The sequence below is a fragment of the Ptychodera flava genome, chromosome 15, assembly GCF_041260155.1.
Source record: "Ptychodera flava strain L36383 chromosome 15, AS_Pfla_20210202, whole genome shotgun sequence".
NCBI classification, from domain to species: Eukaryota; Metazoa; Hemichordata; class Enteropneusta; family Ptychoderidae; genus Ptychodera; species Ptychodera flava.
Genome location: NC_091942.1, coordinates 16,567,798 through 16,795,000, shown reverse-complemented (window position 1 = coordinate 16,795,000; position 227,203 = coordinate 16,567,798). Strand labels below are relative to the sequence as shown.

The 227,203-nt window shown below is 36.5% G+C and overlaps 7 protein-coding genes and 3 long non-coding RNA genes across 16 annotated transcripts; 5 read left to right on the top strand and 5 right to left on the bottom strand.

The window, feature by feature from the left end:
- Positions 1 to 4,598: 4,598 nt before the first annotated feature.
- Positions 4,599 to 44,155, top strand: LOC139151353 (ADP-ribosylation factor-binding protein GGA1-like). Of its 5 annotated transcripts, none has more exons than XM_070724059.1 (16): positions 4,599 to 4,641; positions 6,179 to 6,263; positions 10,983 to 11,157; positions 14,249 to 14,372; positions 15,965 to 16,065; positions 17,350 to 17,418; positions 18,809 to 19,027; positions 19,569 to 19,650; positions 20,157 to 20,261; positions 22,510 to 22,611; positions 23,950 to 24,170; positions 37,326 to 37,624; positions 38,285 to 38,553; positions 39,628 to 39,791; positions 40,040 to 40,150; positions 41,928 to 44,155. In XM_070724059.1, exons 1-16 carry the CDS (start codon positions 4,605 to 4,607, stop codon positions 42,024 to 42,026), a joined length of 2,262 nt encoding a protein of 753 aa, XP_070580160.1. In that variant the 5' UTR covers positions 4,599 to 4,604; the 3' UTR covers positions 42,027 to 44,155. The 5 variants fall into 5 exon arrangements, with proteins under 5 accessions (XP_070580160.1, XP_070580158.1, XP_070580161.1 ...); XM_070724057.1 differs by having other exon boundaries at positions 22,411 to 22,611; XM_070724060.1 differs by lacking the exon at positions 17,350 to 17,418.
- On the bottom strand, positions 27,438 to 32,277 carry LOC139151352 (zinc finger protein 862-like). Its single transcript, XM_070724056.1, has 3 exons — positions 31,977 to 32,277; positions 30,479 to 30,622; positions 27,438 to 30,205 (listed from the first exon to the last, which is right to left on the bottom strand). Exons 1-3 carry the CDS (start codon positions 32,056 to 32,058, stop codon positions 27,513 to 27,515), a joined length of 2,919 nt encoding a protein of 972 aa, XP_070580157.1. The 5' UTR covers positions 32,059 to 32,277; the 3' UTR covers positions 27,438 to 27,512.
- A 6,026-nt stretch (positions 44,156 to 50,181) lies between the features above and the next one.
- Positions 50,182 to 58,721, top strand: LOC139151351 (uncharacterized). The gene is made up of 5 exons (XR_011556406.1): positions 50,182 to 50,324; positions 50,451 to 50,529; positions 54,669 to 54,793; positions 56,247 to 56,388; positions 57,877 to 58,721. It is a non-coding gene; the product is annotated as an uncharacterized lncRNA (long non-coding RNA).
- A 12,129-nt stretch (positions 58,722 to 70,850) lies between these two features.
- On the bottom strand, positions 70,851 to 75,036 carry LOC139152361 (uncharacterized). The gene is made up of 4 exons (XR_011556607.1): positions 74,917 to 75,036; positions 73,398 to 73,433; positions 72,555 to 72,632; positions 70,851 to 70,925 (listed from the first exon to the last, which is right to left on the bottom strand). It is a non-coding gene; the product is annotated as an uncharacterized lncRNA (long non-coding RNA).
- A 1,406-nt stretch (positions 75,037 to 76,442) lies between these two features.
- On the bottom strand, positions 76,443 to 82,782 carry LOC139152362 (uncharacterized). The gene is made up of 4 exons (XR_011556608.1): positions 81,922 to 82,782; positions 81,752 to 81,814; positions 77,282 to 77,361; positions 76,443 to 76,528 (listed from the first exon to the last, which is right to left on the bottom strand). It is a non-coding gene; the product is annotated as an uncharacterized lncRNA (long non-coding RNA).
- Positions 82,783 to 87,167: 4,385 nt separating this feature from the next.
- On the top strand, positions 87,168 to 95,362 carry LOC139151349 (integrator complex subunit 15-like). The gene is made up of 7 exons (XM_070724055.1): positions 87,168 to 87,309; positions 89,809 to 90,035; positions 91,949 to 92,179; positions 92,750 to 92,912; positions 93,691 to 94,182; positions 94,577 to 94,616; positions 94,847 to 95,362. The coding sequence occupies exons 1-7, from the start codon at positions 87,291 to 87,293 to the stop codon at positions 94,953 to 94,955; spliced, it is 1,281 nt and encodes a 426-aa protein (XP_070580156.1). The 5' UTR covers positions 87,168 to 87,290; the 3' UTR covers positions 94,956 to 95,362.
- Positions 95,363 to 96,403: 1,041 nt separating this feature from the next.
- On the bottom strand, positions 96,404 to 103,855 carry LOC139151348 (ribosomal RNA-processing protein 7 homolog A-like). Its single transcript, XM_070724054.1, has 7 exons — positions 103,714 to 103,855; positions 100,107 to 100,246; positions 99,323 to 99,454; positions 98,415 to 98,538; positions 98,108 to 98,205; positions 97,056 to 97,254; positions 96,404 to 96,538 (listed from the first exon to the last, which is right to left on the bottom strand). Exons 1-7 carry the CDS (start codon positions 103,751 to 103,753, stop codon positions 96,453 to 96,455), a joined length of 819 nt encoding a protein of 272 aa, XP_070580155.1. The 5' UTR covers positions 103,754 to 103,855; the 3' UTR covers positions 96,404 to 96,452.
- Positions 103,856 to 103,985: 130 nt separating this feature from the next.
- On the top strand, positions 103,986 to 156,760 carry LOC139151347 (N-alpha-acetyltransferase 60-like). Its single transcript, XM_070724053.1, has 5 exons — positions 103,986 to 104,581; positions 126,863 to 126,992; positions 139,253 to 139,349; positions 141,842 to 142,076; positions 146,021 to 156,760. Exons 1-5 carry the CDS (start codon positions 104,448 to 104,450, stop codon positions 146,283 to 146,285), a joined length of 861 nt encoding a protein of 286 aa, XP_070580154.1. The 5' UTR covers positions 103,986 to 104,447; the 3' UTR covers positions 146,286 to 156,760.
- Positions 156,761 to 160,051: 3,291 nt separating this feature from the next.
- On the bottom strand, positions 160,052 to 200,177 carry LOC139151346 (E3 ubiquitin-protein ligase RBBP6-like). Of its 2 annotated transcripts, none has more exons than XM_070724051.1 (13): positions 199,336 to 200,177; positions 198,218 to 198,308; positions 197,249 to 197,288; positions 179,731 to 179,778; positions 175,313 to 175,401; positions 174,308 to 174,410; positions 170,419 to 170,555; positions 169,193 to 169,371; positions 168,643 to 168,746; positions 167,577 to 167,894; positions 167,000 to 167,081; positions 164,964 to 165,570; positions 160,052 to 164,388 (listed from the first exon to the last, which is right to left on the bottom strand). In XM_070724051.1, the coding sequence occupies exons 1-13, from the start codon at positions 199,502 to 199,504 to the stop codon at positions 162,024 to 162,026; spliced, it is 4,332 nt and encodes a 1,443-aa protein (XP_070580152.1). In that variant the 5' UTR covers positions 199,505 to 200,177; the 3' UTR covers positions 160,052 to 162,023. The 2 variants fall into 2 exon arrangements, with proteins under 2 accessions (XP_070580152.1, XP_070580153.1); XM_070724052.1 differs by having other exon boundaries at positions 164,964 to 165,543; positions 199,336 to 200,173.
- A 272-nt stretch (positions 200,178 to 200,449) lies between these two features.
- Positions 200,450 to 223,988, top strand: LOC139151345 (probable helicase with zinc finger domain). Of its 2 annotated transcripts, none has more exons than XM_070724049.1 (18): positions 200,450 to 200,621; positions 202,976 to 203,224; positions 206,526 to 206,687; positions 207,385 to 207,447; positions 207,931 to 208,129; positions 209,168 to 209,342; positions 210,684 to 210,873; positions 211,573 to 211,680; positions 212,268 to 212,848; positions 212,989 to 213,330; positions 214,030 to 214,134; positions 214,670 to 214,876; positions 215,598 to 215,845; positions 216,715 to 216,833; positions 217,506 to 217,799; positions 218,339 to 218,522; positions 219,371 to 219,608; positions 220,065 to 223,988. In XM_070724049.1, exons 2-18 carry the CDS (start codon positions 202,994 to 202,996, stop codon positions 222,229 to 222,231), a joined length of 5,613 nt encoding a protein of 1,870 aa, XP_070580150.1. In that variant the 5' UTR covers positions 200,450 to 200,621; positions 202,976 to 202,993; the 3' UTR covers positions 222,232 to 223,988. The 2 variants fall into 2 exon arrangements, with proteins under 2 accessions (XP_070580150.1, XP_070580151.1); XM_070724050.1 differs by having other exon boundaries at positions 200,521 to 200,578.
- Positions 223,989 to 227,203: the final 3,215 nt, after the last annotated feature.

Below are 227,203 nucleotides of genomic sequence, written 5' to 3'. Positions count from 1 at the left end.
TTGTTTACGCCCTCAACATCAAAACCAAAGCTATCGTTTTGGTGTCAAAGCCATCAGAGTACATTACAGCAGCTATCGTTTCCCTACCAATCTATCCTGCACGGCGTCAAAAGGCTTTTTTCTTTCATCCCTGGTATACCAGTGTTCAGACCTGTCAAACCTTTGTATACAGGCATTCTGTGGGCCTTGAATGTAATTCTGTGAAGTGTTGTTTGATCTGTATGCTCGTATGATAAAATAAAGTTATCCTTTATTTGACTTAAAATTTAAATGGTTTTGTTGCTTCTGTCCGTGTGTCTGTCTGTCTGTCTGTCTGTCTGTCTGTCTGTGGGAACGATTTCTCAAAAACGGTTGACTGTATGTATGATCACAGTCACAGTCACAGTCACATCTCGCAGGCAGGCCCACTGTCGATCTGCGACTTACAAACTGCGAGATAAATAATGTCTAGGGCTGGGTGGGGTGCATGGTCACCGAATCGAAGTACAACAACCACAGAATACTTCTTTAGGCCTAAACTAGGTCATTTCGATCTGTGAAATAGCCACCACTTTAGGAAACAACATATATAACAACATGCTTGTTGAAGTAGGCCTATCAAAACAAATTTTATTCATGAAAATCGGTGATCAGTTGAGCATTGTCCCTTTGAAACTGGACTTTGAAAGCAAGAACAACACGTAGGCCAACACAGCTGTGTCATCGAAGCTCATCTCTTTCCTAAATGACACCACCTATCACTGATATTACTTGTGACTGCTTTTCATACTCTCAATAAACACCAAATACCTAAAATCATGGATCAGGTCGTGATTTCGCAGGTCGCAGTTTCAAACTCGCAGGTGGCAGGTAGGCCAGAGCACCCGAAAGTCGCAGGTTGCAGTTTGACAAACACGCAGAACCATGAGAACGCAGGTCGCAGTTTTGAAGTCGCAGGTCGCATGTCGCATGTCGTGACCGGATTTCCATAGTGTGGGTTGGTCATGTGCTAGGTTTGAAACGAAAACAAAGTGAAATATATGGATCATCGGCTTCTGGTCTAAGTGGCATCTTTTGATTTTTATCAGATATTTTGCACTTAATAAACTGAAATTCCTTGTTCTCTTTCTAAATGTTAGAAGCTATTCTATTACGTAAATTCGATTATTTCCTGCACACGCAGGTTCCAGCTTATAGTCAGTGATACCGTGACTACAACTTGCCCCACGGATGTAAATATTGAGTTTTTGACAATATAACGTCACTGACTTACCACACATAAAGGTTGTAATTGTGTTGACAAAGCTATTTTGATAGGGAGCCTGAAAAGAATACCAAAAAAGTATGAAAAATAACCGAAAAATGCGGTTATTGCAGGTTTAGTCTACACAAGCTTGGGGCGGGGAAGGTTTGCTTGGTTTTAATTATGGTGAAGGGGCATTTTTCCTCGGCCCTGATAAAGGCTGCATGTCAGTGAGAAACTACAATTGACACATCAAACTCAGTTTTGAGAGTCAATATTTTACACATCCCATGTGGTAACACAATCAGTTCCTTTGTTTCTAAGGCTATTGTAATGAATATGATCTGAAAATGGTTGTAAACTATATTGTTTATCATAATTCAGGACTGGGACCGGGAAGACTAACAGACACGAACATGTAAAATTATAGGGCCTACTGAACTTTACGTAAGAGCTAATACTGTCATTTAAAGGTATTATATGTTTTAATTTGGTGTATAAAGAGATGCTGTTACTGAAATCTGGGATCTTACGTCAGTTTGCAATCGGAGATAAATTTAGATAGAGCGTGTAGCTAGCACGTCAGGGAGGGCCTCTATCGTCCAACAAAACTTAAGTTTCCTTTCTTATCGTATTTGCAGGGCTGTTCCACTCATATGCGATCTTATTTTTCCAGTAATGATATACTGTATTCCTAAATTCTTATCATGAAGTGGGGTATCTTCATTCCTGCTATAGATTTTGACGTAGGTAACATCGAAACAATGAAACCCTTATGTTGCGCAGGTAAATTCAGAACTTGGCACGGGTCCAGGGTATATTAATTTAAAGGATCAAATGCGGAATATTTAGACAGTACTACATACGAACCAGGTACAGCATCTAATTCTTGTGACATTATTAGATTTTGAGTTGAGTAAAACTATCATGCGAATATTAGGCCTGTATATATCTACTGTGTGTATTCCATGGGGTAACATTATGGAAAGGCTTTGTGACTTTTGACAGAGGAATGTTCATAAATATGGAGTTTTGACCTTTGCTTTAACTGCACAAAATTTTGACCACAATTACGCACTTTTGGCGCTTCATTTGATAGAAAATGTAAAGTTTTGATTCCGGTGTTTTGGGGTAAAAATGAAGACAGTTGACCGCCCGATTCAGCCGAATTAAAATTGTAAATTCAAAATTGTAGAGTTTGTGCTTCGTAGTTTGAAAACGGCAACGCCAGTACTCAAACGAGGGTTTAAACCCTGAGCGCGGCAGTCCAAGCAGATTCTACGTGGGCGGCAAACTTGCTGGTTTTAAGAAATTGTGTTAGGTGAGTTTTCCATATAATTTAGATATGCCATTTTAAGACAGTTAGAACAAAGATAAATTTGGTGAGGGTCGAAAATAATAGCGATTATTTGCAATTGGAAAATGTACCCTCCCACCAGTCCCTTCAACTAGTATTCCTCTGCCCCAACCACTTGAAGTAACCCCTACACCTGCATCTACTATACCACTACACAATCTTCTTATTGTCCTCTTGGGATAGGGGTCGGGGATAGGGAGTCATTTTGTCCTCTTTTTGCACATTGATTTGCCATATTATGACATGCGTTTGCCTTCATCCGCTGTCCACCAGCTCATGAAACATTTTCCCGTCCGTTATACGAAAGGGGAATTGTCCGCCTGCCAAGGAATCGCGTCCAAACAACTTTATATTCGTGGGACAGATACTCGGACTCTCGCAACTTTTCATTTCCTTTCTTGTCTACCGCTTGTTGGGATCCGATTTTTGGAGCTCTTGCATTAAGTAAGTGAAATGTTCACCGTCAATAGTCTTTCGAAAAAAAAAAAAAATTCCGATGGACTTAACGTAGAGATTGTGACAAAATTGAATTTCGAATATCGGTAAGCTTACCGGCCTAAATTTTAGGCGAGTTTCCCTCCAGTAATAAAATTCAGTTTGCACGGGATCCCTGATATTTAGGGCCTAATCTTAATTGCTTTGTTCAGAGCCAGGTCAATAGTTTCGTTGCCCGAGGAAAGTTTGAGCAAAAGTTTAGTCTTAAGGGGCCTGTAATGCTAACTTTTGATGATTTTTTTCACTAGTTTGTTTTATATTGTCGACCATAATTTCTTCTTCTACTCCCCAAAGCATGTTGATAGGTCTATCACGGTGTTCAGCTTGTCAACTCAGTCTTGTACATGTGTAAACTGCGTTGTTATTGTTGAAAAGTGAATTCTGGTCCTGGCTAGAATTCAAATGTAAACAGTAACAGTGCATTCTACACGTAGACACATATGTTGAAAGGCTATATTAGTGGATGTTTCAACATTCTTTTTGGAGTAGAATAAGAACTTGGAATTGACATAAACTTACAAAATAAAAGTAATGAAAAAATCATCAAGAGTTAGCATTACTAGCCCTTTAAATTTCGAGGCGCATACTTGTATGTTGCATCTGTTATTTATTTATTTAGCCTATTTATTTATTTCTCTTTAAATCGGACATCAATTGTCCATAGAAACACTATTACAGAAATGAAAGAATAAACTTAAAGACACTTGGAATAAAGCACCGGTGAGGGTGCTGACAGCCAACCTTATCTCACTAGAAAAGAGAATCAATCCAAAACTTGCGTAATTCAGATGAGAAATTCAAGCACTGATTCACTTGCTGAATAATTACATTATCACATATAGATATTCGTACCATAAAGCCATACATTTGTTTTCTGAGTAAACTGTCAAAATTATACAGATCGTTTGAAACAAACATGGAACTTGCACTACTGAACTTTCTGTATCCCAGAAAAATACGGGCAGCATTATTATAAGCAACTCTCAGTTTCATCATAGCCCCAAGGGAATATCTAAACCAAAGGTGAGATCCGTACAATTGGTAACAATAGGCTTTAAAAATCATACATTTTACCCTTAAAGAACATAGCGAAATTTCCTCAGAAGCATATTAGCTGAAACATAGAATGATCTCTTTTGACTTTTTGCTGATTGTTATTATGTAAAATACCAATCAGCAAAAGCATTTAGAAGAGTTTCATCCTATGCATACAGTATATTGATGTTGACCTAATTTCAAGGTAGCAAATAACCGGGACTGTGCTGCGTGTGTTTGAGTAAGGTAGCAGGTGGGCGGACGTGGAGTTTATAAGGTATCCCTAAGAGATTGAAGTTTTACAATATGTTAGCTCTCTTTCTAGTGTTCGATAAAGAAAATACCCCTTAAATAGAAATACCTATTAGAATCTCATTATTTAACAGCACTAGTTTTATTGACATTCTCTTCCTCGCATTTATGATATGCTCACGACTAGTAAGAATTTGGTTTTTAGAATATATATTTACCTAGGTGGTCCTTATAGTATTCAACATGGCGGACGAAGGAGAGAGCCTAGAGTCGTGGCTCAGTGAGTATCAATTTTTCATGTATTTATTTCATCTGTAAAAGCGCAGACAATAAGCTAAATTTTTACGAAGTGTGAAGTCACATTTTAGAGAGTTGATTCGGATATTCATGTTGCTGTAAACATAAATATCACTGGTATGCTTGATAATACCACGTAACGTTGACGTCGGCATGAAGGGAGATTCAGGGCAGTGCGATGCCACTCTCAGTCTCGCGATGATTCGCACACCGGGATCTTTTCCGGGTTGGTCACAATCGAATCGTGTCTACCTGACTGGGCTACTTCTGCACGGTCTGCACTTAAGTTAACGTTTGAGTATACAATATATATCTCAAAGTCTGACGAATTACCAGTCGCTTTCAAGGAGTAAACGGGTGGGCGTTTACGTCGCGTCGCTCACTTTCGTTGGCAAATTTTACACATCATGATCAGATATATGACATACATACCTTGTGCGTGTCACGAGGGCTGCATAGTATAGAGTGTGCCACGCTTTTGCCAGTACCCAAAAATCTCTGCTTAAAAAAAACGTAAACGTAAAGGTATCAGCGGTCTCGCTACTTATACTAATACTATCACCAAGTAAAAACTGAAATTTAAGTGACCTCACGTTGCAAAATTCATCTTCATGGTTACCTCCTCAATACGCAATATTAAGATGGAATTGAATTTGAAATAATTACAGAGATGGAATTTGAAATAATTACAGTCTTTGCATGCTAATTAATATCTGTGAACTGGACGTCGTCTGCATGTAGGCACGCGGGCAGGATCTCTTCACAAAGGCCGAAATTGTTATTGTTATAGCGTACATGAGTGGATGAGTCATGACACCCAATGGAATGGTACAATGAATAAGATTAATTGTATCAGCATTACACACCTTTGCCTGGGACCAGCTGTTTTCATATACAGCAGTCCATCCAATTCCTTTCCATCATCATGTTATGATTTCGCCTTTTTGATGTTTGTTTTTGCTCCAATTTCTGTTATTCTGATCCCCGATATTACAAATTTTAACTCTCCCCAGTGATTTAATTTCATTAGTAGGTTATTGATGTCTGTAGCAAAATCTGATCTCTATGACTGTGTAGGGGGAAACTAGGGTGAGAGGTAAACACTTTTTTTCTTGTGTCAATATCCTTTCATTTTTTTTACTCGTAAAAGCTTGAAAAAGTTAATACATCAGAAAAAGATCAGTGCTCTACACAATGCACAAAATGTAAATCTGTAGGATTACATGTATACACTGTATAGTACGGAATAGTGAAGATGTCTTCTTCATCTTGCTGTGTTACTATCACCGCTGCATGTAAACATTCAAGTCTTCTTGTTTTCATATCTGCAGATAGTTTCTTCCATGCAAATAAAGGAGAGGAAAATAGAACACCATCTGACTGCATATTTCCGTAGAGAAATAGCATGAAAGACAAAACACTTTTACCGTAATCTGCCCTATATTGAATTCACTTTAATCCACAATATGATGGAAGATGTAGCAGGGTGCATAATTTTGATCATTTATTGCTGTCCACAGACAAAGCCACCAATCCTTCCAACAGAGAGGATGATTGGGAATATATCATGGGATTTTGTGACCAGGTCAACAAGGAATTAGAAGGGTGAGTGTTAAATCGATAAAGAATTCCATGAGTGATATTTTTCTTTGATTCCTCAATCATTTATTTTGATTATTCATTTATAAAGGAAATTCCTAATTCAAGCCCAGTTATCTTAATTTTCTCACTGTTACAGTATTTTTTTATCAAAAGTAGATGCTGTTCAGGGCTCGAAATTAACTGTTTTCCCTGGTAGTCCCATTGGGCTACCATTTTCTGAATTTGGTAGCCCAGCGACAAGGTCTGGTAGCCCATGCATAAATGAAGAGGGTTTTTCTGTAAAGGATATTTTATTTATATCTAGACAATGAACGATCTATTTAGCATGATTCTATCCAGTAAGTGAATTTTCTAGTCATTTGACATCAATACCTGCAGATCATAGCCTTAGGAGAACGGTATAGCATGTGCATGTACTGGACAACGGTGACATCTCAAAGTTTGACGACCAATTCACACATATGCAGAGCTTACATGCAAATATTTATGTTCGCAATGACGATTTTTCACTCAGTGTTGTGTAAACATAACATGGCTAAAAATAGATTGGCTTTGAATTTCAAGATGATAACTTGGTAGAGTCATGTTCCTAATACTTTCGTGGCAATTTTGACTATATTTCCCCACTGGAATGATTTCGTACACTCCGGAAAGCGTAATTTGTGGATGGCCCGACAGCTTTTTCTTTGCAGTTTGAATAATTTTGTATTTAATTGTGATTGATAAATTGTGATTAAATAACTATGAAAATGAATTTTCATTGGCCATCATTTCCCGAGCCTGTTATCCAAGTACATCAGTTCAGATGATGATATTTTATTGAAAGTTAGTTGCAACAAAGTCAACATGTCCTTTCTGTGTCCAGCTGGGTTGACTGTATGAGCGTCGGTCATCTCACAACGATCAACATCATGTCGCCCACTGAGTAATTTCAGTCTCAGGCTTTGGTAGTCCGTGTGGGCTACCATTTCATAGGTTTTGGTAGCCCAAGGGAAAAGTTGGTTGTCTGTGGACGCGGGACTACCGCTAATTTCGAGCCTTGCTTTTGTATCATTGTAAATATATATTTGCTGTCAATTTTGCCATAAATCAGATAAGGTCACAGATGTCTATATTAAAGGGCAGTGTTTTCTTTCATTTTCTCTCACAAGGGGGAGAATGTTACCCTCTGCTTTACAATTTTAGCAGAATTCGGTTTGGATTTAGGGAGAGTATAATAAATTATGCAAATTTAAGTCATGCAAATGAAGGTTTTGTTCAAGGTATTCACAAATTAAGGTCATAGCAGTGATCAAGTATAAAAGAGAGTCTTTCAGCTTTATCACATCCTTCTTCAGATAGGAAGCTTGTACCACTTTACTGTGGCTACATATAGTGGATTACATCAACTGTTCATGTATGATGTTACATCATAGACAGTAATCATGATGTGGAACGGTACTATAAATACTCTGTGTATATCATAATTGCACACCTAATTGTAGAAGGGTGACATGTTGAGCATTTGTGATTATTTGAAGGGGGATTCCTGCAATTCTGCTGTGCGTCCTCGATAAAACACTGAAGTTGTGTTTATGTAAGCAAGTCTTTCAGCCCATCCATATCTAAATGATGTATGATGTAGCTATATTTGAAAATTGATTCAATTCAGCCCTGAGGCTGTGAGAAAGTGGTTCAAAATATTACGGACATAGTTTTTCAAAACAAGCTGGAGTGACAGTTATAGCTACATTCCCTATCAGATTCTTTGACAATGTATATTGCATTCTTCCTGGGATAAGAGAGAGGAGCCTTGTCACAGTGTGTATTCACCATAGTCCAGAGGTTTTCCATTTACAAGATCACCTTGTAATATATCTACTTCATGAAGAATAGCCATTTCTGAGGAGAATGCCTTAATGCGTATGCTATAACTGATATCACTGTAATAGATGTAACAGACTCAATTCAACATCTGCTGTTCTCGGAAAAAGCATCCAGCAGGCTGTAAAATCAATAATAAAAGTAACAATCACATTAAATCCTCTTTCTCCCAAATTGCATTTATTTCTATGGTTTGTCTATGGAGCCTGATAGAAAGAGGATTAAGGTAGTGTGCGCCTCGAAAGTGAAAGCTGTAAACCTTTGCTCAAACTTTCCTAAATGAAACTTTCAACCATTCTCTTACCAAATCAACAATAAAATTGGGGGTCACCCTGCAAAGTTTGGAACTAGTGCAATATTTGAAATTCAAAATGGCTGCCATCCCTGTGTTAACTTTAGGGGGAAAAAATTATTTTTAGATTTTTGAAAAACTAAGACCCTAAAAGCTTTTATTTCTCCAAGAGCTTTTAATTATTATACAAGTGATAGGTCAGAGAAGAATTGTGGGAATTTGAGAGTCCAAATATCTGTCCCTGAGGTGCGTCCTACCTTAAGAGTACAAGCTCTGTTCATCATCTATGGATGGTAGTGACTGCCTAAATTCTTCCAAGTGGTTACAGAACATCACTCGGTGGAAATTTTATTTGTTAATAACATGGCTGGTGAAAAAAAAAATCAACATATTTAGATAGGCTGTGTTAAATAATCAAATCACGCCACCTTATGATTGAAAGTTTATGACTTTAATCAGGACCTTCACCTTGGACAAGCTCTGACTTGAAACTACCAGTTAGTGAAAGCTACGTGATTAGTATGAAAATCAAAATAATTTTCTATAATGCTGATGATCTTCCACTTTGAAATAAAAATGAAAAAATTTACCCTTCAGCTTTTACGCATGATTACTTCAGTAAGCAGGCAGTTTTTAAGAAAACTGGACAGGCATATCCTGGACTGAACATTGGCTAAATATGTGACTCATCTGCTATTACTATCAATGCATGAAGTCATGATTAACATTTCTTGTGTATGAGTGTTGCCAGTTCAGCTGGCATTTTGACATTTTTAGTCATGCTGATCTCTGCTTTCAAACACAGTTGCTCTGTTAGTAATCTTATTCAGTGTTTCTACCGAGTTTTGAAATATCCTCACCGTTTGGTTGGAAGGGATCTACATTTATAAATAACCAACCACAACTTTCATTAGCCACACCTGACATCCATAGTAATTGCTTCGTGAAAAGTTAAAAACAGTATCTCACAATTAGGATTACGTTAAAACTTCCAAATTCTACCAAATAACATAATTGAAAACATATGTGTATTGTCTCTCTTGCCTTCACATGCACCAACAGGATGTTTTGTGTTGATCCTTGTATCCAGATGTGCCTTGCTAACTTTGCTAACCTAAAATCCCATCTTACTATAAAATGCAGTGTTTCAGTCACACAAAATTTTGCAGGGGCCTGGTAGAACTACTGTACCAGTAGTGCTGAGTGTGGTCACTGCTGAAGATCAGTTAATTCCATAGGTCTTTTAATAAGTGATTTCACAGGGGTATTAGGGTTTATGTTAAATCCCCATCGTGTAAATTGTTCCGTCTCAAGAAAGATGGAGCATTACTTTGTGGATTCTTACAATATACAGTAGAATCCATGTTGGATTCTTGTACTATAAGTAGAATCCATGAGAGTATCCATCGTCATCCAGCACTGGGAATCCACCTTAGAATACTTAACTGATTCCCTCACGATTCAAAAGCGTTAGTAGAATCCAAAATGTAATTCAGCATAATTCTTTGTGGATTCAGCTCTTCCAGTATTTTTGCTAATGAAGATTTGGGAAGATAGGTAAATGGTTTGGGAATTTCTGTAACATATTGTTGTCCTCCATTATATTACCATGCCCTGCCCGTCGCATTGTGATTGGTCGAGCTGAACCACGTGACTAACCACAAATACACAGTAATGGTTTGTTTACATGCCCGTGAATATGAATAATAAGATTAACAACTCAAAGTATCGTAACTTTACAGCTCAAACGTAAATTGTAATCAATCACAAAATAAAATGGAGCACTTGTAGGTTAAGTTGAGATACTTTTTTCTGAAAACATCTCCGGATTTGCCAATTTTTTACAGCTTGCATGACAGTGCGTCGCGTATTGCTCAGTTTCTGGGGCCCAGTTGTCGTTCACTCCTGAAATTTTCGGAAATTTTGACTGTTCTCTTGGGTTCGCTGATAATATAATGGAAATAACAGACTCCGCTCTGACCATTAACCTTTATTTAAGGGCATGGGCTCAAGGAAAGCCAAATTAACAAGGTCGGCAAGCCTCGCCCGTTAATTTTTGGCTTTCCTCTCGCCCTTGCCCACAAATGAACGTTAATGGTCAGCGCGTCGCCCGTTATTTCTATAATATGATTGCATTGATATACCAAGAGCTACCCTGGTAACATCGAACCTGGGTTAAAGTTTACAGGAGTAGCAGCCTCAACAAAAACACTGAATCCACAGTGTAGGTCTGTTAAAATAATGGGCCACTGTGGGAACAAAGAATCCAGAACATTTGGCAAGAATGGTATTAAATCTGTCTCAGTCTGAAGCTGATCAGAAAAACCAAAGATAAATTTCAAAGAAGATTAATGTAGAAAGTCCAAAGTTTAATTTGGAATGCCTACACAACCCACTATGTAAGTCTTACTCGATTTGATCACAGAGGGCACATCAACATGAACAGAATAACTGCATAGCAGATGAGAAGTTGTAATAAAGTCAGCATTATTGCACAAACATCGTATAACTTAACAAATAAAGTACATCAAACACTGGGGTCATTGAAATCTCTTTCACTCGTCCAGGCCTCAGATAAGCACCAAACTGATCGCACACAAGATCCAGTCACCACAAGAGAAGGAAGCCCTGCAAGCGCTTACTGTCTTGGAAGCATGTGTGAAAAACTGCGGCAGAAGGTTTCATCAAGAAATTGGTAAATTCAGATTTCTCAATGAATTGATCAAGTTAGTTTCTCCAAAGGTAAGTACATAGTATACACAAAAAACTGAATGTCGCCTGCCCATTAGAATATGAAAAAACAAAGTAGTGCAAGCTCTATGTTTGTAACCAACAGAATCTAATTCTGATGTCCCTATGAGAAGACATAAATCTGAGACAAAGAGTAGTCTTTTTACGTAGCAACACGATGTGTGCATTGTGCATTTGACCTTTTCAAGTCTGAGATGGTCAAGCTATGCAGGGCTCGAAAATTCTCGCCGCCCGACGCCCGTGACAAGTGAATTTTGAGTCCGGGCAAGTGAAAACAACATTCTCCCAGCCCGACGGACAAGTGAATTTCAATGAGGCCACTGTACGTATGCGCTGCCACTCCTCTAGTTCTTTGAGTGTAACGCTTTCGATATGGCCTGCCGATAAAAAACTCTGTTCTGCTTGGTTACAAAATGGCAAAATATTGACGTATTTGCATGATCTTATGTTTTTTTCTTCTCATGAAATCATGTCACACGATGCCTCCTCAACAGAAAACTACAGCGTACAATAAAATGTTGTAAGGCGTTGAAACAATTTACCCTCCTTCCTACAAAGTTACAATGTCTTGAAACACTTTACTCTCCTTTCTACAAAGTTGCAAATTCCCTGGTACGTGAAGCAAACATTGTTGCTGTTCGATATGGCAATCACGGTCCCTCTCAGTCCCTCATGGACAGACCGTGCTACAATACATCATGGACGACCATGAATACACTGAGGCCTGGCTTTGCCTTTGTGAGTCCACGTACCGGTCGTCCTTTTAGTCCAAGTTTTACCTACTTTGCTTGAATCAAAATTTGGCCTGCAATTACTCAGTTTTATAGTAAAAACGATTATTTCCAAGGAAACTTTCACAAACAGAGTCAGAATACAAGGGAAAAGGAGAAAAACTTGAGGTTTTCTGAAAGGTCAAATCTGGGTCATCTTTGTGATGTCATGAATGAAGACCCTTTAAGTACACAATTATGGTTCAAAAGAAACCACCTAGGGAGGTCTAATAGGTACAATCTTATGATAAAAGGTAATTTCTTGGTGCTTTCCAATTTAATGGCATTTAGCTTGACTGTCAGTGTTAAATTAAATTTTATTACCAGTTATGGCAAAGGGAAATTGTCAATAGTAGTTGCAGTAAGCATATCCATTTCAAATCATCACATTAATATTTCTGCAGATTCCTCCAGTTTAATGAAGTAATGATCATCACCAGACATTTCTTGATGATATCAAAATATCAAATGAAAATGTTCCTTGGCTTCAATGTTATCATTATCACTAAAACTATTATTACTCTTTAAAACATTGGGAAATGAATTGAACAATATCATTGTGTCTTGTTTTAAAGGATTTTGACCTGACCCTTTTTGTCTCAAGAAAAATACTTATGCTAAAGATGCTATTGAGCCTGCTAGATCACACTACAACACAACACCACAATACTTGTATCTACACTGTCACTATGGCTACCGAATGCTTTCTCCTCCATGGAAAATTTGTATTTGTGTGGCTAACAAAACCACATAAGGAGCTTGTAGTGTATATGTATGATAAGTTTTCATATTGTCAACACTGACTCAATGCTGCAGAAGTATTCTGTATCTGTGGTAATATACACTTCACATTGCTACCTGATTTTTAGAATTGCCACCTAATTATTTCTTTTGGCACAAGTTTACCACTAGAAATGAAAAAGTATTTCAATCCCTTCAATGTCATAAAAAACACAGATAATTAATGTAATAAAAACTAAAATATTTCTTTGATGTTAAAACTGTCATGAACAACATACAAAACATCTTGATTTGTAAAATTAGGAACTCCTAAATGCTGAGAAAGCTGTTGCTACACTTGAGATCATAAACTGTTTAAAGGTTGCTCAAAGTGGCTACAAGATTTTTGATTTGGCTAATGAGTTGGCTAATCATTTGGTGACTTTAATAGGGGAACCCTGCAGTTTATGCACATACCATGAGGTAGCAGTAAACTAAAGTTTCACATGGGCATAATTTGACACAACACCGGTGACCTATTATATACTTACCCTTAGTGCACCTACCTGACTTAACACAAGGTACCAGGTCATGATGACACAATGACAATGTACCGGTGTTGTTTTATTGAAATACACTACATGTCCCCCCAAAATTTAATTTGTCCCCATTAAGACCTACTATGGGTCACTGTGTCCCCATGCTAGCAAAAGCTGGCTGAAACACTGTGCATGTATACATTACATAAGATATTATTTTGGATACACAGAATAAGGACACAAATTTATCAGTAAGTTACAGCTACAGACTTTCTTTACAATGACATGAATAAAACCATACACATTACTCCTTAAATCATCTGAAATTCAGGGCAAGTGAATTTTCTTAGGGACAAGTGAAATGAAAATTCACTTGCCCTATGGCAAGTGAATTTTAAAAAAAATTTTCGAGCCCTGGCTATGGAACAAACTACTTTATCTTTGACTCACCTAGCAATTATCTTTACTATCTGTAAAAGTTCTTTTTCAGTACATGATAATATTGACTGTATTCAAAATAAACTTTGTTATTATTGTTATAATAATACCAAAATAGCCCTTACTCACCAAATTAGTTTGATGATCCATGAAACCTTTTCTTTTGAAATTAAGGTTTGACCCCAACTATTCTTATCTTCAAATAAATGGATAGATCTCTCTTAAAACAGTTGAAGTAACAAAGCTTGTGAAGAGAGTATAACCTGAACTGCAAGGGAAAATAAATTTTATCGCTATGATGGTATTATCTGCAACAATATGAAACATTGAAGTTCAAAATAACTATCAATAGTGAATGTAATTTGGGTTTTACTGAAAGAACTTTCCATATTCACAGTCTTTGACAAGATTACTTATCGAATGAAACATAACTTTTGGTAGATTGTTCACTCTGTTCATCAATAGTTCATCAAAAATAGAGCAAACACTCACCTCCATTCACTTTTGTAGCTTTGAACTTGACCCCTGTGGATGAAAGAATGACACAGTGATCTAAACTCAATTTTAACCACATAACTGCCTGTTTCTTTCCCCCTGCGCTGTAACCCACTGCAGTACTTAGGTGACAAAACAACAGAAAAAGTGAAAACCAAAGTGATAGAGTTAATCTACAGTTGGCATATTGGATTGCCGCATGAGTCAAAGATAAGTGATGCGTATCAAATGTTGAAGAAACAAGGTAAGTGCTGCTTTCTGATGTATCATCTGATATAGTTAGTTTTACCAAGAGAACTTTTAGAGAAAAACTTTTTTCATTTTTTCATATATTTTATTTTTGATATGAAAAGTTGTTTTTTGATGACTCAAAACATGCTGAAATACTGGTCAGCTGTGCACAATCTCAACTCTACTTTCAGCCAGCGAAGATAAAACATTCAGTGAGACGTTTTAGAGTCTCCACCACAAAATCAAGATCAGTGTACACATGTAGACTGTTACTCATGCAAGCTTTTTAAAAAATATCTTGATTGGCAGTGCCTTTCATGAAGTCAAGGATAACAGCTTTCACTTACATGGTAACAATGTTGATTTGTGACAGGAATCAAAGTTACAATGGCTGGCCGTAGTTCATTTTGTCTTGAGGTCACAAACAAAATCATCTCTTTGCATTCAGCAAAGAGATAATTTATACTCTTTTGAAATTATGCATTGATATCATTTTGTACCCTGAGTGACTCTATGCTAGTATTCCATGTTTGTTTTTGATATCACAAAAATGTCAAGAAAGAGTCACTTTGTCTCTTTAATCCCCTTGTGGCCAAATAAAATATTGTAGAAATCCTAAACTGTGTCAAAAGAGACGCCTCCAAAAATATTACATCTTCAAACAACTGAATTACAAGTACTTTGAATGTGATTTTTCAAATGTACACACAGATGTTAAGGATGCTAATAAGCATTGATGTATGACATTTTAATTTTACCAGAATTGGAAAGTAGTGTGAACTGCAATTGCTCTAGAAATCTAGCATACTAACAGGTCAATTCCACATTCAGTTTGGGCACTGTGATTCCTGGGAACAATGGTTGATGATAAGGGCAGCATGACAACTCTTGTTTATGTGCTCCGATCATCAGCATAGTAATTGTGCATACATGTATGCATGTAAGGTACATGGCTATCTATAAGTATGCAAATGAAAGTCAAATATATACATGTATCATTCCAACCTTTGAAAAACTAAGTTATTTTAATCAAAGTGCTAGGTCGTCTTTCATGCACAGTGTCAGGCAATTGGAAAAGTGAAAATGTACTTACACTTCCCCTAAAGCAAAACTGTGTGAAAATGAACATTCAAGGTAGTATATGCCTGGAAAGTGAATGACTTAAACTTTTACTCAAACTTCCCAAGTGAAACTTTCAGTCATACTCTCACCAAATGAAGAATAAAAATCAGGGATTACCATCCAAATTTTGATCCCAGAGAAACAAATTACCTGACACTTGCCGATATGTAAAATTTAAAATGCCGTCATCCCTGTGGTAACTTTATAGGGAAAAATAACATTTTCAATATAGGAAAAACTAAGGCGGTGAAGATGTTTCTTACTGCAAGAGCTTTAAAACTAGTGCCCACAAGTGGTAGATCAGAAAAGAATTGTAAAAGTTTGAGAGTTCCATCTGTCTGTCCACAAGGAGCATTCTACCTTAAGAGACTGTATAGATATGAAAAGTGTGTGCAGAGTCACAGTGTCTCCCTTTTTACTGTATTCTGTTCCATCAACATTGCTAAACTTGCAGTTTTTTTGTTTTACATTTTGTCTTCACAGGTATAGTAACCAAAGATCCAACATACATAGACGAAAGTTATGAACCGCCGCCACCTCCGCGACCTAAAAACGCACTGTTTGAAGACGATGACAAGGCCAAGGTAATCTACTCAATGCCATGACTTCTTTCTCTCACACTCTTGCAAAAGTAAATGTAATCTCTTGACTCTCTGAGTCCATTAACATCTAACATACATTGCCACACTATTGGGTAAACTTGGTAGCAATGCACAACCTATTGCTCAAGATTGGTAGAAATAACGGGTTGATGTAGCTTGCGTTTGTACTAATACCCATATATAAGAGAAGTTGGATTTCATTTCTTACCCTAACATGTAGGTTGTAGATATTTCTAAATTCTAACATGAAATATTTCACTGGCAGAGGTCAGGTGCAATTTGTTAATAAATTCTCTCATTCTTTCTTTCTTTGTTAAATTGTTAATTATTTATTTATTTGTTTGTTTGTTTGTTTATTTACTTATCTACTCATTGCTTATGTTTCCTTTCTTTCTTTATTTAATCAGTTCATTCAGTTCATATACCTGTGCTGGTTTATTGATGTATTTTGATTCATTTTTATCAATATTTTCTTTGGCAACTCACATAACGGTTTCGTTGTGGGGCAGTCTAATTTGATAAGGTTCCTACGATAGATAAATGGCATGAGAAACAGAGAGAAATTTAAGAATAGAAAATCTAAGTTTTAGCATTGTTGCAAGTTTTGTAAAACTATCAAGGGATACATCATGGTAAAATTCAGTAAAAAACGTAACATTTCAAAGATTTAAGCATGCTATTTGTATTACCTAAATCCCTAATCCTTGAAAAATTCACCACTTCAGCATGCCAGATGCCATCATGTGCAGATATTCTCAATGCTCAGAAGGAAGTATAGACATAATGAATTCTTGGTGAACTTTTCAAGCTTGTTGCTAGATTTTTGTCAGGTAATTTCAACATGATCAAGTTTTCCCTCTGGTCTCCAAGCTGAATTATCCCCTTTACTAACATATTAACTGTACTCTGTAAAACTTTACACTGACCGACATTTTACTCAATATTGTCAAGTGAATCAGCCAGATTTGAGATATGGAGAGGCTGAAATAAGGAAAGATTTTTCGGTGTATTTGTATTCTCAGAGGGAATACTGAGAGTGATGGCTAAATGTGGCTAAATTATAAAAATACATAAATATAAAATATTCTTCACTGGAAAGAAGTCATTTGCATGTGTTTTTTCTGCACATCTGTGCTCCTGACATTAAAATCTGTTTTGACTATGTTCTGTTGCTACTGGAGTGGCCTGTATGAATTCCTCTGCAGTATCTGACCGTTGATTTCTCAAACATTTCTCGTATCATCCATGGTAACGCTATCCAAACAGGAAAAACTGAAGGTAATCGTCGATACACTTATGAGTTGGCTGGGAAATGGAACAGTCTATTTTAAAGAGGTGAATATGAGGGAACAATATGTCACATGCAGTTAACAGGGTCACCTTCACACAGAATGGATTTGCCTTGTCTATTAATGAAGCATGGGGTGGAACTTTCCTGCACGGGGGTGGAAGGTTATGCTGTTAGGAGTAGGTTCTATCGACTGTGTCATCTCAACTGCCGTGAGAAATGCATCCTATGGTGAAAGAAAATCCTCACACAATTTAGGTACACCACAACACTTAACATATTAGCCTGACCTGAAACCCTGGGATGCGGACATTGGGACGTAGGATTTGAGAGCAATTAAACAGCACAGAGAATCAATAATTCTAGTAATGTACAAGACGAAAGGTTAGGCAACTTAATTTGCTAAAGCAAGCAGTATATGTAATGCCTTTCTGAAGAAGGCCCATCCATCACAGAACCTGATGCATGTGAAACATTACATGTATGCTTCTGTATCAGATTTGGGGTTGGGAGAAATCAGACATCGTATTTTTATTGAAATGACAAACTTGCAACAGTGATAGCATGTCAGCCAGTAAACAAATGCAAAAGAAACCAAACTCAGAGGCAAAGTTATGTTCAACACAATGTGATGTTGGTATATCAACAAAGTATAGACTGCTTTACTGAAATTAAAATATCATTATGTGCTAGATTGTATAATGAACAAAATAGACATTAATGTTACAAGCAGGAGCTCGTTCAGATAAAAACAGAAAGGGGGGTCAGCACCATAGTGAAGGAGGTATTTCACATATGTCAGTCATCTTGATTGACAGGCTCTTGTGGATGGATATCTTCATAAAAAACTCTTTATGACCTATTCCAAAGAATAGCAGGGTAACAACTCCCTAGTTCACCCATGCAGTGTTCATATCACGTGACCTGTGTGACTTAGAAGTCGGTGCCCCATAAACAAGCTCTGCTTGTACGCAAACATGATGGGAAATCTTCATGCTGTATCAAAATTCCACTGAGCAATACTATTATCGGTGAATGGGGTGCACTAGAATGATTGGATAGTTGTTGCTAAATCAACATGTTTTGAGTTCGATGTTGAATTATTTTGTCAAAATATGTATTTTTTGATGAAAAATATTAATACCGGTATTACATTGAACGCCTTAAGTCAAGACCCAAAAGTTATGTAAATAAACAATTTAGATGTCCCTAAAGTTCATTCAGTGCAAGATAAAAATTGTTTTCAAAATTTATTTTGTGTATTACACATAGATCATCTGTGCCCTTCTTGCAAAGGTGGGCATTACAAATCTGGCTACAATTTGAAGAAAAAATGACAAAATGATTCACACATTGAACTTTGCAATCGATAGTTCTGACAGTGTAACATCTGCCAATGTAGTGATGCCAATGTTTTTTTTTTTTGCTTCACTGCAGTTGCTGGACCGACTGCTGAAGAGCAAGAACCCTGAAGATTTACAGGCCGCCAACAGACTGATCAAAAACATGGTGAAAGAGGACAGTGAGCGGATGGAGAAGGTGTCCAGAAGATTAACAGAACTTGAAACTTGTAATAATAATATCAAATTACTGAATGAAATGCTAGCACACTATAAAGCAGGCGTGACAAGCAGCGCAGAGTTGGATCTTATGAAGGTGAGCGTTTTGTCTAGTCATCTACGTCACTGCAGAGCCCTGATATGCTTCAGATTGAACAAAGAAAATCCCTTCCTGTAAACAAATCATTGCCAAAAGAATTTCCTGTGATTGTTAACATTAATCATCTGAACCCTAATTAAACGGCATTTTCATAAGCACGTACTCTACCCCATGAGTAACGGTGGATAAACGTTTGGGGCAGGTAGACCCAGCTAGTGAATCTGTTGGTTGGTGCTCTATCTATACATGCATGTGGCAAGCTGATCAAATTCAGCCTCCTGAGGCCTGAAATAATCCAAGTTTTAGTGGTTTAACCTTTCAGTGCACTCGTCTGATGAACAAGTGAAAACTTACACCCACATGTTATACGATAAAGAATGTATTCCAGACAACCAAACAAGACTAATGCCAACTGTACCGGTATGTTGATTCTGTTTGAGGGACCTCCAAATACTGAGTGAATCTGTGCATGTCAAGTTGTGTTGGGTCACTTTGGTCAGGGACTGTAAACATTTTATCGTCTTCTCTTTTTTTACAGGAGTTGTATGAGTCTTGTGAAAGAATGAGGCCAAAATTATTTACACTTGCAAGTGACACAGATGACAAAGATGATGAACTTAGTAAGTATAGTATTGTACAATCCCCCCTAAGTTACTCTAAAGTGTTCTGACTGCAAGAATGACTCCCTATTGGACAAAAGATGTAGTGTACGTTATTTCACCTTCAGTCATTTCCACGTTTGCAAACACACATTTTTGACTATGTACCTGCAAGTTACATTAAAATGATACAGACATGGAGAGAAATGCTAGTTTGAATGAAAATGAAATACATGTAACAAAATGCTACTCAGTTATATACAACAAATCAGAAATTCATAACAAGGACATATTTGGTGTCTCACCTAATCAATATTCCTGTGCGTGAAGCTCATTAATAATTCATAATATAAATTTGTGGCTATCGTGATAATGTATAATTGATTGACAATTGCAAATGTGAAAGCTTGTTCTCTTCTATCTATGGGCATAGTGTTTTGTGTCCCAAGATGAAATGCTTTATCATTACCCAATGTATTATTCAGAGGACTCTTGTTACGAAGAAATTTGCTTCTTCCTTTCCACAGATGATGTCCTACAAGCAAATGATGCATTAGTCAGAGTGATGACCATTTATAAGAGTGTAATACTAGGAGAAGAAGAGAATATGCCAATTCCAAAACCAACTCCAGGTAGGGACATGCACATCTGACTGCTACTACTGTTTCAGAATTTTATATGAAGGCTATGCTTTGTAGAGTTATCATAAGCAGAACTGCAATCCAGTTGAATTGAAATATCAAAGAGGGAAAGGGGTAGTCGGTCAGTTTGTACATGTATGATATCAAAATGCTCTGCCGTACTGGAGTACCGAGCTACCGATAAAGGACAACAGTAAATGAATAAAAAGTACGCAATGTGTTCTACAGACTCAGTACGTCAAAGAGATCTCGTGATGGCAGTACAAACAAACCCAAGTGAGCATGGAGATACATGTATTTCTGCACCTGTTTTGTACTTTTTCAAATTCCTGGTTTAACCTATTGACTGCTAGCTGAGAATAGAAGAACTCAAGAAATTATTTTCACATGCAGATAGTAAGCGTGTATATCATTTCAGGTTGGCATCTGGGTTGACCTGTTTTTGACCCCTAACAATTAAACCGCATTAGGCAGGGCAGTTTACCTACTGTTATTATCAGTGGCTGTGGATATTAACTGTGCAAAGTGTTGCCGCGTCCTAACAATATATCCTTGTCTTAATAGATGTTGTGTCAGTTGACCTGTGTACTGATCACATTTGCAAGCAGGGTCTGGAATTGATATGTAACTCAGAATGAGGAAAAAATATACCGTATGACCACTGTCATAGCTCAAAAAGAGAAAAATAAGATATTAAACATAGTGTGTTTAATTTGAAATATTTGTGCATTGGATAGCTGTAATGTAAAAAATGTACTTTTGTAAGTTTTATTAGACATATGCTAAAACACAACACAATAATAGTGGTAAAGGAAATTTAGAACATGTTTTAGGCACAAAAACACAACATGTTAATACTGAATGCTGCCAATTCATTTGACGTATGAGAGGCGTTTTGAATTGTGCAATGGAATTTTTCATCCAGGATTGAAATTTGCTTGATGTCACAACAGCATAAAGTGTGTCTTTAATGCATGGTAGTGTGTGAAAATCTGCAGCTGAGCAGACTGAATCTCAAAGATACACATACATGTGTTCCAACCATGCAAATACCACATACAGTATCAACTGAAACAGACAATCACCCAAGTGCTATGTGTCAATGATTTCTCTGCGAGAAAACCATCGTCATGAAGGAAAAAGTTGCGTGTGAGATAGTGTGAGCCATAACACACTCATTTGACATACCAACATGCATCGGAACTTTGTCCCACTATATTGCATTGTGTATGTATTTGTGTATCTGAATGGATCCTGCAAAATCACTCTCACTGTACATTTTACAAACATCCACATAGGAGCTTTTACTAGGCCACTGGCAGTCGTTAATATTTCTAATATCACTTATCTTAATAAACTAAGCTGAAGAGATAATCTGACTAATAATTCTGTCATTTCAGTGTTAATCCTAAACTTGTGCCATATGTCTTAGACATATTACCAACATGTAAAGTCTAACAGTAAACACTTCATTCTAAGTCTAAAATCACACACCACTAACATATGGCCAAAAAAAACCTTTTGTTTCTCATCCTTGCATGTGTCTATCAGGACTAGCCATATTACCCATTTTGTCCTGTGCTTGCTTAACCCTTTGAGCACCAAAGTCAGTAATTGTCACCTTTATAAAATATACCCTAGTCAACGTTTTTCAGATTTTTGCCAAAATTTTGATAGAAAACTGTAGCCAATGAAATGTAATGTCCATTTGGTCCAAATTATCAAACAAAATTACAGAAAAATTAAAATTGGTAAAATTTTGATGGGAAAAAATTACTACACTCAAAGGATTAAAAAAGTGACCATAAAGTGACAGTGCTCTACACATTATAGAAAATGTACCTATGGTACAGGCATGAACAGTAAACTCATTTTCTTGCTTCATGTTGCCTTTTCCAACTCAAATAAACATTCCAGTTTTATTGTTTTCTACATATGCGATTGGATCTGTTCACACCCCCCAAAAAAACACAACAAAGAAAACCCCAAAATACAAAACACAAATGACTGCATGGTTTCATCGTTTGTGCAAGGAATCTAGGATGAGAAACAAATAACTTATGGCCAAGTGTTGTCTTTCATTCCCTGTCACCTCATCTTGCTGTAAAGCTTGCCGTTCTCATGATTTTTGCCCTGCCAGGCGGTGTGGGGTCTTCATTGCTTGATGTGGATAGTGTGTTACTGGGTGCATCCGGGGAAGCCTTCACAGATACGCCATCAGTGTTGTCTCATTTAACAGACTCACAGAACGGAACGGCTGCGGCGGGTGCAAGCACTACAGCACAGAAACAGCCTGTGTCCAGCAGTGCAGCACTTCTAGAAGACCAGCTATCATCTTTAGGTCTGTACACTAAATTTAGATCAGGTCCTGAGAATTTTGTTCTTTCTCAGCCTGTTTTCTTTCACAATAACAATACTTCCTAATAATACATGGGTCATACCACATGAAGTATATGATTTGAAATTCAGATATTCAGGCTATCGATGGGCATTTATTAGATGTAAATAAAATCAAAAGGAAGTTGTTTTGGCTTGTCAAAATAGCATATTTGTTGAGTATTGTAACACTCGTAGTCCAAACACTTTATGATGATTTGTTAATATACTTGTATCAGTCTTGAGGTTTGCATCAGTTTGGCAATGACATAAGCAAAGAGCCGGTTAGCAGGTAATGATGGAGATACCATAGGGCAGTGGTTAGGGTACCGGTATCACTATCAAATGATGGTAAGTTTGAGACCAAGTAAATCTAGATAACAGAGGGATGGCGGCCATTTGAATTTTAAATATCAGTAAATCTTGAGTTATATGTTTCCCTAGTACCAAAATTTTCACGGTGATGCCCGATTTTTATTCTTGATTTTGAAAGAGAATGGTTGAAAGATTCCTCAAGGAAAGTTTGTGCAAAAATTTAAGTCTATCACTTTCGAGGCGCATACTATCTTAATGCAAATTTTATTTCAAAAATATACTGCTGATTGTGTTCTGACATTAAAGTTTAAGACAATACCTGAAAGTCGTTTCAAGTATCATTTCCAATTAACAAGTAAGTATTGATTACACTTATTCTTTGTGACATCAAATGTTGAATTACATGTGCCTGCCTGTGTGTCTTTTGTATGGTGAACCACAAATGAAATGTTTCTAAAGTGTGTCTGAAATTCCCAGACATTAAGAAGTAATTTTTGATTTGAGATTGTCACAGACGGTGTACTCAACACTATTACTCAACACTACTGCAGACCTAAGGCTTTCTGTTCTTTCTTCCAAAGGTGTTGTTTACAGTACATGAACACAACGCACAAACAAACTACCAACAACAAAGTGTAATGCTTCCTCAACACAAAGGTCGACAGATCAAAACACAGACGTTCTAACATCATTGTAAGAACACCGTACAACAAAAACATGAATGAAAGAATATTTATAACTGCAAGGGACTGATGAAGGATCTTCGCAGAGTTCTGAAACAACAGCATCAAAGGGTCACAGTGTCTAAGACACCAAAATCTTTGTCTCACCATGGCTAATTTCTAGCACCAAAACCAACACAAAACACTTGTCAATAGAAATGAAGAAATGTGATGTTTTTCAATCTCTTCTGTTTGAAACAATACTTTTAAAGTGAGTATTTTCATAACATGTCACATGGTTATCTTAATTTCTCTTTGAAATCCAGGTTTGAATGATGCAGAAGCACAAGCCCAGAAACCCAAGGAGAACTACAGTTCAGACCTGACTGATTTACTGGGAACCACAGCAGCCATGGCCAGCCCAGCACCAGGCTTTCCCAACCACCACCAGCAGCCCACTTCTCAGCCAGTGTTGGCGGGGGCACCTCAAGGTTTCAGCAGCCAGCCACAACCAGTCACACAAACATTTGCAGCATTTCCGACACAGGTAGGAAAAGTTCTTAGAATTATTGAGAAATTTTCTTAAAAATTGGATCTCATCTGCCTACAATTTGACTTTGCTGATACAGAACTTAATTTACTCCTGCATCGTTTGACCCATGTCGTTTTCCAATCCAGGAACAGGTACACGGTGAATTTTTAAATAATCAAATCATTGCAATTGTTTCTTGTGTGCCTCTCCTATTTCATACAAACCTATTTGAAAAGTGACAGCCTAGCCAGGTTTACGTGTTACCTTTGAGTCTGCACAGAAGTGAGTTAGTTTCTGCCGTATTCACTGACATGGCATCCTTGCACAGTACTGGTGGCTGGAGGGACTATTTACACAGTGACATACAACAAATACAAAAGGATTGACAGCCCTCTGCCATTATTCTGACCAATCACAGACTTGTACCAAGTCTGTATTTAAAACAATTTGAGCAATCACATAAAATGTGTTTGATGCGAACTTTGAAATATAACATTCAAATTGCTCCAATCAAATCTCTACACATCATGTCCATAGATAGTTCCAAACCTTCTAGCATCACGGTAAAGCACATAATGATGTCTCATTCAATACCCAAAACAACGTGCCAGACATCTCCATATGAAAATATACCGTAATACTGCTGCGGTAATTGATTACTTGAATCTGAGCACATGAAAAGTAGATGAAATGCTACCACCTTGCACATTTGCACTTATGTAGTTGTATGATTCAAATAATGCAATGCCTCTGTTTTTGGTATTGATAATGAACAATTTTGATCATTGTTAGCTAAGCCTCTAATCTAATTCAAAAAGACTCTTTACAAACCGTCACAAAAACAGCACAGTTTTATCTATACAAATGTAGTATCCAGTCATTTGAAATTTTGTCAGTAAAAGCCAGTTGAGGCACTCTCTTACCAAATCAAGAATAAAAATCAGGGGTCAGCGCGCAAAATTTGGTACTGGAGAAACAAATTAACTATGATCTCCGAATATTTGAAAGTCAAAATGGCTGCCATCCCTGTGTTAACTTGTTACTATTGGGAAAAATAAAATTTTCAATTTTCAAAAGAACTAAGACGGCAAACATTTTTCTAACACCAAGAGCTTTAAAATGAGGCGACACAAGTGGCAGGCCAAAAATATTGATGAAATTTGAATGCCTGAAGGTATGTATCTGAGGCACTTTCTACCTCAAGGTAATGCTTTGCATGCGGCAGAGTGCGGTCCTACTAATTACTGCCCGTGACTGCCCGTAGCTGCCCGAGAACTGCCCGAGCACTGCCCGAGGAAAAAGTGGGCCAAATTTCGCCAATTTTAACACTAGGCCAATAGGTTCAGTTTATATCATGCCCAGCCAACCAAAAATATCATTGATTTGGCGTTAACCTGATGTTTTCTCCGGCGGTTTTGGAACTCTGAAGACGGCCCGGCTCGAAGGACATCCGCCAGCTTGGTAGTGAGATCATACCATTTAGTCCGAGAGGTGGTACATTAACCTTGATAGCCTGCCACCCCTTGCACTGAATGGTATGATCTCACAATCAAGATGGGGACGTCTTTCTCGTCGAAAGCCCGGCGTCTTTCGGGTTCTAAAGCCGCTAAAGAAAACACTAAATCAATGATATTTTTGGTTAGCCAGGCATAATATAAGTTCAAGCTATTGGCTTAGTGTTATTAATTGGCGAAATTTGGCCTAGTTGCTCCTCGGGCAGCCTCAGGCAGTCCTCGGGCAGCTACGGGCAGTCACGGGCAGTAATTAGTATGAGGCAGAGTGAGTCCATACACATTTACCCTACCCATCGTGGATCTGCTGACCATTTTTACCCCTTTGTATGTTCCTAGTCCATTGAAAACAATGCAGACAGTTACCCTATACTGATGAAACAGATAATCTTGTTATAGAGGTAGCATAATCTGCATGTATTTCATTGAAAATAGTAATTCGTTCCTCATTCATGCCATTGAATAAATGCTGGTGTACCAGTAACTCTCATAGACCCCGTGAATATCTTTTGATTTTCAACACAGGAAACACTTGTCTCCATTGTTCCAATACAGTTTTCAATACATCGTTAACCCCCACGGACACCGTCCGGGGGGACTTATAGGTTTGGTCGTGTCCGTGCGTCCGTGCGTGCGTCCGTCCGTTCACGCAGATATCTCAGACATGCCCAGGTCAATTTCTTTCAAACTTTGCACAAGGATAGTACCCTACCCCATACAGATGCACGTCGATTTGTTTCACAATGCGATCAAATTTGGCCGTGTTAGAGGACTTTTTAGTTTTCACCTCCATAGACTCCCATGTATAAGGCAGTTCTCCATAGACTCCCATGTATAAGGCAGTCCATAGACTCCCATGTATAAGGCCAAGAAAAATAAAAATTTAGTTTCTCATCGTATTCATATTGCAAATAGGATGCAGTGACACAGTTTTTAGTCCCCACGGATGAAGTCCAGGGGGCTTATAGATTGGGTCATGTCCGTCCGTGAGTCCATCCGTTCACGCAGATATCTCAGATATTTTGACAAAATGTCATGTGACCTTGGTGACCTTTGACCTCAAATATATATATTTGTCCATAACTCAGTAACCACAAGTGCTACACCCTTCATATATATGGTATGATGGGACAGCTTATGACGCCACATATTGTACCTCATTAATTATGCACATATCTAATTTTGAGCGAGCCAATAGAGCTAGAGGTCTGATTTTTGGTATATAGGGATAACTTAGCAATACTATTTTTTTTCAAAATGTCACGTGACCTTTGACCTCAAATATACATATTTGTCCATAACTCAGTAACCACAAGTGCTAAACCCTTCATATATGGTATGATGGGACAGCTTATGACACCACATATTGTACCTCATTAATTATGCACATAACTAATTTTGAGTGAGCCAATAGAGCTAGAGGTCTGATTTTTGGTATATAGGGATAACTTAGCAATACAATTTTTTTGACAAAATGTCACGTGACCTCGGTGACCTTTGACCCCAAATATACATATTTGTCCATAACTCAGTAACCACGAGTGGTACACCCTTCATATACAGGGCTGTCAAAGTTTTAAGTATAGAAGGGTACAAGTGGAAGAACAATTCAACAATCTTCAATTGGTGGCCTGTGGTGGCACTTTTGAGGGCAATTTACTGTCAATTTTAACATAACTGCATGAGGTATCAAAGTAACATGAAATTGGATCTTGTGATATAAATTATGAAAGAATTTTAGCACTAGATTAAGAATGACAAACAGAAGGTATTACAGAGTTCATATGTTTATTGATATGCCAGGTTATTATTATTTGCATACAAATTCTTTTGAATTACAACCTGCTTAATCAAGATCATAATCTGAACCATAATCCGAATCACTGGAGTACTCATCTAAGCCCAAGGCTTGTATGGCAGTATCAGCTGACAATACCTCAATATTGTGTGATTCTGATGAAACTGTAACTTCAGAAACTACATCTGCTGAAACTATTTCTTCAGTTGTAGCTTCAGAAGCTACATGTATTTCAGTGGCAGGTTCTGGAACAACGTTAGAAGGTTCAGTGGAAGGTTTAGTAAACTCTTTAGCAGCCACAAATTTTCCCTGTAATCTCCTTTTTTTGTCATTAAATTTCTTCACTGCATTATTAATTACAGTGTTTACCTCTGGTGTGTTAAGTTTTGGTCCATTGACTGAGATTTGCAACAAGCAATCCAACATGTTCATTTTGAGGGAACTGCGAAGTCTAGTTTTAATTCGTTTTATTGCACTTGCCCCTCTTTCGGGCCAGGCATTAGATATTGGTGTTGCTAAAGCAACTTCTGCAATGTAGCAAAGGTGTGTATACTGCAAACAACTCTTTAATGACAGCAAGCGTTTCAAACACCAGACAGTTGGTTTTTCAATCACATCAGACAAGTCTGCTTTCCACCTGACTATTTGATATTTGAACAACCTCCACTCATCAAAGAGCTGTTCACATTCCTGAGCATCAGTTTTGAAGAAGTGTTGCCCAATGATTTTAATCTTATCCTCTCCATAGTTTGTAAATTCTATGGTACCTTTCTGCGGCATAAGACATGGATCAAAAATTGCAAAAGCATTGAGGACAGGTAACCCCTCTGTGAATCGACTTTCAATATTATTTGTGAGACTTGATACGTACTTGTCTAAAATTACCCTCAACTCACCCTCTACCTTGTTGCTTAAGGCAATGCCATTTCCGCTAGCCATGCGTAGCTGACTTTTCAAACCATCATCATGACTCTCCAAGTCAGCTTGATCATCCACAACTTTAGAAAGTAACTTTAGCCTGCCTGTCATTGGATCAAGATCTTTCTTCAGGGTGTCTATAGGCTCCCCTGACTCTGATAAGCTTTGTAGTTTGGTTACAGTTTTGTCAATTGCTGGCTGTAGCTCACTGTAATGAATGCTGCCACTTTGCAGGATTTTACTCAAAATTGACAGCACAGGAAGTATTTCCCTCAAAATGTACACAACTCCCATGAATTTTGCACTTCTGAATTCAGCTAAAAGACCTCTAGCTTTTGGTTCATTTTCAGCCAAGTGATTTAGAGTGAGTAAAACAGCCAAGTAGTCTTGATATAGGGATCTTATTGAATTGTCAAATGATAACCATCGTGTTGAACATGCTTTTTTTAGTCTCCTCTCCACAGCTACACGTGGGTTCTCAACACTAGACTCTGTTCCTGTGACAGGAAGACAAATTTCCCTGAGTTGCATTTGAATATCCAGGTATATAGCTAACCTTTTAGGGGAGTCATCAAAAAACCTCCATAGTGAGCCAAGCCAATCATGTACTTTATTGATATATTTGATGTCGGCATTTGTGTCTGTGCATGCCAAAGCTAAGCGATGACAAACACAGTGCAAACTTATCAGTGAAGAATTTACTTCCCGTCTCAATTTGGCAGCTACCCCATTTCTTTTGCCAATCATCACAGAGGCACCGTCAGATACGAAAGAAGACATCTTTTGAGGGCAAAGATGTAGCTGCTTGAGGTTTTTTATGAGTACTTTTACAATCGTGTCAGCATTTGCAGAGTGTGATTCTTCAAGGAGATTGTCAACAAACAGGAAATCTGTCTTTACTTCAGAGTTTTCAACATACTGAATGAAAGTAACATTCACTTCTATTGTAGCTATATCTGTTACTTCATCTGTGAGGATGCCATAGCAATTTGCATGATCATTGACTCGAGCAGCTACATCTTCCCTAAGAACTTCACCAAGTATCAGCATAATTTCTCTGGCAGTTCCCCTGCTTGAGTATTTGAAATGTTTCATATGATTGTCAATACTCTGGAGTAAACTTATCAAGGAATAAAATTTTACATTGGGCAACTCTTCTTTCGCAAGCCAATATGCTGCCAAAAAGGCATTATAGATAGAAGAATGATGGCTTGTTGCTATCTCTTGATGAATTTTTTCAAACAGTGAAACTCTTGAGGTTAGTTCTGCCTCCACTGCATCTTTGTGTTTGCTACTATTCTTATGGTCAGTAATTGCACGTTTACGGAAACGAATAGCAGGTTTGGAGTTATACTCCTCAGATTTATTTTTCACATTCATTGTACAGTGCTTTCTGCAGAGGAGGCAGAACATTCCCTCATTTTCCTTATAAACCAGCCACTGTATACCAGTTTTTTTGCAATAAGCAAGATCAGGATCAAAAAGCCAAGTGTGTGAAAAGTACTCTCTACGCTTATTTTGGTGACTTATCCTCATGGTGTCCTCATTTGATAAGTTAGTACACCCCTTTCCCCTGCAGATATCATGCTGGTGTATGTTATAAGTCTCTGGAAATTGAGTTTCAATGAGTTTTATTATTTCAACTGGATCAACTGGTTTTGCTTGATCAACACAAAAAGGCTTATTTTGATGAACCGTGGAAGAGTCCATGGGACCGGCACTAGTAGTGGATGGCCTGGTGTTTTCAGATTCTATATTATGAACCACATTGGTTTTGGACTGCACACACATACTGGCACCAGCAGGCCTGGTGGTTGAACTTCCTAAAAATATGAAGGCAAACAGAGCATTAGATTCACTTCAATTTCACTGAAAATAAAAACGTTCCAGACATACAGCAATAAATGAATATGACACAATGTTGAGTAGTAAGTGAGCAAAATGCAAATATTTTCAGAATTCATGATTTATACCTGTAAAAGTGTCAGCATTGCATTTCAATACAGTAAGTTTCATGGGCACCTGTTATCAGATATTGAATGATTAACAGTTGATATTAAAATACAAAGATTGACAAATATACCCTGTTTACATACCAAGTGCTGCAGCATTCTGTGTGAGATCCCTTGTATTTTCTGCATTGCATGTCAATCTACCTGCCTCAGCATCAACACTGGGTTCTATACAGCATGGATGTGAATTTTCAGATCCACGGCTATTAGCAGATAAATCTTCAGATACTGTGGGAACATACCATGATTCATGAGAAAATATTAAAGTCACACATTTTTCAAAATAATCTGGATGTTTTTCCGTTGTGTCTATATATTTAGAATCAATTGCTATGGAATGTAAAAATAAAGTGCACACAACACAAATAAAAAACTTGATGAATCAATAAAGAAATAAATATTATTGATGGCATATTATCACCATATACAGCTAGAAAACTATACATGTAATTTGTGTAAAACATTCAACCATTGTAATACGTTCCCATTCAAAAACAGCTGATGGTAATTAAAAAAAGGTCTTGTCCCCACTGCAAACTGATGTCGTATCGGCAGATATTTTTCGATCTCTGTCTGGCTGTTACTGCAAAATTTCACTTTGTCTGTTTCAAGACCCCTCCTCAGAGATACCGGCTATGAATTCCCAGTTTGAAAATTCAATGGGGTAACACGAGACCGTTCGGGACAATTTGAGTAGACGCTACGTCATACACTCAAGTAATTACATATTCAAGTTTACATCCACTAATGAGTGCGTATGTCCGTCAGCCTCTCAATCGACAAAGCATGTGGTCGTGAGTAACGATCGATTGAGAGTACGTTGATTTATTTACGTAGTAAATCCTTGCACGTGAAAGTTTAAGATCAAATCTTTTCTCCTGATGAGTATTTTATTGCGACAGCAGTCCGAGTTTTGACGCAACCCACACCGGTCACGCGGGTTGGCTCACAACATGCGCAACGCGGCAACGGCATATGTCCATATTCAAAACATTGTTCATCGTACGTACATGCACGATACCGCGAAAGTCAAGCCTAACTAAATTTTGTGATCGCCCCCCCCCCCCAAAAAAAAAAACACAAAAACAAAACATTAAAAAATGTCGGTCTTTGTAAAAGACTTTGAAGGATCGGAATACCAATATTTGCCGTTGAGAAAAGATCACAGATGTCGGAAAATATTTATCAAACTTCGATACTCGGGATCGGGCCTTCGAAACAACCACAACCAGGGTACACGTACAGCATGTGTGCTAAGTATACGTTTCAAAAAAACGGCTCGGTGCAAACAATTCAGTTGCTGTCAGAACTCCCTAAAAATTATGTCAGCCCCCGCAAAGTTTTTTTTTCGCCGAGTAAACGTTGCTTACTCATTCAGATCTAAAGAGTATTCACGATCTGCAAATCGGAAAACAAATCTAAATTCCGGTCGCTAAATATACACATGCTATGGCACATTGCTCAGACGCGGCATGTCTTCTACATTAGTACATGCAATGCATGCTATACCATTGACGGATTGAACCCCCGATCACTGAAATTCCTCAGGAAAATAAAATGATTTAAAAAATATTGACATTACCTTTATCTCCAGAGCTGGTGTTAGCCTTTCGGGGTCTTTTTTGGACCCATAAATCCAACGTGCCTGTTCTCTTTGTAGCCATATCGATCGTGTTATTCCGAAAACCAATCAGAACACGCAAAAGTTTTTGATAATACCGATTGAAACCAATCAGAAATTGGCTATCAATGAGTCCTTGGGGCTGCGCCTCTGTGCGGTTGTAGCACAGCGCAGCCAACGGTAGAATCGGGACAGGAAGGAATTCATAACGTAAAAGATCAGTCTTGCAGGCCGTGAATAGGGAAAACAGGCGGCGGCAAGACCTGTGTCAGACGGCGATTTGCCGCCGGTGACCGGCTATAATTGACAGCCCTGTATATATGGTATGATGGGAGACCTTATGATGCTTCATACTTTACCTCATTAATTATGCGTATATCTAATTTTGAGCAAGCCCATAGAGCTGGATGTCTGATTTTTGGTATATAGGGATAACTATAGGATAGAAATTTTTTGACCAAATGTCATGTGACCTCGATGACCTTTGACCTGAAATATACGTTTATGTCGATAAATACGTAACCACAAGTGCTATGTCCTTTATATCTATACCCTCCAATTCTGATAGGATATTAGACCTTAAGATGTCGCATCTTGTACCTCATTATTATGCGCATATGTATTTCTTGGCTGGCCAATACAGTTAAAGGTCTGATCTTTTTCCCGATTTAGAACCATAACTTAGACATGCTTCATGTGTTTCAAATTGGGAACAATGACATAGACCTATGTGCCAATAGATCTCAACATATACACTCCAGTGATACTTCTTAATGACCACATTTCCCTGCCCCATCAAGACTAATACTCCTATTACAATGGGGACTATGTCATTGTCAATGATAATAATAATAATAATAATCTTTATTACCCTTAATCATAATAATATTACAATTCAATGATGAATGTACATCTGAGTTGTGCTGTGATAAAGGGTAAATGGAAACGGAAAATAGCAAATGCTAGTCTAGTCCGTTCCCAAAGCCATTTGATGTTAAAGCAAGGAAACGAAGAAGAAAAAAGAAAACTGAAGTATATCGAGGGTAGTGTACATGAAAGTAGTGGGATTGCAAAGTAACCTAATTGTAACAAAGTAACTAAGTGAATAAAAGAACAACTACATAAATAAATATATAACTAAATAGATACATTACGAGTAAGTAGAAATGCGTAAAAAAGAAAACGATAAGAGAGAAAAAAAAAAACGTATATAAAATATATACATATTTAAATATGATATACATATATGTAAAGTTGAATATAACTCTTCATCACTTAAAAAAACCCAAAAAACAATCGTGTAAAAGTAGACTTGAAAGTGCTAAGTAACTAACTAAGTAAATAAGAACAACTACAAAAAATACATTACGAATAAGTAGAAAATATGTAAAATAAAAAAAAAAAAAACCAAAAAACAAAAACAAAAACAAACAAAAACAAAAAAAACCCAAAAAACAAAATGTATAGTGAAATATATATATTTATATATCTATGATATACATATTTGTAAAGTTGAATATAACTCTTCGTCATGTAAAACACTAACCGTGTATGAGGAGACTTGAAAGGGAGTGTCTGAACGAACTTCTAGTGGTTTTTGTTTTAATTTGTTTAGGTAATGTATTCCAATAGATGCAGCCTGTATATGATATCGAGAATTTACCCAAGGAAGTGTTGACACTTGGGACATAAAGGTTACCATTAATTTTATGACGAGTACTGTAGCAATGAGAAGGCAACTGACAGTATGTTGTAAGACTGTGTGGCAAGTTATTATTTATAAGATCATACATGAATGTACTGATATGTAATTTATGTAATTTGTATATATCGAGAATATTAAGTTGTTTGAAAAGAGTAGCTGAGTTTGCTGTGAAGTCACTGAAAGTTATAGCTCTGACTGCCATTTTTTGCGAAAGAAAGATACTATTGAGATGTGAGGAATATGTTGAACCCCAAACTTCAAGACCATAAGTGATGTGTGGTAGGATGAAAGTTTTGTATAGAAGAATAAGGATATTGCGTGGTAAAAACTGTCTCAATTTGAAAAGGATGCCAACCTTTTTTCTGATAGTAGAATTAATCATTTTAATGTGCTTTGACCATTTAAGATGTCTGTCCATGTGAATACCTACAAATGATGTCACTTCAACCTCATTGATAACTGTATTATTGATGTGTAGAGTACCATTCAAGAAAATATGTTTGTTATGATTTCTGAAGACAATGTAATTTGTTTTGAGGTAGTTTACAGTAAGTTTGTTAGCCCTGCACCAGTCCACTACAGTATTGAGGTGAATGTCGACAGTATTTAAATTATATTAACTTGGTTAGCAGGGAAAGTATGAAATAGATTGGTATCGTCAGCAAACAATCTAAAATTGAAGTATGTGGAGGAACGGGCAATGTCATTGATAAATAGTAAGAATGGGTAGGTCCAAGGACAGATCCTTGTGGTACTCCACATGTAACATTAAGGAATGATGAGGCATTATTATTGACAGAGACTAGTTGGGATCTATTGTGTAAGTAATTTCTGAACCAAAGTAAAGGAAGACCTCGAATACCATAGTGAGAAAGTTTAGAAAGAAGAATTCATGATTGATTGTATCAAAAGCTTTAGAGAAGTCAAGGAAAATACCGAGTGTTACTTTGCCATTATCAAGTTGTTTGATAAGATAATTGATTAGATTTACAATTGAAAGTTTTGTGCTGTATTTATGACGAAATCCATATTGATGCTCATATAAAATATTGTTTTTTACTATGTACTGGATTAAGCGTGCATTGACAATTTTTTCTAGAATCTTACTTAACAGGGGCGATACTGATATAGGTCTATAATTTCCGGGATCATCTGTTGTGCCTTTTTTAGAGATTGGTGTGACTTTGGCTATTTTTAGAGATTGGGGAAAATTCCAGTCTGAAATGACAGATTGAATATATAGGCCAAGGGTTTTGATATTATAGCTTCCCCGTCAATTATAAGTCTGGCTGGCATCTTGTCATGCCCACATGCCTTTTTTGGATTCAGGGTGCAAATGATGTTATGAACTTCTGATTGTGTAGTGGAGGACATAAAAAAGGAATGTGTTTTGGGTTCAGTGAGGTAACTATTAAAGTTTTTATGAGGAGAATCGATGTTGTTGGCAAGGTCAGGTCCAATGTTGACGAAATAATTATTGAATGCATTTACTATGTCAGGTTTTGCTGACAATGTATTATGCACTCCATTTGTCAGTACTCGTAGGCTGTCTGGCAAGGTATTTTTAGCCTTTTCCTCATGACTTCCGAGGACTTGCTTGATAGTTTTCCAAATTACATTGGTATTACCCTTGTTTTCCATAAAAATGCTGTTGTAATACATTTGTTTAGCTTTTCCTGAGAACAGTAGACAACACATTTCTAAATTTCTTATATCTATCAACAACAATGACATCAAAGTTTGATTTGAGCACTTTACTATGCAATTTGTGTTTTGTATTAATTGATTTTTTAATTGCATTAGTGACCCATGGTTTCCGGTTTTTCTTTGTACTGCGAATTTGTACATTAATGGGAGCATGTCTATTGCACAACTCATCGAAAACACTCTGAAATTATTATATGCTTCATTTGCATCCTTACAGTTATAAACTCGATCCCACGGAGCATGAGTTAGATCTTCACAGAAGCGAGTAGAATTGTAGAATTTGTAATTTCTATATGAGACTTTATACTGTTTTGAGAGATTTGTTGTCATATTTTCTATGACAATAAAACTGGAAAATGGTCCGAAATATCTGTAATAAAGTACCGGCATGAATTGGATACTGTATAATATTAGTGTAGATATGGTCAATTAATGTTTCAGATGAGCTGGTCACTCTGGTAGGTGTAGAAATCAACTGGTGAAAACCAAGGCATTCAAGAGATGTAAAATAGGAATTAACATTAGTTAATGACAAATGACTTGTTAATCTTCGAGGCAAAGACAGACTGTATCCAAGATTTCATTATTTAGTCTTTTTCTGGCATCTGTACATGGATATAAACCAGCAATTAAGCATGTCTTTTCAGAATTCATAATTCACATATATTGGCACATATTTTTGTGTTCAGACTGTGCCATTTCAGAACATGACATTTAGCCCCTGGTTGACAAAATATGATTTTTTCCACCCTTCATATGATTCACACAAAATCTTTGTACATATTATGTAAATAAGTTCATGTATTAAAGTCTATACTGAAACATTATTTTTTGGGCTAACACTGTGTATAAACCATTTGATGCAAATTTTACACAGCAGCATGTCCATCCTTCCATATTGTGTCTCTAGATTTAGCTAGTTCTTTTATACGATTTACTATTCCCGGAAACATTCAAAGAATCCCTCATTGATCTGAATGTGCTATCTTGTGACAGTTACTGTATAGCATAACAAAAAGTATAGTACTTTCATCAATATACCGTATTAGGGGACATAAGCTGTAACTTTTGGCAAGTTTTTCAGTATTCTGCTTCTGTATATCAACTACTGTAGCTGACCCTAATCCGTTTGTCATGCTGAAATTTTGAGTATTCTTTTGTCAACACAGCTTGTATGTGTGTAGTGATTGTTTATTGTTTACAAATGAATTCTAGTCCGGACTTGAATACAATTTTCAACAATAACAATGTAGATTATACTCACATAGGTTGTGTTGATATGCTAAATACTTGGCATTAAATTACAGTTTAGGGATTCAATGCAGAAAGTGTAGGGAAACCACAAAACAAAAGTTCTGAAAAAATAGCCAAAAGATACAGCTTATGGAGCTTAAACAAGTTCCCTGATCCAAAGAAATTACACACTTACAGCATGGATATATCTTTACAGAGCGATGTTGTTAATCACTGCTTTTCATATGTGAATATCTTCGATGATATTTCTGACATTTTCGTCACAAACTTTATATGTGGAACTGTTGTGATTTATGTTATGCCAAGAACTTCACTAGCACAGTAAAAACTTTGGCTGTGAAAAGTGAAATTAAAAATATCATCACGGAATAAATTTAGAGATAAAAATCACTAGAATTAAAGAATTCAGTGTATTGATAAAGAGGTGTTAAATGATACAATGCTTTTAACTTTCCAGGATAGAAGAGTAAAACACTTGCTTTAAAAAATTGAAAAGTACAGTAAAACAAGGTAGAATGTACATAAGGACATCTATTCGGACTCAAATTTTCACAATTCTTTGCACTAGAGGCGCATTTTACCTTAAAGGTTTTGCTTTTACCACTTAATCTGAAGTTATATGTTACCGCCTTCCTCCCTCACAGCAAAATTTTGCCGCATTTGGTGGCAGTGCAATGAGACAGCCAGTACAGATGGCTCCAATGGGAATGGGACACAATGCCCTTGGTGGACCTATGCAGGGTTTTGGTAGCATACCCGTGAGGCCGCTGACAAGCACTTCATCTTCGATACCAACCAAGCCACCCCCTGCTGCTGCCACTGCTACAGAAAGCAAGCCATCGCCTTTTGATGACCTGGATGTACTCAGCAAGAGTATGTTAGAAAAGTCCAAAGTACAAAAACAACCTCAACAAGCAAAACAACAAAGCACCACACAGCAGCAGTGAGTTACAAATTCTCTGATGGTATTTTTGATATTTTGAAGTTGTTAATGTGAATAGTATAGTGAGCCCGGAAAAGTGAAGTCCATTGATTCATTGATTTGTTCATTTACTTACAGATCTGTACAATGGTAAGATGCAGCACAAAGATCATATTGTGCCTGTGCATTTGATCTCTTCAAAATAAAGGAGAAAAGAAATGTCTTGTTTGACATTTTTTCATTTCGGTATATTCAAAACTTTCCATCTCATTGTTGACTGTGTAAATGTAATATATCTTAATTAACTTCCAAAGAAAACAAAAGAAGTAAAAATGAAGTAAAACCATGACGTAAACATGTAAATAGACAACACCACCAAGAACCAGGAAGGGAGGACTTTTGCTCTGAAAATATTTACTGTTTTCTCTTCTGAGGTTTTTGAAAAATGTGTATTTGATATTTGTTTTGGGAACATGTAGGTAAAACAAACCCATGGTAAAACGATTTTGAAAACATGATAACATGATCGGCTTCACTGTTTTAATAAAGCTGATCTCTCTGTGAGTTGTATTCACAAGGAGATTTGTGTATTTGCAATGTGAACCTTGTTTTCAGAATGTGGTATCAGACCATAGCTGTATTTGAGACATGGCATGTATTGTTATATTTTTCCATCTACAGGACAGCTCAGCCAATAGCCAAACCCCCACAGGCAGGTGCACTGGTTGACCTTCAAGACGCAAGTCAGCCACCCACATCAAAAACAGTGCAACAACCCACTCCTCAACCCATGCAGCAACCAGTCCAACAACCCACACCACAACCCACAGCAGCAAATGTAGTACAAACAGCCCCGGGGAGTCCGGGTCCTGGGTCAGGCCAGTCTTCACCAAAGAAAGAAGTTTTATCAATAGCAGATATTGTGGTCCCTCTAGAAACAATTCAACCAGGTAAGCTATTCAAAATGTCTGGTGCCAATCAAATCAATGAAAAATATTAAAATTGTAAAGTTTTTTCTCTGCCAGTAGATTTGTGTGATTTCATCAGACTGGAGTAAAACTGCACCCTCAGTTGTTTGGTATAAGACAAGCTATTTAAGACCTCATTGAGGGTTGAGCCCAGCATTTCCAACTGAGCGCCCTCAATTGTTTGGTCTAAGACACGCAAGTTATGATCACCTTTAGGGTTGAGTCCAGCATTTCTGACTGAGCGCCCTCAGTTGTTTGGTTGAAGACAAGCAAATTATGACCACATTTAGGGTTGAGCCCAGCATTTCCAACACCCTCAGTTGTTAGATATGAAAGGAATGCTGGGGGAATATTCACTCACCAGGGAAAATATGTACCAGTATTGTTTGTAAAACTTTTTAGTCAGCTTTATTTGTCTTTACCTGTTTTGAGTCATAGAAATTAGAATCATAATTTCTGTGCAAAATAAACTATGTATCTGTTCAAGAACATTATCACAGTTAGAGACTGACTGATATTGTCAACCTGGGTAAACTTTGTTTGCAGTCACAATTGTATAATTTCAACATACATTAAACGAGCAAGCTTTATAAGCACCAAGTATACCTGGGTCTCTTGTATACATTGTGTCATACAGTCTCCTGGTATAGGTCAAAAGTCTTGTCACTTAGTCAAAACTTTTCTATACATCATCATCATAATCATGTAAAATGCAAACTTTTACCCATGAAGCGTTCATACATGTTGCTGAAGGAGTCAGAATATTGAAGTATTGAAGCAGAAGTATGGTGATATGTAATTTTGTTGTAACTGCAGGTTTAGAGGGACAACCTAGTAAACCACTGGTCAACATATGCAGAAAGTGTTTTGTGATGATATCTGGATTTTGTACCGAGTTCAATTGGGCATTTTGAGACTTCACACACTACTTCCACATCACCTTATTTTGAAAAACTTCACAACTTTCGAAATTTCTTCTCAATGTATTTGAGCTTCTTACTCAGTTTCTCATTAATAAAGTCGTGGTCATTTTTCTCAAATTTCTTCCTTTCCCAGGTGTCCATGCACCTATCACCGTCTACGACAAGAACAACGTGAGGACGGTTTTTCACTTCGCAAAAAATTCCCCCAGACCTGACGTTCTGGTAGTGGTCATTTCAACCATGAGTTCAAATACATCACCAGTCAAAAATGTAGTCTTCCAAGCTGCAGTTCCTAAGGTAAGCCAGCATCTATCCCACCTTTGGTAAATATAAGTGAAACTATATTTTAGATATTTTATGTACTCATGCTCTTGAGATGTTCATCTTCATGCATTAAACTGATATTTTTGTTTCAATTCAATATAAAATAAAGATTGATTTACCGTACATGAAATTTATATGTTATACTTTACATGTGCATGTATTCTCAAGTTAATTTTTCTCATCTGATGGAATTGAATTTTTTGTCGCCGTTTGATATTTAGGTAATGAAAGTAAAACTACAGCCCCCATCAGCATCAGAATTACCAGCATTCAATCCCATTCTGCCACCAGCTGCTATCACCCAAGTTATGATATTAGCCAATCCAAATAAGGTAAGTTTGCAACCATTATGCAGATTTATTATTATATAGGGCTCAGCCCTTGGTGTCGCGCCAGGGGTTAGATTGGCAATGTTATTTGTATTGATTCATGATAAACTGTAATTGTTACTTCATAAACGTTTATATGACAACTATGCCCAGTTTCCCTCTGATGAAAGCAGTTCACGTACTTACACGACGTCAAACCCTGCAGCAGGGCAGGTATAGATTTTCTGTAGCGTGTAAAAATTTTGGACAAAAATTGGCAATTTTTACAATGATAACAGCCTATGGCGTTAAACAAGGGACGTATTATGCAATCATTATCATTGCAATGGTAACCAAACTGCCCACCTTCCACTTGCAAGCTGAAAACTATAGCGTTCCGTCTAAAAACTTGCAATTTTTGAATCTAATTATTGACACAGGGGGCGCTCTTCTATAATTCAATCCCAGCATTCTTTGCGTATGCCCCCGTTCATATGCACGACAGTTTTCTCCGTTTATCTATATCAACGATACTTTGTATCAGCGACAAGGTGTATAATAACATTTACTGGCTAATAAAAGAGGTATATTTTATAAAAGGCATGTTATATCATAGTAATTTGTTTCGTATTTGTTTATTTACGAGTACTCAAAAAAAAAACATGGCGGCGCCCAAGAAGAGAAAGAAGGGTACACTTCCGGTTACTCGCATAGTATATTATGAATAAGCGCATGCGTAGTCAGTAAGCCGCTGGCGCGACCATTATGCAGATTTATTAAAGTCTATTTCCTTATACTATCATCATGTGCACTGAAATATGCAACTTGCACATTAGATAAATTGTCACTATGTATGAACGTCAATGTTGGATAAGCTTTATGTGTTATTCATGGCACTGGAATTAGTCAATCTTTGCTTTTTCCTTTTTACTTTGACTACTTTAACCTTTTGAGTGCTGTAATTTTTCCCACCAAAATTTTGATGCAACATTTTATCAATTTTTATGAATTTTTCTGAAAATATTTGATAATTTTGGACCAAATGGACAACACATTTCATTGGCTACAGTTTTTTACCAACATTTGGGCAAAAATCTGACAAAAATTGACAAGGGTATACTTTGTAAAAGCGACAAAAATTGACTTTGGCTCTCAAAAGGTTAATAGTCAGACAAAATGGAGATAATGTTATTCAAATTGTGTTCTTTACAAAGTTTCCTTGTTCATAAATATAAGAAAGAGGGTTTTCAAATACAACCTTCCGTAGACATGTGGGTATGACTACCAGTAAAGACAATAACAGCTAGGCCGAACAAAAAAAAAACTGTGCTGTTCCGATAACCCGATCTACCCTATTTTTTACCTGCCGACCCTAAACTTTTTAGAGCTACGTAAACATGGAACTAAAAAAAGAGAAAGAAAAAACCCGTAAAATCACATTCGTTACGTAGCATTTTGATTTTGCTTGAACAAGGATGTCTTTTGTTTTTTCCTTTTATGTGTATGATACATTTTTCTGGAAATGTTGTGGCCAGTATTTGACCGCCCTGAACCCCTGAAAAATGCATATTTAAAGATAACAATATTTTGGAAAAAAATATTCCTGCTGACCGACCTACCCTATTTTTTAAAACCATGTTATCGGAACAGCACAATTTTATTTTTTTGGGCCCTAGAAGAAGTTATCACAAGATGAATGGTCCACTTGGCATCAAGCTTAGAACTGCATTTCTCTTGATTCTTATTTAAAACGTAATCGTTTGAATCTTACAGAAATGTGTGGATGTCTTGTTTCTTACAGGAGAAAGTGAGACTGAAGTACAAGATGACATACACTTTGAATGAGCAACCAATCACAGAAGTAGGAGAGGTCAATACTTTCCCCACGGTTGCGTCGTGATAAACAATCCAAATCCCATGATTTTGGAAGCTTCAGAAGAAACTGAGACTCAGCCATGTCAACCCACTTGTGGACAATATTTCATTTTTTGGGTGTGGAAATTTTCATCTGTGCAGTATGTCATGAGTTTGCAGCTGTAAAAATCTTACAGCTGTTCCTTGTTCCAAGAAGAGAAATATTGCATCAGTGCCAGCAAAAATTTGATGTTTCCCTCAAAAAAGTTGGGCAAGAGAAATGCCAATGTTGCAGGAGTTTGGAGAGGGCCATAGCGCTTTACTAATGGAAGTACAGATTGAAATTGAAACTGCATACCTTGGTTCCCAGGTGTAAGGTGGTAATATTCAAATGTGGATTAGAAAGTGAAGAATCATGTTAGGATTCATTCACTTGTACAGATGTACAAGATGCGCCTTTAAAATTGTAACATAAGTAGAGAAATGAAATGTTCATTTTATTTTATTTTAACTCACTTTACCGTTATTGCAATATCAAAAGTAAGCAATGCAAAAAGTCTACTGTAAAGGGGTTTTGCTAGAATTTTAGATCCGTAAATGTTGTCGATTCAGCCTCTACCACAGTTCCTGTAATCCAATAGATGGTCACCAAAAATTTTGGCAAGCAGGAACTAAAGAGAGAAGACACATGTAGAATTCTCCTGTTAAGGATTTGATAAAATAATATGAGGGATGCTCTTCTACCACGGTAGTTCTGTGTCAAACTAAATTTTGACTTCCATGTCACGTATACCCATCTTGTATCATATTGACATATGTAATGCCTGGTAGTCTATGCCGTAGTAAATGCTTCACTCCTCTTTTGTACAAAGTGGCTCTGATTTAGGGAATATGACTTTTTAAAATTATCCATAGTAATGACAGTATTAGGAAGATATTGACAATTTTCCACCTATGAATGTTTGGATATTGGCAAAACAAGGATACAACAGAATGGTGTTTACATTTTTTTGGTGATCTCAGTGTACTTGTTTACAACTCCCGTGTTTTTACTTTATATGTAAGCAACAAAATACACCACATTACCTGTCATGTTGTTAGAATTTTAGTAGTGTGAACTTGCCAGTGCATTCATTTGTAGAAGTGCTGTCATGTTTTGCACATTGCGCACAAATTCATCACAGGTGGCAAAAAATGGTAAAATGTAAGAAACAAATGGTTTCCTAAGGTAGTATGCGCCTTGCAAGTGAAAAACTTAAACTTTTGCTCAAACTTTCCTTAAGAAATCTTTCAACCATTCTCCTCCAAAATCAAGAATAAAAATATTGGGTCACTGTGCAAATTTTGGTACAAGAGAAACAACTAACTCAAGATTTACCTACATTTAAAATTCAAAATGGCCACCATCCCTGTGTTAACTTCATGGAGTAAAATAAAATTTTTGTAAGCCAGGGAAAAGTTTTCTTACACTAAGAGCTTTAAAATGAACCCCAACAAGTGATATATCAGAAGAGAATTGTAAAAGTTTGAGAGACCGAACATCTGTTCCCGAGGTGCATTCTACGTTAAGTTACATAGTAATCAGATATGTTACTAAGTATTCTTTAATATTGAATTTTGCAAAGGAAGGCTTTTTTCTTTCTTTTTTTAAATTTCAAGAAATCAAGGTCTTTAATTCTGTGCACTCAATATCACCTACACGATGGATGCATTGTTTTCTCACCTGTGTACAACTTGTAAATATGAATATTGAAAAGTGCATATCTGCAATAATGTTCTTACAAAATCTATGTTGTTATTGGACATTTGTCTTTTCAGCTGGGAGGACGGGGTTAAAATTCAGAAGCTTTTACAAAATATGCATGTTGGGAAAGTTTGACCTGGGGACTTGCAACAGGGTAAGGTTCAAAGGTCATGCATCAACTTTATATTTTTCGACATCAGCTGAGGAAAGTGTAGTGGCCATTGTGTTATGTTCAGAGAGAAACCTTGTAATAAATGTAATACTAGCTTGTCAGAGTGAAATTTAATTTGGCATAAACCGTATGATGAGATGATTTTTCAAACAAACTCTTAATACAGCAGACTAGAATCACTTGAATGAAGTTCATGTATTGTCAGGCACGTTCCCTCTGTAAAACATTTTCAGAATTAAAATAATCTCAATTCTTTATACACTGTGAGTGTTTATGGGTGAATTTTTAACTAGGTTAATAAAAATTCTTCAAACAAATCTAAAAATTAAGATAAAAATTTGCAACAATGTTGGTCAATCATATTGTTTCTTAAAAGTGGTTGGCTAGAAAATTTCACGACAGTCACCACATGTCATGGTCATATGGGGTCTTCGCTGGTGTGGATGTAAAGTTGAAAATGTTGCAGTTTTTAGGTCACATTTAGTATATGTGTATAGAGAGCTTATATGGTAGGCCAGTGGCATCTGTAGGTCTGTACATATGTATTTATGTATGTTAGTATATGTGGATGTATGTCCGCCAACATCAAAAGCCCCAAAACTGCACCACCTACCATGTACTATCTTAGTATTTGGTGTACAGGTGCACCATGGAGTGGAGATTTGAATTTGTTCAAAAGAACATATCAGTGTCAAAAATATGCAAATAGGGAATCCTGCAAATTGCTAAAACTCTAACCACAGGCTAGATTTTATTAATCTTGGTACACAGGTTTTTTATGGTGACTTTAGTTACATTTGTTCAAATTGTAGTGAAATTTTGATAGTTGTGTTTTTGGTTCAATTTTTCGCGTTTTTGGTTGCCCATTGCCTTGAAACTTGGTATGCATGTTCCTTGAGGTAAACTTAGTTAAGCATACTCCCTCTAGCCTGCCACATGGAACCATATGTGAGCCACAGTCCCTACACTGTGTGTAAGCTAAGTGTCATTGACGCTATTTCTTAAATCACGTCATATGTAAACAATGCCATATGCGGAACTGATGAGACATTGAAATTGAAGAGAAAGCTATTCAACGCCCAGAGATTCTGGGCAATTCATCTGGAAAATTGTGATTGGTTCTGCAGTTAGATTCATATATATTGTTTGGAAGATATAATTCCTCAGAATGGTTGTTTTTTATGACCTTATATGTGAAACCAACAAACACAGGAAAATTGAAGAAATCAATAGATCTCCCAAAAAAATTTGAGACCGCTGGACCCCCAAAAAAATCACTGGTGATATTAGTATATATTTGAAAGTCACAATAGAAAAATGGAAAATAATTTTAAATAATACAGCATTTATTTTAAAAAATACAGTATTTACTCTGTGGTAATGTAAGGAATTAGGGAGCTGTCATTATTTATTGTGTAGGGGTCAGAGAAATAACAACAGCCCAAGCCAACCATGATAAAGTTGAGTAACCCCCTCTCTAACACGGAAATTTTGACTGACACTGCCCCCTCCCCCCCACCAAACTTAGGAATGTTAAATAGCAATACATGCATTTGTAAAATTAGAAAAATACAGCAATAGTAAAGACCTTTCAAATCCTGCTTTACCCTGTTAGATTATCATCAGTTGCCTCATGACGATTGAAAAAGGTGAAGCCAACAAAATGAAATTCAAAGTTACAACAAAATATAGATTTGAAATTGCTCACACTATAATCAATATTCAACCATGTAGTATTTTTTAATATGATGGGTATCATGACAGGGTTTTCACCAGGATATCTGACAGGAAGATTTTGAAAGCACAGGGGAGAATGTGAGGGTCTGAGGGGGAGAGTGCCAAAGGTGGGTGTGTCCTCTCATACACGGAAAAGTTTGAGAAAAAGATGTGTGAAAGTGTGCAATCTGAGAGGTGTTTCGTTACATCTTTTGCATGATCAGTGTTTGCATCACAATATTAAACAATCAAACAATGACAATACATTTCGTACCTGGTGAAAAAAGTTCTCAGTTTGCATGAGATTTCAGATCAAAGAACGTGCAGGAATGACAAATCTGCAATTTTTATTGTGTCATTTGCAAAATCTTACATTTCTGTAAACGATGTTAATGGACCAACAGTCAGAGTCCGTATTTTTCATAATCCATTCATTATGTGCTTGTAACTTTACAGCTGGAGAAATGACCCCACCAGCGGTGCAATTTCTCTGACTGCTTGCTTCTCATGAAAAGTCTGATAATACGGTGTGGTTAAACGTCAAAATGGTTATTTGATTTATTTCAATTAAAATGCATGTTGCTGTGTTAATAAAGGATGAATTCACAACAGCTCAGTTTTTGTCCAAGATCCTGTGTGCTAATAATGGTATCTGCAGAGAGTATTCCTCCATGACCTCCTCTTTACATTAAACATTTTAAGAGTGAAATATAGGCCTACTTCACCAGATATTCATTTGTATGCATAGAATGCATTTTATTCATATAGGGTATCGAAACTGTGTTTCTGCAATATTATGTTTATCAAGAGATTGCCAAAACTTACATCAAAGAGGACAGAGAAAATAAACAAGACAAACAAAATTTAATAAAGTGATAAAATTTACATTTGGTTGAAAGCTAAAAGAAATCTCTGTTGCTCTGGTATTTTTGGACTATGACAAATTATTTTCCGATGGGTTTATTATTGAGGCAGTCCAATGACTTTGTATAATTAGCTTTCTTTACACATTCTCTCAAATAATCAGTACCCTATACTAGAATGGAGAGGAGATGTTTCATGCTTGATCAGGCAAGTATACCATTTTTTTATCAGGAAATACGGAAAAATTATTCGTTTAGTGATGATAGTCAATATACTCGGTATACATACATATAAAATTACTAGTATACCATGTTTTTATAAAATTCTTTTCTTCTAAATTTGTACAATTTCATGACTGCACTGAATATATTTTCTAAAAATTTAGTAGCCTTCCCTCCTTCCTCTCCAGACTTTGAGCACCCCCTCCCTTGTAACTCTCAATTTTTGAGCGACCCCCCCCCCCTCAGATTCCTCCTCCCCCAGGGCGTAAATAATGACGGCTCCCTTGTAAGGAGCTATGCCAGAACTCAATACTTGCAGCTGTTTGGTATTCTCCAATTCAAGAGATTCTTGGTACAATAGACGAAAAATCGCAGAGGTTTGCGTCGAAATAAATATTTGATTATTTCCTGGTGATCTATATTTTATTTCTACTATTTCGTAAAATAATGGGTCTAACTTTGATAAAACGATTATATTGTCGTATTTACTTGCCAAATAAAGACCACACTGCATTTGGTTTTATTGTAATATTAGAATCCACATCATCTCAACATATTCATGTCAAAGGGACACCCTTCTAAATCCAGATGAGAATTATGAAAAATGAGAAAGCATAGGACCTTCTCGTATCTTTTATTTTACGCCCAGTCTGAGTTGCATCTATACGCTGCTACCTGAAAAGCCAGCACTGAAAAGTATCAAGGAAATATTCGTTTAATTAAAATATTTTACCATACGTATACTTCATTGTTTGGTTTGTCGGGAACTATTCTCGAACATCGTGCTTTTATTGTAAACTAATGGGGATATAGTCGATAACCTAGAGACTGTTTTAATGGCTTTGTTTGATATGAAACGCTACGACTTTTCCCCGGGCCCGTAAAGAATTATGTTGGTTGGTTGATAGTTACTGATAGGACTCTAACCTTAAAGCTGTATTGTCTGCTATGTTTTCTTTCTTTCATTTGATTTTCCTTTCTATTGATATGTTATTTTTCGCAGAGCGCGATATTAATCGCGAAAACGATAGTTTTTATTAAATCCACACAGCCGAACACGCAGCCACTGTTTCTTCAAGTCGCAAATTTTACCTATTTTTTGCTGTGTAGGCCTAAATCGGACAAAGGAAAACGTTCTGTGAAGCATCGCCATGCACACAGCTGTACTACTACTATGTATGTTGTGTCGTGTCATGTAAAGTATCAGATTTGGCAGTCATTAAAACAAAACAACATGTACTTCAAGAAGTATTTTTGAAAATAAAATGTCGGGTAGTATACGAAGACTTGAAACAGGCATAATTTTTTCGCCATGTAGGAAGAAATTCAATATCACCAGTAACCCTAACTTCAAAGATGCATCTATTATGAAAGATCTTGGAAATATACATTTTGGAAGTTTTATGTTGAAATATTATCACGAGAATCACTTACATTTTCCTCCCTGCTGCTTATTGTTGACAGTTGTTCAAATCGATTCTGTCCTTATAAATTGTCAAATATTGTATGGTTCCCATTTATAAATTTGTTCAATATGCAACGTTAAGACATTGAACTTCATATATCCTAATATCTCGGCTATCCACATCACGATTGGAACTATTTTGGGATAATTGGATGGTGAAGTAATGTCGATATAATCTACAAATGTAACCTCATCTGCTTTTCTTTTTAAGTTACACACTTGTTTCTATCAGTGATTTGTAATATCACAACATTCAGCTATAGAACACCTAGAAATTTTAAAAATATAAAGATCCAATCATCCCAAATTATTCCAACCATGTTCCACATAGACTGGTTTTAGGCCTACTCAAATAAAAATGGACGAGATCACTGGCCAAAATCAAATCAATAAAAAAGCGAAATAATTTCTACATTTGGAGAAATCAGTAACGAGAAACGAGTGTCTTTAAAAACGTTCAGAAATATAATAAAAACAAATTTAAAAGTCAGTTCTGATTATCAGTCGTATGAGGAATCAATTTCAGCCTAATTCTACGTTTCATTTTCACAACGACCACAATCAGCTATAGCGGACGTGCGTTGTCTGTATCGTCCCTAACAAGTTCCCCCATGTTTACATCGTGAAATTGAATTCTATGATTAAGTATAATCACCTCTTTTGGATGTTATGTCATTTCTGCATGGTATTTCACATGGATAAATCGTGGTTATATTTCAATTACTAAGTTTCGAGGTTTTTCTTCGGAAAAGACCTTGTTACGAATCACATTAAAGTTTTCTAATCACTAAGCTTATGTTTCCTTGGGCACAATTTTGCAAAAGACGGCTCAAATTGAGTATTTTTCTGTACATTTATGTTTTTAAATAGTACGCCCTCCCGGAATTTTCCGATAATATTTTACACATTTAAATATTTTTTGACATGTGTCAGAACATATGCCACGGAACTCTATTACTTTTGAATATAAACTCTAATTTTTCTTGACAATATCTTTAATATTTGTAAGAGATTTTATTTCTCCACCGCAAACTTTTAATTTTGTACGGGTAACTTTATCTTAACATTATCTTAACTTTAACTTCTCGAAAGTAGTTTTAGTTTTAACCATAAACAAAATATGTTTCTCAAAAGTATTTTTTATTTTGTAAAACAAACGTAAAATTTTTTCAAGATAACAGACTCCTACACGTCATGGAAATTTATTACTTTTGAACATAAACTCATATTTCTTGGCAATATATTTAATATTTGTAAGAAATTTTATTTCTCCACAGCAAACTTTTATTTCTGAACGGGGAAACTTTATTTTTGGGGTAAACTGTTTTTAAAAACTTTTAACAAAAAAACTTTAACTTTTAAAAAATAACTTTTACTTTGAACAAAATATTTGTTTCTCAAAAACGTTTTTTATTTCGAAAAGAAGCAAAAATTGTTCACAGCAAGAGTTGAAGATTTTTGCTAAGCGCGAACTGAGTTACTTAAATGACATAACCTTATGTCTTTAGAGCAGAAAACTTAAATTCTTAAAGAAAAGTTTTATTTTTCCAAGAGTAAAATTAATTTCTTTATGGAAAAAAGATTTTCTCAGAGCAGCAAATTGAAATATAGTGAATAAAACTTTTTTCTCAATGGCGAGAAATTATTTTCTGAAGACAACAAAACTAATTCCTTCAAGATATATTTTCTACATATGAGAGTGTGGTTTAAGAATTTGGTAAAACTGAACTGAGAAAGAACGAAAAAGGGATGAAAAAGTCAAACTTACTTTTCTTCAGAGCGAAATTTATTTCTGAGAGGAGAAATATTTCATGTGAGGGCGCAATTACCTATAATGCATAGCAAACTCTTTCTAGCGAGAGTAAACATATTTTTGGGAAGAGTAAAACATTTTTTCCGACGAGCAAAACTATTTTAACGGCGGCGGAAGTTAAAGTATCCCACCATGCAACACCCAAGTTTGATGACCCAGAGTAGGAGGTATGATACCTACCACATTCCGGTCTGTCCACTCCATTTAGAAACTCGCTCTGATTGGTTGAGGATATATTAAGAACCTCTAGCTCACTCAATAAATGACAGCTAACGTGTCATGTGACCATGCTGTGACTGATTCTACAAGATCGATAAGCACATAGGACAGTGTGAGCGGCCCATACACGGTAATATACCTTGCTTTTCGTTATCCAGATTGCCAATCACATACAGTCATCTGCATCTATAACCAAGTATTAACAAAATCATGATATTGACTTTGTTTCTTTTTACTATTGTCGGGTCGTACACAGATTCCTAAGACAACCATATAGACAACCAGTATTACTATTATCTTACTGATATCGAGGTTCGAAAGCTACAGATTTCAAGGTAATTATTTTCAGTCAAATCAAAGTCATATTTACATTCAGTGTGCTAATAATCACTCATTATTAATTATGAATTATAATATTTTATCTCCCTGATACCATCAAGGTCCTTAAGGTACCATTTTAATACCAGATGTAAAGTTTCTTATTTTTACAGACCTTCAAAGTAAAATCAACTCAAGGTTCTTAGTCATAAAGTCATATTTATATTCAGTGTGCTAATAATTACTTGTTATTAATTACTAATGATCATATTTTATCTTCCTCATATCATGAAGGTGCTTATGGTACCATTTTCAAACCAGATATCAAGGTTCTTATTTTTTCAGGTACCTAGGGTTCTTATTTTTACAGATCGCCTACAAAGTGAAATTCTCAAGGTTAGTAGGTTACAAAGAGGTCATATTTATATTCCAATACGATAATAACTCAATATTAATTATGAATTATCATATTTTGCCTCCCTGATACCATCAAGGTTCTTATGTGCCTATTTCCAGACCAGATATCAAGGTTCTCATACGAAGTGAAATTAACTCCAGGTTCTAGGTTACAAAGTGGTCCTATCTATATTCCAACATGAAATAATTCATTATTAATTAAGAATTATCATATTTTAAAATAATTGCCTCCCTGATACTATCAAGGTTCTTATGTAACTATTTCCAGACCAGAGATCAAGGTTCTTGTACAAAGTGAAATTAACTCAAGGTTATAGGTTACAAAGTGGTCATATTTATATTCCAACATGAAAATAAGTCATTATTAATTATGAATTATCATATTTTTCCTCCCTGATACTATCAAGGTTCTTACGTACCTAATTCCAGACAAGATATCAAGGTTCTTATTTTCTCAGATACCAAATACCAAGGTTCTTATTTTCTCAGATACCAAATACCAAGGTTCTTATTTTTACAGACCTACAAAGTCAAATCAACTCTTCTTTCTTAAATACAAATTCATATTTATATTCAGTGTGCTTATAATTAATTTGTATTAGTTATTAATGATCATAGTTCATTTCCCTTACACCATCAAGGTTCTTAAGGTACCGATTTCCAGACCAAATATCAAGGTTCTTATTATTACAGACCTACAAAGTGAAATTCTCAAGGTTCTAGATTACAAAGAGGACATATTTACATTCCAATATGATAATAACTCAATATTAATTATGAATTATCATATTTTGCCTCCCTGATACTGTCAAGGTTCTTATAGACCTATTTCCAGATCAGATATCAAGGTTCTTATACAAAGTGATATTAACTCAAGGTTCTAGGTTACAAAGTAGTCATATTTATATTCAAATGTGAAAATAATCATTATTAATTATGAATTATCATATTTCACATCACTGATACTGTCAAGGTTCTTATGTACCTATTTCCAGACCAGAGATCAAGGTTCTTATACAAAGTGAAGTTTACTCAAGGTTCTAGGTTACAAAGTGGTCATATTTATATTCCAACATGAAAATAAGTCATTATTAATTATGAATGATCATATTTTACCTCCCTGATACAATCAAGGTTCTTAGGTACCTATTTCCAGACAAGATATCAAGGTTCTTATTTTCTCAGATACCAAATACCAAGGTTCTTATTTTTACAGACCTACAAAGTCAAATCAAGTCTTCTCTCTTAAACACTAATTCATATTTATATTCAGTGTGCTAATAATTAATTTTATTAATTATTAATGATCATATTTAATTTCCCTTACACCATCAAGGTTCTTAAGGTAATGATTTCCAGACCATATATCAAGGTTCTTAATTTTACAGAACTACAAAGTCAAATCAGCTCAAGGTTCTAGTTTACAAAGAAGTCATATTTATATTCAATTATGATAATAACTCATTATTAATTAGGAATTATCATATTTACCTCCCTGATATCATCAAGGTTCTTAAGGTACCTATTTCCAGACAAGATATCAAGGTTCTTATTTTCTCAGATACCAATTACCAAGGTTCTTATTTTTACAGACCTACAAAGTCAAATCAACTCAAGGATCTAGGTTACGGATTGGTCATATTTATATTCCAATATGATAATAATTCATTATAATTAACTATGAATTATCATATCCCTGATATCATCAAGGTTCTTAGGTACCTATTTCCAGATACCAAATACCAAGGTTCTTATTTTCTCAGATACCAAATACCAAGGTTCTTATTTTCTCAGATACCAAATACCAAGGTTCTTATTTTTACAGCCCTACAAAGTCAAATCAACTCTTCTTTCTTAACACAAATTCATATTTATATCAATGTGCTTATAATCAATTTTATTAATTATTAATGATCATATTTCATTTCCCTTACACCATCAAGGTTCTAAAGGTGCCATTTTCATTAAAATATCAAGATTCTTAATTTAACAGACCAATAAAGTCAAATCAACTCAAGGTTTTCCGGTCAAAAAGTCATACCTGTATTCAGTGTGTTACTGATTACGTATTATTTATTATGCATTATCAGATTTTATCTCCCTGATACCATCATGGTTCTTAAGGTACTGATTTCCAGACCATATATCTAGCTTCTTATTTTTTACAGAACTACAAAGTCAAATCAACTCAAGGTTCTAGTTTACAAAGAAGTCATATTTATATCCAATTATGATAATAACTCGTTAATAATTATGAATTATCATATTTTACCTCAATGATACCATCAAGGTTCTTAGGTAACTATTTCCAGACCTGATCAAGGTTCCTTTTTTCTGAGTCACCAAATACCAAGGTTCTTATTTTTACAGAACTATAAAGTCAAATCAACTCTAGGTTCTAGGTTACAAGAAGTAATACTTATATTTAATTATGATAATAACTCATTATTAATTAGAATTATCATATTTTACCTCCCTGATATCATCAAGGTTCTTAGGTACCTATTTCCAGACCAGATATCAAGGTTCTTAATTTCTCAGATACCAAATACCAAGGTTCTTATTTTCTCAGATACCAAATACCAAGTTCTTATTTTTTCACCCTTACAATAGCATACAAAGTCAAATCAAGTCATGGTTGTGAGTTACAAAGTCACATTTATATTCAATATGATGATAATTACTCATTTTTTATTTTGATTTATCATTTTTTATCTCAGCAATATCCTCAAGGTTCTTAAGGTATCCTTTTTCAGACCAGATAAAGAGGTTGTAATTTGTAAAGATGGTCAAAGTCAAATCAACTCAAAGTTCTTGGTTGCAAAGTCATATGTAGTTTCAGTGTGATGATAATCGCTCATTATTAATCATGAATTATCATATTTTATATCTCCACAAAATCCTCAAGGTTCTTAGGGTACTTTTTCAGATCAGATATCAAGGTTTTATTTACAGGTACACAAAGTCAAATCAACTCAAGATTCTAGGTTAACTACAAATTAAGTCACATTAACATTCAATGTGATGATAATTACTCATTATTAATTATGAATTATCATAGTTTACCTCCCTGATCCCATCAATGTTCTTGAGGTACCTGTTTTCATGCTAGATATCAAGAGTTTTACTTTACAGATCTACAAAATCAAATAAATTTAAGTAAACATCTGTTCATCTCTTAAAGTTTTTTCATCTGTAACAACGCTATTTTTTCATTATTTCTGTAGTGTGTGTTACCGGCACTTTCTTTTTCATTTCCCTGAGTCAGGATGAAATTCCCAGTATTTAGCTCTTCAATTGAGATGGCATTTGTACAATGGCATATTTTTTGTGAAAAACTGTCCGGACTTTAACAACAATAACAATTACTGTTACAATGGTTATCACACATGTACAGGCAAACGGTACATTGGGAATTTTACTATTCTGTAGGGCACTGAAAGAGAAATTGCAGTTGATGACACTAAAAAAGATAACCCAAAGTTACAAATAGTATCCCTTTAATATACATTGCTTTACTAATAGTTAGTTGATCCATACAATTACACCTTCATCATATCATCACATAAATGATGATTGTTGACTTGTACATCAAAGTTCCATTCCTAAGTTATGTATTCTTGGCAGAAATGTTGCAATCTCATTTTTTAGCAGAAGGTTCATGTATATTTTATAAATTAAACTACATAATGAGCACACTTTTCAGGTACATGAATGTTTTCTAATTTTATTTACATAGTAATGAAAAGGACAAGGCGTGATCTGGTTTCAAGTTGTAGAAATTAAGTGCAGATTTGTGGACAAGCAGAATATGATATTAGTAAGTTGCCACAATTGGTCCAGCCGAACCGATTATGTCATCAGGTAAATAAGGCATTTTCTAATTTGTTTGGAACAAACACATTTACATTAAGGGCCGTCGAAAATAAAAGCTGACGCACAACAAACGTAATTCGTTCGTTTAGGGGGGGAGGGGTAAAAGCTCATTTCGTTTTGTGTATGCAAAATTGCATAAGGATTTTCGTCTAGTTTTTTTTTAAGTGCGACTTTGGCGAGAACACAATACTACCTTCGCGTTCATCGAGAACAAAATGACCACAAAATACGGAGACAAAAAAGACAATGAAAAGACATAAATGTGAAATAAAAACTTGTATGCTTTTTCAAAGTGAAACAAGTACGTGAAACGTTTCCCTACGTACAAAATACATTGAAATATTCTGTCTCAAAAAGTGAAACGCGTAAAGTGACATCGACACTATCGACATATTTATTCATGTGCACTTCCGGTATTTTTTGATGGGCATGCAGTTCAGAGAGGTACTTGTGGGTTTGTCAGAATCGGCATCATAATACATAATTTATTTTGCATAAGAACTTTCGTTTTAAGGGGGGAGGGAGGGAGTTTCAAGTAAAATGAAGGAATTACGTTTCATGTGCATCAACTTTCATTATCGCTGGCCCCTTACATGTTCTTGTGCTAGTCAAATATTGAACCATCTCTGTATTTGTGAATAACATTATTACAACTTAAATTGATTTTTGATTCATAATTGATTTACACATATGGTAGATCAGCAGCATCTGTATATCTGTATGTACATCTGTCTGCCTGCCTGTCTGTACTGGTCACATGTATGTATGTATGTACGTACGTACGTATGTACATATGTATGTATGTATGTCACCAATAATTTAGTGCCCTCAAAATGTGGCAACATTTTCATTATTTTGTATTTTTGGGAAACTTTTAAAAAAAATGTTTTCTCCAAAACTGCTTTGAAACTTGGTCATCATTATCCAAGGTTTGACCTCTGTCAAATTTGTTCATCATGTGGTTATATTTCTTTGGGCAACCTTACTTCAGTATCTTTACATTGTCGTAAAAAATATGTTTATATATTTTGTCAGGCTTCTTTCCCATTTGGGTAAAAACAATCATCTTCTTTGAGATTGCATATCAAATTGCTTTGAAATTTAATGAAGGTTGTTAAGGATGTTTAATTTTAATAAAACCTTCAATATTGTAATTTTTGGACATTCTTTGCTATTTTTTTCTGTCCTGCACAAAAACGGGAAAAAAATACCCAGTATTGCTTTCATTTATTAATTGATCCAGTGCAATATCGACATATGCATACTAAAATGTAGATGTTTTGGATCAATGAGGGATTAGCAGACAATAAAAGAGATTGAAAAAATCCCAAAAGTTACAGCTAGTGGAGCTCTAATGCACTAAGTTGAAGTGTTGATAGTTTTGCATTTACCTAGCATACTGATATCTTCTGACTATGAATTATATTTTTCTTCACAACAGTGTTTCTTTACAGGTGCTCTAACAAGGAATGTACTTTTGTGTCCAGTTATGATGGTATCAAGGATGGTATCATCAATATGGGACTTTATTTGATCCACATACCATTGCTTCCGGATTACATGTACCACTTCCTTATCCAAGGGTAAGATATATATATATATATATATAATATATATATATAAATATATATATATATAATATATATATATATATATAATATATATATATATATATATATATATCTATCTATCTATCTATCTATCTATACCACATACCATTGTTTCTGGATTACATGTACCACTTCCTTATCCAAGGGTAATATATATATATATATATATATATATATATATATATATATATATATATATATATATATATATATATATATATATATATATATATATATATATATATATATATATATATATATATCTATCTATCTATCCCACATACCATTGCTTCTGGATTACATGTACCACTTCCTTATCAAAGGGTAATATTATATAGGGCTCGGATCTTGGTGTCGCGCCAGGGGTAAGATTGGCAACGTTATTTGTATTGATTCATGATAAAATGTAATTAATTGTTACTTCATAACGTTTATATGACAACTATGCCCAGTTTCCCTCTGATGAAAGCATTTCACTTACTTACACGACGTCAAACCCTGCAGCAGTGCAGGTATAGATTTTCTGTAACGTGTAAAAATTTTGGACAAAAATTGGCAATTTTTACAATGATAACAGCCTATTGCATTAAACAAGGGACGTATTATGCAATCATTATCATTGCAATGGTAACCGCACTGCCCACCTTCCACTTGCAAGCTGAAAACTATAGCGTTCCGTCCAAAAACTGGCAATTTTTGAATTTAATTATTGACACAGGGCGCTTTTCTAAAATTCAATCCCCCATTCTTTGCGTATGCCCCCGTTCATATACACGACAGTTTTCTCCCTTCATCTATATTAACGATATTTTGTATCAGCGACAAGGTGCATAATAACATTTACTGGCTAATAAAAGAGGTATATTTTATAAATGGCATGTTAGTTAATAGTAATTTGTTTGTATTTGTTTATTTACGAGCACTCAAAAAAAACATGGCGGCGCCCATGAAAGTCGGGTACACTTCCGGTTGCTCGCATAGTATATTATGAATCTGCGCATGCGTAGTCAGTAAGCCGCTGGCGCGACTAATATAATATATATATATATATATATATATATATGTGTGTGTGTGTGTGTGTGTGTGTGTGTGTGTGTGTGTGTGTGTGTGTGTGTGTGTGTGTTTGTATGTGTGTATGTGTGTATGATTTTAAAGTATTTATAATCTGCGTTAATGAGCTGAAAGGCACGGACACACCTCACCTCATTCAATTTCCACCTGTAACTAAAATTTTCTGTGTGATTAGAAAATTATCTATATGTCTGGATAACAATAAACATAAAGCCGTCTTGGTACAATTAGTGTATAAATTTCAATTAGTTTCATTAATCATATCTAAACTCATGCAACTTTTATTTGCTCAAAATAAAAGTTACAGGGGCTGTCTTTTGTAATAAACCATCCATGTGGCATTGAAATAATTGGCATGTCTATGTAACTTTTTGTATTCATTTTTTTCAGGTTGTTCTAAGGCTTACAATTTGGATATTTACCCCCAATGGCGTCATCTCAACAGCCAAGTTGTGGAACAAGCCAATTCGCATGTGAAGAAATTGAAAGCAATGTTATCATACATGAAATCTCAAACTTTTATGACACATTGTAAACTTTTTTTCTATGATAACAGTAAGGCATTGATCCGGCTACAAACTGGGGAAAGTTAAGGCAAAATTTTGAATATAAGGACTGCGCATGAACTGCTAGTATAAACTGATCGTCGGTGAACTTTTGAGGTTGATTTTCATAAGTGTTTAACCTTTTAGTATGCTTGTGGTCTTGGTCTCAGACATACTCAACCCTTGACCTGTCCCACTCATACTTCTGTGTATGTACTCTGCAATGTTACAATATTCTGTCAATGGGAAATGATGGCATCAAGTTAACAATAGTTACTTTGACTTCTCTTAACATAAAGAGATTGAAAACAAGCTGTAGGACAAGTACACTACATCATTATTTTTATATAGAGGTCAATTTATGTCAAGTTATAGTAATTTCACAAATAAGAACTATGAAATTTTGTACTCAAAATGTGGAGTAATGGCTGTTGTACAAAATTTTCAGTATTGTAACCTATGGTGACTTTCATTTATTAAAAGCACCCAGCACAACATTGATTTGCGTGGTAGTGTAGGAGTCATTTTATCAATTATTCTTTTTGTTTGAATGTGTGTGTTTGGCTTTTTTGCATCTGGAATTTCATTATGTTTTGCTTGTTTTAGAGATTAAGGATGTTAAATATTGAGAATTTGTTGATATTTTATTTGTATGTAACTGAATAATAAATGGCATCATGCAAAAATTAACTTGTCACAAAATTGTTTAATTATGTTATTACAATCATCATCCATGATCAATCTAAAAAGTTGTCTAAATGTCTGTTTCAAATTACATTTTTCAACGCCACAATCTTAGGATTGTCAATATCTCAAATGTTAGTTATTATAAAGATATCACAACTATTTACTACAGCATTGGCACAAACTGATATAGCCAAATGTAAATTTCTTGAAATGCATGAGCTTTTCATGGGAGTTCCCTCACATTTATACATATTTCTTTGATATTTCTTTAGCTTTTTGAATCACAATGAAGGCAGGAATTTACAGGTGATGCATTTGAAAGACATCTGATTTTGTTAAAAACGGCAAGTTATTTGTAATGAGGGCTGTCATGATAAAAATTTTCAAAGACAAGGTCATGGTTTACTCAAAAGTACTGCCATCTCTCTGATATGTGCATAAGATGTGCTCTGATCAATTTTTGTACAAAAAAATTAAAAAAAAACCAGATTTCTTCATCATACTTTTTAAGGTAGGCAGTCCTGCCATATCCAATTTGACTACAAACACGATTGGAACTAATTTGGGACAATTTGATTTTCATATTTTTTAAATTTCTCAAAGTGTTAGGTGCCAGATAGTTGAATGTTGCAATAATACAAATTAGGCCAAAGTAATTAAATTCTTTGTTTTGCGTTCCCACCCGCTTAGGTTTTTAAGGTTTTCATGAAAAACAGACACAATTTATTTGAATAGGAAATTTTAGGACATGACCGCTTAGCTTTTCTGAACTAAAATTTTGTTACAAATTTTTTATTTGCTGCAATCAAATTACATTGTGTTAATTTTCTTGTGTGTGTTTTTCAGCCGCTTAGACGCGTACCTTTTCTCATTTAGGGTGGACGCAAAAGAAAGAATTTAATTACTTTTGCCTTACTCATAAAAACAAGTGTGTAATGCAAAAAGAAAAGCGGATGAGATTACAGTTGTAGATTAAATCGGCATTATTTCACCATCCAATTATCCCAAATTAGTTCCAATCGTGTTTACAGTAAACGCATGTCCAAAACTTTTCAAATCTTTAAACTGTAAATTTGGATAATGCCTTTTGTAAGTTAAAAGATAACTGTGAAAAAGTGGTTTACTGATGTGTGTAGAAAACCCACGTTAAGAACATATGTATATTGTAAGAAAAAATATGGAACAGAGAATTGTTATTCACTGCAACTATTGCTCAAGTATAAAATGGTATTTTACCTTTGAAAGTAGAAAGATGATCAGGCAGACTTCAGCAGTTGCCAGTGAAAGACAGAACTTGTAATTTTTGTTAAGGGTCAGAAATTGAAATTGAGAAACATTTCCTTTTGGATTGTTGTATGTATATTTCCCAAAGAGATACATTATTTGGAAAAGTATCTGATTTATACCCAGAATTCATTGCTCTTCATATCATCGATAACATTGAACTATTGATGCTCAAAACACCTGACTTGTTGCTTATAACAAAGGATATAATGTAAATTTGTAAGATAAACTTCTCGCACTTACAAAATGTTATTTTATTTGTTTATCTGTTTATTTCACAATGAATTTGTTTTTTGCCGTACAAGCCCAAGGGGCTGGATGTGACAAGATTCACTAACATTTGTATTAAGTCTGCTCACATATGTATACTTTCAGTCCACATAGGAAACGTTAATAAATAAAATACAATACCAAAAAAAAAGTTGGGAACATTTCCATTTTTATGAGTTTTGCAAATGATGTGCTTTGGTTCATTTTAACAGCCAAAAACAAAAGGATGGTTCACCATCCTATTTTTTGAGGTGGTCCTATGTAACCCCATAAATGTACTGATCTCCATAAATGTAATACCACCCATAAATTTTATAATTTAAACCGTAAATGTACTAAACAAAACAACCATTAAAGGAACAGAGTCACTCATTTTTCACATTCTTTTTGATGCACAAATATGTTGATGCAAGCTGTATAGATGCAAGACTGATAATTTTAGAAATAAATGAGCCATGCAGGATGATTAGCATAAAACACGGAATAACTTGTAAAAAAATCTTAGTTCACAGACATTTGACAATATACAATTTGAAAAAAATTGTTTACAAAGTCATGTTTTAAAGAGGTAAGTGTTGATTTCATGGCGACAAGATATTGGAGACTTGGAATGACGAAGATCATAAGGAACAGTATTCCATATAGTCGTGTTTATGTGAGAGAAAGATCTCATTGTAAAATCCCTTGGAGCACAAGGATGTAGGTGAGGAAGCTATTGTGGTCCTATAGCAATATTACGAATGAAACGAAATTGATGAAACTTTACACGGGATGTATTAGAACACAGCGAAATCAAATGCAAGTTTCAAGAAAGAATGCACGAAGTCATGATATTTGTGTTCCATTTAGATTATTAACGTCTAACCTCCCATTACAATACTTCAAAGTGGGGGATAACGTTGAGAATTGATTTGCCTATCAGAAAAATATGTAGCTTTTTTGCATTTTAATAGACCTTCAATCAAGGAGATAATTCTTTCAAATCACAGAATCAGAAGTCATAAAGATTCGACGTTCAGAATTTGAAGTCACTGGTTTATAGTTACAAATTATGACGCGAGTCAAACCATGTGTTTGATTTAGTTCACATAGACGTGCATTACTTTGGTCAGTGACAATAATAATAATAATAATAATAGTAATAATAATAATAATTTATTTCTTTTATTAAGCCTTCCATATGCCATGCAAAAACAACATCTTAAGGTGGTGAACAATACAGTAAAAAGTATACCAGAAAAACAGGACATTTAGAATACAAACAGTGATGAGAAATCAGACAGTGGTGTTCTGGTGTTCTAGCAGCAGCCGATTGTCTAAGTTAAATTGCTAATGAGATGATTAAGGTTTCATGAAATTTCAATCTTACTTTTGTAACATAAGTAATTTATTTTATTATTGGTTAACACTTATTAATATAATGCAATAAAATACTACTACACTTATTAATTTGTGTTTGTGCATTAGGGATAAAAGCAAGTCTCAGAATTTTAAATTCCTTTTAGTTTTTGTGTAGTAAATTAAAATGCTCAAAAATGCGGTATTTATTTAAAAAACATGTTGGTAATTTCACACCCCATTGTATATAAACTAAAAGGAATTTTAACATTCTGAGAGATAGTTTTATCTCTAAGATACTCTACTGTAGAATGCTGTTCACAGAATACAAATTGGCACACCCATTCTACCCTAGAAAATTGTAGATTTGTTTATTATTACTAACATTTTTTTACTAAATTACCTTAACAGACCTTAGAATTGGAAAATGCAAAAAAGGTAACAGGGGACCGAAATTGTAGAGTCCCCCTCGCCATATTTTTTGAATGCAGCCTAGCACAGCCTTGTAATTCGCACACCTTCAAATGATGTGACTTAGTAGATCTGTAAAATAAGAATCTTGATATCTGGTATGAAAGAAGGTACCTTAAGAACCTAGATGGTATTGGGGAGATAATTACGATAATTAATTATAATGAGTAATTCTCATCACATTGAATATAAATATAACTTTGTAACATAGAACCTGTACTTGATTTGAATCTGTAGATATGTAAAATAAGAATCTTGACATCGGGTCTAAAAATGGGTACCTTAAGAACCTTGATCATATTAGGGAGATAAAATATGATGATTTATAATTAATAATGAATGATTATCATCACATCGATTATAATTTGATTTTGTAACGTAGAACATTGAGTTGATTTGACTTTGTAGGCCTGTAAAAATAAGAACCTTTATATTTGGTATGAAAATGGGTACCGTAAAAACCTTGGTAATATCATGGAGAAAAAGTATGATAATTAATAATTAATAATGTGTACATATGATAACATGGGATGGTTGTATAACGTTGTACCTTTGAACATTGGGTTGATTTGTCTGTGTGGATCTGTAAAGTAAGAACCTTGATGTTTGGTATGGAAATCAGTACTTAAGAACCTTGACGATGTACGGCAAAATATAATAATAGTTAATGATTGATAATGATTAAATATGATAATATTGTATGTGTATATGATAATATGGGATGGTTGTATAATGTAGTAACTTAAATCATTGGGTTTATTTGATTTTGTGGATATGAAAAGTAGAACCTTCGCGTTTGTATGAAATTCAGTACTTAAGAACCTTGACAATGTTGAAGCAAAATCAAATATTAATTAATAATTAATAATGAGAAATATGAAAATATAGGCTTGTTTATAACATATTCACTTAAAACATTGGGTTTATTTCAACTGTGTGGATCTGTAAAGTAAGAAGCTTGATGTTTGTTATGGAAATCAGTGCTTAAGAACCTTGACACTGTGAAGGCAAAATCAAATATTAATTAATAATTAATAATGAGAAATATGATAATATAGGCTTGTTTATAACATATTCACTTAAAACATTGGGTTATTTCAACTGTGTGGATCTGTAAAGTAAGAACCTTGATGTTTGGTATGGAAATCAGTACTTAAGAACCTTGACATTGTAAGGCAAAATATAATAATAACAAATAATAATTTACATTTAGGAATATGATATTATGGGGTGGTTGTGTAATTTAGTCACTTAGAGCATTGGGTTAATTTGTGTGTGTGGGTCTGTAAAGTAAGAACCTTGATGTTTGGTACGGAAATCAGTACTTAAGAACCTTGACAATGTACATACTAAACAAAACATACTAATAATTAATAACTAATAATGAGTAAATATGATAATCTGGGATGGTTGTACAATATTCACTTTGAAAATTAGATTTATTTGACTATATGGATCGGTAAAGTAGGAACTATGAAATATTATTTTTCATCCCATTTTATCTGTCACGAGAATTCTGTCAAATAAACTAATGTAAGCTCAAGGCGATGCGAAGGATTCAAATTGCTAAGGAACTGTTAATAGGGGCAATTTTCAATATATATCATTATTTTCTTTGCATAATAAAGATTACAGGACCACACAATTCCAAAAGACGCAAGTTTTTGCTCCATTGGGCAGTGATGTTACACATGAAAATGTTCGCAGCTCTATTTTAAAACGTTTCAACTCCTACAAATTTTCACAAAACTGTCGATTATTTCAAAATTTAACATTTGAGATATCTGTTAAGAGCCTCTACCATTGATTCCGTTGTCTTTTGAAGTACAAACGGTTTTTTTAAAAGCAAATCTTAATTTTGAGAAAATTTGAAACCGGCGACATCTTATAAACGGTGCTGAATTTTTAGAAACGCATGCTTATCTATATTTTCCTCAATAGCTTCAATAATTTTACCAAAAATCATAATTGTTTGAAAATTGACAGAGTTTAACGGTTTTGAACATTTTAAAAATACGATGACTCGAAAATCCGTAATTAGGAAACAACGGAACAGTAATTTTTTCACGAGCAAAAGTGCGTGTTTTGAACGTTGCCAGCGATAATAACAATGCACTCTCGTCCAGTGGATCAGCTTGTATTTATTCTCTGCGACTTCAAGACATGCGATATTTACGGACATTTGTAATCTTTGCAACAGTATGTTACCATCAACGATGCTTATAAAACCCTTTGTAGTCTTCCATTTGGAAAATCGGACCTCAATGTTATACATCTATTACCAAGATATAGACAAAAAGTGAAATATGGTAAACCCAAAACAAAGTCAGTGCCTGTGCAGTTTTGACAGAAGACTATAGACGGAATGAGATACTGTTTTGAGTCAATAGAATGCCAATAATTATTTTATTCTTGTGGTGATATTCACGAGCTGACAGATGAAGTAAATTCTTATATTCAATTTTGCGAAAGTAATATTATTAAGAAAGAGTTTATTTTTCCCTAACAACAAACAACAACGTTCGACACAATGATTAGTTTGAGCAGTGTCTTTATTTTGGTAATGCAAAATATGATTGGGAGCAGAAACGAAAGCAACACACAAACCTTTTACAGTACAAATTTAATTTTGCAAATGATTTGAATCGGTCCCATTGCAGATTTGATAATATTGATTACGACAGGGTGGGTGGAGGTACTGTGGACAGGGACTGTAGTTCGCTGTGCGAGAATACACCATTGTGTCAGCTTTTACAGCTGACAGAGGATGAGATCGCTATGTAACTCACGCAAAACACCTGGTTCTGATGGCCTACAGGGAAAAGTGTTAAAAGTCTATGTTGCACTGCTGAAACGGTATAGTTTTTATTAAAAATAGCTTTACAGCTCTTACGATAGCGGCACTGTTTCAAATTATTTGAAAGTGTCCAGTGTAATGCCTGTGCCCAAAAGCTATTCATTCAATGATTTAAGGCCAGTAGCTCTTACCTCTCTTCTTGACAAATCTATGGAAAGGCCCGTAACGAGCAAACATCTACGATCTTCATTGTCGGCCCAGTTTGATCCTTTGCAATTCGCCTATACAGCACATACAGGCACTGATGACGCTACTGTCATCTAGTTTAACACGATTGAAAATTACCCCGAAACGAATGTGCGTATTTTATTTATCGATGTTACCTCCTAGTTTAACACATGAAGTCTTACGTTTTCTTTATTTTTAAATAAATTTGAAATGTAAATGAGTATGTCATAAGCTTACACTTGATTCGAGATTTTCTTAACAGACCACAGAGATTGTTGCAGGATGGCAAATTTTCAGATACGTTTGTCGATGTCTTTAACACACTACAGGTGCTTCATTCTGTCAACTGCACTGTTATCTCAATAAAGATAAAATGCAAATCCCAAACACAGTTGTAAATTTGATGATATGGCGCTTGTTTGTCTTCTGAGAGAGCGAATTCTTAAAACCGTGTATCTCGACCATGTAACGACTTTGCAAAACTGCTGCAAGTCAAGTTTAATGGATTTGAACGCTAGTAAAACTAATAATAGCCGTGAATGTCAGTATTGCATTGATTGTATTGAACAATCAGACCGATGAAATTGCTGAGTGTTTCAAATACCTTGAGACGCATATAGATACTGTTTAACGACAACACTTTTTACATAGTTAAGAAGGCCACAAAACGTATGTCTTTATTAAGAAGGCTGAAAAGCTTTGGTATCAGTTAAAATGCTTAAAATGTTCTCGCAAAGGTCTACAACAGCATCATTGAAAATGTACTCACTTTTAACATCTCCGTGTGCTACGGCAACCTAAGTGTTGGCTACTATAGAACTGAACTCATTGTTATTGTTAATATGACAGGGAAAATAATCGGAAAAAGACAAACCCAACGCCGTGATCTGTCTGATCTGCACAAGTTCTTGCTTCACTATAAAGCCCGGTCAATTATCAATGACATTTCACAGCCACCGTATTCAAGTTTTTAAATTATGCCTTCGATTTTTGTACAATAGGGTGTGAAAGTGACTACCCTGTGTTTGTTTAATAAATTACCGTTCGTTATCATTACCATTTACTGCACGCACAAAAACGGAAAGAATTTAAAATTCTGAGACTCGGTGTTATCCCTAAGGTACCCTACTGTTGATTGCTGTTTACAGATAACCAATCGGCACACTCCTCTGTAATTATAGACTATTTTTAGTAAAAACCTAAAAAAACGTGTTTTGACCAAAACAAAGACACGCACAGATATATTGGAAAACAAACACATTTACAAAAAATACTGGATTCAAAATATAAACATGTAAGTATCGTTAAAGGTACCTCTCATCCTTAAAGGTATACGGTCACATATGCAAATTTAGCCTCTGTTACCATGGAAAATGGGAATATAGCCAATCACAAATTTTATAGGGTAGCCACGTAAAGAAGTGCGCCACAACATAGAAGACTTAGACATGCTTCTTAATCATATGCGAATATGTAAATTAAAGGTGATTGTATTCTTTTATTTAATGTTACAGGTAATCATGAAATTTAACCATGATATCAGCTGGCAATTGCCTTGTGATCGCAGGAACAATAACTTTAGGATAGTTTCTGTATTTCGGTCCCATTTAGTAGTTACCTACAGTGTTTGTACGATTCCCAAAAGCATGATGCACAGTTTCTCAACACAGCCGTTTACCTGTTTAGTGTACAAACATCAATATCAATATTGCAAACAAAATACTAGTTCCGATTTCATGTACCGTATTTGTCAACAATAACAGTAGTCATTCATATGAAGGCTATGTTTCATCTTGAGACTTGGAATTTATCATGCTAGTAGAATGCCAAGGAGTATAATGGAAATCCCACAGAACAAAAAATAAAGAAAAATGGCCCAAAGTCACCGATACTATGTCTTTAATGTTTGAATCAATGTGAGTAGATTTTTTTCTTGTACATAGAAATGGAAGCTTTTCATAATTTATCATTCTGAATTGGCAGATAACTACATGCTCACTAATTTCTGTACTTTTGGACAACTTAAACCATAGTTCTTTGATGGTGTCCCACTTTTCTACTTATTATCATTCCTTCCATCATTAACCGACAGCAGCAGTATAGTACTACACTTGTTATCTAAGTCAGCGTCACACTGGTATTTACAATTTTTTCTCCTGAACACATGTTAATAGTGTTGAATTTATTGTTGTATGTGATGTATTTCAGATAAAATTGGTTGCATTTTGTTACAATTGTTACATTTATGAAAATGAAATCTCCTGAGGCAGGAAAAAGCTGTGGTGATATATCATATCATCCCTTGCATTTTGTGAAATTTCATCAGTTAGAACCTCGGGACGGGATGTTTGTAGAAACAAATGTAAAATGGCAGCATATCAAGAGAATTGAAATTTTTTTCTTACAAAAATTTCCGTTATATTACATTTATATGGATGGTTAAATTTATGACATTGTCGCACTGTTACATTCAAGAAAAGGTATTTTAAAGTGGAATCTGTGTTTTATCACAGATGTGTTTTGTGAATACACCTAGCTAATCTGCCTACCCGACATCTTCACCTTAATTCCCTTAGCCAATCAGCTCTTCTACCTGTGACCGTTATCAATCTTCCTTCCCGGGCAATCGGCCACTTATGCACACAACACAGCATCATTCGCCCTTGTCTAATCGCTCCCATTCATTCATTCATTCATTCATTCATTCATTCATTCATTCATCCGCTTGGCTCATGTCATACCAGCTCTGCCTATCCCACCGCCATCCCCTTTCTCCTCCTCTCTTTTTCCCATTCTCTCAAGTGTTCGGGCTTTGGATTCCATCCTGACCCCCATTTCTCGGGAATTCCACTCCTTTCCCACATTTTGGCCTCTCAGGATGGATTCATCATCAAGGTCATTCAGACCTTGACCCGGGGGGATGTGAATTCAGGAGGTTACTGTACATGATTTACCAAATTAATGGTGCAATAGGACAAAAGAAAAGCCAGGACTGATTATGTTCTTACATGCACAGACAAGTATAATCAAGAATAACAAATACTCTGTTTTGAAAACAATGTAAACAAATCTTTAATAACTAAAACAATCACATTGAAGTTTTAAACACTTCTACATTTCACAATTCCTGGTGATATGTGTCAAATATAAGGCAAAGACTAAGTGCAATCAAAGTGGAATACTGTAGAATACTGTATGACAAGCTATGCACTGTAATGTTAAAGTAATTGTTTGGATCAATCCGAAAGAACTACAAAATTACAGTAAACAAGGGAAATCAACTGCTATTACCTTACAAAATAACAGAATAAAAACCAACTGCACCAATGACATCAGGGTGAATACCATGATTAAAATTCAGCAAATTGTATGTTTAAATTTTAAGTCATTTTTTTATTTTAAAAATAACTTCTTTGTACTAGTCCTTAAACTTAGTGATCTTCAAAGTTTTGAGTTATGGCAAAATTAGAAAGATGTAAAAGTGACATTAGCTGACCATCAATGTCTTGATGTACCAATTAAATGTCCTGATCTGGAGAAACCAACCAAACAGATTTAACCACAAAATTAAGCACCAATGAACAAGATCAGCCGTTGCTGTAGTGAATTTGTAACAATATTGGCAGAGTACATGTCAAAGATATTGAAACAAATTACCAAAATTGAGCATTTGCTTATAAGCTGCATAAAAAGAAAACTTCTTGTGCTCTTTTTCGTGTAAAATATTTGTCATCAATAAATGCACAACAATATTATTTTGGAGGAATCAGCTTTTGCAAAACCTTACTCACTGTGTGTGGTCATGAAGCCCCTTCTGTATAGTAATCGGCAACATGATAAAAGCTAATTAATTACTCAGAGGCAATTAGAAGGACAGCATTAAAGGCACATGGGCTGCAACTTTTGGCATTATTTTCATGATTTTGTATTTAGATTAAAATTAGTTCATAGAAATGTTCTTACTCAAAGATATTTACTCAAGCATAATTATACACTGAGTGAGACTGCATGGGGTGGTTTCAGTATGACAGATAATAAATAGGTGCAATGCCCAAATATGGCCGTCTCCATACAACTACATGATAAACAGCGCAAATGGGGCATGTACACATTTGAATCTTTACAAATACAACATGATGCAATCTACTTAATTCTGAAAGGACTGGAAAGGGATTCAGTCCACTTTGACAAAAAGGTCTCCACTTTTCACATAACATGCCAAAATTTTGAAAATGGTGGGAAATTTAAAATGAACGATAATCTGCTAAATTTCTTGCCCATTCTGCCACAAGCAAACATTGTTGAGGCATAGTTAATAAATATATCATTCAATTTTCAAATTGCAATGGATATCTGAGGAAATTGGAGGAACCTTGAGGTTTGACAAATTTCGCAGAGTTGCAGCTCATAGGCCTTTAAAATGTCATGAACACCTTCTTAAAATTCCTGGAAGTGTGAAAAATTGGGCACAAGTGACAGCATCATGGATACATGTATAATTGTCTGTAATATCTGCAGCTTCATCACATACCAGAAATATTTATGCAATATTACAACCACAAGTAAAGTTGTCCAGAAGTCTATTGTCTCTCTACAAGCATATTGTCGCACAATATATATTTAAACAGACTATAAGCAAAGTTACAATATTCCATATGATGTTACACATGGTTTATAGAAGTGTCATTTGAAAACTGGTGTATAACTTGTTAAATCTCCAATTTGCCATTTTTCAAGACAGCTATTCAACAAAAACCATCATCAATGGGTAGTGTTGCTCGCATTTTCACGATTGTCAAATACAATATCTAGAAGGAAGCCTCTGAAATTAGTAGCTTTTCTGTATGTCAGCTCTCTCTCCTCTACGTATTGGATGAATCTGTCATTCATCATGCATGATCTTCTTCTAAGTACTGAAAAAGAAACATGTGAGGAGACTTATGTTAACACCTATCTTTTAGGTTGAATATGAACTCAAAATGAAGACCTTGATGATAGATTATATAGTTTAGTAAACTTGTAACAATGTTTCATTTACTGTTCTTTTGCTTGCATGGGAAACACATAAATATTGGACAAAGTACACTTTTTGAAAAGCTTGATTTTTAATATTGGGATGATATCACTTTTTGTAACTTTGTAATATATTGGCAACAGTTGTATACAACTGCGTGAAAGATGTAATCCTTAGAAATAAACGAGTGTAAGGGAACTTTCATTTGAAACAAGCAATGTTTGTGCCATGAATTTTCCAATCCAGTCATCACAACAATTTAAAAAGTAAGCTTACCAGTACAAAGTAATTACTTGTGAAAAGAAAACAAATCATCTCTGAATTGCTATCAGATGGGTACGGAAAATCACATTATGAAAAAAACTTGCCACTGAAAGCTAATATAGTTATTTGTCCTTAAGTTTGAAGGAAATCAATTCATGCACATGCTAAAACATTGTCAAATTTGAAAAATAAGGTGCCTTTTATCCATTTTGGATAACTTCACAGAACAAATTTATCTTAATATACATGTCAATATACATTGACCCTGTTCAAAGTTTTTTTGAGATACCTATAGAGGTCCAAGGCACATGTATCTGTGTAAACAAATCAATACAAAGTGTCTGAGCTTCTTTTTAACCAAACACACACGAAATGTACAATGTATAAGTCTAATAGAAAACAATATGTTCACATAAATCTGTCCCAACTACATACTTTACAGTTAAGCTATTTATAAAGTACATACCTTCAGTACAGTGTTCATGAAGTACAGGCAGTAGACTCCACAATCTTGCACGTTTGTCTGCTGACACTTAGTAAGCTGAAAAATATTAAATGACAAAGTTGGTTCACTATTTTGTTTTGGACTTTTTAGTTTTGGTGATCCAATCTTATTATCTTAATGGATAAACAGGGAAAGACAAGGGTTGTCAGGTTGCCTGGGGCAGGGAAAGTCACGTCCGGGCAAGTGAAAAGCTAGTCCCGGTTGCCTGACCGGACAAGGGGAAAATTTACATGAAAGTTATATTCTGCTTGATCAAAAATGTAAGTTGGTGCTTTACATTTGCTTGCCCACTAATTCTCATTTTCTCTAGTAGAGAAATAAAAATATGGGTGCATGTATATTGACTGCAATGTATTTGATGTCCACAGCTCATCAAACAGAGCAATTCAGAAATAAATTGTTAAAATTTCGATTATATTTACTTTATATCAATCTTTTCCACTAAACATTATACAAACAGGCCAATTTCTGCGTGTCTTTTATTTTAGCTCTTCTCCAATTGCCAAATTTTATGGCCTGCTTTAACCTTGGAATCAATATCAAATATACACCTTACAGAAATATACCGCATGTTGGGTGTGTAACCCCATATTTTATGTGAAAATTGTTAGTGAAAATATATGTGTCCATGAACCCGTAACCCTTTGAGTGCCAAGTCAATTTTTGTCGCCTTTATAAAATGTACCCAAGTCCACTTTTCCAGATTTTTGCTAAAATTTGATAAAAACTGTAGTCAATGAAATGTGGTGTCCGTTCGGACCAAAATTATCAAAAAATTACAGAAAAATTCAAAAAATTGTTAAAATGTTGCACTAAATTCTGGTCGGAAAAATTACAGCACTCAAAGGGTTAATTGGTAGAAATAAAAGAATGTGTGACAACAAGGAAGATATAAATAATTGCCATAGGTCTCCAAAATGGTAATATCACAACATCAAATTAAATCCAAAAAGACAGTAGATGTACCTTTGCTACTGTGATCGGAATTGCATTCCACTGGAAAAAAATGCAATTCATGATGATATATACAACATCTTTCATGGAAGTGTTATTTCACATAATCAACATGTACAATACAGAATGTATTATTATTTCACTGCTACATGATAACAACCATTCACATAACCTTTCAATGTAATGAAAATGTTTAACATGGTAATGATAGGGCGAGTCTGCTACGCAAGATAGGAAGATTGAATTTTTCTTTTTGCTATGTATATTATGCAAACGATTCTTGGAAACAATTCATTTTTGTTATTTGCACACTGTCATTTACAAATGTGACATTCAACAAATTTCAGTAGATGACAAACAATCTATTATCTCAATGTACTTCTCTTGGTCTAGGAAAATGATCAAGTGCTATTTTCTGACCCATACCATATGAAATCAACCACTAAAATACATTAGAGTGTTGCACTTATAAAGTAGCTAACTATGAGTCTCATCTTTTTTTTTAACAGAAAATATATTTCTTAGTTTTAATTAAACGGGTGTCATTTTCATAGTTGCATTTTTTACGAAATAGTAAAATAATACTATTTTGTGAATGCATGGCTGTAACAACCATAAAGTTGATGTATGAGAGCTACTCTCCTGTCTCTGAGAGACAGCTGATGTGGGAAGAGATGAGTATTGGTAACTGGCAAAGTTAGATAAACCTACCTGCAAAATTTACTTGCCACATACTGGTATGTATCAATGGTCTGTGACTGGATTAAACTATCCATGAACAGCACTTTACTGCAATCACATGTAAAAGAGAAATCAGTCCACATTATACAAGTACGTTTACAGCAACAGAATTACTTACTGTTTATCTAATGTTACTGTATGGAAATCATGACTGAAACACAGTATTTTTTTCAATAAAGATTGCACCCTGCTCTTTTGCTGAGTAATCAAACAGATATGACTTTAATAGCACATGTCATTCAAGTTTGTTTGCCATGGAAAATTGCTATTTGCATTTTTCTACCATACATATTAAGCCAGACTTGTTGCACTGGAAAAGAAAACATGGTACATTTTATGACATGGTTCACTAATGTCAAAAGTGTTGGACAGACAGACACACACAGGCACAAAATGTGAATTGTGCAATACTGCCAGTACATCTACATGTTATGTTTTTAATCCTTAAAGTTTTTTCTCAATTCAAGAATTGAAAACACTTGCCATGACTTGTAGCATACTGCAATTCCATCAATCAAATTTTCCATATACATTAAAAATATACGTTTGAGAATAAGGGAGTATTTGAAACTATTTTTTCTGGAAAATTAAAGCCCTTAGATACACATTTCCTTTTAGTTAGAAATCATAGTCCAAGAGTGAAACAGCAGCAAACAAGTAATTCAGTTTCCTCAAGTTCTGATAGTAGTGAAAGTAGAAACAGGTTTTCATCATGGTACAATCACACAATTGCATTATCTCTTTACATGTATCATACTCTTAAAGCTTGTATTGTTTTATATCTGAAAGAGTTACAAATTAAAAGAAACTAACCTGTTGCCTTGAAAAACTGCTAGAAACCAATGGTGGCTATAAATAGAAAAGATTTACAGTTCTGGCTTCAGACGGGTATTGAAAGCAGCACATAATTACAAACTCAACAAAAGTGGAAGGGAAAATGAAACAAATACAGAGTTATTTTAGTCATTAAAGCTAATTAAGGAATTTGACAAATAAGACAACAAATATTATAGTATTTTTAACAGTTGATATACAAATCAGCATGAAGTAATGCAATATTAGTTTTAAGATTTATCTTAGAGTCACATCTTCAAATATAACAAAGCATGTGCCTTATACTTCTCTTTTACATTTATCCAGGTCATATACTGATACAAAGTTGATTGACTTGTACAAAATTTTGTTTCTAATAAATGTGCAAGGACAAGTTAAGGTCTCATTATGGACTAGTATTTATTGCTCTCAACTTTGGGATAAAACAGAAAAAAAGAAATTTGTCCCTGTGGCAGGCTCTAATACAACCCTGTGTTACAGATCTGTCTCAGCAAAGACGTCCCATTGCTGTGACGGCTAGAGCTGACTAGGTCTGTGGCCAGCGCTGTGGGCAAAGTCACTTAAAATTTCTGTCTGTCTCGTCACTGTATGAACAGGACTCAGTACAGAATGTACACACATTTATTTCTGTATTTACCTCTCTCATTAAAAACTGACACATTTTTCTTTAATACATTCATGAAATTTTCAGAAAAAGTATCAGGCCGCCTACGTAAATTAAACACTGACACACTACTGTCCAAAATCCGGTATTTCAGTTATAGTACATGTGGTAACAAAACTACATACAGACAGAAATTACGTTACTGTATACATTCCTGTAATGCCAAACCTGTATCAAACCTGTCCATACACCCCTTATAGCTGACCAGTTTTACAGGTCTTTCAACAGAGGTTAAAACTTTTAGCACCAGAAAAAAGAATGTTGTTGAGAAAAACACTAGCCAAGAGAAACATCCTAAACATCTTGTCAATTGTCAAGATACTGAGAATACGTAGAAATAGAGAATATTAGCAATATAAATATAAAATATATCTTTAGTAGAGAATAAAATTAATTTCATATAGAACAAAAACAATTGTTTTTATGGTCTATGCGTACCTAGATACTCTGCTAGACATAGACCTCTATTACATATCCCTTATTGTAGAGTTGATGTTACACAAAATGGCCTGATTGGACGTACGTCACGACTTTTTAATGATCTGATTGATAAGGTTTGCGATGTCGATGTTTTTGAAGAATCTCATTCAACTTTTTAAAGACATGTTAATTTGTTTTTGTCAATATTGTTTGATTTTTAGAGTGCTTTTTTGTTTGTTTAAATTTTAGCGTATTTTACCTTTTTTTTTATTTTCTTGTCTGTAAGTGGCTGCCTGATGGCGCTGTTGATGAGAAAATAAAATAAAATAAAATAAAAAAACAAACAAAAACAACAAGATAACAACCCTATTGAATGTAGAGATTAAAACAGGAACTTCACAAACAAGTACTTACCTCTTACACACAGGTAAAACAAAGAGCTTTTCAGGTAAATCCTGTGGTATTATGACCTTCCTACTGGTACAATCAGACATTTGGTGATAGATCAAGTACTGACTGAAAATCATGCATGAAGATGCTGTTAAGAGAATCAAGAAATGAAATTCACTCTCAAATAGCTTCCGCTCTTTGTTTGTATAGTACCCATTAAATTATTACTTCTGAATCAAGGCTTTTGAAACAGTATACACATATTGACTGGCCATGAGGGCAACAGCATACGTCTGTACCCTGAGGGACTGTGAGTCACCCCCAAAAACAGACTGTTTCCCGAGGCCGTAGGCCGAGGGAAACAGTCTGTTTTTGGGGGTGACTCACAGTCCCTCGGGGTACAGACGTATGCTGTTGCCCGCATGGCCAGTCAATATGTGTTTTATAACACACCTCATCCGTAGCCATGCATAAGAACGTACTATACACAAAACTTGTCGCATGAATGATGTAATATGTTGAAGTGGTTCGGCAAAAAAAGTTTTCCCGACAGGGTCGCAATACTTCTGCAAAACGTTCAATGCACCTTTGATTATAGTTTTCGTTCGTTTCGAGTCCTTGTTGGAAACCAGAGCATTCAGTTCTTTTTCAGAAAGTAGGATAAACCGAGAAATTTCTCGACTATCGTTTCGCTCGGCCGCAGACGACATCTCTGTTTACATTCCAGTTCGCGCATGCGCCAATGTTTTTTTTGACGTCAGCGGGCATCATTTTTCGGAACTGATGCCTGGCAGGCAACAGTTCCGACAAATGATGCCTGATGACGTCGTTTACGTGGATCAGCACAAAAAGAACGCATCCCACGTGACTATCAATTGGCGAATTAGAACACAGACTGTGGATGAGGTGTGTTATAAAGTTATGTGATTACTTGTATCATAACTGTTATTTTTAACTGATCCACTTCTCTTCTAGATGTATGTGAAAGTGCAATTTAACACACATTTACAGATAAGAACCAAATAGTAACCATGCGTTAAATGTTTCCCATCAGTATTAATATATTTCAGATATTGTTGAAATCAATTGCAAGATAAAAGTTAAAGACAAAACGTGAAATTACAGGAAAAATTTCATAAATATGTTAACTGGTTATTTAACAATGTAGATTACTACCTATTTTTATCAATTCTATATACATGAAAAAAACAAGAAATTAGTTTGTTTTGGATTCTATTCACAAGGTTTTCTCACAGACACAGATAAACAGACAGAATAACCATATCATTTGTCTAAGTTTTATACACTGCACAAATTCATTGCTGGGGTTTTCTTCCAGTAGTCCCATAACTGCAAATTAACATGGTGGACCAACAATATCAAGACAAAGTTATATAGTCCAAATACCTTGTAAATTCCATTACTGAGCCAACAATTTTGTGCATGGGATAAATGCTGGCAACCTCTGCCTGTGTCAGTGTAAGATTACGGAATGATGCAACTATTATTGAAAATTTTGTTACACTTACTTACTTTAATATAATATATGGCCTACCTTCAAATAAATGCCTGCTTTATGGCCTGTTTTCTGGTAAATGACACAGGCGTTAGCACCTGTGTCAACCAACTTCTTTACCTTGAGGAAAACAATGAGTAATTAATTATCAATACAATTTTATTACAATCTCGACTGCGATTCCAATATGAGTTATTACATGCCTTGAGGTGAATGCAAATCAGTGCATTGTTTTGAATAGGAACATCCGGGATGTAAGCGGGCCGGTGAACGATGTACTGACCGGTTTCCATGGTTACCCGGGCCAGTGAAGCCTTTCGATGTTTTCGACGTCAAAGTAGACGCTTAACGCTACATGTAAAATATCCATGCGCGCACTGCTATTTTGACTTTCGTTAAAATCTGTTTGACGCTGGTTGATAATGGTAAAATTGTTTGAAAATGCCCTGCTTGTAACTAAATGTCATATAGCATTAACTTTGAAGAGGCATGTAATAAAAATATTATTGCCTGAATACATGGGTTGATGTGCCCTCGCAGCAGGAGACAATTTACCCTTTTGGCGTCGGGCAAATTGTCACCTGCTCTCGGCGGGCACCTAACCCATGTATTCAGGCAATAATATATAATAGGGGACGGTAGGTTGGATTTTGTTATTTTTTCTGTTTTTTTTCTTATTATGACTCAGCAAAACAAATACAATAAACTACGGTTACTAAGAGCATGTTTGCAATGACATAAAGGCAGTAATAATGTTGGAGATGCATAAAATGATGGAAATTATCAATGATTTCAGAGCTTGTAAACTAGTGTCACTGTAAGCATACCATTTACAATACTTAGACTTTATCTGTTACAGTACTTAATACTCACTCTGTTCAAAATTCTTTTCCAATTGTCACTGTCTTTTCGACGTTTCTTGGCAAAGTCAAGACGCAACATTGTATAAATATCTAAATAACGACAAAAAATTAAATTGCATTATAACCAGATAACCTTCAGTTGATCAGATGTGTCTGATCAGAATTAATTGGTATGTGACCTTAATTATAAAATATGTTAATTCAAATATGGAAAAGGTATATATTACCATCTATATTCTAAAGTTCATAGGTCAAATATTTACATGGCCAGTTGCAAAGACAGTCACAAACCATACAGACAATCAAAAAACACACAGAACAAAGACCAGGAAGTGATATCAGGTGTTTTGAAAATAGTGAGCATATCTTGCCTCACATGATCATTTGCTACAGGAAAACATTGTACTTATCAAAGTGCTCATATGACACCTGCAAAAAACCATGTGTGAATTATGTAAGTCTTTCTCTGCAATAACCCTCATACTTTGCAAGATAGATGGATGTGTCTTTCTGCAAAATCAGTGTCAGAACTATATGGGAAGACTGTAAAGTAAGAACCTTGATGTATGGTATGAGAATCAGTATTTAAGAACCTTGACAGTGTGAAGGCAAAATATAATATAAATAAATAAATATTAATGAGAAATATGATAACATGGGATGGTTTATAACATAGTCACTTAGAACATTGGGTTTATTTCAACTGTGTGGATCTGTAAAGTAAGAACCTTGATGTTTGGTATGGAAATCAGTGCTTAAGAACCTTGACAATGTAGGGGCAAAATATAATGATAATTAATGATTGATAGTGACTAAAAATGATAATATGGCATGTGTATATGATAATATGGGATGGTTGTAAAACTGGAACTTAGAACATTGGGTTTATTTGACTGTGTGGATCTGTAAAGTAGAACCTTGATGTTTGGTATGGAAATCAGTGCTTAAGAACCTTGACATTGTAGGGGCAAATAATAATTAATTAACGATTGATAGTGAATAGATATGATAATATGGCATGTATATATGATAATAAAGGATGGTTGTACCGGTATAATGTAGTAACTTAGAACTTTGGGTTTATTTGATTTTGTGGATCTGTAAAGTAAGAACCTTGATGTTCGGTATGAAAATCAGTACTTTTAAGAACCTTGACAATGTGAAGGCAAAATAAAATATTAATTAATAATTAATAATGAGAAATATGATAATATAGGCTTGTTTATAACATATTCACTTAAAACATTGGGTTTATTTCAACTGTGTGGATCTGTAAAGTAAGAACCTTGATGTTTGGTATGAAAATCAGTACTTAAGAACCTTGACAATGTACGGCAAAATATAATAATAGTTAATGATTGATAATGATTAAATATGATAATATTGTATGTGTATATGATAATATGGGATGGTTGTATAATGTAGTAACTTAAATCATTGGGTTTATTTGATTTTGTGGATCTGTAAAGTAGAACCTTCGCGTTTGGTATGAAAATCAGTACTTAAGAACCTTGACGATGTGAAGGCATAATAAAATATTAATTAATAATTAATAATGAGAAAATATGATAATATAGGATGGTTTATAACATATTCACTTAGAACATTGAGTTTATTTCAACTGTGTGGATCTGTAAAGTAAGAACCTTGATGTTTGGTATGAAAATCAGTGCTTAAGAACCTTGACACTGTGAAGGCAAATCAAATAATAATTAATAACTAATAATGAGAAATATGATAACATGGGATGGTTTATAATATAGTCACTTAGAACATTGGGTTTATTTCAACTGTGTGGATCTGTTAAGTAAGAACCTTGATGTTTGGTATGAAAATCAGTGCTTAAGAATCTTGACAATGTAGGGGCAAAATATTATGATAATTAATTATTGATAGTGACCAAAAATGATAATATGGTATGTGTATATGATAATATGGGATGGTTGTATAATGTAGTAACTTAAATCATTGGGTTTATTTGATTTTGTGGATATGAAAAGTAAGAACCTTCGCGTTTGGTATGGAAATCAGTACTTAAGAACCTTGACAATGTAGGGGCAAAATATAATATTAATTAATGATTGATAATGATTAAATATGATAATATGGTATGTGTATATGATAATATGGGATGGTTGTATAATGTAGTACCTTAAAACATTGGGTTTATTTGATTTTGTGGATCTGTAAAGTAAAAACCTTCGCTTTTGGTATGAAAATCAGTACTTAAGAACCTTGACAAAGTAGGGGCAAAATATAATAATAATTAATGATTGATAATGATTAAATATGATAATATGGTATGTGTATATGATAATATGGGATGGTTGTATAATGTAGTACCTTAAAACATTGGGTTTATTTGATTTTGTGGATCTGTAAAGTAAGAACCTTCGCTTTTGGTATGAAAATCAGTACTTAAGAACCTTGACAATGTGAAGGCATAATAAAATATTAATTAATAATTAATAATGAGAAATATGATAATATAGGCTTGTTTATAACATATTCACTTAAAACATTGGGTTTGTGTGGATCTGTAAAGTACCTTGATGTTTGGTATGAAAATCAGTACTTAAGAACCTTGACAATGTACGGCAAAATATAATAATAGTTAATGATTGATAATGATTAAATATGATAATATTGTATGTGTATATGATAATATGGGATGGTTGTATAATGTAGTAACTTAAATCATTGCGTTTATTTAATTTTGTGTATATGAAAAGTAAGAACCTTCGCGTTTGGTATGAAAATCAGTACTTAAGAACCTTGACACTGTGAAGGCAAATAAAATATTAATTAATAATTAATAATGAAAAAAAATGATAATATAGGATGGTTTATAACATATTCACTTAGAACATTGGGTTTATTTCAACTGTGTGGATCTGTAAAGTAAGAACCTTGATGTCTGAGTAGAACCTTGACTATGTAGGGGTAATTAAAGTTATTAATAAGGGACTGGTCAGTTTCTTCAGCCTGGGGGGGGCCGGTGGATTCATGGGGGGGGTCACCCTGTTTTTGACTTTGGTGATAGGGGGGGTCACCATGTTTTTGAAATGCCCAATAGGGGGGGTCAGTGTGTTTTTTGAATTTTGACATGGCTCATCATTGCCTAAAATGCTAGTGTCAGCCACAAAATTCATCATTCAGTTGTATTTTTCGGCGCGCCCTTCAGGCGCGTAACTTTAATAATCAGTCATATTTTTCAGCACGCCCAACTTTAACATATCAAGCATACATACATCAGAGATATCTGTATGTTCAATATTTTTCAGCGTGCTCTTCAAGCTCATTACTTTAATATATCATACATCTTTCAGCATGCCCTTCAGGTGCATGACTTTAATATACAAGTAATATATATCAGAGATATCAGGATGTTTCATATTTTTTGGTGCGCCCTTCGGGCGCCATACTTTCAGAGATATCTTGATGTTTGCTAAGTGAAAGTGTACCATTATGAAATCTGCATTTCATATGAAAAGGATGACAAATTCCTGATACTTTTCTGTTCTCTCTGTGAGAATTCAGTATGAGAAAGCAACATGCACAAATATTTCACAATATATATTTGATACAGTGACTTATTTTAGAGATAGAAAAATGACAAGATATCTTTCCTTCTCATTGATGCAATTATTTTCCTTTGTTTCATAGGTTTTCTGTAGAAAGATGCTTTTTTATGAACAAAATAACAGTTAAAAAAGGCAGTTTTTGTCATTATTAGCTGTGCTTTTATGGTTTCAGTGTTACAAGAAAAGGTCCTCTCAGACACTGTACACATCAGATTTGGCTAAAAAAGCTCTCTATGGCTCCTCAGGAGATTTAATTGGATGGTTTGCAAGTCTTAACACCCATCAAAGTTTTTGATTCACTGCTTTTTCCTCTTTGATATTAATGATTGACATCCATTTCTGTACAACAGTTCAGGACATCTGGTTAAGCAGAGAAAGTGTGAAATACATTCACAGCTCATTCAAAATACAGCTCATTCAAATGTACTGTATTTAAACTTTAAGATTGACACTTTGAAATTCCTATCTTACAACTGACATGTCAACAATTTCACTAAAACATAGAATGACTATTTAAAATATAAATATATGTAAAATGTAAAATATAATATATATATATATATATATATATATATATATATATATATATATAATTTATGTCCATCTTTTGTTTTACCTTTGTCGCGCCTGGGGGGGGGGGTCACCCTGTTTTAGAAATTTGGAATAGGGGGGGTCACCCTGTTTTCAAAATTTGGAATAGGGGGGGTCAGCCACTTTTTGACGTCGGCAAAAAATAATCCACCGGCCCCCCCCCCCCCAGGCCGAAGAAACTGACCAGTCCCTAATTTAATAATTATGCCGATAGTTTCAACGAAAAATTGTCTTGAAGTATTGTTTTTGTGGCTGTCAGTGGATGCTCCCAGAATGCCGGAACATGTAAAAGAAGTGATAATTACCTTAAAGTATGAGGTCCACGTGCTCGTTCGCTGTCCTGCTGGTCGTCTGCCGGTCGTTTACTGCTGATATATGAAAAATCGAGTAAGCTAGAGGTTCTAATGACTTCGTTAGCCAATCAGAGCGAGTTTCTTATTTGCGTGTATAGACCAGAAAACGGTAAATATCATACCTCCAGAGTCTCCGAGTTGGTAGCCGGTATCAGACAGTTCGTGTTCGTGTCGGCTACATGGACGATCTGCTCTCCGAGACAACCATGACTGACTTCATCGGCGATACGGGCACGCCAGCCCGGCCCTACCCTGCCTGCGTACGATGCTGTGTGTTGGGGCCGTATAACGCCGGGAACTCACAACATCGTACACAGGGCTACGGGCACGCGGGTCAGTTGCCACTTGTCTGAGTCCTCGAAGAACGGTTTTATGTTTGAGTGATTCGTCCTGACGGCAGACGGTGTGCGATGGGACCGCATTGGGGTTCTTCATTAGCTCTGCATGGCATAGCCCTGCATACAGGTCTATAACGCCCGGAACACACAGACCTGTACTCAGGGCTATGCATGGCAGGCACAGGCGTACGTTTTCTGGGTAGTTTCTATAAGTGTAGTTTATTCTACGTTTCGACGTTATAGGTGATTAGGCTACGGAAGAGAACGTCGAAACGTAGAATAAACTACACTTATAGAAACTACCCAGAAAACGTACGCCTGTGATGGCAGGGCTGTGTGTTACCGGCGTTATGTGGTGGGAGGCCGTATAATGCGCCAGTCAATGTAAACCCCCCCCCCCCCCCCACCTCGGGCGATACGGGAAAAATGTGGGGGATTAGACCGTGTGTGCCATGAAACTGTGCCCGAGGGGGTGGGGCAATTGCCTCGTTTTGCTCCCCCTATTCTTTTGACGGACAGGCCCAGAAGATGTTCGTAAATAACTACGCATGCGCACGTATGCAGGGCCTGAAAATTACCCGAGGTCCCGGACCAGTGATTTTTTATCCCGAACCAGTACTAATTACCCCTAAAAAGTCCGCAGACCAATACAAAAAGGAGCCAATTTATTTTGCAAGGGAATGTCGAGTGCTTTCCCAGATTGTGTTCTAGTGTCTTTTCACAAAAATTAGAAACTACGTCCCCCCAAAATACCGAAGTTACTGAAACCATGGAGGTAGCAGAGACGCACTAAGCCAGTTACACTAAAACCAAGAGCCCATTCCATTGAGAGACTACGTCTTTTAGCTACAAAATTACAATAATTATCGCGTCTTTAAGTCAATCAAACATTTAAAATTTAGTCTATTTCTTTCATCACAACATAAACTCTAAAGGAAAATCAGTTACTCTATTACAGTTTGCGATTCATGTTATGAGCCAGGCGATGTGCGTCCACTAGCCACTGCACTGACGGGCCACGTACGCGTACTCATTTTACATGTAAAATTTAATGTGGTAAAAACCAGACCATAGCCTCAGCTAAAAATATCAGCAACCCCAAAATTGTGTGAAAATATCATATCTCTGTCTATCAAAGTAGTATTTTGCAGTAAAATTCTCTGGAAGGAGTCTCATTACAACTTTCCGATCGTCCGTGGCAAGCAAGCTTCTGAATTTAGAAGGTCACCATGCTGAATTCGTTATATAGTCAAGACCCCCTAGCTCGATTGTAGTTGACCTTAACAAGAACCGCCTAGCTTGTCAAAACAGCGTTATGGCAATTTGCTGTTGCTATCACAAAGAAGTCCCTCTCAGATATTTGGTGTTTTCAACCTATTTTTTTACAATTTAAATGGAAAAGAATCAACCGCTGGGCAATTGTAAAAATGAAGTGAACTTTATAGCAATAGTAAAAAGCATGTCAAGTGTGTGTAAAAGAACTTGAGAAAACTACCAAGTAAATGTTTATGCAGTGTGTCTGTATTAAAAAGATTGGCAGTTTATGCTGTATGTAAATCCCAAGCAAATCTGATAGAAATGCATATATAACATGAGTATGAGAAATGAATCATTCTTGTATTGCTATGCAAATTTTTTGAGGACCAGTGGATTTTACCTTGGGACCAGTAAAAAAAACCCAGGTCACTGGTGCTGGGACCAGTGGGAAAAACAGAAATTTTCAGGCCCTGGTAATGGTATGTTGTTGTTCAGAGCGGTAGCATGGCGAAAGGTGGCTGTCAAGGCCATGTGGGCCGGTAAGCAGCTTTTCAACTGGCTATTGATGAACGCGATGCAGCAATATTCAGAGGTGTGTATGACAGTATATTTGTGATTGATGGCTTAAATATCGATAACTAAACAAATGATTTTCATCTGCCGTGTATTCTTATGTTTTAGAAAACTGAACATACCATATGCAAAATTTCTCACATTTTCCCACGTGAGCGTGACATTTCGGATGTTCACGATGCGTCATCGACATGGTCCAGCACTAAAATGACCTCCGGGTCAACTCTATTTTTGATAAAGCTTAAAGGGACAAAGTCAGTCATTTTTCATGAATTTTGTTTGATGCGATATACTACATATTTTGTTTGACATGTTGAAAGATACTGAATGAATGAGTGACCATACATATATTCGACCCCAGTTTTATAAAAATTAAGTAAAACCATCGCGAAAACGAATTAATGGTCATGACCATGAATTCATTTTTGCGATGGTTTGCATGTATCCTGTCTAAAACCGGGGTCGAATATAGCATGGTCAGCCATTCTTTCGGTATCTTTTGACATGTCAAACAATATAAGTAGTATCTCACATCAAACAAAATTCATGAAAAATGGCCGACTTTGTCCCTTTAAATTGCTTGTGTATTTGGAAAACATGTTCGGTCACGACGGGATTCCTTTTTATGTCCGCTAAATGTATTATCAAATTTATTCATGATGACCCATATAGCTAGGGAAACAGTTCTGTTTCATCATTGTGATCATTCTGATCATCTGTTCTGTTGAGTTTTACACAGTATCTTTCTGCCGTGTATTGTGATGAATAAACACGGATCATTGTGAATTTTAATTCCTCTGCTTGTTTTAAATCAGTGCATGACTGATGTAGAATTGTAATTGTGCTTGTAACATGAGAGCGAGAAGACAAAACAGCTGCACTTGTGAGATTGGACATCATGTATCTTGTTCATCAGCTTTAATTAGTTTATTGAGGCGACATGTCTTGTGTGATACATCTGGTGTTTCGATCTAACTAAATCATTTGTTCTAGCCTGAAATGTGTTTATGCCTGACAACATACAAGCAAATAGACTGAAAAATATTGTAAATTTTTGCTCCAAAATAGGTGACGTGACAGTGACACCTCAACACTTTATCTGGTCACAGTATAAGTGGCTGAAAAACAAATGCAAAAAGTATGTTATTTTCCTGGATCTATTTGTGTTGATTGTGATAGACATTTGTGAACAGCATAAATGTCACAAAACCCGGTTTTAAATGATAAAAATTGTTCTAAAGTTGAACATGAACTTTTTATATTGATGCAGGTTGTTTACGACATGAAAATTCCAAAGAGTGGTTGTGTGTAGGAATTTACAAATTCCCCACCCCGTATGTGGGGGATTTACTTGGTTTAGGTGGGGATTTTCCGGATTGTCTTGCCCCAGGGGGTGGGGCATTTGGCAGATTTCACAGGACTAATTTCCAAATCCCCCACTAAACCCCGAGGTGGGGGGAGTGGGGTTTACATTGACTGGCGCATAACGCTTGTAACACGCAGCCCATGCAGAGCTAATGAAGGAACCCAATGCGGTCCATCCAGTCGCACAACGTCTGTTGTCAGGACGAATCACTCAAACACAAAACCGTTCTTCGGGGACTCAGACAAGTGGCAACTGTTGAACTGACTCGTTTGCGTGCCCGTGCCCATAGCCCTGCATACGATGCTGTGTGTTCCCGGCGTTATGGCCACAACACACAGCATCGTACGCAGGCAGGGTAGGGCCGGGCTAGCTGCAGTACAGTACGGCAAACCGTCCGACCCAAATACCCAGGTAAAACCTCGAGGTACTGTACTGCAGCTAGGGCCGGGCTAGCGTGCCTGTATCGCCGATGAAGTCAGTCATGGTTGTCTCGGAGACTCTGGGTCATCAAACTTGGGTGTTGCATGGTGGGATACTTTAACTTCCGCCGCCGTTAAAATAAAGTTTTGCTCGTCGGAAAAATGTTTTACTCTTCCCCAAAATATGTTTACTCTCGCTAGAAAGAGTTTGCTATGCATTATAGGTAATTGCGCCCTCACATGAAATATTTCTCCTCTCAGAAATGAATTTCGCTCTGAAGAAAAGTAAGTTTGACTTTTTCATCCTTCCTTTTTCGTTCTTTCTCAGTTCAGTTTTACCAAATTCTTAAACCACACTCATATGTAGAAAATATATCTTGAAGGAATTAGTTTTGTTGTCTTCAGAAAATAATTTCTCGCCATTGAGAAAAAAGTTTTATTCTCTGTATTTCAATTTGCTGCTCTGAGAAAATCTTTTTTCCATAAAGAAATTAATTTTACTCTTGGAAAATAAAACTTTTCTTTAAGAATTTAAGTTTTCTGCTCTAAAGACATAAGGTTATGTCATTTAAGTAACTCAGTTCGCGCTTAGCAAAAATCTTCAACTCTTGCTGTGAACAATTTTTACTTCTTTTCGAATAAAAAACGCTTTTGAGAAACAAATATTTTGTTCAAAGTTAAAGTTATTTTTTAAAGTTAAAGTTTTTTTGTACAAAGTTTTTAAAACAGTTTGCCCCAAAAATAAAGTTTCCCCGTTCAGAAATAAAAGTTTGCTGTGGAGAAATAAAATTTCTTACAAATATTAAATATATTGTCAAGAAATATGAGTTTATGTTCAAAAGTAATAAATTTCCATGACGTGTAGGGGAATTTGTTATCTTGAAAAATTTTACTTTTGTTTTACAAAATAAAAAATACTTTTGAGAAACATATTTTGTTTATGGTTAAAACTAAAACTACTTTCGAGAAGTTAAAGTTAAGATAATGTTAAGATAAAGTTGCCCGTACAAAATTAAAAGTTTGCGGTGGAGAAATAAAATCTCTTACAAATATTAAAGATATTGTCAAGAAAAATTAGAGTTTATATTAAAAAGTAATAGAGTTCCGTGGCGTGTAGGGGCCACCGTACGGAACAGGTATTAGCTGATGATAGGGATGCGGAACATGGCGGTCGGCAACTATGCAAGGCAGTCACCATCAACACAAGCCTTCAAAAAATCAATCTGTTTCGGTTTGAATTATAAAACGCATGAGGTGAAATGCGTCGGCGATTGCTTTCCGAAAGTGCGTACCTTCTACTGAATGACAAAATCGAGTTTTTTTCAAAGGAGAACACCAGTTTGATCGTCTGCAGACTGCGCCCGTGAAACTTTATAAGCCAATCAACATGTTCAATAGTGTCGTCCAATCACAGCCATGGATAGAATGCCGCATACATCTGACCCGTGACCTGACCCGGCCCCTGACGAACACAGCGCACCCAGCGGTAGAAAAGGGATAGGGAACCAAAAGAGACCTCGTTGCATGAAGTTCGTAATATGGACAATGTCAGTGAAAGTAAGTGTTATTGTAACTGTTTAGTTTGAGGAGTAAGGTATGTGCATAACCGTGTCAAGTTTTGTCCGTGCGAAGAAGAGTTGTTATTTCTGAAACGGCGGCAGCAGCGTTTTGGAAAAAGGACTTTGACGTGTATACAGTATAGCCCATAGGTGTATTGAGTGTTGTGTACAGTGTAGTTTGTTTTATTTACCAGGTATGTTTACCGGTATCATCGATATCAATGCCAAAACTGGCTAGAGCTTTGTCACTAACCTAGATTTACGCACTACTGCATCACCTACTATGCACAGTTACAATGTTTTTAATGGTGCTTTACCTCTGCTTAAATACAGAAGATATGTCATTCTGCTGCTGAATGCAAAGTGTTTATGATATGATCTTCATCTCTATAGGATGCTGAAAGTAAAAGTGACTTGACTGATGTTAATTTCAATTGAATGTTGAAAGTGACAGTTAATTAACAGATACAAGTGTAATGACATATCTTAGTGTTATAATTAGTGATATGCGTAATTGGTACGCAAACTGTTCGGATAGCCATTATTGATACTTCTACTCGTAGCTGTAATGTAGCCTGTTGAAAACTGCAGGGTCCATCACTTTAGCCAGATCAACCGTGCAGGTAGTAGAGTCTGAAAGTGATGTGTCCAGTATGCCAAAAATAATCAGTTCAACCAATAATTTGAAGTCAGTGGAGCTTGGGAGACCACCAGAGCATGAATCATAACAGGCCAAAATAAAAATATGTGCTGTTCCGATTACCCGACCTACCCCAATTTTATCCTCTGACCCTAGACTTTTTTGAGCTTCATAAACCAGGAAGTAAGCATAACTATATGAAAAACATGAAACGCATGAATCACGCGATTTTATTTTATTTTAATAGTTTGATATTCAATTTGAGTGTGTTTCATGAGGAAATTATTTACTGATAGTTTGTTTGAACGCGTACAAAATGCACATTGAGGAATAAAAAAAAAATTGCAAAAAAAAAAAAATTCCCTACCTACCTACCCTATTTTTGAAAACCATGTAATCGGAACAGCACATATTTTTTTATTTGGCCTAACAGTGCATAAAAAAGTTGGGAACTCAGACTTCAAGTCTTTTGATTCAATGTATACCATACATGGCATTGCATATCACTGCTGAATGCAAAATACTAAAAGTTTGACACGAGTTCACCACTGTGGTATAATCCGGAACAATATATTCAACACACGTTTAAGGTAATATGCACCTCGAAAGTGAAAGACTTAAACTTTTGCTCTAACTTTCCTCAAGGAATCTTTCAATCATTCTCTTTCAAAATCAAGAATAAAAATAGGGGGTCACCGCACAAATTTTGGTACTAGAGAAACAAATTACCCAAGATTTACCGATATTAGAAATTCAAATGGCCGCCATCCCTGTGTTAACTCTATGGCGAAGAATAAAAATTTTCGAATTTCGAAAAACTAAGCCGGTTAAAAGTTTTCTTTCACCATGAGCTTTAAAATTAACCCCCACATGTGGTATATCAGAAGAGAACTGTAAAAGTTTGAGAGTCCGAATGTCTGTCCCCGAGGTACGTTCTACCTTAAGAAGTTATTGATATGCACTTCAAGTAACATATAAAGGAAAAGTACTTGCTATGAGTATGAATGAGAAACCCATGGTTGAAGTTAATACACTGTAAATTGTGGCTGAAGTGTTGAACAATCTGATAAGAGCAATTCTTGGCACATTGCAGCACTTCCTGCACCATTGCGACCCGCCTGACCAATGGTACCCAATAGGCTGTGTCTAGATGCAAGTGTAGTGTTCTTAATGTGAAAGTGAGTCACCTAGGCACCTAGTCACGCAAGCCTTTCACTGGGCCTTGTTGCACTGTGCTGTCAAGGGCAGTGTCGGACATGCACATTGATGTGACAAAGGAAGTTTGTACAACCATGTGATAGAGGGATCAGACTAATAACAACGAATGATGAATAATGGGCAATTTAGGGCATCATTCCAGTCATGATTCCTTCTCTGTTACGTGTTCTAGACTAGTTCAACACAGTGAATCGTTATGTTTTACTTCCTTATCAGTTTGATTATTTATTTATTTATTCAATATTTAGTATAATTTCCAAACACAGAACTTCCCCTTATCTTGCCAAGTTCATATTTCACCATCAGGTCAAGTTGGTTAAAACTAGTGAAGCACAATGTGTCTCATATGATAAATTTCAACAAAATATTGATCATTTGAAGGCCTCTGAAAACAGAGATACTGTAAAAGCAGTTTTGGGACTAAAGCAGCTTAAATAGACCAAGCTGAGTGGGTGAAAATAGTACATACCATGCTTTTGGTTTTAATAGTGCTTATTACTGACTTGGCAGATGGGGAAGGGATACTCCACACAAGTATTTCCCCAGAGTGACATTCTATACTGTGTTGGGCTGTTGAGACAATCAAGTGAAAGATGCAACTAAACAGCCATGCTATTGTGTATCATTTCCTCTGACTAGAACTTCGCCTTGGTGATCCGAAAGCCTTCGCAGCACTGCCAGAAACACGCTCATTGCTTGGGAAAGCAGAATTTCCTCAGTGTGCCAAGGATGTACTTCTGATGCTGAGCTCTTACTTCAAGAATTACAACCCGGCAAAACAGCCTCTACCTTATGCTGAGAACGTCGTTAGGATTATTGACGAGTTCATCTTCTGTTGCACTATCAATTTGACTCATTTTAGGAAGGTAAGGTGCTTCTTAGGGTTTCCCAAAGTGCAGTTTAACAAAGGAAATGATGCAAAATAACAATCACAAGACCCATTGCCTGCAAATTGCGATGCTTTCTGCATCATCTAGGGAAAACTTACCCGTAGGGATAGTTCAGTTTGCTAGGTAAGCCACATCAATTCTACCGACTGTAGGAAATTTTGCATACACATGTATCAAAGGCACTGTTCAGGGCTGACTTGAGGAAATTTAACATATTACTGTACATGCGCTATATAGGACTGACTATAGGAAATTTTACGTATCACAGATACTCAGTAACTGTAAAGCTGACTTAAGGAAATTTTACCTATTACATGCTCTGTATAGGGTTGACTTGAGGAAATTTTACATGCCAGTATTACATGCGCTATACAGGAGTGACTGTAGGAAATTTTTCATATCATATGCACTTTATAGGGCTGACTTGAGGAAATCTTACATATTACATGAGCTATATAGGATTGACTTGAGGAAATTTTACACATCATATTCACTGTTTAGGGCTGGCTGGAGGAAATTTTACGTATCACATGTATTGTATAGGACTGACATCACATGCACTGTTTAAGGCTGACGTGAGGAAATTTTACATTATCACATACACTGTTTAGGGCTGATGTGAGGAAATTTCAAGAAATTGCTACATTAAAATTAAAATGTCTGGCAGCATAGTGGCATAGTTTGTGGCTCATATTTGGTATTTATATAAATACCAAAAAGAGCTTATGTGGTGAGTCGATGGCGTCTGTATGTCTGTATGTATGTGGGTATGTATGTGCGGATGTATGTCCGTCACACGCAAAGGCTCCCATACCGCCAAAGCTACCATCACAGTATTTGCTGTACAGATAGATACAGGGGTTGAAATGTGGCGTTGTTCAAATGAACATGTCAGTGTCAAAAATATGCAAATTAGGTAAGAAAAGGGGGAAATCCTGCAAATGTGCAGGAGTGGTGGCAGTAACTGAAACAGCTAATTAGTCATTTCCTGTTATTGTTTATGAACTGTGACATATTAACAGACCTGCTCAAACCATAGACAGTAGAGAGGGAAGACTGTCTATGCTCAAACTAAGAGGGACTAGCTGTTTCTGCTATGCATGTTGCTAAAGTTGACCTCCAGAACCTAAAGTTTTAGACCTTATTTACTTTTGTCATTCTTTATTTTTCTGGTTTAAATATTTCTTGTTGTTTTTCTGGTTGTACTGAGCAGAAATCATTGTCATAACATCAACATAAAATTTTCCTGCACTGAACAGATAGAAACAACACTTATTGTTGATCTTTGGTATGTACCAATTCTGATCAAATTTGAGCGACACCATATAATTGCAGTATTTTTTGCTATATGGTCCAAAAATTGACATGATGGCAACATGTAGGGAGACAGAATTAAGAGTTGGTAGCTAAATGTTATGTTTATTAAATTTTATGCTCGCTCAATAAAGTAACATTCTGTCATTTCTGAATGAATGAATAAATCTTTCTACCAGTCCCACCGACTCCGTGATATGGCACAACATAAAGTATCTACAATGCAATGTTATTGGTTGTCACATTTCCTAACAGAAAAAGTACCAGATGTCATTGAAACACAACACCATCGAGAAAGATGAGATACGTTACTGATGATTATACTTTCCATATATCCTAAAATTATCAGTAGTTGAAATAATAAGTAGTTTTGCTGGTGGAATCATTTGAGTGATTGATCAAGCTAAATTCAACTCTTCCCATGATATAGGGTCAACTTTATTGCTGCAGACAAATATTGAAGGAAGGCTTATGGTCATTTGCCACAGTTAGATCTGTTTTGACAGTACTGTGGCCAAAATTGGAATGGTAAAATGAGCAACCTCATAGAATTTTATGCTCTGTTATTCTTTCAGAGGTTGACAGCAAAGCAGGAACTGCACCTCCTGGAATTGTTCTGTGGATATTTTGAGAACCAGTCGGAAGACAGCATCCGAAATGCTGTATTTGACGTCCTCTTCAGTGCAGCTGCAGTGCAGCAAGGCGAAGAGTACAAAAGAGGCATTCTGTGTAAACTTGTTTCCCTTGCTGTCGCTGTCAAGTGCACTTCAGTGTTGAACTGTGCAGCAGTGCTTATGACAAAACAAGTATGTGTATATAGTCCCACTTTTTGCGCTGAGTTAGTATTTTATAATACTGACAGTTTCACATACAGACAGACAGACAGACATACATACATACATACATACATACATACATACATACATACACATAATTCACACACAGGAACACACACACACACACACATGCTCACAAATTCTTAACAATATACCAAAAATAATCAATGTGACACCCCAGCCGAGTATTGGCTTGTGAGTCACCTGTACATTGATGAATACCGTAATGCTTTCTGTGTGCATCGCTCACAGACTTTTGCCCCTAATTTCCTTATGGAAACTTCAAACCATTCCCTTTTGAAGTCAAGAATGAAAATCAGGGGTCACCATGCAAAATTTGATTCTATGGAAACAAACTAATATAAATTATCGATACTTGAAATTCAAAATGGCTATCCCTATGTTAACTCTGTGGGGCAAAATTAAATTTTGACTTTCACAAAAGTGCATTTGCTCTGAATTTGTATCCTTTGTGTATCATACTGAAAGATAGACTTACTGTGAACATCAACACCGTTGGCTGTGTTTTTTCTCTTACAGACTTCAAGGTACTGGGTAACTCATCTTGCATCTGCCATTATTCATGATTATTGTCTTCTGGTACCAGATTCTCTCGGCACCTTGCAAAGCGTCGTCAACATCTCACCGATGTTCGCATGTCAGCTACTAGCAGCCATCACACAGCTGTACAGACCCACAATAGGTGAGTATTCTACACCTTGTTTCAGTCATACAGTAATACCTCATGAATCAAAAAGAGGGATGGGGGACTTGAATTTGGGGAGAGACATGACCATGAATCCGAGTATGATCAAATAAATGCTGCTCACTGACATGACCATTGATGGAGTACATCTGAAATTTTCCAGCAAAACGTTTCTAGCTCTGCTCACATTTGCCACTACAAAACATGAAAGTAAACATGAAAAGCCGCTTTCCCTGGAAAGAAATGGACATTATCCACATACAGGGTTATTTGTTCCTTGAATTTTAAGTCTCCCTTGAAATTCCTTGAAAATGAAATTGAGTCCTGGAAGGTTCTGGAGAATAGGTTAAACCTGCAATTTGAACGGTCCACGGTACAAACAAACTCATGTGCGCAAATGCACAGAGATAGGTGTATTTCCATACACGCTTGCTTGTACTGCCATCACATGATCCTTTGGGCCTACTAAGGCTGTAGAACACATCAAATCCTTTTTATTCTGGAGTAGAAGCATTGGTAAGCCACCAGCAATTTTCAAAAAATCAGAAAATGATATTTTGTGAAAATAATATATAAAATGTGTTGTAAAAATCGTACCTAGTACCATAATATTTTCTCCCTAAAAAGGTCCTTGAAAATTGCTGTAAAAGTACTATATATAAAGTCACTCTGCCTGTATGTATGTAACAAAGACAGTTTTACTGTGTGCCTGTCCTTTCTGATCATGTTTATTGTCACTATGACTAAAATGTTGTTCATTTATTGCCTATTTCAGGTTCAGACAAGTTGTCTTTAATGCCAGCCTCACTCCTAGAAATGATAACAGAGTGGGTATCAGCAGATCCCATGTTATGTCTGTCCAGTTTGTTCTACCGGCATCCCAACACACTTCCAACATATCACAAACAGCATCCGCCTCAAGAAAATGTGACTCCAATAGCTGGACTGATAAACTGTTGCGTGTTGGCGCCATTGCTGTCGTCGAATGAAGAAGACCTTGCACAGAAAAGCCATCAGACGTATTCCAAACTGCATCTCAGTGTGTTGGAGACAATGATTGCCTACAGTGGAGCACAGCAAGAACGCAGGCTTGACCCATCACTCTTGAGGAAGGGACTTGTAAGTCTTCAGGAGGTGAAAGACATCTGTGACAGTGTCAAGAAACTGAACAAAGACATTCATCCAAGTCAGGGGGATATTTCAGTGGATAGATTTGCACAGGCTGTCCAAGTTGCTCTCTCCACTGGAATTTTGTTGTGCGTCAAAGGTAAGATCAACTGAGCACTGGTACCTTCCTCTTTAGCTGTGTGTTGCTACCAGTCAGATTGCAAGAAAAGACTGCAGTAACATTTACTGTTGTAACTGTTAATCCAGTATTTTTTATTGGTCCAGTGAAGCTAAAGACCAATGTACTGGCCTTGACAAGCCAATCAAGACATGCCACTCTCAAGAATACCAAAAGTGTGACCGAGAATACTTGACTAAGAGTACTTGGTTTTCTCTTTGCCTCTTAAATAACCTCATTTTAACAGCTGTGACAGATAAATTTTAAGATTTTGAAGTCCCATACCTATTGGTGTCAGTGAATGAGTCTTCTTAATTACCTTGCAGTCACAATGTTTTTCTAAACTGTTGTTGTGATTTCATTGATATTTTCGCAGATGATTTGAAGGATATCTGTATTGGACTGCCACAAACCAGGTAAGGAAAAAGATACTCCATCTCCATTACTTATGCTTAAATTTAGTAATCCTTACAATTATCAGGGTTTTTTTCCTGGAACATACTGGCATGTTTTCATATTCTACAAAAATGGCTCATCGAAAGAAACATTACACCGGTACACACACACACGCATGTATATCTTGGTATGTATGTGTACACAAAATACAGTGGATGTTACATTATCTGCTCTGTATTATCCCAAACAGACTACTTCAGATAGTGTTAAGCCACACAGAAGCCAGTCAAGTGGCTGGATATGGAGACGGCAACACATCCATGATGCCGGCCAGCCATGGAATGCCAATGGAATATTGAGATTATCAAGCCCAGGATCTGCCATTGTGTACTTTTCATTGAAAATCCAGAAGGGCAATCTGTCATCAGGATGAAGCCAAACACACACAGGATTGTCTTCTTGGGAGTGTCAGATTTAGATTAGGCCTGAAAGTCTCAATCTTCGGTGGATTGAAGGAAATTCACTAGTACTTCCAGCAGTCTTCTCCTTGCTAGACAGTTTGCATTCAGTGTTTAGAGACCATTCTTAACTGACTGACAGTAAAGATCTGCTTCATATTGAGAGTAGAGTTTGACACAGTTTTCAGTGACGTCCTTATGGACACTTTTATTAGTAGCAGACTAGCAGAGATTCCTTAGTGACTGCCAACTGCAATTTTTCATTTTCGAAAGATGATTTCCTATCATTAAAGACCTTATTGACACGATCTTGAAGTCTTGATTGAGTGACTGCTGTGCTTGTGCGTCTCTGATGAAATCAGAATTTTCATTCTGACTTTTGCAATATCAAAAACTTTAGTCGCACGTTTAAATAAATTTATCCGTAACAACAAACCACATAAAAATAATCTTCATCAAGGTATCTGCATGTCTTTCCTCAAAAGGAAATTGCAGATGTCATTCCATGACATTGCAGTATTTTCTACATTGTGAAGCTCAGATTTAATGACCAGGCCTGATGTTGAAACTGATTCAGTTTCTCATCTGTTTGGTTTTTTTTTTGTTTTTTTATTCAGTCCATCATCCAACAGGCGTTAGCCCAATTACAGGATGAGGTAATAACCCACTAACTCCCCCAATGGAGCACTGAGGAGTAAAGTGCCTTGCTCAAGGGCACAACACCGTGCTGGAGTCTCGAACTCACCGTCCTCCGACAGTGAGTCCGTTACTCTGGACCTACCAGGTCTTGAACCGGGTCTCGATCACCACCCTCTGACCGTGAGTCCGTTACCCTAACCACTGGGCCACGGTGCCTCCACATCTCATCTGACATCAGCTGTGGTCTTTAACCCTTTTGTCATCAGATTTAGGTACATTCCTGTTACTTTTGTACGCCTTCAGAGGGCAATGTTGCAATGGGATGCGTGGACCTCAACACAAGTAAATTGGGTTAAAGGATGCCATGCCATGTACCTGTACACAGGGGAAAGGGGTAAAACGATGCATGGCCCTCTAAGGGTTCATCAATCATAAAAGCTGACACACTAGAAACGTAATTCCTTAGTTTTGGTATCTTTTGGTAAGATCTGTGATCCAAAGTGAGAAAAATGGCCCCAGTTGGCAAGTTTTACCGACTGCCTTCCGTAAAACACTTTGCCTCCCCATAACAGAAATCAAAGAATGTAAAACATAGCATATAGCACATGAGCATAGGGTAACTGTGATATGTGCTTCACACTGATGTCATACAGATTCCTCGTAATGAATATCACATAGTTAAAATCATAATACATCAAAACAGACACAGATACAATTGTGGAAAGCATCTTTAATTCATATATGTTTTTGTATAATTAATTAGTATGGTTTGAATTTTCTGGCAGACTTCATATTTGCTATCTTCTGTTTATCTTCTTCAAACTTCTTCCTCAACTGGGCAATATCTGAAAAGAGTTGAAAAAAGGAGTTTATATAAAATCTAATCTTTCTGCTCATACACTTTATAAATTTCCAATGCATGAATAGTCAACACATTCACCGTCCTTCAAAAGCTTCAGTGAGGTTAACATTGGATTGTATGTGGGAAGTAACAGCTTCACAACACAATTTTTCCCTATCAATGGCTGTTATGCATGTAAATCGATGTGTTGTGCACAGCATGTGTATATACATCTTTTGTGCATTTAAGCTTCTTGTGATCCCTCTTATATCTTGTTGCTGGACTGGATGAACACAAACCGAGTCCAGTTAAAGGGATGGGGGTATAGGGAGCGCCCTCGCAGTGGACCAATGTACACTGGGAAAGCATGTTCGTCACATGGCCCTCTTAAATACTACCGGTAGTATGATCATACTTTTCATTAGACAAGCATCACTTGTGACACTACGGAAATATATATACTGGTAATCATATGGCATTGTCTAAAATACTTGTTCATACACATTTGCTGTGTAGCTTACGTTCTCTTTGTGATTCTCTGTACTGGAACCTGTAGAAATTGAGTAATTCTTTTTTCTGATTCTGTTGCTTTTCCTTTGCCATGGCTTTCTTTTGATTTGCCTCAGTTCTTGCAACTCCAGGATTTCTTCCTTTCCTGGTGACTGTCACCCAACCGTCTTCATCGGGAACCCCTTCATCCTCTGCTTCTTGTTCCTCTTCCTGTGGATGACAAAGGTGGGAATGATGATGATGAAATTAACAACAAGAGTAATAATAATAATAATAATATAATAATAATAATTATTGTTATCATTATTGTTGTTGTTGTCGTTGTTGCTGCTATTATTAAACAACAATAATATGAGATTATTACAAGAATACTGCAAAGGATAAACAAGGACATTGGCACAGCATATTGCGGAGGGCAATGTTCACTGCCGGTGTCCTTTGCAGTAATTTTGTAATAACCTTATTATTACACATCTTACATTCATGACCGGAGTGTCAAAAGGGTCAAGTATTAACCTTAATTGTACAGTGTCGACAACTTTTCTTCCGATTTATAGTGCTAGTATGGAACATCTTGGATGCGCTTCTGGATAACTTGTGAACTACATGTACAGAGGGTAGAGCACAAGACATATTCTGGCATTCGTCCAATGGGCCCTTTGAAACCGTTCAACAGTGAAGGTGCAGATGCAGCAGAATGCACTGCACGTGGTGTTGTGGGATGCCTAGAAAGGGTAAATTTTACTGAACGTGCATTCTGTACCATAATTAAGTATAAATATGTTATTTAGTCCAGGGTCAATCTTTTGAATGGATCAGAAAGCACGACTATGCTGTACTGCCTTCAAAATGTTCTTTGCTTCCAAACTAATTCAAATCTACAACCATCCACATTTCCCCAGAAACTGACAGACATGCCATGAGAATGAATTATGTTTTAAGTGACAGATGATGGCTGTGAGGCAAACAGCCCATGTTTATCAGGTATAACTGCATCATATTTCAACACAGCATGGGAAAATCACAGTACAGAAATAGCCAGGAAAATGATGCACACGCTCACCTCAAGTTTCCGTTTATCATAATCTGCCATGTACTGATCAATGTCTTTCTGCATTTCTTTAGCATCAGGCCAGCTGTCAAAATAATCTTTACACCACTCTGTGGATATGGAAGTAAATGACAGGTTTTTCAAGAAAACAATGCAATCTTATGAATATTACACACTGAGCACCTGACTCGAAATATGAGTGTACATTTATAATATGAGTTACTCAATGCTATCTCTGACAATATTGATATTTTGCAGTTTTCAATTTTAGATGAGAGCCATAAAAAAGTCTAAGGACAGCAGAATTTACTATACTTACTTTTCATTCCAGTCAACACAGGATATTGGTCTGTAGATAATAAGAGAGGTTCTGGATACTTCATTGCCTTGGCCTTTTTTAGTGCTATTTCTTTTCCAAATGTGACATAAGCAACTTTATAGCCCTGAAATCAGGAAACATTCAGATACCAATGGGATTCTTTATATGGAAAGAAATATACCGTTTTGTCATAAGGCCAAAAAAAATAAATTGTGCTGTTCCGATAGCATGGTTTTCAAAAATAGGGTAGGTAGGTCTGAAGGAATTTTTTTTTTCAAAATATTTTTATTCTTAATTATGCATTTTTCAGGGGTTCAGGGCGGTCAAACACTGGCCACAACATTTCCAGAAAAATGTATCATACATATAAAAGGAAAAAAACAAAAAATGACATCCTCGTTCAAGCAAAAATCAAATGCCTGATTTTACAGTTTTTTTTCTTTCTTTCTTTTTTTACTTCCGTGTTTACATAGCTCTAAAAACTTAAGCGTCAGCAGGTAAAAAATAGGGTAGGTCGGGTTATCGGAACAGCTCAACTTTTTTGTTCGGCCTAAGAAAGGTTATGGCAGTTTTCTATTCTTTATTACTAAAGATCCTTATCACAAAAGATAGGTTCCCTGATATTACTCAATGTAAAAAACTCATGGGTATAAGATTCATGAAGAAATCAACACATGATAACAGAAGTCAAAATCTGCTATTCAACTGCAGCTTACTATGCTTTTGACATTGTTTTTTTTTTAATACATACAATGTGTGTGATTCTATTCAAATATTCAATATTGTAAAATGGAAAATTACAACGAATAGCTTTAAATAAAAGTGGTCAGATTATTGACATGATGACAATTTCTGTAAATTTTGTCTTAGGAAGAGGAATATATATTCTTTACATTATGTACACATACCTTTATGACATGTTTCTCCGTAAAAGTTTTCAATGTCTGTGCTTGTGGTTTTCGATCATCCTGTCCTATCCTCTGTTGAAATTGGACCCGTTCCACTTTTCCACAAGAAGAAAAAAGTCTTTCAAGGCATTCCTATCGGACAATAAACATGGTGCAAGCAAAAAGCCAAGTTAAAGAAAAGGTGCCAATAATTGTTCATGCAAACTCGTGTACCTTTGAGATATCAACTTCTAACCGACTCAATCTTTTAACATACCAATGCAATGCTTTGCTATCCAACATGTTCGGATCTTCATCAATGACTATGGAAGTAAAAATGAGTTATAACACAATGTTGCTGTGGATTATCTTGACATTTGTTTGACCAGTACATATAGAAAATCAAAGGTACACAGTAGAAGGCCCCATATTGCCATTTATTTCAAATGCCAACCTGGAATAGAGATCAGACTATTGAAAATGTATTAATTAGGCCATTTAAAGAAAATTCTTTGTTTGCCGTCCTTGGATTTTTGAATAAATACCAGACAGCCAGGAGAAAAAACAAACACACAAAAAAAACATAAGTGTATTAACATAAGCTTAGCTTTTATTTCAATTTTGGTTTCCTTTAGAAAAATAATATATTATTTGTAATAGTGTTAACATTGTGTTTGTTTTCTTAAGTTTCTCTTAAAACCTACCAGTATTTGGACGACAAACAAAGAATTTCATTTAAAGCGCCTTACTGCAAAAAGCTGAGAAAGGCATCCAGGATTTACCAGCTACCATTATAGTGTCATACCTCATTACAGTACGGTGGTACATTAACAACTAACAGAGTCTTCTCTGCCGGCTTTGTGTCATCCCCTTGTTTTGCATTATGTACTTTGTAATAGAAATAGCGGACAACATCACTCTTTGCATTAAACTTGACTGGCATAACTGTGGTAGAGAATATACATGTATAGATAAAGTCAAAATAAGTTGTTTTGTAAGATTATGATTTTTCTCTAAAGTTTTGACAAAATTCAATGCATGGGGCATCCCATGGTTTACATTTTAGAAAATCGATTTTTCACAAAATGAAAACCTATTCCCATCATAGTTTTAAACCGTGAAAGAAACACCCTGGAGATTGAACAAAATAAGAATGTTCCATCCACAGTTCTATATTGACAAATGCTCTGGAAACCCAGAAACAGCAGAAAGCTCATCATGATAGAAGTATTACCTGTTTGCATATCATTCAAGTCTTGTCATGAACACAGAACAGTGAGAAATAAGGCTGAGATGAAAACAATACAATACTGGCTGTGGTTGGATGGGATTTTTCATCAGTTAAAAACATGTTGGTCACTAAGATGACGCTGACTGTGAACACAAGATAATTCACATTTAGGGCAGTAACCAGCAATAGATATGGGCACATTAGCTTTCTATAGTATAGGCTGTATCTGAAAAGTCTAAATATCTTCATTTAGGCATTGAGGATTTGTGTACTTCACTGCCACACCTATTTGGTGACTACAAGAATATTTAAACATAGCGTCAATGACACTTGGCTCACATTTGGTTTGATGTGGCAGGCAAGAGTGAGTTTACTGATCAAAAGTTTATCCCTTGGAACATGCATACAAAGTTACAAAGCAATCCAGCCAGCAATTTCAGAGAAAATGACTTTTTGGTCAAAAATATTAAAAATTGCCCCAAAAATAATACAAATATGAAAATTTGACCACAATTTGAAGATATTCAACTAAGGTTGCCTCTAGGTACATGCATACCAAGTTTCACATGTTTTTTTTGACCAAAAGTGCAAAAAATTGCACCAAAATACAAATATGAAAATTTCACCACTATTTTAACAAATTAGATAGAAGAAAACCCTAGGATCAAGAGTAGTAACTTTCAAAGCAATCCAATAAGAACTTTGGGAGAAAATGATTTTTTGACCAAAAATGGGAAAAATAACCCCCAAAATACCAATATGAAAATGTCACCACAATTTGAATAAATCTGACAAGAGGCTACCTCTAGGATCATGCATACTAAGTTTCATGGCAATGGGACAGACATTTTCAAAGAAGATTTTTGACCAAATATGGGAAAAATTGCCCCAAAACTACAACAATCAAAATTTCACCACAATTTGAACAAATCTGACTTAAGTCAATATAAAGAGTCTGCATTCAAAGTTTCAACCAAATCTGACCTGTGCTTACAGAGTTTTAGCAATTTGATAGATTTCCCCCTTTTTTACCTCATTTGCATATTTTTTACACTGACATGTTCATTTGAACAAATTCACATCTCCAGTATTCAAAATTTTCACTCACTCTGAGAATGTCAATGGAATTTATTTTTAGTGCCTGAGAGAAAATCTTGATTACTCCTTGGAAAAGCAGTCTAAATACATAAACAAACCAGAGATTTAGTTCACAAAAGGAGTTGGAGAATGAGCAATAATCAGAGTTCAGGCAGGTATAGGTCATTTTACTGAATTACGCTCACTTTGGTTTATTTTGCTGTTCAAAGTCCCAACCAAAGTTGGGTCATTGTAATTTACCCATTTTTTCTACGAAACAGCCTGCAGCTGTTCGGGGTGGGGTTGACTTCTTGATGACCCACGTAGACAAAACTGATCCCAGCACAGACAGCTGCATTTCCACAGCTAGGAATAGGACAACAAAGTGGAGAATCAACTGTGTGCATCAAACAATGGGAAGTCAGAATGAAATTGTGTGATCACATAAACTATAGTAATTGTACTGACTTTCCCTAAACTAAATCAGACTAGACTAAGGGTAGTCGAGACAGTGCTGTTGAAGTTGTAAAAAAACTTGTATGTACTATGTTGACTATCCCCTATTTACGTGGAAGGGCTTCTATTTTCCACTTGCATTTGAGTATGACATATTAATTGCTATATAGGTATACAGACTACTGCATGCTGCAATCAGTAGCACTATCACCCCCTTGGTTGCGCTAAGCTTTAACATGGCAAAATCAAGGTATTCTTAGGGGTATGGATCACAGAATGGGGTCCCACACAGTGTGCCACCTCCATCATTTTCGCAGCAAGCATACAGGTTAGGTTCAGCCGATAGCGGTATCATTTAGGGCAGGCTACTACACGACAGGTGTACATTGCAATGCCAGACCATACTGTAGGGTGACCGGACGAGAAGCCCTCCTATCCCATACAATGGGGCTGACACGAGTTTTCTGAGAGTGACTGCTCGAAATCGAAGGCTTAAAGGGGGACCCAGGTAGTAATAAATTGTACAAATCCACCTTAAGTATGCAACAGTTGTGCACATTTATGTCTGTGAACAAGGTAATGGTGACAAAATCTTGAAGTTTATGAACAAACTTTGTCAACAAATGTCGGAGGGGACGCCATCTTGGAAGTTGTCTACTTGCACGCGAATGGTCGCTATGAGAGATCGCGTGAACGGAAATAGTTGCATTTCACAGTGAATGTTGTGAAGACTAGAAAGTCAAGATGAGTGCAAAAATTTCCCAAAAACGTCTTTTTTCTTTAGAGAAACTGCTGACGAAATTTTTACTTTGAAACGTCTATGACTTTTCGCATCGTTTTCCAAGAAGGGAAGGAATGGCCATGCGAGCAAATTGTACCTTAGATATTTTTCTACTTGTTTTGTGCTCTAAAAAGGCTAAGCTATGCAGCGCAAATTAGCACCCACGGTTTTCCAAAAGCAGGAAGTAACGTTCGCAATAGTGCCGAACCCAAACAACATGCTTTTTCACCCTTGTGCAGCTGTCATTGACCAGAAACAATGGCTTGTATCCATGATACTGGAAACACAAAGGTCAGCGTGAGGAGAATCAATTTTCTTTCACTGAACTTATCAATTTATACAATATTCTCACAGAAATAATTTGGAAACTATAAATGCACCTTTCACCGGACTCATTATTGTACAGTTAGTCATCTTTGAGCTATTTTAACCATATTTGGTCCGATATTTGGTCACACTGTCTCATTATTCCTCATTACAATATTCTCAGGAAAGAATTTAGAAACTGAGATTTTCCAGAGGCTGCCAAATTGTGATTATGCTAATTAGCCAAATTATTTTTTCAGATTTGGACTTTATAACAACACTTTCAACAGATGCCATCAAGATTTTGGCAAAAGATTTCAGTTTTAAAAATCGTCCGGTCACCCTACATACTGAAATGTGAGAAATATACCGCAGTCACTTGTGATCGGTCTATTCACTGGCGTCTATGCCCCATAGACTATGGGGGCATAGATAACCAGCGGAATAGACCGATCACAGGTGACTGTGCCGCTAAATGATAAATAATGATCATAACGTTTATCAAAGATATAAACGAAATTTGTACAACGCGATTACGCGAAATGTACAACTCCAACAAACCTCGAAATCCGCACACTGTATTCATCGAGGGCGCAGCCATTTTGACTTTCTTGTCCTGTTAAACTACCTAACTCGACTAAAAGAAATAACGTCCGTCGTTTTTGCTGTTACATTCAGTGTATAGTGTCAAGAATAGTACGATTCAGTTAAAATACTCGACTAAGTAATTATTTGCTGAAAAAATTGGATTTAGCTTCAATTTTTTGCCCGGTAAAACATCGTTCTTTTTCAGGTGTAAAAATTGCTGTGAAGCTGTGAGGCCTCGATGGTAAAGGTCACTGATTCTGCGTGGACCAACGCTACTATTTTGGTGAATTTGTCTTCTGGTGAAATTTTCTACAGTGAAATTACACATTTTGACGTGCTAATTGCGACCAGGAGAACACATTTCTCTCTCAGCGACAACGGGAATAATGTTAACTTACTGAAGAAGCGGGCGAGGGGTAAATTTGCCAACATTTACTCCCAACCAGAAACACTTTGAGAGAATGTGAAAGGCTCTCGAAAGGTCGTTCAACGTCGTTTCGGTAAACACGATCCAGTGGGAGTTGAAGGTAGATAACAATGTGAGCGCAGTACAGTACTGTAGTCGCAACACCTTTTCGCGTGACCTGCCTTCTAAAGCGGTCGGAACGTTCACCAGAACGGACAGACTTTTATTTTTGATCTGTTTTTACTATCCAACCAATGTTATCGTTGTGCTGTGAGTTGGTCGATTGGCCTAGCGGAGCACAATGAAATGCATTTCAAAAACTGGTAGTGCTAGTATCGCGGACCTACGAAGTAATCTCAGTGTACACCTTCGATTTCTGTGCTCAGATGATCTAGCCGAAGTCAAAAGGCTTTGCAGAGACTGGTTTCCAGTGGAGTAAGTGTACCCTTTTCTTCAGTCCCTTTTGTTTTGTATGGTGTGGTTAGGAACTAGAAGAATGAGCATTCAGACTTATCATGTCATGTACGTTACAGCTTAAGAATAACAGGAAATCATCAAAAAGTGACATCCCACAATTGTCTCCAAGAGGAATGGACACGACTCGAACACTTTTTATTTACATGAATCACCGTAATTTATAACTTTTCACCTTAGACGTAGAAGCTGTGTGATAAATTACATAATTGAATAATTTGTGCAAGTAATTGTAATTTTGCTCATTTTGAGCCACATGGAGTATAACACTCAAACACAGTCCCTCGGTGGGACTGTGGCTCAAGCAAGGAAGGCTTCAAGATTATTAACTGACTAGATAAAACTGCCGATTTCATCAAAGCTTATGTAACTGAATGTTCAAAGTGGGTAGAGTGGCAGAGTGTGACCCTGTAAGCATTATCATACAATAGGGTGCATTTGTGTCGCACACTTCACATACAAACAAAACAAATAAATGATGACTTAGTCTGCTTACAGTCTGTCCTCCTCCAAAATTCAATCGCACACATTTTGGTAGTGACTGAATGGTGTGAACTTTCCCAAAGAGGGGACCTATCCAAAAATAAAAATAAAATGTAGAAATTAAATTTATAGTTGTAGGCACACCTTTTGTAGCATAATGATAGTGCAATCCAAACAGTGCTTATGTAAACAAACATCTCTGAAATCTCGAAGATCAAATCTCTAGAATGTGTAAATACAAGAATTCATCAGAATCAGGTTGTTTGATTGTCGCAAATGCTGACGGTAACAGTAAACAGGACTGTTTGGAATATGGAGATTAGCATTGTGTAACATTTATCAAGGACTCTCATGATCAGATGAATGAGACACCATATTGTCAGAATTACATCTCAGTCATACTCTTGTACCGGTACTATCTGTTTCAAACACTAGGTCCCTGAGTGAAATTGTATATTTTAGAGCATAGGTGCAAGCAAGAGTACATTGGTCATGCGTATTACATAGGCTCAGGCTTATGCAAGATGTAATAACAGGACAGAAATTCCATGAAACGTGGCCATATTGTGTGGTATAGGCTAATGATTAGTTATGAACAGCCAGTCAGATTTCAGTAACTGGTGCTCTTTGGTGGTGCCATAGAAGCAAGGACTTCAAGAAGAAAATATCTCTTTGTATGATAAAAGGAGCACAACTCTGGTGCAAAAATAAAATCTTTATTCGAAATTTCAGTCCTTCACAGAGGACCTTCTTAAATACTCTGAAATGAATAGTATACAAACACTTTAAACTATGAAAGATGCAATAGATTCTTTAAAAAGAGGGAGGAGGAAATAGAAAGCAAAAATGAAGAAGAATGCTTGCATGTAGCATAGAGGTCTGGTAGGAAGGGACCTATGTGTAGAGATAGTGTAGGACACAATCCTGACGTGTTTAAATATATATGCTATTTTGTACCTTCGCATTTTGCTAAAAGTGAAAAAATGTAAAACAGAGAAAATTTCAAAGAAGTTTAAACACAATGAAATGACATGTATAATTATAAGTCAGATACTAGAACATGTATTATTATAAAAGTTATACTTCTGTATGTTACCTGTAAATCTAGATGAACTTTATTTCTGTTACATTATTCAGAATACCTTTACAATGTATTATGTCCATTCAGAGAATCAAAGCATGTGAATTTCATCAGGCAGGGGTTGGAAATGAATGGGGTGCATATTGATCACTGGCATTATGAGGCACATTTGTCATTGTCAAGATTTCACTTGATAGTTGATGACAGTGAAAATTGTTGAATGGATGCAAATGCACTGAAGCGATGTCCCTGACTTAAAGGACAAATTTTCAAAGCCATAGTACGTTATATTTAGCCCGTATTCACTCCAGAATGCTACAATACTGGTTGTTAAAAAAAACATGCAACTAGCTTTATACTTGGCACTAGGGTTTAGTCTTCTGTGGCTTACTTCTGTTCTGGTGCTTTTTAAACGCCGGTGTTCAAAACCAATTTTCATCAGAAACAGATATGCCAGCTGCATAACATGTAATTGATGTAGAGAATATTTGTCAGTTGCTGGATGAACTATGCTGTATAAACTGATAATTTTCAACCAGTCATCTTCTAAAGGCGGCTCAGGTAGCTATTTCAGAAAGCAGGTAATATGTATTGAAAACAGCTACGGTACACTAAATTGGAAAACCTCTTCATCATCAGAGAAAAGTTCATGTTGTGATTGCTTATCGTAAGATCCAGAAAATTCAGTGGGAATATTGTACATGTATTAAGATACTTGAAAATACATGGAATGAGATACAACTTTTAATAGCAGCTTGGTCGAGAACTTTTGGTCATCATTCAGTTTGCTTTATGCCAGGTGAAGAGTGTGCAAACTGTGAAATATAGACATGTTGGAGTCTAGCGCATTGCGTGGTGCCGTTGAGCATTGATTCAATGGGTAACAGGTGATGGGTGCCTCATCTTGTCAATAGAGTTCTGCCCAATGGATGATTGAGTAGATAAAAAAATGTAAAAGCATAACTTCAAGTTCAATTTTGACAGAGCAGCAGGAACTTTGGTTAGTGTGCAACACTTTTCCTTGCTCATTGGAATAGAGCTTTGGTAAAACAACAGGCAGTCCATATAAACTGTAAACATACATATATTTAAAGACCACAAGACATATGTTTGTATGGAATTTTGCAATGTAAAATGAAAACATGAAAAACAGATTTAAATTGTAAAGCATTGTATAGATATCTATTTGGTGAATTTTAGAGCATTTATAAATGAAGTATTGATTAATGTTTAGCGTACGAGAATTGTTTGTATGTATGTATAATACACAATTATATTATTGGTGTTTCCATATTTAACATGTGAAAATGTAAGATAGTAGAATGTTTAAACAATACTGAATGTCTCTTAAGTCTGATCTCAAGTAAAATAGAAATCAGAAATGGAAAAATTACACAAGCATCTAAGAGAAGTCCCACATGACCCGGACGGTCTGTTCACTGAATTACAAACTGTTCATTCAGCTGTGCTGTGGCTGTGATCACCTTATGTACATGTAGTCAGACCAGTCCAGCCAAACTTGAACAAAAATTGTCTTTAAACCATTGGAACACAGGACTAACTGCAACCGCCAAAGCTAACTGCAGACCAGTTCATTTGAGGTGTGTCCTTATTACCAAGCTTTTTTTTTTTCCCCATCTGTTTTGACAGATGCCTGGTTCAGATTAATAACATATAATAAAAAAAATAATATTATTTCAGGATTGAAACAGTCAGATGTGGACAAAATCCGTTGAGTATTTCATATATACCAGTATTGTAATGTAAATGGAAATTCAAAAATTGCTTCAATATAGGCTAAATTTAAATATAATGGTGCTTGAATCATACAGAACTGCCATTATTTCCCTTTCCATACACTATGTTGTATACTGTTCAAATCTTGCAATTTTGCCAGTCATCAGAAAGATCTGCTGAAAAAACAATGTCATAAAGGTCGGTTGTGTTTTGATTGACCACCATAATCAACCCAAGGTAAATGGACCAGCCATACTGTATCTAGAGCTATCCAAAGGGTATATACCTGGTAGTATCTTTAGGGGTCACTCTAAGAATAGTCCAATGAATTCTGCCTTCTCTTTCTTGACACATGCTACATGTAGTCTTCATACTGAGTTCTTGCTCAGATGAAAGGTAGCCAAGAAATTGATCGTTGAAACTATGGCTCAAGATTGGTGTATAGCTGCTAGTAAATACACTGCTTGCAATCGCGCTAACATGTATTTGTCTAGAAATAGTTGCTTGACCCTTTGCTTGTTAATGACTATCTGTCAACAAAGAGATTGTGCTTAGTAGGTGAAGGGTATTTATCATTAATCTACTGGTGTTTTCAACATTTGATCCACCAATAGATAATGTTTGCTTCCATGCAGAATGAATTTGTTGTTGAAGAATATTCCTTACATGTAACTGCCTATTATTTGTAAATTGGTAGTTGTAAAAAACTAAAAATACCGAAAGCATGACTGATTTATGACCAATGTATTGAGATCATAACTGTAATTTAGTGTCCCCAGCTTGTGTTTGAACCATGGTACATGTGTGAATAACATTTGATTTTATGCAGCTCTACATATACATGTACCTGCCCAATCAGTGCATTACATGTAGTTTACTTTTATTGCATATGCTGCTTCCATCTGATCAAAATTTCACAAATGCAGCGAAGTTAAACTCCAATTACATGTATCAAGGATAATGCAAATGTGCTGGTACGATAAATAACACGTCTGGGAACACGTTTTACCCGTGAAGATGAAGTCATTTCATACTATCTGTGACTCAGTGTTTTGTTAAGGTTTGTACCAAGGTAAATTATCAGAGTTGCCGACTCATGTTACCTGGGTCCCACTGGGAATATCAATGCAATCCTATCAGGAGACTACAAAAACGTTACAGGGGTTCCGAACCATTTATCTACATGTCCACGTCTTAGCAAAAACACTCCATGTGCCGTCTTTCTGGCAAATGATTGAATTGCTGTACATGTGAATATCTGTCATTTCATTCCCTGACAGTCATACATCGAGTATATAGTGATTTATTGATTCCTTTGTGAGCGCTCAAACAATTTTCTTTCCAATAGTTATTCCAATGAATTATTTACTGTGCTGATAACAATTACAGAAACTGATTTCTTACAGTTAAAACAGAATGTCAAGCATTTTACTTGAAGTGACTTGTATTTATGCCGCTAATGCTATTACGTGAAATATATGGAAATTCCTAACCTTTGAATTTTTATAAATATTTTCTACTTCTATGACACCCAATGTCTAAAATATTGTACCAATGTTCTTTACAGAGTTAAATTTTTTTAAAAACCTCCATGGTAAGATGCGCGTATCTGAATGTACTGTGGTGCAGGCGTAAATGTAGAGTATTATCCCATCGTCCTGTGATATGACAGGGCTCGAAAATTCTCGCCGCCCGACGCCCGTGACAAGTGAATTTTGAGTCCGGGCAAGTGAAAACAACATTCTCCCAGCCCGACGGACAAGTGAATTTCAATGAGGCCACTGTACGTATGCGCTGCCACTCTCTAGTTCTTTGAGTGTAACGCTTTCGATATGGCCTGCCGATAAAAAAACTCTGTTCTGCTTGGTTACAAAATGGCAAAATATTGACGTATTTGCATGATCTTATGTTTTTTTCTTCTCATGAAATCATGTCACACGATGCCTCCTCAACAGAAAACTACAGCGTACAATAAAATGTTGTAAGGCGTTGAAACAATTTACCCTCCTTCCTACAAAGTTACAATGTCTTGAAACACTTTACTCTCCTTTCTACAAAGTTGCAAATTCCCTGGTACGTGAAGCAAACATTGTTGCTGTTCGATATGGCAATCACGGTCCCTCTCAGTCCCTCATGGACAGACCGTGCTACAATACATCATGGACGACCATGAATACACTGAGGCCTGGCTTTGCCTTTGTGAGTCCCACGTACCGGTCGTCCTTTTTAGTCCAAGTTTTACCTACTTTGCTTGAATCAAAATTTGGCCTGCAATTACTCAGTTTTATAGTAAAAACGATTATTTCCAAGGAAACTTTCACAAACAGAGTCAGAATACAAGGGAAAAGGAGAAAAACTTGAGGTTTTCTGAAAGGTCAAATCTGGGTCATCTTTGTGATGTCATGAATGAAGACCCTTTAAGTACACAATTATGGTTCAAAAGAAACCACCTAGGGAGGTCTAATAGGTACAATCTTATGATAAAAGGTAATTTCTTGGTGCTTTCCAATTTAATGGCATTTAGCTTGACTGTCAGTGTTAAATTAAATTTTATTACCAGTTATGGCAAGGGAAATTGTCAATAGTAGTTGCAGTAAGCATATCCATTTCAAATCATCACATTAATATTTCTGCAGATTCCTCCAGTTTAATGAAGTAATGATCATCACCAGACATTTCTTGATGATATCAAAATATCAAATGAAAATGTTCCTTGGCTTCAATGTTATCATTATCACTAAAACTATTATTACTCTTTAAAACATTGGGAAATGAATTGAACAATATCATTGTGTCTTGTTTTAAAGGATTTTGACCTGACCCTTTTTGTCTCAAGAAAAATACTTATGCTAAAGATGCTATTGAGCCTGCTAGATCACAACTACGACACAACACCACAATACTTGTATCTACACTGTCACTATGCTACCGAATGCTTTCTCCTCCATGGAAAATTTGTATTTGTGTGGCTAACAAAACCACATAAGGAGCTTGTAGTGTATATGTATGATAAGTTTTCATATTGTCAACACTGACTCAATGCTGCAGAAGTATTCTGTATCTGTGGTAATATACACTTCACATTGCTACCTGATTTTTAGAATTGCCACCTAATTATTTCTTTTGGCACAAGTTTACCACTAGAAATGAAAAAGTATTTCAATCCCTTCAATGTCATAAAAAACACAGATAATTAATGTAATAAAAACTAAAATATTTCTTTGATGTTAAAACTGTCATGAACAACATACAAAACATCTTGATTTGTAAAATTAGGAACTCCTAAATGCTGAGAAAGCTGTTGCTACACTTGAGATCATAAACTGTTTAAAGGTTGCTCAAAGTGGCTACAAGATTTTTGATTTGGCTAATGAGTTGGCTAATCATTTTGGTGACTTTAATAGGGGAACCCTGCAGTTTATGCACATACCATGAGGTAGCAGTAAACTAAAGTTTCACATGGGCATAATTTGACACAACACCGGTGACCTATTATATACTTACCCTTAGTGCACCTACCTGACTTAACACAAGGTACCAGGTCATGATGACACAATGACAATGTACCGGTGTTGTTTTATTGAAATACACTACATGTCCCCCCAAAATTTAATTTGTCCCCATTAAGACCTACTATGGGTCACTGTGTCCCCATGCTAGCAAAAGCTGGCTGAAACACTGTGCATGTATACATTACATAAGATATTATTTTGGATACACAGAATAAGGACACAAATTTATCAGTAAGTTACAGCTACAGACTTTCTTACAATGACATGAATAAAACCATACACATTTACTCCTTAAATCATCTGAAATTTCAGGGCAAGTGAATTTTTCTTAGGGACAAGTGAAATTGAAAATTCACTTGCCCTATGGCAAGTGAATTTTAAAAAAAATTTTCGAGTCCTGTGATATGACAGCACTGTATACTACATTTTCAAGAAATGTGTTCACATTGAATGCTTCAAAGAAGTTGCAAAAGAAAATCCAGTTTTGTCTTGATGCACTGTCCTGAAAACGGCATGAAAAAGTGAGCATTGCCATGACTGGATTAACCAAACCATGCAAATCACCCTGGTAGCATTCAAGAAGCCCCCTTATGTAGGACTCTTATCTCTGCCACAAATGTCATTGATGGTGACCTCCAGTCTTTATCGGTGAATAGTTTAGATAAAGCAGCAACAGAGCAAAACATATGATCACAATGAACTAGGAGGATACAGAAAGTGACTTTGAGATCCAGTCTAAATAAACATTCTGCATGTAGATTTTGTGTCCTTTACACTTTATCAACTTTTATCTTTGATTATAACAATTTCTGTGCTGTGTTGTGTTTATTTTTTTACATTCATATAAGTGTGGTACGTTTGATTAACAGTTTGTCTGGTTAAAAATGCATTACTATTACTGATAATGATACTTTTGAGCTTGGTGGAAAATTGATGAAATCATTTTGCCACTTCACTGCATTTTTATTTACGTCAATAAATCCAGTTCACATTTGTATGAGCTGTTAACAGACATCGCCTTTGGCTGAATCTACAAAATGTAATGAAAGAGGGGGGTCCAGTCATGAATGTTGATGACACCTATACCTACACGTACCTTGCCCAATCCCGAACAAAATCCCTTTCAAGCAACTACATGGGTAATGTCTTGTGTACAAATTTTTATTCATTTGAAAACAGAGTCATAGGAGTACTGTCAGGTCTTTACATCAAGCCAACAAAACGCCTTTAGTCACGAGAACGTAATTGTACAGACAGTGCTGTCTGAGTGTACACCGAATATCTGATATGTTAATTTACATGTCATTACCATATGTTCCTGTATGTGTTTTCACATATTTCTGAGGGGTGCTGACGTTAGACTGTCAGGTACCAGTTGTGTGGGGAGTGTCCAAATGCTCAGCCAAATCACATCACTCTAGAGCAGTGTGCTTGTAAGGTTTATTTCAACATGTTCAAAATTCATGAGGATTCTCAGCCTGAACCAGGGTATTGTGCTATACACTTTAACCTTGTGCAAATGAAAGGAAAGTGTGTAATTTGCATAGCTTTACACCCACGGCATTTACAGTGATGGTATTGGGAGATAATTTTATTTGCACGTACGTGTAATATGTCCATTGTAAAACCTGTGTCAGCTTAAATAAGTTCTGCCATCAATATAGGGATGTGCATACATGCAGAGAAATGCCCCGAACAAAAGGAAATGTGTATTCGTACCTTTGTATGTCTGGTCTCCATAGCAGTCACTACTTAAATCATCATGTGACAGTAATTATTTTCAGAGTAACACTCCTATGGGACTGGTATTTTGTAATATTTCTGTTTTCAATATTGTACCCAACAGAAATTACTCAGGACTGAGTGCTTTCATCTCACAAAGAAGATATTTATAATTCATTTTGAAAAAAGAGCAAGTGATGTCTGCTCTTCTTCACGCCTTCACCCTTATTTTATTTACTAATTATGCAAAACTGTGGACAGGGTCCTAGACTAATGGGCTGTGCCTTTAGTACATGTATGGCTACTGTGTTTGTGTATACTGTCTGTGAAGGGTACATGGTGAATCATCTGAATTGTAGAGTTTAGTTGTGCAGTTGTAGCTATGGACGACTAGGCTGACCTGTTGTGGTTGGCATGCCTCTTTCAAAATGAATGAGTTATGCACTGTACAGTTTGATGTTTCAGCACATATAGTGCAATGTATATCACATCACTTGATTGAAACTTATTATTCAGTACAATTTATACGTGCTGTTTTACCACAAATCAATCCAATTTGCAGTTTGGTGTTTGAAATAGTGGTGGGCAAAGTCGGCCATTTTTCATTAATTTTGTTTGATATGAGATACTACTTATATTGTTTGACATGTTAGATAAATAGATAAGTTTCTCTCAGTACTGATGGCCTCCTACCAAAATAAATGTACAAATCAATAAATATAAAGCATAGACCGGTCGCTAAAAATGTACAGAGGACAGCAAAGCAGTGGATAAAAATGTATCTTAATTGTTAATAGTATCATCTCTGAGTTTTGTGGCATAAACAATAAACCTACTAAGTTTACTACTTATATTGTTTGACATGTTGAAAGATACTGAATAAATGGGTGACCATGCATAAATTTGACCCCGGTTTTAGACAAATTAAATGAAACCATGGCGAAAATGAATTAATGGTCATGACCATTAACTAATATTTGCGATGGTTTCATGTATCGTGTCTAAAACCAATGTTGAAAGATACTGAATGAACGGATGACCATGCATAAATTTGACCCCGGTTTTAGACAAATTAAATGAAACCATGGCGAAAATGAATTAATGGTCATGACCATTAACTAATATTTGCGATGGTTTCATGTATCGTGTCTAAAACCAATGTTGAAAGATACTGAATGAACGGATGACCATGATACATGAAACCATTGCGAATATGAATTAATGGTCATGACCATTAATTCATTTTCGCCATAGTTTCATTTAATTTGTCTAAAACCGGGGTCGAATTTATGCATGGTTACCCATTTATTCAGTATCTTTCAACATGTCAAACAATATAAGTTATATCTCGTATCAAACAAAATTCATGAAAAATGGCCAACTTTGTCCCTTTAGCGCATTAAAAATTCAATGTTTGGCTTGATCCATAATATTACACCATCTTATTCTAGTGTCTGTGATTATACTTATTATGGAAAAATATTTCAAGAAATTGCTGTCATCACAATGTGTTTTGTATTGCTATTATGCTCACTTCAAAGTCAAACTATCGTATAAAACTTTTAGCTGCTACACACAGGGTATATTGTGACATATTTTTGTACATTTAAACTTTCATCTGTTTCTGTGAATATTTCAACATAAAAGTGCAATGAGTAGAACTAAGTCACAATCTTTCCCATATATTCATTTAAAAGGGAGAAAAGAAATGAAACATTTGAAGTTTTGATATTCGAATTCCTATAGTTACAGCTATTGTTCCTTCAAGATAATGCTCCAGGTATGCAAGAAAATGCATGAAGTTCCAATGAAGGTACATTTAAAAGCAGGGAAACAATGAACTAACTGATAAGTTGGTTTGTGAGACCTTCCCTTTGTACAGGTGATGCGTGAAGTTCCAATGAAGGTACTACCGTGGTATAATATAATTGGATGACTTACTGCTGAACACCACTTGGGTACCCAAGTCAACTGTCTCAGGACAACCCAAGTAATGCTCCCTCACAAGTGTAGCCTCATATCAAAATGAAGACAGACTTTGATAATGGATAAAATGCCATCATTGTTCACTACTCAGACACAAATGCACAACTATTGTATGCACCATCCTAAATAAAATATTCAATACTTTTGAGCAGAGTTATTGTATGTACATGAGGATGTGTATTGTTGCTAAGTAGATAACATACTACATGCATTTCTTAATTGGATAACTGATGTTAAAATGATATTAAACTTTGAGGTCATTTACGACATAGGTGTCATGCTATGATTAATATTTTGTGTACAACCTATTTCCTTGTTGTTTGTCACTGCATTCAGGATTTAGTCATGTGACTTTTTCACATCTGGACAACAAGGTCTTTAAATGGAAGCAATTATGTTTTAAATGAGTTTGACTCTGGGGTAATTTTCGTGAGGAATTTTCTAGTGATGCTGGAGGCTCACTTACGATGTTTTCATGAATTTAGTAGTCTTGCTGGTTTTAATCTTTCAACAGCTAGCAATACTGTCAGCAAACACCTTTTGGGCAAAGAGGTAATTGCTCAGAAAGTGATATCGTCGGGCATGGGCTGAAGACATGTACATGCATCCAGTGAATTGTTGGCACTGGAAGACAAAAGAATCCTTACCAAAATGTACCTTTTCCAAGAATGTTTTGAATGTTGACATTCTGTAGTATATTTGTCAACAGGAAGCTGAATTTACCAATAGATCAGCTGAAAGATAGATTCACTTGTAAAGTGAAACATTGTGGATTTGAGTGTTGATTTACACGTTATGTACTTTCTATTTGAAAGTAGTGGTGGACAGTGTAAAAAGAATTATTGGTGGGTAGTGTGAAGAGATGCAGGCATATAACATAGTACTCTGTGGCATTGAATGTGTACCATGGATGATGAGTGACACTAAAACCACCAAAACGAAAAATAATGTTTATATCTTTTGGAGAAAATGACCCCTTTTAGGATCATTTATCAAAACCACTTTCTTACTTTGTTTGACTGTCACATTATTCTCTTGATTAATGCAGCATCTTTGTCAAGGTAAAAACAGATAGATGTATGTTGATAAGGTAGATTTGCTGAGGAAATAATCTAGCATTTCTAGAATTATGAGGGGAAACTTGACTTAAATCACATGGAACACAAGTATCCTTTACCAACCTCTCCTTCGCTAAAAGTTATCAGATAGTATGATCTTAAATATAGTCATAGGATGAAATAATTTTTCTGCCTTCCGTACCCTAGTTCCCAAAATGAAGGTCTATCTCTGCTGAGCATGGATGGATGGTTCAACCAAACTTCTTTGAAAAAGCTATGGTATACACAAAATACTTATGAATGAATTCAGATTCTGTACATTCACCATCAGGTAGTTCTTTGCTGTAGTCTTTGAATACCAGCTGCTAATCATCTTAACAATTTGATAATGTATTGTTCATGTACTTTGGTACTTTGGAGATGCCATGCCCCATTCTGTGCTTTTTCCAGCTTGAAATGCCACTTGAAATAAATTTTCAGGGATTTACTGTGATTAATGGCGACCAAGATGACCCGTCTGTCAGAAACTGATCACCTGCAGTCTGTCATAAATTCATTTGAACATCCGTCTTTGAGTGGTATCTAGTATGCCCCATGGACAATCCAATCACGTAGTCATCAGCTAAACTGCCTCAGGAATCTTTAAGGCCTCATCACTCGCATTAGAGCATTAAAAAAATTCCAAAAAGATTGATTCAATCAGTTCAAACTTTAATCTGCTGAAGGCTAAGATATTTACGTGTAAATTATTCAGAGCTGGGGACATTATGTCATCAACAAACGCCCTCTCCCAATATCGGACTTTGATCATCAGCTGTCAAGCAGACTTGCATGAAACAATCAAAAACCCGAAGAAATGCGCACACAATTATAAAGGGAACTGACTTTAAAAATTATTTGCTCATCCAAGGGTAGTAAATGCTGCAGTGCTGATTTGCCATGACAGTTGACGCATATTTGTTCAACAAAATGTGTATTTGTTTGACTTTGGGTTGAAAGGTTGCATTGGTAATTAATCATACGGTATTTGTATTGGAGTAAAATTTAATCCCTTTGAAAGTTGATTGATGTGGCCTATGGCACACTGATCATCGTTTTAGCTAACATGGGATATGTACATCGTGAACAGATGTTGAGACTTCAAAGCATATTACGGTCACAATTTTCTGCAACCCAGCAGTGCACCTGAGAAATATGAGTGGTGTTTAAAATCAATGTCCCATTAATTTTTTTCAAAGTTCATAAGAGCATAGCATAAAGGCGCATTTTTTATTCCAAATTCCATTGCAATCTAAGGTAATGCCCAGTCATTCTTACTGATTTTAGCTTTCTTTGGTTTGTGTATTTATATGCTAGGCTACATGACATGGTATGTTTTATAATGTTTGTGTTGTGTTGTGTGTTTGGTGTAAAAAACCACATTTAGATTTCTCTATGTAGGAGATACAATGTAATAAAGGTTTCTGGATCTGAATCTGAATAACACGCTGTCCACAAAGAAAACTTCGTAAACCATTTTGTTACAGTGTAAAACACTTATTAGAGACTTGAAAAGTATTGAAAAAAATGTCATAAACACAACTCAGAGCAAGATGGTTTTAGAGTACACGTCCTGTACTCAAGGTAATGTCGCTTTCACCTCGTGCCTTCCCTACACATTTCCAAAGAACCCTGTTGTTTTCCAGTGGGTGGTTAACAAGGCCAAGGTACAAACAACAGTGATATTTTTTCATCTTTTTTGTTTTTATATTCAGCAATATTCATAGTGGTCGGCTGCCTCAGTCGTGAACACTTCTCAAAAATGACTAGTCAAAAGCAAACAGTACAATTACATAAAGGGAGTTCAATGATGCATAGCAATTTAAGTGAAAATAAACACCACACATACAGAGTAGACACCATTGTCTCATAAAATACAAGTGACCTTCAAGAATAAAACTGAAGGAGATGCTACATGTATGTTCCATCACGTGACAGCTAGGATACTGTTTAAATTGACCGTAAAACCAACTTTTCTAGGGTTAAAAGACAGTGAAGTACATAATAGGACATGATTGTCAAACATGTGGGTGCATTGATGGTCCTTCAGCGCAAGTTCTCATAGTATAGCAGCATAGTGAAAGTTTCATTGTGTAAATCATCAGATACACCTCTACTGCAAGGGCAGTGCTGCAAATAATGGTGGCAACGTTCGTTTCAGTTGAGTGCATCTGGTATAAATAACAGTTATGTCCTAGGTACCTTTTTCAACCACCCCACAGTACTGGAGATTTCCCATAATTCATCATGATTTGTACACACGAAAACACCTCAGTGAAGTCTACTGTGTCTCCCATGTGTAGACAAATCCACAGACCAGTTTTTTAGCTCCCATAGCCATATGTATATATGGCAATGGAAGCTATTCTTATAGGCTAGGGAAATGTCTGTATGTATGTATGTCTGTATGTCTGTATGTCTGTATGTCTGTATGTCTGTCCGTCAACATCAAAAACTCCAAAACCGCTGCACATTTCATCTTGATATTTGGTGTGTACATGGATGATGGGCTGTAGATGAGATTTTGTTCAAATGAAGTTGTCATTGCCAAAAATATGCAAATTAAGTGAAAAAATGTAAAAACAGTCAAAATTGAAAATCTCAATAACCACTGAGCAGATTACATGAAAAATTAGCATGTAGTACTTTGGGCTGACCTGAAATAATTGTGCTTTTTTTGATTTTTTGATATTGTTGAAAATATACAAATTAGTGCCAAAAAAGGCGTTTTTGGTAAAAAATCTTCTTCTTCATAACCGCTGGTCAGACAGCTTTGATATTTGGTATACAGGTCCCTAGGGATAACCCAACTTGGATTTGTTCAAATTGTGATGAAATATGCAAATCTGTATTTTTAAGGAATTGTTTTGTCATTTTTGATCAAAAATTTATTTCATCAAAACCGCTCGTCTGACAGCTTTGATATTTGGTATACAGGTTCCTACAGATAAACTAAATATGATATATAGAATATATGATGAAATCTGCAATTTTGTATTTTTTGTGCAATTTTTGACATTTTTGGTCAAAAAATGTGTTTCTCAAAAACTACTTGTCTGATGCCTTTGATATTTGGTATACAGGTCCCTAGGGATAACCCAATTTGGATTTGTTCAAATTGTGATGAAATATGCAAATCTGTATTTTTAAGGAATTTTTTTGTCATTTTTGGTCAAAAATTTATTTCATCAAAACCGCTCGTCTGACAGCTTTGATATTTGGTATACAGGTTCCTACAGATAAACTAAATATGATATATAGAATATACATGATGAAATCTGCAATTTTGTATTTTTTGTGCAATTTTTGACATTTTTGGTCAAAAAATGTGTTTCTCAAAAACTACTTGTCTGATGCCTTTGATATTTGGTATACAGGTTCCTGGGGGTTCTCCAAGTGTGATATAGTGAAATTTGATGAAATCTTCAATTTTTGTATTTTTGGGTCAATTTTTGCCGTTTTTGGTCAAAATATTTGTTTCTCAAAAGTTACTCATGTGATAGCTTTGATATTTGGTATACATTTTTATACATAATTATGATGAAATCATCAATTTTGTATTTTTGCAGCTAATTTTGCCATTTAGGTCAGGCCATCCTGAAATGAGCCATCAAAGATCTCAACCATCTTCATCAATACATATGTCACAAAAAGTTGCTCTCTACATAACACAGCAGAGCTCTGTCGACTATTGGGTTGCTCGTTTTTTTCAAAACCGCTGGTCAGACAGCTTTAATATTTGGTTAACAGGTCCCTAGGATGACCTTAGTGAGATGATTTCATACAGTCAGGAAATACTTAATTTTGTATCCATGTCTATAGTAGCTTCAGGGACATTGGCCCTATGTTTAAGATAATGTTGTGATTCAGTAAGCATTTGAAATGGTAAACTGTATTTGGTGTTGAAATGCGGTAAAAATAATGAGAAAACATAGCTGAGGTGATTTCAGCAGGTTTGGTTTCCAACAAATATATTCAAAGTTTTTTTCAATGTTAAGAGTGATGAGGGGGGGGGGGGGGGGTGTCCTGGCAGATTTTGAAAAAAATCCAAACAAATGTCAATAAAAAAATCAGCCACAGAAGGTTTGTCAAAAAGAAAAGGTGAGATAGTGGGAAAAAAAGAATGTACAGTGTATCGGATCAAAAAGATGATCCTCATCAATCTTCCAGACAACCCCCTTTTATCAAATGGTACACCCCTGATGTATTTTTGTGTGCCATTAAACATGCAGTGTATTTTAGTTTAAGATGTCAATCAAGTTAGGTAAGGATTTGAAAGGAATAGTCAAGTTCACCACAGTTTAACTTTATCTCTTGTGTCATCATCCTTGTGTAATTGGTTAAGTTTGTAAGTTGCTCCAGATGTGGATGTACCAGCTGTTCTGGAAGAAAACAATGTTTACTTTTCCCTATAGGGTTTCTGAGTTAATGATTGCATGTTGAAATCTCTCCATGTATCTGGTGCATGGGCAAAATGTAAATATTGGTTGCATGTTATGTATTTCAGTCTATGTCAAATATTGTAAATGAAAAATCAAGAACAGTTTGCTGTGTGCTTGTAAAAGATAACATGTATGTCAATACATATTAAAACTGCCTTGCAGTTTGATTGTCTTAAAAATTATCACAGAAGTAGAAAACGAAAAGAAACTAATCAAATTGCTGTAACATATTCACCCTCAGTGTCTGTAGGCCTATACTTAACTATTTTATCATTACATTCAGCTTTTTGTTATATCTTATCACTCTCCATGGGCCAAGGCACACTTGGGGTCAATGTCATCACTCTGTGCCAGTCTGTGAATGTCAGTCTGTCTGTATTTAGGCCCATGTTTCATACAATTGGTGGTTTGTTTTGATAACTTTATTTGGTATATAGGGATAACCTAGCAATACAATTTTTTTGACAAAATGTGACATGACTTCAGTGACCTTTGACCTCAAATATACATATTTGTCCATAACTCAGTAACCACAAGTGCTACACCCTTCATGTATGGTATGATGGGACACCTTATGATGCCACATATTGTACCTCATTAATTATGTGCATATCTAATTTTGAGCAAGCCAATAGAGCCAGAGGTCTGATTTTTGATATATAGGGATAACTATAGGAGAGAATTTTTTTTGACAAAATGTAATGTGACCTCGGTGACCTTTGACCTCAAATATACATATTTGTCCATAACTCAGTAACCACAAGTGCTACACCCTTCATATCTGGTATGATTGGACACCTTATGATGCCACATATTGTAGCTCATTAATTATGCACATATCTCATTCAGAGCAAGCCAAGAGAGCTGGATGTCTGATTTTTGGTATAAAGGGATAACTATAGGAGAGAATTTTTTTGACTAAATGTCATGTGACCTTGATGACCTTTTACCTAAAATATATGTTTTATGTCAATAAATAAGTAACCACAAGTGCTATGTCCTTTGTATTTAGTAGGATGGGAGACCTTATGACAACACACGCTTTACCTCATTAATTTTGCACACATCTAATTCTGGGCAAGTGAATAGAGCTAGAGGTCTGATTTTTTGGCATATAGGGATTAATTAGCAATATAATTTTTTTTTTCAAAATGTCATGTAACCTCAATGACCTTTGACCTTGATTATACATATATATGCATATCTCAATAACCACAAGTTCTATACCCTCCAATTTTGATAGGATATTAGACCTTAAGATGTCATATCTTGTACCTCATTTATTATGCGCATATGTATTTCTTGGCTGTCCAATACTGCTAGAGGTCTGATCTTTTTTCCCATAACTTAGAACCATAACTTAGACATGCCTCATTTGTTTCAAATTGGGAACAACGACATAGACCTATTTGCCCATAGATCTCAACATATACACTCCAGTAATACTTCTTAATGACCACGTTTCCCTGCCCCATCAAGACTAATACTCCTATTACAAGTGGGGACTGTCATTGTCAATGACTTGTTTAGTTAATGATTGTATCACAGTATTCGATATTTCTAATTCTGTATTTTTTTTCCATTTTATGTTCTGAATAAATACATTAAACATATTTCACTGTCTCCAGTACATTACATTTAAGTATTTTCACTTCATGCACTTTATCCCTTTCACACATGTTCAAATATCTGACCAGAGAACAAACACTAAATAGTCCAGGATGGGAGCTACAGTGTCATTGACGCTATTTTTTAAATTTTGAAATCATACTTTTAAGGACATCATTCTTCTCATTTTCCATTTTAAATGATTGAGAAAAGTATGCTTGATTGAGAGAGGAGATAGCATTTTTGTAAAATTTTCCTCTGATTGTGTCTTCATCCATACAGAATAACGTAATGGAAAGTAGGGAGACTAGTTGCACCTGTTTTATGAAACAAATGGATATTGATTTTTTTCAAACAGAAAGACAAAAGAAATTTGCATGCTAAGTTTTCTCAGAGAATGACCCCTTCAGTTCGTCATAACTTGCTTCCCAAAACTGTGACATTTGTAGTACCTGCAGAATGTGACTTTTATGGTTATTTAATGGTTTCTTTGAAATTTATACTGAAATATCTAAACGTACTTTCAATAGATATAATTAATCAATTATCTAGAGGTTTTATATTATTTCAGGCAGTACTGAAAAAGTTATAAAAATTCTAACGTTGTGTTTTTCAAATCAAAATGAATTGTGGGTAATTTATTGTACTGTGCACTGCTGTAGCTGTATATTTTTTCGTACACCACAACCTCACAGGTAATTCATTTCTGTTCAGACTGAATGCCTCTTGATGCATATTTTCTCCAACCACTGGAATTAATTAGAATAGAAGCATTGCCTCCATTCCTGAGTTCATGCAAAGAGTTTGTAGTACTTCTGTTCAGGATTCCTACACTGTTAGGTTTTATTTTCTCGGCAAAAGCTTTTCCTGTAAAACTAGAGCACTTGGTGTCCATTTTTTTATGAGCATCAACAAATTTGGATCAAAGATATAAGTGCGGATATACACAAAAAGGTAGCAAACTTATTTGCGGGTGACAATGTAAAATGATAACAAGAGATGGGCAATTTAATTTTAAATGTGTTTTGGCTGGTAATGCCAAATACGTTTCCACTGGCAATGCAGTTGAGCTGGAGGACTCTGATACATTAGTACTAGTAATTCAAAATTTGATAAATCATCACTGAATAGACCAGGTCACCAATAACTTTTACATTTTCACATATGTCATCATACTTTGAAAATCAATGCCTTCCTTAGGATGGATGATTGTGTTTGTGTATTTTAGACATCGTATGCCAAAGTGCCATGGTAACACGGGATGTCTGTATCATATTTTAATGATAAATCATTAAGATGTACACTTTTTATCACCAAATATATCAAACAAAAAATTGAACATTTGATTACGGTTTTTCAACCAACCTTTTGTCTGTACATGTATTTGTGAACAGCTGTGAACAGTGTGAGTGTTGTAAGCTAATACCCAAGGTAATTCCTCTGAACAAAATGGAATAGAATATGCTTTGTGTATTATGTATTACCATGTCTCACTCAGACAGATTTGAGTCAGTCAGCCTTCAAAAGCACATGTCTGCACTCATTTGTCTGGAAATTGGCTTATTCTGTGTATTGTGAATGACGCGGAAAATGTTTTTGGGTGTCGTCTTCCATGATTTGCCTTCAAATATTCCATAAATAGAACAAATGTACATGGCTGAAGATGAGTACACGTATTGTGTACAGGCAAGCTTTGAAAACATGCATTTCTATGAGCTTGTGTGCACGATTGCAAATTAACTCTGAACAAAATGTTATGTACACATGTAGGGTTATTGCATGTTATACATGTAAAGGTGGTCATTTTCAGGCCTAACAGAGGATGAAAATTAATGGATTCTTTATAAATGGTATTTTCCAGCGGATTACACTCCACGATAACTCATATTTTTTGGAAGTGTGTCCAAATCTTTTGAAATCCAAAATTCAGGAAATGATGTAGCACTAAAAGCGGGATTTGTTTTGCAAATCTGTAAATGGATTCCAAGATATTAGCAGTGACGGCTGTCAGAAATATGCACTAATAACAAATGACACAAAATGAGAAATCTTGCTCTGTGACAGCTGAAATGAATTACCGGTACTATTATCAAGGGAAGAAACATGTATACATAACCTTATTTTTTTTAAAAGCGTGTATCTAATACAAAACGTTAAGTTCTTGATAGAAAGGAGATGAGCTAGCTAATTTCAAAAGCATTACCATAATTTTAATGTAATATAGTGTTTAATTTTTGAGGCAGCTTTCATCAACCTCAAAATTCATTTTCAATCGATATTAAATCATGGCTGGTTTCATTACAGTTGCCACCACTGGTATATGTACTCACAATAGAAAGTGTGTACATGTGATATACTTTAAGTGTAAATTACCTCACTTAGAAAAATATATGCTTGATAAAAGCAATGTCACCATAAAATTATTTATTTATAAGAAACAGACATATTAATGAAAATATTAACAGTCATGTCAGACCATGCCTCTTTTGCTGTACTACTGTGTAGTTACGTAATGATAGAGAATGCCTGTCAATAAACCTGTAATTTGTGTTCATAGCAATAAGAGTAGATGCAGTGTCAGTGTGTATAGGCTGTAGCTGGTTCTAAGGGAGCGTTCAGTTTTTACGGCCTGGGGGGGGGCCGGCAAAATCTTGTCGCCGGTGTTCAAAAAAATATAGACCCCCCCTGCATTTCTTGTGAAAAAACGATGACCCCCCCTTTGTCAGACGAAAAAAATTGATGACCCCCCCCCCCCTGAAAAATAACCAAAATCCATATGTCAAATTTACCCGCATGGTTTGGATTTGAACTCTGGTACGCGGCGCACTTTATTCGTGTAGCAGAGATGCCAGTGCACAAACTTCTCAGCCACATCCATTGAAACGTCTGTTAATTAGGACGACTGTAAGGCAATTTTTAACTTCATTTCCATAGACAACTCATGTCCATGGACATTGTATAAAGTAAACTTTATTGGAGTGGTTCGCCAAAGGCAGCCCTCCGTTAAGAGGTCATGGGCTATTACGTAAAGTCAACTTTATTCTAGTGGGCCACCAAAGGTGGCCCGCCGTAAAGAGGGTTGATCATGGCTATTGCATAAAGTAGACTTTACTGGACAGGGCCGCTGAAGGCGCGCGGCCATTACCATTATTCAGTGTGTGATCCAGGGTCCCTCAAAAATGTTTCTAATACAAGCCGCAGCTTCAATTGGGAATTATACAGTAAGATTGCCGTGGGGTATTACATAAAGTCATTTATTGTAGTGGGCCGCCGCAGGCGGCCCGCCGGTAGAGAGGGTTGTTCATGGCCATTGCATGAAGTAAACCTAATTGGAGTGGGCCGCCAAAGGCGTCTGCCCGTTAACAGGGTCATGGGTAATACATAATGTATATTTATTGTAGTGGGCCGCCAAAGGCGGCCCGCCGGTAAAGAGGGTCGATCATGGCCATGGCATAAAGTGGACTTTATTGTTGGTATTATGTTTTTGAAATGTGGTGACCCCCCCTTTCCTACCAGTGAAAAAGCGATGACCCCCCCTTTGTGGATTCCAAAATTATGATGACCCCCCCCCCCCTGGATTTTGCCGGCCCCCCCCCCCCCCCCCCCCCCCCCCCCGGCCGTAAAAACTGTACCTGGTTCTAAGACTCTCTGACAGCACATATCCATTGCTAGCTATGTACTATTACTTGTGTAGCCTGGCTCAGGGAGTTGGCATAGCCAGCGTCATAGGACATCCCAATTCAATATCAGTATACTGGATAAAATTGATAATGCATGCATTAACACAGACTGTCATTTTATCTAGATGCAATCTTGCTATTCAATTCAGCTATGCCACTTTGTGCTGATCTAGGATAAACCAGCCACAGTGCGTATAGCCAGTGCTGGGCCGTGCGATTGTCTCTACCTGGTGCTCCTCAGCGTCCTTCTATTTTGCATAGGATTTTCGCACACACAGCAGATTTACATTCTGTTGGAACTACGCAAGTGCTTAGATGCATGTTACTTAAAGCCACTTCCTAATACTCTCAGAAATGGCATCTAAACACCTAAAATGTTGCATCGGTGAAAGAAATAGCCAATTTGTGACAGGATGCAAACAGTCAAGAAAAAGTAAAGTCATTGACTTCAACATGAAATTTACTTTCTGTCCATTGGTACATGTCATTGAGAGACTCAGAGCTAAGATGTGACTCATGATGTGGTGTACAAGTACAGGTTCCTGTAGCCTACTGGCTGTCAATATCAGTGACACATGCATTGCATTAACTGGGTGAAAGCTGTGGACAATTTGTTTTGCCGAGCTAATGCACCATGACAGTATTAGTATATACCATGGATTTATGGCTCCAAGAAAGTTGCAGAGTTACAGTTCCGAGCACTTCAGTCCATTAGCTGCGTAATGTCTTGGATTGCTGTACTCAACAGATATGTGGCATTTTGCTTCTGTTGATATTTCAACAGTGTGCCTCAGTTTCCCCTCATGCCATTACTTTCTGATGTTGAGCTCAATCCATTTCCCATTCCATTGATAACTGAATCTTTTAAAAGTATCTTCTGTTCCTTCTTGACAGGTACCCTGAATCATGGTACGAAGAAATAACCAGCAACGCCAAGTTCTTCTCTCTAGCTGCCATATTGGATCGTAAAATTGTTGGCTTGATTGTGTCAGAGGTCAAGGTGAAAGGTCGCATTCATAAAGAGGTAAGAGATTTGAAGAATTTTGTTGGCACTGCCTATGAACACCTAGTCTAGGTGTACCTCTCCTCAGTTTAGGTGGGTGTACTGTACACTGTAACCAAGAAGTAGTGCCTGTTGCAAAAGCCCTTAATTGCCAAATTTAAAAATTTGTAAATACAACATGATCAGTACTGTAGACAGAAATGTCCACTGTAAAATTTAACAGGCAACTTGAAGTATGGAATGGCATGTTCTCAAAGTTAATCAATCCAACTGTTTTACCTCTCCAAGCTTGTCAAAGTCCTGTCCTCTCACAGTCTTTCATTAGCCATGTCAGTCCCCTCCACAGTACAATTTTTGGCTTGCATTATTTACGATTCCAGGCATGTATCCTCACGGTATTAATCCCACTCCCATAGGCAAATTACAAACCTGACAGCTGAGCTGGAGAGTAGCAAAATCCAGCCCATTGGCACATAGGGCTACCCATGTATTGTAGCCAGCATAAATATGATACATACCTTGAAGCTAAACTAAGCTTAGATTTAAGAGGGTTGGCATTAAAGCACTGATAATATGTAGGATGTATGGTAAATTGTATATCAGCCAAAAATATTTGTCTTTAAAGTCTTGCAATCGTGATAGACTGTTTTGCACACCTCATTCAGTCTCTCTCCGGGCATACTGAAAGCTGCTTGGTCTAAAATAGTGACTCAAGTAGTGAGCTGTGCTCTGAAGCTTTTCTTAGAGGCTTTTATAGACCCTTATGTCGGCAAAGTAATTTGTTCCAGTTTTCGTAGGAAATCTTCATGTAATCTGAGTTTAACCATCAAATTCCAATATTGCATTGGATATAAGGAGGCAACTGACAAGTGGTCCAGACAGATGCTATGCAATATAACAAATAACACAAATCACTCATGTTCACTCAGTGTTCTGAATCCAAGGTACTTGTACAGCTGTGTTGTCAATTTGAACTTTTTCTCTGGGCGGTTAAATGATAAAATTTTCGTCATATTGGTTGTCATCATTTCTCGTAAACTGCAGAGCCAGGGAGGTTTAAATTTCATTTCTAGTTCCTTGGGGATGAGTCCATTTCGGTTATTTACTGACCTTGGTGAAAAACCCCCTACTGTAGCTGTAGACTCAATTGCTTTAATGCAAATATATGTTATTCAAATTTACCGTATATGCCATTCAGATTTGTTCATTATGTGATGAAATAAAGCACATTTTGATCACATTTGAGTTGCTGTACACAGTTTGCCTTTTCACAAACCCTTCTTGTTTTTACTGTGATTCATTCTTAGGAGTATGAGATGACTTCATTCAGCTATGTCACAAAAACCTGGTTACATTTTTGTCAAATTATGATATCACTTGTCATGTTTTGTCAAAAATTCTTGTTCAAAATATTCATAATTACCTTTACTTCAAATTTCAAATGTTGGGACGTATTCTGCATTTGTCAAATTATTGTGATATGAGCAACCCCTATAACTCCATCTTGGCCATGTGGATCATTTTCTACATCAATGTCAGAGTAAATTAAGCAAGTATGCGCCTCAACAGTAAAAGATTTGTACTTGTATACTATCAGTGTCTAAATTTATTCCTATCATATTTGAACTTTTTATATTTGACAATGGAGAGTAATTTTTGCTGACCCTGCCACCCACAAATAATCAAAAATGAAATTTACTTTCTGGGCAGTGTTTTTTACTAGGATTGAAGCTGTTTCAATACAACACAAAATATTCTTTCTTTGAAAAGTAAAGTACTGACTTAAATTTAAACGTGAGCAAAATCTTACAAGATGGAGGAAATATGAAAAAATTAAAAATGGAAATGATTGACAGCAGAAAATGATAAAAGAAAATCAAAATATGATAACAACAACAGCAAATATACATTGATGTATTACAGTTATTCCAAAATTACATGGAATAGACAAATGTTTTCACCTATGAACATTACAGTGCAGGTTTCATACTTGTAAGGTTGTATTCAGTGCACCAAGGTATACTGAACATACCAGTCATTCCTTAATCAATGACACATGAAGTGAAGTTAACCAGATACCTATTACATACATGTACACACAGTTTGACTGCTTTAACTCCTCGTACAACGTGTAAAATTACAGAAACATAATATATGGGTCATGCAGTTAGCCATAGTATCAGAGGTCGCATGAGTGCAACTTTTTATAACACTTAAAACGCAAATGCCCACGAATTGGGTGAGATTTACATCTGCAAATTTTCCTCTATTATGATAAGCAATGTTTTGTTGCTGTGCTACTACCACAATGTTCCATCGTTTGCTAGATTTACTAGTAATTGGTGGAAACATAGATCAAGTCTCAGAATTATTTAGCAACTAGCAATTCCTTGTAACAGGCAAAAAGGACATGTCGGTGAAGAGTCCTCAGTTAATGCGTGTCATTCACTCCACTTCATATGCAACAAATCAGTATAAATTTTACAATGTCATATTGGAGGGGTTTTGATTGACAAACAACTTTCAAGAGAAAATGTGGTACTATTGTATGATAAACTATTCTGCTCTAGTTTAAGTTATTTTTAAAAAAATGATGTAATGATTTTGCTGTCATTTGGTAAAAAAAATGAAAATAAATATAAATACTTTGTTGTTTTTGTTGCACAGTACAAGAAATGTGTGAAATGTGCATTCAAGTTTTGGTTCTTCTATTTTACATAAACAAACCATCAAAAAAAGAGCAATTTCTCATGTGCAGTATTCCATTCAAACTTGCACCTACATCACTGTTAGGAAAACATTGCTCTGTAATCAACAAGAGCTCATTAAATATGCAAATATTTTCACCATTAGTAGGTGGTGAAATGAAGTCGTGTAAATTATTCATACGTGGTAGCCATTTGCTCTTTGGTATTAAATCCCAAGTATTTCACCCACCTTCCCTTAAAGCCATGTTCCTGCATATATATCTGAGTTTCAGGGTTGTTTAAATGTACATGTGGGCGTTGATTAGACTTCTTCATTGAAAAAAAAGAGCAGATCAGTGTCGGAAAAAAAAAAATTACAAAATAGAAGCTGTTATACTATTGTAAACTTGTAGAAAATGCATGGTTGTCTGTCTCAGTGGTGTGATGTTGTGATCTACATAGTGTAATTCAACTAAGGACTCATGTCATTTCTCAGCACGACTATGGACATTTTATGAACACTTTGTTTATCTTCATTGTCAGACACATGACGTAACATGAAATCACGTTTGCTCATGTAAATTAGACCAAATTATAAATAGAAGCACAGCGTGTTTTATGTCGTACAAGGGTTAGTCAGACAGAAGGCCAAGATTTGCCATGCTGGTGTTTTCAAATGTTTTTTCAACTCATTTAAGCGTGAATGTCACACCTACTTCAGATGAATTTTTTCCACTTTTATGTTTTCAATTTGTTTGGCCTCGCAGGTGTAATTTATGAATATCTTCTGTCTCTGAAATGTTAACTTTGTCACGACTTTTATGAGGATGGTAGATTGCATTTAAATCCAACTGCACGCACACAGTTCCATTGCTACAGGAAATTGTCAGATCATTATCCAGCAATATTGCAAGACTGCTGTTTTCAATATCCTGTTAGTTTTGATCATCAAATGAACTGGTTGCTCTGAAGGTTAAACGATAAAGGACTAGCTATATGTACATACATATCCCTGCAGTTTCCATGCTTCTCGGAGTCTTGAACCATAAGAATGGTGAAATAAAGCTTTATAGTAAAACTTGACACCCTTCCGTTTGGACTTATGTCCCTTCTTCGTACTTATGAAATTGAGTATATGATGTTAGACTTGAAAAGTTTTGGCGTATTTTCCCAAAGGATTTGAGTCACATGTGTTTCTAGAGTTCCTGGCAATATTTCATCACATAAATGATGATTTGATCACAAATACATTACCAGATCATATTGTCTGATAAATTGATTTCTTGCAAAACTTAGATTGCGTGGCCTTTCATGTAATGGTCATTAGCAATATTTTATGTCAATCCAAAGTTGTAAATTGTTAATTTTTGGCCTCAATTGCTTCCTAATTCGTAATCTATGCTTCTTACATTATCTTTTCCAACCTCAGAGTAGGAAATTCATTTCCTTCATTGTACTTTCAATACATTTATTGCTTTAAATCTATATTCCATTGATGTACCGTTGTATAGAAAACTGATTTTGCCAGTGAATGGCACATTTTCACTAAATATAAATATTCTTTAACTGTAGGCAGAACACCTATTCGCCATCTGTGTTTATTGTTGTTCTACAATAATACTCTTTCAATTTTGGAGGACATTCAATTCAATTAATTGCCTTGCTAGGAACATTTAAGCTCTAAAGCTTTAACAGATAATTATGGTAGTCATATTTAATGGGAAAGAAAATTGAATCAGTAATGAAAATTCACTAACTGTGATTAGTACCAGTACTTTTAATGACAATATCAGAAATTGTGTGTTCAATATTCGCATGCTCATTAGACACTGCATTTCTGATGTTGTTTTTCTTGTGCCTAAAAAAGATTAACTCCAGCTAGTGATGAGAAAGCAAAAATAATAATTTATTTTCATTACAGATACAGTGTACATTGTATAATTTCAATTAATGTGGAATTAATTTCATGACACCGACAGTAGCTTTCTCAACATGAACTGACTGAAATACATTTTCTGTAGATTGCCACTTTACTCCAGCAGTTCTCTCTGCGGCACGCCTTTGGCCAGTATACTCACATGTGCCTGTGTATTTCAATAGAGTACAGCGTGGTATTACAGCTCTGTAAGGTAGAACGTGCCTCTGGGACAGATATTCGGACTCTGAAACTTTTTCAATTCTTTTCTGATCTACCCCTTGTTAGGGGTTCATTATGAAGCCCTTTGAGGAAGAAAAACTTTCGTCTTAGTTTTTTGAAATCAAAATTTGTATTTTTTCTCCGTAAAGTTAACACAGGGATGGCAGCCATTTTGAATTACAAATTACAAATTTCTGTAATCTTGGGTAATTTTTTTTCTAGTTCAAAAATTTGCACTGTGACCCCAATTTTTATTGTTGATTCTCAAAAAGTGAATGGTCGAAAGATACCTTGAGGAAAATTTGAGAGTAAGTTTAAGTCTTTCACTTTCGAGGAACATACATGTACTACCTTAGAGCTGGTAGTGACGTAAAAGCCCACAAATAAAGTAAACATTTTAGTCTTAGTGTGGGATGATCCTGTAAACATACTTGTTACATCATGTCTGGTGTAAATCGAGGTGTGTTTGCTGTGTAAACAATGATGTCTTGTGTTAGACAATTGAATCGGTGCTTTAGAAGAACAAAGGACATGCTAAAAAATGTGCAACACTTTAGTTCAGTTATTTTGAAATTGCTGGAGTGATAGTTGCATCAAAGTTCGACACAGCTTATTGTAATGGAGCAGTTGTATGAATGAATAGGGATTTTGGCAAAGTTGCATGCAATTGCACTGTAGACTGTATATGTAGGCAAAAGTTTACTGCTCACTATGCTGTACATGCATCGCAAGGTTCTTGAAACAAAAGTGTTCTTCATTCAGTTCATTCACCGATAGATAAACAACTGGAAATGTGAACAAATAAGGAAAGATTAATAAACGTTAGATATGAGGAATCAAGATAAATTGATTCATAGATAAACAGAAAATTGATTATAAATGAAAAGCTAATAAATTAATTAACATTTCTATGCTATTTGAAACAACTTTTTGTCTAAATATATCATGTTTTGCTTTGTTTTCATGTAGGATGTACCCTAAATGAAATAAAGGCACGGTTTATGTCAGAAAGGACAGTCATCATGTAGCGAATAAATAGACCTTGCCAAAGCATGTCAGTGACAACCAAAATGTTATTACATCGAAGCAGAATGGCCCTCTTTGACAGATATGCAGACTGTCAAAATCACATAATTCTCAGCACTTTTCCTTCTACCACGAGTTGGGTTTAATATAGAGCTGATTAGGTTTTGACTGTCGTTTTGAGTGAATTTTGAGAAAAGACATTTTCCCACAGAGAATAACACATAAAGAAGTAAGAATATTGGGCTTTCAGAATTCTAAATTATCAGTAAAATTGAGGTAATCGACTTCTCTGATCACAAAAATTTAAGTTGCAACCTGTAATACTTATTTGTGATGATGAAAGAAAATGATTACAGTTTTCTTTGAAAAGCAAAGTATAGGGAAAATTTAAACATTCATTCCTACAGCATATTACGTCAACAGTATATAACTCAGAACATGGCCTACGATTGCCTTTTCAGAAACAGAATTGATTTCAGGAACAGGCATAATTTAGGCTGTGCTTATAAATGTATCTTAGCAACCATACACACGACAGTTACAGAGGCAATATTATTTTACAGAAAATGTAGACGAGGAGAAAGAGGCAGAAATTTTTCAGTTTTGAATGTAAATTTTAGCGTACAATCTGAACCAGTGACTGTACGGTTTTTTATATCACAGGCGATGTTCTCTAGTTTTGAAGTTTCACAGAGAGTTCAATAGCAAAAATTTTAATGTATCTTTACATCAAAATAAAATAATTAATGAGTATGCAATATTTACAGAACCTGCTCATCTTGAATGTACATATATTCGGAAATTGAGCATATACATAAACAGTACAGTTTCTCTCATAAATATTTCATTGGTTATTTCTCAATAGAGGAACTCTAATGAAGTAATCCTCAGGGCTAGCTACTTCCTTCTTCCAGATTTGTCACAGGTCACTAGCTGAAACCTGTATATGTACATATTATGTATATTCCATTAATTTTTGTTCGTCCATGAAACATGTTTCTTGTTAGGCACACCTGAAAGCAAGTCAAAATATCCAGTTTTCAACTTGTCAAATAAACCTGAATGTACTAGACTCTGTTTGTCAACAGTAATATTGCACATTGTTCATTGTGTGCAGGGTAGATACTTCATATTTCAGCACACACGTACATGTACCTGTAGTGAAGAGTAAAAAACAACTGTTTCATAGAACAAAAATCATGAACGTATTATCAATTCAAAAGTTACAGCTGTTTTCTCTGTACTCTATTTCTTAATAGTTGCCCTGTGGAAACTGACATTTTGAAGTTTGTCCCGTCATACAACTTGCCTGCTGGTGCTCAAATCTGAGAAACAGGAAATTGTCTTGTTTAGCCATATCTCATCCATCTTGAAATATTTATGACCTTCTCATATTCTGTCTCCTTTTTGTAGATTGGCCTATTATAGCTGAATGCTAGTGCAGAATTCCCTTGGTAGTTCTGTCATCTGTTGACAAAAAAACATTTATAACCCCTATCATTGCATACGTGTAGAATGATAACTTACAACATTGGGTTCACTTTCGCAATTTAAGGTGTGTAGTTTTGTTCTCATGTTGCCATATTTGTAATAATGGGTGTTTGGCCTTTGTCAGCACCTAATTCAGTTTTTAATTAATAGTAGCGTTCAAATGCCAATGTATTGATCAAGAATCCATCATCAGAAAATTTAACCTTCAAAATGTCACATCCTCCCAAAAAGTCATATAGTTGCCTCCTCCTTTGTCTGAAATAAATCACATGAGCAATACAAACACACAAAGTACATCTAGTGTCACAGCTAGAGGGAAAGTAAACACCAATAGGTGGAGCATTGAAAATACATACTCAGGTATCAAACAGCAGTAAGGTCAACAAAGCCCAATGTACCCTGTTTTCCATCAACCATACTATTTATAATGTAGATGAAGCTACCTGGATTTTCAAAATAACACCCACAAAAGAAATTATGTCGTTTCAACCAAATTTATCACAAAATTAGGTGAAGCGTGCAGGTGATGTTTACCATCCAGCGTTTCACATTACAGTAAAGTTAGTCTGTGTTACCCGTGAATTACCCCATGTCAGTACAACTTCATCATTTTCTGTGGTGAAGTTGGACTCCCAAGGACAATATTGAGATGAGGTAGATAAAATCCAAGGACTCCCAAGGAAAATATTGAGATGAGATTAAAAAAAGACGCCAAGGTCAGCTGAGGTAGAAACTGTAGGTAGTGCACAAGTTACTACTAATTAATATTCCATTGATAGTCATTATCTTGGGAATTTAACACTCAAACAATATTCATGGACAAGTAAATGATACTATTACATCACCGTTAACGCTTTAAATAACAGAATAAGGTCAAATGATCAATTGCCAATATTTTTATTTTCATGTACTAAGATAAAGCCATATATTGAACATCAAAACAACCACTTTCTCTTGCTATACAGCAATCTGCCACAAATTGACCATGATACTTTTTAGAAGTGAAACATTTTTCGTATAGGTTTATATCAAAGGATGTATAATGAAAACGAAAAATTACTCACAACACAAGATCATGCAATGTTTAGAGTTTGATATTTTGTTGATGCACAGTGTTTCATCTAGGCTGCGCGATTGCGCGATTCCCCTCTTTGGTGTGTTGCGCGCCGCCAATCACAGGTAGAAGGGGGGACCCATCGCGCACTGCACTGAGCTGGCTGGAATAGCTGCTATTGTGAGTGCCACACTTCGATGCTTTTGACCTGTTATTGGCACCTGTTCATAGTGTGGCAACGGGCATTGTATAGTGTTGCAAGAACATTTACATGGAAGGGACTAATTTTAGTTCGATTTTGATACTTTTTGAACTGCTTGACAATAAATTGCTGTTGAAACAATAACACGCGTAAATTTCCGTACACTGAATTTGCATATGAAAGCCTGTCAGCCAGTTGAGAGTTACGTTCACAAAAGTTCATTGCCCTTGCCCGATAAGATTTCTGTGTCAGATTATCTCTGTACGATTGAGAAAAGGAGACAAACTGAAGTTTTTATGCATCGTATAGATGTCCATAACACTCTGAAAATAATTCTGATAGCAAAATTGACACGAAAATTTGTACTTTACTATCACAGAAACGTGTTCAGTGCAGACTGCATATAGCTGCATGCAATGAAAGTCACAACAGTCACAAGCAAGCTGTGGGGTCAATGGGTCCGGTTTTTGAATTCAGTGAACAGACACTGACTTATTTTTCAGGGCAAATAAACCCTAAAGTTAACTGTCCGTGACAACCAACGTTTCTGTTTGTTATTTTCCCGTTCTAAAATGACTGACAGAAAGCGACTGGAGCGAATCTGACATCGAGAAACTCCGCATTCAAAATATGGCAGACTTAGATGTGACCCTCTAAGTTGTTCGTTTTAACTCTACTGAGTCTGCGCACAAAACTACAAGACCAGCTAGGTCACTAGAAAAATACAGCTAACTGGTAGGTGTAGGGCAATGTTGATCCAAACTTACAGTAGTGAGGGATGATATAAGCACAGTAAAAACGTGACAAACAAGTACATTCTTTTTTTCAGAAGCTACAAATCATTCCTTTATAACTACAACAGAGTTTTTTCTTGCTTTTTGTAGTGCAGACAGTTCAGTGAAAAATGAAAAAAAATCCCTTGAAGGTACAGTGGAAATGGCTAACTGTTGTTCCTTTTATATTTGAATGTACATTAAGCCCTAAGAAAGCAAACATACAGAATATTTTAGCATACTGAATGTGCTACAATTCATTTAGGAATAGTATGCCTATGAATATTAATGAGCTGTCCGCCACTCTTGGAAACCCTATACATTCACAACAGTGATACGCAAATTTGTTGACTTTTAAAATTTTTTTATAGAGGATGGTGTTTGCAGCCAGCAGCTTGGATTGTGTAAGCAAGTTATTTATGGCTTGTAGTATGTATATCACAAGTAACATCACTGCAGCATTAAAACTTACGTATAAAGATGTCATTATATGTTTCAGTTAAATCCCCCCCAAAATTTTAAAATCCCCCTCAAAAATTCCAGTAGAGGGGGACCAATCCCCCTCTGGTGTAGCATCCTAGATGAAACACTGTTGATGCATGCCTACACTATGATATTTCTGTTGGACCTCATTGAGGAAAGACAGTACACCGTACAAGCATGTAGTGATATTTGTTCACTCATGCCTGGTTACAGGTGTAAATGTACTTCCTCGGAAAGAGACAGTGTAAGAGAAAGCATTTTGGCTTGTAGGTTTAAGAGGTAGCAGCACTAGTAAATTTAGTGGATTGTTACAATCTCTTTCCTGTCAGAATGCTTTAGAAAATATTTCGTTGATCTCCACAAAACATAACCATAAAAATTATGTTCTCCTATTACTTTCGTCAGAAACACCTAAGAAGCTGCTTGATTACATATGACTCACAAAGAACAGTAAGAGTTTTTGTGATTTTCATTTTGCCTGACAATTTATCCCCAAAGTACACTATACACTAACCTCAGTACAAAAGCATCATCGTGAGTAAATCAACACACTAGAGAAATAGCAAAATGAATATTGTCTAGTGTTGAACCATTTACAGCTCAGCTCTGTCATCTGTTGATTCCATCAGTTGTGGTTTTCTTTCTGTTACCGCCGCCGTCGTGTGGTTTTCAAATTATTGATTGTGTACAGTGTTGTGATTAACGACAAAGTGGTCAAAACCTCATCGTTTGCTGAACTGCTGTACATGTCCCTCATTCTACAGAACTTGATCACCTCATGATAGAGTATTCAGTACACTATTCGGGGCATGTCATATGCATGTTTACTTTGACTAACTGGAATCCGTCCAATGATATTCTGTTATTGGATCCAATGATTTGTACATTCCTTGTACATACTGTGTACGTTGCGTGTATATCTGCACTGGCATAGTACTCCAATATCCCTACATAATTTTATTGGAGTGTAGGTTTCCCCAAAATTCCAACTACACCATGTACAATGTATAACTATAAACTGATCAGGATGCATGTTCATGTAAACCTATACTCTCTTTCAAAATGTTAATGTGTGAACTGCATTTTGTTATTATGTTGGCACTGTACATAATCCAATGGTGCCGCCTTCTCAGAAGGAAAAATATACTACTGCCGCTCTCTACTTAGCGTGTATCGTGTAACAGCGTGATACTATGAAAAATGTGATGTTCAGTGGTTATGTTTCATTAGGTCAGGACACGTGGCTCTACATAATGTGGATCTGAGATTTTCAACATGACAAGGCGTATGCCACAACTGTTCTGCGATAGGTTACACAACCTTTTGAGTTTCATCTTGGGTCAAAGGTCAAATTTTACATACCAGGATATGTAATCATAACAGTAGAATAAACAGAACAGCTCAAATATAGCAGGATAGTTCCCCCAGCATTAGTAAGCAAACAATATTTATCAATGTCTACTTTTCCCCTAATTTTCAATCTACAATTTCCTTTTCAGCTGTTTATTACTTTTGCGACCTAGTTTTACTTCCTTCCAATGTGTACTTTCAGTGTCTTTCTTTCCTGAATATGAGCAGCTTTTAATAGTCAGTCTATGCTATGAGCACTGCCTGTAGGGGCCATGGATATGTACATGTAAATATTAAACATGCACGTGGAAGATGAATCTCATTGCATTTTGGCGGTCCACGACTGACCTTTGTTTTTTTAATCCATTCTTTTCCTGCCAGACAGTATCACTTCCTCATCTGCCACATCAGTAAGAAATAGCCTAGAATCCTATTCCGTCCGCTTGCCTCCGTACCTCCGACACGGAGGCAAGCGGACGGAATAGGATTCTAGGCTAGTAAGAAATGGTATTGAGCCGAAATCACATGTATTTTCACCTACTTAGTTTGGTCTGTCATGGCAGCTGTAGTCCATAAAATCATGCTTATAGTATTTATGTTGACAGGGCCTTCAAATATTTAATAGTCTGATAAAATGTAACTCATGGTACTTGTGTGCTTTGCTACTTATAATCAACTTGACCGGATGGGGAAATATGAACTTGGCAGGATAAGGGTTAACTGTGTGCAATTCACACTAAATACACATGTACACCACTGTTACGCTATGAAAACTATACACAGTTAAATTAATGCTTGATGCTCAACCCTAGTCCATGTTTTATTTTGAAATGTTTGTCACTCCAAAATTTTCTAATAGTTTAAAACTTCCAATAATGACCCATTTCAGCGAATAATTTGAAGGAAAATTCAAGGAATAATTTTGTTGTCACGGTTTTGCACTTCCAAACTTTCATTCAGCGGCAGTCTAATATTAAAGGCTTTTCCAGTCTTAGATTCACCTTGAGTGTATTTTAGTATATCCCCAATATCTTAATGCCAACTGGTCTCTTTCTTTTTTATTCCATGTTTGGTCTAGGATGCTGACATTCTTGCCCTTAGTTTTCCAAGCCATACCCAAGTTGCGTACATTTTGAGCCTTGGTGTAGTTGAAAGATACAGAAGACAGGGTATTGGTAAGTATAAATTAATCAGTCACAAAACAAAACAAAAACGAATGTAAGCCTATGTTTGTCCTGTTCATATCTGCCTGTTCTTTGTATCTGGTAGGCCCTCAGACTATTGGATAAAAAAGGTAGAGGTTTGAACTTTATTGTGCCTAATTGTTTTTATGCAGAAGTGTAAAACACAAGAGGTAAATTCTTTGTGTTGTAATCAAGTCTAACCACAAAACATCATTGACAAGTACAAAAGTAATGTCATGAAGTAATCTGTTAACTCCTCACTCAAAGTGTTATGTTCATGCAGCTTGTAGGTGTGAATGATATCTTTGAAAATTTTAGCATCAATAACATTGCCCCAGATTTAATTAAAAACAGAGTATCATTACATGATGTTTGTTATACTGCTACACAAAGTTCAATATGATATGAGATGTCGTCAATATTTATCTGTCAAGATGGTTCAGAGAACTGCACTTAAAATCTGATGCTAACAGTTAATAAATGTGAACATGTTTGAAATGGACGTTTATGAACCTCAAATCAAATTCACAAGCGTCTGATCCAAAATACATGTATACTTGCTTGGTATTTTAAGTCCAAGACATCCGAATTCCAAGAAATTCCATAAGATTGAAGCAAAATGGTCTGGATGCAGAACTACATGTAGTAAAAACTTCTGAAGTAGGCACTTTTACTGCAAGATGTGAGATTGATCAGTATTCATTTATGCAAATTACATTAATGAGCATTGTTTGGGTATTGAAATTTATGTTAATGATTATTTACTGTTACATTGTGGAATATTTATCCACCATGTACAGTGTATTATATAAGTAGCAACTTAGCCATTTGTGTGGGAAAGCCTGTAGCCACATAGCCATTTGTGTGGGAAAGCCTGTAGCCACATAGCCATTTGTGTGGGAAAGCCTGTAGCCACATAGCCATATGTGTGGGAAAGCCTGTAGCCACATAGCCATTTATTAGGGAAAGCCTGTAGCCACATAGCCATATGTGTAGGAAAGCCTGTAGCCACATAGCCATATGTGTGGGAAAGCCTGTAGCCACATAGCCATTTATTAGGGAAAGCCTGTAGCCACATAGCCATATGTGTAGGAAAGCCTGTAGCCACATAGCCATTTGTGTGGGAAAGCCTGTAGCCACATAGCCATTTGTGTGGGAAAGCCTGTAGCCACATAGCCATTTATTAGGGAAAGCCTGTAGCCACATAGCCATTTGTGTGGGAAAGACTGTAAACTAGTTAGAGGTTGTTCAGCTATAGTTTTGAACAGTTATAGTAATAGTGACAGTAACCCTTCAAGTGTCCAATGGAACAATAAACAAAGTCTGCAAAAACTATATCTCAAAGGACAGAATTTTATAAAATGTACTTGTGTCAGTGTATATTCATGGACACTGAGTCAAAGAATGTATCCAACAATTTCATCCTCTCCCTTTATAGTGCTCATTGCCCTCTCTGAAATTCGATGTGATGTTTAAACCATTTCTTATTCAAATCTGATTATATAATTTCTTTAATGCAGCATCAAGGTAGCATGTGATATCACACAATCTTGATGGACACTTGATGTTATCTTGTTGTTGTAAAATGAGAAATGCGCATCACGTCAACCTGAAATGCAGTTTACTGAGTGTAATTGTGGTTAGATGTTACCTCGTGAGAGAGATTTCCTGTTTGTGTTCGTCTGCAGAATATCAGACCTGAGAATGGGATATAGTTTTTCGTCGACTCCTCTGTACTGCTGTTACCACAGTAACAGGACAATTTTTGCATCACTGATAAATTATTCATGTTGGCACCTGTGACCAAACTGTACATCAAGTTGCAGCATGCTGCTGTAGTATGAATTATGAATAAAATAATGGCGATAAATTATTTTGCTGATTTGATAGCTGCATTTCCTCTACAGTACAAAGCCAATGCATACAAGCTCTATAGCTATAAGTTTGTCCTTACTTGAGGTTTTTGTTTTATTTAACCCTTTCAGGCATGACTTTCTGCTAACTTACCAGAGTAACTCCTATATATACGGGTTTAGGCCTGAGAGGGTTAATACTTAGTAAAAAAATTTGGCCATTTTGGTTGAAGTATGTGAATAGTGAAGTGTTTGGAAAAAATCAATATTAAACTAAAGTTTTGAAAAAACTTTTTAGAGATTACTGTATTTCAATTCTATGATTCTATTTCTCCTTTCTATTTTTACAATTGTATCATCAGTCACACCAAGAGTGGATTACCTAATAATGCTATACAGCATGTGTGGCACTGGCTTGACAGGTCTCCTGTAATGAAAAAAATGCAGAGCTGAGTTTGATAATGTACTTTGTGAAAACATAATGTTCCCAATGTGTGGTATTTTGTATTTTCTGTTTTATTTTCATTGCCAAATTATTAATTTTCTATGTCACTGTATTCATTTCTCTGTTTATTTATTATTTATTGATTGATTAATTTATTTGTTATCTATTTTTCTGTATGTTTTCAGCCACATTGCTGTTGGACAGTTTGGTTTCATACTTGACTTCAGGGGACAAATCCAACGTCAAGGCAATATATTTGCATGTACTAGCCAGCAACACGACTGCGATTAAATTCTACGAACATCGGAACTTCAAGAGGCATAATTACTTGCCGTATTACTACTCAATCCAAACTCAGCCTAAAGATGGTCTGTCGTACGTCATGTATGTCAATGGAGGGCAGCCACCGTGGTCCCTTGTATATCCTTTAACGCGTAATGCACACATAGTGTCATTTTTGTGTTCCGTAATTACCCACTGATGCTCATCTTGCTCTCCATTGATATTTAGAAAATTAGAAAAAATAGCTGAAAGTCATTTATTGGAAAATATTTGAACAACATCAGGGGTTCATTATCACTGTAACCAAGTCACCCAAAAAATGAAAATCTTGAAGGGACAAAGATGGAATACATGTATGCATATAAGTGTCCATGGATTGATTTGATGTGCATATATTATACATAGTGTTCTGTGTATCAAGTACCATCTAACTATACCATATGCTAATGTTTAATGGTTACTGCGACGGCCGTTACCTCATTAACATGTATTGCTGGTAGACACCAGCAACTTATATGAAATCCTTCTCATACTAATTCTGTCTTTCTATTCTGTCTTTCTTTCTGAGCTGAATGTCACCTTTGTTGAATTGTCTTTCAACGTGTTTTAATTTTAAATTTTAACCATGTACCTCTCAATGTTGTACAAAAATGGCCCAAAAAATGTGTAAAGCCGGTGACCTTGTCTCAGCCTGTCATTATTTTCAAAACTCCTATCAGTCAAAAATGTTCAGGGGCTAGGTCATGGGCATGAACAGATGAGGGTGTCTTTTATAATAGTGATATGATGGGTATTGTGCATGTCAAGGCCGCATTGTCAATTGCCAGTTGGTAGAACTCGCACACATATGCTAGTGAACGAACAAAAGAAGAGTGCTCTTATGGGCATAGGAACTCCCCTCATCATTTATTTTGATCAGCATATCAACAAATATCTGTGTAAGCTGTTCACTGCTGATAGCAACATTGCCTTCTTGCGGAACTCAGTCATTGATACAGTTTCAAACACAAATGAACCCTTTTCAAAATTTCTGTCTGTGACGCTGTCTAATCTCTTTATCATATAAATTAACCCCAGTCCCATAGTGGTGAGGTGAGGGGAGTCATGACCTGCTCAAAGGGAAACAGGAGTTCTCCCATGTACCTTCGTTAACTCCCCTCCTGCTTTCTGGGTAAAGTTTGACCATCATGATGTACAGCAGAACTGTTGTGTTTTCTGTCACACTTTGGTTTTATTTAATGTGTATGCACTGCAAAAATACATTGTGACAAGTTTACTTTGTGACTTCTCCATAACACAACAGTGACATTATAATGCTAATTTCTTCACAAAAAGTAGCGAAATTATCACTGAAAGGGCGGTATTCGTTGGAACTATTGGTTGCACTTTTGGTTGCACTTGAATCTTGTCATCAATGAGCTGTTCAAGTTTCAGTGCAATGGGAGTTGAAAATCCTGCTGTTTTAGTCAAAGGCTCACCACGCTCTAGTCACCTGTCCTTGTTTCAAAGCTGCAGATGACACGAAGCGTATAGTCACATGACCAGGTACTTTTCCAAAGACTATTTCCCTAATCTTTCAAAAAAAATCCTCTGACGTCACATTAACGTCACCTCTGATGAGCCAGTAGAGACTAGATATATATATTTCCTCATCATGTGATATGTTCTGGCGAATCACAACACAGAATGAGCATGTGGGATGTTTTATATGTGTGGGTGTCTGTCTGTCTGTCTGTCTGTCTGTATGTATGTATTTTCACAGGACACTCTGCTGGACGATCTTCCATATCTTTACTGGTAATGGCAAATCTTCAGAAATTGGCACTGTGTTAGTAGACTGAACAATGCTCTACTTTGCCATAAAAAAGGAAAAAAATTCACAAGGCTGATTAACAGAAATGTATTGAAATTTTATGAAATCACCATAGATGGCCAGTATTGGTGGTTCAGTACAGTAAAAAAACAAACATGACGCACAGAGAATGAGATGCATAGACTGCCACAGATGTGACACGTTAGATTCTGCAGAAGTGACAGCTTGGCGTATAATTGCTTATGTCACAGTGACATTAGAATGGTATCATGATTTCATAAATGTAGGGACTGTACTGCAACTAATGGGCATAGGGTTAAAAGGGAGGGAAATCTGTCTTAGTACAACTCAAGTGCCATTTGCTGATGTCAAAAAAATATCTTCAAATTTCTCCTGGTTGAAGTGATTAGAAGCCTAGCTCCAGATTTCATTTAATTTGTCTAGATTACATTAGATAGGATTTCATCATTCAGGATTATGACACTTGAAATGCAGTATTAGTCTTTATGCTGACATTGATGAATCAGCCCGGCTCTTTTGTTGGCAGATGCATCTTTCTTCCGGCACATCAATGATAGAATTCCACCTTTTATGGCACAGAGGGCAAAATGTGCCCCACTCAAAGTGTTACAGCAGCATATGTTGGCATCTACAACATACTAGTATGCGGACTGATTTTGAAATCTGTCCATGATAGCTAACTTTTCATGGTTTCATTTTTTTGCATACTTTAAAATTTGATTTCTGTCAGAAGGTTAATAATAATAATAATAATAATAATATTGGGTTCTTATATAGCGCACATATCCACAAGTACATGTGATCAAGGCGCTTTTACAATTATTATTACCCCTGGTCACTGGACCTAATATGATACCACTCAACTCCCTGGGGAGCAAACAACAGCTCACATGTGCAGCCAATAAGCGCAGCAGAGCTAAACACACACATTACAACCACTGTCCTACCAGGTACCCATCACTGGGAGAAGCAATGAGGAATAAAGTGCCTTGCCCAAGGACACAACACCACAGCCATGCCGGGGCTCGAACTCGCCATCCTTTGATCGTGAGTCCACTGCTCAAGCCACTGGCCCATGATGCCTTAAGGTTATCACATACAGTAGCAATCAATTTGAATTTTCGATAGAGTGACATTTTATGCAATTTGTTTGTCTAATCCAAACTTAGGATTGTTTGTTTTGTCCGCGGTTCATCCACAAACCATGCTTTGTCTTATGCAAAATTCATATGGTGCCCTCTGATTTTTTTAGTCTTTATTGAAAAAAGTGATATTTTTAAGTTGCTGTGAGCATAGACCCTTTTTTGGGGTTTGTGCAGTGACCAAAAGGTGGCAATTTTTGAGATGGGCACTCTATATTATTAAAATATAATATGAAAAGTTCTTCAAAACTCAGTTGTTTCCGTAAATTCTGTCCAAAGTCACAGCAGTCTCTGAACAGCCTGTGGTTTGTCATGATATCACTAATCATGCCATTGAGAAGCAAAAGATAAAGTTGACATTTATTTTGTATACAGTACATTTCAGAGAGCATTATGATTTTACATCACGTTCAAGTGGCAAACTCACCAATTTGCTTGATATACCTTATTCTGTAAACAAAAATTGACCTGAACTGTCGCTTTCATGTTGACCACAGGATGTTTCATGAAAAGATCAAACATACTTTTTCACTTCTTTCATACAACATACATCCGTAGCAAACTCTGTACCCCAGCCCATATTGAGTGATGACGTGTTTTTGTCCTGGTTGTCTTAGTACACAGAGCTTAACCTTTTCTGGTGTCAACCTCTATATGTTAGGTTGGGGTAACTCAGGTATGTTATGAGAAATCAGGCTTGATTAGAATGGGTTAAGGGTTGAGCTAATCAGTGTGTTTGAAAACAAAGTTCAGGAAACTTTTCAGTAAAACACAGGACATGAGCCATCATTACAAAAAATAAATCTGCAAATGATTTATGTGTGTAAAGGTATTATGTCATATTATATTCATCAGATGAAATTGAGAAAATTAACCTTTTGAATTCTCTACAGGGATGAATCTCTTAAGTGTCTCACAGGTCAGGGGGTCAAAGGATTAAATGATTCGGTTTGTTGATTTATTCATTGTGGCATTCATGTGACTACAACAAAAACAGTGATATTATTGTTGCATTGTTCATAAATTTTATCAGTAAACCGTTTACAATTCTTCATATCTAATTGTAGTAATTTTCAAACGAGAATTTTTCCTTAACTTAATCTCACTGATTACATCAAACATTTTGGATCACAGTTGTCAACCCAATTATCCAGGATACAGCCAGGACAGTTCTCCAATGCCGTCGCTAGGCGTACCAGGAATTGGTTTTCGGGCATAATACCGGCGAGGTTCCAGCACTCCAGCTCCAGCAATGGAAGTGGAAGCAGCGGCAGCGGGAATGGAAATGGAAGCGGAAGCAACGGTGCAAGCAGCAGCGGTACTGCCAGTGGAAGTGGTGCCAGTCAGAGTTTGCAAGTCCACAACCTGTGAAAACGACACGCAAACAAACAAATTAGTGGAGGAATGAAGAAACAAACACACTAAAATCTCTGAAAAGTGCTGCGGTAACACAGACTGTATAGCTGTTACCCCTACACTACCAACAAGCAGAAATGCCATGAAATCTGCACAAGGCTGTGAAATCGGTTCTCATATTTGTGATATCGACAACAGAGGTGAACATTAGAAGTGTGTGCTACCTTGTACAGTGAACCGCAAATGAAGATTTGCACTTGAATGAGACTCCAAACAAAAAATGTAAATAGAGTAGATGAAATATGGCCTCTCATATACATTATATACATTCTTCTGTTTAAACATTCAGGTATGACTGGTCTTGATTTTAGGAAAAATTTAGTCCAAGCGAGTCATAATTGTGCATTTTTGCTAATCTTAGTGTAATTTGGGAAGCCAGGGTTTTAACTAGTCCTTTTTTCTTGTGTGAAAAAAGGGAGAGATACTCATTGTGCTCAGGAGACAGACAATTCTGAAAAGTCTTCAAACTTTGCCTTCCCTTGCTCACCAAATTTATTATGCAGAAGTGCACAGACATGTATATGAAAATATTAAAAGTTAATTGAAGTACCAAAAATAATAGATTATAATCAAGCTACTAATTGGTATTCAAATTTGTTTTAATACTGAGCTAGTCATGCCAGATTGATGAATATGATACCTGTAAAGAAAACTGAAATAACACTGCTTAAACCTTGCTTGTTTAATTAAACCGGTGATGTATCACTTGATATTCAGAAATAATCCGATACCAATAAGGTTGGAAAGCAGAGAGCAACTTTTATTCTTAGTTGCTTGTCTGCTCTCATACACATTTAATCATACCCTGCACTGAATGAATTCAATGCCAACTTGAATGAAATCAACCTTCACTACTTCTTCCACATGGAACTGAATCCCTTGTTTTAGAAGTGTTCAGAGTTGACAAAATTATCTCTTGTTAGACTGTATCATGTACCTTATTCAGTCATGTTGCTCCCCCAAAATTTACCACATATGCCTAAGGCGCACAAGCAGCATGTCGTGTTGTCTAGCCTCTCTTTGTGTTCATTTGCCTCCAATTCTTATCTGTATTGGTCGGCTGAAATATGGGTTCAGTGGATGTAAAATGTCCAGTAGTTACATTTGTGAGTAACGAGAAAGTTCTCGGTGCCAGTGTTTTTCTCTGTTGAATGGTGAATTTTACCCCACCTCTGCAAAATCTCCCGACTCAAGGTCTGCTAAATGGTACAAGCTCACGGGCTCATGACTTGAATATTTCAGAACCTTTCACCCAAGATGACTTTTCTGTATAAAAGTAACAAAAATACCCGAACCCAGGAGTAGAAATCCCAGCATCATTGAGTTCAATCTATTTGACTCCAAAAAACAAAGGGACAACAGGCCCAGAAAATCCCTTACAGCAGTCATGTTATACATACCGGTATTCATTGTAACTTAACAACACAGAAAATTAGTGCAATATGTTTAGTTACGAGATCCCATTACATAAGGACAGGCAGTTGAAGGCAATTCTAAGAAAAAATTAATTAAACTCACTTCCAGAATTATTCTTACAGAGTCAAAGACCACTCCCAACTCACGTAATATAGTTATGATTTGCAAAGATTAGACTTTGGATATGAGACAGAAGTGTATCATCTAAAAAACCTAACAGGTACCCATATAGATTTATGCTCATTAGATTTTTATTGATTTTTTGTTTTGTTTTTGTTTTGTATTTTTGTTGAGATATTTGATAGTGACCTCTGCAGAGGCTATTCAGTGGCTGATGGACAATTTTTGTTGCTTTTGCAAAAGAAAGCATGCCCAACTGACATCCTGGTACCTGTTTAGCAGACAGGTTGTGCATTAAAGATCAAAAGTTGAACTGACTTTTTGTGAGACAAATGATGAAGCTTTTTCAGGACAGAGTCACCAGTATCCTGTGATAAAAAAGAGGCCCAGTAGATAATCAAAAGTGTAGTATCCAGTTCTACAGAAAATCTTGGATTTGCTGAAAGAGGCAATTCAGATAAATGTTCAAAAAGACTCTTTGAAAAAAAACCAAACAGGTATTCTGAAGTGAGTACACGTTTTTGTGGGTTCTAGCGTAATGCAGTTTGCCTCAAAACCAGGATGTGTGACCAAAGGAGGTATGTAAATGACCCAAGAACCAGGATGTATGTCCTGAAAAGCTATTTCACAACCCAAGAATCAGGATATGTATGTCATGAGCAGCAGTGTCACAGCCCAAAAACCAGGATGTGGAAAGTGCAGATGTTGGAACAAATATATATATATATATGACTTTAGGATGAAAAATCAAAAGTGCCATATAGTAAATGGTCTGTGGACCGTTCTGTGAAACTGAGGAGCAAGAACCAGCGTGGGTAAAAAAGCAGGATTACGTATTATTAAAGATGTTATGTCATGCAGATAAACTGAAAATAAAGTGGATTACTAATCATGGCAGAATTGCAGTTTAAAACTTGGATGTAGTTATCACCGTTGTACATAGAGTGACATGCAAGTTACAATATAGAATCAGTATGAGTGGTTCTACTGCCTGAATGTGTAGGCAAGTGAAGATAGCCTAATGACCGGTATGGAAGTGAAAGGAATATGAAACTGGAATTGAAATGTTGAAAACAATGACAATTGCTGCAGCAGTATGAGGATGTATTTTGGTCAATGAAGATTGTCAGACAGAGCCTTGTCGGACAGAGTATCTGTGTAGGCTGTGAACGAGTTTCCAGTAATCGGTTCCGGTATATGAATGGTAGTATTTATATGTCTCATGGTTTATGCTCATTTATAGTTGCATGGCTTTCCATGCACATGCGTGTGCTACACTTTTATTTCATTCCCATGTGTAGAAACCTGTTATATTGCTCTGTTATAAGAACTTTTTCTTTTCAGAAAAGAGAAAAAAACAATGCTCAAAGACAGAAACATTTTTGATTGAATTTTGTATCTAGTTTATTTAGGCAGGGTACAATACAGGTTTAAAATAAAATTTGGTGTCACTATTCTGTTGTCATTTTTGTCGTAGTGACGTAGTCTACCATTGAAACATAAAACAAGATATTATTTTGCACAGATTCCAGAAGTTAAATTTTAGGGTTAATGTGCAGCAGCTCGAATATCGTATTGGGAGATTGTAATCATTCACAGAAATTCTTCGACTCTTTTGAAATGATTCAGTTAAGAATATGAAGCTAATCAATAAGCATCTAGCTTCCGAGATGCTGCACATTGCCAGAAATTTTCAAAGTGCTTTCCACCAGTACATAGTAGCTGACAAATGATGAGAGCTTAGTTGCTATGTTTTGAATTTTTGAAACCGGAATCTGCTTGTATTGGTTCCATAGTATGAGATTGTGTATCATAGAATTCCCTTGATAAAGCTTTTCATACTGAAATACCATAGAAGTATATCTTGATCGCATCATGATAAAACTCTTTGTGTACACAGTGTGATGTTGCTACCAGCATACATTATGATATTTATGCAAGTCCACTGTGTGGTCATGAGCATATCCAACCAGGAAATATAACAGTACTGCATTGTGTACAGGCTATGTTTTGTGCTAATATAATGTACAGCCCTTGTTTTGTATTATTTTTTTGTTTTACAAATCTAACAGCTATTTTTTTACAAATCCTACACCCAATAATATAATTACAATGAATGCCAAGCCAATATTTGTCTAAGGAGAGAAACGAAGACAATTATTGTTTTCAATGAATCCACATAACTGTACAACGTGAATGCTGACAGTTAGAGCGTCTTTTTCTGAGTAGAACAAGAAAACGTTAAAAGATACAGAACAAAAAAGAAAAGGAAAAGAACAAGTGCACAGTTGTCCAATTATTTCCAGAAGGTGGGATCTTCCAAATAAATCTAGCTTTGTCATTTTACTTTGATTCCATGGTTTGGCTTCTTAACCTGTGTCATTGACATATTTTACACATTAGTGTAACAAACACTGACGGTGTTTTAAGTGATTTGTATTGTAATCTTCAAGGAGACTGTCTGGCACTGTAAAACAGTTTTAAGTTTGTCTCCGTTGGACTCTTGCAAGTCACTGAGCTTGTTGATCAACAACACTATCATGAAATTTACGGTTGCTGGTAAAGAAGCTGAATAGATTTTTCTAAAATATTGAAACAACTAAGTATTTGCAGCTATTTTACACAATTTATTAAATTTCCAAATCAGCATTAGTCGAAAGAAGCAGCAATTCAAAAGAAAAAAATATTTATTTTGTCTTGAATTTGGATCTACTGATAAATATTCTTAGCCATCAAAACTTAAAGTTAGCCTTAATTTGTTTTGTGCAGCTCAGGACTGACTAAAAATTATGGCAGACATGTCAGGGAGCTATGTTGTAAAGATCAGGTGCTGTCAGTGCTGGCTATGACGTTAAGTCAATCATGGGACAACTATACTTACTTTGTATAGAAAGTACTCTAGTGAGAGGCAGAACTATAAGGTGGTCGTCTAAAATGCTTTGCGCAGTGAAACCTGTCCAGGACACTTGTTGGATTGGCCAGTGTGTCTTTAATAGATAGACATCTGCCATATTTCCAAGTTCAGAGGTCAACTTTACCATTAGAAGCAATAGGATTGGTCCAAACCATGATAGAGAAATGATCAACAGTATTTCTCTAAAAGTGGCTCAGATTATGTTCATGTTCAAGACATTTTATTTGCTCTTCTAATCAACATAAAATATCTTGTCATGCACTTCATTGGTATCTCACTTACTGTGATGTCATCATAGTGAGCCATTGATGATTCTGATGTCATCAGTGTTTGCTTGTTTTTTCATTATTTCATGGTTGGAAATGCTCATGTTGTGATAAGCCAAGTCCCTGTGCTGTGTTAATCATGCCGATGTTATCCGGTCCCCAACCCCCTCACTTTCAATAAATCATACAAAAATCAAGTTTACGATGAAATAAACTTTGCACAAATCCGTACCACTTTCCCACTTTCCTGCCAGTGGAACACTATCCCAAGAAGGGTGAGGATGGATGTGTTAGGTGTGGATGTGATGCTTTTCCAAGTTTTTGGTGAATGCCATCATGCAGCATTGTATGGCATTCATAGTATTATAATCATTATCGTCATTAACGTTATCATTTTCATGATTACTGCAGCAAGTCAGTTGAAAATAAATTTGAGTGGTGTAAGGGGCATATTGATTACAGAGCTCAAATGTCAAGTTATTTTTTGTCATATTTTCTAGATTTAATATACAAGGGTATCAATGTATGAAACTTGAAAAATTATCCTTCATATGCTCTTTCAATGTTTTATCAAAGATGATTGTAACTGTGCATTTCATTTATTTGCAATTGTCACTGATCAAAATATTCCTTTGAGAGGTTGCCTTTATGTGTCTTTTTCTTTTTCTGTGTTTCCTTGGACCAGTGTCTTACTCTTTGGCTTAGCACACTGGTTGAAATGTGACCCTTGCATACCAAAATTACGCCAAGGATTACATCAGTTAGCATTCTGAGACAGGGGGAAAGAGGAGGGCATTTTAATATTTTTTACACTGTCAATAAATATTGATTTGGGGAGAATAATTGTGTGTGGAAGAAGCAAGGCCTTTGCTAGTTAAACGGGCAAAATTTAGTCACACTGTTCTTCATCTGTGCTTTTTTAAAGTAAAACTTGGATATCTATGTAGCATCTGTGGTGATATGTTTTTACAGATGAATAAACTCTGAATATAATCATCATGAAATTTTAGAGCAGTATTGAAAAGTCTAAGAGAAATCATTCAATGCTGTGATAAATATTTTGTTTTCCTCTCACAAGTTAACTGATAATTTTAATGTATTTGGTTTGCTAATCTTGAAGGGCAAGTAAATCACTCAAATTGTATCACTGTAAGATTTATTTTTAGCAACTCGTGAAGATTACAGTCAAAATGAAAAATAAAATCCAATAAATTGATAGGGATTAATTCCTTCAGGTCATTCACAAAGTAAGATACAGTACATTGCGCCAAAATTGAAAGGGTTCTCCATTGTGTGATAATATGTCATTTACTGTTCCTCTGTCTACAAGGCAAGGCTGAAAGACGCTGGGCCCACACTGAGCTACAGCACAGTTCATGAATGTCCTAAGGAGGGGGGAGGGGGGGGGAGGGTATGTTTGTATTAATTCAGTCATCACCAAGTGCACCCTCAGGCAAGCATGCTGGGCCCATATCGAGCAGTAGCACAATTCGTGAATATCCTAACAGGTGTATTTAGTCATCACGAAAGGCACCCTTAGGCAAGCACTAATTCATACCAAAAAGGAAACGGGCCCAGCGTTCTTCAGGAGAACCATGTGACGTTCCACTCTAGTCTTTCTTGGCTAGAGCTAGAAATGACTAAAGAGATTTCATCAGTCTGTGCTAGGGCAGCATTGTGATGTAACATTTTGAAAAAGCCAGTCATGCGATATGATGTACAAGTAAGAAGGCAAAGATCTTTTTTGTATGTAGAACAGGAAATTGATATTGTCGGTGTAAGGAGAAAATTGGACTCTCAGAACTTTGTGAATTTGATTGTAATTTTATGAAATTTTTTGTCAAATGTTGGAGAAATGACAGTGACATGAATATTACAATGATCGGTCAACTCTGGAATGACTTTCCTGTGATTAAGAAATATCAATGTTTAATATAGCTAGGAAAAAACAGTTCAGAAAGTACCATGTGGACTGGGTGCTGCTTTCCTGGTATGTAAGAAGATTGAGTTTGAGAAGTGCAGCTGATTGCAGATGGGTCAACATGATTAGAAAAATGTAAATGAATATTGGAAGAAGTGAATATAACTGCTCGGAAAATTCATATCCATAGTAAAGTTCAAAGTGAACAGTTTATTGACCATAACATTCAGATGAAAAATGGAAAAATGAACAAAATAGCGTACTGTAATTGTGATCACTCATTTTCAATTCTCTTTGAACACTTATTTCTTAGACAACTTAATCTATCAGATCTTGAGGCAATGCAACTATAACTGCTCTTCTTGAATAGAAATGTGTATTGGCAAATCTGCCATAAATCAGAAAAAAAATTAAATATTTTCCCTTCTCTATTAAAAGGGAGGATGTTAGTATGCTTGTTTTATCTTTCTGTGTGTGATGGATTTCTTTTTGTTGGGGGGCACAGAGAAATACCTCAACACTGTCAATCCCATTCACCAGTGTTGAGATCCCAAGCTGTCCACGGTAAACGCGGTGACAGGGGTTGTTTGTTACAAATTCTGGTGCTGGGAGGGTTGAAATTGGAAGAGAGATGACTTTGTGTGTTTTATTGTAGTATTTCAGTCTCTTCAAAACAAAGAGGTTGCTTCACTTTGTGTCAAATTATTTAAATTAGTGTTTGTGTCAACGATCTTCTTTTGGTGTGTTACATATTGACTTCAGTTTATTTCGCAGGGTTTTAATGATGTATATTAGGACCCCTTTTTCCATAAACAGTGCCTGTTTTCTTTTTAATCTCTTTTACTGTGAAAGTATTTCTTCTAGATGTAACGTAGATTTCTTGCAACTCAGTCATAAGTGGACAGTGTTTCCAAATGCAAACATACATGAACACACTCATAATTGTTTTGTATTATTTTTTATCGACTGATGTAAAATATTTGACTTGACCAAAACTTTCTGTGGGAACTCACTTTTCAAGTAGTAGTCATCTTTACTTAGCTCTTTTCACAACTTTTAAATGAATTACAGGAATGAGATTTCACATCATATCAGTAGAAGATTTCTCTCTGGTAAATAGCAAATGTTGACTTTGTGTACTGGTTTTTTTTTGTCCAGACGTTGTGTTTCATGTTTTATTTTCAAGTTATGGTAAAGTTTTTTGCATTTTTCTATCAAAAACTGAGCTAATATATGGCAATACAGGAGAATGCGTAGGATAGTCGTGTACATCTAACGAGGAAATTAATCCCCCTGGTGGGAAAAACAAAAAGTAAGCGGTAATGTCCCCACATGTTAACTTACCTAGGATTATGCCAACTTCACCATCACTTTGCTAAGAGCCCATAGTCCATCTGAGACGGGCTTCCAATATGTGTATATGACTACTAAGGTTTCCTGAATTTAATAGACTGTCAACGGACAATCGGGACATTTCCTTCCACATGGATATTTATTTGCCACAGTTTATGGTTACTAGTACATTTGTGGTTCGAGGTTTCTCATTGAGGAAAATCTTCAGGTTATACAACAGCTTTACTATGTGAACTGTTTTTGCAGTCGGGAAAATGATTAAATTTGAAAGACTTTTCACAGTTACACTTTATGTTGCTTTTTTTTAATCGTTGTAAAGACAAATATGACAGCAAAGATCAAAGAAAATTACGTACAAGATTGCCATAATCATAACTGTGGTACTGTTATCAATTTTCTAAACAATGTACACTTCTTGGAATTACTCTGTTAATGTATTTCGTTGTTATTTGTGCATTGATCAGTTCACAGTCCCTCCACTCAGAGTGAGTGGAGGGACTAAGATCAGTGACGTGGTTAAAGTGGCACTGTCTATTTTTAAAAATATTTTAACAATGTTATTTAAAAACCAATGGTCGATGCTTGACCCTGCCATTATGTGTGGATCTTGTGAAAGTAATAGACAACTAATGTTGTGTTTTGGAGAAATTGCATTTCCATGGCCCTACAAAGATTTAAGTATTGTGACTAGCATACTCTTAACCAGAGTTGGTCAGCACAGACATATTGTACACCCAATGAGCGAGCCTACAGCCTGACACAATTTGAACATGTGCACCATGCTTCTTGTGGACTCCCTAAGATGGTATCAATCAGTACAACACACCTTCAGAAGCCCCACCTCTTAAAAATACAGAAATGGCCTTGAGACGTTGATTTGTAGGGTTGTGCCTGTAACTGTCTTTTTTCAATATGAAAGTTGACAATCTGCATGTAATGTGAGTGTCAACTATTGACCATTATGAACAACGAAAAGACAATGCCGCTTTAAACAGACAAAGTTATAGTTCTTAGATATTATTTTTGTCAATTTTTCTGTCATTTTGAGGATCAGGTGTATCATAAACCATGGTCATATAGTGGACAAAAAAATACTTTCAGGCCTACATACAAGTAGAAAAGACAGAAAGGTGGCATAATTTCTGGTATCAGTGATTACAAGGGTATGTGTGACATTCATATCACACATTGACATTACATCAGTTATTGCCTGTTTTTAGACACTTTTTTTTTCCTTTGATGTATGTGAAACACTTTAAAATGGTGACTTTTCCTTTAATGTTGATATGGCTGGATCTCAGATGAAATTTGTGTGAAGATGGAAACAAGGCGCACTCTTCATTTTTGTCAGGGGTTGCATTTTCTATCGTTCTGCACATTCTTTCCAAAATACTGCTTTACCAATCATTCTAGAAATGCTTTCCAGCAATGAGTTTATTTCATGTTTACTGTTTTGACCATAGGGAGGTACAGTTTTGAAGTCAAATTACATACGTCACTCGTGAAACCTATTTTCCTTGGAACAATAAATTTTCAGGTCGTAAATGTGTTAAGCATCGGATGAAAACTTAGGATGGCCATGACTCGTCTCTGTACATGTTCAAATCAGTGTGTTTGCATACTTATCTATATTTTTACCTTCATGTAAAATTTTAGTGAGACAAATAGCAATTTCAAAGCCTTTTTAAGGGTTTGTATCTGTCATGTAATGCTGAACTTTCTTGAGAATTATCTTCCGGCTCATGTTTTTTGTTTTTCATACCGATTGCAAGTTCTTGTTCTGCTCCCCAGGTCATGTTGAAAATCCAACCATTTAGCTTGTCAACATTCACACATACCGGTAGTCTGTGTGTGCAGAATGCGCCTTTATTGTCTACATACAATTCTTGTCCGGACCAGAATTCACTTTTCGACAATAACAGTGCAGTCTACACATGTACAGGCTGAGATGACTAGCTGAATACTGTGTATCTCAACATGCTTCGGGAGTAGAACAAGAAAAAGTACACATCAGAGAAAAAAGTGATGGGAAAAAAATCAAAAGTTACAGCTTCTGGCTCTGTAACATAGCTGAAGAAATCATGTTTAACAACAGAAAGTGACCTACCCAAGTAGTCATGTTTTTTTCCATGCATGCATGAATAAGTGAATTTGACTTCAGAATTGTTTCTTTCACTGTGTTAGACTAAAATCACACAAATTCATTTTGGGTAGGACAGTTGTGACGTATATTTGAAAGTATTATTTCCACTGCCTATTTTATTGTAAATTGAAATGTTATTAATAAGCATCCAGTTTAGCTGAAAAAAAAAACTGTAAATTTTCAAGGGAATTCAGAAATTTTGTAGGAGTATAGTAGATTTCATTACTAATTTGCAAATTTATTGTTTATTTACATGTGAAAGTCATACATAAATAAATGTACAGTCTATTCAAATAATACCAATGTCTCATTTTGTTGCACAACGTTGGCGTTCTTGTCTATACAATATTCGACTGACATCATGACCATAAAATCACAGGAGACCTAAACCACCCGCTTGATCGTGAGAGGGTTATCACATTTCAGAGAGAGAGAGAGAGAGAGAGAGAGTCAAAATTATCATTACGATTTTGTAAGCCTGGCTTTCTTATAAACATTTTAAAACAATTCTCACATTTGGCTGCTACAAAAGAGCTAGAAACATCCACCACAAGAGGGCAGTCTTCTGTATAGTATGCATGTACAGTTTATGTTCTATACTCGGCAACGTCTCCTCAAGTCCTCATTTGTCATAATGTTGAATTACATTCTGAAATCTCACAATTAGTGTTCTATGACTTTATAATTTATATTTTGGCATTATCCCCTTCCTCCAGATCTCTTGAGCAAGGTTTATGGTTCAAGTGCTTGGCTGATCATCAGTTGACCATCAGTTTATAAATACAGCAAGAGCAGTAGCGGTTTGCTTCAAAAGTGGCTCCAAATTTTCAGTCCACATTTGTTCATCACATGACATTGTTTGTGAGCAGATCCATAATATTTCTGAAGTTGCCTTTACAAACAATTCCACATGTATTCTGTGCACTCCTCTGAAATTCCTAAGGAAATACATCATTCCCCAGGGTTGGCAAAGCTACAGTTCTCTGCCCCCGTTTCTGAATCTTTCATCAGTTGCCATTGATATTAACTGTTCACATTGTGTTAGCCCTCTGTTCTCCTTTGAAAGTTTCAACAATTCAGATCAAGTAGCTGGGGGCCAACAAAGCTGCTCATGCAAAAAGATGCTCACAGGCAGTTTCTTCATTTACAGCAGGTGGGAAATTAAGAGGTGGTCATAAGTACTGCTCTGTGGGTAACTTTGAACCAGATACTTGCACAGCAACCAGGTAGGGACAGTAGTATTTGGTTCTTTGGAAAAGTTTGATGTCAATATGAGCACAGTTCCAGACTTTTTCTTCCCAACATTTAAAATATTTTCAAAGTTATGGTGTATTTATGATCATTTAGTTGATGAGCATTGCTGGAAATTGTTATAGTTTCCTTCAGTAGTGACACTGAGGGCGCTATTCTGCCAGCCCACTACCCAAGCATAGCTGGCATCCGGTCAAGTGTAAGAGTTTTTTATAACATGGATGTACACTATTATGTGTTTTGTACAAAATTGTCAGTTTGAGGGGAAAGAGGAAGCTAATTGCAACTACCCTACTACTTGATTTGAAAATGCTCCTCCCTCTGCCAATTGTCAAAACTACTGACAGTGTGGAAATACATATTTAACATGGATATTGAAATTTTTATTCTAGTTTGCTGCCAGCAGCTACTGTACAACTTATGCATCAGGATTCAGCTTTGGCAGGCTCCAGTAGGGCAAAATAAATTAATCCAGGAAGTAACATCAATTCCTAAACTTATACGCCTTAAAGGGACATAAGCTGTAACTTGTGGCAAGTTTTTTAGTATTCTACTTCTGTATATCAACTACCATGTCTGACCCTAATCCGTTTGTCATGCTGAAATTTCGAGATATTCACCACTATTCTTTTTGTCAACACAACTTGTATGTGTGTAGTGATCATTGTTTATTGTTTACAAATGAATTCTAGTCCAGACTTGAATACAATTTTCAACAATAACAATGTAGATTATACTCATTTACCGTAGGTTGTGTTGATATGCTAAATACTTGGCATTAAATTACAGATTAGGGATTCAATGTGGAAAGTGTAGGGAAACCACAAAACAAAAGTTCTGAAAATAGCCAAAAGATACAGCTTATTGAGCTTTAATGTTTCTCATTGATCATGTGATACTAGCGTGAGCAGGGATGAAAAATATCTGATCATCAGATTTTTTAGGGCGATTTGAAAACATAGGGCCAAAGTCCCTGAAGCTACTACAGACATGGATACAAAATTAAGTATTTCCTTACTGTATGAAATTATCTCACTAAGGTCATCCTACGGACAAGTAAACTAAATATTAAAGCTGTCTGACCAGCGGTTTTGAAAGAACAAGCAACTCAACAGTTGACAGAGCTCTGTTGAGTTATGTAGAGAATAACCTTTTGTGACACATGTATTGATGAAGAAGGTGGATATCTTTGATTAACATTGTGAGTTCTGTTTAATAAGTTGAGACTGTACATACTCAGAGAAAGCACACTGAAGAGACAAAGGTTTGAAACTTAAGAAGTTCAAGGTCATCAAAAGCATTATAAGGAATCATGTTACACTTTCATTGCACTGTTTACACAGATTGCATAATTGCTATAAATAGCACATGAGGAATCTTTATACAGCCCAGCTTTACCATAAAACCCTATCACTTTGACCACTCTTTTAATTGACCACTCTATTTTTTTTCCTCAAAAGGTAATTTTATTTTATCCTTACCAAGTCAACCATAAATGGAAATTAGAACTTTCTCTATCTCTATCTCTATCTCTATCTCTATTGACTATTTTGAGCAATTTCTTTTAGATAACATACAGGGCACAATAAATGACGGTTCAGAATATGTCAAAGTTGGGATTCAGGAAAGTTGCCTTTACATGTTTTAATCCTCCAAGATGGTAAGCATTTCACTATGAACTGTAAAAAAAAATTGAACTTTCTGATAATTCTACACTAAAATTATTTTGGCTTTGATGATTTCCTAATTAATTCAATTATTTAAAATCATATTAATTATTTTTTTCTGGGTGAATTGATAGGGTTTATACAGTACAAGAATTACATACAATGTAAGTCAAATTTTGACCAAAAATGACAAAAAAATTCCTTAAAAATACAGATTTGCATATTTCATCACAATTTGAACAAGTCTAAGTTGGGTTACCCCTAGGGACCTGTATACCAAATAACAAAGCTGTCTGACCAGCGGTTATGAAGAAGAAGATTTTTTACCCAAAACACCTTTTTTGGCATTAATTTGCCTATTTTCAACAATATCAACAAATTAAAAAAAATAGTTTCTCAAAATCGTATTTTTCATCTACACAACAAATATCAAATCAGTAAGTACTGCGGTTCTCAAGATATTTGAGTGGACGGACGCCTCACAAACGGACATACATACATACATACATACATACATACATACATACATACATACAGACTGACGACGGACGCCGGACGGATACCCATCCCAATAGCTTCTATAGACTATAGTCTATAGTAGCTAAAAAACAGTAATCACGGGGCTGTGCAAAGACCACATCAGTCTTCATAAATTATGCCACATCAACACTTTCTTGTATTGTTTTTTAACAGAACGCTCTGGTTTTTATTGAAATTCTTTTGAAGTCACTTTTGATGAAAACTACCATCTCTTACAACTCACACAACATTACTGACACAAAAAAAATTGGGAAAGAACAGCCCTACATAATGTCATTACACAACACGTTTGAATCTCATTTTTCAAAATATACATTATTGTGCTTCACAAGATGGCGTATAACATCACTGCAAATACACTAAAAATGTACACCCTGGCTTTGGTCAGGTCCAACAAAAAAACTTGTTTCTCAGCACGAGCATTTGCATGGCAACAAGGCAGACATCTTTCGAGCAGTATGATTAAAAAAAAGTTTTTTTACAGTTTTTTTATGGTTTGTTGATTGTATTAGTTGTGATGCATTTTAAAAGAATACATATTTAAACAAAAATACACCAGGTTGTGTATTTGTAGTCTAAAGCAAAAGTTGATGTACAGCTAATGAACATTTTTAGAATAGCATCGACATCATAGGGGTAAAACTTTAAGTGACCAATGTCAACATAAATGACATGAAACAAACATCAAACGAAATGATGATATTTTAAGTTCACCAGAACATTGTCAACCATTGCTTTGAACCAAGTCAACATTCCTTTGAACCAAGTCAACAGTTGCATTGGCAAAGTCAGAGTCACATTGGACCAGGTCACAGTTGCATTGGACAAAGTCACCAGTTGCATTGAACCAAGTCAGTGGTTTCTTTGGACCAAGTCACCAGTTGCATTGGACTGAGTCGACAGTTGGACTGAACCTAGTCAACAGTTGCTTTGAACCAAGTCAATGGTTTCTTTGGACCAAGTCAAAAGTTGCATTGGACAAGTCAACAGCTGGACTGAACCAAGTCAACAGTTGCATTGAACCTAGTCAACACTTTCTTTAGACCAAGTCAACAGCTTCATCGGACCTAGTCAACAGTTGCATTGGACCAAATCAATAGTTTCTTTGGATCAAGTTATGTCAACTCTAAGGTTCTTTGATAGAGTAATTATGAAATATTCAGAAATGCATTCTCCTCAACACAGCTTGGAGCTGAATTACATTTCTTTGCCATGATTGCAAGAACAAATATAACACTATCACACAGAAGTAAGTATTCAGACCAAACGTAAATTCGTTACATAACTTTCAATAAGAGAGATGAGTGTACCCTTTCCTGTCAAGAGTCAAAAATGAATTTGGAACTTGTCTCACCACATCTGTTGCTGAAATGCTTTCTTGCTTATGAAGAAGAAACCTGAGCAGTCAAACTGCTTTCAAAATTTTCCAAAGTAAAGAGGATTACGATGCAAAACAGTTATTTTAGGCACTTCAAACTTATTTGCTTCTGCAAAGAGTCGGCTTCAGGAGTCTGGCAACAGGGCTTTGAATAATAACCCTATATTGAAAATGTTAACCATTGTTAAGACCACTTTAAGTGATCCCTTACATATTATGATCTCTGATTAGAAATCTACTCTCTTCTTGAAATGCTTACAGCAAAAACCACATAACCCCTTCCCAGTAAGTTTGATAGGGTGTAACTTAAAGACTTGGTACCATCATAATAGCGAAAGCAGTTTTACAATGCTGCCAACCATGTGACCGCACATAATCCACCATTTGACCGCACACAATCCACACGATCAGAAACTATATGAGACCGATTATTATTTTCCTGTATGGTCACACATTTTCGACCTTGAACTCCAGAAGTTGAAGATCATGCACAGTTGCAGTCACTCTTAATGATAGCGCAAGTATTTACAGTCCGGCAGTTTCAACCTTTCTGAGCATTGCACAGTTTCCAACGATGTTGGTGTTAAACTTGATGTCACCATGGGCTGTATGAAGCAAGCACCATTGCTATTAACATTCGTATTGTTCATCAAATCATGGAAATCGCCACCTACACCAACAAGAAGCAAGAGAACTATGGAAATGTCCTTTCATTGAATAACTTCTACTTGTCTTTGTGCTTGCTCTTTGATTTCTTTTTCGCCTTCTTGTGCTTGTGTTTCCTCTTCTTTGACTTGGCGCCCTCTTCCTCTTTGTCAGCAACCCGCTTCTTCTTGTTTTTATGCTTTTTGTGTTTCCTGTGTTTCTTGTGTTTCTTGTGTGATTTGTGGGAGGGACTCTTGCTGGGACTCTTGCTGCGGCCGGGACTGGCGCTGTCGCTGCTGCTGCTGTGACTCTTCTCTGCGTCAGATTCCGCCTTGACGGACTCTTCCTCGCTCTCTGATTCGCTGGACTCGTTGTAGTCTGGTTCAAAGTTGGCCTCGTTCTGGTCGAGGTCAAGCTCACTCTTCTGAGACACGGATGGGGATTCGACGCCGCTGGAACCGGACTCGTAATCGTCCTTCTCCCATTTTGATACTGGGACAGTAATTGTGATAAGTTGCTCATGAGACTGAGCGCCTTCACCACTTATCATGTGGCCATCCTTCTTAGAAAGATGTTCCTGGTTAACGCCATCCTCACTTTCAACTGAAAGTCTCACTTGTCTATGACCTTTGACATCGTCTCCAACAACAGTGATTGGGGGCAGTTTTTCTTTCACTTTCTCATCAGCCTTCACAACTTTGCTTTCGAGAAGTGCAGATCTCTTGCCCCTGACTGGACTGCTGCTGGATCCAGCACTAGAATAGTCAACAACTTTCACTTTGGATTTCAGTGAGTTCTTTGGTCCTGGTTCCTCTTTCAATAGAGGTTTTACAGCACTCTCCTTAGCTCCCTCGACGGGATTAACAGTTTTTGCAGGTTTTGTTTCCACATCTTCTTTCACAGTTCTAACCTCAGCAAACACTTTTTTGATTTGCTTGTCCTTCACCTCTTTCACAGCAACGTCCTTCACGTCGACACCTGCACCTTGGGCATCTCCATTGCCATGTGATGCTATCTCTGACTTTGCAACCTTGGCAACAGGCTCATCAGTCGCTGCATCACCATCAGATTTTGTATGCTTTCTTCTCTTTTTGGATTTTTCTTTCTTCTTCGTTTTCACTTTCTTTTCTGAATCACCGGCAGTCTGTTCAGCATCTCCCTCTTCCGCCGTACCACCTGCAGTTGACTCATCTTGCTCCTTTTGACCCTTCTCTCCCGACTTCTTCTTTTTCTCCTTCTTTTTCTTCCGGTCTTTTTTCACAGCAGCTTTCTCATCATCGTTAGGGACATCTGCTTCATGCTTTTCTGGCTTGGAAGACTTGGCTTTCTCAGCTGATGCTGTCGTCTTTTCTCTTCTTTTGGAGTCCCGCTGTTTGTCCGACTTTGCTCTTCTGGCATCAGCAGTTGTCCTTTGCTCATCTTTCATCGAGGATCTACGCTCTCTGCTATCCCTATGTCTATCCCTTTTCACTCTGTCTCTGTCTTTACTATCCCTCGCTCCGGCCTCCCTTTCAATACTCCGGGCTCGCTTCAATGCTGGTTCAATGTCAGGTGGTGGAGATCTCATTCTTGGAGCGGGGCGCTTGAGGTGCCTCTCCCTGTCCCTTGGATCTGGAGGCAGCCTACTGGACGAGGACCTCGATGGATGCGATGGTGAAAGGCGACGCCTCATGGGTGACCAGCCTCTGTCATCTTGCATCATGACAGGGGGTCTGTATCTGTCCTCATAGTATCGAGAGTCATAAGGTTGATCATATCGAGGGTCATACCTTGGTGGCTCATATCGTGGATCATGTCGCTCATATCTCTGATCATAACGGGGGTCGTACCTATCATAGTACCTTGGATCGTATCTGGGATCCTCATACCTTGGGTCGTACCTTGGATCATATGGAATGGCTTCTCGTGAAGGAGACCACGGTCTTCTGGCTCTGTATTGTGGTGAAGGGGATCTTCTTGCATAGGGATACCTGGATTGTCCATACGGTGATCTTGACCGTGATCTCCTGTAATATGACGGTGGCGGCGATCTTGAGTATCTTCTGGGTGGTGATCTAGAGAAGGACCTGCCCCTTGACCTGGGTCGTGACCTTGGCCTTGACCTTGGTCTAGATCTTGGCCTTGACCAAGGACTCAATCTGCTCCGAGTTCTCAATGGAGACTGAGACCGGCCACGTGAACGGGATCTGCTGTAGAAGCGTGGAGAGCGGCTTCTGCTAGGGCCTCTGGCAGGACTACGGCTGCGACTTCGACTGCGGCTGCTATATGAAGAGGACCGAGAGCTGCGACTGGAAGAGCCACTATAGGATGATGAACTGTACGATGAAGAGCGTGACCGGGATCGAGACGGTGACTTCTGTTTGCGCTTTTCTTGTTCAATTTTGTACTCCATTAACTCTCTGGCAAAATCATCCATTGGATCAGATTTCTTGACTGCCAAAGTTCTGAAATGGAAATTATAGAAATATTATGAGCTTAAGTACCACAAACTTTGTGCCATAGTATTTTTAACGGAAAATTTAATAACTTTTTTGGGCAGCAATCATCTATAATACTTTCTTACACAATCTAGATACCACACAGTGTTCCCGCTAAGGCTTATTTGCGCGCTAATTGCGCAGTGTCTCCGACTGCTCTCGCAGTGAAATTTCATGTTTTGCGCAACTTTAGTCTCAGTCATTTCAATCCGTATTAGTTTTGGAAACGATAACTCAGGGCGAAATGCGCGATCTCAGCATAGATTTTACTTCGGCGTTTCGAGTTTAGCGCCCGTTGGCAGCGTAGTTGCCACCAATGTTCATTGTACGTTGTGACGTACCTCAATAAATCAGCATATACATAAACGGACCCAGCTGTGAGGCAATCAGGCGTATCTCAAGTTGTGCACCCTCTCGAAACCTTTGAGGGAACACTGATACCACATCTACAGTATTTCTTGATGATTTTACATCCAACCTTTTAATGTATGTAATGCAAGAGGGGTTGACTACTTAAAACACAATATGACTGAAACACTCACTCTTTCAGCTTTTTCTGTTCTCTGTAGAATTCCTCTTCTGTCAATGGAACAGGTGGAGGGGGTCCAATAAATCCGGGGGGTGGCAGTGGAGGTCGCGGAGGACCAGGAGGAAAGCCTTGCTGTGGTGGTCCTATCATCCCTGGTGGAGGTGGTGGTTGGGGTGGTCCTCCTGGTGGTCCTGGCATATGAGAGCCAGGTGGTGGCATTGGTGGTCTCGGGCCAGGCCCAGGTCCAAGATGCCTTGGTGGCGGAGGTCCTCGATATCCTGGTGGTGGTGGTCCTGGTGGTGGAGGACCATGTGGTTGTCTCTGTTGGGGAGGTCGTACACCTCCAGGTGGTTGCATCCCTGGTGGCGATGTCACTCCAGGTGGGGGTGGCGGTCTATGCTGGTGAGGAGGGGGTCCTCTTGACCTTGGGCCTGGCGGTCTTGGAGGCTGGCTAAACGGAGGAGGGCCATGCATTCCTGGGGGTGGTGGTCCTGCGCCTGGAGGTGGTGGTCCTGAACCTGGAGGTGGTGGCCCTCCTCGTGGCCCTGGATGACCCATCATTTGCTGTGGTGGGCCTGGCCTTACAGGGGCACCTGCAACACCAATTGGATAAGTCTTGTCTGAGTACAGACAAGACAAATGTGTTATGGAACCTTATCACCTCCATGCAACCAATGCTAGAATTTCATGCTTACTGAAGAAGTACATGCAAATCATGGAGCAGCAAAATATTAGGGAAGATGATAGTGAGTGAAGATTTTTAAAGGTATAGAAATTAGCAAATGATGCATTCATTCTACCATAGGAGGGAGGGGGTAGTTATTTATAAAAAACTTACAACAAATGCAACCCATGGCACATGAGCTATGGATAGAACAATTTTACCCATACATCACCAAAAGTAAAAAATAACCACCATGCACTGGGTGAAGGCAAACAGATGACAAAGTAATTACTACAGAAATTATCTCAGCTTGCTGTTCAGACAGCTGGTTCATTTTGAAATTTACTTCAATTTGTTGAAAGTTTACTTGATATTGCTCATTTCAAACTGGCAGCTTTCATAAAAAATTCTTCAAAACAGGCCTTTTATACATACATCATGTCAATTATACAAAAGTGAAAAAGCCTTTCAGCCACAATTGATAGACGATATGACTGAGCCCTACTGTGAAAGAGGTTTTCATGGTAAGCTGACTGCAAGCTACAATAAATTCTGCAGTAGCAATATTTATCACACACGATTCCGCAAGTTTGATCTGTGAGAATATCATAATTACGTAATGACTGTTATATGAGTGCCACTAGTTAGCACACCATAGGTTTCTGTGGCTTATCTATCTCTCATTCTGCCGTGAACTGTGTTAGCGATCAATTACTATGAACTCCGACACCATGATAAACATGCGTATGTACTACAAAACATATTTCTCTTTTTTTCACAGGGTAATATGATGTTATTTTGGATGACAGTTTAAAGGTATACTGTCACCTGTTCCAATTTTGCCACAGTTACCATGGAAAGAGAAAATCTAACCAATCACAGATTTTAAGCAGGTGGCCGCTTTTTAAAAACAGCGCCCTTACATGGGCATTTTGATTACCAGGGAACCCCCTTTGACCATATATTAGGAGGCATCATGGGCCAGTGGCTAGAGCAGTGGACTCACGATCAAAGGATGGCGAGTTCTAGCCCCGGCATGGCTGTGGTGTTGTGTCCTTGGGCAAGGCACTTTATTCCTCATTGCTTCTCCCCACCCAGGAGTGATGGGTACCTGGTAGGACAGTGGTTGTAATGTGTGTGTTTAGCTCTGCTGCGCTTATTGGCTGCACATGTGAGCTGTTGCTTGCTCCCCAGGGAGTTGAGTGGTATCATATTAGGTCCAATGACCAGGGGTAATAATAATTGTAAAAAGCGCCTTGATCACATGTAGTATTGTGGATATGTGCGCTATATAAGAACCCAATATTATTATTTATTATTATATATTGGCATATTTAGATTACAGGTGACTGTATACCTTTAAATGAGGCTGGTTGAATACTTACTTGGCATTGGTGGTCTGGGTCCTCTGTAATTCGTTTGCTTCGCTGGAGCAAGATTTTGATGGACTATTGAAACATTGGTGGTCTAGAGAATAGAGAAAGAATGCCAATAATGGATGTTACTCACTGAACAGCTGAGCAATCTAAGCCAGTTTTGATATAGTTATCTTAAATGAAGTTTCAAGATATAAGATTTCCCACTTTTGCAATTTTTTCAAAAATACAGGCAGAGTAGTCATTTTGTTCAGTTGTAGGTTTTGACTCATATACTGGGTAAGGATCTAGATGTGTTGTTAAGATATATCATTCTTGTCAGAAAAGTCAAAATCTCTTTCTTTCCATTGTACCATATTAACCCTTTGAGCGCCAAAGTCAACTTTCGTCGCCTTTATAAAATGTACCCAAGTAAAATTTAATTCAGATTTTTGCCAAAATTTTGATGAAAACCTGTAGCCCATGAAATGTGATGTCCGTTTGATCCAAAACAATAAAAAAATTACAGAAAAATTTATAAAAATTGTTAAAATGTTGCACTAAAATTTTGGTGGGAAAAATTACAGCACTCAAATACAAACTTTACCTGCATGCTGCTATTGACAGGTACTGCAGTCACCGTAGTGATAGGTCTTTCGTCCTGCACAGGTGTGCTAGGTCTGCTGGGCCTCCCCTGTTCCGGCGGCTGGGTTGGTTGGTTCACAGGTACTCTGGGTTGATTGCTGGGGGCACTTGTCAAGGGTACGGCTGCTAATGGTTTGCCCATCATACTATGCCGGGCTGGGTTGGGTTGTAGGGGTGGCGGTGGTGGCCTTGGCTGTTCAGGCTGCCTGCTGACCGGAGCCAGCTGCTGTTTCCTTCTTGCCTTGGTGTACCCTGTGTCATTTCTGAAGTTGATCACAGCCTAGTAAACAAAATCATGATTTAATGATGTCAGTCTATGGTGTCATAGTGACAGGGCAAATTCAAATATTGACCTTTTACTAAAAGACAGATAATGGTTATATGTTGGGTAAGATCATTAGACAAATCATTCGAATGACAAAGACACCACAAATAATCTGAACATCTGATTTGAAGTCAACTTTGGAAAAAAAAAATTATTTCAAAGTTGTCTGAGATTCTGCTTTGGACATGCAAAAACTATACTGAAATCAATGTACTGTATCATATCATCAAACAAATTGATGAGCTGAGGTATATCATGGTCCTAACATCACACATGCAACAAGCAGTCCGAAACTTGACAATGAACTCCAATCACATCCTAGGTAAATATTCTTTTCACTTTTTTCCTTGATGTACTTTTTCACGCAATATTTTTAATGTCAGTATTTATTATACAAAACCACATCTACCTGTGAGCAAGTTACCTTTTTTATTGACTACTTTTGTTTCAGTATTTTGCTCAATTACACACTTCTGCACTAGTATTTGTTTGATATGGGTATTTTATGTACCACACATTAACAGATTTCACTTGTTGGGTTGTTAAAATGTTTCTGGTACATTCAATTGTTGACTTAGATCTAGGAATTATTTAATTCACAGCGCCAAGTATAAACTCTTTTCATCAGGTGAAAACAGCACAATTTGTAACTTTGGCTCAATGTGGATATTGACATTGAAAGTAATGAAGAAGTTTCACTTACTTGTCTGAGAAATTTGTTTGCGATGAGGGAGTCTGGTGAAACATCAGACTCCTCACAGCCAGGACACTGGTGGTTCTCTGTGTCCAGTAAAGCATTACGGATACCTGGATGGAAATGTTACATATATGACATAATACAGTACTTACTTCTGGAAGTTACCAGCAAACGTAGACAAGTTTGAATTTACTTGTATCAACTCTACAATACTTTTTTATATTTTCAAGCTACCGTAGTTACACTTAAAAGTCACAGGAAAATGCTCAGCTTTCTACATTTGCAACAATTTTTACGGTGCATTTAATCTTCCAGTTTCATGAAAGACTGCAAAGTCAACATGCTGAGGGCTCCAAATGTCACAAAAGTAATTTAGGAAAACTGACATTTTAGGACAGCAAATCATGGGTGGCTGATCAATATTTCTAGCTTTCACATATTCAGTTTTTTCAACGGACTTTACTGGAGAGTTTACATCTTTAATTTGCACTGAATACGATCCATCAAACAAGCATGGAAAATATAACTTGAAATAATAACTGAAATATAAACTTACAGTCATCGCAGTAACTGTTTCCACAGCACGGTACAACTACAGCATCGGTCAACAAATCGGAACAAATTCTGCACTGCAACTCAATTGGTACAGTCGCCTCCTCAACGAATAAAGGTGCACTTGGCTGTGGGTCAGGCACGAATGGTGGTTTCTCTTTCTTTCCAACTTTATAAGCTTCCCTATAAAGCAAAATACATTTACGACGGTATTAGGATTTTCACTTTAAACATGACAGCCACACTTGCTGAATAAGCTGGAGCATGAGCACCCTAGAATTCTTCTATTATATACCCCGGGAAAGCACAATATGAAAGAAAAGAAGCAAGTTATGAATCTGTGAAGCATTGTTCTCAAAACCATGGTTTGGCCAAAACAGTACAGGTTAAAGTAGTGTGCGCCTCGAAAGTGAAAGACTTAAACTTTTGCTCAAACTTTCCTGAATGAAACTTTCAACCATTCTCTTACCAAATCAACAATAAAAATTGGGGGTCACCGTGCAGACATTGAAACTAGCGAAACAAATTACCCAACATTTTGCGATATTTGAAAATCAAAATGGCCACCATGCCAGTGTTAACTCTATGGGGAAAAATAAAATTTTGGATTTTCAAAAAACTAAACCCGTGAAAGTTTTGCTTTCTCCAAAAGCTTTACAATGAGCCCCCAACAAGTGGTAGATCAGGAAAGAATTGTAGAACTTTGAGAATCCAACTCTCTGTCCCCGAGGTGCGTTCTACCTAAATATCACTCACTGGATTACGGTTGTATGACTTGTATGCTCTGAATGATAGCACCATCTGGAAAGATTACCTGAAACCCTGTCATCATCACACTTTATCATAACTCTGTTTTTGTAAATGGAATGGCTGTACATATGTTCACTTAAACTTCATAATATTTAACAGTGATATTAAGTTAAACTTCATAAAAGGGCTAACATTGAATATAGGGTTTCCTGTAATTTCACAGACATTCAAATGACAGGAATGATGATCTGTGGACTTCTTTCAAGTTGCTCTATATTTGAAGGTAGTAGAATTCTACTCGGGAATAAAAAGGAAGAAATATTGTTCTACAGACTCAGTTTGCCCAAGGGGATCACCTGAAGGCCAAACAAGAAAAGCCAATTGCGTGTGGAAATGCATGTATTTCGGTGGACGCATGTGCTCATGCCTTTGTTTGTACAGTGGTCCATTCAAATTCCAACTTCAAGCTTTTGTACTCACTCATCAATGATAGGCACAGCATAGTATCCAGTGGAAGTGATCATAGCACCACGGTGAGCAGCACTGTCTACAGGTTTCATAAAGCTGCGAGGTATACCGGTACTTGGCTTTGGTTGACGAACATCTCTTTTATCATCCTGTAAACACAGAATATAGGAATATTGGGTTATGAAACAGCATGTGTAAGTCAGTTGAGTAACTAGGTAACACCTCAGCTCATCAAACTTGAGAGCAAGTTCTTCTTCGCAAGCTGGCTATATATGTTTTCTTTTTTTAATTTCATGTAGTCATTCCTTTTCCATCCTTCCTCACACACTGATAGAGGCTTGCACCTGAAATGTTTGGTCTCCATCATGCTGTTTGTCATCTTTTCATCCTGAATATCTAGATTTTTAGTCCCCACGGACACCGTCCGGGGGGACTTATAGGTTTGGTCATGTCCGTGCGTCCGTCTATCTGTGCGTCCGTCCGTTCACGCAGATATCTCAGAGACGCCTTGAGTGATTTCGTTCAAACTTGGTACAAGGATAGTACCCTACCTCATACAGATGCATGTCGATTTGTTTCACAATGCGATCAAATTTGGCCGTGTTAGAGGACTTTTTAGTTTTCACCTCCATAGACTCCCATGTATAAGGCAGTCCATAGACTCCAATGTATAAGGCAGTCCATAGACTCCCATGTATAAGGAAGTCCATAGACTCCCATGTATAAGGCAGTCCATAGACTCCCATGTATAACTATAAGGCCGAGAAAAATAAAAATTTAGTTTCTCATCGTATTCATATTGCAAAAAGGATGCAGTGACACAGATTTTAGTCACCACAGATAAAGTCCAGGGGGCTTATAGATTGCGTCATGTCCGTCCATGAGTCCATCCATGAGTCCATCTGTTCACACAGATATCTCAGACACTTTGACAAAATGTCACGTGACCTTGGTGACCTTTGACCTCAAATATACATATTTGTGCATAACTCAGTAAGGCCAAAAAAAAAAAAAAAGAAATGTTTCTGGTCAGGTCTTTCTTTAAAAAATGGTGCGGCCACGCGCTTTTATTTATTTATTTATTTTTTTTTTTCCCCTCAAGGGAGGGAGGAGGGTCAGTTTTATAGTTTTATCAATATAGTCACATATATACTGTTCATGCAGTCACTGATCATGCCCCCCCAAAGAATTTTCTCTTTCACTTCAGCCATTTTGGTTTGGTGTCAGCCACGGCCGCCAGCCACAAACAGAAAAACATAGGGCAAAAGTCCCTGAAGCTACTATAGACATGGATACAAAATTAATAATTTCCTGACTGTATGAAATTATCTCACTTAAGTCATCCTAGGGACTTGTAAACCAAATATTAAAGCTGTCTGACCAGCGGTTTTGAAAGAACAAGCAACTCAACAGTTGACAGAGCTCTACTGTGTTATGTAGAGAATAACCTTTTGTGACACATGTATTGATGAAGAAGGTGGATATTTTTGATTAACATTGTAAGAGTTCTGTTGAATAAGTTGAGACTGTACATACTCAGAGAAAGCACACTGAAGAGACAAATGTTTGAAACTTAAGAAGTTCAAGGTCATCAAAAGCATTATAAGGAATCATGTAACTTTCATTGCACTGTTTACACAGATTGCATAATTGCTATAAATAGCACATGAGGAATCTTACAGCCCAGCTTTACCATAAAAACCCTATCACTTTGACCACTCTTTTAATTGACCACTCGAATTTTTTCCTCAAAAAAGTAATTTTATTTTATCCTTACCAAGTCAACCATAAATGGAAATTAGAACTTTCTCTATCTCTATCTCTATTGACTATTTTGAGCAATTTCTTTTAGATAACATACAGGGCACAATAAATGACGGTTCAGAATATGTCAAAGTTGGGATTCAGGAAAGTTGCCTTTACATGTTTTAATCCTCCAAGATGGTAAGCATTTCACTATGAACTGTCAAAAAAAGTTGAACTTTCTGATAATTCTACACTAAAATTATGTTGGCTTTGATGATTTCCTAATTAATTCAATTATTTAAAATCATATTAATTATTTTTTTCTGGGTGAATTGATAGGGTTTATACAGTACAAGAATAACATACAATGTAAGTCAAATTTTGACCAAAAATGACAAAAAATTCCTTAAAAATACACATTTGCATATTTCATCACAATTTGAACAAATCTAAGTTGGGTTACCCCTAGGGACCTGTATACCAAATAACAAAGCTGTCTGACCAGCGGTTATGAAGAAGAAGATTTTTTACCAAAAACACCGTTTTTGGCATTAATTTGCCTATTTTCAGCAATATCAAAAAATTAAAAAAAGTAGTTTCTCAAAATCATATTTTTCATCTACACAACAAATATCAAATCAGTAAGTACTGCAGTTCTCAAGATATTTGAGTGGACGGACGCCTCACAAACGGACATACATACATACATACATACATACATACATACATACATACATACATACATACATACATACATACATACATACAGACTGACGCCGGACGGATACCCATCCCAATAGCTTCTATAGACTATAGTCTATAGTAGCTAAAAAAGGGTGACGCGCTGTTGTTCAAGTGACGCGCGCGCTGACCAGAAACATTTCTTTTCTTTTTTTTGGCCTAACCACAAGTGCTACACCCTTCATATATGGCATGATGGGACACCTTATGACGCCAGATATTGTACCTCATTAATTATGTGCATGTCTAATTTGGAGCAAGCCAATAGAGCTGGAGGTCTGATTTTTGGTATATAGGGATAACTTAGCAATACAATTTTTTTGACAAAATGTCATGTGACCTCATTGACCTTTGACCTCAAATGTACATATTTGTCCATTACTCAGGAACCACAAGTGCTACACCCTTCATATTTGGTATGATGGGACACCTTATGACGCCACATATTGTACCTCATTAATTATGTGCATATCTAATTTTGAGCCAGCCAAAAGAGCTAGATGTATGATTTTTTGTATATAGGGTTAGACTATAGGATAGAAATTTTTTGACAAAATGTCATGTGACCTCGATAACCTTTTACCTAAAATACATGATTATGTCAATAAATAAATAACCACAAGTGCTATGTCCTTTATATTCAGAAGGATGGGAGACCTTACGACAACACATGCTTTACCTCATTAATTATGTACATATATAATAGTGGGCAAGCCAATAGAGCTAGAGGTCTGAATTTCGGCATATATGGATTAATTAGCGATACAATTTTTTTTTCAAAATGTCACGTGACCTTGATGACCTTTGACCCTGATTATGCATATATATGCATAACTCAGTAACCACAAGTTCTTTACCATCAATTTTGATAGGATAATAGACCTTAAGGTGTCACATCTTGTACCTCATTTATTATGCGCATATGTATTTCTTGGCTGGCCAATACAGCTAGAGGTCTGATCTTTTTTCCCGATTTAGAACAATAACTTTGACATGCCTCTTGTTTCAAATCGGGAACAATGACATAGACCTGTGTGTCCATAGATCTGAACATATACACTCCAGGGATACTTCTAATGACCACATTTCCCTGCCCTATCAAGACTAATACTCCTATTACAAGTGGGGACTATGTCATTGTCAATGACTTGTTATCCCAAACTTTTGGTTGTTGTTTTGTCAAACTATTATTTTAAAGATATGCATGGAAGCAGTAATCAAAGTAACAAAAGATGTCCATTGCTAGAAAGCTGTAACTTTGAAATTATTTCACAAGAGAATGAGTTACCAACACAATTTTGGCGTGGTGTAAATAATTTTTCATTTGGTAAGGTTGCATTTCAATATGATCCACAAAGAGAACAGACTATCGAGACAGGAATCAACTCAATGGTTCATGAACACAGATACTTACCGAATTTGTAGGGCAGTTTTTGATGTAATGACCAGGCTGTTTGCATCTGAAGCACACATAGGTTGGAGGTGGAGGTCCAGTAGGGTAACGTGCCTTGCTGTAACTGGAAATATAACAAAAAGTTGAATATCATGGCCTGACATGACAAGGATAAAAGAGAAATCCACACTGTGAACCCACACTGTATATAACTGTGGTAAATCACAATGGTTTTGCATTGTCATTGTCTTCATCACTGATATCAGAATACACAGGATCAAAGAGAGTACATGGTGGCTTGTGAGCAACATGGTACACAAAACAAGGCTGTAAGCTATACATCGATGGTATAGTTTGAGTTTGATGTTTTCTAGTTTCAAAAGAGCTAGATGACACTTTCATAAATTTTATGAAATGACAGTATTTTGTCAACATCTTCCTCTTTTCAAAATGCAATGATGCTTTTCTAAGGTTAAAAAATTCACCTCCTCCCCTTTATGGACTGTCTACTTGACCACAGGCACCATTCCATACAATAGGGTTGAACAAAATAGTTGGAAAGATTAGGGAGGAATATGGCATGGAAAAGGATCAACAAACATAAATTGCATTTTTGCAGTAAAATATACAGTTTAATGGTTGACCTGATGTGCCATCTTACAAAACTTAATGACCAGTGAGAAACAAGTTTCACAACAGATTTGAAGAACTCTTGTACTAACCAGATGAGAGATGTTCAACATGGAAGCAAAGCCAGACTTTCCTAAGATTATATGGTATGACCATACACACTCTCTACGCAGTTATGGAACAAATATACACAACAGGATTATTCTTGTTCCTTCTGTAAATGTTCTCAGGTAATACTCGCTTGATTTCTGTTTTCATTCCAAAAATTTTGTGCGCAAAAGTATAATCACTTGTATCTGGTGAAGAAACATGACCTATTTTGATTCTACACCAGTGATTGGCTTTTACACTTTTATCACCAGGCAATGAAACTGTGACGTCTGAGATTTAACTTACGTTGAGGGATCATAATCTTTACCCGACTGTTGTATCATCGCAGTGATTTTATCATGTTCTGAGGCATTGGCGCTCACCAAATCTGCAGTCTGTTGGGAAAAAAGAGTTCATATATACCAAATATTTCTCACTATACAACAGATATAACTATTTGTATGGCAATGTTATAGCCATCTTTACTGACAAATATGTGTTGATGTAAATATTTCTTGGTTTTCATAAAGTATACATTGAAACAGAGTAAAAAGTGTGATGAACTTGAAGTCAGATGAGGACTTGATATTCTGGTAACACATACAAATGCAGCAAACATGCTGAACAATATCTGCGGTGTAATTACTTTAGATTTCCAGTTTGCTGTGCAGAGATAAAGCAACTGTAGCAATCGGTGGCACTTGTCACAAACTCTTCTTGATGATGTATGTACTGGACTAGAGATGAACTCTTCCATCGGTAAAATGCTTTTATGGACATTTTTGAGTTCAACCGGCAAACTGACAAACCAAACTTTGAGACTCTGGGTCTCATTTACCTTTCTGGTGTCAGAATTCTGAGGCTTCCTCAGTCGCGGTTTGCAAATGTAGTTGCTTTGTTATCTCATTCAAAACGGCATGCAGCAGGGCAAGTTTTGCAGCCATACAGCAGGGCAAGTTTTGAAGTCTTGTAAGATATTGAGGAACTTCAATTTTGGACATTGTGTGCGTTTACTACGGTTTCATTTGATTTCAGTTATGCCAAAGACAATCACAAACACTGGAGTGAAAGCACTATCTCAGAACAGAAACTACTTTCTAATCAGTTGACACTAATAATTTGACAAAGGATGTATGATTTCCCTTGAATGATTGCATTTTGATTCATTTTCGGAACTACCCTCGTTTTTCTTTTTGATAAATGTTCTTGGGTTTTGTCAACGTAATCTTTTTTCATTTAGGACTGCATGCAATGCCAGTGTCAACACATCAAACCATTAACAAGGAATAAACAAAATAAGTCTTTATTGAATCTTATCAATAAATATTAAAAAAAATATAATACAAAACAAGTTTAGAAAATGTTTGTAAATATGTCAAAATACTCCAAAAATTCAATATTCCAAATATTAAAAAAATCTATTCATTCCTAAATCACATTTCAAAGACTTGGTAAACATCTTCGAATTGAAATACTTTAACCCTTTAAGTGCTGTAATTTTTCCCACCAAAATTTTAGTGCAATATTTTACCAATTTTTATGAATTTTTCTGCTATAATTTTGATAATTTCGAACCAAATGGTCATCACATTTTATAGGCTACAGTTTTTTATCAAAATTTTTTCAAAAATCTTTAAAAAATTGACTGAGATATATTTTTTAAAGGCGACAAAAATTGACTTTGGCGCTCAAAGGGTTAAGGGACAACACATTGCATTGAGGGCTGTTCATCAAACAAAACATGAGCAAACTTCGAGGTACAAGGCATTTGTAACATTGTTCACGGTTTGTGTATTTTGAGAAAATAAACTTGGCAATGTAGTGAAAATTGCATTATTATTTCTTAAAACCCCACTGTATAATTAAAATTAATACTACCATATTTTATCTATGATGATAACCCTGATTAAAATGTAAGTACAGAAGTGATATTGCTGTGTACTTGCAACTATTTCAGAAATCATAATGTTTAAAAAAGTAATTCATTCACCTCAACTATATATATATATATATATATATAATATATAATATATAATATATATGTATATGTATATATATATATATATATATATATATATGTATATATATATATATATATATATATATATATATATATATATATATATATATATATATATATATATATATATATATATATATATAGTTTTGACACCATCATGATCTTGCCACAGTCACTCGACAAGATCTTGCATAGTTGCCTGAAAGCATTCTGTGGAACAACTGCTTCTCACTACTCTTGTAACTTGTTACTCAACTAAAAAAAGGTAAACCTCTGCAATATAGCCTCCCTGAAGACACAGCAAGTATCCCATACAGATAGGTTATTTGATAGGCTAGTGAACTATCTGTATGAAAATTCTGTCATTATGGGGAAGTGTCCTGATCAGAAAGGTGTCCATAAGAATAGGTTCCACTGTATCAGAAAGATAATGTGGAGCTAAAAGAAAACTTGACATTTTCTTCGTCTTATCAGCTGAAAACAATGTACTAAAAGCAGACTACAATCTTGGTTCGGTGATCCTTTCTGACATACATGATCAACAGAAATTCCATAAGCAGTATGTAAATTACATTTCCTTGACCTTCAAGAGAATGCAGTTTGGATCAAAATAAATCTACCTATCTACATATATATATATATATATATATATATATATATATATATATATATATATATATATATATATATATATATATATATATATATATATATATATATATATATTTAATTTAATTTATGGAATGGCTGACCTGAGAATGATTCAAATGTATGGTTACACTAAAAATGTTACAATTTAAATTAATTTACATTAAATGAAATGAATATGGAACTCTTGCACATGGCGCTATTGCTAATATTGGTATGTTTAGGTCACTGACCTAAGAAAACGCTGAGCCACCGATTTCTAATTTGTACGATATATTGATACACATAATTTTTTCCCCACAGTGGTAAATAAAAAGCATAAAAAATCAGACTTTTTCTGCATTGTACATTAAATACTACGATTTATACTTATCATGGTAAAACATATATCTATAGATGTGTACAAAAATGGCAAGCAAAATCTCAGTATTTGGACCAATAAAATGGACAGATACAATGACAGTTATCATTTTTTGACACTGCTACACAAAACATATTTGTGATGTAATATAAATCAGGACAGTCAACCCTGAACATTTATCACCTGGTAAAATATTCATGGGGTAACCGTCCTAGAACTATACAATCAAAGAAACTGAATTCTAAATCCATGCCATGTCTCCCTAAATGAATTGCTCCTTTTTTGTCAAAAAAATGCAAATAAGGATGAAATATACACTGACAGAAAAAATTGTGACAAAAACCAATTAAGATATTCTATGAGTTCTGAATATCTTTGTTTCAGAAATACAAGAAATGTTATTTTACTGTTTTTTAACAAATAATTCAGCTACTGGATGGAAGGAGCATTGTTACATGATGTGGATTCCTGGATAATGTAGTGATGTTCTTGTACAAAAAAATTCAGATGTTTCCATGGGCAAAATGACAGATGTAACATCTTACAGAAACAAAATTTTAAAAGACAGATGATCAAACAATCTATCAACTGACATAAATTTTGTAAAAGATGATAATACACGCTGACTTCTAAGACAGGAGAAGAATGTGAGTCAGCTTCTTGTCAGTCAAGATGAGTCATAAGGTTCAAGAAAATTCTTCATGACTGCATCTTTTCCATGAAACTGTGTACTTGTAAAGATAGCTGAGACTCAGAAATCCTAACAAATCTTCTTTTGTGAAAAGTATTGCTATGCGCATGGCAAAAAGAAACCTAAACATCTCTTTCATGCAAAAAAATACATTAAAATGAATTAAAAATTATGAAATCTGGATATGTCATGTTATAGCAGAGGGATGTTTTATGATACACTTGTTCAATATGGATTGCACAATTACATGCAAGCCCTTATGATGTTTAAAAGTACTGTATAAACACACAAAATGGCACTTCTCTACAATATTGCAAAGTCAACAGAAAATATACAATATCGTCTATGCATAAATTATCAATTATATATTAAACACTTCAGAACATAAATTTACAATACACTTGAAACTACCTGCTCATTTTGAGCTGTAATGCAACATGAAGCTTTGAAATGAGTAGAAAACCGAAGAGTTTCGATGCAATCATTTCAAACTTCAAAGGCAGATTTCATGTGACTGGCAGTGAGATCTTGTAAGGTGAAAGTTGACAAGGTCATGTGACCTACAGAACATTTACAAGTTATGGTACATCTCTGTATGTTACATCAGGTTACATGGGTAAAGGGTAAAGGCCCTGAAGAGTTCATAAGAGCAAAATGATATTCTAAAGAAAATCTTTCACTCAAAAAAGCTGGAGTGATTTTTGAAAAATAGTACTTAGACAGACACATATACATATACAGTGACAGTGACAACTAAGGACCAAAATATTGCACTTGCTCATTTTATAACCACGTCACGCTACATACAATTGAGTCCACAACACACAGTACACACAGAATCAAATTCACACGTCATTCTTCAGTGCACACAACACAGATAAAACTCATACACAATTCTGCTTTTCCCAGCTACATGTGCACATGAAGTCAGAGACATGATAAGAGCTTATATACATTTGGAAAATATCTGAAGTTTTGTGATATATGTGTGTATATGTATATACCTTGCTGAGTCTTTCTAAAGACATGGTTTGGACGGCAGGCTCTTCATTCTGTTCAGGGGTGATAAAAAGAAATTGCATGGTTATTACAAGTGTGACTATGTCACTATTTGCACTGTACATGTAAAGGGTAACTGCCTTTGCTCTATAATCCTAGTTTTGTTACTCTCAGTATCAAAATGCCACATAATTACGTTTCTGCACTGTCAATGCATGACCCAACAATCCTTTAATATTGTTGAGAGTGGCATTTGAAGGCAAACCGGATGGGTCTACATGTGTGTACAGCGTCAGAAGTTTCTTGCAAAATCCATTCAGTATAGGCCACAATTAATGGAACAGTATGGTATACGGTACATGTTAATACCAAATTCTCCCCGGGCACTATTGGCACCAGGATTATTTGTCACCAACCTTTGGATCTGATATGAACAATTCTGCTATATGCCTGTAGCTATGTATGCTTTCCTATACTTTCCTTGATAATTTAATACTAGTGATCGATGCAAAACTGTCCATCTCCACCTATCTACACTTATGCCCTTTATCTGTTGAACAGAATTATATTTATGAATCTTGTGACATTCCAATTAGCAGTGAAGAGCCACTCTGTTCCAATAGCAAGCATTCAACAGCCTCATTGCTTGTTCAATTTTTGAGGTGAAAATTAGCAAACTAAAGGTTGGTCTGCTCATCTAACAAAATCCTAATTATAGTTGTAGACTTCGAATTGTATTAAACCATATGTGACATAGAGAACTATGCTTATTGAAGACACAATGGTGGTTTAGTAGACTGAAAGGGATAATTCAAAGAAAAGGGCAAATGTGTATGACAGATAGCAGAATATGCAAATCAGTGTTTTGCCTGAAAAATGCTAGCGTTTCACAGAAGACTTTCATATTGCATAAAACAAAAGATTCCTTACAAATCATCATTTACTGTGTTGATGAATACCAAACTAACTAACCCTACACACCAGAAACCTTGGAGGCACATTCTTCACTTTCCATTACATATGATTGATATACAGGGTAACAGGCACACGAAAAATATTCAATTTTCATGTGCTATACCATGGTATACCATATACCACATCTTGCTTCCTTGCAGGCTCAGCTGTGAGCCATCAAATTTGCATGTCAGGATTTCCTACACACTGACATCACATTCAATGTGCACTGTTCAATAGATACCATCTCTGAACTCACAAAGACAGCATGCCAAACATCTACCAAAGAGTATGCTGAATGTTTACAGAGTCCTCAAAAACTTCATTTATAGAGCAACAACGCTTTCAAACTTTGAAAGATAAACAGTCGAACGTTTCTACTCATGAAGACATGACTACTCCAATCCCCTAACAAAAATTTCTTTAGGGATTAATTATCAATGGTCTACTTCGGTAACGTCAGATATGAAAATATTTTAGACACCAGGTCATGCATGAAGGGTGATATAGTTACACTGAAAGCGTTGAAATGAAAGCAGTCTAAGCCTGATACAAAAGAGGACAAGTACACTTGAAAGTATTGACAAAGGTTATTTTATTTTCACACATTAATTATGAGGGTTTCCCTTTGGAGAAACCCCAGAAAACCAGCTTGAAAGAAATTAAAAAAAGGTCAAATTAAACAATGTAGTTAGTTGTAAATGTCAAACAGTAATTAAATTAATGAAGTTGTGTATGTCACGCAAACTCGCCTTTTTGCAGAACCACAACCAAGATAGCACCAGCACAAATAGTGACTCTTTTCCAATGATGCCATGATAGCTACTAGGGGCCAAAGACAACAAAAGGATAATTCATTCTGTTTGTAAGTTGAATAACCCAAAGGCTAAGCACAACGATAGATTTCTAACACTGCTGAACAACACATGTAAACAAAATGTTTGATATGAAGCATGACACTCTTTCTTAGAACAATGATTTCAGGCTCAGGGGAATGGAAGAGTTTGTTTCTTAATTCTGTATACAAAATGTTAACCACTTAAGTCAGTCATGTGTGTGTGTAGAACTGAGTGGGCCTATACGAGCAATACTAAGAGTTGTTATGTAGGAACATGAAAATATCAGCTTGAATAGTACAGGGTTCATCAGCTGTTTACTAGAATGTCTATTTTGGGCTTTGAGAAGCAAATATATACATGGTTGCAAGTAGGAGCACAATAAAACATTTCTGGAAAGGATAGTATGCGAACCCTTGACCCGGACCTGTTTGATGGAAACCTACACTAGCTTTCCCCCGTAGCAGCACATTGTATGTTTCTGCAAACAGATTTCTGCAGCGAGCCATTAGTCATCACATTCTAACCTCACTATATGATAATCTCTGAGGCTTGTTTATTATGTTTGAAGTTTATCTAATGGCATCGTAAATTCATGAGAAAAAATATTATTAGTCATCGCTGTGGAAGATGACCTGTTTGAACCTGACACAGTCATGGATTGATGACTCCCTGTGGATGGAACAATTTCATCTGTAGATACAGGTGGTCTCTTAGCAATGATTCACCTCAATGAAATATTAGTCATCGACATTAGATGAAGTCCCATAACCCACTCATAGGATACATTACTCTAATCTAATATCTATAAAGAAGAAATTACAAATATCCTGCAGGGCTTTTCTTCTGAACACTGATAATTTGACTGGTCTGTGCAAGCAATTACATGTTAAGCATAGTGTATAACGTAGATGTATGCATGGAGTGTGCATTCAGGCAAAGGTGCCTGGTGACCACTGTGGGTTGAATGTTCCAATAATCATTTGTAGGCTAATTGTCTATGTGTATTCTGACACCAAACTATTCAGCGTGCCCATAAATCATTTTATTTAACACAAAAATATTGGAATAGTTTAAAACAGTAGAAAAAGCTCAGATGGCAAGGATATGATCATCCTCTGCTTGCACGGGTCCATTACTTCGTACAGTCTCCCACAGTATCCACTGGGTACACTATTACAATTGCATTAACACTATACTGAGAATTATACCACAACACCTTGACACTGACACTGTGACAATGACGTACATCACATGTGTATGGGTGATTATGTGCCATGATCAACAACAAGAGTGCAAAGCGGATGTTGGTGATTCACCCTTCTCCGGAGGAAGATGTGTTTTTCACACCCTTCCCCAGTGCAACACTGGATTTTCACTTTCTGCTGAGATCAACATGACTTCAGCACATCCTTGGCTTGTGAACATTTTATACAAAAGGGACACAATCAAAATTGGTGTGCTTGGTGATATACAACAATGTAGCAAGCATTTGCTGATTGGTTGACATGAACCTTTTCAGATACCAATAAGCTGTAGTTGACTGAAAGTGAAGCTGGTATATTAAAACATCCTTGGTAAGGACTCTCATTGGCATATTAAGCTGTATTCATAGAGGTCTTGTTTGTTTTGAACTAAGAATTGACAAGGAAGTATTTCTCTCTTATGTACACCGGAAGAGTTGATTACATCATGCATTTACTGATGGCATCATCCTTCCGCTACTATCATAGGGAGTTTAAAGTGCAAAGCAGTTTTATAGTACAGACTACAGTTTTTACTGTGCAGAATATACAATTCTGTGTTCTTTCCTATCATGACAATTCAATGAAATACATTTTCCTTCTATGACACTTGACTCGGTAACATGCTTGAGAATATACCAGCAACTAAACCTGTATGCGTCACAGCTTTGGCATATTTACAATAGCGAATTTTAGAAAATTGTCTCATCGAATTAACAATGGGAATAGCCCTAAATTTGCAATTTCAACGCAAGAGTCAGTCTTAGCATTAGAAATTACTTGAAGAGAGTGTATGCATGGGTAATATACAACCAAAATATTAACAGATAACAACCCTTGGCAAGTATGCACGGTTTATGCTTGCCTACTGGCCTTCTCATTCTTCATATATTTATTGTCTTGTGTAGCAAGCAGAACAAACTTTGGAAGAATTTTCAACAGTGCAAGGAAATAAAATGCTTTTCACAGATATCTGATTATTTGTGATCATCACTGAGACCTGGAAAACTGCTAAATATGGAACAAAATTACAATATGACATATAACAGTTTGAATGTCTGAAGGCACCATTGGATTTTAATGGATGCTTGGGCTGTAAGTTGTACTGGTAGCAACCATTGTATAACATTTCACATTTCTGATACAAGACAGTCCACAATGGCTTCATGTTTACAGAACTTTACTCAACTCAATCACATTTTCCTATCATCTCAGACTAAGATACCCCAGGTTGCATCTGGTTGATTTATAATTATTTCACACTGACTTATGCAAATTGATTAGTTTCAATAGTTTTGTTATACCGAACACAACACACTGTATTCAATCCTAAGGTTGATTGAGATTGACTTGTCACCCGGTAATCTTCACAGCCCTGTGGCTTTGCAGGCTGAGGTTGAATGGCAGAAAGGCCCCAATCCTGGGGCTGCCCATACACCGTACCACAAGGGTCCATAAAACGTCCCCACGTGCATCATGGCCAATAAGATTAGCAATGTATATGTACGTACCAACAGAGAACTAGGTGAGAATCAAGTTACAAGAAAGACAACTGAATGCTTTTAAATTACAGAATATTACCAAACATGCACTGGGATCCAATCACTCATTTAGGCAAGGTTTGCAACAATGTCGCAAATAAAATCACCATTTATGTTGGCCCACTTGAAGCTGAGTGACGACAGGTAGCAGCTTAGCTCGTTCAACATCACGATGTAAACATTACATTTTTTCAATTCACTTTAGCATCTTTCAAAATAAGCAGGAATGAATAACGCTCTCTTATAATTTCACATTAGATATCAATAGAAATATCAGCCAATGTTACCCACTTCACTGTTGTTGTTATAATCAGATTGGGAAACATTCAAATCTTGTCTGGGTTTGTCTATAAATGGAATGTTTCACTAATAGCAACGTGTGCACCGACCTAACTACAATAGTTCAGAAATGAACACAATTGCCCATGTTTAGGCAATATGCCAGGACAAAATGGAAAATTATTGCATGAATGTGAGGGTACTTTTTCCCATAGCAATAAACAGGAAAATGGCTTGACGTATATGATAAGAAAATCTACTGTAAATTGTTATTCCATAGCAAAGAGAACATTTTGTGGTTTTCTCAGGTAAGATTTTTACACCGCAGTAATTTTCTAATTTCCAATTACGCAACTTTTTCAACAATTCTCGGATATTTTTGAATCTCTTGATGGTATGTAGTTTGCTTCCTACAGGAAGATTTGATCAATTTGACATTGAGCATCTGCAAAATTACGGCACCTTCCTGTGCATAAACGGACCAATATTGTTACATTTCTGCATGTGCAACTATCGGGGTCATATGTCTACATTACGGTTTGCAACAAACCTGAAAGGTCTGCTGCTGTATCCATAGACTTAAAGCACAAAAGTACACATTCAAAATATTTCAAAGGACATCACCAAGAAATAGTACCATTTTCTTATTTGATAGCACCTAGAAGAAAACGTTTGCAGGATCTCTGATCAAAGATGTGCTGGTACCACAATCATGCATTGTCATCATCTACAAGTGTCTTAAGGCAACTTCTTGGAATTAGCGCAATGCGTCGCTCGATTTTTGAACAATGGCAATGCTCTGACATGTCCCAAGTGTAACTGATCACTGTGAGTCAGTTACATCTATTTTCACCAAGGCATGATGCACAGACTTTGCACCATATAAAAAGCAAAAACAAAGTTGAGACTTTTGGAGAAAGCTATTGTACAACTATTGAGCTGTTCTGGTAGAAGAATAGATACAAGCCTGCAGTGTCTCGCTTTAGAAAGGGTAAAGCTTTCGTGTGCTGATACCAAATGATTTTGATCTACAAATACTATGCCCATTTCTTCTGGTCTGTGAGAGTATTGTGCTGACATTTCTGTTACAGTTGGGATGGCTAGAATGAGTGTACAAATTAAATTACCAAGAGGAGAAATGGCTTCATAGTCATGCTGATTCAAATTTTCGATTCAATCTGGTTTCAGTGCATTGGTGTTGCCATTTGATCAGTTGTCTAACAATTGTAAAAGGATGTGGGGTCTGATGTGTGGGTGGCACTTTTTCAAAGCAAGGGACCGCTAGAGCTTGAGTGGTTTCTGCAGTATTATATATTATTGCCTGAATACATGGGTTTAGGTGCCCGAGAGCAGGTGACAATTTGCCCGATGCCAGGAGGGCAAATTGTTTCCTGCTGCGAGGGCACATAAACCCATGTATGCAGGCAATAATATTTTTATTACATGCCTCTTCACAGTTAATGCTATATGACATTTAGTTACAAGCAGGGTATTTAAAAAAATTTTTACCATTATCGACCAGCATCAGACAGATTTTAACGAAAGTCAAAATAGCAGTGCGTTAAGCATCTACTTTGACGTCGAAAACATCGAAAGGCTTCAATGGCCCGGGTAACCATGGAAACCGGTCAGTACATCGTTCACCGGCCCGCTAACATCCCGGATGTTACTTTTCAAATCAATGCACTGATTTGCATTCACATCGAGGCATGTAATTAAGCAGACCCTTTTTTGTCCTTTCAAAACAATGTGTAAAATAGGAATTTACACACAAAGAAAGTCATGCACATGCAGAATCAGTGACAGTGACTTTTAGAATGACCAAATTATTCACACTGGAAAGTCAGAGTTTTTGTTGCAGGTATTATGATGATTGTATTGTTTCGATTCTTTTACAATTGACATTTCCGTATTGTACAGATGAATGACCTTTCAATCCAATGATTTAAGCTGGTATTGCTGAGTTGTGTTACATGCTCTCTAAAAACAAGGATTACACCATTTCGTAATGGATCTGTGTAACTTTTCATATTGGGTTTCTCGGGTTTCTCCTTCAATATTTACCTATTTATGGTATATCACCTGAGCATTTTACACAGATCAACTACAAACAAAAGTCCCTCTCAAGAGACATTCTAACAGTTCTTTTCTACACTTTCAATGAGAAGTTAGTACAACTGGTTACACTTCAACTTTCTTGAAACAAACGTTATGTGGCCATAATCAAATTTAATGAATGTGCATTGTTCACCTCTGACCAGGAAGCAGCATATCCTGTCTGCAGGTTGAGAACCTCAACTTCACTGTGTCTAGATTTCCAAAGCTTAATACACAAGAAATCTCATTTGAACCTATGTTGGAAGTCTCACTCAAGATAAATCACAATTCAAACTGGCAACCTGATAGAATAAAGCAGTACTCCTCAATTTTATAAACGCATACAAAGTAAGTCTGTTTTCTAAGTGTCCATCTAATAGCACTCAAGCTGAGGTGACTGTGACAAGTCCCTTCATTAGACCTTGCAACACTGGATAACGGAATATTTTGCAATACAACTTGGCAATTCTACATGTTTGAATTATCTTCATGTCTACTGTAGCCTGACTATGAACATCCGTCTGCTCAACTTCAAAGGCCTATGCACTGTCACTACCTTTAGTACATCAATTTGAAAATGACCAAACTGTATTTTCCTGTGATGGAAACTCTGGGTACTGAACATCTCTGACATTTCTCCAAGTTAAGATAGAACGCGCCTTGGGGACAGATAGTCGGTCTCAAAATTCTACAATTCTTTTCTGATATATCACTTGTGGGGGCTCATTTTGAAACTCTCGGAGAAGGAAAAACTTTCATCAGCTTAGTTTTTCAAAAATCCAAAATTTAATTTTTTTCCATTGAGTTAACATAGGAATGGCGGCCATTTTGAATTTCAAATATCACAAAATGTTGGGTAATTTATTTCGCTAGTTCCAAACTTTGCATGGCCAACCCCGATTTTTATTCTTGATTTGGTAAGAGAATGAGTGAAAGTTTCATTGAGGAAAGTTTGAGTAAAAGTTTAACCCATTCACCCCCAGTTCCCTGTATACAGGTCCAACTTTACCATAGAAAACAATGGATTTGGGACATGGTGGTGAAAGGGTTAAGTCTTTCACCGTTGAGGCACATACTACCTTAACTTGTGATCAACTTAACTTGTGAGTCACCATTTGTTCAGTATGGTAACTCACAATTGTTAACCTTTTTTGCTATGTTGTGTCAGACGCTTGGCTCTATTACACTTCCAACAAGTCCTAACTTTTAACACCGGGCCGTACCAAATCCATTATCTACATGTGCTGACGTCAGTATTTTACTTGACTCTGAAAAGCACTGGTAGTCCCCTTGTGCATATCCAAATTTTACCCACATACAGCCAGTGGTTTCTTCTCAGAATCAGTGCTTTGACCTAAACAAGAATAGTCTTTCTGCTGAGTGATTGTTGATTTAAAGGTCAAATAATGGATTCCTTTCAACTTTATCAGAGTTTATGAGCAAAAAACTGGTTATAAGTACGTGCACTTCTTCCCTTTGATTCAGTCACAGAGTTCAACATAAATGAAGCTATGCAGAGTAGTTGGCCAGATCATGAAGTGAAATTACTCATTTGCAATGAAGTGATATGAGAAAACATCTTCTCAGACATTGCCCCAAGAATGAATTATCAGCATTCATGTCAATGGTCGTATGTGGGGGACATCTTGCTTTTGAAATGTGCTGTTCATTTCAATCATTACTCAGCAACACAGAAGTTTGAAACAACCACAAACTTAACAGTATTTTTAGCTCACATTATGCCACTAATGATTCACTTATGTGTAAAAGGGCTACCTAGCTAGGAAAGAAGTACTAAACACGTTGAACATATCAACTACAGAAACCACACATCCCTATGACAAAAGTCTAATACTTTATACGCTACATTCTCACAACCTAGCAATATATCTCAAAAAGAAGAATAGCTCCAGCCATTCAAGGTATTGTTCACACAGATGTCAGATATCTCTTACCAGTATTTCATCTACAGAGGGGGATGTTGGCACCCCCCTAGTACTTTGTCAAGGGGGAACCAGCCCCCGTGAAATGGTGCCAGTCACACCTTAGAGATACCAGAAGAATGCATGAACTGGTGGAATCAACTCTAAAGTGGGAAAATCCCCCTCTGTTGATGCCATCTTGGATGAAACACTGCTCTTACACAATTGCTCAGATTGGTACAAGATGGGTACATATATCAGATGATAATTACAATGATGAAATGCTGTGGCAAGGATAAGATTTCATAATGTTCAGACACACTTGTATTCTAAAGAAGCTTGGAACACTGATTTATTTGACATCAACTGCCTGAGACTATAAAAACAGTTATTATATATCTACCATCGAGAACAACAGAATTTTGCATGTGCTAAAAATGCCATACGGAACGCCCATTGTGTAACACGTACGATTTCCAGGCACCCCATCCCTGCGGCTGTATCTGCTCATTCACTGATGAACGGTTTCAAGGGACCCACTCATTGGACGATTGCCAGAACATGTTTCGCGCGCTCTGTACATACATGTGTAGTGCACACACTCCAAAACTTGCAGAAGCGCGTCTGAGATAGCACTCCACATTGGCGCGATAAAATCAGAAGAAAAATTGTTGACTTTGCACGAAAACGGTCACTACTCTGACAATTTGATGCCCCATTCAGGAATATAAGATGTATAATAATAATGTTATCACGAAAATACCGCAAAGGATGCACTCAGACATTGGCGCCACGCATCGTCCCCCGCTTTGGGTCGGGCGATACACTGCGCCAATGTCCTCATGCATCCTTTGCGGTATTTTCGTAATAACCTCATATTATTCATTTGGCATCAGTGTTTACACATATTTATATCTGCTAAATCACATCACACAAAAAAATTTCTAAAAAAGCCAAGAAGAACAAGTCATTGACAATGACATAGTCCCCACTTGTAATAGGAGTATTAGTCTTGAGGGGGCAGGGAAATGAGGTCATTAAGAAGTATCACTAAAGTGTATATGTTCAGATCTATGGACACATAGGTCTATGTCATTGTTCCCAATTTGAAACAAGAGGCATGTCTAAGTTATGGTTCTAAATCGGGAAAAAAGATCAAACCTCTAGCTGTATTGGCCAGCCAAGAAATACATATGTGCATAATAAATGAGGTACAAGATGTGACATCTTAAGGTCTATTATCCTATCAAAATTGAAGCGTAAAGAACTTGTGGTTACTGAGTTATGCATATATATGCATATTCAAGGTCATAGGTCATCAAGGTCACGTGACATTTTGAAAAAAAACATTGTATTGCTAATTAATCCATATATGCCAAAATTCAGACCTCTAGCTCTATTGGCTTGCCCACAATTATATATGGGCATAATTAACGAGGTAAAGCATGTGTTGTCATAAGGTCTCCCATCCTACTAAATATAAAGGACATAGCACTTGTGGTTACTTATTTATTGACATAATCGTGTATTATAGGTAAAAGGTTATCGAGGTCACATGACATTTTGTCAAAAAATTTCTATCCTATAGTCTATCCCTATATACTAAAAATCATACATTTACCTCTATTGGCTTGCTCAAAATTAGATATGCACATAATTAATGAGGTACAATATGTGGCGTCATAAGGGGTCCCATCATACCATATATGAAGGGTGTAGCACTTGTGGTTACTGAGTTATGGACAAATATGTATATTTGAGGTCAAAGGTCACCAAGGTCACGTGACATTTTGTCAAAAAAATTGTATTGCTAAGTTATCCCTATATACCAAAAATCAGACCTCCAGCTCTATTGGCTCGCTCAAAATTAGATATGCACATAATTAATGAGGTACAATATGTGGCGTCATAAGGTGTCCAACCATACCAAATATGAAGAGTGTAGCACTTGTGGTTACTGAGTTATGCACAAATATGTATATTTCAGGTCAAGGTCATTGAGATCACTTGACATTTTGTCAAAAAAATTGTATTGCTAAGTTATCCCTACATACCAAAAATCAGACCTCTGGCTCTATTGGCTCGCTCAAAATTAGATATGCACATAATTAATGAGGTACAATATGTGGTGTCATAAGGTGTCCCATCATACCAAATATGAAGGGTGTAGCATTAGTGATTACTGAGTTATGGACAAATGTGTATATTTGAGGTTAAAGGTCACCAAGGTCACGTGACATTTTGTGAAAAAAATTGTATTGCTAAGTTATTCCTATATACCAAAATCAGACCTCCAGCTCTATTGGCTCGCTCAAAATTAGATATGCACATAATTAATGAGGTACAATATGTGGCGTCATAGGGTGTCCCATCATACCATATATGAAAGGTTTACCACTTGTGGTTACTGAGTTATGGACAAATATGTATATTCGAGGTCAAGGTCACCGAGGTCACATGACATTTTTTCAAAGTGTCTGAGATATCTGCGTGAACGGATGGACTCACGTGGATGGACTCACGGACTGACATGACCCAATATATGAGCCCCTGGACTTTATCTGTGGGGACTAAAAACTGTGTCACTGCATCCTTTTTGCAATATGAATACGATGAGAAACTAAATTTTTATTTTTTCTTGGCCTTATACATGGGAGTCTATGTACTGCCTTATACATGGGAGTCTATGGACTGCCTTATACATGGGAGTCTATGGACTTCCTTATACATGGGAGTCTATGGACTGCCTTATACATGGGAGTCTATGGACTGCCTTATACATGGGAGTCTATGGTCTGCCTTATACATGGGAGTCTATGGTCTGCCTTATACATGGGAGTCTATGGTCTGCCTTATACGTGGGAGTCTATGGAGGTGAAAACTAAAAAGTCCTCTACCACGGCCAAATTTGATCGCATTGTGAAACAAATCGACGTGCATCTGTATGAGGTATGGTACTATCCTTGTACCAAGTTTGAACGAAATCGCTCCAGGCGTCTCTGAGATATCTGCGTGAACGGACGGACGCACGGACGGACGGACGGACGCACGCACGGACGCACGCACGGACATGACCAAACCTATAAGTCCCCCCGGACGGTGTCCGTGGGGACTAAAAAAAGGTTTTGTTTCTCATCCTTGTGCACAACAGTCTATACTAGCCGCATCAGCCTTTTTAATCGTATTCACTGGAAAATGTTCTATGTAAAAGAATGAGAGTTTGCTATGCATTGCAAAAATGTAACATTTATTACGATAACATGGACACAATCACGGTCCCTCCACAAGGAAAGGACCTTGACACAATGTACAGTACTGGACAAGTACCGTTATCATCATCATCATCATCACCATGCCAGATGTCAGAATTAGCATTGCTAAGTAATCATTCAGATTTCATGTTTTCATGTTGGTCGTTAGATCTTATGAGCTAAACAAATCTGAAAATAAACATTTGCTGCATCACTTTTGTAAGAGACTTAGGATAACAAACCTCTATATTTTTGGCCTAGTATTGGATATTTTTATTGACAATTCAGAGGGATTTAATGGACCAAATCCCCATACAATTACCATGTTTTATTCATGGTTGCACATAGCCAACCCACCCTCACAGGATGTCACAAATGCTATTCCCCCGTACCATAGCATGTGTCTAAGTATTCACTGCCCTGATCTTTTTTTCACTTTCTGGTAATTTCCAGAATTCGTCCATTTCATTATTTTATTGCTGTTCAATTAAGTATTACATACTTTAATATTTTATTGTTTTGTAAATAAATTGTTTTTCGAAAGTTAGAGCATTAGTTTTTAACTTAAAGAAGTTACTAGGTTTGTAAGATGTCTGTCTTAAATGTTTAGAAATATGGTTTTGCAATAATTATGTGGCATTATCTGTATTACACTCCATTTGAACATTGTTAGAGATTAATGTGATGAAAAATGCCTCTTGCTCCTCTAAAAGTTTTGCCAAAACCCAACAGATCTTAATCTAGGTGGCATTTACAGTTCATATCATTGTTTTGTAAATGTGTATTCCTTGCCCATGTTGAAGTATCAATATAATAGCAGCAAATGATTACCGATATTGACAAATGTTCTGACAAAACTTAAATGTTAATGTAGAGCATTCATCTTTGCTTAGTGTACTTGTTTTTGGCACAAATAATCATGTTGATGCAATAGTTCAACAACTATCAGAAGCACAAACCGTCATTAATTTCCAACAATTGCTTGGCATACTGATTTCAGGTGCCAACCTTTTCATGCTTTTCAACTCCATGTTACGGATGTGTAAAGCCATGCTAAAGGCAACTGCCATTGTTGTACTCATTAGTATATGCAGTACTTCATCACAAATTATTCTGCAGTCTTTTATGTTGAGCAGGCATTTCCTTTACACACACTGTGCACACTGTCCCAGTCACTTTCAACATTGAATTAAGTGAATCTGCTTTTCCTATTCTGTACTCATATAAATAGTTACCTGCAACTGCCAATATCACACTATAAACAACGATATTATAATTTACACAGGCAAATCACTTATGCAATGCAGTCTGGGGAAAAAAATTGTCCACTCCTAACAGGCAAAGTTTATGTAGTACTGTAGAAAGCCAGCCCACCACTCTCTGATAAAACTACACACAATGATCAACTCAAAAATCACTCTGGCAATACTCCTGAAATTATTGTCAAAGCTTAGACGAGGCTGTCTGATGTATGAAGGGATCTGAGGTATAAGGTAAACTACACAAAATGCCACCGTGATTAGAAAACAAATGAAACATTTCGACTTTGCTTCAATTCTCTTGAAATTGTGTTATTGAATTTTACCTCTTTAATTATGTTAACTATGAAATTATTCAGTGTTGATGGGTAGGACATACTGTTATATCTACACAACATTTTTGTTTGATATTGCCACTAAATGAATATTCAAGCATAAACATCAGTCTATGATCTCACAAGACTGAAAATGGGAAAGTTTGAAAGAAAACCATTCTTTTGTTTATATACCATTCTTTATTTCAGTTACTTTTTGAGGTATCGATGCGGTTAACATTGTCATTGTGTGGAAACTGCATACACTGACCAGACAAGTTAAAATCGTCAGCTGCTGAGACGGTTTTATGAAAAAAGCAACTGCAAAAAAAGACACTGATGTACAGGACCATCTCTGAAATTACATTTTTCAAAAGGCTCAGTGCATCAGCGCTTTCCCATGTTAAAGTAAATAACTTTCAATCTTTGTTAAAAGTGCTTGGCTTCTTGTTGTTGACCTGTAGTTATGGATAAAATCAATAGACCTTATAGCATCTTTGGTAAAGGCTGTAAAACCTTGTGTGTATACTATCACAAAAGAAATACATGATCTTAAAGGTAAACATCTCGCCAACTGAATGATATATGATCAACACAAATGATCAGTAACAGTTACATTGAGGTGATAGGCTTCCTGTTCAGATGTGCATAAATATTATCAACATAAAATGTAACATTACAAAGTACAAAGCCAAATATTGATGACAGACATGCTCCGAGAGAGATTCTTGATCTGTCAAGGAAACGTGATTCTCACATTCCATGTTCACCTAAGATCATTGAAAGAGAGGTAATGCGTCAGCCCAGAATCTCAGACTCTAGCCATCTGGGTTTCAAATTACAGCACAACAGATGAAGAAGTCTGACACATCCTGTTGGTGTATATTGCATTTCAAGATTTATACAGATAACCTTATCAATCCACCAGGGTTTTGTGGAGATGCAATTTCTGGTACATGGGCTTTTGAAATTGTCCTGGGACATTTGTTTCAAAATGTTCTTGCAACAGTAAGGTGCAATCTCCAGTAGAAATAAATGTAGAAAATTCATGAACTTTTTTTCTAAGCACAAACGAGAACTAAGGAAAATATTTTGATTCGATGAAAAAAATTCATATGAACCAAATAAGCTACATTATTTCATACACAATAATCATTTAAAATGAATAGTTAATGCCCAAACAGAAATGCACAAGTTTCTGCATGGAATCAAATATTGTGCTACTTGACACAAAATCATCAAAATATCTTACAGAACAATGCCCGACATGCTTTTTTCTTATTTGTGAAACCATCACAGGTGCAGCGAAAAAAGTAACTACCCCCTACTTTTCTTCAAGCACATTGCTTCAATTGATTGACAACATCTGTTGTTGCTTATCTGATGAATTTGCAGTTTTATTAACCAAGTTGTGTCAGCATTGTTCATTACTCCCGGATATGAAGCAGTAAAATGCAATTCACTGGGATGATGAAAGCCTTTCCAGACACAAGATTTTTCACATTACCTTTCATGTCATGGTGTGCCTTATGTGTCTTGTCTTCATAAGTTTGAAGCAATATCATACAATCTTTTTTATAGATATTAGGTTATTGATGACTGAACGTTCGTGAAAGTTAGGTAAACGTTAAACCAGTAATGCAACAATCAAAACTGAAGAAAAATTATAGCCATTCTGGCTGAAACAAAGACAGTGAACGAGTCTTAATCCAAATAATATCTTTCCAACTGTCATTTCATTAAGAGTGATATTTAAACTCATGACAAACTAATGTGCGACATAGAGAACAAAAAAAAAACTGAGAACAAAAATTTGACATCATAGCATGAGAAAACGGTCTACACAAGGCATTTGTGGAAGATGTAGAGAGACAATAGCATTGCCTCTATTCCTGGTCTTGATACTGAACCCTGAGTGAATCTGTCACACAAACTTGATAAAAGTTTTGTAAGTCGCAAAGATTAAAATCTATTACAAGGATGGCAGTTCTTCCCTCTTGATACAAAGTATCCTTCGGGTGGAGATTCTATCTTTACAAAAAGGTCTGTTATTTGTCAGTGCAAAGACATTTAGACTCTACACACTAAGAAATTAACACAATGTATGTACAGGGAAGAGGTAAAGAAAATCCAGTGTGTCCGCAACCGGCAATTTTTTGCATGAATTTACCGTCCATTAATCTGTAGTACAAATGACTTTTAGCGTCAAAAGGTAGGAGAAAATGATTACAAGACCAAAACTTGTTGCCAGACCAATGGATTTACTTTGACCCTGGTCCTTTATACCACATAAAACTGATTTGAAATCTTTCATATGAACTTCACATCTCAAAGATTCGCAAGTAACCAACATCAATATGTCTGCCATCACGAGCTGGAGCAAGACAACCAAATATCTTCAATAATGAAATATGATCGATACAGCAATTACCATACATTCAAAAAGTATGTCTTTTCAAAATGTACGATTATTTATGCACAAATTTTTTTCCCTTAAAAAATAAAGAAAATTAGATGCTGTTATCATTCAGTGTACATGGCTTCATACCAAGAGTGCAAATTCACTGTTGATTTGTAACAAAAATGTTGACACCTAAATAAAAATTATGGTTCTTTCCACATTGCTAATAAATGAAAGACAATCAAATCAGTTCTGCCATCATAGATTTACAGGTTAGATCAAAACAACGATAATTTTGATGGTACAGTAGTATCTGAACAGATGTGGATGTTCCATTTTTACATCTACGCAGACTTAAGAACATGAAATTATTTGTAAAATTTGTACAGCACTGAAGGTGCCTTACAGATGCGAGTACAACTGCCTACAGTCTTGTGACAACCACAGTACTGAGAGAAGCTTACTTGCATGGTACCAAAGATGTATGGATTTTCAAGATTGTTTTGAGGCTCACAGAAAAGCAACAACAATAAGAGAAAGATTTCTGTTGATGGAATATCCTATGAAATACATGGCGTCATTACCAGTTAACCATATTACTTAACCTTGTAAACAAGAACCTAAAACTTCCTTTTGAAGTACTGAATGGATTTTGCGAGAACATTTCAACATATCACAGAGCAGAAACTGGTATGTATGAGCTATAATAGCACTACTAAAACAATGATTCTGCAAATCCCACAAAATTTATTCACTTCCAAAACACATCAGTCTATCAGAACAGTATAAATGCTTTATAAAAATAGAATTTCATTCTTCAAGAAAATATATGAATAGAAAATATATTACCATTTGCCATTTATATTTAAACATGTACATTATATATACATAAAAAACTTTGCACATTTTAATATACACTTTTATATGAAATTAAAATGCCATGAAAACTTATTTTAATTGCACTCTGTCTTGATTGACAGTATCTTCTTATGAAAACCTATTCAGGGTGGAAGGTGGTCCAGTGACATGATAAAAAGTGTCCATTTATACGGTCACTGGCTTCTCATTGAAATACATCTGCACTCCCCTCCCCTTTTTGTAAATCTACCACTTTCCATCAGGCACAAAAAATAATTCACTAGAAAAAATATTTGCAAAGAAATGCAAACAGCACTTCTATATGTTGGCTGGCATGATAACAAATTACTTTAAGTCAACACATACACACTGACAAAACATTTTAAATGGTAACATTACCTCAAGTTTTTTCTTTCATCCCATGTTTTGATGGATTTCAGTGTGTTTCCCCTCATTCATTAAATTATACTGCTCAAACTTAAAACACCAAAATTAACAGTAATAAACAGAAAGGCTTACTCTAGGCCATAACTTATCATTGCAATCATTAATGATACTCTTACATACTGGTTTTTGATTTGGTAAACCGTTCAGATCAGTTGGCTCCCTGTGAAGAGAAAAGAAAAACATCTTTTTACTGGGGAATACAAACATTGTAATGATAATGGTGCAAGGAAGGTATAACAAGAAGCAAGGTGAACTTTAGATAATCATATCAGACAAAAAGTAGCTATACATGATTGCAATTTGCACAAGAGTTTGAATTGTAAAGCTACTCTGGTTAGCTAAGTCCTATTTCTCACAACAAAAGTCGTTTAAAGGGTTTATGATGTCAGCATTAGTCATCCAAACTACATGAGGACAATTCAATCTGAATTTGTAACGTGATTCCAGATCTTCTATACTCTGGTAGCATATACAAGGCGAATTGTAGCTGCAGTCCTTTCTCTGGCTATCATAAGTTTGCACGGATTTCATATGTTCAGACGAGTAAAATCACACAGCCATTCTGAAGATTCAAGAATTGCTACTTTCACAATTTTTGTTCCAAAATATTGCAAACTGCAAATACTTCCATTTTGAAATTTCTTATGTGATACATCAGTGATGATTTATCTTTTCATCAAATGGTGAATAAAGTTGTTGGAAACTATCATCAGTTTTCATGTTTCACATGTTCTACTTGTGAAAGTAACATTTCCTGGTTTGTTGGCAAATTCTTGCCTGCTACCTCTGTGGTTTTACTCGAAAAATTTAACAATATTTCACACCAATTTATTCTCCACTGTAATACAAATACAATTCAGTTTAGTTTCTAAGTGAGAATGTGGATCTTCTAGCCAGTCCACTTTTTATCATCTTACTATTACATAACTGCGTGATACATACTGAGCAAAGGCACATCCTAACACACACACACACACACACACACACACACACACACACACACTCTCACTCTCTCTCTCTCTCTCTCTCTCTCTCTCTCTCTGCCTCAGACACAACACAACTGTAAAGAGGTATATCATCTATACTTACACTCTGATGTTGGCCCTGAGACCTCCAACTGGTATCCTCCGGACAATGACAGATGCATTTTTGGGAATAAGGTGCGTGTCATCCTTGTACTCTGCAAAAAATGACAAGATGTTAAAATACTGTTTGTATTGTTTACTCTCACAACTGTTGGTACAGTCATGAGTGAAACTAGCTGTATAATTGTAGCGCTACGGTGAGGCAGTCGGTGAATTTTGGTATTTGCGACTTCGCTCACCAGTAGCGCTACAATGCCGATGGCCCTGTAGAGGTGAAAATAAGTGCACCCCACTGGATGAGACGCGTTGATGTGAAATGCTACATATTTACTGCATTTGGTCGTACCGATTTATCACTACTGAAGACTAAACAGTATACTGCACTAACTTTGTCGTTTATGGGATTTGAAATTTGTTCAAGCGCGACGAACGCGTTCCGAAACATTTCTGGGAGCCGTCATTACCAACTTCCGGTAGTGGCGGCTCCCACAAACACCGACGCCCCAAGCTCAATGTTTTTAGAACGCGATCATCGTGTTTGAACAAATTCCAAACCCCATAAACGACAAGATTAGTGCAGTATACTGATTAGTCTTCAGTAGTGATAAATCGGTATGACCAAATGCAGTAAATATGTAGCATTTCACATCAACGCGCCTGGTCCAGTGGGGTGCGCTTATTTTCACCTCTAAAGGGCCATTGGCATTGTAGCTACTGGCGCGTGAAGTCGCAAAAACGACAAATCACCGACCGCCTCACCGTAGCGCTACAATTTTGCAGCTAGAGTGAAACACATGTTAGAACATGGTTAGAAGACCAGTCACACTTCAGCTAGAGTCCAAAATCCTCCTTACTTTAGCATTGCTTGCTGCAGTCTTCTGAGTAATATTTACATCACCCTATTTTCCCATGCATTTCATTCTATTGTAACCACTTCATCCTCAATCCAATGGGTTAACTATTTGTACATGTTGATAATCCAGTGATCATGACTGATACTATTTAAGTGAGAGAACTAGTTACGTACTTTTAAATAAATGACACTAAGACTGGGAATCAAGGTACTAAAATCCCTAAAATACCAGGTCTTCACACAAAGAAATATATTGTCACTGAACTTACCTTCCTGCGTTTGTGCATTCGTTATCTGTAAATCGAAGTCGGCTGTTTTCCCTGCTTTCTTCTGGGCAATTATTGCTTTCTTTAGGTCGGCTAGAGAAATGTGCAGTCCATCAAATGTTACAGTATCATAGTCTACACTGCTTTTGAATTTGTAATGTACAGAAGACATAGCCAGTCTTTGTTACTGCGACACTAACAATGGGTACTACCTGCGCTGTGCGAGCACGTTACTTCCGGCGGTTCCGCACGTCGTTTCGCAAAGGGCTTCCTGAACAGAATTCAGACAGAACTACACTTGGTGGTGACAATGAGAATGCAATGTCATAATGCTCCGTTTTACTCCAGATATATGGTGACTTTACGTTTTATACTCGGCGTAAATTATCTGTGGTTCCCCGTATGTATTAGTAATAGCTGAATCACCAATCTCAGATTGGAACATGAAAAGACCAGGGTTATCGTCTCATCATAAGGGCAGCTAGCAGCTTGATTCAATAACTTCGAAGCATAACTCCATTACTGCTCCTTATCCTTGGATTTTGATCAGACGTGTTCTTGGTGCATGTGCTTTTCTAAAGTTGCTCACGGTCTGGTTGAATTCAGCAGCTTTTTCGGTTGGGTTCGCTCTTCACGTCCACGGTACCGACGATGTTGTCTGAACGTTCTAAAAAACAATTCTTTAGCTAGTTACTTCTTCTTCTCACTGGAAGACTTCCCCAGTGTAGGGAAATATCATACCGGAATTAAAATGTTATTAAAGTTAAGCGTTCAGGCGAAATTTCAACTTATTGATACTACATTGAACGATGAGAGTCGTCGTTGTCCTTACAAACATGGCGAAGGACGAGTTTAAGGGTTTCCCATGATGAAAATAACGGACTGGACATTAGGATTACAAAAAAGGGGGAGGTCACTGATACGTCTAATTTTACTAATCATAAAAAGGGAAAAGTTGAAACGTTTTCTTTTCCTTATAATATTATTTACTTCCAATATTGATTCAATTTTGAAAACATATCATGTTGTAAAAGAATTTTCAATAACAACCAATCTATAAGACGTCTCTTTTTTGCCCTCCCCCGTGAACATAGTTTAGATGTCTGTGAGGTCAATCAAGGGTTACACTGCTGAGCCAGCGAAAAATGAAATCTCGTTGAAGTTACGATATTTCTCGGTACTTGTGATTTTCCAATATGGCGTGCCCGAACGAGTCGTAGTCACCTGTCTGTCAGTGCAATTTTAGGTAATTTTTTCTTGCTTATGTGCCATTTCTACGAAATGTGAAGGTACGTACGAAATCCAAGATGTTCTCTTTTCTTTGACGCATGTTGTTGCACCGTGAAAATTGAGCTCACTGGAACATAAATCGTTTTCCCCCAGTAGGCCTCTTCCGGGTTTCCCCCATATGATACGTGCATTGTTTACGTCGCCCGTGCAGATTCCCAACCGCCATATTGAGAATATTTTCGAAAATCTTAATTAAATTTTACGTTACCAACATCAAGATTTCCTAAGACGACTTTACTTTATGAATTGATAGTTCTAGGAGAGCGCACGTCAGCTTTAATATAAAAACAAATGCAGTGAACTATTCATTCAGGGGCCATCTGTTTGTGGTGTCATCTGACTTGTGGATACTGCACTTTTCCGTTACGTAATAATGTCAAGGTGCGAGAGTTCTGCACAGAAGTAGGAGCTCACAAGATAAGTTTACGAATGCAGCTGACGAAATAGAGAATTTTTACTATACAACTCCGAAATCCATCTACTCGGAAGTGAGTCATCAAAATGTATTGTTTGTTTGTCAAAAATTGAAAGGAAAGATCATTCATTTACACTACGCAAAAGATTAAAGGTCTTTGCAATACACCGAAGGAATGGGCTGGTACTTTCTGAGGTCTCCATACAAACAAACATACGGTACAATTATAACGTGCCTCTTTTCATGGCGATCGATCAAGTATTTCCGGTACACCATGTTTTGTGTTCCAAGGAAAAATAATTATGTGAAAATGTGTGCCTGGTGTGATCTCCTCAGTTCATTGTAGTATTCAGTATATCCCCTTCCTTTCACCTATCAAGGTTGTCTGGATGTGAGTGGAATTTTGACATTGGTTGGTAATGTTTTCTGCATGTCTAGATTGTAAATAATCGAAGTAAACATATATATATAGAGAGAGAGAGACAGAGACAGAGACAGAGACAGACAGACAGACAGACAGACAGACAGACAGAGACAGATAGAGACATATACACATGTGTGTGTTTCTGTGTACTGCTGCCAATAAAGATCTAGTAATGCTAACTTTTGATTTTTTAAGTCAACCATAATTTTTTGTTCTACTCCCCAAACCGTTTTGATATACACAGTATTCAGCTTGTCAACTCAGCCAGTGTGTGAACTGTGTTGCTATAGTTGACAAGTGAATCAGGACCAGAATTAAATATATAAGCAATAACGTTCATTTTATACATATGGATGCTATGTGGAAAAGCTAAATAGAGTATGGTTCAACATTTGTACTGAGTACAATGGGAAGTTGCAAATGACATACAAGATAAAAATAATGAAAAATCATCAAAATTTTGAGTTACATTGTTGTTTTTCACTAGTTTGTTGTTCATATAGATATATATATATATATATATATATATATATATATATATATATATATATATATATATATATCAAAGTAAATATATGAGAAATCAAAATTTAGAGTTACATTGTTTTTCACTAGTTTGTTGTTCATATATATACATACATATATATATATATATATATATATATATATATATATATATATATATATATATATATATATATATATATATATATACATAAAACTATACAGGTGTCCTCCTGGGAAATTACAGTGCTTGATGCTAAGCAGAGCATTATAAATAAACAAATTACTTCAAGTACAACGTAATGAAATCTATTACCCAAGTTTCATCCATTAATTCATTTTTGCGATGGTTTTGTGTATCGTGTCTAAAACCGGGGTCGAATATATGTGTGGTGCCCATTCATTATCTTTAAACATGTCAAATAATATATGTAGTATCTCGTATCAAACAAAATTCATGAAAAATGGCCGACTTTGTCCCTTTAAACAGGATCATTGCTATGATATTTTCCAAAGGAATGTGCAACTGCACATGCTCATACTTTTGTGTGATATTTTTTTTGTAGATTGCAGATTTATTGTAATACATATTTTCAAGATATATGCTTTTATGTAAGCTGAGCAGGATGTACCACTCGATATCAGATTACTCAAAGCCTTATGTAAGCCAAAATATGGAACATATACCCCATGATAATACAAGTGAAACACATATTACCTACACTGACAATGGTCTTGATTCATAATAGCTTAGTGATAAATGTAAAGATGAATTTTTCAATAGTTTGTATCTTTTCCTCTGTAATTCTCATATATACTTTCAGCTGGTCTTGTTCACAAGATTACACATGATGAGCCATTCTGCATGTAGATATCTTTTCATTTCAAATTTATTCTTGATAAGTTTCCTTATTCCTAGCATACAACAATAGGCCTTTGTACATAATATGTGTTTATAATATCAGTTTGAGGCCACATTATGAGCGTGGGTGTCCTCTTTGTACCTGCAGACTAATTTTTTGCTGACAATGGATAGCAAGCACAAGGAGCTCGCTGACAAAGCTAATGACCAGTACCAGAAACAACAATACAAAGAAGCAGCAAAGACATATTCTGAAGCACTGGAGACTCTTGCCCCAAGAAATAACAACAGTAGTACTAATACCAGATCAAATGTAAATGGTAGTAACTCCCAAACTAGCACCGTAGAGACACAGATATCTTACCTTTCTAGTAGAGCCACGTGTTATCTTAAATTGGTAAGTACTTTGCTTTTGCATAGTAAGTTTGCAGTAAGTATGACAAGTGATATTTTTGTACATAGAAATCTATCAGGATATTCCTTCTGTACCACCACCATACTCGATTGAAATAAATTTAGTCTAGGTTCTGAATGATTAGTGTTCATGATCACAAATATATATATATTTATCTGTCCTATTGTAGCACACACCATCTTTACAATTAACAGATCAAAGTGCATGTCAAATGCTGTGGACACTTAAGCTTTTCACCACCATGGTTTGTCCCAAATCCATTGTTTTCTATGGTAAAGTTGGACCTGTATACAGGGAACCGGGGGTGAAAGGGTTAAGTTTGACAATAATATAATTAAAACATTTTGACTAAACACAAGTAGACTGACTATGTGTACAAAGACAAGATGCACACCTGTCCTGGATACAGAGATAAGGAAAAAGCCAAAATAGGACAGATGCTGACTTACCATGTACATTGAGATACAAATGTATGTCTGATTGTCATCATTTTAAAATTTCTAAACATTTCTAAAATTTCCACCAGGCTTATTAGAGTTTGCCATATAACTATAAAACAAACAAAATACCTGCATGTTTGCAAAAAATTAAGGTATATACATGTGTACATGTAGTGCAATTCTTTGATACCAAGCATGGCAATCTATCAGTCCACTTAAATTAATTTATTAATAAAGTATAGGTGAGGTTTTATTTCTACAGAGTTGCTAATCAAAGTCTTCCTGCCGTCCTGACTAATGTTATTGTAGGAAAAAGGTCACAGTAGAGCATTAGAGTAGCTATCAACGACCCGTGATCTTGACCTGTTTTCACCTTTGACACAAGAAGTAATGTTTAAGTGGCAGAGTAATGATGCAGAGATATGTTGATTTTCTTTGCTTAACAGAAGAGAACTGCATCGCAACAGCTCTTCCATCTATAACTCATTTGTAATTTAAGCCAAAGGCAGGAAATGAATTGTACTAGATGTCGAGTTTTGTTATTGAATATCTGAATAGTAACACTTCCAAGATTTGAAACCTAAGTGCAGTTGTTATGAAACCGATGATAATTTCTGATTTATTCATTCCCATCTGTTCGTGTGTCAAATTGTTGGGAGATCTGTCAATACCATCAACAATCTTGAAGGAGAAAATATCACTATTGAACCTGAATCTACCAGTGTGAGTAAATCTGAGAATCATAGTGATAAATTGGTAAATGCAGTTCATGCTATAAGTTGAAAAGCCTGGAGCAAGCTTATTTATATAAAGGATCTAACACTTGTCCTTTATGAGATTTATGATTGTTTTCTTGATATAACACACTGTACATTAAGCTGTTTGGTAACGGGATCATAATGATTTGGAATAGGCTTTAGAGAGCTTTCGCTTTCTACTCCATAATTTTCAAATTGTAGGTGGAAAAAACTATACCAAATGTTTGCACTTGCAAGTTGGGAGTTCAATGAAACCAAGTTCGTTGAGTCAGCGAGTACACTGAAATCTTTTTTCTATTTCTTTGGAATGCTATTTGTACTGGTGCGAAATGTTCTTTTGCTTAAGACAAGCAATACCAGAGTGTTTGATTTGTGTCCATATAGCCATCAGTTGCCCTGTGCCAGTAATATCTTACATGTGTAGCAGTCACATCCTGCACAAACATATTTTGCCCTTTGGTGCTGCTTTCAAACTCTGAAGCTTTGAAATGTCAATCTTGATGGGCTATCTGTACTCAGCCAGTGATTGGCAAAAGGGTTGCCCTTGCTGTATTGTCTGCCTACACAGTAAATGACACATTGCTATCACTAGTGTTAGTCTCAATGATTTACAGTAAATGAAATGTCACTTTGTGACTTTGAAAGTGACAGCATAATGCTTGTTCAACAGATGTGAATTTTTTCATCATTCTGTTTCTCAGATATTAGGTACATCAGAACATGATGCTATTTGAAAACAAAAAATGTTTGCTTGTTTTTGTCAAGTAGAACATAATATTAAGGGAATAAAGTTGTCAGAACTGTGCTCAAAAGTTGTATGGAACCCATATGACCAATTGATGTAAACACTATATCCAAGTTACAATGGCGATTGATGAAAGTTAAAACATGTCTGTCATAATCTACATTGTATAATTTAAATGTTGCAGCTATGATGATGATGTGCATCTAGATCTAGTGCATGAAATATATTGTTTATAAACAAGAAACTCACACAGGTGCAGTTCCGAGGATTGTTTCCCTTTAAGCTTATGATATAATGCCATTGCAGTTTTGTTTCTCAGAGAAGCAATTTCAAATGGTAATTTTCATTTTATTCCGCTGATTGTGTTAATACGAAGTGGCCTATCAATGATAGAGTAGCACAAAACAGGGTGTACATTTTGTAATAAATAAGTTATGAAATGTTATCAGTGACAGATTTGGTATCTGTGCATGCTTGTCAGCAGTGAAGTGATTCACTGCTCAAAATGCCAGAGGATCTCTCAGTGGGTCAATTCACCTCTTATTATATTTTTCCCTTTACAATTTTGTAACATGTGGAATATGTGGAATGCAAGTTCAGACATCAATAAAATCTCATTTTGTCTGTTTCCCCGCAGTTTCCTGTGAACAGGTCCACTATCATCATTGATAAAGAGTGCCTTTGGCAAAGCAGTGGCGATGAACTTGTTTAGTGTTAGTAAAAAGAAAAAAAAGAAAATCAGACATCTGCCAAATTAACTCTTGTCAGCTTGGAATTTTGAATGGAAGGAAATATGTTTTCAAATTTGCCACATTAACATTATTTGTCGAAGTAATTGCAGCAAGACATATGTTTTTGTGTATCTCTAGAAGTCAGGTGATGTAAAATTTTCTGTACAACCAATTTGTAATGACATGACAGTGCCAGCAATGATGAATAACACAAATATAAAAAACAAATATCTTTCCAAAATTTTCAATGAGACTTCAGGAAGTTACTCAGACAGAAATGGCGTATTATTAATACTCGGTTACCAGCAGTGGCTATTGATAAAAATCACACTGTATATAACCTAAACATTGGCTGCAGCAATAAACACAGGCTGGAATAGAAAAAAAATTCTGAATTTCTGTCAAAAAATCTAGTGTTGTGCACACAACGCTACATTCAGAATAAAACATGACACCCTCACCATGGTATGTATACCAAAGTATTTTATTTGTGCGTGAGCCTTTAATGTCCTATGACCATAACTCATTCTCATTGTGTCACTTATGGCATGTTATGTACAATTGCAGACTCCGATTTCCGTAACCAATTGCTTTTCACTTACATTCCAGAAACAATATGAAAAATTAGTAGAAGACTGTAATTCAATACTGGCATTATCAGACAACAAAAACAACAAAGCACTCTCCCGAAAAACTGTAGCACTGAGTAAATTAGGCAAATACAGCGATGCATATAATGTAGCAAAACTATGGTCAAATTTAGAACCAGAGGTAAGTCTTCATCTTTCTTCAAATATTCAATGTACTATGTTCATAAGATACAAAAAGTTGAGTATTTTGTAGTCACAGTATTTCTTAGCAGTACGACATGTGACCCTTGTACAGGAACACCAATTATATTACAAATAAAATGGGAGATTGGTAATTTTGATATGTTTGTTAGTTAAAAATGTAATATTTTGTCAAGTACATCTTATCATGGCATTAGTATGTATGACCCTACTTATTACAAATAAAATTGGACTTTGTTAATCTCCAATCCTAAAAAATTCACATGGGGTGTAATTTCACTCAGCATGCACAACGTATTTTGGAAATGCACTTGTCTGTTCAAATTTAACCACTTCCAAAAAAAAACCAAGAAACAGTATCAGAGGAAATCTCCCTGATAAACATTGCTTATCTTTATTGCCCTGCCAATTCATGCCTATTTCAGGAGAGCTGCCAGCTGTGACTTTTTTGTACAAAGTTACCTTACAATGCTATGCTTATCAAATGTGCATTTTTTCCCATAATTAACAAAATATTGCATATGATGAAAATAATTTTGAAGAGAACCAATTTTAGCACATTTTCCAGAATGGATTTGTAGATTTTACAATGAAGAGACAAGTAAATTCAATGTTATTACATCGGAAAAGAGTCCTGCAAAATCAGCAGTAAATATCTGATATCCTTTTTTCCCCAGAATACGCAAGCTTTAAAGGAGCTAAACAGGCTTAAGAAGATTGTCGATGCTTTGCAGGAAGAGGTATAATTATTTCACATTATTGTCTTTATGTACAGAATTATTAGTTTATGATAACTGTGAAGTATCTGTTGATTTTGTCAGTTCTGTATTTCATTCTGAAATTTCAACTTTTGTAGCGTATCTGGTCGGTACCGGTATATTCATTATCAGGTTCTTAAGTGTGGATTTGTATAGTGTTGCCAGAAGGTGTGGAAATAATAATTAAAAGAAGAAATTTAAAATAAAACATCCTAAAAAGGAAAATATGTGTGAAATTTTCTAACTTTGAAGGTCAGTTGCCTAAATGACTTCTGCCAGGATTGGCAGAATAAATACAGGCCAGAGTCCAAGATGTGACTTGTGGGAAACACTTGCCCATTGCCGTACAGTATGTTTGTTTCTCTGATACTATGATAGAACAATGATCTTATTCCACAGTAGCCCTATACATGGGACAGTCATCATATCACTCCATCTGATGAACGAATTTCTTTGCTTTCACAGGGTGCTGATGAGGAAGACCTAAATAGCAGTTTAGACGATGTTGAAGCTCGAACACCACTTGAAAGCTCAGACCAATCGGTTCGTAAAACATCCACCAAGGGCAGCACAACATCTCCGCCACACCAAGCTAGTAGTACCAGCAGTAGTAGTAGTGTACATAAAAAGAGGGGTAGTAAACAACAAAAGTCCAAGTGTACAGGTGAGAGAAGGAGAATAATTTCCACTGTATGGCAGCTGTGTGAATGAACAAATTAGAGGACATGGCTGTGGTGGTTTCCCTATTTACAGCAATTAGTACACCATTGTCATTCTATAACGGCGTACAGTACCATGTTAATGAGGACATGGTATGTGACATAACCAGTTTACACAAAACCTGCATGTGTTTGATGATACTATTTGTAAATGTATCACAAAAAATATGTTTCACATTAGCTGTTTTCTATATCTTATGTACTGTAAGATAAAATCATCGCGGACTTTGATCAGCTTTTGTGGCTAAAGTGGGCAAGGGGATATTTTGTGAAGTACAAATTTTCAGTTTGAAGAGTGCTATGTCAAAAACTTCCTGAAAGAATGAAGAGTTACTTCCAAACTCATGTCCCACAAGAAACTTTATAATCTAGCCATGCATTGAAAATTTGATGGAAACCAAACTACGAGCAGTAAAGGAGTGAATATATTTCTAACTGTACAATTAACTGTTAATAAAATTTAATTACCTCAGCTTCACTGTAAATCTGTCAATGAGACACACGCTTTGTTTCCAAATGCATCAACATTACAATAAATATTGCTTGCTTGCAGTTAATTCTCAGAGAAAAGAGTTAAAACAACAGTTCCTATGATATGTACATTGTATGTCTGTCACTGAGACAACGGCTCCACTTAGAATTTCAGAAACTATAGAGAACAGATCAAAATATGACAATGTAGCCCTTTACAAGGGCAAGAGGTCATTGATATTGTGGTATAATAGTCATGTTTCTCTCTGAGAATCTACAGCTAGCAGCAGTATATAAAGTAACGTCAATACATACGGAAATAGAGAATGTAACCTAAACAAGTATTGAGGTAAGGTATTTATGAGTCTCAGAGTCAAACTCACTCTGAAATTGCAAAAGTAGTTGTTCTGTTCTTGAAAAAGATAGGAAAAGATGTGTATGGTTAGATGAAGTCAGTATAATATTGTTTATTGCAGTCTGGTACTACGTTCCTTTTTTCCATTGAATTACAGATTCTTCACTGTATTGCTCCTACTGTAACGTGCAATGTTCAACGCAGGTGGATCTTCACCTTCACTGTACCAGCGAAAGCCATCAGTCCATCATCATGTCAGACGATGGACGAGACTGGAAACACCGTCCGCCGCCCAGAGGAGTAACTCGTGAAGAATATATGCTTTGTAGTCGGTGAGTGTAGAAAAACAGCTAGCCTGTAATTCTCATGCACTGCCCTGTAGAATTGGGTAGTCTGTATATTCTAGGAATGCATAATCATTTGAGACAGTTTGTTCCTCGAAAATGGAAGACTTTACCTTTTTCTCAAACTTTCCTTAAGGAAACTTTCAACCATTCTCTTTCAAAATCAAGAATAAAAATCAGTTGTGACGCTGCAAACTTTGGTACTAAAGAAACAATTTACCCAATATTTACCAATATTTGAAATTCAAAATGGCTGATATCTGTGTATTACTCTATGGGGGAAAATAAAATTCTGGATTTTCACAAAACTAACTCAGTGTAAACTTTATTCACTCTATAAGCTTCAAAATAACTCCCCTTCAAGTGGCATACCAGAAATGCATTTATAAGTTTGAAAGTCTGAATATCTGTGCCCAAGGCGGATTCTACGTTAATCACAGGAAATTACTGGTCACGTTATTGAAATGAGGAAATGTATGGTTTGATACTGATAACATCGTCATTATTTAGAGACTTGGCTAATTTTCAAAGTTTAGTTTGTGTTGCTCTCCAACTATCAATTGAAGTCTCCAAGAAGTGTCTATCACGTAGCCATGTTAATGTCGCATGTATTTTGGTTGAGAGATGTCTATGAAATGTGTGATTTTGCCTTTCACCACCATGGTTTGTCCCAAATCCATTGTTTTCTATGGTAAAGTGGGACCTGTATACAGGGAACTGGGGGTGAAAGGGTTAAGGGGTCTTCAAATGGCCAGAATGGTTATAAATATGTCATGTGTGACATGTTATTCTCTATTGGTTTTCAAGGGCCATTAATGCTAACTTTTTATGATTTTTTCAGTATTTTTATTTTGTATATCAATTGCAACTTCTTATTCTACTCCCAAAGAATGTTGAAACACCCACTATTTAGCTTGTCAACTTAGTGTCTATATGTGTAAAATGCATTGTGATATGTTTACATTTTAATTCTAGTCCAGACCAGAAGTCACTTTTCAACAATAACAGTACAGTTTACACACGTACGAGGCTGAGTTGACAAGCTGAACAATGTGTATATCAACATGCTTTGGGGAGTATAACAAGGAATTATGGTTCACATTCAAAACAAAAAATGGTGAAAAAATTATCAAAGGTAGCATCACTGGCCCTTTATCCAACTTGAGCAGATAGAAGCATACTTTAAACCTGGCAGAAAAATGGTTACAGCAAAATCTCAGTGAATAAATTCCCATCTTCACACATTCTTGCGATTCAGGGTTTCAGTCGACTAGTCTTGATGTAACGTAATGAGGTATGCAAGCCAATTTTATCTCTTTCGTTTGTTAGGTTTCCCAAATGTAGGTTTGGTGATCAGTGCACGCTAGCACATTCAGATGAAGAACTGTCGGAATGGAGGGAGAGGTATAAGTACAGACAAATGAAGATGCAAAGAGCAAGAGAAAAGAAACTGCACGGGATAAGTTATTCAGAGCAGATTCTTGAGAGATGGATGAATTCTCCGACTCCTTTGAATGTGGTAAGTTCTAGATCATGTTCAAGTAAACATGCAAGGTTAAGGGAGTAGTGTTCCTCAGCCAGCGTAATGGGAAGAGGTAGTAGGGCGGTATGGTTGTCGACAAGTGAGGTTGTCAGTTAGAAATAGGCGTATTTCTGCTCATTAGGAAATCTCATTGGACATAGATAGTCTCCATACTGGTCAATCATTAACCGCATTCAACAAAACTGGCATTGTATTTAAGCGCAGTGTCTATGTAGTTTAACTAAAATGGAAGGCTGTTGGTGCAGTCTCAACCCTTTCACCACCATGGTTTAGCCCAAATCCATTAATATGAATGGCAATTATGGACCTGTTTACAGGAGATGGGGGTGAAAAAGTTAAACACTGTTGCTTGTGCTCTCTTTGCTCTGTATCTTAAGAAATAGCTTGGAAACACCCCAGCATACAAGATTTTTTACAGATTTGCAAAGCAAAGAGGAAGGTTAGTTTTCTCTCCATGACCACATGGATGACATTTACCAAACCCTGTCAACACCAAATTTTGGCACAGCCCATATTTTTTTTATGGCAAAAGATCTGTACATGGAAGTGGTGTGACAGGGAATAGGCAAGTTCACTAACTCATTACAAACCAACACCAGCTCAGACTTAAATTCTAAGTTGTCTCCATCGTGTCCACGAATCTGACACAATATGTCTTTCATCTCTAACACACAGCTGACAGAATCACTGGATGATGTAAAAATCACTGTAAATTCAGATTACAATGTCACGGTTAGCTCCAAGAAGTCTTCTCATGTTTGGACCTACACTCTCCACTGCAAGGTATGTATTCTTTTTCAAGGACAGTCTGATGGCTGTGCAATGTATCTTGAGACCATGAAGTACGCATCAACTGAATGCAGATAATGTTAATATTCAAAGAAGTGTCTTTTCTCTGATTCAAACTATCATTGCTGCAAAACTTGCAACAAGCAAGACCTGACAAGGGTGTCTCCAATGCTCTTTCATAAAGAGGACTCAGAAAACAACTTGAGGCATAAAAAGTGTGTTTGTGTAAGGTCACCCAGCCGGTAAAAATTTTTAGTTCATCTGTTATCTGAAAGAGATAATTTTGCAAACGTAACTCTTCCAAAGAAAACTGAATTATCACACTCACACTGATACAAAGTTGCTTGATTACTAATAGCCAACAAGAGACGCAAATTTGTTGGAATAAATCTACATATTATAGAAGGAATAAACTGATGAAATTTTTTAGCATCTGTCAAGCTATATGTAGTTCTATGACATGTTTATATTTTCATGTTATGTGATACTTTTAATGTTCCTATTAGATTGTTATGATTAGATTTTCGTGTTCACTCTTATTTATTAATGTATTATGTGCTTTCTTACTTCTTTTACCACAGGCACCCAGGCAACTATGTAGAGTAGCTCTTTTGTATGATATTCACCGCTCTCATTTCTGTATATCTAACATATCATTTGGTGACAGTAAACGACAGACTCAACAAGAAGTAGGTCCCAATTGCCAGGAGTGGGTACAGCTAAAAAACAATAACAACAACAACATCAAGAGCTCAGAACGCCTGTATCGCGTGAAGCTGGCCTTCACGTCTGAGATATTTGGCACGTTTCGACAGTCTATCGTCTTTGATTTTGGCTCTGAGCCAGTGCTTATGAAGAGGGTGTGTGTGGATGCGGTGTCACCGTCGGACTTGAAGCAAATCGACGAGGCCATGGACACGATCATCTGCACTACCGAAAGGTGGGACCGAAGCAATAAAACCATCATAAGTTATGATCCGCCGTTGAGGGACTCCACGGACAAGGACAAGGGCTTGCTATCTTTTTACACACAGCCGACGCCCTCAGAGAAACTCGTCAATCTGGCACTTCTGCAAAAGAACATGACAAAAAACAACTACAGGTCTCGCCTTCATGACTTACTCAACATTGAAGAAATGGCTCAGTTTAAACACATGAGCAAGTAAGTGCCAGCTGATCTTCAAATGTCCGTTTATAGCTCCATGTAATGTTTTGCCTCTGTTGTGTGCTTGTGGGTTTGACAAAATCTAGTATTTCTTGTGATTTGGCACAAAATCTGATTGGCTTATCTTCTGTCTTCAGATACAACGTGAAGACAACACTACAACTGGTATCCAGCTTTCTGCTCCTGCCAGGGAAAATGCAAGGTGCTAAGTACGCGGTGGACGGAGAAATGTTTGCCCAGATGAGACTGAACGACGACTTGTCAGATCAGACCCCCGGTGGCAGGCTGATCCTGAACAGCAGTTCTACAGTGTTGTTATCGAGTGGGTCAAACAAAACCAACGACACCGTGTACGAAGCAGCTGTGGAAGAGAAAGGAAAGGGGTTCATCTTTCTCAGGCTGTCCAAGAGATGTGTGGATGAGCTCAGACTCAGGAAAGACACAGAGTGGAAAGCGGAAGTTCAGTTCCAACTCAACAGGTTGGTGTACAGCCTTCTATTAAAACCACGCAAGTAGCTGAAAGAGTAGACAGAAAAAAGTCATCGTTAATGTTATCATTTAAAGAATACATCTACATTAGTGGCAGAGCTTTCCACAATGTAATTTCAAATTCAGAAGAGTCCTTTTAGTTGCACCCTGTTTGTATCGTAAAAACCAAATAAAAGAGTTTTTATTGAACACCAAAATATCCAAACAGTTGATTTAAATGCCAATGAGTCACTGGTCTTGACTTTGAAGCCTCAGAGAACACAAGTTGTAAGAACATATGGCAGTGAAAACATTTCAAGTCTTCAACATTTTGATCTTGTGACGATTAAACTTCCAGATTACCCTGTTAAAGCCTAAAGGTTAGACTTTGAAGGGTACACATTCCTCAAAGTGCAGAGGTCACGCGCACGTGCCAAGTGACCTCTGGACAAGACAATGATTTGCCCCTCATCCTAGGTTTCATACACACATATCATGCCTTATGACACCATCCATGATTGATCCATACTTGATCAAGACAGTGCAATAATTCCACCGGTAAATTCTCAGAAGTGTTTTAAAATGCACATGTTCCTTATATGTCAATCTTAATGAGACTCAACATTTGATTGTCCAGAATAACAGCTTTACGCTATGCAGATAAGTATGCTGGCTAAGTGTCCATGCTTGATGCAATTTTTATTTTGCAGACTTCCTGTGTGTGAGATGCACTATGCTGTCGACAAAGTACCCGATCTTGATATAGTATTCCCTGACACCCAGGTACCACCAAACATTCCATGGGCTCCTCACAGGTGAGTGAAAGTTCCCTTTTCCTGCCGGCTCTCTTCCAAGTCTATTTGGTGCTTCATACACCAATATCAAAATAATATCAAGCACCCAATCCAAGTTTTTTTCAAGGTGACATTTAACATCTCTTATGCGCTGGATGTGTCTATTTTCCTCAAAGAGGTTCCAAGTATTTCTCCACTCTGGTAGTTTGTGATTGCATACACATACAAGCACACCATCATCAAGTATTTTTGTGTCCACACTTTAGCCATTTCACCTCCAGCTTTTGAGTTCAAAACTATAATTGGACCTAAATTTTGGTCGTGGAAAAGTCACATTATTTACCTGTGTTATCCATTTGATGTGAGAATTACAAGTAACAATGGGTAAGCTCTGACACAAAACTAAGTAACCAATTTCTAAAGAATTGGCACACTCCCCAAGATCCTATGAATGGGTCTGCCCATGCCACTGAAAGTAATGAGGATCATACCAAATTTTACCAGCCAAAGAGGTAGAACACACATATTAAAAGTATTGGTGTGTTTGCATTTACAGACAGTGGAGTGAGAAGCTTGACCCAAGGTTGAATGCCAAGCAGAAAGAGGCAGTGATAGCAATGACCACACCATTAGACATCAAAGTCCCACCTATCCTAGTTATCGGTCCATTTGGTACTGGCAAGACATTTACTATAGCTCAGGCAACTAAACTTATCTTACAACAACCCAATACAAGGATACTCATTTGTACACATTCTAATAGGTAAGTGGGAAAATTGTTTTCAGCGTTACAAAAATGTCTGGTGTATTCATGGACTGGGAGGTCCATCTCTAGAGGGCGCTCCTCTCCTCACTTCCTTTATGGAAGGTGCTGCCACAACTAATGTATCATGTAGTCTAGTGTATCTATTGAACAGCCGAGTTTCTGTCGGGATACAGCTGGGAAGTGATTTGGACACGACTACTTTACAGTGTATCCATATCGGATTTCTCTTGACTGAAGTGTGCTACGCAGCTCTGATAGATTTTCAGACTAATTGTACTCTTGATTACCAAACTTACATTTCTACTCCATTGACTTGTGCCTTCAGAGACAATGACACCTGGCCTGGTAGTTATGTTCTATGATCAAGACCATTTTCAATGAGCCACTTTCAGAATAGGTGGAACTTTTATCATATCAGCTGTCTTTATGTCAGTTCCACATGAAAATTTTTTCACTTTTCATCTTGGTCTAAAATATAAATTTCATTAAACTTTAAATTTTCATGTAAATGATATAATATATGTTTCATGAATGGTTAAAACTATTAATGGTTTAGTCATGCCCCACCTCATAGGATTAATGATGCCCTCTACAATTTTGTCCGTCAATATAAGTAATGATCCAGTGAATATTTTCTGTGAAATATTTCACCGTTTGGATGAATTTCATCATAAAGGCAGTTTTCTAATGGCGATGTGTGCTTCTCTTTCTTCCCCAGTGCTGCAGATTTGTATATAAAAGATTACCTACATTCCTACGTAGAGGCAGGTCATAGTGAGGCTAAACCACTTCGTATCTACTTCAAGGATCGGTGGGTCAGAACCGTCAACCGAGAGGTCCAACCCTACTGTCTCATCAAAGACGGTTTCTTCTACATGCCAACGAAAGAAGACGTCTTGAAACACCGTGTTGTCGTAGCAACTCTCAGTACATCTCGTTATCTCAGTCATTTAGATTTAGAGCCAGGTGAGATGGCTGTATCTTTACTTACATATTTGGCAATTCATCTGCTGAGAGTTGCCTCTAGAAGATTTTGAAATACGTATTGAATTCCGTGTTGTCACTGTTTTCATTTTGTTCAGAATTAATGTATTTGCAGTATGTAGCATATTCCACTCCAGTACCCTGTTTGTTTGAGTAACTAACTGCCTGGGGCCTGTACTTTAAAAAATCAATTGACACAGGGATCGAAGGTTGCCTTGGTAAATATCTTCCAGAGGAAATTTGAAAAGGGATCAACAAAATCCATATTTGAACAACAAGAGATCTGTATAGTATATTCCAGACTGTTTTGTGGGCTTTTGATGCAATATTATAATGGATAAACACACGGCAATCAACAACCTCAAAGAAAGGACATTCTTTCCTTCTGAATGCCCACCCAACAACATCAGAATTGTAAAGACGAGTGGTCAAAGCGTATTGAATATCTAGGAAAAAGAGATGTAGTGGATGCATGAAAATCCGCTTAAGTTCAGTTACCCAGCTTGACCACAGTGATAACACTTGTAAGTGGGAGCAGCTTGTGTTAGTGTGTGTACCCATAATACAAAAACAATTTGATTGGTGGGCTTAATCATGCAATCCTGAATATTTCAAACTCTACCTTCACTATGCAATATAACTGAAACCTTTTCACCCCAGTTGCAAGTGCACAGGGCTACCCTTACTGCTGAAAACAAAGGGTTGGGTAAAACCACGCAGGAGAGAGGGTAAAACCTGAAAAGTTACCAAACCTAACCAAGCCCTGTAACTTTGAATACATTGTCTCTGTCCATTCATTCATTCATCCATTCATTCATTCATTCATTCATGCATTTGTTTCATTTCTTCAGGTTTCTTCACACATATATTCCTTGATGAAGCAGCTCAAGCTATGGAGTGTGAAACAATCATGCCCTTAGCATTAGCATCAGAACATACCAGAATAGTACTAGCAGGAGACCATATGCAGGTGGGAACACGCCGTCAAGTCATTATCAACACACGATGCAATCCTGAATACTATAACCAATCAAAAATTCCACAGTATGTTTTGCATAAACTGGGATTCCACAAAGTTTGTGATTTGTTGTAAAACCATGTTTTCCCGATGCAAATCCATTGTTACTTCAATCTCTATGAGTCAAACATATCTGGAGAGGAAACACTTCCTACCTCTACTTAGTCTGAAAGATCTTTAGTAAAGTCACTGTTCAGTGGAGCAGGACCGCTGAAAATTGGGTAGCTAATTTCTTACCCAGATTATACTAGATGCATTTCACCTCAAGTCTGTTCTCAATACTTTTGTTGAGGAATTAAAGGATCAAAATTTCACCTATGGAATGTTGGTACCATTAAGAGCCTGTGTGTCATCAAGTAGGCTCTTAGGGTGTTCATATCCTGCCAATTCCAAATATGAATTGCAGATTCCAACTGTTAACATTATTGAACACATAAGAAGACATCTTCATATTTCCTCATAAAATTATCAGTTTCGTTTACATTCAGTATTACATATATGGTCAGTGTTTCATGTCATGACAAGGAATTTGTCTATGGAATCTGAATCCAGAATTACAAGAATGGGTTATGCGGGAATAATAACAAATTGAAAACTAAATCTCACTTCTGTTTTCTGCTGCAGTTGAGCCCAGAGGTATATTCAGAGTTTGCGCGGGAACGCAACCTTCACGTGTCCTTACTAGAGAGATTATTTGAATACTATCCTCAAGAACATTCCTGCAAGATAATGCTGTGTGAGAACTACCGTTCCCATGAAGCCATCGTAGACTACACTTCCAGGCTGTTCTATGAGGGCCGACTACTAGCCAGTGGTAAACAGCCACAGCACACCAGTTTCTATCCATTGACTTTCTTTACTGCCAGAGGAGAGGATGTGCAAGACAAGAATAGCACATCATTTTACAATAACGCTGAGGTAAGCCTCTGAATGGCATGAGTCTGTAAAACTGGGCTCTCTCTCTCTCTCTCTCTCTCTCTCTCTCTCTCTCTCTCTCAAGCTCTCTCTCAAGCTCTCTCTCAAGCTTTCTCTCAAGCTCTCAAGCTCTAGATATGTAGGTATCAGTTATCAGTTGGTCTCATGATCAAGCAATCTTTTCACATGCTATATCTCTTTCCACACAGTATTTCTGTTCTTCATTGTCCAAAATGTTGCTTCCTTTTTTTTTTCATAGCCTATTCACAGCATTTCCTACAGTAGAGGTGGAATTCTGACAGAGAAGGTATATGGACCTCGCTGATGAATAAATGAAATTAAGTTATTTGGGATGGTTGTGCACACAAAGTCAAAAGACTATCCACTTCTCACATGTAGGGTTGTTTGGGAAGTTTTAATGCTTGAAGTCTTGTACTTTTTATAACAAATACCATACTGTATCATGTTATGACGAAATTAAACCAACATTTCTGTTGCACTCTCCAACTTCGTAACTCCAAACCCATTTTGTGATTCCACAGGTTTTTGAAGTTGTAGAAAGAGTAGATGAGTTACAGAAGATGTGGCCTACTGAGTGGGGTACCCTTGATGTCAGCAATATAGGTGTAGTCAGCCCATATGCTGATCAAGTGTTCCGCATCAGGTCAGAGCTGAGGAAACGGAGGCTCTTTGGAGTCGACGTGGAGAGAGTTTTGAATGTTCAGGGTTAGTAGTTCATCACTTTTGCTGGCAAATTGATAAACTTAAAAAAAATGTAGCAGTAGGAATTTCAGTTTTCAGGCTGCTTGTGGTTACATATATGCAAGTTGACAAACAAATCGCTTAAGGTAGTACGCGCCTCGAAAGTGAAAGACTTAAACTTTTGCTCAAACTTTCCGTAAGAAATCTTTCAACCATTCTCTTTCAAAATCACGAATAAAAATCAGGGGTCACCATGCAAATTTTGGTACTAGAGAAACAAATAACACAAGATTAACCAATATTTGAAATTCAAAATGGCTGCCATCTCTGTGTTAACTCTATGGAGAATAATAACATTTTCTAATTTCGAAAAACTAAGCCCATGAAAAGTTTCCTGATACCAAGAGCTTTAAAATGAACCCCAACAAGTGGTATATAAGAAAAGAATTGTAAAACGTTTAGAGTCCAAATATCTGTCCCTGGGGTGCGATCTACCTTAAGCCTCCAAGCCAGACAGTGTAGCAAAACAGTTGATGACTTAAACAATCCAAACTTTCACACCTTTTCATTTGTGTCTTTTCTAGCAGCTTCCCTTTGTACATTCATAATTAGAGCAAACATAAAGGAAGTATGTCGCCAGTCACTATTATACATTTCGTCCTGATACTTGGTCACTTTATGTGGTTGGCCCCTACTGCCTTATAAGAATCAGTCCTGGCTAATTGTTGTTTTCAGTGGCATCATTGAAGTAGTAGTTTTGACATTAATATGATGAGATCAATTTGTTTGGAGAAAGCTGTGACTTATGATGTACAAATTTTCAGAAGGTTCATTTTTTGATGTCCTTTTTACAATGCATTGATCACTGACAGGTAAACAATTCCGAGTGCTGTTCATCAGCACGGTGCGCACGAGGAACACATGCAAACAGCAGAGGAGGAGGAAACCCAGCAGGGGGCAGAACCAGGGCGCTGAGTCTTTGGAAGACGATGAAGTGAACTACGGATTCCTCTCTGATGCCAAGCTACTCAACACTGCCATTACAAGGGCTCAGTCACTGGTCGCTGTCGTTGGGGATCCTATATCTCTGTGTTCTGTGGGCAAGTGCAGGTATGAATTTCAATTTTCAAAGCATGGTACATATGTTTTACTCTAGCTCATGCTTTCATGTACACACCCTTTGTTGGCATACTGAGTTTTTGCTTCAAGTATGTGATCTGCTTAAATCAACTCTAATTGTTTGAGATCCAACTGATGGGAAAAACTATGGCATTGATAATGTTGATAATGTAGATCTGTCGAGATTCTCACATATGTATGTGCATTTTAACTTGCCATTTGTAAATTGGCACATCAATACAGATAAAAATCCAATAATTTGCTACCATAGACTACTTTTCATATATTGTAAATCATACACAATACTGATTATATAGAAACCAAAAGAAATTTGGAATATTCTCATTGCAAATTGTGACGTCTGGAGCCAGCAGCTATGTGCTGTTCTTCCTATTTTAATATGTATCCACAATGTAGCTAAGTTTGCTTTCCCACCTTCATCCACAGAAAATTATGGGAACAGTTCATCAAAATTTGCCACGAAAACAAGAGTCTGTATGGCATAACGTACAGCAGTATCAGGTCACAGTTGGATGGTGTTGAGCTGAAGAAGACATACACGCTGAACCCGCTAGCACCTGAATTCATTCCTAGAGCACTGAGGGCACAAATGGTCGGCATGCCATTCATCCAAGGCTCAGGGGCTGTCACAACAGGTGCTGGCAGCCTCATAGATGGTTCAAGAGCTCATGCATACCAGGCTGGACAAGCACAGGGTGTAACAGGCACTTCCATTGCAGGGGCAAGACCGTATGGTGCTTTTTTGCCCAAAGCCGGTGGTAATATAGTCAGACCGGCTAGTCCAGTGCATAGAATAGATCCACACACAGGCATGAGTTATGTGTATATGCCGAGTATGTATAATCCTGGAATCTATATGCCCGTCCCACTCCGTGTTCTTCCAAATGGCCAACTTATGCAGCCTTACATTGATCCAGGGTATGCGTATCCGCAGCGAATCCAGCAGTATGGAATGAATTACCTCATGATGCACCAGATGTCACCAACGGGGATCAGTGTGGGTGCTCAGACTCCGCCACCAACACAACAACAACAACAACAACAACAGCAGCAGTCCCAGCAGCAATTCCAGCAACAACAGCAGCAGACGGACAAATCTCAGGGCAACAAAGACGCAGAGAAACAGAACCAAGAAGGACAGGCTGTGGCTGGGAGAGGGGTTGCCAAAGACGGCAAACATGCCACACAGAATGCTGCTGAGAGCAAAGACGAAGTGCTAGCCAAAATGAAAGAGAGGCAGCTGCAGGAAGAGTACAAATATTTGGTCCGGACGAGGGGATTGGAGTATGCCAACCGCTTCATGGCAACACAGAAAGCACAGAGTGCCAATCAAATGGCAAGAGAACAGGCCAGAATAGAACAACAGCAGCAACAACAGCAACAGCAGCATTTAATACATCCGCTGCAAACAAAACTCCTTCAAGAGCATCTTCAGAAAGGGCAAATGGGATTTGATCAGCAGAATTTCTATGTACAGCAGTGGCTTGAGCAGCAGCAGCAGCAAGTGCTGGCTGCGAACAAGGCACTGAGTGGACAGGGTCAGAGTCAGGGTCAAGGGTCAGCTGGAGGTCACATAGCGGCAGCAGGTACCTCACATGTCGGCAGACAGCAAGATACCCAAGCAATACAGAGAGCCATGGGTAACATGCAGAATTACACCAACCAGTCCGCCGCTGGTGTTGGGGTCTCTGGGAGCAACCAGCAGCAGCAACATGGTGCTTCAGGCAGCAGCCAACAAATCAGTGTCATGCAGCAACAGGGACAAGCCAGCAGAGCAGTGGACCTAGCCATGCTTGAGAGAATGCAGCGCATCAAAGCAGCCGCAGCTGCAACAGGAAACATGCCCAACATGGCGCATAGAGAACAGCTGCAGCAGACACCTCAGAAAGGTGGCGAGAGGTGGGGTGGTGCTAATGTCGGCGCTCCGGCAGAGGATGGCGAATGGAATCAACTCAACAGCTGGAATGACTCCTCATTCCACTGGCCCAGCCTGCAGTCTAGCGGGGGTGACATGCGTCAACAGCGTCAGCCAACAAGTATGGGAACTGCAGACGCCAAGTCACCTCTGATGGGAATGTCATCCGCAACGGGTCGCAATACCCCGCTGTACGAGAGGCAGAGTGAAAGGAACTCTCCGGCCTACAGAATGTGGCAGCAGCAGCAACAACAGCAGATGCACCAACAGGAACAGCATCAGCATCAGCAGCAGTTCCAGCAAGGGACAGCGGCTGAAAGCTACCAGCAAAACTTGATGCAGAACAGGCTGTACAATCAACCGCTGTCACCCATGTCCCAGCCCATGGGCAATAACCCGGCCAGCATCATGGGAGTGCCTTCCACACCGCCGCATCCGCAGGATAACAGTCCTACCAACTCAGCAAGCCAGCAGCAGCAACAACAGGGTCAGCTATCTAAACAAGACATCAAAACACCAGCAGGTATGTCCTATGCAAGTGCATTGCGGGCACCTCCAAAACCGAAGCCGAAACCCGTGGCAGAAGAGCGGAAAACGGCTTCACCGGATCCGCTGTCTCTGATCAAAGACCTGAACATCAGATCAAACAGCGATGGATACTATTCATACTTCAACTGAAATCAGGGAGAGCTCCATTGGAATGGGTAATGAAAATAGTACTTGATGCAAACCAATGTCGAACTTTCCCGATAAAATAGTCATCTTAAGCTTAGATTTTACCTGAATGATGTGATAACTTTGACCACTTTGATAGTTCATCAGAGTCTGGTGTATTCCTAATTTCATGAGAATACTTCTTTAAGTTTTTACTATAATGTGATTGTATGATTGAGACAACTACTTCAAATTTGCCACCATCCAGATGTAGACATGCCACTATGGCCGTCAAACATTTGTCACGTGTCTATAGGGACATGTACTGTTAAAATAATCACTGTAAATCGGCACAGTTTTTCGCCATCCATCACTGTAAATACCAAACATTTCACCTTTTCAATAATTTTGCAATTTCTATATCTTTATTATGTCATGTTACATTAATGGCACTCTGTAATTATATTTTCTAGCGCTATGTGCATGCGTTTCCTGTTAATTATAGCTGGGAAAGTGTATTAAAATGAAATGAATCAAAAAGCCTTAAAAAAATTGATAGTGCAAAAAATAAACCAAAAAAAATAGGAAAAAGGAAACTAATCTGGAAAAAAAAATTTCCTGCTGAACATTGTGTGCATTGATATTATATACTCTGTAATATATTTAGTTATCATTGGTGTGAGGTTTGTTTGTTCAATTTTCACACTGAGGGAGATTTCCTGGTACAATTGGTATAGGAATGAAAATGGTGCTGGAAAAATTGTAATGGTGTATTTATATTTATAGAGATTATTTTTCCCAGGAAGATTTTTCTGGTTTTCTTTGCTTATGTAAATATGCTTGATAAGAAACGACATATTTTACTCCATTATTTTGTGTCAACAAGGTTGTGGTTCGAAGAAATTTGAAAATTTACTAAAATTCAGAGTCGTTATTGTATTTTCCTCTCATTGTTTATATTTTTGTCATTATTGTCACCAAGAGAGCAAACTCCGGTGATCTCATGTTGTGTCAGGACGTGAGATTAATTTTTGGTGTTTTTTTGATTTCTGACTGATTCCAGGTATGCTGTGTTTGTTTGTGTGTGAAGGTAAAATTCTATAGTTGAAGTATATTTTAGCTCTCTTCTTGTGTTATCGTACAGATTTTTTTGGTGCAAATGCCAACAACTCAAGTCAAAGAGACAAAAAAGAAAAACCCTTCCAGATGGTGTTCACAACATTCGTGTCTGTAAATTCTTGTCTAAAGGGTTGTTTTCATTCTTTATATCACTCTCATGTTGAAAAAAAAAACTAGGAAAAAAATGGCAAAACAGAAAATGAAAAAAAAAATCACTAAAATTCAAAAATCGTTAAAAAATTGTAAAACCTTGAAAAAAGAAGAAAAATATGTAACTATGGCTTGCTATGGTCATGTAGGGTATTGGTTGGCTTGAAGGGTAGACCAGGTTTAATTTTTTCTGCCTTATCGCAAAGAAAATGTGAACCAGACATAGTCACTCACATATTTTATGGACTATCTAACACAGTCAATAAACTTAATGTAGCCTGTATCCTTCCAAATGCCCTTAATCAATGTAAATATTGGACTTGTATCATATAAACTCTAAACAGATTTTGACCTCCTTTGTATATACTATACAAGACAAGGCATTGACGAAATTTGTTCTTTATAATGCCCCCTTGTAAATATTGCCATTTTTTGGTTAGTATAATAGTCTTTATAGCTTCATTACTAGCATTGCTTTCCTGTCGTCTATGTAGAGTCAGCCACATGTGGATTTAGACAAGAAAAGAAAAAAAAAGAAATCTGGTGGTAATTACTTCACTGGGAAAAAAACAAACTCCAAAAACATATTTTTCTATATTTTATGATATAGCTTCTTCCCTGTAGATTTCTAAGGATCGAGGCAACATATTTTTGGTGTAATAGAGGTCTAGGGGCTCTTTCCAAACTTAGGAATGGATCTAGGAGTGTTACCCCCTGAATTCTTGCACTCCAAACACATTTACTCTAACCATAGGTCCATCTGGTGGATGTGAAATGTCCTTGATGCAAGTGTTCAGGAGGTAACAACCATCTAATAAGCTTACAAATTGTATTTGGATACTAAAAAAGTCATGATAGATTTTGAGCATACAGTGATGAGGGTTTCCAGTTGGTTTGCTCGCCAGAATTCGCAATACCCTTGTCTTACTGATTTTGTTGACTTTGTGTTTAAAAACTGGAAGCACATCACTCCAGGTGAATATTGTAAAGCTGTAATGTTGTGTACGTGTACTTCATAATCTAAAATGGTCTCTAGGTATTTCGGAAGAGGGAGAAGTCCCCTTGTTTGCATCTCTGGTCTTGTCCAATACTGGACAACGTGAGGCCGCAGTCCGAACTGTGGCGAGGCTGAATCAAGACCAGCAGGCAACATACTTGAAACGAACTTACCCTTTCACCACCGTGGTTTGGCCTAAACACATTGTTATCACTGGTCATTGTGGACCTGCTGATAGAAAATTGGGTGAACAGGCTTAGAGTCACACAGCGGAGTAGTGTTAGATGACCATTTAAGGAAAGCAAGCCGGTGCCTATAGTGATGTTCAGTCCCATTATTATTGGCTGGTGCTTATCAAAAGAAATGACTTCATTTCCCAGAATGTAAGTTCCAACCGTCGCCGTTAAAATAATGGGATTTGTCCAAAGCGTCACGGTGAAAAGCTTGATTTGTAAATAAGGCAGTGTCATTTGGTGCAAGATAGAGCGTTACAAGATCGTTTTGAAGTATCGTGGCATTACAGCTTTACCTGGGGCTCTTGACTTTGAAAGCTGAAGTCACTAAAAGATGAAAATAATCACTGCAGGACAAAGCACACCAAAATTGAAGTATAAACTTGACCTCCCAGAGTTGAAGTTCACCCCAAGAAAGTATACATTTACAGGTATTAGAGGTAGGATTTTGGTGAAGGGACCAATACCGGTCAATAATTACAAAAAAGGTTTTCCTTGCTTAATTTTTTGCTGTTTACATTGATTTAGCATGTATAGATTTTTTTTGAGTATATTTGAACTAACTTTAAAATTCATATATGTCAATTTGAACAAAAAATTATAGTTCTATTTTGTAATTTATGTGAGTACAATAGTGTGTATGGCAAGTGTTAGTAGTACGAGAATTAATTTTTTTATTTGGTGACATCTTTCTTAGCATGTAGCAGATTGGATGGGTAGTGGAAGATGGGTTTATTTGCCACTTTTGAATGTTTGTCATTATTAGTAATCGTTTTTGAGAATGTTTATCACTTTTGTTCGGTCTTCGTGGAGACATTTAAAAAAATAGAAGTATTTATTGTTGTAGGTAATACATGTAGCGTATGGTGTTTTTGTTATATCCATTTATAAATGAAAAGTAGTTGGAAATTAGTTGATGGTCCACGAGTTATGATTTACTGTTTGTTTAATAGAAGTGTCATGGTTGTTTGGGGTTTTTTCGGTTGTAAGGTGTTACTTTGTACTCATTTCATTAGTGTTTTTGTGGATGGTTAAAAAAGAGCTTGATCTTATAACCAATTGTGGTTAAACAGAGCTTCTCATACAACCGTTCCTGTAGAGATTCTGTAGTTCTATGGTTATTGTAGTTTTTGTGAACTGTTTACTCCAAAGGTGTTATTGGATCATGTTAAAAATGTCATTTATTCAAATTTTTTTAGCCGTGTGGAATTTTTCTTTTCATTATGTTTGGAGATTAATGTGTGTAGTTGTAATACATTCAGTCATTTTGTTAAATGTTGTTGTCCTATTGGGCCTCTGATGAAACACATGCCAGTCGCCAGATTGAGTTCTGAAAGGCATATTTCAAAGCAACTGTCAGGCAACTTTTTCTGTGACTATCCCTCTTATTGTCCTTAAGTATCACATGATCAACTGGTGCTGTTGTCATTTGCATATTCCTCTTGTGATATTGAGAGATTGCTTGAAAGTCACAGAAGTTGAAACGCGAAAAATGGAGAGATACACAAAATTTGCATGTGATATGCCAAAGATATGATATTTCACATGCAATATGCAAAGGTGAAACGTGTAACATTATGCATATCACATGGCATGTAATATGCAGTATGTGATATACAAAGTCAAACTTGTATGTGATATGTAAAGATGGCATGTGACATTCAGTCATAGCATTTGTTTTTACAGAGTTTGCCTACAGGACAACTACATGTGCGTGTTCTAACTTAATTGTAGGGAAGAAAGATTTCTCTCGCCAAGAAAGCAGGCTTTTTGCCAGTCAGTTTTGTGTTGTCAAAGAGGCGATGTACTGAGAGTAGATCACAGCAACTTTCTTTGTTTATTTGTTTGTTTTTCAGCACTTGCCTTATGAAAATGCTTACTTAATTAAGCACCTGTCAAGGAGAAATGAAAAAACAAAAAAAAAACGAAATGGACCAAGCTGTTTTATTTTGCGTCAAGGCTTGTCAGTCAGTTAGTCACTCTCATACCAGCCTTTCTTTTGCATGAATTTTGAAGAAGAAATAAAAAATAATGTGTGCATTTCAAGAAAATATTTACTTCAATACAAAGTTCTATTATCTGTAACAGGGTCAGGCAGTTACTGTATTTTTGTACCATTGAACATACACACAAATTATTATTCACCATTGTAGGTTTTGTTAGCTTTCAAAGTCATGTAACCGTTGCTTTACCGTCTTGTATGCTGAAATGCCATTTCTTAACCTGTTCTGTCACTTTGCACCAATGAAAGACCATGATCATGCTGTTCACAAATAGAGTTACATGCCAGAGAGTATTGTGGGTGAGGTCAGGGTCAGCAGGGATTTGCCTTAAGCAATACTTACAATATAACAGTCCTTCTACATTCAGTTATACGAATATTGATATCGTAAATTTTGTAAATGTCAACATGGCTGGATGTTTTAGTTTCTGAGCAGTGGGTAGCAATGTTTAAGAAGATCTGCTGATTGAGGGCGCTTCTTACATGCATCCCTTG

Excerpts from the sequence above, each read along its gene's own strand:
- LOC139151353 (XM_070724057.1), top strand. The coding sequence starts at position 4,605 with ATGGCGGACGAAGGAGAGAGCCTAGAGTCGTGGCTCA. Across the intron at positions 17,419-18,808 it reads GAACAGTCTATTTTAAAGAG|TTGCTGGACCGACTGCTGAA; the intron begins GTGAATATGAGG and ends GCTTCACTGCAG. Across the intron at positions 37,625-38,284 it reads CAAAGCACCACACAGCAGCA|GACAGCTCAGCCAATAGCCA; the intron begins GTGAGTTACAAA and ends TTCCATCTACAG.
- LOC139151352 (XM_070724056.1), bottom strand. The coding sequence starts at position 32,058 with ATGGCTACAAAGAGAACAGGCACGTTGGATTTATGGGTCCAAAAAAGA. Across the intron at positions 30,623-31,976 it reads CACCAGCTCTGGAGATAAAG|TATCTGAAGATTTATCTGCT; the intron begins GTAATGTCAATA and ends ATGTTCCCACAG. Across the intron at positions 30,206-30,478 it reads ACAGAATGCTGCAGCACTTG|GAAGTTCAACCACCAGGCCT; the intron begins GTATGTAAACAG and ends TCATATTTTTAG.
- LOC139151349 (XM_070724055.1), top strand. Across the intron at positions 94,183-94,576 it reads AATTTTGTTGTGCGTCAAAG|ATGATTTGAAGGATATCTGT; the intron begins GTAAGATCAACT and ends ATATTTTCGCAG. Across the intron at positions 94,617-94,846 it reads ATTGGACTGCCACAAACCAG|ACTACTTCAGATAGTGTTAA; the intron begins GTAAGGAAAAAG and ends TATCCCAAACAG.
- LOC139151348 (XM_070724054.1), bottom strand. The coding sequence starts at position 103,753 with ATGGCTGCGCCCTCGATGAATACAGTGTGCGGATTTCGAG. Across the intron at positions 98,539-99,322 it reads CGGAGAAACATGTCATAAAG|GGCTATAAAGTTGCTTATGT; the intron begins GTATGTGTACAT and ends TCCTGATTTCAG. Across the intron at positions 98,206-98,414 it reads TGTGTTGACTGGAATGAAAA|AGTGGTGTAAAGATTATTTT; the intron begins GTAAGTATAGTA and ends CCATATCCACAG.
- LOC139151347 (XM_070724053.1), top strand. The coding sequence starts at position 104,448 with ATGAAATGCATTTCAAAAACTGGTAGTGCTAGTATCGCGGACCTACGA. Across the intron at positions 104,582-126,862 it reads AGAGACTGGTTTCCAGTGGA|GTACCCTGAATCATGGTACG; the intron begins GTAAGTGTACCC and ends CCTTCTTGACAG. Across the intron at positions 126,993-139,252 it reads AAGGTCGCATTCATAAAGAG|GATGCTGACATTCTTGCCCT; the intron begins GTAAGAGATTTG and ends TGTTTGGTCTAG.
- LOC139151346 (XM_070724051.1), bottom strand. The coding sequence starts at position 199,504 with ATGTCTTCTGTACATTACAAATTCAAAAGCAGTGTAGACTATGATACT. Across the intron at positions 169,372-170,418 it reads GCTGTGCCTATCATTGATGA|GGAAGCTTATAAAGTTGGAA; the intron begins GTGAGTACAAAA and ends TTTGCTTTATAG. Across the intron at positions 167,895-168,642 it reads CAAACAAATTTCTCAGACAA|GCTGTGATCAACTTCAGAAA; the intron begins GTAAGTGAAACT and ends TTTGTTTACTAG.
- LOC139151345 (XM_070724049.1), top strand. The coding sequence starts at position 202,994 with ATGGATAGCAAGCACAAGGAGCTCGCTGACAAAGCTAATGACCAGTAC. Across the intron at positions 208,130-209,167 it reads ACAAAAGTCCAAGTGTACAG|ATTCTTCACTGTATTGCTCC; the intron begins GTGAGAGAAGGA and ends ATTGAATTACAG. Across the intron at positions 211,681-212,267 it reads CCTACACTCTCCACTGCAAG|GCACCCAGGCAACTATGTAG; the intron begins GTATGTATTCTT and ends CTTTTACCACAG.